Source organism: Heloderma suspectum, chromosome 2 (assembly GCF_057233095.1).
Source record: "Heloderma suspectum isolate Gila_16-S chromosome 2, 16-S_ref, whole genome shotgun sequence".
In the NCBI taxonomy this organism is placed as follows: domain Eukaryota; kingdom Metazoa; phylum Chordata; class Lepidosauria; order Squamata; family Helodermatidae; genus Heloderma; species Heloderma suspectum.
In genome coordinates, this window is record NC_139459.1 from 48,123,845 (window position 1) to 48,412,202 (window position 288,358).

The window sequence follows — 288,358 nt, forward strand, 5'->3', positions numbered from 1 at the left end:
ACATGGAAGTTGAATATATAAGGCCTATCCATTATACAACATTGTTAATATTTATTTCGTGCAATTTTCTTTTTCTCTTGAAATTAGTGGGAGTTTTGCCATTCATTCCTATAGAAGCAGACATTGCACCCTGGTTCTGCATTCTCTGTGCAAACAACTTGTGTGTGCAGAATCCCACCCCCATCCTGTTTCATTTAAGAAGAATGCAAATGCAGGTATCTCCATTAAAGCCTACAAATCAAGCTGATATCTCTATTCAAGCCTACAAGTCAAGCTTGGAAGCAGAAGGAAATCAATGGGACATACTTCCAAGTAAATATTAGGACTGATATACATGTTTGAGCCTCCCTCAAACTTACTAAAGGTGGGAACGCATGCACACTTTCTTCCATTAGACAGATATTTTACACATATGGTTCTGTGAGATTCTCACAGCACTTCAGCCACTTAAAATCTAACAATGCAATTATCGTTCGAAAAGATACCGAACTCTACATTTAAAAACTGCATAGCCTTTGTTTCTTCATGCATTTGCAATTTGTGTCATATGCCTATTTGTGTTTTGCCTTTGGCATTTGTTATGTTATGTTTGTTTGTTTTTTAAACAAATTCCTGCATGGAAATCATTCTGTGAGAAACAACAAAAACCACATATCATATGTGGTGATCACATGTGCAACTACTTTGTTGTCCATGCACTGGAGATGCTGCAGCCAGCTGCAGAAAAATGGAGATGTCTGCAACTGTCAGACAGGATGACTGGCAATTTGCATTCTATTTCCAACATGAAAGTGATTTACACAGAGGAGATCTGTTATATTTTGCAACAATCACGCTCCCATGAAAGGCTTCAGTGTGGTTTTGTGTCGCCAATCAGACATTTAAATTGGAAAGTACTATTTGTGAAGCTGTCAAAACAAAATTGCATTCATCATCTTGGGTGTGTGTGTGTGTGTGTGTGTGTGTGCGCGCGCGCAACAATGAAGAAAATACTTAGCAATACACTCAGTACATCCTAATTGCCGAGAACACCTCTTTATTTAATATAATGGAGGTCTTTTTCAATCTGATGTACATTAAATATCTTTGCTTTTATTACATGAATATATATTTGGCAGATAATAAATGTATACACACTTCCACATGTTATAGACTTACACTGTACATCATCATCCTACACAAACATGCCTTTTCACAAGTATACAAACAGTTTTCCCAGGAGATTTTATAAAAACACACTTGGCCTAACATTTTTGGCAGTTGGCAATCTGACACAGAGGAGCATATCAGAAAGATGAGTTCACAAGTATACCAGCTGTACTTGGAATGAAAAATTCAGAACTCTGAAAGTGAGAATTGATTAATGTACAGACATGTAAGCACATATACACACATGCACACACTGAGTGCTAAAACCAGAAATACAGGGGGATGATCTTGCAAAGCAGTAAAATTCTAGGGTGGCTAGAACCACTGCCAAGCTTTCATTGCAAAGTACTTTTACCAGTGCTTATTCCTGCTTTGTTTAGACATATGCAGGAAGATTAAAGAGTGCTCATACTGGTGAAGTCCTGCAAGAGGATTTGCCACTTACGTGTGTCAGATCATTCTGACATTCAAAGATTTATCCCTTCAGCCATATCCTCCACCCATCCTGGTATACAGTTTAGAGATGTCAGTAGGGAAAAGTAACCTTGAAATTACCTCTGCAAAAGGATGTGAAATGGACATATAACATACCAGTTTTTGTTGATAATCATGGCTCTGGAATGGCTTAAAATCATGGTGTAGGGTACCCTAGCTCAATCATTGCATCTCCCAAGCTTTTTACTGATTTAGCAAATAAGCTGCAAGTTATATATAATATGTACATATGACCGTAACGGAATGAGTTACAGAAGACAAAGGAGGCAATACAGCAGGAGAATGAGACACAATGCTGAGTGGAGTCAGAGTGAGTGACAAGTGGGGAGTGTCAGCTGAGAAGGGCAGTTAGCAGAAACAGTTGACAAGGGTAGTTAGAGGTGTTAGTTTTAAAAGAAGCAGATAAAAAGGCTGGTGGTCAAAATCGCTGGTGGAACGGGTAATCTGATATGCTGAGCCAGTATATTACACACATACTCATATGAAAGAGAGGCACATTTGTTCACCAGAGAGACCGACATCTTATGATATGGTAATAAGCGATGAAGACATGGGGCATAAAGGTTAGCACTCGTGCTTATGAGTTATGTAAGAAGTAGTGACATAAGCTCTGGCACTTACGGCCACGGAGAGAGCCTTGACAGGGTCTGATTCGGTCGTTGCGGTCCTTCAGCTTTCAGGCATCGTTCAGAAACCCTTTCTGCTATGGGACAGCAGCACCTCTTGGTCCAGACAGAGGCCTCAGCTCAACTGAAGCTCTTAGCCTGATGCTGAAGTAATGCATGCACATACACAATAGTATCAAGCCAAACCTCACCTTGGAGCTCCACTCTTAACAGTTACTGCGTCTTTGGCTTAAGAGTATGGGGCTCCAACCCTTTGTGACCTAGATCTCTGCAAATCCAGGGAAAGCAGTTAGAAAGAAGAGACATGCTTTGTGTCACTAGCTGCTTCCCCTGTTTGACAGTGTTGATTTTTAAATGTATGACTGTATTAATGTCGGGGGGAAATTGGGGGCTGGGGAAATCAAAATACACATCCCAGCCAATGCATGTTTCACATTGGCATTAGGATCCAGTTTAAAACAAAGCCAATTTAAGCCTCACGTGCAAAAATTGTCTGAGTTCTTGGTTAGGCGAGAGGCCTGAATGAGACCAGAATGGTGAAGTACAGAACTATGACATGATTCCCAAAACCCTTACCCTGGCTTTCTGGAGCAGTTAGAGTAATCTGCCTGCTGAGATGAAGTCAACAGGTTCATTCATTACAACTGCAACTTACATATTATTCTCCCCCCACCCCCCAGGCCCTTTTTAGGCTTTGTAGATGAGGCCCTGCTCTGCATTTCACCTTCTGTCTACAGTTTGACTAATTGGCTTTCTTATGTTTTATGGATCATTGTTAATCACTGTAAGCTTGGAAAAAAATTAGAAAAACTTTTCCATAGCATGGAAACTGGAGGTTTGAACTTTAGTAACTTAGATCAGTTGCTGTGGTAAAAATTGCCTCTTGCATGAAAGAACCATGCTGGCAAGTGATAATCATTTACCCACTGCATGAATGAGTCAGCAAGCTTCTCCTAAACTTTTTGTGCCACATAACAGCTTTCCTGGTAACAGGTGATTTTTCTGTCTCTGAACCAAGTTATACAGCCCCTGGTTGGCTGAACAGCAACACTCTCTGAACTTCAGTTTCTACTTATGACTGTGTTGCCAAAAACACAAATGCCAGGAAACCAAGGGTTACGTAAATTGGCCCTTGGAGATATAGGCAGAAGTCCAGTCCATAATTAGGGAATCCCTGCCACCACTGTAGAAAATATATGTCAAAGAAAGCATATGTTTCAAGGCCTCAAAATGTGAAAGCTTAGAAATAAAAATGTGCACTTTAAAACTTTTATGGTTTTATTGAAAACTAGATTAAAAAAAAATTCCTATGACATTAGACCTGCAGTTTCCTAGGACACAGCGAGATGCAACAAGACAGATTTTGCTAGTCCTTCAAATGAATGTAACCTACCAGTGCAGCTAGCAGTCTTGGCTCAAAGTGCCGAGTCCCTGTCAAACCATATCTTTTATGTTATGTGGTAACACAGAAATTCCCTTTATCCACCAATCTGAATCCTTCCAACTAAAGATTATGCTAAAATTTAGATTCTTCAGTTGCCCTTTAGTCCACAGGCCTTGTTTGTTCATGAAGGAGGAGAAAAAATCTCTTCTGCTGACTCCTTAGTTCAGCAAGCAAACACACCCACTCTCTCCTAGTTACACAGAGAGGCGAAAGTCACTTGCATAAGGGGAAGGAGACGTGCAATGAATGGCAGTTTTGGAATAAACTCTCTTTAACCCCTGTTCCTTCTGAGTGCATTTCTATTAAACATCAGTAGGACTGGTAACATGCAACACTGATATACTGGACTGGATGTTCTGAAAGTGAAGAGTTAATGGAAAGGCAGCTTGGCAATGGCTCTGTTCCTGTCTGGTCAAAGACCACTGAGGAAAGCAAGCACTAATAAGCAATTTATAGCCATAAGAAGACTACTGCAACAGTGGCAGCTACCTGGGCAGAAACAACAGTGAAATCTAAATAAAAGGGCATAAAGGACCGACATATATTATACAGAAGCTATTATCTGAACTATATAGAACATTCATTAGAACATACATTGCATCAAACAAGGAAATAAAAGTATAACTTTCTAAAGCCAGAGACCTTTCCATATTTCCTGGAACACAACTGAAGCTTCCCTGTTGCTTCATTATTTGCCAAAATGTATGGAGCAGAAATAAGTAAATAATATGATAATTTCAAAGCATACTTCACATCTATTACAGTTTCTCTTATTCACAGATGAAACCATAATGGCAAAAATGCCACCATCTTCTTTGCACCACCAGAATTTTATATGTGATTAAAGTTTTATACTGACAAGGGCGCATTAGTGTTCCAAGGCTGCAAAAATTAAATGATATGGATCAAACAATATAGGGGAGAACCCAGGGAAAGTTGAGCACTTGTATGTCCCACTGATTTCAACAGGACTGATTTGCAGCACAATTTTATCATGGTTTACTCAGATGTAAGACCCCCTGAGACTTACTCCCAGGTATATAGATTATAACTTTACTGAGCAATGCTACCGGTGGCAGCAGGTTAAACTGAAAACAGAGGAAATCCCTTATCCAAAGCCCTGCTGGGCTCATACTGGCAGGGAAGGAGGAGCAGCATTTATTTTTTCTTCCCAATGGGAGGGAAATTATGTACGCCTGCTCCAGGGCTGGTGTACATCCCCAGTGTCCTGTGGATCCAAAGCTTCCCCCAGTCTGCCCATGACACAACTCCCAATCCACCCTTTTTGCCTCTACCAACATCCAAGCTCCAGCATCAGAGAAGCAAGAGCCTCAAAGGTTTCCAAGCCAGGTTTTATGGGTTCATAAAATTCTTTTGCACGTGAAATGTATACATGCAGAGACAGGAATGCATATATCAGGGATAGGGAATGTCCAGCCCACAGGACAAATTTGGCCAGCCCATGGGGCCTAGGGTGAGGCTCTTCCTCCAAGGTGACCCTCACCAGAAGGAACAGCAGGCAGAACAGTGACTTAGCTGCTTCATGCCTTCCACACACATGTGAATCTGGAGCTGGATTCTGTTTGGATGGGGTGATGGTGTTGGGACAAGTTTCTTTCTGCTTCAGAACTTTAAAAGCCTCATTTAAAAAAAAGCAGAAAAATGCTTTTGAACAAGTTAGGAAACCAAGCTAACTAAAAGCATCAGATTAGCAAAAAAAAACAAGTGCCATCTTAGGAATTATTAAGAAAGCAACAGAAAAGTGAAATCGTAAGCATGATAGTACATGTCTATGGCACGTCCAAGATTAGAATGTGGCATCCAATTCTGGTCATTCATATTTCAAAAAAGTGATGAAAAACATGGAAGAAAAATTGAAATGAGCTGGGGAAGAAATTATTTCCTTATGAAGGAAGCATTTCTTTGCACAATTTACAATCAACATATGGCATTCATTACCACAGAAAGCTGTGATAACTGCTAATGGGTTTTAAAATGAATGAGATTGATACATGGTCTGGGATCCTAAGAGTGACTAGCACCTGCATATGTGGGCTTGTATGAATTTTGACTTTCCCCCCATTTGAACAGATCGTCTTCCATGCCAGATCACAAAATGCTGTTTGAAACTCAGTTTGCAGTGTAGCCGCTGTTCCCACGGGTGTGTGCAACTGGTCACATGATTCTTTGGATCTTAGCCACGGTGAACATATCTGTGGCTATTAATCACTACAGAACCTAGTCTCAGCGTTGAAAGATGTGACTGTCAAACGACTAGGGATAGACTGATGATCACCATCATATCATCCTTCTGAACCCCTATACCTAATCATCACTGGAAGATCAATTAGAGCACTAGGAGCAGTAATGGTGTTACCCATCAGCTACTTTCTTGTATTCATAAACTGTAGATAAGAACACAGAAATCACAGGATAGGGAGAAAAGTTCAAGGACTGCTAGTAAATATATAGCAGTGTTTCCTGCTGTGCTTCCTGCCTGAAAGGAACAGACATTATTAATATGAAGCAAGACCCTGTGGTTTGATAGTGGGATTGGTGAACAGGAAGACAGGAAATTCAGAGGAAATATGAGTAGCTTGTTTGCTCTTGGGTTTAAATGCTGACTTCCAGCAGCTTCTTTGAGAAGCAGAACAGCAACTTTCATTGTGCTTTCTCTGCCTCTTTTTTTAAAATGTTCATAGCTTATAAAAACATTGTCTGTGCATATATGTGCATTTTAACTATGTGCTACATTTGGAGAGAGCATGGGAGTTATTTGCACACAAGTGACTCAATGTAAGCTGCAACTGAGAAAACCCTGTGGTGGTTACGGTGCTGGACTAGGGCTCAGGAGATTTGGGTTCTAGTCCTCACTAAGCCATAAAGCTCACTGGGGGACTTTGGGCCAGTCATTGACTCTCAGCTCAACCTACCTCACAGGGTTGTTATGAGGATAAAATGGAGAGGAGAAGGAGGATCATGTAAGCCACCTTGGGTTCCTTGCAATAGGAAAAAAGGCGGGATGTAAGTGTGGAGTATGGAGGTACTCTTTGGAAGGACAAATCGGAGTTGTTACTGCTGTTGTTTTAATCCAGTGCTGGCAATCCACCAGCAATAAATACATTGTGCTAGTGGGAGCGATGCTCCACTGATCTGTCCCATTCCAGAAGAGGAGCATCAAAAGGATCTCTTCTTCCAGGGTGCATATAACCAATCATTTAGAGTAGCCATAACAGAATGGACTGATGACTCTGTGTAAACAAATTAAAAAGGAAAACAGAAACAAATCACACACACAAGCACACACAGAGAATTATCCATGACTTAGGCTGCAATCCGAAGCCCCACTTGCCTGGGAATAAGCCTCATTGTACTCACCTGGGCATACTTCTGAGTAGATATGTATACACTGTACTGTGAATAGCCTTAGGCATTTCAGGGTGATGGTGGTGAAGATTGAAAGCATTCATACCAGTGAAACATTCGGCTATCCAAATGTTATTTAAAGGGCATATGACAGATTTCAGATGTGATATTTAAAGTGTTACTCTCCTACTATTAGTGCACAAATTTGAAGGACAAAAATGAGTACACCAAGTACTCTTCTGTTGTTTTTTTTTTTTTAAAAAAACTGATGTCTATTCAGAAAAATGTCTTTACAATCACATTTCAACCTCCCCGTCACCTCCTTTCTGAAGTACATTTTTAGTGCTCCATCCATCATTTTTCCCCAAAGAGTTGGGCACAATTGCCAATGGCTTTTTTTCACATTTTAAGTTCTCCTGCCTGCATGAAACTATGCGGAGAAAAAGTATCAGTTTCGTTGATGCAGATTTACTTCACCATCTCACTTCTTTGCTCTCCAGTGAAACTAATAAGGGTGGAGAAAGTCATGTAAATTTGATCAATATTTTTCTTCGAAGAGGAGAATACGTGCACTAGGGAGTATATGTGCACTAACATTAATGTTATTAATATCGTTTTAATATTAAAAAAACGAATCCAACAAGACACAGACAGAAGAGGCCCCCAAGTGTTATCAGTCTCACTGGAGAAGGAAATGTTAGTGGAATGGACTAGAAGGATTTCTGTGGGTGTGCATTTTTAGTCCAGTCGTAGAGCAGTATGGACCAGTAGGCAGATGGAGTCAATGCCTTGTCTTGCAAGGGCTGGAGACGTGGGCATGACATTTAAAGTGGGAAAACCTTAGTTGTCAACAGCAGAAATGTGCATTAACTTAAGTGGGGGGGGGGGATTTGAATGATAATTAAAGCACATTGAAGTGCACATTCAATTTCAGCCTAAGAAACTGCTTTGTACTACAGTAACACTTATTCTATACCATCTGGTACCAGACCACAGAACAGGCCATTAGTTGGACCCAATAGAGTGGTTTCTATTCTTATGCAGCTCTGCATCAAGTGAAAGACTAGAATCTCTTCCACAGCAATGCTTCTCCCATAGAAAACAAATCTATAACTATGGATGATGAAAACTGAGTGTTACACTTATAACTAGCAAAAGTATAAGTCAGAGGGCTCACTGACTAGCCAGCGGTAGCTTTGCAAAGAAGGACTGAGAAGCAGCATGTGAAAAAGTTAACATGAATCTGAATTAAAATACTGAAATATTAAAAAAGGCAACCCATTTTAGGCTGCATTTACAGAAGCATTGTTTCTGATTCTGACAAACAGTGTAAAGAAATGTGGCTGATATGAGACTCCTCTTTTGTCACTTCCTGTTTAACATGCAAAATAGCAAGTTGCACATCTCTTTTGCAGTGGGATGCATGGTCTACATATTCTGGAACTAATCCTTCTCTCTGCAGGGGAAATCTGTGATTCTTTGTCCCGTTGCATATTACTCAGGAAAGGTGGAAAGCGGTAGCAGCCACTTGCCCATCCCCTGTCCCCACCTGTTTACAGCATGTGAAGCCACCTCAAGACCATGTGAGAAGGTGAGTGTCTCCAATGAAGGATATCACATGTGAGTTATGAACTGGCACACAGATATAAGCAGTTGTGACTGTTTAATTTTTATGTCAAAGTTGGACAAGGACTACATGAAAGTGGACAGCATAACTCAAGCAATTTAGTTTTCCTTATGCCATATATAGCATCTAGGTCATTAAAGGGCTAATATTAGCAATCAAACATCTGTATTTAAGCCTCAGGCTGTCATCTGGTTAGATCATGTGTTTCAAATGTAATGTGTTGAAATAGTACATTCTCTTTTCCTCTTGGGCTTTCCAAGCCTTCCTCTGCGAACTCACATTACATTGTTGTCTGTGTTCTCTTTCATGCTTTACACACTGCTATTCCCATTCATGTAAGGAAGTGGGGAAATATGGCCCCAGTAACTGAGTTGATCTGCTTGTATTATGTGTCACACACTTTAGACAAGACTTTAGACACGTGTCTTTGGTCATTTTTGTGCACTCCCCTCTTTGAATCTTAAAACTGTATTTTCTCTTATTGCCTACATTCTGTCAAGGTGACATCCTGAATAAGAATGAAGCCTGGATTCACAGTATTTTAGATACTGACAAAGTAACACAACGACTGTAATAACGAGATGTTATCATGATGGACCTACTTGGAGCTGGTGTCTGCTTTTCCTTCTAAAACTTAGTTGTGGCTCTGGATTTGTCAGTGATTACATTCAAAAAGGAAGCAGAAAAAAACACCACATCAACCTAAAAGGACACTGCATGTCAAAAGCATGGTTTACAGCTGGCGATTGATCACCACTCCCAATCTGTACAGAGGCTTCAGATTTCAGAAGTATTAATAAGGGTTCCATATGACTAAGACAGGGTTAAAAAGTTCCTCCCTTCCAAATGAAAGGACAGCTGTAGAAGACCAAATGTCAAATGTGGCACTGATTACAAACAGCTACTTTTACAGACTAAACTAGAATTAAAAGCTATGACAAGTTGGCAATAATCACAGAACTCAACAAGAATGTTGCAACTTTCGATGAACAGCTAAAAGAATAATTTTGAGCTTAAATTAATATTAGGATATGAATATCTAGATTGAAAAAAACCTTGGAAATGCAAACAATGCAAAGTTAGCCATGCCTACTATTTTCTGGGTATATTACTTTGGGAAAAAGTGAGTAGAGTTTACAGAGGGCAGGCAACTGGGCAAAGGGTGTTCGGCAGTGGAGGGGGAAAGCAGAGTAATTTTTCAGTGGGACACCTGCTTGTCTTTGCCTCTCTCTTTTTTTTTTTTTACTGGTTTAGGGCGCAATCCTATGAAGATTGTTGGCAGCCTCCAAACTCAGAGGCTGCCAAGTATCCAGTGCAAGGCTGCTGGACTGCGGAGGCAATCTTCGCCTCCGTTCTCCAGCTGCCCTGCATTTCTGCTAGACCAGTGATTTTGCACGTTTAGCAGCGGCAATTCTGAAGGGGAGGGAAGGAGGCTGGGACCGCCATAGGAAACGTTACACGGCCACTGCCCCAGTCTCCTCCCTGCTCCTTGGAACACCCCCTTTTCCCATCTCCACGCTCCATTTCTGAGCATGGAGATGTAGCCAGAACCATACTGGCTATGAGGTAGGGGAACACCGTTTCAGGGCTTCAAGGTCGGAGACCTGTTTCCAACCTCAGTACTCAGATACAGAACAATCTACTCCCCCCAGATACTGTCTGGGGGGACAAAGGATTGCTCCCTCCATCTGTATTTTCCAGAATGACCACACCGTTATCAGGATGGAGATGGGACAGCTGATGAAGAAAACTTACTCAACCCAGCAGTCTGTGTAAAGACTGTCCTTAGATTTTATCTCTTGCTGCTTCTGCCTAGTTCAGCATGCAGTCTGGTGTTATCTAAACAGGGTGGAAGTATTACTGCAGTAAATCTACTGCCAGACCTGATAGGACAATTAAGAAAGGTGGTTTTTCCTTTTCAAAGTAAACTGTAAGGCCTCCTGGCTAAAAGAAAAAGCCATCCAATTTATATTCCAAATACTGCGATTATCTGTTTTATAGATCAGTTCTTTTTTTTCTTTTTTTAACCAAAATGGAAAGGGGACCATTATTTTTCTACACTGAAATTTTACAAAAATAAAAAATAAAAAAAATCTTACATATTCTGGAGAGCATGGCATGCCTTGAAAATGTTCCTATTATGCCTTCACTTTGATATTCCCATTAGGAGCTTGGCTGTGATGGTATAAGAGTTATTTCATTTTAAAACAAACAGATTCAGCTGCAACAGGCAATCTGCAGCAGCAGATGAAAGAGGCAATACCACTGTATTCTCCCTTTTTTCCTAAGAACGCAGGAAATCTACGTTTAAGTACAGTCATGCAGATTATTCTGTTTTATGCTGCACCTCATGATGCATGTTAGATTAAGATATAATGTTAAGGAAGGCCTTAGGGATGTTACATTTACCAGCTTAATTAATATTCACTTCTCAGGCTCCTGGGTACAGAACAAGCACTACAGGGTTAAACTAGAAGAATAGTTTTCACGTTGCAGTTTAGGTTTATGCATGGCTAAAAGCTGTTTTAGATGTGAGATTTTCCTTACAGCCCTGTACTCATTATAAAACAAAACACTCACACCCCACTTACGAAACGGCTTGGAAATTTTCCCCCCCACACACAGAGATGATCTCCATAAAAGGAAATGGTCACATATGAAACAGCCATTATTTTGCTTCAACAACCATCTTTTCTCTTAAATCACTTAATCTGTTGGAAACAAGGAACACTTTAAGGGGGCAATTCACAGAATTCCTACCCTAGCATAATACAGGTGAAATCAGTGGGACAATGCCCGTTGAATTTATCACTCAACTGCCCTTTTAGCATGAAATAGAAGGGACAGCATATATGGTTTTATAAAGGTTTAACAATAGCCCTCTTGAGAAGTGCCTCCATGGATTCATTGCCTGCGCTGAAGGGAGGGGGGCAGGGCTATGCTTGTTTGCTCCACCTCCAATCTCAACATGTTCTCATGGGCTCTTTTCCCTACCTTCACACATTTGAGAAGATCTGAAGTGGAAGCCTCCTTAAACAGTTATATGCACATAGGCTCTTTCATGCAATTAGGAGCTTATCAGGGTTTTTAACTGCATTGAGGAGGGTATATTTGGAGGCTCTCCCCTTCAGACTTTCACTGAATGGGTGAAGATCAGGAGGGTGGAGTTGACAGGATGTGCAACACTGGGGGTGGGGCCAGCAGGCACCTCCCCTCCCGTGTGTTCAATGAATGCATAGAAAACCCTTGAAGAAGGCTTATATTTGTTTTCTAGTCTTCCATAACAGCTATTTTATTTTGAGAGCAGTCACCTTCCATGCACTGAGAATCTGAAGCCTTTGCCCATCCAGCCAGGAGATCTGACATTTGGAAAGAGAGGAAAACAAATCGTAAATGGCTTTTTATCCACAATCCTTCCCCAATTACATCAGCACTTGGGTTCTGGTGTCAGGGAGTCGAAGTCCTACCAAGCCTCCACATACTAGAACTGTAGATGCCAAAAGAATAGGGATTGATTTGGCGAGGACAGCAAAGGAACCAAATATTAAGTTTCCAAGAACGGCTGCTGCTTTACATAGTGCATTCAAAAAGCCAAAGCCTGTTGCCCTGAGAGAGAGAGAGAGAGAGAGAGAGAGAGAGAGAGAGAGAAGAAGAAGTTAAAACCAGTGGAAATAAATAAATCAGGAAGGAAAAGCAGAGTGAAGAGAGAAACAGTATACTAGTTTATATGCCATTTCTGAAAATGGCCAATACCCAATGAGGTACGTGTACTAAAATAACTGGTGAAATATGCCTCTTGAAGATCTGCTTTGAGCTTTAAAAAATAATGCTTTTTATCTAAAGGTGGAAGGCAATTTTCTCAAAAAGGTAGGCTGCAAATACAGCACTGATTGAGGAATTATTGAGCACGGCCAAATGACTACAGATTTGAAGCCATCTGACACCATGACCTTCCAGAATGATGCACTGACAATGAAGGACAATGAAGGATCCTGGCATGTTCACTCACCCTCATGCCCCCTAACACACTCTGTGTCATCAGTGAAACAATCAAATAAACAAACAATAAACAGACTGAAGCCGTTTCAACAAGGGAATCACATACTCCCTGAAAACCAACTCTGGTTAACAGTCTGGCCATGACATTCTGGACCAGCTGAAGTTTCCACACACTTTGTAAAGCCAGCCCCACATAGATGTACCGTTTCAGGCCACAGGTTCTGCCTCCACTGGAACTTGGGTTGCAGGGATCTGCTATGAATCAGATTTTGAGAAGAGTTCATATTAGGCCAGGTTTCTCAGTTAAGCAACATAGGAAGGGATTAGCACCATGGAAAGCTCTGAATGGTGCTGGGACTGGAAGCTGGACAGGGTTGTCTGTATGTTGTTTCAGCAAGGAGCAAAACAAGACTGAGACTTAGGTAGGAGTTTGGCAGGCTTTAGTCTGGTTGGCCCCACCTCCATACTGACTGAAACTTGGTCCAAGTCCTCAGAGTCAGAGGATGGTAATGCAACTTCCTCTGATTGCACAGGAGCCAACCCCCTGGGGTCTTTCTGGAGAACTGGGTCCTGGGGAGGTGAAAGCCTTGACACACCTTTCCATGGCCAAATCATCTCCCTGAACCACTAACTCTGGAGCTTCTTCTGTTGAGGACAAGATGTCAGGATCCTCTGAGGACAAGGGTCCAGGGTCCTGGTTCACAACAGTAGAACACATTACAGTAGCGCAAACAGGGCATAACTAAGGTATGTGTAACTGTGGCCAGAGCAGACATCTCTAAGAATGGGCACAGTTGGCACACTAGTCTCAGCTGTGAAAACTGAAGCTCAATAGAAAGGGGCCATAGTTCAGTGGTAGAGAGCATGCTTTGCATGCAGAAGGTCCCAGGTTCAATCCCCAGCACCCCAAGTATGGGGACTGGAGAAAATCCTGTCTGAAATCTTCGAGAGCTACTGCCACTTAGTGCTGACAATACTGGGCTAGATGGACCAACGACCTGACTCAGTATCAGGCAGCTTCCTATGTTCCTTACACACACCTGGCCACTGCTGAAACCTCGGTATCCAAGTTCAGGGCTGCGTCCAGAACACCCAAACTGTGAGTCTGAGTCTTCAGGGGGAGTGTGACCCCATACATTACAGGTTGAGCACCTACACCGCAATGTGCCTTTCTCCTAACCAGGAGCACCTCTGCCTAGGCATCCAAACGAGCAATACAAAAGTTAAGCCAAATGCAAGCAGCAGTTTTGTCCCCAAGGTGGAAAACTCATCACAGAAGGAATAAGATGATTCAGTCACTGGGGCAGATGACATGAGAGAGGCTATTAAATGAGAGGAACATAGCAGATCATATCAAGAGTGTTTCTGTGTTCTTCCTTGCAGAAATAGATGCTATGTACAATCAAGCTATGTACATGATTTTACGACATAGAAAGCACGTCTATAGAGGAAAACACGTGAAAACTGTCCTATGATATGCTCATAGTATGCACATACACACTAGGGAGCCAGAGATAACATGAGCCATAGAGCAACAGCCTGTGCAAGAGCATGTGAAATTGTCACACATGACAATCTATATGCAGCTTCCATGCATTTTCCATGCAGAAATGCCTAATCTATGAAACAGCACTCAGGCACAGAAGGTTAGAGGGCATCGCTATAGTAACACAGGAAAGTCTTTTTGAACATTCAGAATATTTAAGTAACCATTTCTCCCTCATACTTTATTTCACTGATTTATAGCATATTTACTTAATTCTATTACAGCAACAATTCAGGTTCAGTAATGATACTCCAATATCATAGAATAGAATCACACAATAGTAGGGTTGGAAGGGGCCTATAAGACCATGGAGTCCAACCCCCTGCTCAATGCAGGAATCTAAGGAATTAATTAATTACATTTTCATTCCACCCAATAGCTCTCTGGGCAGTTCACAAAGCTCTCTTAAAGGATTACTATGTTGTGGCACAAAAGTAAGACCCACCTGTGTTTATTATCTTCTTTGCCCCCCGCCACCATTGGCTGGGCAATTGAAAATTTAAGGCACACTTGCTACTGTGAAAGGTTGCATGTCTTAGAATTTTTAACCTCAAATTCTGGATTAAGACACAAGTCTCAAAATAGCATATGCTCCCACACTAAAGTACTCTCAACTTCTTTAACATCCACATAATTCTGGTATTGAGACAGAAAGATAAAAGCAGCCTCTGACAGGTTGGACAAAATCAGAGCCTATCATTCTAGATCGGGATAGGGAACCTCTTTTTTGTTGAGGGCCACATTACATCAGGGTTAACCTGCCAGGGGCCTCATGCTGGCAGTGGGCATGGCTGAATCCAGCAGTGGGCAGACCCACCCCTTTTTGTCACTCTCTGCCTTCCCATTTTCTCACTCTGTCTTTCTGACACTCCCCCCACCTTCCTCCCTGCCAAGCAAGTTGCCAGGGCAGGGATAGATTATTCCTGCCAGAGGTCTGAACTGATCACTTGTAGAGGTATTTTGAAATTAGGGTGAGGGCCAAATGCAGCCCTAGGGCTGCAGGTTACCCACCTCTGTTCTAGATAGATAGTGCTAACAAAACAAGGAGATAGTATTCCTATGAGGAACAGAAACTATTTATGTGCTTTCAAGTGATCCACCTAATTAAGAAAAGTACTTTGTGAAAATGTTGATGAGACCGCACCCAGATAGGACAAGAATTCTATCAGTTCAGATATATCTGTATCAGTGGCTTGAAAAACCAGTACTGAGATGATGCGATGTCCTGTAGACCCTTGGGAAACAAACAAATACGTGCTTTTTGGCAGCAAAAGCATATATTTAAAAAGTACTGCTTTAGAGAGGCTTGCAAGGGACCTTCATGCACTCACCTGCTGAAGAAATGGTTATGGAACCAAGAAGGCAGAGTAAAGTCAAAAGGAGGAGGAACCAAGTTCATGAATTCTGAGAAACATATCATTAAAGAGAAGGGGGATGAGGCTGGCCCTATATCCATAAATATATACTGATAAGAACAGAAGGATCACTTCAGTAGAACTCGTTTGCTTGAATTATTTGCATACCTTTGAAGAAAGCCTGTCCCTGTCTGAATATGCAGTACCCAAGCACACAATTTAAAAAATGTTGTTTTTTTGCTGTGATTGCTAGCTTATTGCAGATTTTAAGTGGAGAAGGGAAAAGATCTGAAATATTTAGTTTCCACACATTTGTTGATATAATTTCTTTCCTTTTGAGATTAATTTACTAGCCATTTTCTGCTGAGCATTCTTCAGTGAAAAATGCCTAATAAAGCCAATGGCAGTGGATTGTTTATGATTTCAAGCAGAAGATACTTTTCATATATCCTTAACAGTTTCTGTGAAATGACCTGGTAATTACATGCTGCTGTACATAATACAGGCCCATTCAGGGGTGCATGCTGTAGTTCTCACTTGCCTTGATGGAATAGCAGTTCAGGGTGATGGTGGTAGAGCTGTAGTTCAGTAGTAGGGCTTTGCATGCAGACGGTCCCAGGTTCAATCCTTGGCATCTCCAGGTAAAGGAGGAAAAACTCCTGCCTGAGAACCTGGAGAGCTACAGGCAGTCAGTGTTGACAATACTGAACCAGCGGTCTGACTTAGTATAAGGCAGCTTTCTGTGTTCCTGTGGTAGTTGGGGCCATGCACTTACTGCCTGCTACCACCAAATACAGTGATCAAGCAGAGGAGGGAGGACCTGAAGTCTTTAGACTTTACTGACAGCCAAACAAGATGAGAGGTTGGAGATCTACAATTGTAACATCTATCTCTTTAATAGCAGCCGTGTGTGTGCGAGTGTGTGTGTGTGTGTGTGAGTGAGAGAGAGAGAGAGAGAGAGAGAGAGAGCGCGCAGAGAAGAGATCTGGATTGGGACCATGACACTGGATGGGAGGAGAATTTTTAAGAAAACCTTTCTCCCCACCCATGCCATTTTAAGACAGGGGCTGAAGTTCAGTGGTAGAACACATACTTTGCATTCAGAAGGTTCTAAGTTCAATCCCCAGCATCTCCATGTAGGTCTAGGAAAGAATCCTGCCTGAAACTCTGGAGAGCCATTGCCGGTCAGTGTTAGCAATACTTGGCTAGAAGGACCAATGGTCTGAGTCCATATGAGGCAGATTCCTTTATTCCTATGACCCTGTTCCTGTGGCACAGGAAAACTGGTGTTGTGAGAGACAAGAGACATAATTAGCACCTGTGAGCTTTTCTGGAGTCATTAGGCATTGTTGAGGGCCAAGCCAGATGAGAGGCTGGAGACCCACGATTGTAGCGCCTGTTTCCTTAATAGCAGCCATCTGTGTGAGAAAGATGTGGATTAGGACCACTACACTGGCAGAGGATTTTTTTTCCTTCAAAAAAAGCCTTTCTCCCCACCCATGTCATTTTCCCAATGAAAATTGCCCCGAAGCTCTGATTTGCCCCATTGGGGAAAACATGCTGATATTTTACAGGTTTGCCTGTAAATTTTCTGTAGAAACAGCAGCTTCAGAGGCAATTTTCACTGGGGAAAATAATGTAGGGGAAAGGGCTAAGCCCCCACTTTCTCAGGGACTGGATTAGGACCTTTAGCTGATATTGCCTAACTTTTTTGAGACAAGAGGTCTAATAATGGATGTCTATGGTCTCATCTAGTTTGGTCCTACAGCTATCTATTGAAGTGCTGTTGCCAACTGAGGCCAAATTCAGTTCTCTCAAGAGGTGCACCTGGTGGATCTCCTTGATTGAAATAATTCTTGCATGGCCCAGGTTTGCCATTAGTGCCAGGTGGGCAGTTGAATTTATTTGCTGTAGAGAACAGTGAAACAGACTTTCTCATGGGACCCCTAGCATGCTAGGTTGGACTCTTGTCTGACTGTTGAGTTGTTAACTTGTTTGAAATTACTACATTTCAGGATCTTCTTTTTTGCTCCCAGTGCAGCAAAATATGTCAAATGGTTTTTATGAATATCATCTATGCTTCAAGATTTTCGAAGTGGATTGGTGACTGCTTTTGCATGCTAGGGACTTCACAATTAAATAATATACTGAAATGGTTGATAGTATCAAGGCGCTATTATGTCATGATGCCCTACCAGGGCATCATGACATATAGCATCCTCTGCAATCCAGACATAGCAAAATATGTCAGCTGACTGTCAACAACATCTTTTCTTGTAAGTTGACTGCTATCTCTTTTTCCATTTAGGATAGTATTAGTTTTTCTGTGACTACTGCATATCTGCTTTTGCAGGTAAATGTCCTAGATATGTAGAAGATTATAGAATGTGTTTAAGGCTTTCAGAGTGGACAGGGTGTGTGTGTGTGTGTGGGGGGGGGACTGTGCAGAGAAGTGGGGAAACTGTAAACAACATTATCTGTCAAGTCCAAATTCTAAATTTCAGATTATAGCACGCATGTATGTCCCCAAAAGATATTCTTGCCAGGGATATTGTGGTTTAAGCCATCTTATATAAGAATACGGCAGTGTAAGGCTTATTACTAGAGATCTACCACACCAATTGTGCTCATTTTTGTTTTAAACTGAAGCTTGAGCAGTGTAGACGTGCAGAAAATTTTGAATGTTCAAAAAGGTTCAAAGCTCAAGCTTTGGGCAGCTTGAGAAGCGAGAGGATGAGGCAAAGTGGAGGTTAATGTATATGCCCCACACTGCATGAAATGTAACATGTGACACAGCATGTGTATGCACATGTAATAATGCTTACTCCTCTGAGGTTTTAGAGTGCTGTGCCAATGAAAGGACAGGCACAGAATGTTGGGAAAGGGGCTGAAGAGAAGTCAGTTCATGATACATAGAGGAAGAGAAGCTGAAGAAAAGAACTGAAAGGACACCAGAGGGAGAAGAGAAAGAAAAATCGTACATCACATATTTTTGACCTCCAGCTTTAAGAAATGGTAAACAATCTTGTTAAAAAGAACTTTTGTTTTTTGTTTTCACCTTTGCTGGTTTATTTGCAGTACACTTATTTTTAAAATGTAAATGTTCCAGTCTCAAGGAAACATATTTTTATCCAATCATTTTCAGACTACTAGCCCCAATGGTGACACGGGATTTGCCCTAGTTTTCAGATATATCACAGGTCCATGTCATTGTGGGGTTTATACAGCTGAGAGATGAGCTCCCCAAAGGGGAATATAAAGCAGCTTTAAACCAAAGGGAGCATGTTCTTATTATGAAATTTTAGTTTATTTCAAAAGAAAGTTAACAGAATAAAGGCAACAAAAAGAAGAATGTACATAATAAAAAAATCAAAATCACTAAAGAAACAAAGGAATTCACAAATTATAAATCTTAGGCTATAACTGATATGCTTATGGAACATCTACAGTAAAACAGCATAAGTGGGACCTCACTACCTAATGAAAGAAAAAATACAAGTTATACAACATATAAAAGGTGCGAGTGCATGTCATTTTGTGTGTATGTGTGTATTAATTAAAAAAAATGGCAATTGTACTTGGTTGGAATTTTATCAAAAGTTTGAAGAGCTTCAACATAGGAAATACATGGAAACCATGGTGCCATAATATTCTTCAAGTTAGGATACACTTGCTGGGTTTATACATACTCATAGTCTCCCAAATTGTCTCAATCCACTGCTCTTTAGTTGGTTGCTTTGGAGAATTCTAGTTACATGCTATACATGACTTTGCAGCTGTATACAATTGCTTATAGAGCATGCTCTTATGTATATCCAGGTGCTGCTTTTCCCAAAAACAAGGTCTTTCAAAACACACATATTGTTTGGAACTGCACAGGTTTTCAGACCATTGCATGGATATCCACAGATATCTTAGGGTACCATGAGGGGACACAGAAATATCTATGGATTAAAAAAGAGAGAGAGAGAGAGGCTTAGGGTGCAATCCTATGCATGTTTAGACAGAAAAAAGTCTTACAACTCCCAGCTGGCTGGGGCATGCTGGGAGCTGCAGGACTTTTTTCTGTCTAAACATGCATAGGATTGTGCTGTTAAGGAGGAAGCTGCCTTCGACCAGGTCAGACTATTTGTCCATCCAGCCCAGTATTGTCTGCTCTGAAAGGCAGCTGCTGTCCAGGTTCTCAGGCACAGGTTTTGGACATCTCTAAAACTGAATGAAAGATCAGAAATGTGATCGCCTGCAGCACGTGGTGTTTTGGGGATTGGCTAAGTTACTTGATATGAAATGCTGTTGGAAGTAGGGATGGGGGGAAAATTGGCTTGGTTCTCATTTTAATGCATAGTTAACTAATTTCACACTTTCAAACCAATATGCAAACTGAAACTCAGTTATCCTTTGAAATTCAAACTTATCTGAATTTTGCAAAATGATTATCAGTGAAAAGAATATTAGTGAAAATTTCATTATTAGTGAAAGTAACATTAAAAACATTATATTAGAAACGCTGCTTGCCAAAAATGTGTATATTAAGCAAAATGGTGCACAAAAATGCATGTGTTAGGAAAAATGTGCACAAAAATGCATACACATTTTCATGCAAAGTTTAAAAAAAACCCTCAAAGTTCAGTGGAATTTAAGACTGGAAAAATGAAAAACTGAGAGAAACTGAAATCGATAAATTTGTCCATTCCCAGTTGGAAGTTATGATGATTTTATCTTCATGCAGTCCACACTTAGAGGGGGCAAAATTGCCTTCTAAGGCACCCTTTGAATGTTTATTTAGATCCCAAGTTTTTGGGTTGGAGTTGTGCTACACTTTATAAAAATCTGATTTTTGTGAATAGCTTCTCTGAAAAAGGTCCATCACAGAGAGGTTTCTGGTTCCATAATTAGAAGACTGGATGGAACAAGTTAATAAAATTAATGTTGCTTGTATTTTAAAGCCTAAAAAAACAACAACAACACTGAACCTGCTGAGCTTATCTGAAATCAACTACTACTGCAGAATGCAAGTTCGAGGCAGCAGATGAAATAATCAGGATTATATTACATATGTCTTTCCTGAGATCATATCTAAAGCAAAATATACTGCAGTAGCCTACAAATAGACCACCAAAAAGATTAGGGAAAGCAGTGGCTAGATTAGCAGGGTAAAATTCCACACTCTGCCTGCCTAGGCAGAAAGAGAACGTAATTAAAAAAAAAGGAAAGCAAAAGGTTTCAGTGAGGTGTGATAAGATTCTTTAGTACCAGGTCTGTAGCCACAGATGAGGAAAAGAAGAAAATCTGGCATAATTCCAACCTGTAAGTCTGCATGGCTCTTAAGACAATGGAAGGTGAAATGTGAAATAAATGGAGGTGATATTTTTTATCAGATAACCACTAATGCTGACAAGTGAAAAACTGCATCCAATGAAAAACTGTGGCCCAACAGAACTTCTGGAATGCATATCAGAGCTCATCTCACAGAGGAACAGGATTTGAAAGTGCCTGATCCATAAAAACCTTTGGATAGGGGGGAATGCTCCTTCCTTGTTCTCCTCGACCTCTCAGCGGCTTTTGATACCGTTGACCACGGTATCCTCCTGGACCCCCTGGAGGGGCTGGGCATTGGAGACACCGTATTACAGTGGTTCTGGTCCTTCCTCTCCGGCAGGTACCAGAGGGTAGCACTGGGAGAGGAGGTTTCGGACCTGTGGCCGCTCACTTGTGGGGTGCCACAAGGTTCCATCCTCTCCCCCATGCTATTTAACATCTATGTGAAGCCGCTGGGGGCTATCATCAGGAGGTTTGGGGTGCAGTGTCATCAATATACGGATGACACGCAGCTCTACCTCTTCTTTAAATCTTCACCAAGGTTGGCCATAGAATCCCTGTCCAAGATCCCTGTCTGGAGACGGTGAGTGGCTGGATGGGGAGGAATAAACTGAAGCTGAACCCTGACAAGACCGAGGTACTTTTGGTGGGAGACAAGAGGAGGTTGGGGGATGTTGACCTGGTGTTGAATGGGGTATGGCTACCCTTGAAAGACCAGGTTTGCGGCCTGGGGGTCATTTTAGATGCCCAGCTGTCCATGGAGGCTCAGGTGTCAGCTGTGAGTCGGACAGCGTTGTACCAACTCCATCTGATACAGCGGCTGAGCCCCTACCTTCCCGACCATCTGCTCCCATCGGTAGTACATGCCCTGGTCTCCTCTAGTTTAGACTACTGTAATGCACTCTATTGAATATGAACTTGAGCACGCTCCGGGAAAGAGCGCAGGACAGGAAGGCCTGGCGTGCTATGGTCCATGGGGTCACGAAGAGTCGGACACGACTGAACGACTGAACAACAACAAATGCACTCTATGTGCATTACCTTGAAGACAGTTCGGAAGCTGCAGCTGGTACAGAACGCGGCGGCTCGCCTGATTAGGCAGCTGCCAGCATGATCACATCACTCCAGTGCTGAAGGAGTTGCACTGGTTACCAGTTGTTTTCTGGGCCAAATTCAAGGTGTTGGTTTTGACCTTTAAAACCCTATATGGTTCCGGCCCAGCCTATCTTAAGGAGTGCCTCCAGCAAAACCAGACAGGCTGCTCAACAAGATCAGCTTCGGGTGGCCTTCTCTCTGTCCCATCAGCCAGGACAGCTAGGCTAGTGAGGACAAGGGAGAGGGCCTTCTCTGTGGTGGCCCCCACTCTGTGGAACTCCCTCCCTAGGGAACTCTGCCATGCCCCCTCTTTAATGAGCTTCCGCCACGCATTAAAAACGTGGTTGTTCAGGCAGGCATTTGGGGTGGGTTAGGGTATTTTTAGAAATATGATGTTTTAATGTAGAATTTTATTGTTTTAAAACTGTTGTATTGCTGTACATCGCCCAGAGTGGCCGGGTGACTGGCCAGATGGGCAGTTAAGAAAATAGATAGATAGATAGATAGATAGATAGATAGATAGATAGATAGATGATAGATAGATAGCTGAAGAAAACAACAGAGGAGATATCACTGTTGCCTTTGGGCCACTTAAATATATGTCATAATTGGAAAACAGGATTGGAAACAGAATAGAACACTGTTATATTTCTTCCACTGGGTGGCAGTAGAAACTTGCTGTGCCTATGACTGCAAAATCGTAATATGAAAAAATTCCTTTTGTGACAGAATTAAACACAAGGCTCATATTATTACCAAGTAGAGAGATTCCATGAAAAGAAAACTTCAGAAGCAGATACTAAGGGAAGAATCCAGTAGTAATGAGTAGATTTGTTTTTCTTAAAATGTATGGTCAAACAGAAAAGGGCAGGGGTTAAGAGTATGATATGTGGATCATCCTAACACAATAAGAAGTGCAAAAAAGTACTACTAGTAGTCAAATATATTTAAAGTTGTTTAAGCTGTCATCCTATGGTCTCTGGGAGGGTGTCCCAAGGACCATATAATTTTTTGGATCTTTCTTTGGGCAGACAGACAGGTCCGCCCTTGGAGATCTGACCTCAGAAGCCTCCTCCATGGGGCTGCAGAAAGGTCCACAACTAGTGCTCCTCAGATGTCAGAGCTCAGATGTGAGAGAGGGCAAAAAGGAGGCAGGCAGGGAGAGGCTGTGGATCAACAGGGTCCAAAGTCCTCCTGTTCCTCTGACATTCTCCCAGAAAAGGGGGGATCTGTGCCTAGATTTCCTGGAGTTGGTGTAGTTTATTTCTCTCCCATTGGAATCTCACGACCACCACTTCCTGCCCTATACTAGGAATTTTCCTCCATCTATGTTCAAACTGTCTCCCCACCTGTTTAATTGCTCTCAGCTCATGGGGCTGTATGAGGACTGCTAATCTGGAGAAGGCATTCAAGAGCAAATGCGTCAGCCACCAAGGCCATTTCAGCATTCCACAGATCAACCAGGGCTTTTACAGGAGAGCCAGCCATACCAGCTGGAAAACATCCCTAGAGCCCTCTGGAAACCATCCAGATCATTAGCTTCCAGGACAGGTCCCCCACCCTTGCAGAGGAAAAAAGCTGCCATGATTCTAAACCCTGAACAGGAGGTGATCTGATCATGACAAAAGGACTGATTCCAAGCCCCCTGACTTCAGATCACCCTTTCTGTTGCCAGCTGAAAAAAACAAGTCTAGAGGGTGCCCTATTACATGTGTTGGGCCACTGACTTATTTATTTATTTGATTTGTACCCTGTCTTTCTACTAAGAAAGTGGCATCCAAGGTGGCTTACAATAATAAATAAAACTTGATTAAGGGCACAACCCTATGCATGTTTAGAAAGAAAAAAGTCCTATAACTCCCAGCATTCCCCAGCCAGTTTTTTCTGTCTAAACATGCATAGAATTGCACCCTAAAACAATAAGAAAACAAACACACTAACACTCAATTAAAAACACAACAATAACATAATAAAAACAGCATCCACCCGAACAGACCCGGTTACAAGCCAAAGGCCTGCTTAAATAAAAGGTCTTTGCCTGGTGGCAGAAGGACAGCAGAGAGGGAGTGAACATAGCCTCCCTTGGCCGGGAGTTCCACATGTTGGGACAGTCCCATGGTTGTCATGAAAGCCATGAAGTCCTGAGCTGCCCCAGACAAAGTGAATGTTGACATCCCCCATAACCAACAACCTGGCGGTCCTCAACTACATATCCAAGATCACCTCTGTCAGCTCAGGTAGGGAGACTGTTGAGCAGTGGGGTGGGCAGTACACCAGCTGAATCCCAAATAGGTCCCACTAGTCCAACACAAGATGCCAACACTCCACTGGTAGTAAGTCAGACAGGGAACCTGGAGAGAGAGAGATGGAATTCCTACAGACCACAGCAACTCCCTCTCCAGCCCTCAAGTCTACCCTTCAGTATCTTTGTGTACTCAGTTGGAAGAGACTAACTCCCCCTTGCTCGCCTGCCAACTCACCCTGATCTCAGTTATTCATCTCAGATCAGCTGCCTCATCCATTATTAAATCATGGATGAGGGCCATCTTATTATGAACCAATTTGGCATTTAGAAACAGCATGTAGAGACCTTAGGGCAAGCTGATAGGGCAACCACAGCTGTTAGCTCTCGGGGCCATGTGCTCCTTACTTGGCTAGCCCTCCTCCCAATGCCATACCTCCTCCTATCTGTAGCCACACTAATTGCCCACCTGGTTCCCCCCCCTCCTTCTACTTGGCCCCATATCCTGTCCCTCAGACACATGATCAGGTCCTAAGAGGGAAATCAAACCCACCCCAAAGACTCCAAAAAACAATCTGCTAGATGTTAGAGGAGTGACTCTTGCCTTTGCATGCCACCACAGATAGCTCCACCACCCTGCATCAGGCCTTGCAGATAAAGGCCTTTCCCAAGAATAAAGCACAGGTGGTTCAAGTTATCAAGTCAGCCTGGGGGAGGCTGTCAGCTCTTGCCAACTATGTCAGCATCCCCCACATCAGTAGCCAAACAGTGACAGGCAACAATGCAGAACAGGGTACCAGATGGTAAGACACAGCTCACCTGCTCAGCAAAATGCCCTGGCTGCCTTATCTGTTGCTTCAGGCCATCCCCCGGAATAAAGCAAGGCTGTTTTTGTGTTGCTTTTTTTTTACATTACGTTCGTAAAATTCTAAAAAAGGGAAAAGGTGGACTCTAAGGGCTTTTCTATATGAGGCATGTATTGTCATTCCCTACTCATTTTTTTACAAGGTTCTTTAGACAATGTCGTGAACCTCCAGTTTTGTTTCTGTGTCTAAAAAGAGCACTTTTGGTGACTTTTTTTTAGAGCAGGGAAAGTATGGTATTTAATTGTAAAACCAAAAGAAAACACTTTTTTACTTATGTATTTGCGCTATTCTGCTACACCACAGTGCCACCTAGAGGTTATGTGGCTGAAAGGCAGGAAAAGAAACGCTCGTCGTGTAGCGCTCAGATTTCAATTCTGTGATGAAACCAGAAGTAGATACAGCAGATTAATGGCTGATTAACAGCCTTGTGTAGAAAAACTCTAAAAGAGGGCTTATTTTAATTATGCATTAAGGCTTGGTAGCAGGATAACTGTTACCAGAAGGACACTTTAATGAAGTATAATGAAAGTATAGTGCCATAAAAGCAAATGCTTTGGATTTATAAATAACCATGGCAAGAGAAGACACTGCTGATCTGAAAAAAAAAAAAAGGTCAACATTTGTCGCTTGCTATGCTGCTGACTGAGACAATAACTGTACTGGGGTTAATCCAAATTGTCTGCCTGGTTTAGTACATTGTCTCTGACAGTGAACAATGTCAGATGAAAGCTATAGGAAATATACCTCACTGTTCCCCCCTAAATCCAGATATATTTAATAAGTTAAATAGCACCAGTCCTAATGCTGATCGCTGGGGACCCCTTTGCTTACTTTCCTCCATTACAAAAAGTGTCTGTTTATTCCTTTAAAAACACATACAAAACCAGTTAGTGATGAATACGAGAATCGATCCCTTTAATCTATGACTGCCAAATTTTCTTAATTATGTGTTGGAAAGGAGGTAAAGCACAGCAAGAATATGAGAATATACCTCCTGTCTGTAGGATACAGCTCCACAGTAATAACGTCTAGTGAGTTCCACGCCGAGATGGTGAGGCCATTGTATAGACACAGCATGCCTATCATCATAGATTCACTTGTACCAAACCACAGGAAAAAGCAGCTAATTCCAGAAAGAATCATAGAACCACCTGTATGTAAGGCAAACAATAAGAATTACTATGGATTTTGTTATAGGCTTTGCAAAGCAGTGCGATACTGTTGTCATTGTGACCTCGAACCCTAAGCAATGCTCTGGACACCAACACAAAGGGCCCAGGCATGTTGTGAGGGCCAGAGGCAGAAGCTGCAAAAACATTGGACCCAGCCTTGACATTAAGCCTTAACCAAACAGGCACAGACCCCTCAAGCAAGAGACCATAAAAGGAAGGATTCCCTTGAGGGACCAGGTTCTTGCCCATGTGTGAAAGCAACTATGAGAAACTAGGCTCTAGACCAGAGGACTATCCCTTAAAGACGCTTAGGAATGGGGTGGAGCCTAAGAAGGGTTAAGGAGACTATGAGAGCCCAATTGGACCTAGGAACCCATAGGAACAAGTTGTCTGCTGAGATCTGTCTAGAATGCCAAATGACCCGTCTGACTACACTTTCCCTTGGTCCATGGTTTCTAATCTTGAGCTGGATGCAGCCCCTGCCTTCCTACTGAGTGTTCTTGCCATCAACTTGAAACCTCTGTCTGGCTCTGGCTCCTCCAAGCCCTTCTATGGACTAGGTCTTGCCAGGAAAAGACAGCTGTCTTCTGCAGATTATTCCATGTGACGAAATGGTGCAAGTGCTCATACATATATTATACAGCAATCACCTGTTAAAACCTCTTGACATTTTTAAAATAAAAAGCAGGAGCCTGTGAGTTTGATCAGAGGAATGACAGCATGGCTGTTTAACCCTTTCCTCTGGCCATTTCCCAACTCTACATACAGATGGAAAATAAAGGTTGCAATCCTATGCCACTTACCTGGGACTAAGCCCATTGAAAACAATGGGATTTACCTGTGAGTAGACATGTCTGGAATTGTGCTGTCAATAACTCCTCTCCTGTTCAAGCTCACAATTCTTGCAGCTACTTTTCACTTAAAACAATCAAACAAAGCCATTGGGAAACTTGTTACACACATGTGATGCGTAACATCTAAGTTGGCCATGAACTTGTGGAAAGAATTAGATAAACTTTCTTTCTGTTTACCTGCAGAGTTTATGTTCAAATTGTTTTTTTAAAGTTAAAAAAATCCTCCGTCCCAACCATCAACTGTAAACCCTAAAAGATAAAGGGGGGATACAGCTGCTTAAAGCAAAGTTCATACCTAACATCGTTAAACGCCCAATTCTGTCCATCAGAAGAGCTGAGACGATATTCCCTGGTAATACTGCTAGAGTCCCCAGGAAATTAACGAAGTAAATCCAATAGGCACTGTAATCATCATCAAAAGAAATTTGACATCCTGTCTTGTTATGAAGGAATGGGCTGTTTATAAATGTACTGCCAGGGCATTTAGATGGTTCAATATCTATGGAAACAGAGAAAGTGACAGTTTGAACACTATCAGGAACTCGTGAAAGTATCTGATTTCAAAACATTTCCAATACTGATAGTCTCCATGATAAATGACTCTTCAACAGAGTGCTTTCAAAAGAGGGATAAAAGACAAAATCAATATTCACAGTGACTCCAGGGTTCTGTATTTTAAATGTTTTATGATGCTGTATTGTGTTTCATTGTTGGGTTTTGTTAACATGGAGTTGCCTGTTTTTCCAACTAAAAAGCAGGATACAAATATGATGTTCTCTCTTTTTAGATGGTTCTGTTAATATTGTTTTTTATGTTTTTTACTGTTCCCTGATGTCTTGAGATATCTTCAGGTGGAAAAATGGGGCAAGTTGAATAAATAAACAAAATAAACAAATAAACAAAGCATTATTTCTTCAGTGGGATAATGGATTTCCTTCAGATAACAAGTCAAATGTAATTTTCAATGTTGTGCGCTTCAACAAATGTCATATACAAAACTTAATGGAGTCTGTAACATTAGTAGATACAAGTACAAAACCTGTTAGGGAGTGGGTGGTTCATTTGGCAGGTGGGTGATGTTCAACATGTTCTGGAGGGGGTTGCTCTCCCCCTAAAAGATCAGGTTTGTATTTTGGGGGTGCTCTTGGACCCAGAACTGTCACTTGAGGCACAGGTGAACTCAGTGGCATGGAGCACCTTTTATCAGCTTAGGCTGATATACCAACTATGCCTTTATCTGGACAGAGATAGCCTAGCTACAGTTATACACGCTCTGATAACCTCTCGTCTAGATTACTGCAATGCGTTATTTATTCGTGGGGTTGCCTTAGAAAATGGTCTGGAAACTTCAGCTAATCCAAAACAGGGTAGCAAGATTGTTAACAGGGACTGGCCAATGAGATCACATTACACTAGTACTTTTCCAGCTGCACTGGCTGCCAGTCCATTTCCGGGCCTGATTCAAAGTGCTGGTATTAACATTCAAAGCCCTAAATGGCTTGGGACTAGGTTATCTGAAGGACCGCCTCCTCCCATATGTGCCTGGCCGGACACTGAGATTATCTTCAGGGGTTCTTCTTCATGAGCCCCTGCCAAAGGAAGTAAGGTGGGTGGCTACCCAGAAGAAGGCCTTTTTTGCTGTGGAACCCCAGCTGTGGAATGAGCTCCCTAGAGAGGTTCGCCTGCCACCTACGTTGTACTCCTTCCGGCACCAGGTGAAGAAGACCTTTTTTATTCTCCCAATATTTTAGCATTTTAGTTTCCTAGTCTTTTAGCTCTAGTGTTTTAAATCTGTATTTTAAATCTCTGCATTGCTGCTAGATTTTATTCTGGTTGTACTGTTATATTGTGGTTTTAAGCTTTCATATTTTATATTGTTTTATGCTGCACTTTGTGGTTTTAATTTTTGTGAACTGCCCAGACAGCTTTGGTTATTGGGCGGTATAGAAATAAAATAAATAAAATAAAGTAGCTCAGTTTCAGAGTGAACCAAACAGACCCTACCTTGGCTAGAGAACAGTAACCCTGGTGCCTGTCACCCTCAACTTTGGTGACTGGGGAAACACAGACAAAGGTATACGCCTCCACAGCTATGTCATGTACGCAAGGCTAGATTGGACATCATCAGATTCTAATCAAACTTGCAGATGTGCATATGCCCCAGAGGGAGGGGATAAAATTAAGCAAGGTATGCATGTCTCACACAGAGTGATCTCTCTCTGGAATATGGCAAGATGTCATGAAAAGTTTTCCCCAATGTGCTTCATTGAGGTAGGAATCCTCACCAAGTATTTCTTTTGTGTCAGGAATAGCTTTTATTGGAAGAGCGATCAAGTCCTTCGTCTGAGGACAAGTACCACCATTTCCAACACCAATTTTGCAAGTTTTTAGTTAGGTTGTCTTACCAGGTGTAATGTCAATTCTTTTGTGGAAAAAATATAAAAAGTTAAGTTTTTCAATAGCAAGGTATGCCAGCTTTGATGGGTGCCAAGTCACGGGTGACAGGCAAATGTTACCTGCTCTCCCCACAGGCAAACTTGGGTTCTCAAGTTCTTCATGGAACCATTATACAAACTCCAGGCTGGTCCTCTGAATCTGAGGTTCTGTTTCTCCCCAGCTTAGGTTTTCCCAAACAAGCAGCCGCTTGTCTGGGTATATCTATATCTCCCACTGGGGAACACAAAAGTCTTTTTGAAAGGCACAGAGCTTTCCAGTCTTCAGGAAAGGGCTTCCACCCAGGAAAAGGTAAATCCTGCTACAAATGTATTCTCCACCCCCATTACCCCTGCTTTCTGAGTAAGGTGTGCGGGGGGGGGGGGGGCCCGCACACGTGCATGCACGTAAGTAATTTGGCTCTAAACTTCTGAATTGGTTAGGGTCTCAGCTTTTGAGTGCATTTTTCCCTGGCTTCGCTGGTGGAAAGGACTGCAGCTAAGACCCATTTTTGTGGTTTTTGTTTTTAGGTCTTGAGAATTTGAGGGTGCTATCGTCAGCTCTCTCTTCTAGAACTGGTGACTGACTATCAAGTTCTACAGTTAAGGGAACCTGATGCCAAGATGGGCTTGCATAAACTAAAGGCAAGTGCACAAGGTGCTTTAAACTGGAGTGGGTGGTACAAGCTCCAGGTAAAACCCCTACCTGTAGCCTTGTAAAGTACAGTGAGTGAATGCCAGGTGTAACCAGAACACAACCCCTTCCCTATTGGCTTAGTTTCCCTCCAACCCATTCTCCCTACCCCACTCCCAACATTCACTCCACCATCATATTCCCTTCCTTTTCCTACTCCCATGAGTGTTAGAGATGCTGCATTACCCAATCCTGTCTTCCTTGTGCTATCATTCCAATCCCCCCATCCCCCCTACAGAAAGAACTGTGCATGTCCACAGCCTCATTTTGGGTTTCAGGGATCAGCCATGTCAAGAACATAGCTAATTTCCCCAGGTAGAGTACAGTTCTCAAGGGAGGCTTGTAGGTTCATTATCATGATTATGCTTGTATTTAAAGTGACCAACTTGCCCAAAATCAACTTATGGATTTTAAATTCTTGTCTGTAATCAATATGTGGTGTTACCCTGATAACTTGTGTATGTGTGTGGATCCCCAGATGGGGAGGTCTCCTCTTAGCTATAGATGCTCTATGACCAATGTCTAAAGGTCCCTGTTGGGTTTAATGAATGTGTGGCCATGGGAACATGGACAAGGGATACATATGTCTGCACAAAAAGGGAGCACATTTGGTAACAGAAGGCATTTGCCATTGTCTAGTTTTTTAATAGTTTTATTATTACTTAATCATTTAGAAGCTGAGAGTTCCCTCACTCAGGTGCAAGGGGGGTGGGAGAATTGTTCTCGTTGAACTAGTCTTAGATTCCATTGTAACCATCCATAACTACCGCAGTCCTGGCAAGAAATGCTTGACAAAATGGGACCCCAGTGGAAATGCACAGCAAAATAATTAGTTTCCTTCCAGCATACCTGTGTTGAAGAAAGTGGTCCCCACAAAAGTGCAGTTCCTAAAATATGTGTTCAGTGTGGTAATATCTTCAAAATAACAGTTCTCAAAGAGGGAATCTTGAAAAGTAACCGCTTTGAATTTCATCATTGTAAACCTGAGCAATAGAAATATTTTGTACAGTCAACTTAAGGCATCAGGAATAACAAGAGGCCTAACTGTGCAGCCTTATTGATGCTGCAACAGTATGACTCAATGCAATTCAAATGTGACATTCCGATCATCCAAACCATATAGTGATATCTTCAAAGTCACCCTTTGGAGTTGTAAATATGTTGCAGGCTTGCACATTTCATCTTTTCCTCTCACATGCAAAGTCCCTCCTCTCTTTCCAGGTTTGGAAAACCATAGTTTGCTGTGACATCTGAATCTGCCAAACTATGATTAGCATTAACCAGGAATTGACGCTAAACCATGATTTGAAACCATGGTTTGGATGCACTTCCTGGTTAGCGTTAATCATAATTCACACAATTTGGAAATCAGAGCAACCTATGATTATTATAAACTAGGAAAATGGAGAAGGTACTCAGGGACAGCAATCCTATGACAGCTAGCCAGTGTCTAGATGGCCATAGGATTTTTCAGTTTCTGGGAACCGCATTCCCTGCCCCCGCCACCTTGTAGGCAGCACAATTCTTCCCCATCTCCGCACTCGTAACCACAGCATGGAGTGGGCAAAAGGGGGGTATTCCTGGGGATGGGGAGGAGACTGCAGAAGTGTTGTTATGACACTTCCTATGTGCTGTGCGGCCTCCCCCTCCCCTCACTCTGACATCCCCAGCTAGACAGCCAAAATCGTCTGTCTAGCCACAAATGCAGGGTGGCCGGAGCACAGAGGAGAGGACTGGATAGTCGGCCGCCTCCAAGTTTGGCAGCAGTCAACTATCCTGATAGGATTGTGCCCTAAGAGAAATAGGGAAAGAGAGAGGGTGTGAACCTGTGGCAGCTTCCCAATCCTGCAAACCATAGTTTGGAGAACCAGGATATGAAAACTGAATTGAACTCATATCCTTGAGACCCAAACCTTCAAAAGGAAAATGAGAATCCTGGAATATAAAAGGAGGCAATGATACAATACACACAATGCAAGTAACTCATTCTCGGCTCAACCTACCTCAAAGGATTGTTATGCATATACAATGTGATAAACCAGTGAATGATGCCCTGGGTTTCTTAGACAAAGGGCAATAAATAAATCTAAAAAACAGGAGTGAATAGTGGTGTAGTCCAAACGATAGATAGCATATTGAACTCAGTATTCAAGTCTCACCTCAGCAATGGCCTGCGGTAGCTATGGGCATGTCACTGTCAAATTGAGATTCCTAACTCTTTTACATGAACTAATTCCCACAAAAGAGCTAAATCTATCACTTAGTCTCTATACAATGCCAAGGAAATATTTCTGTGCATGATCAAGATTTACAGTATTAAGAATAAGCCTCTCAAAAACAAACTTAACTATTATGAATGAAGATTGGGGGTGGGGGGAGATCTAGACAAAAATGTATACTACCAGTCATTTATTTCAGAAAGCAAATTATTTGTTTATTTCTCTCAACCTGTCATTGATGAATGTTCCATTGAAGTGGATCTGATTTTCCAAAGTAAAGTTGAAGTCAAAGCCTGTAAGGTTCTGCTGTTCAAAAATCTTCCTTCTAGAAGCATATTCTTCTGCTTGTAGATGCTTAATGACATCTGGAAACCAGACTGACAATCCATAGTAACTGTGAAAAGCAATTGGCATAACTTCAACAAATTTTGTTTCAAAGGAATATGTCAGAATTATGATTTCTTAAATCATAAGAACTCAACTGAAACCCATGACACATAACTATGGGTTGTAATGCAGCCAGCGTTTTGCTAAAAATGCATTGATTAAAAAATGTTTTAAAATACAGTGGCTGCATTTGGACATAATGCTAAACCACTGTTTAGCTTTACAAGAATGAGCTTAGCTTCCTCCTGGACTTATGCATTCTCCCCCTCCTCTTCTGGAGCTGCTGTGAGCTCTGAAATTGCTGTTTCTGTTTTAGATTAATCACAGTTTAGTGAATTGTCTGAACCCTAAACTGTAGTTAATCTTAACTGTAGTTAGTGAAAATAAGTCAGCTTCATAAAATTGATTTGGTTGGCTTGTTTCCACTAACTATAGTTAGAATTAACTGTAGTTTTCTGGGTTCAGACAACATGCCATAAAATGGCATGCCATAAAATGCATGCCATAACACAGCATGCCATAAAATGGAAGTGAACACTTCTGAACTCCACACCAAAGAAAGCTGGGGGAAATGTGTGAGCCAGGAAGAGGCTTAGCTCATCCTTGTAGTGCTAAAACATGAGTTACCATTATATCTAAACCAGCCCATTATGTGGTAAAATGTTTTTCACCCCACAGGTTGAAACTGGGGGAACATTTCTTGTTGGTTTTTTTTTTTTTTTTTGCACACTGTCTATGCTCTGGAGCTAATTTATATAGCACCAAATTTCAAGTTAGTTTCAGATGATGTCATGTTAGCCAGAAGCAGAGGCAGGGAATCAACAGTGTCCTAAACGTAATAGTGCTTACCCTTTGAAAAACCTAGGGAGTATTTATGTACAATACTCTGATTGGAAAAGGACCATTAATCCAATTTATTTTCTTTCTTTGCTCACAACCTTGTGTGATAGAAATCTCTTGCTAGTTCATTTTGTAGTTTTAGTAGGAGGAGGTAATGAATAAATTCGTATAACTCATTTTAAAGAAAAACATCGCTTGTGTGCTTTTAGTCTGTTTTCTGCTACCCAACCACAGCTGCACTATAGTAAAGAGTGGAGGGCGGAGGAAGAAAAACTCTCCTTTGTTGAATCTGTTTAGCCCATGAGATTTAGATCTATGACCCATAGTCAACTGGAAAAATATACCAGGGAGAACTCAAGGGCACACTATACACTCCACTGCCTCAAAGAAAGACAACCTAATGAGCAGACAGATTGGCTGAAAGGACCTCCATTGCTGGTGGCAGTGAGAGAATACCAAGCTTGCTTCAGCTGTGAGGGAATTAAGGAGCACTTCCACACTGGTGACTCCTAACACTGTCTAATCATTACTTTTATGCTACAAGCTACATGCGGAATTGCAAATGACTGGATCAACCAAAGGTTATCTAGTCCAGCATCCTGTTTCCCACAGTTGACTTCAAGAAGACCACAAACAGAATATGAGGGCAATAACCCTCTCCCACTGCAGTTTCCAAGAAACTAGTATTTCCTCTGATCCTGGAAGTAGCATGTAGCCATCATGGCCAATGGCCAATGGTAGCTTTATCCTCAGTGAATTTGTCTAATCCCCCTTTAAAGGTAAACTGGTAGTTATCAACACATCTCGAGGAAGCAACTTCAACTATGCAGTGTGAAGTAGAAAACTCCTCTCTTCTGATTTTTCCACACCATGCCTAATTTTATATACCTCTATCATGTCTCCCCCTTAATCATCTTATAGCCCCATATGTTGTAACCTTTCCTTATAGGAGAGTTGCTCCAGCCTTCTGATCATCTTGGTTGCATTTTGGTTCACCTTTCCAGGCTCTACAATATACTATTTAAGGTGCGGCAACCAGAACGGTAGTCAGTATTCTAAGTGTGGTCACATCATAGATTTGTATAAGGGCATTATATTTATTTTTGGTCCCTTTTCTAATAGTCCCTGAAGCATGAAACGTTTTCTGTTGTGTGTACATTCTACTATATTTTGTCCATACTAGTGAGCATGGCATAGGTGTGTGGGCAGGGAAGGGTCAGCTCACGTGAGCATGTCATGTTTCAAAACCACTTTCAATCATTTTTTAAATCATTTGTTACATTTGAACTAAGTACTTATTTTATTTAGGCACCATTGTATAATTAATAAAATGCTGTAGGTGAAAAGAAAAATAACAAAACAAAACAAAACCCTTAATAAAATGGTGCTGACTGGAAAGAATGGAAAGGAAATGTGTTTATTTTTAATCAGTTTTTAAATGGGTGCTAAAATGCTTTCTTATCTAAGCACTGTTGTGTGAATATTTAACTATTATTTCTAAAAAAAGGTTTAAAAAAGCACAAATTAAAATATTAATTAAAAAAGATTCTATGGCACTGACTGGAAAAGTAACAGTGAAGGTGTACTGAGGTATAGATGCAAAGCAACAGGTTCACTTACTCTCTGTGCCAGTCATATCAAGGCACACATCAAAACCATGCCTTTAAAAAAAAAAAAAAAGAAGGAAAAGTAACACTAAGGCAATCTACACCTGGGGAGACTGTGCTACTTGTTCCTTTATTTAAAAAAAAAGTCAAATTTTCTGCAGAACTATGAGAGAAAACACAGGAGGACAACAATTGATGGTGACAGCATATAGATGCCCTCTGAAAAGTGAGTGAACAATGCATGAGTGCTCCACAGTAAACACCTAATGTGGAAGCACCCTAAGTCAGGGAGTAAAAGAAGTATCGTACTCACCCAGAGATAGCAACTTGAGATTTAACCTGTCTGGAATTTCCCTCACCAGGTAAAACTAGGCATGTCCAACCCACTTTACCACACAATGATGAGTAAGATGAGTATGCAACAACTCTAACATAAACCAATTTAACTTCACATCTGTCTCATAAACCTTACCCAAAAGAAAGAGTAAACCATACTGCTGCAAGTTTGGTCGTATTGTCCTTTACTGGATAGGTGAAACACCTCATAAACGTTAACCAAATCTGTGAGAAATTAAGAAAATTAACATTTATTCCTAAAACTCCATTTAGATCAATATGACAAAGACTGTAGGCTTAGAAAAAGTGCCTAGGGGGACAGGTTGCTTACCTGTAACTGGGGTTCTTCAGGTGGTCATCTGTGAACTCACACATATGGGTTATGCTCCTGCACAAAACATATGGGTTATGCGCCTGTGTAGAGCTAAACAGAATTTTAGGTGGGAGCCCCACCCACCTTCTCTGTGCACACTCCAGATGTGGCTCCTGCCTGCCTCTCAGTTCTGAATCTGCTCCAGTGGAGGAATAAAGAAGGCAAGACAATAAAGTGGGGAGGAAGATGGGTTGTGTCAGTTCACGGATGACCACTCAAAGAACCACATTTACAGGTAAGCAATGTGTCCTTCTTTGTGGTCTCTGTGACTCACACATATGGGTGACTGAAAAGCAAAAGACTTACCGGAGGAGGGAAATGTCACGCCAGAATTGAAGAAAGGACCACTTTGCCAAAAGCTGCATTGGTGTGAGCTCTGATATCCAGGTGGTAACGTTTGATGAAGATAGATGGGCTGAGACCAGGTCAACACACTACACAGTTGCAGAAACGAAATACCTCTGAGGAAAGCAGCAGAGGATACTATGACTCTAGTCAAGTCACCCCAAACTTGTAAGGGGGGGGGCGGTAAGTGTGCTAGTTGATAGGCAAGAAGTATGGCTGAAATCACACATTTGGTGAAGCACTGTGATGACACCAGGTGACAGAAGAATAAATGGGTAGATTTCCTAAAGGATGATGTTCTATGGGCAAAGAATGAAAGTGCCCTTCTGACATCTAGGGAATGAAGCATGACCTCCATCAGGGAGGTAAGTTGAGGAAGGAAAGTTGGTAGTACGATATCCTGAGTTAAATGGAATTGTAAGACAACCTTGGGAAGAAAAGAGTAGTCCCTATGAAAAGTAAGGAATGACTTAGAGCACATAGTTCGCTTACTCTCTGTGCCAAAGTAATGGCAACGAGAAAAGCACTTCCATTGTGAGGAACCTAAGGTCAGCCATGGCCATAGGTTCAAAGGGGTTGGCCATTAATTGAGCCAGTACCACTGACAGACTCCAGGATGGGACCAGAGGGGAGGCAGATAGATAGAGGTTAGCAAGTCCTTTAAGAATCTGTTTAACATGAAGGTGTGAGAAAAGAGAGAAACCTTCAATGCTGTCATAATTAGCCAATATGGCTAAGTAAACTTTGACAGAGGAAAGAGGTAAACCTCTAGATTTTAAAGAAAGAAGTCCAATATACTTGGTAGACCACAGGATTTTGGGTCCTGTTCTACCGGAGTGAGAAATTTCAAAAAGGCCTTCCACTTGGCAGTGTATGACGCCCAGGTGGAAGGTTTGCGCGAAGCGGTCATTACTTCCAGGACCTTGTTGGTGAGGTTGCCCACTTCCACACCATAAGACACAGAATCTCCAGGTCTGGGTGCCTGATCTTCATGTTGCTCAAAGTGAGGAAATCCAGGAGGAGAGGGAGACAGAGAAAAGTGTGGTTGGACAGGAGGAGAAGCATTTCCCTCAGCCACCATGGAGTTATCAAGATGCAGTGAGCCTCATCGTCCTGTATCATGTTCAGTTGTGTACTAGAGAGAAAGGGTAGGTTAGAATGCCTCCCCCATGAAGAAGGAAAGCATCTTCCAGAGAGTCCAGGTCATGACCAGTCCTGCTGCAGAAACATTGGCATTTCATATTCAGTGCTGTAGTAAAGAGGTCGATCATTGGAATTCCAAGTAGGCAATGTCTACTTGTCTACAACGTCCACACCCCCCATCTACATGTTTATTGACACTCTGAAAGAACCCTAAAAGGTTAGTGGGACAGGTCTTACCTTTGCAAAAGCCGTGTTGATTCTTTTTCAGCAGGGCTTGTCCTTCCATATGCTTACTAATTTTATCCAGAACAGACGTTAAGCTAACTGGCCTGTAATTTCCCAGTTTGTGAAGGTCGCTGAGGATTAGGATCACATTCCCTTCTTCCGAGCAGATGTCTTCATTTTGTAGACAGGGTCAAGGGTGTCACCTGAGGATGCACTAAAAAAGCCTTTGTTGTTGAATGGAAGATCTTCCACTCTTGATCTGGCCTCCTGGTGGAGTTCTGCAGTGTGAAGCCAGATATGACGTCTCAAAGAGATAGCAGCTGCCATAGCCTTGGAGCCACAGTCAACCATGTGGCAGGCTGTGTTGATTTGTTGGCCTGCTAATCTGTGGGTTTCAGCTTGGAAAATAATTGCAAGGTTTTTGACATCTTCCGGGAGTTGGTCAAAGCAGGTTGCTGCTTTTTCCCATAAGAACAGTTAGTTGCCATGCATGCCTTGTAGTTTGCCACACAGAGTGCTAGAGCTGCAAGGGAATAAATCCTATGTCCAATAGAATCTAATTTCTAATTTCTACAATTAGGAGCAGAAGAACTAGAAGCCACTTTGCACCAGTGGAAACAGCGGAACTATGGAACCATTTCCAGGTACTTGAGGATGAGAGTGGAGGACAGCCTGCAGAGAAAGAATTACAGGGGAACCTGCATGAGAGTGAACAAGAAGCTGAAGGTCAGTCAAGCAGAGGCGATGAAACCAAGGCCTACAACAGCAAGAAGAGAAGAGTAGTAGTAGTGGAAGACTCCTTGCTGTGTGGGATCGAAACCCAAGTATGTCACAAAGACCAATATACTCGCCAGGTATGCTGTCTCCCACCCTGTTCTGTTTCTCCCATCCTGCTTCGCAAAGGCCTGGCAGTAGGTACAGGAGTTCACCTTGTGTGCCTCTCCAAGGCAAAGAAGGCAGTTGGAGTGTCAGTCAATTAACAGTATCTTCCTGCCACAGCAGGTACCATTTCTGAAGAAGGCCTTGGGGGCCATGTGGCCTGAAGGGACAGTGAAATAAAGAATACGAAAAACTCAGAGAAAATAGGAAAGGAAGAGAAAGAAACAGAAAGAAGAAAAGAGAACTCTGTTCAGAGTCCCAGGAGGGGATAATTTAGTTTTTGAGGATTTTGCCTTGAGATGAAAGAACATTCCAAATGCTGCTAGTCACTGCTAGTCACTGAGGCGGATGAAAAGGAATTGAGAGGCAGGTGGCACCCATGCCCAAAGCGTGCGCGAAGGAGGTGGGCAGAGCTCCCACCTAACATTTCTTTAGCTCTAGAATGTTCCAAATGACAGTTCTGTGCAGGCACATAATCCATATGTGTGAATCACAGACACCACGACAAAGGAAGTCAGACTTGCAGAAAGTAAGGCTTCAAAATTCTCAGGCTGGGACTGCATATTGGTGTGGCTAATTTCTGACAGACAATGAGTTTATACAGTCATTCATGGCAGGAAAAAGACACCAAAATATTACTTTTTCCTCTGACAAATGTATTTATTAAGTTTACATCCTGCCTTTCTGCCAAAAATGGCACTCAAGGCAGCTAATAAAAAAAAGATTTTAAAAGATTAATCTGTTTTACATATTAAAACAGAATCTTAATTAAAAGCACAATATAAAAACAGATCAATTAAAAACACAAGAAAATAAACAGCACCCAACCAGTTAAAACCCCCTTCAGCACAAACCAGCTGAATAAACCAACTGAATAAAAATGTCTTTGCCTGCCAGAGAAAGGAAAACAAGGAGGGAGACAACATGGTCTTCCTCAGCAGGGAGTGCCAGAGCATGGGAGTGGCCACTGAGAAGGTCCTCTCTCATGTCTCCACTAAATGGGCCTCCGATGGTGGTGGGACCAAAAGAAAGGCTTCCACAGAAGATCTTAAAGCCTGGACAGGCTTGTATGGGAAATGCTGTGAACTGATCTCAGTACTCTGAAATGTCAGAGCACAACTGCCTCACTTACACCAGGGGGAGGATAGACTTCAGGCTTGCATGGTCTACTTTTAGTTTTTACTAGAATCCTGTGGCCCACCAAATGCTCATCAATATGCTCCCGCCAGCAGCTGCTGCTGAAATCAAGTAAAAACACAGAACAGGGAAAGCAAGCCAAATCACAACCTGGCCTCAAGAATATGTAATTAGTTAATAATTCTGCATTTAATTTGGGGGACTTATTTTGAGGGCTTTGCTGCATTTGAAGCTAAGGAGTCATAATGTACCTCCATGTGCAGAGGCAGTGTGCCTCAGAATACCAGATGTTGGCAAGGATTAATAACATCTGTGCAAAGTATATCACTGCTAGACATGGACTTGTATGCTCTTTCCTGAGTTCCACAATGTTATGGCTGCTGGCTGGCCACTGTGAGGGAAATTTCTCATCAATGCAGAGTTCAGCAGCACCTCAGAAACTGCAATCCAGTAGCTACATCCCTCCTCCCAGCCTCACAACATAGCTTCTAACTGGAAAAACAGGCAGTTCAAGAATACTGACTGACAGCCCTCAATCCCAGCACTTTGTTGCACAGATGAAAGGTTTCACAGGAATTGGCCAGTAATCAACCATGGGGCCCCAAATCAAGGTTCTACATATCCCTGACATAACTGTGTACTAATCCACCCCATTTCTCCTTTTGGACAGTCCTGACAGTGTTACTCCCTCTCTCAGCAATATCTGCAGCAAGATGGGGAACAGGTCTCAGGCTTGCATGCTTTTTCCTTGCCTCTCCTCCTCCCCTTGTAATGTACAAAAGGTAACCTTGCAGGAAATTAGAAGCAGCTCAGGCCACATTTTCTGTCTTAGCTGCAGTGGTGCAGCTAGGGCTGGGCCTCAGAGCCCAAGTCCAGTGCCCTGCAACTCAGCCCCCCACCCATGCCCCCAATAACCACCCAGGGAGCGGCAGGTGATGGGAGCCATGACAAATATCAGCGCCTAGGCCAGCCCCCTGAGGACAATGTTGTTCACTGCAGCATCCTTTCTTCTTATTAAAAAAACAAAACAAAAACATTTTATAGACAGAGGTGTCTGGCTGAGCATGTACATGGTTACACATGTTCATTTTATTATTTTTACCTTAAAATCTTTTCCTACAGCAAAATGGTGCTTATTCCCAAGTAAATATGTTTAGCAACAGGGCCGTAGAAGCAAACTCCATTTTATTCCTGTAGTCATGATGGTGCTATGGTTTAAGTGGGTTTAAAATGCAAAACTGCACATGTTCAGAGTATTTCTTCATTTTTTAAAATCAGGGTTGACGAACAGGGTTGTTGTTTTTTCTTTCTTTTGCTCTAACATGTCAGGAATATAGAAGTAGTTGTAAAGCATGGGATAGCAGCGGGCAAGTGGTGGACAGAAGGGAAATCTTAGTTGTGTGTTTCACAACTGAAGTAGTATGCAATGTTGCCCCAAGCGTCCCACTCCCACCCCCCGGTAAGACCATTAAGTCCAAAGTTAAACATTATCTGCACCACTGCTTAGCTGATTGTCTGGTTGAAACCATTATAATTAATCAGCTATACCAGGATGTCGAAAAACTGGACTGTGTTGGTCCCAGGCCATTCATTTAGCAGGCAGGGACTAGCACAGACTGTATACCCCATGGCCATTGTAGGAGTGTCTTAGAGAAAAGGTACCTGCCTTTTCCTGGAACATTCCCCGTGCTCCACTTAAAGTGCTACTGTGCTTGACTTAAACTGGGAAGACCCAGGTTCAAATTAGGAAGTTCACTGGGTGACTTTGGGCCAGCTACTCCCTTTCTCAGCCTAATCTACTTCATAAGGTTTCTGCAATTATAAAACTGGGAGAATGCCATGTATATTACACTGAGCTTCTTGCACAGAGGGGAGGATAAAGCAATATAATAAATAAAACAATATTCTTTCATCTGGAAAACCCCTACTTAACACAGGGGCACAGAATACTCCTTCATCACATTTTTAAAAATTGAAGCACTCTTCAAATTTTCTGAAGTCGATGGCAATTGTAAATGTCTACATTTTTTTAGTTCTGCTTGCATCTCAGAATAAATAATATTATTAAGCTTATGTTACTTACACCCTCCAGCTCTGTGCGCACTCTGACGTAGCATCTCTTGTACCAGGTTCCTGTATCACTTTCAATTTCTATAAGTTCATCTATCTGCTTGGGAGTTTTGATCCTGTTAACCTATGTAGAACATAAGAAGGTGTTTTTATGTTCTTTTCCCACTGGGGAAAGAAAAATATTTCATTGTTAAAGCAAGTGAGCAACATTTAGGAATGCAGAGATAAGCAACAGCACACTGAATTGGGCTTAGATGCTAATAGGTACGCAGTACAGCTCCTCCAGAACCAGTGTAATACGAATGGTTGTACTGGTTGCAATTGTGGCTGTTCCGTTCTGCACCAGATGAAGCTTCTGAGATATCTTAAAGGGCAGTCCCACACACAGAGCATATTCCAATAATCCAGCAGAGATGTTATCAGGGCATGATGCACTGTGACCAGACTAAACTCCTCTCCAAATTATTGTCACAGATATTCTTAATGTTATTTTTTCTTCAAGGAAAAAATATCCTTTCCACTAGGGCTGTGCACAGACCCTCCACTTCGCTTTGGATGCCGCTTCAGACATTCCGAATCAGCTCCGCTTCACTATGAACCGATTTGGACCCAATCTGCTTCACTTTGATATCCGAATTATTGGGATTTGACATTTTCCTATTGACTTGCATTACAAAACAGGAACGGCCATAACCTTTTCAGTTTTCATGATAAATACATAAAAGTTGGGGAACTGGCAGCCCTCATGAAGGCAATTCCACCTATCAAATTTCAGACAGTTTGGCCCAGTAGTTTTTGTGCTAGGCACAGGTAAAATGTGCTGTTCTCCGAAAAAACTCAAACCAAAGGTCATGAAGGGATAATCAGAGAAGTTAGGTGTATAAGCAGTGATTAGGAGGAGGTCACTATCGCTAATCTCTGCTGTAGATTTCTTTGAAGTGAAAAATAACCCCTCTCCCCTAATACTACTTTCCTATTCAGCTTCACAATGCATGACCTCAGGCTTTCTTTGGCTGAATGGAATACACGTTACCTGGGAAAACAGAGTACCTTTTGTGCTAAAATGTGTTTTTTTCTACACAAATTCTCAAAGGAAAGGAAAGGTTCCTCCTGTGCAAGCACCGGGTCATTACTGACTCCTAGAGGGACGCCGCTTTCGCTGGCGTTTTCACAGCAGACTATAGCGGGGTGGTTTGCCATTGCCCTCCCCAGTCGTGACTACCTTTCCCCCAGAAAGCTGGGTACTCATTTTACCGACCTCGGAAGGATGGAAGGCTGAGTCGACCTGAGCCGGCTACCCAAGACCCGGCTTCTGCTGGGATCGAACTCAGGTAGTGGGGAGAGTTTCGGTTGCAATACTGCCGCCTACCACTCTGTGCCACACAAGGCTCATTCAAATTCTCAAAGCAAAGAGTAATAACTTTTCACAGGTTGTACAAAAGTGCATGAAATCTGGGCAATGGGCAGCCCTCATGCCAAGACCTCAAAGATGCCTCATATTGGGCTTGCTTTGCCACACAGTGTAGTATTAAATTTATATAAAATATGTTAATGTGTGTACTGCTTTGCCACACACTGTTTGCTTGACCACAACACAAGCACACACACACACAAACACACACACACAAGCAAAAGAAAAGCAAATACAGAACTACGTACAAGCAAAGGGGCGAGGAGTACAGTACAGTATCTATAATCCTAACAGAAAAGGGTTTTTATTTTTATTTTTTGTATTTTGGTTTTTAAGGGAAAAGCTGTAGAGTTCAAAAATGGGGAGGGAATGAATACGGGAATTGAGAAGGGTGGGGTGGGGGGAACCAAAGAACAAGGCAAGGAAACTAAAGTACTTCCAAAAAAGTGGAGGTTATAAAGAATCGAAAGAAAGAAAGAAAGAAAGAAAGAAAGAAAGAAAGAATATGAATGATTGAATTGAGAAGGTCGGAGGGGGCAAAGAACAAGGCAAGGAAAGGAGGAAACTAAAGTATTTTTAAATGTTTTTGTTTTTTAAAAAAATAAAGAATCTAGAAAAGAAAGAAAGGGAATCATTGAATTGAGAAGGGCTGGGTTGGAAGGAAGAAGAACGACAAAGCTGCAGTCCAACACACACACACACACACCACACAAATCTAGACAACTCTCTCTCTAACCAACTCTAACCAGCTCTCCCACACACAATGAGACGAGCGCACGCTGATCTCCAATATATGCGGTATTCCCCCCCGCCCGCCTCCACCACTGTCACCAGAGGCGTTGCTAGGTTCTTAAAAGATCTGGGGCACAGGCCCATAACACACACACACACACACATATATATATATCCAAGTCTAAGCGCGTCTCTAATATATATAGATATATATGTGTGTATGTGTGGTGTGTGCATGTCGTGTGCTTGCATGTGTGTATAGATTACATATATACATAAGAAGTGTGCACTGACCCTCCCACCCCACTTCAACTCAGACCCCAATTCAGCATTTTGGACAACATCCCACTTCTGCTCGGGCCAATTTGTAGTCGGACCATTTCAGCTCAGCATCAAACCTGAGTCAAGGTTTGGAAAAATGAGTCTTTATGCTTCCTGTTGACTACCATTGGAAATCTAAAAAACATGTAATTTTTTATCTTGGTCAGAACTGGACAATTTCAGGCACAGTAGCCCCGTTGAAGGGGATTACACCTGCCCAATGTCAGAAAAATAGGTGCGGGGTTTATATTTTGAATTTCTTTTAAAGGGAACTGCCAATAACATTTTTATTACTTGGAAGAATTGGATAAACATTTCAGGAGTCATTGCCACATCAGAGTAGATCATGTCTCCAAATTTCAGAATGATAGCCACAAGGGTTTTTGTGCAAGGGTGGCTTGACATTTTGAGGTCTCCAAAAGAGGACATACTTCTCTCTTTATTTTCCTTGTGGACCATTGTTCTGAAAATTACAGACAGCCTAGAGTTGTCCCTAAGTAAGAAGTTTCAGAAGGATAGGTGCAGCAGTTCATGTGGAAGAGGAGTTCTCCAGTTTGGGGGAGGGAGTGATGTGCTTCCCCTTCACCCCTCCCCCAATAGTTTTTGGGATAAATTTGTATGAAAATGCACAGGTCAGTAGAGGTGTCTCCCTGGCAAGAAACCTGCAAAGTTCCTGAAGGATATACATGCATGCAAATTAGAATAACTAGAATTCATTTACATTTCACCAATATAAGCAGAAGGGGGACATGGGTGGGAAGGTGGTATTGCACTCATGTCCTACTTGTGGGTTTCCTGTGGGCATCTAGTTGGCAACTGTGTGAACAGAATGCTGTACTAGATGGACCTTGGTCTGATGCAGCACGGCTCTTCTTATGTTCTTAAATAGAGAGTGCCACTGAGCATATGCAGAATGCTTTTCCTTCACCACTGAGCACTTACATTCTCCCCCTACTAATTCTATTCCCCTCCATGCAACTATCCCTCCTCATCCTACCATCCTCCAGCAACTCTTCATAAAAACAGATCTCTTGTTTTGTGCAACTCCTCTCTACCTCCTCCTTGTTATGCACAAGCTCTCAATGTATCTTCCTCCCCATAACTTCCTTTGTGCCAACACTTCACCAGGTTTCAGCCACTGAGTCTGTTTTCAAAACTAGGGCCCATTTATGGAGAAACTCTGAGCATGTACTAAGTGCCTTGCCCTCACCACTGAAGCTAGAGTTCATGCAAAATGAAAAACTCACAAATGACAAAACATGCATCGGACTGAGCTGAAAGAGTAGTCAATTCATTAGACGGAATTGGGTAGGCACTGTATTAAGCCTGCAATACCATGCTCACAACTCAGGACTAATTTCTGAGTAAACATGCCGAACATCAAGGTGCAAACCTCCCTGCAAAAGTAACTCGTGCTGGAATCTTATGCACATTTTTGAAGGTAAACCTCATTAAACATAATGGGGTTTCTGAGTAGGCATACATAGGATTGTATAGATAAGCAGTATTTATCTTCCCTCCACTTAAAAAAACAAACCAAAAACAAACCAAAAGCTTATTAAAGCTTTCTGTTCATAGGAAAATAGGAAGCTGCCTTATACTGAGTCAGACCCTGGGTCCATCTAGCGCAGTACTGTTGACACTGACTGGCAGCAGCAGCTCTCCAGAGTTTCAGGCAGGATTCTTTCCTAGCCCTACCTGGAGATGCTGGGGATTGAACGTGGGATCTGCATGCCAAGCACGTGCTCTACCACTGAGCTACAGCACTTCCTATTCCTGGATAATGGAAAATGATAAACAAAACAGCCCCACACTTGTTTCTCTGCAACCATGTGAACCCACTCTTCTCAAAGACTTGAGTGAGGAGAAAGAGAAAAACCAACCCTCTTGTCTGTTTGTATAAAGTCAAATACAGTTCAGGACTTCTCTTGCCCGCCAAAGAGAATTCTCTTTAAAAATTCCCCAAGATATGCTCTGGGTGGAATAAAGAAGAGAAAGAAAGAACAGGAGAAGGGCGGGAAGAAGAAAAGAAGAATGGTGATTGGAGATGTGCATGGGGGTAGAGAGAATTCCCTATACCAAGTGGCTTTCAGAGAAGTAGTACTTCAGAGGAATTTAGGGGGCTGTGGAGGGTTTGTAAGGATTGCACGTACTTAAATGAACTTTATGAGGTGAGGTGTCGGAGGGCTTTTTCTAGCTTTTTTAAAACTGTAGAACCTGTTTAAAAGCCTTAGCAGTTCCTCAATCACGACACCACATAGTCCTAACCTTCCTTTTGAAATAATTTGAGTCCTACAGCTATTCCAGAGAAATTAAAGCAGAGGGGGACAAAGAGGTTTGTGGAGGCTGATTGGATCCTTTGCTGTACTGAAGCTACTAAACTTCTGCAGAATCCAAAGGTTCCACTTTGGGGCAGTAAAATCAGGTGCTGTGTGAAATACCAGTATTTCACATGAAGCTCTTTCTTCCCTTCCTTCTCCTTCTTCAAAATGTCATTGCAAGCAAGCTCCCAAATGTGGGCATGGAAGAGCAGAAAAGTAGGGGGGGGGGTTGCACCTCAAAAAAACCCTACACCAGAGATTAGGGATAGTGACCTCCTAAGGGGCACCTTAAATACCTTCTGATTAGGATATCTAATCCCCTGTGTGGCTTGGCAGTTTTTACTTATTGTTTTAGTCTTTGAGAAAAGGAAATTTTACACATGGCTAGCATAAAAGCCACTGGACCTAACTGTCTGAAATTTGGCAGTCAACTCCATTGGGGCTGCCAGGTTACCAAATTCCATGCATGTATGTGGAAGCACACAAAAATATAGCTCTTTGCTTTGACAGATTTTCTTGAAAATAGCAAATTGTACCTGTGACTAGCACAAAAGCAACTGGACCTAACTGCCTGAAATTGAGCGGGTTCAATCAGCTCCATGGGGACTACCAGGTCTCCAAATTTCATATATTTATCATACAAACTAAAAACATTATGACCATTTCTGTTTTCCAATGCAAGTCAATTGGAAAATGTAAAAAAAAAAAAAGGCAATTAGGACAGCTCAAAGATCCGGGGCAAAGCTCAAAAAAGATCCAGGGCCCGTGCCCAGGTGGGCCCTTGTAACGACAACACTGTCACTGATTGGAGATTGCTGGGTTAAGTTCAGCCCTAAATTGGCAACTAGAGTTGCCATTTGCCAAGGCTCACCATTTCCCCCCTCCCTTCTCTCCCCTTCCCCCCTCCCTCCTCCTCCTCGCCCACTCCCTGATCTTTTGCAAGTTGATACATTTAGAGACAGGCTGTCTGGGCTTCAGAATGGCTTCAGAATAGCTCTGAATCTCCAAGGTGGACCAAGGTGCTTCAGCGGCAACCCACTTTACTTCAGACCACCTTGGTGCTGTTCTGATCAATACTGGATCTCAGCGAAGCCACCCCCAAAGCAGCCCCATTCGCTTTGGTATTTGGATTCAGCACTAAAGTGATGCACAGCCCTACTTTCCACACTCCCGGTAATTGTATCTATCCTAATTGTAACTGATGTTGTAGTAATGAGGCATAGTTTTATATATAAAAAAAAAACTCACTGTGAAAACTTTTTCAGGCTGGCCACGAGCTCGCATATTTGTATCATGAATTTGTTTGAGAATCATCCAAGCTTCATCATGTTTCCCAACCTACAGACATGAATAAATTTGGTAAAATACATACATATATTTAGAAAAAAACATAAAGGAACAAAATACTGTAGGAATGTAGATTGTTGAGAATCCATACTATTAATATCTCTGATTTACTTACCCTACTCCCACCCCATGATTCTTCCACTCATAACCGATAATCAAACCTCCTTGTGGTCCCAGAATTCATCACCCACTTCCCCTGCCAACCCAGTTTTAACATTACGTTACAGTACATTGATTACATGTAACATGTAATTGATTGCATGTAACTGAGAGATGGTGACTTGCCTTGAGCAAGTCACCATCTCTCAGTACTAACCTACCTTCACAAGGATATTAGATACCCCTATATACACTGCTCTGGATTCATTAGATCTCCAGGAACTTATTTATCATGTTATTTTACTTACTTGGTTATTTTTATCCTGCCTTTTAGGACCAAGCCTTCACAAGGCAGTTTACAAAATAAGAATTAGGATTAAGAAATAATTCAGTTCATTTTTATTGTTTACATCCCTAGGTCATCACATTATAACAAAGAAAAAATGTCCCATGTATTACAAAAGTAAAAATGAGTACAAGTCAGAGAAAATGACTAATAATCCAGAACTAACAAATCTCACTTAAAGATAAAAAGTGATTAGGAACATGATAGTAAAAACAATCCAGCATCAAATTAAAATACACAGAACTGGCAATAAAAACCTAGAAAAAAACATGGTGAAATAAAATGGTCTTTAGGGTCTTTTTAAAAACCAACAAAGAGAGGATCAAATAAAGTGCTCTAGGGAGAAAATTCCAAAGATGTGGGGTCCCCACTGAAAAGGTCCTGTCTCTAATCCCCACAAATCTGATCTGTCTTAATGGTGGGCAGACAGCTGGGTCCCCAAAGCTAATCTTAGGGCCAGGTAGATTCAACTTCTTGAATGATATAGACATTTTACCTCAAGCAAAAACCTTGGGCTTTCTGGCATGAAAGTGAGTGCCACCACAGCAGAAACACAGGGTAGAGCACACATAATAACGAACACTCGCCAGCTGTGAAACTGATAGGCAGATCCCATGCTGAAACTCCATCCTGAGTAAGAAGAAAAACACACACAAAGACAATGCCTTAAAACAAGACACATTTTGTAAGGCTGCCTTTGCTGCTTATGAGCATTGGGAAATATACTGATCCGGCCTAAGAGATGTTACTTTTGAGAGCATCTGCCTATTTCAGTAATTCCAGTGAGCCCACACTTTGGAAAGTTTTTGCCTCAAACAATAAACTATAGCTAGAAATCAAACAAAACTGAAAATTACAAATTAGTCCTTTATCCAAAAATACTGGAATGCTCACTTATATGCACCAAACAACCACTAAACTAATACAATATGCAATTTGCTGATTGCCCGCAGTTGGTAACTGCTCTTCAGGAATCAGTTGAGTGGCAATCTGCAGCACTGTATGTTTCCCTTGGCTGGCTTCTCTCTTTCTCTGCCACGTACTCTAAGATGAAAAGAACAGAGTTCACAAAGTTCAGCATACACCAGGCTGAAAGCTCAGCATGGATAGAAGTTATATTATCAATAGGTGGCTCAAGAGATATATATAGCTACGGCTGTATTTCTATGAATAAGGTGAACCCTTTTTTGGCTTTTTGATTTCACTTTTCTTGAATTGAAAAGAGAATTCCTCATTTAATATTCTGACCCAAAATTGGATGCAGTCATCCTGAACCTCAGCATTGTAGGAAAAGAATGGAAAGCACCACTCTTTTCCTTCAACATCATATAAGAAGCTTTTGAAAAAACCAACAACTTTTCAAAGAGCGTCTGCAACCTTGCAATAGGTAATGCTAAATAAGAGATAATGTTCTATCAAACGCTAAGTATTTCCTTCTAGCTTTTATATTAGTTATCTATCAGTCTAAGATTTATAGGTTATCTTTAAGGGTGAAACCCTTAATAGTAATATATGGAGCATCAAAGCTAGAAACAAACAAAAAACAGAACAAGACTACAACATATGAAGAGCCATAGGACATTGGGTTTTTTTCCATAGGAAAAGGGGGCATGCTGATGGGTGGGGATGGAAGAGGAGAGGCTATGGATCCACCAGCCTCTCTGCTTCCATCTCTGCCCCCAGCCAGGTAAGTAAGCTAGATGGGATCAGAGGCCCATCTAGCTCAAATTACAACAAAGGAGGACAAAGTGGCTGTGAAAGTGGCTGTCACTACTCCCCCCGTGCCTGGCTTTTGCTGACAGGCTTAGGATAGATGGAGGACTCTGCATTCAGAGCCCTCCATCTATCAAGTGTTAATCCTGTAGGATTGTACTCTAAATATATAGTTGTATGCTTTTGATTTTTGATAAAGAAATAGGGTGTATGTGTGTGTGTGTGTGTGTGTGTATATATATATATATATAGACAGGGAAAGTGTGTGAAAAGGAGGTAATGTAAGAACTAATTTAGAAGAATGAAAAACTGTACAAGGAAGTGTGTGCGCGCGCACATGTCACTGAAAGAATCAAATACAAAACAAATGTGATACTACTGGGCTTTTAAATATCCTTATCACAAATACAGTGAAAATACATCTTTGTTTACATAATTCTTACCTTTAAATCATCCAGTGCTCCTACAAATTAGCATTCACAAATGCTAAGATTCACACTACAAATGCTAGAGTTCACACTGATCTCATTGTACATATAACAACTTAGTGTTAGTAATTTAAACAGTCAAAGGAACAATAGTTCTTATTTAAGGTAGGGATGTCTGTCATGGGAAAATCTGGCCCTTTTAGGGCCCAATGGATTCCTGCAACACCCCTGGTTTGGCTTGCCTTTGTGAACCAAGCCAGGGATTTGCTCCAGAAATCCGGGAACTTTTTTTCTTTTGCAGAAATCTGGTGTTTCGCAAATTACACTGGTAATTTGCACAAATTACAACCTCATTTTGTGCAAATCAGGCAAATTACAGCCATAATTTGCAGAACACCGCAGTTCCGCAAAAGAAAAAAAAGTTCCTGCTGTTGCCACATGCACCCCTCTCACTCTCAGTGTCAGCACTGGCAAGAAAAATGGCATGGGTGTGTGTGGCAGTGGCAAATCTGCCAGCTGGCCCAACCTGCTGCGGACTGAGTTGGGCCAGCTGGCAGATGTCAGGTCAGAGTCTGGGGGGCTGAGCCAGCAAAAGCTCACTGAGCTCCACCCCACAAATGGATTCCTCTGACATCCCTAATTTAAGGTGTTACACATATATGCCACTTTCAGGCACTTCGCCTTGTGTCTTGTGTATATCTGTTATTAAAGGATTTCCATTTAGGGAGCAATCCTATCGAGATAGGTGGCCACCTCCGAACTTGGAGGCGACCACCTATCCAAAGCAGGGCAGGAGAAGCACGGAGGGGATCGTTCCCTCCACACTCCTTCTGCCTTGCTTTTTCGGCTACACAGCTGACTGCGGCTGTCTAGCCGCAGGAGCACGGAGCAGGGAAGGAGGCTGCTGTATGACACCTAGGATGTGTCCTACAGGCAGCTATGCTCTCCCCACCCCGGAATGCCCCCAGCCACATCCCTTTCCAGCCACTTTGCACTCCTCTTGCGAGTGCGGAGAACGGGGCTGTTCCGCGCTACCTCCGAGGCAGTGCAGAAGTGGGGGAGGTCGGTTCCCAGAAAACACCACATCCTATGGCCGTCTAGCCACTGTCTAGCAGCCATAGGATTGCTCCCTAAATTATATTTTTCTGCCCTTATGTCAAGCTGCTTTGCCTGCCATGTTTTTATTTTATGTATCTATTTAGTAACTTTATATCCCCACCATTTTTCTATCATGGAACTCACATGGGGTTCCCAGGTAGTCTCCCATCCAGACACTGACCAGACCCAGCCTTCATCCTCAGAGCATGTCCAGTGAGCATCTATTCTTTTATAAGATTAGAATAGGTGGTATAATTCTGTTCAGCTCATTTCTTATCTTCACATTCATTTTGTTATTTTCTTGGCATCAATTTGTCGTCACTTAACTAAAAGCAGCACATTCCATACTGCATATAGTTTGTCTCCATAGAAAAGACTGAGTGGAGTTTTGTTTTGTTTTTGGTCTACTCAAAAATCACTTGCTGCAAATGGAGATTGAAAGCTGGTTAGGGATATGGCATGTTCTTTTCCCAGCATCCTTTTAAAAAGTCAAAATCAGATAAGCTGCAGATTACATTGATGTATATGTGCTATTTAGTTGTCTTTGGAAAGAGAATAATTTATTCCTCTATGCATATGCCATGTATAGATCCTCACATAAACTCTCATCTAGATAATTAACTCAGATATTAATTGCTTAATCAGATGTGCACAAAATGATTATGAAGTCATCATTCTAGTGTCAAACATATTAATATAAATAATGCTGGTTTAATCACAAAGGGCTGAATTGAACCCTCATGAAAGGAGGTCTGCTTGCGCAATGGGAGCAGACCTCCTCCCCCCTACAGCCCTCCCCCTAAATCGGCTCTGTAGGGTCCCCCAACACTCTAAAGCAGATTTGGGGGGGATGTGAGGGTCTGCATATGGGAGGGGAAATCTGTTCTGCCTACAGTTCTCTCCTGCTGGTGGAATGGCACAATTGGGTACAACCCATTATAATTGGCCTTTTAATTATGGATACAATTGATTTTCAAAGAAATCCACATTTAGGACAAATACATATATGAATCTGCAATACTCATTCCTGTGCACTACATTTCTGGGAATCTTTAAAATTATTTAAGAATAAGATCTAAAATGAGCCACTACCTTAGCTTTAACACAGCACATTTTTGGTATATTTGTATCACAAATCCAATATGTAAACCTCCACAAGCTAGCAAGTCTGATTACTCTCATATTATCAATGTTACTGCAGACACATTGCTATGAAAAAATCTAAAATGGTGACAGCCATATTTAAAACATTTATCTCTATTATACAGTGAAGCCACAGCAGTAAAATGGAGGACCTGCATAAAATGTCTATTTTTGGCTCCAAATTTCCAGATTCACTGAATAAACAGATTAGATAACACTGTCACAGGAATTAGCTGCAGCAAAGTATGCAAGTTAGGATTATATTTAAGTAATTTCCATCCCCACCTCTAGTTATACTCATTTGCCACCCTTGTTCATATTCAGTTCCATCTTACAAGAGGGAGAAGATATTATACCTGTCACAGCTGCTGCTAAAAATGTCAGCCCTATTACAAGTTTTGTCTTCTTGCCCTCACCATGCAATGCAGCACTGGCAACTTGTGAGTTTCCATGCTCCCACTACATATCATTGGCTGCCATTGGCCAGAAAACTCTTAGTGGTATGAAGTCATATTACATGGTAATTGTACCTAATGGGAGGAAGAGTGGAATTTACCATGGGAACAAACACATCAGTAACATCCCTCTAACATCTGCTCACTCAAGTGACTGTAGGAAAGTACCCTCTACTGTTCCAATTATCTATTAAAGTACCTACTATTCTATGATACCTCAGGTAACAATTGATAAATAGCAGCTGAAGCCAAAACAAGGGCACAGCTAAATCCCAGAGGGTTAACCCCTTACAAACTTTCAAGAGAGCGCTAAATATCAGGGGGGAATCCAGCAATAGCTTACAGGCCTTGCATTAGCAAAGAACACTGAGTGGTTGAAAAGAACCTCAGCTGCATATTTTAAACTCACCCCAAGCTTAGAAAGGGGAAATAAGAGTCTGCATAAAGCAGGAAAAAGTGCAGGCTAGCTTCAGATTGGACTCAGTTTAGGCTCAGGCTTTAGGCCTTAAAGAGAGGTTCACCAAATAAAACAAGTTTAAGGGTTCAGCATATCATTTAAGTTTTAAAAAAACACAGAAAAAGGATCCAGACTTTGCAAGCCACAGCTTTCCCAAATCACCTACCCATTGTCTACTGTACTCTCCAATGACCCATTGAATAGAGGATCTCCCCTCAGTAGGTCTCCCATTCACTACTGTTAATAGCCCTCCTTCCTAAACAGGAATCACCATTCCCTGGCAGGCCAACTGACCTACATTCCGAGCCACTGAAAGCCAGTGCTGATCAGGAGTTTCCACACAGCCTCCCTTGCTTTCCAAACAAGACCCTCCAATCAGATTCACTACAGCAGCAGTTGGGCCTATCTATATAAAGAGGCACGCTTACAAGGGAGCCAGCTCTCTGAGTCCCAGTGACAAAACGTCAGCAAACAAACGAGTTAAACAACTGTGCAGATTTAGCAACAGGGTGAGGAAGGGAGGGCAGTGAACTCTTCCTACTCTGTACTCACAGTAAGTAACTGTAAATAAATAACTATCAAATAATTTCCCCAACTTCTCATAGTAAACAACTAAGTTTTCCAGGGAAAACACACCCAAATAAAACACCAGTTATGAAGGTAGAAAGCCAGCAGGGGGTGGGGGCTATCCAGTGTATTGCACTGAGTGCCACATGTATGACTATCTACCTGCTAGACAGAAGTTGTGGGTGTGTGCTTGGTGTAATGAGCTCCTGGCTCTTAGGAAACAAGTTTGCTGGCCTGGAGAAGCTGACCTGGAGAAGCTAAGAAAGGCAGAGAGGTTGGTGGATGAGACCTTCAGGGACCTATTAGCTCCCACTCCCAGGGTGACAGCACCTCTGCTGTCATGAAGAATGTGAGTCTCGGGGAAGGTGGGCCTCATTCTGAGGAAGAGGAAATGATCCCTTAGAAGGGACCCATTCCTCAGAAGATGAACGAATATCCTCTCTCACTGAGGATGTGCCTCTGGGGGAGGGGGGTTTGTGGTAGTGGGAGACTGGATCATTACACATAGACAGCTGGGTTTGTGATGGACTTGAAGACTGCATGGTGAATTGCCTGCAGATATCACACGCCATCTAGTTAGCCTCACACAGACAACAAAGGTCCGCATAGTTAAAGCAATGGTATTCCCTGTAGCAACCTATGGCTGCGAGAGCTGGACCATAAGGAAGGCTGAGCGAAGGAAGATAGATGCTTTTGAACTGTGGTGCTGGAGGAAAATTCTGAGAGTGCCTTGGACTGCAAGAAGATCAAACCAGTCCATACTCCAGGAAATCAAGCCAGACTGCTCACTTGAGGGAAGGATATTAAAGGCAAAACTGAAGTATTTTGGCCACATAATGAGAAGACAGGATATCCTGGAGAAGATTCTGATGCTAGGGAAAGTGGAAGGCAAAAGGAAGAGGGGCTGACCAAGGGCAAGATGGATGGATGATATTCTGGAGGTGACGGACTCGACCTTGGGGGAGCTGGGGGTGGCAACGGCCGACAGGAAGCTCTGGCGTGAGCTGGTCCATGAAGTCACGAAGAGTAGGAAGCGACTGACCGAATAAGTAACAGCAACTAGTTAGCCTAGTAGATAGTGCTGGGGTGGAGTCAGTGGTCATAGTCCATGCTGGTACCAGCGATGTGGGGAAATGTGGTTCTGAGGTCCTGGAAGCCAAATTTAGGCTGCTAGGTAGGAGACTGAAATCCAGGACCACCAAGGTGGCTTTCTCTGAAATGCCACCTGCAACAAGCAGAGCCAGCCAGCCAGGCGAAGATGAGGAGTCTCAATGTGTGGATGAGACAGTGGTGCAGGGAGGAAGGGTTCAGATCTGTTAGGCACTGGGGAACATTTGGGACAAGCCAGGCCTGTACAAGAAGGAGGGGCTCCACTTGAACCAAAATGGAACCAGAATGCTGGCACTAAACATTAAAAGGGTGGCAGAGCAGCTTTTAAACTAAACCCTGGAGAAAAGCTGACAGGAGCTGGGAAGCATCCGGTTCAGGTTAAATCATCCTGAAGGGATGAAGATGAAAATGTTTTTAATTGCCCAAATGTAGAAGGGGAGGAAATAGGCCAGGAGTACATGGTAGAACATAACAGTCATCAAAGGGGCCAACGTCCCATAGCAAAAGATGCACACGCCAGAGGCATCTGGGAAGGAATACCATGTGTAGGTGTTTTTATGCAAATGCTAGTCGCTTCTGAGCCAAAGTGGGAGAATTGGACTGTTTGATTTTAAAGGAAAACCTGGATATAGTGGGCATTACAGAAACCTGGTGGAGTGGAGAGATCCAATGGGATACGATCATCTCTGGATATAAATTCTATAGGAAGGACAGGGAAGGGTGTACTGGGGGAGGTGTTGTCCTGTACATCAAAGACTGCATAGTGTCAAGCAGACTAGAACACCTAAAAGGGGTAGGCTCCTCCACAGAAGCGCTGTGGGAGACAATATCAGGCTCCAAAACTAATTTAGTGCTAGGGACATGCTATTGTCGCCCAAACCAAAATGCTCAGAGTGACCTTGAGATGAAAAATGAAATCAGGGAGGCCTCCAAACAAGGAAATGTAATAATGGGTGACTTCAATTACCTTCACATTGATTGGATAGATGCATGTTCCAGCCACAACAAAGAAGTTAAATTTCTCGATGCCCTAAATAATTTTGCCCTAGAACAGTTGGTCATGGAACCTACCAGAGGTGAGGCGACCTTAGATTTAATCCTAAGAGGTGTCGCCCAGGACCTAGTACGAGACGTAAATGTTGTTGAACCACTTGGAAATAGTGATGACAGTGCTATCAGATTTAATATATATATATATATTTAAGTGGAAAATTGCCGAGGAAGTCCAACACAGTCACATTTGACTTCAAAAGAGAAAACTTCTCTAAAATGAGGGAACTGGTGAAAAGGAAGTTAAAAAGGGGAGTCAAGAGGATGAAATCCCTTCAGAATGCTTGGAGATTACTCAAAACCACAATAATAGAAGCCCAGCTAAAATTTATACCACCAGTTAGGAAAGGTAGCACCAAGTCCAAGAGGTTGCCAGCATGGTTAAAAGGCAGTGTTAAGGGAGCTATTAGAGAAAAGAGAGCTTCCTTCAGAAAATGGAAGCCTTGCCCAAGTGAGGAAAACAAAAGGCAGCACAAGCTTGCACAAAGGTGATGCGGGACAATAAGAGATGCAAAAAAACATTTTGAGGAGCGCATCACTAACAACATCAAGACCCACAATAAAGAATTCTCAGAAGCAGAAAACTAGCTACGGAGGCAGTTGGACCATTGGATGACAACGGAGTTAAAGGAGTACTGAAGGAAGACAAAGAGAATGCAGAGAAGCTGAATGAATTCTTTTCATCAGTCTTCACTGAAGAAGATATTGGACAGATACCTGTGCCTGAACTGATGTTTTCAGGAAGGGAGTCTGAGGAACTGAGGCAAATACTGGTGATAAAAGATGAAGTTCTCAAACTTACTGACAAATTGAACATTAATAAAGCCCAGATTATATGCATCCTAGAGTTCTCAAAGAACTCATATATGTAGTTGCTGATCTTCTAACCAAAATATGCAACATGTTCCTAAGATCAGCCCCTATACCAGAAGACTGGAAGATGGCCAATGTAACATCAATTTTCAAAAAGGGATCCAGGGGGGATCCGGGAAATTACAGGCCAGTTAGCTTAACGTATGTTCTGGGTAAGTTGGTTGAAGGCATTATTAAAGATAAAATTAGTAAGCATATAGAAGGACAAACCCTGCTGAAAAAGTATCAACATGGCTTCTGCAAAGGTAGGTCCTGTCTCACTAACCTTTTAGTGTTCTTTGAGAGTGTCAATAAACATGTAGACAGGAGTTATCCGGTAGACATTGTTTATGTGGACTTCCAAAAGGCTTTTGACAAAGTCCCTCACCAAAGACTCCTGAGCAAACTTAGCTGTCATGGAGTAAGAGGACAGTTATGGATCAGTAACTAGTTAAAGAGTAGAAAGCAGGAATAAATGGTCAATTCTCCCAATGGAGGGAAGTAAATAGTGGGGTCCCACAGGGATCTGCATTGGGATCAGTGCTTTTCAACCTGTTCATTAATGATCTGGAATTAGGAGTGAGCAGTGAAGTGGCCAAGCTTGTGGATGACACCAAATTATTTAGGGTGGTTAAAACAAAAATGGATTGTGAAGATTATGATCCTCCAAAAGGATCTCTCCAAACTAGGAGAATGGGCATCTAATGGGCAAATGCAGTTCAATGAAAGCAAGGGTAAAGTGACGCATGTTGGAGCAAAAAACTGGCCTGACGGGTTCTGAGCTAGTGGTGACCGACCAGGAAAGAGATCTTGGGGTTGTGGTGGACAGCTCAATGAGGATGTCAGCCTAATCTGCAGCCGCTGTAAAAAAGGCAAACTCCACGTTAGGCATAATTAGAAAAAGAATTGAGAATAAAACTGCCAATATCATACTGCCCCTATACCAATCTGTGGTGCGGCCACACTTCTTCACACAGCGCCTAGTTAAACTATGGAATTCGCTACCACAAGATGGGGTGATGACCACCAATTTAAAAGCAGGTTGGACAAATTCCTGGAAGGCTATCAAATGGCTACTAGTCCTGATGGCTATGTGCTACCTCCAATACCAGAGGCAGTGAGCCTATGTACACCAGTTGCTGGGTAACATGGGTGGGAGGGTGGTGTTGTGCTCATGCCCTGCCTGTGGGTTCCCGGTCGACAGCTGGTTGACCACTGCGTGAACAGAATACTGGACTAGATGGACCCTCGGTCTGATCCATTATGGCTCTTCTTATGTTTTTATGTTAGCTATTCATACATCCTGATGCAAACATTGCAGTACTTTCTAAAACCAACACAATTATTTCTCAGGATCATCACAAAATGCACTCCACATTCCCCCTGGACCACAGAGAGGGAGGGAGGGAGGGAAATGAAGCCGCTGTACATTTTTACCAGGCATATCCCATTTTTCATGCCCACTTGCCCTTCCAAAAAAGACTTGCATGCTATTAAGAAGTATGATATAGGAGATGAGTGTGGGAGAAAGGAGAGAAAGTGTGCAATATACAAGGTAGAGTGCAGTGAAACTGCAATGAAATGTCATGTTTCTACTAGCAATGCTGCCAAATTTTGTAATTAGTTGGCTTGTTGGTCAAAACTCACCTGCTTGTAATGCTCACCTTTGTTACAAGCCTGGATCTATGTTTTATGAATTCGCTATTATGTTTTGAATTGACTGTGAGCTTTAAAACATGTGCAGTAAAATAGTATATAGGGCCGCGGTGGCTTAGTGGTTAAGACGCTGAACTGCAGACTGGAAGGTCGGCAGGTCAGCAGTTCGAGACCCAAGTGCTGCGTGACGGAGTGAGCTCCCATCTTCAGTCCCAGCTTCTGCCAACCTAGCAGTTCGAAAGCAAGAAATTGCAAGTAGATAAATAGGTACCGCCTTGGCGGGAAAGGTAACAGCGTTCCGTGCACCTCGGTGTTCAGTCATGACGGCCACATGACCACGGAAGCGTCTTTGGACAGCGCTGGCTCTTCGGCTTAGAAACGGGGATGAGCACCGCACCCTAGAGTCGGACACGACTGGTTGGGGACACCTTTACCTTTACCTTTTTTTAAAATAGTATACAGATTCCTCCCAAAACATTTCCAGTTATCCTACCAGCTAGATCGCCCCCCACCCAAAAAGCCTTACTTGAAGCAATCTGCTTATAGATGCTTCTCTCATCGCTGCTGCCATCACCATAGCTCTGGCTTCGCAAGGAGGAGGAAGAGGAGTCTGCAGAGTGCATCTTCATACTGGTGATTGGCAACAGTGAGTACACATCACATAATGTCATCATGCAGGCAGGTGACATGAAATCAACTAATGGGAAAGGGGGCACATAACATGGTGATGCATGATGTCACACCCCACTATGTGTTTCCAAACTACAGCTCCCAAGATGCACCTTGATACTGAGCACGCACAAAAGCTCATATACATGGAACGAGATTTCATATTAAAGGAGAACTCTCATCCAAGCTCACATGGACAAATTCATTACTTTCCAAGTAAATAAGAAATTCACTCAGGGTAAGTTTCCCCCACCAGTACTTTACACCAAGGAAGGTATCAGCAACCTGGATAAACTTGGTTCCTGAAAGCAATTATGCTCTATAAGTTGATTCTCTCATATCAATCATGTTGTACAGATACAAAAAAGTAACTGCAGGTGACAGCAAACCATACCCCTTGACTTCCTGTGGGGCTCTGCAATTCAAAAAGATTATGTAAAAATCAACCATTCCATACCTACAGACCCATGCACCCACTATTCCCAAGGGCTTGAGTGAAAGGGTCCCTAATGATCATATCACTGTTGTTAGATGTTTCCTTCTTTCAACAGTAATTTAGCTTTTACTTCACTCAGAGTCTCACATGTTCAACAACGTAACAATAAACGGAATAAAATTTTGCCACGGGCCTAATTCAATCTTGAGAAATCTATTCCAGTGCATGTTTTGGTCTTAAGATAGATAAGCAAGCGTGTGTGTGTGTGTGTGTGTGTGTGTGTTGTTAATCCTAATGCATAGAAGAACCACACACATTTCACATTTCTATAGCTTTGTGACTGATCTTATGCCATAATACATTTCTTAGCCTTTTATGGTGCCACCAAATTAATTGATTTTGCTGCAACAGACTAACACGGCCATCCTTCTAGATAGGGTCATTTTAGAACTGTTTTTAAAAATGTATTTTGAACAGATTTATCCGAAGATAAACTTTGGTGCCAAATGTATGCATACTCCTGGCTTTTGACCAATATGCATATGCTAACCCTTCTTTGTGACACAACGGGAAGACATATGTATTCCTTGTCTGATTCATTCAGATGGCAGTGCAGCTCTGCAGAGTTAAACTTCACCCTTGCTCTCTGCGAATGCTGAATTCCAAAGTCATTAATCTTGAAAACAGCCGCAAATTCCAAGGGGCGACAGGTTGTTAAAACAATAGGCCCAAGTGCATCTTGGGAACAGTTTTTTCAGGCTGTGGTATAAAATAAAACCTACAGTAACCGCATTTTTCACCCTCTGCAGCAGCTTCACATTGAATATCACCTTCTCACTCTACTGATTACAAGAAATGACCAAATGAATCATCCAACCTGCAGTGACAGATTACAGAATGGTATTAGCATAGGACAGATCAATGGCAAAATATACAAAATATCCTATTTATATAGAACAATGTATTTAAATATCAAGATGCAGCCAGTGCAAGCTGCTTCCTCCCCCTCCAAATATGTTATTTATTTTCAGCATATCTGTTTGGCTGCTTGGTGGGGTGAGGGAAATTAAGCAGAGGCTAGTCCCACCACCCCCTTTGGCAGGTGCACTGCAGATTTAAGGGAAGGAAATCAAAATTAGCCATTTGGTGAACACCCTGAGACATCTATTATGATGGAGGGTTTTTTCAGATTGCCCATTTCAAGGCAGCGAGGCTAGAGGACACTGCCAGCTTCACGTTTTGTAGGGGCCTTGGGCAAGACACTCTCAATAGGCCCCCTCCCTCGGTGAGTCTACCTTCTCAACGCCATTGTCACCAGCTGCTATTGCGCCTTATTCTCTTTCTCATTATTCCTACCACTTGCTTGCTTGACAGGCAGTGAGTGAGAGAGCAAGTCACGAACAGCATCTACTGCTCCTCTTTCTCACCACCAACAAGTCTGGGCCAGAGTGAGAGGCACGTGAAGAAGCAGGCTGCAATAGTGAAGAAGAGGAGCAACTCGAGTGGGACCCTCGGCTGATGCCCAACCACGCCTACCCCTGACACCAGCCCTGCTACAGGTGGTGGGGACAGGTCTTCCACTTGTGGTCTGGCTGATTCAACCACACAGAGCCACGAGACTCCAGGGGTGGTGGAGTGAGCAGGCCCCCTTGACACTTCAAGGTGTGGGCCATGAATATCCTTGGGCAGATGTAAGGCCAGTTCCTTTATCACAAGCTGATAGGGTACCTTCCCCAGAGAGAAGAAGTTATTTATATAAAGGCTATTTGCCCATTGCAGATCCCTTATGTTTAAATACAGTGTTGCTCTATAAAACTCTAAGGAACTTGTGTCTTTATCTCTTTAGTTGGTGGAGCAGGGAGGGGTGGTACGGGTGAAAAGGAACTTTTGGGTCCCCCAAAATGTTTCCTGAAAGACTTATCATGCAAAAACTAGTAACAAACAAAACCTGCACAGCTTGATTTGGAACAGGTTGGATATTTCTGAGACTTTTTGTTCTAGATTTGTAGACAGTGCATTACTATCTTTTAGATGCAAGTCTAAATCCATCCTGATTGTTCAGGCTTATACAACTGGTTAATACAGACTGGCTAAAAATATTTTAATTGGTATTTAACGCCATGTACTTCCACTCTTGAAAACAAAAGTACTTCCAAACAAATTAAATTGTTTGCAATCTCTTTGTTATCAGTTAAGTATCATTTATTAAGAAGAGTATGTAAGCCACCTTGAAAGCTAATATAGTTGAAGGGAGGGGGGAATAACAATATCTGAAATTAATCAATCAGTCTCACACAGCTGCTGGTTTTCATTGGTCCTTTATCCATTTAGCCTTGGTTTAGCACTTGGATCAACTGGTTTTAAATCCCTTGTCCTTTCATCACCCAGAATTTCTTATAACATCCCATTCTTATCATGACAACAGACTGAAAAAAGGAAAGAGGATTACAAAAGGAACACTTCCTTATTTTATCAGGGACGTTAACTGAACAGCCACTGGGTGCCACCCTTAGAACATTATGCTGTAAATTATCAGTAGCAATTTTGACTATTCAGTACATTATATTAGGGCAAGCCACAGGTTTACTCTTGAGTAACTCCACCCACATGGTATACTGAATTACCGCTTTTTGTTGAGAATGGAATATTCTGGAGTGGACAGAAGCTGAGAGACACTATTATTGGCATCACACGTTTTGTTCAGTTTCTCAAATAATACCAAATTAAAATAAGAGGGTTATCAACTGAATAAACAACTAGAACCATGCTGAATCACTAATGCCATATAAGATGAGTTTTAAACGCATCAAGGAGGTTTGTCTCTTGATGATCTTGCGCAATCTGTGGAGAGTACTCACCTCTCCAGTACGGGGCCTGCACAGGAAGCACAGCATGGCAGGAAAGACGGCTGAGGAGGGGACAAAACATGCCACCCTTCCACAATACTGATGGCACCAGAATACTATGTGGCATGAAAGTTCCCTCAACACTCTCTCTTCAGTACTGCAGTAATCATATTTTCACTATACTTACACAGAGGTTAATAGCAAACAGAACTTCTGCGCAAGAATATAAAGCAGCCTTCCCCAACCTGGTGCTCTCCAGATGTGTTGGATTGCAACTCCCATAATTCCCAGCCACCATGGCCTTGCTTATATGCCCTGAAAATGGACCAGAGAGAAGTGTTCCCTTCCCAGGTGTGCTGCCATGGTCACACCCCCAGGACTCAACCAGCATTGCTGATTGGCTCTCAGGGAGCCTCATTATGGGTCATGGGGGACCACACCTCCCGCAGATGTCAGAGAGAGACATCCAGCACAGGATCAACCCTGGACTGCTCCCTCCCTCTCCCAACCCAGCACCCACACAAACCAGGGGGTGCAGATGAGCAGGGACCCGCCTTCATAATGCTGCTCCTCACATCAATTGTTCCACTCCCCTCTCACGAACAGGACAAGCCCCAGGCTGCCTCCTGGATCCTCCTGGCAACCACAGACTTTGGGTTGGCTAGCAAGATCAGCCGAAATGTGTGGATTCCTGTCTCTGAGATGTGGAAAAACCAGGTCTTCATCCCAGAAACCGGTCATTGGTGTGATCAATCCAGAAGAATGCCAATTTTTGTTTTCGTATTGGATCTAACAACTCCATTTATATATATCTACCAAGTTTACAATTTTCAGAATGTCTAATGCTTGAAAGCTAGATACATACTAAACTGAAAAAAAGGATTTATGGTACACTATTTTTTTTTAAATAGTAGAGAAATGTGCATATTCATTTACACCTCAGGGCCAAACTATACATGATCCTAAACACATCATTAGGAACCATGTCAAGTTTTTTCCCCCTTAATTAATAGCAAGCAAAGAGGACCTGATTTTTGTTGCAACTGAAACGTGTGGAGAGGGGAGGGCTCAGTGGCAAAGCACATGCTTGGCATGCAGAAGGTCTCAGGTTCGATGCTGTGCATTTCCAGGTAGGGCAGGAAAAAACTCTTGCTTGAAACCCAGGAGAGCTGCTGCCAGTCAGCGTTGACGACAGTGAGCTAGAGGGACCAATGGTCTGACTCAGTATAAACCAGCTTCCTATTTTCCTATGAGGTTTAACCCTTTCCTCCTTCCCTTGCAGAGGCCTGACAAAAATCCAGAAATCTAATTGGATGTCACAGCTGTTGTTGATATAAATGAGAGAAGCTAGAGCCACTTAAACATAAATCAGGTACTCATCTAGCACTCTGAGTATCTCTGCACCAGCCTAAAATCCCACATTTAAAAGGGGGCTTTCTGCTTCCGTTTTAAATGCAGGATCACAGCAGACTCCCTTTACACGTGCTTCCTTTTCTCCTTCCCCTTTTCCCCTCCTTCTCCCCCTCATCTGAGTTTTCCCGTATGTTTCATTGGTCTTGCTCCTCTTCTTGCGGCTTTTCCTTTTTCACAGAGAGAACTCAAGTGGAACACAAGCGGGGTAATTTGATACCCCATTATCTCCGACCTATTCAAAAATGGAATATAGTCATTTAGCGCAGGAGACACCCTGGAGGTTAACAACGTCATCTAAAGGACCTGCAAATTTCTGTGAGGGAGCAATCTCAATAGTAGGATAAAAGCTCCATGTGAAGAAGCCCTCTGTATTTATGACTATGGGAAACCTAACTTGCCAAGAAGTCCATGAGGATTCCCACAGAAACCAAGCAATTCTAAGCACAAAGTTAAGAGAGAAAAAGTTATGCTTTTTACCCAAAGCTATGTGAATCACCCCTAAAATGATACATCCCATATTATGTATTTATTTTTCACTGCTACAATATGAGATGGGTCATTTTGAGAATACATTCTGCATTCTTCAGATGTAGAACTGAGATCTAGAGAGAACAACAGGACTATTGTCACCAGGGAATACTTGTAGGGATTTGAACCCATATCTCTTTACCCTACGAGGTAGGTTAGTTGAAAGCCAGTGACTGGCCCAAAGTTACCCAGCGAGCTTCATGGCTGAGTGGGGTCTTGAACCTGACTCTCCCCAGTCCTAGTCCAACACTCTAATCACTAGACCACATTGGCTCTCCCAGTTTAGAATGGAAAAGAACAGTGCAAAAGCTGGGAAACCACCAAATGACCAGCAGTTGGGGAAAGGGGGTGGGGCAACACAAAGGGGCGTGGCCATCTGGGGAATCCCAGAAGTCTAGATTGGGACACTAAGTGGGTTGGATTTGGCTCATGAGCTTGATATTCAACACCCCTGAGCTAGCAAAGGGGCATCTTTGGATAGCCCCCTTCCTTTTTTTAGCACCTTCAATAGGCAATGTTTTTTACAACAACCTATTTTCTACCCACTGTTTCTTAACTTTAAACAGTTGCCTGGTTCACACAATCACAGCTGAGGAAATAAGCCATGGTGGCTTATTTCTCCTGACACATGTGTAGCAGGGGGATGAGCATAATTACCCTCAGCAGCATGGCTTACTATGTTGTGCAAACCTAGCCGGGGTGGCTTGTTGCCATGGGTAACAAACTACCCGGAACCCATATGCTGCTATAGGGTTCTTGGTGGCTTGTTGCCCACAGCAGCAAGCCACCCTGGCCGGGTTTACATGATACGTCAGGCTGCACTGCTGATGGTAAATATGCTAATCCCCCTGCTCCCCGGGCACACAACCAGCAAAGACAGGGTGGTTAAGAAGCCACTGTAGCTTATTAACCACACTGTGATTGTGTGAACCAGGTATCTTTTACTACCTCCAGGCTGAAAAGCCATACCCCAGTTTAACATCCCAACAATGACCTTTTTTTGTTGTTGCTGTTAAACTGCATCCCCTCCAATTTAATTCATTATAGGACAACTCTTTCATGTTGCAAATTGGGTAAAAAACACCAAAGTAATTTACCATTTCACATAATAGGCCAGAGGGTAGTTGGGCTGAGCCTAGGGATGTCAGAGAAATCTGAAATGGAACCAAATGAGTTCAGATTTTCATGAATCCAACCCACAGATTCCACAGTGGGCTGGCTTTCCCCCTATCAGGCAGATTCCACAGACTTGCAGACCGGTTTTCTACCTTTCCCAAATTTTGCGCTAATTTTATCGTAAAAAAATATTCAAAATAAAAAACCTGGCCAAAAATGTGTATTTCCCATGTAGATGAAAGCGTGAAAATGTGTATTTGGGGGGAATCTGTGCATTTTTGCACATGAGAATTTGCACAAATTTGGGGGGGACACTCTGATTCTGTCGATGGGTGGACAACAGAACAAAAGGTGCCTGACAATCTGCAAAACACAAACAAAATGGATTTTACGCAATCCGTACATCCCTGGTTGAGCCTACTAAACATCTCAAGTTCATTACAATGCCTGCAAAAGATGGTGTATTGACCATATAGTCTGCCTTTCTGCCACTGATCATGTAGCTTTCCAACATCTGAGAGAGTTTTCTTAGATGAAGGAGATACTTGAACCCAGATAACTGATAATGTGCAAGGTAATGCACCTAATTACAAGTAAATTGTTCTGTATTGTCAAAACATGAAGAGAGCAGCAAAGAAACAAATGAGGAATAATTAACTAAGTAGAATAACTACAATATTGGGGATCTAATGCAGATATACCCTCAGTCTCTTCTGGGATGACTTTTGTCTATTCCTAAGATCATTACTCATCACAGATGAAAATTATGGCCTGTGCTTTATAAGACATTGTTCACGCAGTATCTACACATGTATAACATAAATCTTACAGTTTTGGCCATCAAAAGAATCCCACTGCCTGCTTTTTATCTGGCACTATATCCATAATCATTAAATGGACAGATAAAGAGAATTGTTGAAAAGAAACAATGCTTAAACAACCTACTTTTTAATTTCAGTTATCGAGTTCGATGTGGTGAAAACATGTCCATTTACAAGTCAGAAACTGTGGTAATTTGTAGGAGAAACCCGAGTATATTGCAAGATCCTCTGGAGAACAAAGCTACCATCTGTCCTACTTTGGCAGGTGTAAAAGGTGGCAATGGTTGGCTAATCAGGGGGCTATTAATGACCAGAAAACACAAGGTCTTGTTTTCCTTACTAGCTAGAGGAAAATTAACACTCCTGATAAAAGCCTGGGGAGTTGAGCCACAACTCTGAGACTGCTTTATTTTCCACAGCAGCAAGTCTTTTGCCAAAGCAATTCTTGCATATGCAGGTTTTCAAAGACAAAGGAAACAGGAGTTGCTACTGAAAACTACAGCCTGTTTTAAGATTGCCAGGTGCTTCACTTTTATTATTAATTATATTTTTATCCCACCCTTCCTCCAAGGAGCTCTGGGTGATGTAAATACATGGTTCTTCCCATTTTATCCTCACAACAACCCTGTGGCCTAGTTGAGATATACAGCCAGTTACCGTGTGAGCTTTGCGGCTTGAATGGGGATTTGAACCTGGGTCTCCTGGAATTGGGCCGCGGTGGCTTAGTGGTTAAGACGCTGAACTGCAGACTGGAAAGTCGGCAGGTCAGCAGTTCGAGACCCGAGTGCTGTGTGACGGAGTGAGCTCCCGTCTTCAGTCCCAGCTTCTGCCAACTAGCAGTTCGAAAGCAAGAAATTGCAAGTAGATAAATAGGTACCGCCTCGGCAGGAAAGGTAACAGCGTTCCGTGCACCTCAGTGTTCAGTCATGCCGGCCACATGACCATGGAAGCGTCTTCGGACAGCACTGGCTCTTCGGCTTAGAAACGGGGATGAGCACCGAACCCTAGAGTCGGACACGACTGGTTGGGGCCACCTTTACCTTTACCTTTTACTCCTGGAATTAGTCCAGCAATATAACCACTCCACTCCACTGGCTTTAGCTACATCATGTCAGCCATAATTTGTTTATTCACTACATTCCTATTAAACGAACATGTGTTCATTTTAATGGTTCCTGCTTATTTGCTCTCTAGTTGTCTAAGGGTGCAATCCTACAGCACAGACACCTGATGGATGGAGGGCTCTGCTCTCAAAACCTTCCATCCATCCAAAGCCCTGCCAGCCAGGGCCTTGCCAGATGGAAGGAGTGGCAGTGGCTTTTACAACCTCTCTGTCCTCCATTTGTTACCTACCTGGTTGAGGGCAAGTATGGGAGCCAAGAGGCTTACGGATCATAAAGTTGGAAGGGCCGCTTAGGCCATCAAACCCAACTCTCTGCTCAGTACAGGAAACTAGTTTAAAGCATACCTGACAGATGGCTGTCCAGTCTCTGCTTGAATATCTCCAGCAACAGAGACCCCCCCCCCACCCCCATGAATTTGGTTCCATTGTCTGACTGCTCTGACTGTTGGGAAATGTTTCCTGATGTTCAACCAAAATCTGCTTTCCTGTAACTTAAGCCCATTATTTCATGTCCTGCAGTCTTGGATGATAGAAAACAGGTTGCGGCCGTCTTCTATGTGACAACTCTTTAGGTACTTCCCCCCGTCTTCTCTTCCAAGGCTAAACTGCTTAGAGATATTTTAAAAATACAGTCAGCAGTATATAAATCTGTTAAATAAACAAACATGACCAATTCCTTCAATCTTTCCTCATAGGACTTAGTTTCTAGTCCCCTGATTATCTTTGTTGCCCTTCTCTGAACTCGTTCTAATTTATCTGAATCCTTCTTAAAGTCTGAGGGCCAGAATGGACACAATATTTGAAGTGAGGTCTGACCATAGAAGGGTAGAGTGGAACTATTAGTTTCCGTGATACAGACATTATACTTCTATAGATGCAACCTAAAATTGCATTTGCCTTTTTTGTAGTCACATCACACTATTGACTCATATTCAGCTTGCGATTGCCTACAACTCCTTTTCTCCTGTACTTTTGTACATTTTTGTACATTTTTCTTACTTAAAGATCATTTTGAATTTTGTTTCTCTCTTCTAAGGTATTAGTTATCCCACCTAATTTTGTGTCATCTGCAAATTTGATAAGCATTCCCCACACTTCTTCCTCCAAGTCATTAATAAAAATATTCCTCTCCTCTTCCATCCCCACCCACTGTTCACCTACTTTCTTATCTTCTGAGGTCATGATACCAACCTTGGAAGACGAAGCCACCTTAGAGCTTTCTGTGGTGGCTGGGGGTGGGGAGGGGTGAGAGACATAATCAGATCTCTTCTTTCACAGGCAGAGTTCTGTCTCTGGCTGTGGAGGAGATCTGCAGCATCCTATGGCCTCCTCAGATGTTCTCTAGGTGGCTAAAGGATCACTTTCTAAATCATATAAGCTAAAGAAATAAACCCCAGAGCAGTTGCAGTTTTATGTGGATTCATCTTCCTCAAATCTATCCTTACCGACTCCAAAAGACAGGCTCATTTAAGTGCTGGATCCAAACCAAAGCTTGGATTTGAGACCAAATATTGGATTTGAGACCAGTTTTCCTTCATTTGGATTCCAGTCATTCAAGTTACTACTGTATCTCATCTTTCCACCACAAATCTGAGTGGTGTTTTTATATTACCAGTACTATTTATTTTTGTAGCGCCATCTATGTACCTGGTGCTTTTCAAAGAACAAGAGGACTATTCCCTATCCCAAGTGAGTTACAATCTAAAAACAGACCCTAATGAAATAACAGAGGAAGGAAATGGAAATGGAAGCGGGGGGAGAATATGTGATTATTTTAATGGCATATACTTCGGCTTACTTTGTAGCCCTTTGAGTTAATTTAGTGAGCTTCTCAGTGATTCAAAACTTGGTTTCCCATGCTTGTTCCCAACAACAGTCTATCCACTGCACCACACAGACTAGTTCTTGGGGGGGGGGGGGACCCTGTAGTCCAGTTATTAAATGTTTACATTGAACTTTCTGTAACAAACAGTTCAAGGCAGATCAGAGGCAACAAGAGCTTGGAAAGGTAATGCTCTAATTATGCAACAAAAAGGCTGAACAGGCCACTGTGGGTTAAAGCTAAGTTGATACCACTGAAAATCTCATTAAAAGGGCTGTACCACATAATTGAGCTGACTATACGGCTGAGTGAGTCAGCAGCCCCAGAGATTTATATACCCACAACATATCTGCAGTTCTTGATTGGGTCTGACTCAGTGCTGTTCTTCAGTTAGAGCACTTTAAAATGCATAAAAATAAATACATATGAATCAGCAGCAAACCAACAAGAGGACTCTCCAATAGTATCCCCCTACTGATACTTTTTCTCCACCACAAAGCACAAGCAGTTTTGATAACATGGCATACAACCAACGATAATCAGTAACAAGAAAACAATGGCTGCAATTGCAAAAAAAACCCCACCCTTTGTTTTTAAAAGTTTGTTTTATATTTCCGAAGAAATTGTTTGGATAACATTATTTTGGTTAATGTATTTATTTTTATTTATATGTTCTCATTAAACATAACTCTCCAGTCCGCTAATCTGCACCATTACTGCATGACATTATCATCATTGTCATGATCGCTATTATTACTCCATCAGTTCTTATGATCTAAAATGCAATGATTTTTCATTTAACAACTTTGTCTTGATTTGTATGCTAAAAAAAAAAAAAGATTTATGTAGTTAACAACAAAGTAGTGTGGACAGTGTTCTAGCTGTAATCAAAAGGAAACCAATCCTTTTCAAGGGCAGCAAGCATTCATGTTTTCAGACACCTAGGACAACAATTTGTTGTTGTTCAGTCGTTCAGTCGTGTCCGACTCTTCGTGACCCCATGGACCATAGCACGCCAGGCCTTCCTGTCCTGCGCTCTCTCCCGGAGCGTGCTCAAGTTCATATTCATTGCATCCGTGATGCTATCTAGCCATCTCATCCTCTGCCGTCCCCTTCTCCTTTTGCCTTCAGTCTTTCCCAGCATCAGGGTCTTTTCCAGGGAGTTTTCTCTTCGCATTAGGTGGCCAAAATATTTGAGCTTCAGCTTCAGTATCTGTCCTTCCAATGAGCACTCAGGGTTGATTTCCTTTAGGATGGACTGATTGGACCTCCTTGCAGTCCAGGGCACTCGTAAGAGTCTTCTCCAGCACCACAGTTCGAAAGCATCAATTCTTCGGCGCTCAGCCTTCCTTATAGTCCAGCTCTCACAGCCATACATTACTACTGGGAAAACCATAGCTTTGATTAGACGGACCTTTGTCGGCAAGGTGATGTCTCTGCTTCTTACTATGCTGTCTAGGTTGGCCATAGCTTTCCTCCCAAGGAGCAAGCGTCTTTTAATTTCATGGCTACAGTCACCGTCTGCGGTGATCTTGGAACCCAAGAAAGTAAAATCTGTCACTGCTTCCATTTCTTCCCCTTCCATATGCCAGGAAGTGATGGGGCCAGATGCCATGATCTTAGTTTTGTTAATGTTGAGTTTCAAACCAGCTTTTGCACTCTCCTCTTTCACCCTCAACAAGAGGCTCTTGAGATCCTCTTCGCTTTCTGCCATTAGGGTGGTATCGTCTGCATATCGGAGGTTATTGATAATTCTCCCAGCAATCTTAATTCCGACCTCTGATTCATCCAACCCGGCATTTCTCATGATGTACTCTGCATAAAAGTTAAATAAGCAGGGTGACAATATGCAGCCTTGTCGTACTCCTTTCCCAATTTTGAACCAATCGGTTGTTCCATGTCTGGTTCTTACTGTTGCTTCTTGACCCTCGTACAGGTTTCTCAGGAGACAGGTAAGGTGGTCTGGTACTCCCATCACTTTAAGAATTTGCCACAGTTTGTTGTGATCCACACAATCAAAGGCTTTAGCGTAGTCAATGAAGCAGAAAGAGACGTTTTTCTGGAATTCTCTTGCTTTCTCCATGATGCAGCGAATGTTGGCGATTTGATCTCTAGTTCCTCTGCCTCTTCTAAACCCAGCTTGTACTTCCGGTAATTCTCGGTTCGCATACTGCTGAAGCCTAGCTTGTAGGATTTTGAGCATCACCTTGCTGGCATGTGAAATGAGCGCAATTGTGCGGTAGTTTGAACACTCTTTGGCGTTGCCCTTCTTTGGAATTGGAATGTAAACTGACCTTTTCCAGTCTTGTGGCCACTGTTGAGTGTTCCAGATTTGTTGGCATATTGAATGCAGCACTTTAACAGCATCATCTTTTAGGATTTTAAATAGCTCGGCTGGAATACTGTCATCTCCGCTAGCTTTGTTGTTACTAATGCTTCCTAAGGCCCACTTGACTTCACTCTCGAGGATGTCCGGCTCAAGTTCAGTGACCGCACTATCATGGCTATCAGGGACATTCAGATCTTTCCTGTATAGTTCTTCTGTGTATTCTTGCCACCTCTTCTTAATCTCATCTGCTTCTGTTAGGTCCCTGCCTTCTTTGTCCTTTATCATGCCCGTCTTTGCACAAAACGTTCCCTTGAGATCTCCGATTTTCTTGAAGAGATCTCTAGTCTTTCCCATTCTGTTGTTTTCCTCGATGTCTTTGCATTGCTCATTTAAGAAGGCCTTCTTGTCTCTCCTTGCTATTCTCTGGAACTCTGCATTCAGTTGGGTATATCTTCCCCTTTCTCCCTTGCTTTTCGCTTCCCTTCTTTCCTCAGCTACTTGTAAAGCCTCATCAGACAGCCACTTTGCTTTCTTGCATTTCTTTTTCTTTGGGATGGATTTCGTTGCTGCCTCCTGAACAATGTTACGGACCTCCGTCCATAGTTCCTCAGGCACTCTGTCTATCAGGTCTAATCCCTGAAATCTATTCCTCACCTCCACTGTATATTCATCAGGGATATGATTTAGGTCATACCTGAACGGTTTAGTGGTTTTCCCGACGTTCTTCAATTTAAGCCGAAATTTTGCAAGAAGCAGCTCATGATCTGAGCCACAGTCAGCTCCAGGTCTTGTTTTTACTGACTGTATGGAGCTTCTCCATCTTTGGCTGCAAAGGACATAATCAATCTGATTTCGATATTGACCATCTGGTGATGTCCATGTGTAGAGTCGCCTCTTGTGCTGTTGGAAAAGAGTGTTTGCTATGATCAGCATGTTCTCTTGGCAAAACTCTATTAGCTTTTGTCCTGCTTCATTTTGTACACCAAGGCCATGCCTGCCTGTTATCCCAGTGATTTCTTGACTTCCTACTTTAGCATTCCAATCCCCTATGATGAAGAGGACATCTTTTTTTGGTGTTAGTTCTAGAAGGTGTTGTAGGTCTTCACAGAACCGATCAACCTCAGCTTCTTCGGCCTCAGTGGTTGGGGCATAGACTTGAATTACTGTGATGTTGAATGGTTTGCCTTGGATTCGTACTGAGATCATTCTATCATTTTTAAGATTGTACCCCAGTACTGCTTTTCCCACCCTTTTGTTGACTATGAGTGCTACTCCATTTCTTCGAAGGGATTCTTGCCCACAATAGTAGATATGATAGTCACCTGAATTAAATTCGCCCATGCCTGTCCATTTGAGTTCGCTGATTCCCAAGATGTCGATGTTCAATCCTGCCATCTCATGTTTGACCACCTCCAGCTTACCTTGATTCATTGATCTGACATTCCAGGTTCCTAAACAATATTGTTCTTTACAGCATCGGATTTTCTTTTCACTACCAGACACATCCACAGCTGAGTGTCCGTTCGGCTTTGGCCCAGCCGCTTCACTCTTTCTGGCGCTACTTGGAAATACCCTCTGCTCTTCCCCAGTAGCATATTGGACACCTTCCGACCTGAGGGGCTCATCTTCCGGCGTCATCTCGTTTAGCCTTGTGATACATTCCATGGGGTTTTCTTGGCAAGAATACTGGAGTGGGTTGCCATTTCCTTCTCCAGTGGACCACATTTTGTCAGAACTCTCTGCCATGACCTGTCCGTCTTGGGTGGCCCTGCACGGCATAGCTTATGGCTTCACTGAGTTACGCAAGCCCCTTCGCCACAACAAGGCAGTGATCCATGAAGGGGAGGACAACAATATTAAGTGTTTAATGATTTTTTGCTTCCATGTTTTACTTATTTATTTATAATACTTCTATACCAATTAACATAATGAAACTGCTAAGTGGCTCACAATAAAAATGCATACATAATACAATATTAAAATAATAATAATAATAAATAAAAACATTACAGCAAACAATACTAAAACAGGGTAATCATAGTCCTTTACAGGTCAGGGAAGGCCTGTGTAAGCAAATATGTTTACAAGAAGCATTTCAAGCTTGCTGCAAAGTTCATGTCTGTCTACTTCTAATAGAATTAGTAGACACACATTTCCATTTCTATCCCCCTACAAATTTTGATGGGGCAATTGAGTCTTACATCCTTATGACATGTTACATCCTAAGAACTCTCCTAGTATTAGTGCAACTTTGTTAACAAATTTAGGGCGCATCCTAACTAGGTGGCCACCTCCGAACTCGGAGGTGACCGCCTATCCTAAGCAAGGCAGGAGAGGCACGGGGGGATCATTCCCTCCGCACCTCTCCTGCCTTGCTCTTTTTCGCTAGACAGCCATTTTTGGCTGTCTAGCAGTGGGGGGCCTGACCAGGAGAGGAAGTTGCCATACGACACATAGGATGTGTTGTATGCGCAGCTCTGCTCTCCCTGCCCCGGAACACCCCCAGCCCAGCCCCCTTTCAGTTGCTTCATCTTCCGAGCGCGGAGGACGGGGCTTCTCTGCGCTGCCTCCAAGGTAGCATGGACGAGGGGGGAGGTCAGATTTCCGGGAACCAACCTCAAAGTGCGGGCTCCGAGGTTGGTTCCCAGAAAGGAGCATATCCTATGGCCCTCTAGACAGTGTCTAGTGGCCATAGGATTGCTCCCCAAGTACAGTAATGGAGTTGCAAGATAGGTAAGCAATACATAGCTCCACTCCAGCCGTGTAGTGAGTAGATGCCACTTTTGTTCATTGTAATATAAAACTTTGTGGGTATTTCAGCAATAAAGATAAATAATAGGATCAGGTTGTAAACCTCAAAAACTCCTTATAAGGTTCTTTTGATCCAGTCTCATTTCATACATTAAGAGTGCAATCCTATATATGTTTAGACAGAAAAAAGTCCTACAATTCCAGCTGGCTGGGAATGCTGGGAGTTGTAGGACTTTTTTCTGTCTAAACATGCATAGGACTGCACCCTACGAAACAGCATGATGACAAGTCAGTGCTAACCCCATCTCTTCAGCCTGTGTATCACCTCCAGCTCCATTACGAATCAGGCACTCCATGTGATCAGCCAATTGTGTGCAGCTCTGATTTGGGCAATTCCCTTCTCCCCTGAAATTAAGGGGAAAGACAGGTTGCTTACCTGTAACTATAGTTCTTCGAGTTGTCATCTGTGTATTCACACATATGGGCTCGGCGCCTGCGTAAAGCCTCTATACAGGAAACTTCTATAGCTGAGGAATGTTTTTGGCAGGAACGCTCCCCTACCATCCCACTGTGAATACCGGAGCAGGTTCTTGCCTATCTCCCTCAGTTCCTTGAGACTACCAGATATAGTCTCGGAACTGAGAATTTTTCAGTATTGTGTACATTGACACTGAAGTAGGGATGATGGGTGGCTTGTGTGAATGCACATATGACCACTTGAAGAACTACAGTTACAGGTAAGCAACCTGCCTTTCTTATTCTTGGTCTCTGTGCATCACACATATGGGTGATTAACAAGCACACTTACCAGAGGTGGTTAAGTGTTCTACTGCCACATGGATGAGAGCACTACTCTTCCAAAGATGCAGTCCGACCGGCCCTGCATGTCCACTTTAAAATGTTTCACAGAAGTCGATGGGGTAGACCACATTGCTGCTTTGCATAGGTCCTCTAATGATACTCCCCTGTCAAAACCTGTTGACGCTGCTATTGCCCTTGGCGAATGCGCTCAAATTCAATGCAAAGGTTCTTGGCCTTGAGCTGGTATGCCAATGTAATGGTTTAAACTCTACAGACTGCCAATCATTGGGATGACACAGGTAATCCCCTGCGAGGTCCCCCATAGCATACAAATTTTCGTCTTGCGAGAACATTCAGTCCATGCCTTGTAAAAAGCTAAAGCTCTATGCACATCGAGGTTATGCAGTCATCTCTCCAAGTTGGAAGATGGTGGGGAGAAAAAAGCTGGTAATACAGTATGTTGATTAAGATGATAGTCCAAAACTACTTTAGGGAGAAACGTGAAGTCCGGCCAAAGAACAACCTTTTCCTTATGAAAAACAGTAAATGGAGCGTGAATGCGTAGAGCACACAGTTCACACACTCTTCTAGATGACATGATAACCACTAAAAAGGCGACTTTCCATGAAAGTAAACTGATGTCAATAGGAGCCAAAGGCTCAAAGCGTTCTGACATCAAAACTTGGAGAACTAACAAAAGACTCCATGGTGGAGCCAGCTCCTTCACAGGGGGGACCAAATTCCACAAGCCCTGGAAAAATGGCTTGGTGAGCAGGTGAGTGAAAACTGAAAAACCTTGTCTCAGTCCCCTCACAACCGACATGGTCGCAGCATAAACCCTAACAGAAGAATACTTTAGATCTCTTTGAAACAAATGATGTAGAAACAAAAGCATATTAGGAATCGAACTAGAAAAGGGACTAAAACAGTTAGAGGTGGCTAACTTCTCAAATGTTGTACATTTTTTACTGTATGAGCATCAGGTAGCTGGCTTCTGTGGGTCATCCAACAGCCATTGAACCTGTGATGGTATGGACTTGTCCTCTATCAAATTCTCCATGCCGTCAGCTTCAAGGTGTTCAGATTCAGGTGTCTGATTCTCCCCTGATCTTGAGAGATCAGGTCCTGCCTGAGTGTGAGACAGACAAAATTCCTTTGGCCATATCGAGCAGAATCATAAACCACAGTTGTCATGGTCACCACAGAGCAATTAGCATACAATTAGTGTTGTCCTTCCTGTAGGGATCTATGAAAGTAACTTACCTTTTCGAAGGGTGACATTTGCGGTGGGAGGGAGGTGCTCCGTCCCTCCCCCCGAAATTCGCTCTGGACGGCTCTGCTCCGCGGAGATTCTGCGGAGCCTCCAGCCGGGGGTGCCCGCAGCCGGACATCCGGCTGCTGGGCAGCCTGCAGGGACGCAAATGGCGGCTGCTGTAGCCACCGCCATTTGCGTCCCTGCGGAAGCCATGATAGGCTGCATAAGTATTTACGTAGCCTATCATGGCAAAAAAAAAAAAAGGGAACGCAAATGGCGGCCACTATGCCATTTGCGCCCCTCTCTTTTGCCGTAATAGCCTACGTAAATATTTACGTAGGCTATCACGGCCAAAAAAAAAAGGGAACACAACTGGCGGCCGCCGTAGCCGCCGCCATTTGCGTTCCCTTTTTTTTTGCTGTGATAGGCTACGTAAATACTTACGCAGCCTATAGCGGCTTCCGCAGGGACGCAAATGGTGTCCCTGCATTAGCCGTGATAGGCTACGTAAGTATTTACGTAGCCTATCACGGCTATAGTGATGAAGTGAACCGCGGCCGCGGCCACCATTCACAAGTCAGCGCGAATAGCAGCAGGTAGGTGTCCCATTTCGTGCGCCTTTCACGGGGTGGGGAGGCTTCATTCCGCCACGGATTTCGAGGGGCCGAATGCACTGGCATTCGGCCTCACCGAGATCCGTGGCGGAATTCTCTGACATCCCTACCTTCCTGATCTTCGCAATCACTTTTGGTAGCAGAGGAAATGGAGGAAAGAGATAAAACAATGCCACTGGAGGAGAAAGGCATCTCCCATTGAGGAGTGACTCACTCCCGCTCTTGAGCAGAACATTTTGCAAATTGCATTCGAGGGGTTTGCAAACAAGTCCACGTTTGGATGACCCCACCGGAGAAAAAGGTGACATAAGACAACTGGAGACAGTTCCCACTCGTGGGACATTCAGTAAGTTTGACTGAGGAAGTCTGTCAGGGTATTGTCCTTCCCTGCAATGCAAACTGCTGTCAAGTAAATTTCCCTGGAGACAACCCAATCATAAATGTTGAGTGTGAGGCCAACTAGTTTTGACAAATGGGTACCTCTCTGCTTGTTTATATTCCAGAGAACAGCTGTGTTGTCTGTCAGTACTTGGACATGCCTGCCAAGAAGATACATGGCGAAAGCACAAAGGGCTTTCCACACTGCCAGCAACTCCAGAAAATTTATGTGAGCATGGTGTTCTGCCTTTGACAATGACCTTGGATTCAAAGAGGACCACAATGAGCTCCCCATCCCAGAAGCAAGGTGTCTGTTGTTAGGACCCAAGAAGGAGATGGTTGAATGAATAAGACACATTAATTGAGATTGTCTGGATTCATCTACCACATAAGAGAGTGAGCAATATGGTCCAGGATCGTGAGTCTAGTCTGATGAGCATTGGTCTTGTTGTGATAAACTCGAAGAAACCAGTTTTGTAGAGGTCTCATCCTCAAATGCGCCCGCTCCACCACCCACACTGTTGCTGCCATGTACCCCAAGAGACAATGAATGGTGCGCTCTGTGGTACACTAGAAAGGAAGCACTATCAGTCAAGTGTAGCAACCATTTCCTTGGTATGCAGGACCCTTCCTTGCATCCAAGACTGCTCTTATGAACTGAACAGTCTGGGTTGGAGACAATGTCAACTTCTCCCTGTTGATACAAAGACCTAGAGCAGTGAAGAGATTCAGGGCGACTACAATGGCATGATCCAGAGCTTCCTTTGAAGATTCTACTAGAAGCCAGTCATCTAGATATGGGTAGATTTTGATGCCTTTGATACAGAGGTATGCACAAACTACCACCATGCATTTCATGAATACCCTCAGGGCAGTAGCTAGTCCAAAGGGTAGCATACAGAACTGGAACATGTCAGGTCCAACTGCAAAACAAAGAAACCTCCAGAATGTTTCTTCAATGGCAACATGGAAGTAGGAATCCTTAAGATCCACTGCTGCAAACCAGACACCCTTTCGAAGGAGGGGAAAGATCACTGCCAGTGTAGTTATTCTGAATCTCTTGGGTGTGATGTACTGTTCAGTTCCCTCAGATCCAAAATAGGATTAAGTCCTCCATCCTTTTGGGGAATTGTAAAATATCAGGAGAAAAAACTGGTGCTTCTCTGATCAATTGACACTCGCAGGATCGCTCCCTTCTGAAGGAGCGACTCTGTCTCCAAATGTAAAACCTCTGATGGAGAAGTAATTTGAACAATTCCCACTGGAGGAAGGACATCAAATTCAATCTTGTATCCTTGATCGACTATAGCCAATACCCATGAATTGAAAGTTATCACCTGCCAAGCAGGGAGAAAAAAGGAAAGACAATCACCAAAAGTCAGAGCAGGCATTGACAGAAAATCCCAGGGAGTGTTGAAGGCAAAGGCACCATTTGGAAGAAGTATCAGTCTTCGGACAAAGTTGGTGAAACTTAGAGGAAGAATAGTGCTTCTGCTGTTGGTGCTGGTGGGGTTGGTAGCATATGGTACAGTCTGGTATCTGCCTCTAAAAATAAGACTGGTGTTGTCGAAACCAGCATCATTGCCTGTAAGACAGCTGCTTCTGCAGCTGTCCAATCCCCATCTTTTTGCTGTTGTCCTCGCCTTTTGAACAGAGTCCATCTGATCATCCATTTTAGAATTAAATAAACCTTTCAGGTTTATCAGAAGACGTTTACTTCTTGGGAGGAGAGCAATGACAAATCTTGGTAAAATAGTTAAGAACAGAGACATCACACTGACAACAAAGGTCCGCATAGTTAAAGCAATGGTATTCCCCGTAGTAACCTATGGATGCGAGAGCTGGACCATAAGGAAGGCTGAGCGAAGGAAGATAGATGCTTTTGAACTGTGGTGCTGGAGGAAAATTCTGAGAGTGCCTTGGACTGCAAGAAGATCAAACCAGTCCATACTCCAGGAAACAAAGCCAGACTGTACACTTGAGGGAATGATATTAAAGGCAAAACTGAAGTACTTTGGCCACATAATGAGAAGACAGGATACCCTGGAGAAGATTCTGATGCTAGGGAAAGTGGAAGGCAAAAGGAAGAGGGGCCGACCCAGGGCAAGGTGGATGGATGATATTCTGGAGGTGACGGGCTCGACCTTGGGGGAGCTGGGGGTGGTGACGGCTGACAGGAAGCTCTGGCGTGGGCTGGTCCATGAAGTCACGAAGAGGCAGACGCGACTGACCAAATAAACAACAACAAACCTTTTCCATCAAATAGTAAGTCTTCAATTCTAGAACGTGCCTCCAGTTCAGCCAAACGAAGCCAAGCATGACGCCCTAACGCTATAGATCCAACCACTGACTTTGCATTGCAATCCACCTGATTATGGGCAGTATTGATTTGTTGGCATGAATGTTTAACTGCTTCCAAGTAAACCTGGCCAACTCTCTCTGATCCTCTGGAAGGTAGGTCCATAAAGAATCCATCTTTTCCCACAAAAATAACTGATATTTTGACATCATGGCTTGGTAGTTCACGACACAAAGTCCTAAAGCTGCCGAATAATAAAGTCTACGCCCCATAAGGTCCAGTCTTTGCCCCGCCCCCATCGACAGGAGAAGCATTTTGGGATCAGCTCTGCGCTGACTCAACTATTATTGAATTTGGGTGAGGATGAGTAAAGAAAAATGTGACATCTTTCTCCTGGACCTTATACATTGATTCCACAGGCTTTGAGGTTGGAGCCATCAACGAAGGTGCATTCCATGTCTGTTTCACCATTTGGAGAAGAGTAGGCAGGAAAGGAATTGCTACTGGCACTGCCGTGTCAGTGTACACAGCATCAAAAACTGGGTCTTGTACGTGTTCTGTGGGCTGCTGCACATCTATTCCTAAAGAATGCGCCGTCCTAAGCACCTGGTCTGAGAATTGTCCCATATCTTCCAAAAGAGAAGCTTTGTCTCAAGTACCGCAGTATCATCCAGAGATGAAATTGATGGAGGCACTCAAGAAGAAGATGAAGCATCAGACTGATAATCCTCCATAGAATCTTGGGACAACTCTGCTTGAGGAATTGCCTTTAATTGCTCCTCTGCACAGGAGGCGGTAAAAGATATTCAGGAAACGCTCTTCGCAGAGAAGATGAATGTGGAGGTACAGGAGACAGTGGTAAAAAAGTATCCTGAGCTATTGGACAAGAAACCAATGCCAAAGAGCAAGGTCTGTACTGAAGAGAAGTTTCTCCTAGATATCTGGCTCTATTATAAGAGAGATCATGATCTCTATATAGTCTCCAATCATCACACTGATAGAATCTTGGAGGTGACATAGACCAATCCAAATAATGATCCCAATCCCGTTGAGGAGAGCGAGGTGTCTCGGTATAATGCTGGTGATAGTGCCTTTGTGGAGATTGGTACCGAGGCACAGGTTCTGTTGAATAAACTGACGAATGTGGTCCGTATCGAGGTGGTTGTGATCTTCGATCCCTGTGACTCAGTGGAGGAGACAGAGGTTGTTGGTCTGTAGTGGTAGGACCAGATCGATGCTGAACAGGAGATGGATCTCTGATCGTTCTCTCTCTGAGGCCACTGACATCGGCTCCATCGGTACCGTAGCTGTCAGTATCAAAATGCCCCTGGAATTGGCGAGTTCAAAAAAGGAGGAGGTGGAGGGATCTCTGACTCCAAAGCTCTTGGTGGAGTGTCTTCATCCTCCTTTTTTTTTCTTTTCTGGCACAGGCTTAGAGCACTTTGTCTTTTTGGAGATCTTTTGAGCTGCTGACAACATCAGAGAACAACCCGGTGTAGGTGGGTCCACTCTTCCCACCTCCGATGTTGAGGGAGAGAGGCCAGTGTAGAGTGTGTCATCATCTTACGTCCAGAGTCATGCATTTGAGGTCTATGGGAATCCACAGCCTTCAAAGCCCTTTTCTACAGAATTGCTTTTGAGGCTTTCTCCATGACAATGGAAGGAGATGGAAGGAGAAGCTAATCACAGCTTACCCAAATTTTTCAAGGAGCCGGCTTTGCTCCACACAGGGCTCCACGAGCAAGTGTATCGCACCACTATTCACTTCATAGCACATACTTCCAGTTGGGAGTGGGGGTGTGTGGAGTGAATGTCATCTGATGAGCAGGGGCTGCTCAACCAATAAGAGAGGCTCCCCCCTCCAGGCTCTCCCCCCTTTCACCTTTGATAAAATCCCAGGTTTCCTCCTGTGTTGCTACATAAATCACTCTCCTTCTCTCTCTCTCTCTCTGTCTCCCCCACCACTCCCACATTATGTACTCCATTAAAAAACAATCACTAAATGTTCCTTCCGCCCTGACCAGCCAATGATGCGATCAATTGAAGCTTCGAAGCTTCAAAGCTTCAACATTAAGACTCCTAAATGCGTTATTTTGATTCATGGGGATCTAATAACTCCAGGAATGGGCATTTCAGGGACAAGCCCCACTGACCACAAGGGGACTTACTTCTAAGTAGATACAACGTATGTTTGTGCTTAGAAAGACAGAGGGGAAATGAAGGGATGGGAAACCAGACCCTTTCTAACCTGATGCTGCACAGGATTTGGTGACTGAAGGTGGAAGTAGTTACTTAGGAATGGCAATAAACCAAACAACAGAGAATTGCGGCTTCAGGAAAGGGCTTTATAGCCTTTTGGGAATTACTGCTTTAAAATCTGCTATTTCAATTGAGGGGGATCTCTGTAAATGCTGATGTGTGCATTCAGGGGACAAACCTAATTGACTACAATGGGAGTCACTAATTGGTTTGTGCAAGGACAGGAAACACACTGGAAATACCCCTTAACCGGGGTCATGGTGAAAGGCACACCCTTGGGCAGGGCTAGCATACCCAAGGTAAATGCAGGGGTTGGGCCCACAGCAACTATACCGAGGAGAACCTGACTTAAGGAAAAGAATCGGAATTTAAGCAGTCTCAGGAAATCCAGGTTTTCCCTGATAAGCTCCAGGGTGGCTGCTGGATGGCCACAAAATCATATATCCCAAACGCAGCCAGCTCAGAGTTAATCACTCCTGGAGACACCCCCTTCAATCTATCCAATCAGTTTTTACGAGCTTGTTTGGAGAAGGATAGGCAATGATGTAAGTCTCAACAACATGAACCTCCCCCAGGCAAATAAGGCATAAAGAGTGTCTATCAGAAGGCGGCAACTTACTGCCACAATGGACACATTTCCTGAAGGGGGCTTTTAATGCCATATGTTGAAAATGATCGCTTAGTAGCAAAAAAGTGAAACGACTAATTTTGTTTTCGATAACAAGAAAAAACGACAGAAACCCTCACCACTAACTCACCTAACGGAATGCAGACAAAGTTCCCAAAGAGGCAACTGTTACGGCGGTCGAAAAGGAACCGAGGAGATAGGCGGGAACCTGCTCAGGCATGCACAGTGGGATGGTGGGGGAGGGTTCCTGCCAAAACATTCCTCAGCTATAGAAGTTTGCCGAATAGAGGCTCCACGCAGGCACAGAGCCCATATGTGTGATGCACAGAGACCACAAAGAAGAAGGAAAGAATCACATGAACTGTGATGGAGAATGAGGGCCCAATTCACCCTGGAGAATGCCTGTGTGGTGAATGGGAGGACTGGTACTACTCACCCTTCACACTATTTCACCAGTGCCCCCAGCTGAATGTATGAACTGTGACAAATGTTCAATAACTCTGGGTAAGAGGAGAACTCTAAAAAAGTACGGGGGCAATAGAACTGACATAAAAAGAAGGATTTTGCTCTGCATCTGGGTTTCAAATATAACTGCAAAACAAAGGGGAAGAGGTTCTGAGAAGAGCTTCTTGCATTTCATTGAATTTACCATAAATAAAGAATACTAAGAAATAAAATGTATTTCAGAATAGGAGTCAATCTCTGTTCACTTTGGTGAATTAAAATTGTAATGAATGCTCCATACATAACATCTGGGATAGATAAATAGGATTATTTCCTTATCACAGGTTGCATACCTTTAATACATCATTTAGTCATTGCTGTCTTTGATTAATTACTTGTCTTTTTCTTGAACACAACATGTCTTGAACACAGCATCCTGTGTTTTGGTACCCATAAACTGCTAACTCCTAAATCAAGAATGAAACACCTATTTGACCCACAGATTTAAAACTGATCACTAGTTGCAAGAATGACAACTGGAGTAGATACAACAAGTCTGCTCTTTATGGAATGATCTAGTAATTATGGTCAAGTATTCAAATCAGTCACTGCTGTTCCGCATGCAACCTATGGAGCTGTTAAGAAGCTGGAATTGTTGGGTAAAACATGGCTTCTGGGCTGTTAGGAGGAGTGCTGCTATAGCAAAAAAGGGAAAGCAGGGAACGTCTCCACTGCTGCTGCCACTTTTCAGGTAAAAATCTGCATCCCTCCAAAAAGTTGCTTTTTTTTCCTGCCCCCGAAGATGTATTGCCTTCCATCCTCCAAGACCCCTCGAAGTTCCATGAAACAGTTCACTGTGGAACTTTCAGCCCAGCTCTGATACCATGCAAGGGCTGACTATATGTGCTGTTTTATTCATTTTTTTATTGTTTGCATTTTATGTTTTTAATGTATTGTACACTGCCCAAAGAACTTGGATTACTGGGTGGTTTAAAAGCATGACAGATAGACAGGCCAGTGAAACATAAAAGCAACTCAAGGTTGAAGGGAGGAATCAGGGCAGAGCTTTGGCTGTGGTTAACCCTTTCTCCTTGCACCTCCCTCCCCACACACACACACACAGAGTACCAAAGCTACTATTTGCCTCACAGGCAACAACATTCAAAGACCATAGGGGCATTTGCATATCTCCCCACAAAGGTCAACAGCAGTTTTCAGGAAAGGGATTTAGATCAGGAAAATGGTATGAATGGCAGTAACTCCTCCTGCAGTGGCTGTTTTGGTCTTCTTTTTTAAGTGGGAGATCCAATTACAGATCTCCCACTGTCCCATTTAGATTGACCCTGATACTGCCATGCATACTTTGGTTTTTATCCTTGGTAGGTTTTCAACCTCCCTTTCAACTTCTGGGTAAACAATTCTCCTCTTTTATTTTCTATTCAACCTATAGAATCACAGGAAATGGTAATTACTGAACTCACTAATGAAGTGTTTTCAGTGTTCATTAAGCAGATGTGCTAAATGCCACTTGAAGTACTAACCACAACAAAGACAAACATTTAAATGATGGGGGGAGGACCCAATAACTTCTGCACCAGGACAGAGAAAACATCAGAAAGAAATAAGCAAAGGTTTTAATCTTGGTTTCTTACTTTAATTTGTATACGCATCTGTTCTAAGTTCAACTGGGCTATGCCATCTTTGTTGCTTTAAATATTTTAAGCATACAGATTAAGAGAGAAATACTATACTGAAGATCCAATGGCTGAGGGGCTATAGCAGCCTTTCCCAACCTGGTACCCTCCAAATCTGTTGGCCATAGTTCCCCATGGGAACGTCCCATAGTGGCTGGGAATTATGAGAGTTGCAGTCCAACATATCTGGACAGTGCCATGTTGGGGAAGGCTGGGATATAGGACTCAGCAGAAACCCCACTATGCTGGCAGAACACCAGATATTCTCCTGACACGAAAGCTATGCTGGCAGACCATTCAGTCAGCAAAGAAACACCAGTGGAACAGCTGACAAGGGGTAGAGTTGTGAGCTGTACAGGAGAGCAGCACACTTACCCATACAATCCACAGCCATGTCTCCACTGATGGTGCAACTTCACACTTGGGATATAGTATTTCCCTCCACTTGACTTAATTTTTTTTTAAATAACCGCCCCTGCATTAATAAGTGCCCTGCTCATGTTGGTACAACAGAACACAATATATGGTGTAACTCAGTTACACCCAATAATAGCAGATCAGAACCAGTATATAAACTCCACATAGAGAGATCACAACTCAGATGATAGGGCGTGTGACATGGCAGAAGATCTCTCTGGCCCCGGTCATGTACACTTAGAGCTCACAATGGGGAACTTTAGTGATGGGAAACAGGGGGAAAGGACAGCTTTTTTGCACACAAAGGGAACACTTTGAACAAAACACCTGTATCTGGAACACTCACAGAAAGTCGAGCACATTGCTATCATTTCTCAGCCAAGAACACTAACATGTACCCCTGCCTCAGGACTCTAGACACAAATACCAACACCAAACTCCACTCCAACAACTGGGGGCGCCATGACAGAGCACCCCACACAGGTAAGCAATGGAAAGAGGAACACTTGCAGCAAAGCATAACTGCTGTGATTCCCATACTGCCTGATGCCCTCCCATCCCCTTCTTCATATGTTGAATACAGTGTCTTGTCTTGAACTGTATTGCTCTAACACTCTTCCCTGCCAACAGTGTGGAGCAGTGTCCCCCACACATAGGAGAGGCACTCACTCATTCCCACATGCAGGCAAACTCTCTATTGGCAAAGGCCAGGGCCTCCACTTACTCGAGCTATTGCAACTGCTGGTCAAACACTCATGAGCACTTGTGGGTTGCGGGATCACAGCCAGATGTATGGAGCAGAACAAGCTGTTACCACAGACACAGAGAGTTTCACTGCAGCCCCCAAGAGGGAAGGGTACATATACTCACCATCACTGCAGTCTCCCCTTCACCCCTAAGATGGTGGTGGTGGGAAGACTGTGGCATGAACACTGCCTGAGGCAGAGCACTCACTCTAACCTAACAAAAAACAATTCTGTACCTAGTTTCAGGGACTATGTGTTCCAGCTACTGCCTACTATTCATTTATTATTACATTTATATCCCACCCCTCTTGCAAGAAATCTAGGGCAGTTCCTCCATGGGCTCATTAACCTACTTGTTCCAGACAGAGTCCTGGAATACCTTCAGGTAGTGGTTCCCAATACTTCCACCCCACCCAGTCTTTCCAGAGCAAGGAGGAGCTACCGGAGGAGCCAAAGTTGCCCATCTCAGCTCTAGAGTGTGACAGCATGTTTGGAATTGGACCACTGGAGAAGGAAATGGCAACCCACTCCAGTATTCTTGCCAAGAAAACCCCATGGAATGTATCACAAGGCTAAAACAGATGACGCCGGAAGATGAGACCCTCAGGTCGGAAGGTGTCCAATATACTACTGGGGAAGAGCAGAGGGTATTTCTAAGTAGCGCCAGAAAGAGTGAAGCGGCTGGGCCAAAGCCGAAAGGACACTCAGCTGTGGATGTATCTGGTGGTGAAAAGAAAATCCAGTGCTGTAAAGAACAATATTGTTTAGGAACCTGGAATGTCAGATCAATGAATCAAGGTAAGCTAGAGGTGGTCAAACATGAGATGGCAAGATTGAACATCGACATCTTGGGAATCAGCGAACTCAAATGGACAGGCATAGGCGAATTTAATTCAGGTGACCATCAGATCTACTACTGTGGGCAAGAATCCCTTAGAAGAAATGGAGTAGCACTCATAGTCAACAAAAGGGTGGGAAAAGCAGTACTGGCGTACAATCTTAAAAACGATAGAATGATCTCAGTACGAATCCAAGGCAAACCATTCAACATCACAGTAATTCAAGTCTATGCCCCAACCACTGATGCCGAAGAAGCTGAGGTGGATCGGTTCTATGAAGACCTACAACACCTTCTAGAACACCAAAAAAAGATGTCCTCTTCATCATAGGGGATTGGAATGCTAAAGTAGGAAATCAAGACATCACCGGGATAACAGGCAGGCATGGCCTGGGTGTACAAAATGAAGCAGGACAAAAGCTAATAGAGTTTTGCCAAGAGAACACGCTGATCATAGCAAACACTCTTTTCCAACAGCACAAGAGACGACTCCACACATGGACATCACCAGATGGTCAATATCGAAATCAGACTGATTATGTCCTTTGCAGTCAAAGATGGAGAAGCTCTATACAGTCAGTAAAAACAAGTCCTGGAGCTGAGGCTCAGATCATGAGCTTCTTGATGCAAAATTTCAGCTTAAATTGAAGAACGTAGGGAAAACCACTAAACCATTCAGGTATGACCTAAATCATATCCCTGATGAATATACAGTGGAGGTGAGGAATAGATTTCAGGGATTAGACCTGATAACAGAGTGCCTGAGGAACTATGGACGGAGGTCCGTAACATTGTTCAGGAGGCAGCAACTCAATCCATCCCAAAGAAAAAGAAATGCAAGAAAGCCAAGTGGCTGTCTGATGAGGCTTTACAAGTAGCTGAAGAAAGAAGGGAAGCGAAAAGCAAGGGAGAAAGGGGAAGATATATCCAACTGAATGCAGAGTTCCAGAGAATAGCAAGGAGAGACAAGAAGGCCTTCTTAAATGAACAATATAAAGAAATCGAGGAAAACAACAGAATGGGAAAGACTAGAGATCTCTTCAAGAAAATTGGAGATCTCAAGGGAACGTTTTGTGCAAACACGGGCATGATAAAGGACCAAGAAGGCAGGGACCTAACAGAAGCAGATGAGATTAAGAAGAGGTGGCTAGAATACACAGAAGAACTATACAGGAAAGATCTGAATGTCCCTGATAGCCATGATAGTGCGGTCACTGAACTTGAGCCGGACATCCTCGAGAGTGAAGTCAAGTGGGCCTTAGGAAGCATTAGTAACAACAAAGCTAGCGGAGATGACAGCATTCCAGCTGAGCTATTTAAAATCCTAAAAGATGATGCTGTTAAAGTGATGCACTCAATATGCCAACAAATCTGGAAAACTCAACAGTGGCCACAAGACTGGAAAAGGTCAGTTTACATTCCAATTCCAAAGGGCAACGCCAAAGAGTGTTCAAACTACCGCACAATTGCGCTCATTTCACATGCCAGCAAGGTGATGCTCAAAATCCTACAAGCTAGGCTTCAGCAGTATGCGAACCGAGAACTACCGGAAGCACAAGCTGGGTTTCGAAGAAGCAGAGGAACTAGAGATCAAATCGCCAACATTTGCTGGATCATGGAGAAAGCAAGAGAATTCCAGAAAAACGTCTCTTTCTGCTTCATTGACTACGCTAAAGCCTTTGATTGTGTGGATCACAACAAACTGTGGCAAATTCTTAAAGTGATGGGAGTACCAGACCACCTTACCTGTCTCCTGAGAAACCTCTACGAGGGTCAAGAAGCAACAGTAAGAACCACACATGGAACAACCGAGTGGTTCAAAATTGGGAAAGGAGGACGACAAGGCTGCATATTGTCGCCCTGCTTATTTAACTTATATGCAGAGTACATCATGAGAAACGCCGGGTTGGATGAATCACAGGTCGGAATTAAGATTGCCGGGAGAATTATCAACAACCTCCGATATGCAGACGATACCACCCTAATGGCAGAAAGCGAAGAGGATCTCAATCTTGTTGAGGGTGAAAGAGGAGAGTACAAAAGCTGGTTTGAAACTCAACATTAAAAAAACCAAGATCATGGCATCTGGCCCCATCACTTCCTGGCATATAGAAGGGGAAGAAATAGAAGCAGTGAGAGATTTTACTTTCTTGGGCTCCAAGATCACCGCAGATGGTGACTGTAGCCATGAAATTAAAAGACGCTTGCTCCTTGGGAGGAAAGCTATGGCAAACCTAGACAGCATAGTAAGAAGCAGAGATATCACCTTTCCGACAAAGGTCCGTATAATCAAAGCTATGGTTTCCCAGTAGTAATGTATGGCTGTGAGAGCTGGACTATAAGGAAGGTTGAGCGCCGAAGAACTGATGCTTTCGAACTGTGGTGCTGGAGAAGACTCTTACGAGTCCCCTGGACTGCAAGGAGGTCAAATCAGTCCATCCTAAAGGAAATCAACCCTGAATGCTCATTGGAAGGACAGATACTGAAGCTGAAGCTCAAATATTTTGGCCACCTAATGCGAAGAGAAAACTCTCTGGAAAAGACCCTGATTCTGAGAAAGATTGAAGGCAAAAGGAGAAGGGGACGACAGACGATGAGATGGCTAGATAGCATCACGGATGCAATGAATATGAACTTGAGCACACTCCGGGAGGGAGCGCAGGACAGGAAGGCCTGGCCTGCTATGGTCCATGGGGTCACGAAGAGTCGGACACAACTGAACGACTGAACAACAACAGAACATAGACTACTGAAACCGGGTAATCCCTGTCCAGATAGGGAGATAGCTGGGCCACCAGCCAAAGCTGGTAGAAGGCACTCCATGTCACTGAGGCCACCTAAGCCTCAAGTGACAATGATGACTCCAGAAGTACCCTCAAACCACAAACCTGCCTCTTCAGGGAGAATGCAACCTCATCTAGAACTGAATGAACACTCTCCATCCCATCAGAAAAACAACAGCATCTCAGTCTTGTCTGGATTGAGTTTCAGTTTATTAGCCCTCATCCAGTCCATTATCACAGCCAGGCATCAATCTAGCACATCCACAGCCTCACCTGATGAGGATAAAAAGGAGAAACAGAGCTGCATGATATCAGCATATTGATGGTAATGCACTCCAAAACTCCACATGATCCCAGACAGTAGTGTCTTTTCTGTGCATTAAATGGTTGTTTAACCATGGTGACCTGTATTACTCCATGAGGCACATTATCTGTAAGGATGTTTCAGAACTGAAAATCCCATCCACAATGGATAAGTGCTTATACATGTGTTTAAGACTGCCATACATACGAAAGACGGATGATTTCAGCATGCTAAGCACATGTCCAATGCCACATAAAACAATTGCCCTCAATATTGGATGAAAATAAACAAAAAATAAAACCAAGGCATGGATGACCTGTTTCCCGCTCCCCAGCTGAGCAGAGCAGAGGAAGCTGCTCCAGGGACTACAGAAGCAAGCAAGCTCCCAGAGAGCGAGCAACCAGAGCGAGCGAACACGGCGAGCAAACAGGAGTTGGCCAAGGGAGTTGCAGTGGTAGAAGAGACAAAGGAGACAGAGACAAAGAGGTAAGTGGGCTGCAGGAAGCCCAGGGGGCTGTCCTTTTTCCTTCTGAGTGGCTGTGAGCTCACCAGGTGGTAGAAGAGACAAAGGAGACAGTGGCAAAGAAGTAAGTGGGCTGCAGGAAGCCCAAGGCTGCTGTCCTTTATCCTTCTGCATGGCTGTGAGTTCACCAGGTGCTCCTGAGAGCTCCAATTGAATTGGGGTGTGTGTGGCCTGAGTACTCCCAGCAGCTGTGTGGGCATGAAGCTTCAGTCTGTTTCCCGCCTCCCAGCGGAGCAGAGCAGGGGAAGCTGCTCCAGCTGGTCCAGGGACTACAGAAGAAAGCAAGCTCCCAGAGAGCGAGCAACCAGAGCAAACAGACAGGGGGAGCAAACAGGAGTTGGCCAGGGGAGTTCGGCAGGGGAGGTCAAGGGGGAGGCCCCTAACTTTTTTTAATTTATTTGTCTTGTTACACACACTTCCATACCAATGGGACTCTGTTTTTAACCTCCAGTGAGTAGAGGACCAGGTACAGGCTACTCTAGAACAAACAGAAAGCTAGACACAAAAAAGGAAAAGAGGCTATGGAGGGACAAGACTCTCCAGTGGTGGTGACCTGCAGTGTTTGTTTTCTTGCCTGAGAACAATATGGCCTACATCTGCAACAAGTGCAAGTTGATCACGCTGCTGGAAGAAAAGGTAAGAGGACTAGAGCAGCGACTGTCGACCCTCGGGGAATAAGAGAACTCGAAGAGTTCTTGGACAGAACAGTGGAACTACAGCAGCAAAGTGAAGACCAGAAATTTGAAGCTGAGGCAGAAGTGGGAAATGCTGAGGTGAGGAAAAATGCAGTAGAGGATACTCCTTGGAAAAGGGTAACAGTTAGGAGAAGAAAAACTAGACGCCACTCTGCACCAGTGGAAGCAGTGGAGCTATGGAACCAATTCCAGGTACTTGAGGATGAGACTGGAGGACAGCCTGCAGAGGAAGAATTACAGGGGAACCTGCATGAGAGCGAGCAAGAGGCTGAAGGTCAGTCAAGCAGAGGCGATGAAACCCAGGCCTACAACAACAACAACAAGAGAAGAGTAGTAGTAGTGGGAGACTCCTTGCTGCATGGGATTGAAACCCAAGTATGTTGCGAAGACCCGTGGACTCGCCAGGTATGTTGTCTCTTGGGAGGACGGATTAGAGACATGACTGAAAGGTTGCCTGCACTCATAAAGCCCACTGACAGGTATCCCTTTCTTCTCACCCATGTGGAAACAAATGATACCACCAAGCAGAGCTACGAAGAAATCACATCAGACTTTGAAGCTTTGGGAAGGAAACTCAAGAACTTTGGGGTCCAGATAGTCTTCTCATCCACCCTTCCAGTAGTTAGAAGAGGGATAGAAAGGGAACGAAAAATACTCCAGGTGAATGACTGGCTACAAAGGTGGAGAGATTTGGATTCTGGGACCACGAGCTATACTTCCTGGAAGATGGGCTGTTGGAAAGGGACGGGCTTCACCTCACAAAGGATGGGAAGAATGTGTTTGGCCACAGCATGAAGAACTTCATCAGGAGGGCTTTAAACTGAATCCTACGGGGAAGGGAGATGTAAAGTTGGGGGTAGCAATGGATGAAGGCTCATGCACCGCAACAGAGAGAACAGCTCTAATAGTGCCCAATAATGGTCTTCAGAAACACGTAGAAAGAAAGCCAGACTGTGAAGCACATGGCCTTCGATGTCTATATACTAATGCCCAGAGTATGTGAAACAAACAGAACGAACTTGAACTCTTAATACAGGAGGGAAGGTATGAACTGATAGGTGTAACTGAGACTTGGTGGGATGACACTCATGACTGGAATACAGCCACTGAAGGATATAACTTGTTCAAAAAGAACAGGAGGAACAGAAAGGGAGGTGGGGTTGCACTACATGTTAAAAATACATATCTCTGCACAGAAATACAGGAGGATTAGATTGGTAGCCCCATCGAGAGCATCTGGATCAAAATAAATGGAGCAAAGAATAAAAGGAACATGCTGGTTGGAGTCTACTACCGGCCACCCAATCAAGGAGAAGACGAGGATGAAACTTTAGAAAAGCAAATAGCCAATGTTTCAAGGAAGCATGATGTAGTAGTAATGGGGGACTTCCCCAATATTTGTTGGAAGACAAATTCTGCAAAACATGGCCCCTCCAGGAAATTCCTGACTTGTGTGGCAGATAACTTCCTCCTACAGAAAGTGGAGGAAGGAACTAGAGGATCGGCTATTCTTGACTTGATCCTAACCAACAGAGATGACTTAGTGGATAAAGTAGCAGTTACAGGAACTCTGAGCGAAAGCAACCATGTTATACTTGAGTTCTTGGTTCTAAGGAAAGCAAAAGCCGAGTGTAGTCAAACGCATACCCTGGATTTTAGGAAAGCTGATTTTAATAAACTCAGAACAATGATCAGTAAGGTCCCATGGCAAGCGACTCTAATGAGAAAAGGAGTCCAAGATGGGTGGAAGCTTTTAAAAAAGGTAATTCTCAAGGCACAATTACAAATAATTCCAACAAGAAGAAAAGGTGGAAGACAACAGAAGAAGCCAACGTGGCATCACGAAAAGCTTAGAGATGACCTGAAAACAAAAAAGCACACATATAGGAAGTGGAAGGAAGGCCAAGTAACAAAGGAAGAGTATAGACAGGTAGCACAGAATTGTAGGGATGGCGTCAGGAAGGCTAAAGCTCAAAATGAGCTGAGGTTAGCGAGGGATGCTAAAAGCAACAAAAAGGCTTTCTTCAGCTACGTGCATAGTAAAAGTCAGAGGAAAAAAATGGTGGTTCAGCTATTAAATAAGGATGGCAAAATGATAACAGATGACAAAGAAAAGGCAGAAGTGCTCAATTCCTACTTGGGCTCAGTCTTCACCCAAAAGAGGGTCTATGACCCCCCTGGCAAAGGCAAAGTACAGGCTGAAGGGGCAGGATTGCAGCTTGAGATCAATAGGCATATGGTCAAGGAACACCTAATTACTTTGAATGAGTTCACATCTCCAGGGCCAGATGAAATGCACCCTAGAGTAATAAAGGAACTGGCAGAACCACTGTCTATTCTCTTTGAGAAATCATGGAGGATGGGTGAAGTGCCAGATGACTGGAGGAGGGCTAATATTGTCCCTACCTTCAAAAAGGGTAAAAAGGAGGAACCTGGGAACTACAGACCAGTCAGTCTGACATCAATCCCTGGGAAATTCTGAAGCAGATTATCAAGCAATCCATCTGGAAGCACCTTGAAAATGATGCAGTGATTACTCGAAGCCAACATGGATTCGTCAAGAACAAATCCTGCCAGACGAATCTGATCTCATTTTTTGATCAAGTAACCTCCCTTGTGGACTATGGGAATGCTGTAGACATCATATACTTCGACTTCAGCAAAGCTGAAAGTCGACAAAGTGCCCCATGATATCCTGATGAAGAAACTAGCTCAAAGTGCTAGAGAGCTTTGGCTATTGGGCGGTATAGAAATGAAATAAATAAATAAGTGGGCTACAAGAAACAACGATCAGGTGGATCCACAGTTGGCTGCAGAATTGGACTCCAAGAGTGCTTATTAATGGGATCTTCTCAAACTGGGGAGAGGTAACGAATGGGGTACCACAGGGCTCAGTCCTGGGCCCAGTGCTCTTCAATTTTTGTATTAATGACTTGGAGGGGGAGGTGCAGGGAATGCTGATCAAATGTGCAGATGACACAAATTGGGTGGGATACCTAATACTTTGGAAGACAGAAACAAAATTCAAAGGGATCTTGATAGACTGGAGCACTGGGCAGAAAACAACAGAATGACATTTAATAGGGATAAATGCCAAGTTCTGCACCTAGGAAAAACAAACCAAATGCACAGTTACATGATGGGGGATACGTGTCTCAACCACACTACAAGCGAGAAGGATCTTGGAATTCTTGTAGATCACAAGCTGAATATGAGCCAACAATGTGATGTGGCTGCAAAAAAGGCCAATGCTATTTTGGGCTGCATTAATAGAAACATAGATTCCAAATCCCGGGAAGTACTAGTTCCCCTCTACTCAGCACTGGTTAGGCCTCATCTGGAGTACTGTGTCTAGTTCTGGGCACCACATTTTAAGAAGGACAAACTGGAGAGGGTTCAGAGGAGGGCAACAAAGATGATCAGGGGACTGGAAACAAAGCCCTTTGAGGAGAGACTGAAAGAACTGGGCATGTTTCGCCTTGAGAAGAGAAGACTAAGGGGAGATATGATAGCGCTGTTCAAGTACTTGAAAGGTTGTCACAGAGAAGAAGGCCAGGATCTCTTCTTGATCATCCCAGAGTGCAGGACACGGAATAATGGGCTCACGTTACAGGAAGCCAGATTCCAGCTGAACATCAGGAGAAACTTCCTGACTGTTAGAGCAATATGACAATGGAACCAATGACCTGGGGAGGTAGTGGGCTCTCCCACACTGGAGGCATTCAAGATGAGGCTGGACAGCCATCTGTCAGGGATGCTCTGATTTAGATTCCTGCATTGAGCAGGGGGTTGGACTCAATGGCCCTGTAGGCCCCTTCCAACCCTACTATTCCATGATTCTATGGCTTCCTTCAATTCTTCGAATTGTAAAGTTTCCAACATTAGTGTAGCAGCAACTGCAGTTAATCATCCTGGCACACTTCTCCAGGGTGTGCAGTAGCTTCTGTTACTATTTCTTTGGCACAGCCCCTGTAGTAATAATCACTTCTTTTATTATGGACCATGTAAGCATATCCCTAACTTAAGACTAGCTGGCTGCATCACATCAGAAAGATTCTAATCTCTCTCTAGGGACTGTAGCAGAAGGACAGAAAAAGAACAAACGAATAAGAGTGCCCCAAAATGAACCCATGGTTTATAATATCTTTATGGCCTGCTGGGACTCCTCAGGAAATAGTGTCACTAACATAGCTAGTGAAGCTAGCTTTATGTCAGCCATGTACTTTAGTCAAGTGTCTTTATGTTCGAATTGAGAAATAACTGCTACACGATTTTCCTTGTAAAATTGTGTCATGATTTATACTTTCATTCAGATTGCGAATATGAAATGTTTTAGTTGATCACCAATCATGTCTGACAAATGTATACAGCGAAAAGTTGCTCTATAGACTGGTTTCATGATCAACCGATCCAAGGCTAATTTTTTAGCTACGTGAACATTGTTAATACACATAATTCTCTGTCTATCCTAGGCTGTGTCTCTACACCATTCAAAGACACAACCACTTGCACTATGCTGGGAGACACCTGGATGATACAGTGACAAAGATTCTCACCTCTTCTAAGATCCAAACTACATATGACATTAGTCATGTAGCTCTGCTCTTAAGTGCAGATTGTGGTGGGGTGTTTACACAGCAGAGTCAACCCACCTCACCTCTGATACAGATCAGGATCCTAGTGTGTGTAGGAGGGATTAGGGGGCTTTAAACCTTTGTCCCCTGTCCTGATTGGATATGGATTGGCATTTGCAATGTGCATTGCCAAAGAAAAGTTCCAGTTGTTAATGGGACCTTTTTGGGGCAATGCAAATTGCACTTGTGGGGTCTGATCCAGGTAACACTGGGGAGGGGGTTAAAGCTGCCTAGCCCCCACACTATGGTTGTGATGCAAACTGGAGGCCCCATGTTGACAATTTGTTAAAAAAAACAAAACACCAAGAATACCTCTGCACTTAAGAGAGGAACTACATGAATAATGTCATGTGTAGTTTGGCTCTTGAGTATGTCCTAGGCTGAATGACCCTGTCACTCCCTTGAGGGAATGGATCACCTTTCATATCACACTAGACTGGGAGGCACTGAGAACTAGCAAGAAATTCCCTCATCACTTCCAAGCATGTCCCAGCCCAGCCGCATATGACTACAGCAGCCAGCCAAAATTTTAGATCCCTGAAATTAGCCAGTTTTGGATCCCTGAAACAGCTGGAACTCTACTTCCTGATATACTTTCTGCAGATAGGGCTTTTTTTTTGACATGGAGGGATTCAGGGCTTCTCCACACGGAGCTTATATTGTGATCAAGATTGGTTACTCATAGAAGTTTGTGGGTCCTTTACATGATGTCGTCAACCTCCAGGGCCCCTCCCGCAGTTTATGACTTTTATACCACCATTGTAAAGCATGGGGAAAGTCCAATGTTTCTCTAGGAAGTGCTTATGAAGCACTTTACTTGCTGTATACTTCCGTAATGGCGCTATAACAGCAGCGCCATCTAGTGGCTGTAAACCGAAACATATCGAACTCCCCAAGAACTTGCCGAGAAAGACGAACAGCCCATGTCTGCCCAGGTAAGGAGCCGATCTTAACCCCACAAAGAATCTGGAAGCAGAAGCCCCGGGAAGTTATGGGATAAAAGGCCTAGCGTGGTTAAACCCTCACTCTTGTGTTATACAACTGCCTCATGAAGTGGTACACTCGACTGCTATACTGCACACTTTTTCTGCACATTCAGATCAGTCATAAGTCCTTTCAAGGGTAAAGGCAAGCTGTATGAACTGGGCTTGGAATGCTGTCATAGGTATAAATACATCAGTATGCATAAGTCCTGTCCCTATATATATTTTAAGCATATAAAAGATAAGCATTTGTGTAATTATCAAAAGCATTTTTACTGGAATGTAGCTACTTCAAGAACCAACACTTTAAAATGTGCTTGATCAGGTGAATGTTGTAAATAATGAGGGACTTAACAAGTTTTCCCCAGGGGCACTTCCAGATGGAACATTGCTCAAGAGACAAGCATACCGATTCACCACATGCCTTCAAGCCACAAGGGGACAGCGCTGATTTCCAATGCTGACCCCTGCTAGGCTGTGCAGTGGGCCAGAGGGTCAGCATGGATGACACAGTCCAATGTAAATGCAATGTGAAGGGACTGTGGAACAAGATCTTGAGCAACCATGTTCTGCTCTGTGAATGCGTGTGTGTCTCTGCATGTGCAACACTGATCCAACAAATAAACATGTGGAACATATGCCACTCCTCAACAGTCTCCTGTTAGGGATGATAATCAGATCAATGGAAGGGATCAAGTGATAAGCTTTGCACATCTCAGCTTGCCTTCCACTGGATGAGTACTGCAATGGATGGAAAGGATTCCAGAAGACAGAGGGAGGGGGCACACGAATACCACCCACCTCTGCTCTGGCCAGAGTGTCCCAATTCCTGACAAGTCCATCTCCCATCTGCCCTGAGGGAAGGATCCCTAAAGAGAGAGGGATGCAGGCAGATGAATACCTCCTCAGAGCCTGCTCCACCTGGACTGTCACCTCCAACTGGGCCATCTATCTGTCCAGTAGGTAGGACCATGATCACTTTAAAAAATTGTTTACTGTGATTTTATTAAAGATGGTTGATGTTACTTGTATGCTGCCTTGGAAGGATTTGTACCAGGAAAGGTGGGATAAATAAAGGTAAGAAAGCCCCACCTGCTATAATCAATTATCTAGGGTAGCCAGTTCAACCAAAGAAGCTACCCCAACTGTTGCAGTTACCACATAATAAACATGGATTGGCTCCTAGATGTGATACTGATTATCAACACTGAAATAGTTAGGTGGCCTGGCTTAGCCCTGTTTGATATTCCTCAGTTTCGTCCACTGAGAAAAAAGACATTAAGTTTAATGCATTGACACAAGGATATTTTAAATATTTATGGCTACATTGACATTTAAAAGTTACAAAACAACATTGCAGTAAAGATACTGAGCTATTTACATTAACCTTTGAAAGCAATTTATTATAACCATGTACCCAAACGCCCTGCCTTACGGTAAGTTTTAAAAATGCATATTTCTAAAAGTCAACCAGCATCTATGCACATTCAGTCATTTAAAAAGTCATAATTTTCATTTTATATTTATTTTTTACAAAATAGAAATATTATTACAATCATGAAATATACCAGTATAGAAAACTTGCCTTCTCCATCATGATTATTCCTGTGACAATAGTGTACATATTTCTTTAAATATCTTGAACTAAAGCCACGTCTCAGATTCTTACAAAACGTATTTTACTCATTTTCATCATGTAACATGCCCAATGAAGCAATGCTTTTAGACTAGGTGTTTTTGAATCTTTCCAATGGTTTCCTATGCTAAATTCTATTCATGAAGGTCCAATCTCACTAGATAATGTTCCATTTCAGTATATCTGTCTTTTCCTCTTGGTCTGGCCCGGAGAGTACCATTTGGAATCTGGGATGGAGATGGTAACAAGCTATATTTCAGAAACTTCTGACTGTTAACCAGGGCAGATCTACATGGCAAGTGGATGTGAAGCGTTTTCATGTTTAATGCAGATTTCATGAAATTGGCTTTGGTCCATTCCAGGCACACGAAGCAAAAAATGCGGAGTAAACACTACCTTAAAACCTACTTTTCACAGGTCAAACTGCACTTCAATCTGACTTACTTTGCAGTTGGATGGGTGGAGTCCAGCTAGTAGAAGTGAACATCATGAATTCCATAGATATTGATCTGAGCCAGTGAGAGAGGCTTGCTCCCACACTTCTCCATGCTCCACTGCTCAGGGAAGTTTAAGGAAAGAAATGAGTAATGTTGGATAGTTTACCCTACACCTCTCCCCCTCGCATCTACCGACTGTGAACCAGCACTATTGAAACCCAAGGACAGACTGATGGGTGGGCAGACAGGAGGTGCTTAGATCCCGCACAGAGGGAAAGGGCTGGAATAGCCTCCCTCTGCTAGTGCTCTGGATTCAGCAGCAGTGGCTACTGCTGCCGCTGCCTCTGCTTCTTCAACTGGAACGCAGCCTCTGCCTCCTCACAAACACGCAGGAAAATCACACACAGGAAAACCACACACACAGGGGACTATTCTGAAGGGTAGACATAAATCAGAGGCTGCTATCTGTAAATGGAAAAAGCTGCATAACTCTGAAGGGGCGACCCAGCGCAATTCCGTGAGTGGGGAGGCTTGTTCCCAGCCCTGTCCATGCTCCCGTGCTGTACTGACCACACTTTCTCTTTCCCCCCTCTGTATTCCTTAGTTTTAGGTGTATTGTGCGACTGTGAAGTTGTACATGTATCACAGTAATGCAACTGCAAAATAGAGGCTACAGGCTCCTGCTACAGCCTGCCTTTTCTCATTCTGTTCTGTTTATTACTTATTGTACGCTACATATAAACGGGCTACTCCACTTTTGTGAATGAAACATAGCTACCGCTGTTATGAATGGGAAAAGCTGGCTACTTATTGTGAAAGAGCCCTACTGCAAATGGGGGAAAAGAGGGAGTGGGGCAGGGGCGGCCCCACCCCTTGACCACATGACTGGCAGGTCACAGCCAGGTCACAGAGGCACACCCAGGATTTAATGCGGGGGAACAGAGCACACTGCAGCGGAACCAATCCAGGGCTGTATTTAAGAAAAACAATGGAGTCAAAGGACTTTCAGATAATGCAGCTTTTCAAGAGGGAAGCTGCTGGTTGGCTGCAGATTGGTGACAATGTCGTGTGTCTCAAAGGACCTCAAACCACTCTTCCTCTGCACTAGATCGCTTGTGTAGATTGGCTCCTGGACAAAATTTTACTAAAGTACTGTTCCCCTTCAGCCTAGGAATTTTAGGAGTAAAACAAGAACAACCAAAACTCTTCACAGCAACGTATAATCAGCTCCTTGTACAAAACAACACAAGATCGGCCCTACTGGACTGTTGGGTTCATTAGGCCACTCTTCCCACATGTGTTTAACAATAATAAAGTAATAATATTTATATAGTGTTTTCCTAAGTGATCAAAGAACAGCATACTGTATAAGTTGAGATTATTCACAAAAATCTGTAAATCAGACTAATATTATTTCTATATTACAAAGAATGATTAGAACTCCCCCAATTCTAATATGCAAGTAGGTCCTGTGCATCGCATGTTATGGACTCAAAATGTTTCCCACGAACCAAACTAGATAGTTCATAACGTGCATGCATGGCATGAGCACTAAGCCATAAGATGGTAGCAACCTGCAGAATATGAGGAAAGATGCACGGGAGAAGTGGAACCTCCCCCCCCACACACACACACATACACCTTTCCTCTGAAACTCCCTGCAACCTATTTTCCAGACCCATGCTTGTGACAAAACATACATAGATCTGGAACCCTAGCAGGAGGGGTAGGAATGCGAGAAAGAAGTGTGGGAAAAAGATTATGAACTCCTTCACCTTCATGCTGCTTTTTTCTTGAAAACTGTCCCCTTCCACAGGGTTGGAAACTCATTAATATAATTGATTTAGCAAAGAAGAGAAGCAAAAGTCTGGCACTGGGAAGCATGGACAGGCAAGTAAAACGTAGCAACAGCTAAGAGAGGCACTTTTTGGAAAAAGTGTGGAACACATAGTGCAAACAGTATCTTTAGAAAAAAAATAAACCATTTCAGTTACAGTTCAACAAGACTGGCCACTAGTTTTAGTTCTGACAAGTGTGACAGTAAATTAATCTGAAGTTACAGGAAGAAACATACATGAGCAGTATCACACCAGTGCCACCTGCTGAAGAGTGTATGCATACATTTTATTGATTGAAGTAGCACTGCAGCTGAAATTCTATCACTGCAATGTCATGCAACTCAAGAGCAATTGGGATAATATTTCCAATGTATTATGGTTTAGTGTTTATGGCCACCAATAACAGAAACTTAATGCAACAAAGATATGCTTCTTACCATAGTGAGGAATGATCGCCCAGGCCATGGCAGAGGCATAGATGCCTCCAATCATCCAAAACATGCACAGCCAACTTAAATGTTCTCCACGTTTCTCTCGAGCAAGTACTTCAGCAAAATATGAGAATACAACTGGAACAGCTCCTCCAATCCTAATCAAAGACAGGGTATAAATTAATGAAGACAGTAACAGAAACTATGAACAAACTCTGTATTTCTTAACTGCATTGTTCCTTTAACTAACTGCATGCCAAATAACTATTTAAGCATATCTGACATTTTTTTAAATGTACCTGATAATTTTTGTGGGAGCTCAGCATTGAATCCTTTGGTACAGTTATGACTTAGGTTGTTGGCAAGTAAATTACTTAAGACATCTCAGAATCCTTTGACTAAACCTGGTGTAAGAAAGCATCTACACTGTAATTAGTAATATTGCTGAATGTTATCCAAGCGTAGCTTAGCTTGTAGCGCTTGCCTCAATGCAAGACAAGCATTACAACCTCTGAAAGTACTTCTCTGGTGGATATTTTAATCTGAGCTGGAGAAGAACTGAAGCCCTGCCTCCCACCCTAAGCCCCCTCCTTTCTTGCTGCTCTGACACACCAAGGAAATAGAGAAATGTCTCTCTCTCCTCCATCAATGCCTAGAACACAGCTATAGCAGCATGCCAGGTGCAAGGAGTGTTGAGAACGGCAGTTTTCCCAGCATTACTGACATGGAGCACTCCCAGCACTGGGCAAAGAGCCATAGCAGCATGTCAAGACTTTAGAGAGGGGAAGGTGAGAAAGATGTCCCTCCACTCCCCTGTGGCCACTGAAGCAGCAAGAAAGGCATGAGGGGGCAGGAAGGAGAAGAAGAGAGGTGCTGCAGTTTCACAGGAGGAGGATGTAACTGGGGATGTGACAGGATCCAAAACTGGTTTTAAAACATCCAAGCTATTTACAGAGTTTAACGATAATAGTTTATTTTTCCCAAGCCCAAATCTGTGCCCAATGGGAGTGAGAGAGGGTTTGCCCATGCTTAAGGTGTATCGCCAAAAAAGAGGAGAAAAAGACACACATCTGCATAATATTTACATACATTATTTTAGATGTATAGGTGCAAATTTAGAAATAATTACTAGAATTTAATTTCACAGATCGCAAGCCAATTTCCCATTCAAGTCACCCCAAATATATTCTTCACTTAATTTTTCAGCTCACCCCGAATCAGTTCCTCTTCTCTCTCCCTCCCTCTCTCTTTGGCAGCATACTTTGCAGCCAAACCATAATCTTTGGCTGCGGGCCTCTAATATTTTTTAACATGTCTTTTATCTTTTATCTTTGATGCATATTCTTCTCCATTTAAAACAGTGTTAACCCCTTAGTTGTTATTTATGTTGAGTTTTCCTTAGTCCTTGTACACTGAATTTAAATAAAGGATGTAATAATGAAGTAGGTGGGATTTTATTCTCCCTTAATGAACTATATCATGCAGAACTGTGGAAATGTTGGAAGCTAACTCATATTGTTTAGGAAGCTGTTTCTCATATTGTTTCTGATGGTGCAGATTTTTATTGAATGGACAAATGTAATACACTTGGCAACTGGATACTTTTACTCACTACAGCAAGTTAGCCATTTCTGAGGTTCTTGTCATCAACATATAAGAACTAAGAAGCAGTTCCCATTCTATATAAACTGTTCATCACATCTAAAATTAAGATGTTGATTACCATAAGCTTCTGAATTCTGATGTCAGCAGCGACCACAGTGCTTAAAAAGCCACGTAGGAATCAAGATTGGAACTATTTTATAGAACTATTTTAAACACAGTACATCAAAGGAGTTTTGATTAGTATTTTTCATACACAATTAACTTGGTCAAATGATTACTCTAGAGTCACTGTAGAGATCCACAGAAGCATGAGTGCGGCTTTCCCATTATTTTCCCACTGAAATCTGCAATGAACACATTTGAACACATACCACCTCAAGCTATTATTTGCAACAAATGCCTCCTTTGGAGGCAAATAACAGAAGGGGGGGGGCAATTTTCAGTGGGAACATGGCACAGGAGAAAGGATTAATCTTCTTTCCCCCATGGCCCCACAGTTACTTTAAAAAGAAAAATATAGGAACAAGCAGGCTATATTTGTGTTTAATGTTACCACTAGTATGACCCTTAGATCTTATGGTGCAAGTCCTCTGAATACATCAGAGTTTACCTCTCTTCTGCTGAAACTAATGTTGGGTCCCTGTATTGATACAAAAGGTGCTTTCTTGCAGTGGTACTAAGACCCCAGAGAAGCTGCCCCTGCACAATTCTGTACACGATTGGCCCATACATTTGGAGTTAGAGATGTTCGAAAAATCCACAATGAATTCAGATGAGTTCAGATTTCTATGAATCCAACCTGCGGATTCTGTAGCAGACCAGCTTTTTCCAAGTTGCATGGATTTTGCAGACTTGTAGACCAGGCATTTACTGTGGGACAGGGGGATTTGCACAAATGTGCATTTGTGCAAATGCACACTTGTGCTGATGCACATTAGTGTTAGTGTGCACTTGCATAAGTGTGCATGAGCACAAATACACATTTGGAAACAGGAACAAAATTCTCATACATCCCTAAAAAAACCCCAATTCTGTCAAATAGCGAATGACATAACAAAAATGCCTGAAAATCCACAAAACACAGATGGAACATATATTTTTTTATCCATACATCCCTATTTGGAGTAGCATGCATTGTTCTGAATACTGCTTTTAACAAGATATTTTGTACTCAAGAACAGATTCATAATCATAAAAAACACACATACTGCATCAATTACAAAGGACACTCTGTGGCCTTTACGCTTGAGCAAGGGTTCAAATGATGCATATCTCTGACAATCAGAAACCACCCCATTCTCTCCAAATCCTGAAAACTGACTTTAGAGCAAGAGAATATTTCCTGAAAAGAAAATGGCCAGAAATATATTGGAGCCTGGGGAGGTGCGGCGATAGACCAGAATTTGCCACCTTGCTGGACAAAAGGGACTCATTTCAAGATGCCTGCCCTGTAAAGAGCACTGAGCAGCTATCAGCCAGAAACAGAGATATATTCTTCTTTAAATGGTAACAAACATCACTATTTCTCAGGGGTTGAGGTTAATATAACAAAATGACTTTAGGAAGCAACCTATATCAGCTATGTTAACTAGATAGAACCTTCATATTCAGAGGCAGTATATGCTACCTGATGTTGAAAACAAACAAACTAACAAACAAACAGAGCACTAGTGCCTCCATGCCATTCTTGTAAGCTTACCAGAAGGCACTGTAGCCACTTTTACATATGTGGACATCAGTGTGCTTGGCAATCCCTGTTAGAACCCGCACGTTCCTATGGGCCATAAAACCAGGGACTGGCGAACATCTGAAGGACACATTTTGAGCTGACCTATGGCTTCCCAAGTACTTCTTAGCAGTTCCCTCCACTTGGGACAGAGGAGAAATTCGTTCAGATTCACATAACGCGGAACTACCAAACACACAAACCAACATGCTGCCTTTGCACTTCTCCAAATTTTATGATACGATTCTCCAATGAAAAAAGCATACAGAACTGTGTATATTACAAGCCAGTGTGCACAAATAATCATATATTAGTAAAAATAATGTCCAAAATTATGGATATTATTTTTGCTAGCAAAAACTGCATATTGGGCAAAACTGTGTAAAAAATTGTAGATTAGGAGAAATGAGCATGTAAAAGGCTTATCAATTATTATGCAGACTTTTAAAAAAATCACTAACTGATGCAGAGACAGGGTGAACTTAAGTTTGGAAATGAACAAGAATCAAAGATTGGAAACCCACTTAAGAATGGAAAAATGAGAAACTTGAAACTGACAGATACATCAACCTCTACTCTCCACTCAAGTGGCTGAAAGATTGTCTTTTTCTGTTCCCTTCCTTCCTGGTTCAGTTTATTCAGTCAATCTAGTTCCTCTATCTTCTTGCCAATTTTAGCAGGGCAGGGAGCACTGATATGCAGACAAAACAGTTAGTAAGGATAAAACTTTTATTTAAGAAGTCAGCTCTCCTACATTCTTTTATATCTCAGTCATTCCTGTTTATTTAACACAAATGCTTCTCCTATAATGGTAATGAAATCCTTTAACTTCTTTACCAAAAGGGTGCCTTCTCATCTTATGACTGATTCTGATCTGCTAAACAGCCTGGAATATTAAAGTATTTCTTCACACAAATAGTATTTTCCCCAACTCAAAATTCTGCTCCAAGGCACAGCTGCCTATTATATTTGTGTATTAAAACAGGAAAACTATACTGTTTGAAAGCAGCTGCCCATCTCAAGTTACTGCCTCTGCTGAAGCTGTAACAACCATGTCCGAACTGCTGTAATCATCCTTGAGAAATTTAATTCCTACATTATATTTTCAGATATAACATTTTCAGATATAATGCTATTAGTTTTTCTGGCAAATCTTCAACCTGCTGAACAAATCAAGATGTCATCTTGGATGAATAAAAACAGCAATTTTTGCCTAGAGATACTCTGTGTGTGTTAGCTACTCAGTATTATAGAGGTTCATAGGCTAGGAAAAAGAAAGCTAGGAAAAGAGTAGAGACTTAGAGCTCAGTCCTGTGGATTGTGCTCCAAGTAGAAGGAAGACTCCGATCTCAGGGGGTTCCAAGTATCCTATGCCCTACCAGGCTGCTGCTGGTAGGGAGGGAGAAGAGATAGAAACAACTTCTGCTTTTCCGTCCTCCTTTTTTATTTTATCTGCTGGATGGTCCTCCAAGCTCATCTAGAGGTGCTGCCAGGGGTGGGAGTGGCGGTGCAGAGGCCATAGGGTACAGTTGATCCCAACCTCTCCTCTCCTCACCCCCCCCCCAGAATGCCCCCTTGTTCCTCTCCCTGAAGTTGCATTTATTACCTTGGGAAGCAGCCATGATGGTTCTTTCTGTAGTGGCTGCAAGGTGGCAATGGGAGGGATCAGAATGCAGAGTCCTCCTCACAAGTTTGTAAAAATGTCTATGGCCTCGGGAGGGGAATCTGAAAAATCCTATGATTCCTGGGATGCTCTCCAAGGGACCATAGGATTGCTCTGCCAATTTCTGTTTCAGAAATTAAAAGATCTCTGACTATTCTTGTGCAAAGTATCAATGGAGAAACTTAGCTAATTACAAAATGAGAAGCACTATAAAGCATATGTGGGATAACAAATGATAAATTATGCTAGTTAGCTAAGGCAAGAAGGAATACTGAAACACTGGAGGAAACTGTCAATGTTCCTTTGTCCTCCCCCTACACTCCAAGACACTAGGCTTCAGGCTCACTACTTTACTAGTTAACGACCAGGTTCCTTACAAATGCAAATTCTAGGAAACTCTCAGGCTACAAAGGAAACAGCTACCCCACACTATTATGAATACCAATAGAGGAGCCAAAGTGGAAGTTAGAGAACTTGCCTGCAGTTTGAACAAGAACTTCCTGGCCAGACTAGCTTAGGGGGGATGCCCCTCCCTTACAGTTAAATTGGAACAATTTAATAAAAGGTCTCTGATGGAAAGTTTAAATCAGTTACGGACTGGTAGAGAGAAATTAGAACTGACGTTATTAGCAAGATAGAAAGAAATATGGCATTTTCAAGGCAATCAAGTGACAGCACAATGCTTTGCATCTACTAAGAAGTAAGCCTCACTGAATTCTACTGGATCTACTCCCAGGTAAATGTGTATAGGATTGCAGCTTGAAAATGACAATAAGATTAACATAAAGAATGAAGAAAAGCTATTTTTTTGAGTTTTGAGAAATACTGAGGGGAAAGCATACTAACTAAACTGAGATAGAATAATTTGTTATTCTTCTGATCATTCTTACAATGATAAGATTCAAAAGTATTTAAAATGAAAAATAATATCAGAAGGAGACAGAGGTAGGTTAAATTAAGATCTTTCAGGAGAAGAGGACATTGATAACTCCAAGGCAAACAAGGCATTTCGTCCTGATGGGAATACCTTAAGGAAATTTGGCAGCTATGTTAACTCAGGTGTATAATGAAACTTAGGAGCAAATAAAATTCCAACAACTTGGAATGAAGCCAATATCACTGTTATACCAAAACAAGGCATGGATTTAATATCTATAGGATTTTAAAGGCCCATTTCTCCATTAAACATTAATAATGAAAATAGCGTCAGTTTTGGCCAATCACTTAAAAAAAGTATACAGGACATTTAAGGGGACACAGCAGGGCTTACCCCAGGAAGACTGATGAACAACTTAAGATAAATTAATTAATATATTAGTTTCTATTAAATGTATAGATAAAGGAGTAAAGGTCTCTTTCGATGCTCAAAAAGCATTTGATTGCATGGAAATATTTGATGTAGGTAATGTACTTAATAAGTGGATGTCATTAATTTATAAAAATTTATACGCTCAATTGGACATGAATAATAAGCCCTCTGAAAGAAACAGCATGTATGAAAACAGTTAAACCTGATAACAGACAGGCAGCAGAGAAATACAGAATTGGTAATGTGAATTGCTGATGTCAACAATGCAGCAATCTTTTTGACTTGAAGCAGCAGAGTCTTTACAGAAAGGTAGGGAATCTTTATTTTGAATCATGATATGAGAAAATCTATTTCATTTGGTTCTATTACACAGAAAGAAATCTCAGTTAATACTTAGGTGTGTAAATACTTGTGGATCTAACAAAACTATTTAAAAAATAATGCTGCAGTAATAAAATAAAGAAAAATATTAATAAAAAAGCAAAATGAATTTATCATGGATGGTAGGGATATAGTGTTAGTAAAATATAGCATTCTTCTTAAGTGGCTTTTCCTTTCCTTTTCCTATTATTTATATTGGGCAAGATTTCAAATATTGGAATAGGGTGTGTATTAAGCTCATTAAATTATGGGGAGGGGAATTAGAATATCTAATGTAGGAAAGTTCTGAAAAAAGTGGGGAGGGAGCACTGAGGATTTGGAAATGAATATCCCTGCAATTATTTATATTATGAAGTAGCCTCACTGGTGGAAGTTACTTATCTCCCAGCCCCGAACCTCAGGGAAACTTTACCTCATCCTTGAAGCTGAAGTAAAGAATTTCCCTCCCATTGCAAGCAACAGGAAGGAAATCAATTTTTTTAACCCAAAGGTTGACAAATGCTGCTCCTCCCTCACTTCTGCCCTGCCAACAGGAGCCTGGCAGGGTACTGGATATATTGAATTCTCCGACTATAGAACAGTCCAACTTCAATGTGTTAGACAAGTTTAGAGTAGATCCATTGAAATAAGTGGAACATGTCAGTCATGATTAACTTTAAATTCCATTGATTTCAATGGATCCATTACATGTATGGTTAAGTCTGGTTCTAACCCATTTCTTGCTAAAGGTTTTTTTTTAATTGAGATTGTAACTTATTACTTCTGTATTTTATGTATAGGTGTCATAAAATATGTTAAAGCATAAAATATGAAAAGCAGATTATCTCAGATGTCTGTAGATACCACTATTATTTGTACAATGTGGTTAAATCCTATGCTGTGTAGTGTGTAGATTTACTGTTACTATATTGTACTGTTATAAAAGGTACAACTTGATTCAGTATTCAACTGCGTTAAGGTGCAAAGATTGCTCTTCCTATAAGTGATGAAAAACTCTCGCTCTAACGTGTATGCTGCAAATTTGGTGGGTCCCATCTTTCAGAGTTCTTGCTGACTTAGGTAATCAAGGGAAATAGCACAGTAATAAACATTGCCTTTCAGTACCCTCATTTTTTGCATTTGTTTTTCTGAGAGCGCTATGGACAACAGTCTATTTGTTCTCCTTTGTGCCAATAAAGTCTCCTTTGTGCCAATAGGCTTTCTCTCATTTTCCAATGAGCAGCCACTTCCAAATGAGTGGCAGCTAGCAAACATCTTATCAAGTCCTTATGTAACAAACACTTGTTCTCAACAGTAAATATTGACAATAAAATCAATGCACTACAGAAATTGACTGTTTGATTTGTTATTTTAGTAAGGACACAAATTACATTCCACCAGTAATCCATAACCACCAGGCAGGAAAGCCACATATGTAACAGTGTACCTCTGGAACCACACCCCCTCCATAGTGTGTAGATTTTGAAACTGATTGCTTACAATGTTTTTTTTCCCCTGGGATACGATAACATGTGTGTAGATGTGCTATCTCCCTTTTAAGTATCTGGATGGATCCACAGAAAGCGGTATTCCCTTTCTTCCACCATCTCTTCCTTAGTTGGATTCCATCCCTATACCAGCCTGACCAACAATACACAACGGAGAAATGAAGAGACTAGGCTGGGAAACTCTACTGAGTAAACACAAAGCCCAACCACAGTATCCTTAAATTTGGTCTCTTGAAGGTGGGATGGGAGCAAACATTAACAAGTCCCCCCCCCCAAATAGGGGAATATACAAAAAGTTAAACTAAAAATTAAAGAAAGCAAGGAAGAGCTTACCCAAATCCAGAAAGTAATCGACAGAAGAGAAAGAAGCCATAGCCCTGGACAAATGATGAAAGGAAGGCAAAGAATCCATTGACGGACATACATATCAGAAGAGACTGTCTCCTTCCCACCTTGTCTGCCAAGCCTCCCCAGAAGAATGCCCCCACCATCATCCCAAGGTATACTATGCTACCTGCAATACACAAAAAAGAATATGTTACATAATGAAGGACTGCACAGATCTCAGTATCAAATCCTAATGAATTGTTCTTCCTCCACTCCCAAATGGCATAATTTACTTGTAAAATAACTCCATTTAGGATACATTGGAGGTGGATAATCTGCATACAAATTTATGGAGGAAGCAAAACACTCCTTACACATACATATTTCATGTTCATCTTACTGAATATTTAATATTCATTTCATTAGATGCATATAGCTGCAAGAAAAACAAAAGACAAACAAATATTCAATTGAGACAAAGCAATACACTGAACACTACTACTACTACTACTAGTAATATAAATATGTCTCAAGAGAACTACATTTTTCTCCAGTTTTAGACTTCTCTCTTAAAAATATGTATAAGAAACTATTTGCAGCTGCCTCAGTAGCACACCTCAGACAAGTCTTATAAGCATGCTCCACCATCCAGTAGGCTTTCTTCCAGAGAGACGAGGAACCAACTATATGTTGTTTAACTAACATAATTGTCACTCCTTTGGTAGCCTCATTGCTGGATTGGAGAAGGTCTTAACAAGCTGATTGGCAGTTTCTGTATATGTAATACACCATTTTAGTATCCCATTATGTGCTATAAGTTGCTTTAGCATCCCATTGTAACTGTGGTCCAACATAAACAGCATTTAATATAGCACTGTGTTATCTGGCAATACTTCTATGTTTACTCAGATGTAACTCCTGTTCAGCAACGGTTCCCTGCAACTTTAACTAGAAGGTTCCTTTTTGTGGTTTCTGCCTTCAATGGCTTTCTGTTTAGCACAGCTACAATACCACTGATAAACTGCCCCCTGCTAAGTCAGTTCCTATTCCTGGTGTGGGGGAGGAAAACCTGTAAGTACTGGTTTTCTCTGTTTTTTACCCTCTTAAAAGATAGCTCTATTTCACAATAAAAACAATACTGAGAGGAAATTAAAGGTCCCTTCAGAAGAACAGGAACTAATTAATTTAGGGGCAATTCATAAGTAATGCCGGAGCTTCTGTGAACAGAAACAATGAGAGCTTTCTATGTAAAGTACTATGTACATACATGGTGTGATATAAGTAAATAAATGAAATAAGTAATTCAATAATGCTTCGCTTAAGCTTAATTTTTTTTAATTCCATGTATTTATTTCTAACTGTAGCTCTATTCACACATTCTTCCATGCATTAGCTAATGTGTGTCCAACAGAGCTGTACTGCACCTTCTGGCTCTGCACCCTGACATCACATGCTGTACCAGCCCCCTGACATTCATGCACTGAGTTATCTGCCAAGGGAAATCTCAACATGAGCAACTGCTTACACACAGATGCTCCATGTAATCAGAATCCCCAGTCACACAAGCGTCTTAAGCTGTTCACATGTAGGCATCCCTGTGCTCAGCACATGAGCATCAGTGGGGGGCTGGTGACATTGCAGCCAGGAGGCAAGGTGCTGTCCTCCACATGTTAGCCCTATGTGTAGAGGAATGTATGAGTAGGACTTACGAAGCATGAGTATCTGCCTGCCTATTTTATTTATTTGTAACACTTCTATCTTGCTTAATATAACAAAATCTCAAGGTGGTTCACACTAAAATGCATATATAATACAATATAAAAGCAACATAAAACAATAATAAATAATTAAAGCCATTACTACAAAGACAACAATATAATAGGGCAGTGTCAGAGTCCCTTACAGGTCAGGGAAAGCCCATGTAAACAAATGTTTTCAAGAGGCATTTAAAGCTTGCCACAGTTTCTACCTCTTGAACCACGTGTTGGAAAGAAGACCTGCATGCATGCTATCATCTGGCAACATTGTGCTAGTCGTGAAACGACCAATACGGCATCCTCTGAAGATCTCAGCAGTCGACTGGGTGTATATAGGGGAAGGTGGTCAGCTATGTATCCTGGTCTTCAGTTATTTAGGATTTTGTATGTCAACAAGAGAACCTTGAATATGGCTCGGTAGCTGCTGCATTCTGCGCTAGCTGCAGCTTCCAGGACAGGTAGAGTATATTATAGTAGTAGTTGCATAGGTAGTAGGAACGACTGCAAGAATCAGCAGGCCTCAAACACAACTGTTTTTTATTCAGCACACACAGAAGTGAGGGCTTAGCAGAAACTCCACCCACTGTTGTTGCTCCCAATTCTACAGGAGCTGCCATGGTTCAAAAACAATAACTAACCCACAGTACCCCCTAGAATACATAGCAGTAGTCTAATTGTGAGTTTACCAGTGCATGGATCACAGAGTCAAGGAACCAACAATAGGTTATTTTACTGACATAACTGTTGCTCCTTTGGTAGTCTTATTGATGGATAGGAGAAGGCCTTTAACAAGCTGATTTGGGAGTTTCTGTATGTGCAATGCTATATGCATAACTGCACTTACGTTAAAAGAACTGTATTAGCTGCCTATTAGCTACAATATTGTCAAAGTACTAACATTTTATTGACCTACTGAACCCACTAAAAGGATGGCTTTTGTGAAACAGTAAGTCATACAAAAAAGGCCAAATTTACATCTGAAGAAATATAAGCATCTGAATATAGAAAACAAAGGAAAACGACCTCAACCACTACTACTTCTAATACCAGTGGACTGACACACAAACTGTTACAGCAATTAGAAGTAACCTGATCAGAACCAATACAATACATTACTAGAGCAAAAGGTTCTCCTTACAATGAGAAGGAAGTTCAAATTAGGGTTGGTCTGCATGTTATTTTTTATCACATGGTGAATACTGGGAACTGCCTTATCACATTGAGCCTCTCAGTGCCAATGCTAACCTCCTTCTTCAGAGGATGTGCAATTTGCATCAGGGCTGCAATGTGGGTGGAACATCTAACCCCTGGTCTCTGCAATGCAGCCTAAAACCAAATTCTCCCCCACACTCCAAGCTGCTATTACCCTCCAAGGGAAAAACCTATATGCTTAAAGCTTAACCCTGTAAATTTTCCCCTCCAAGGCTGATTATTCCCTGAAACTACTATAAGGATCATCATGGTGGTGTCCCCAATGCTCCACAGCTACCATCTGCAAATTAAAAAAAAAATATTAGGAGTTCTGATTATGGAAACAAAATGTATGTACCAGTCCTTAGTAGTGTTTCCAAAACTTATAAAGTCATTGAGAGAGCAATCCTATGGCCCGCTAGACACTGTCTAGCGGGCCATAGGATTTGCTCATTTCTGGGAACTGACCTCAGAGCCCATGCTCCAAGGTCAGTTCCAGGAAAACTGACTGCCCCTCTTGTCCGCGCTGCCTCAGAGGCAGTACGGAGAAGCCCCGTCTTCCACACTCACAAGAGGAGTGCAGAGTGACTGAAAAGGGATGGGGAAGGAGGGTGTTCCGTGGAGGAGAGAGCAGAGCTGCGCGTACGACACATCCAATGTGTTGTATGGTAGCTTCCTCTCCCGGTCGGGCCCCCCACTGCTAGACAGCCGTAAACCGCTGTCTAGAAAAAAAAACAAGGCAGGAGAAGCGCGAAGGGAACGATCCCCCTGGTGCCTTTCCTGCCTTGCTTTGGATAGGCGGTCGCCTCCGAGTTCGGAGGTAGCCATCTATCTAGTTAGGATTGCACCCTGAATGTCCCTTATTTCTATCACCACTGAAGAAGCAAACAAATGGCTTTTCAATTTAAGTGTTTAATCACTGCTCCTACTAACATAAACTAGGCAAGTGTTTAAAAGGGATGACTCCATTTTCAGGTGATATTTATTTATTTATTTATTTATATACTATCCAATAGCCGAAGCTCTCTGGGCCGTTCACAAAAATAAATGATGTATTTGTCTGAATTCCTCTAAGCATTCATGGAGTTAGGCTTGCATCTGTGTGGTTCCCCTCACCTGAGAATTCTCTGTTCAAACAGCTCCTCCAGTACAACTGGTAATATTGGACTTGATCAAGAGATACCTGTATTCGAAAGTGCAATGGGAACAATTACTACCACACATTGCACTTTCATGCAGATACGCACATGCATCCGCATTTAGATTCAGATTGTTGTTTGTTACGTTCATAGCCTTTGTTTCATGGAATCCAACAAGGCATATGCAGAGTACCCAGGTGGTCTCCTATCCAGGCACTGACCATACCCAAGCCTGCTTAGGTTCTGCAAGATCGTTCTATCATGTGCCTTCAGTCCACGTCATGTGACCAGATATGTACTTCTCATCTGTATTAAAGTGAGACTGGACTCTCTCTGACTGGAGAGACCAGCATTACTATCTCCAAACTGCAATGTCATGGTGCCTGCAGTTTCTGCATGTTCACTATTTGGTGCATGCAAAACTGTTGGTAGTTCTGTTATGCCAACATGATTTGTTTGTTACCAATGTGAAAGAGTGATCCTGTACACATTTCCATAGCCAGAAAATAGAATTCATTTTCTATGAACAGCAAAATGTAATAGGCTATGTCAGTTAAGCGGCTATTCCATACATGCGTCATAAGCAAGAAACTTTCTGAACTGACGCAACTACTGGTACAAAAATACTTTCCTTATCAACCAAATTATTTTCATAATTTTAAATATCATGTGTATAGTTTTAGGATGTGATTTTTTAAAAATGTTTCAGAAATGAACATTGTTTGATAGAACACAGAATAAACATCAAGAGATTATCAGCATTCTGCATGCTGGGAAATATGGTCACTGCACAAAATTGACACACAGAGTGTTCTCTATGGAAGAATCTTGCTTGCTCACAGCTGTTTTCTCTGATAACAGTGCATATTACAGAACATATTAAAGTGATAACTTTGCAGGTTTATCACTTGTGCTTCAGGAATATTTTAATTCCAATGAATATGGCTTGAAACACAGGTTTCAAACGTCTAGTTCTGTATGTGTGTGTTCTCTCTCTCTCTCTCTCTCTCTCGCTCTCACACACACATACGCATACAGAGATATGTCATATACATATCATATATATGGAAACAACTAGTTTAGATCAGATTAAAATTAACAAAAGCTTAAAACGGATTTATACTGTTCTCTCTTAATAGGTAGTCCTCAACTAGTTCTAGCAATTGCCCCAACAAGACAATAAATAAGAAAACTGAAACCAATGCTACTTTCCATTTTCTAGAATAATGAATGCAATGAGAAACATAAACACTGGAAGTTATTTTTTCAAAACTAGTTGTTTATTACCATACAAAAAAGTAGAAAGTCCCAAAATTATTGAAGAAAGTGCCCTTAATACATTTACTTATAAGCAAGTCTAATTGATTTTTGTGGCCTTTATTTCCAAGCAAATGCGCTTGATCATGGTCTAGACATTCAGCATAAAATTGTTTTCTTGATTTGCTCATTCTAGGAAAATATGATTCTGGCACTCCCATATATGAGGTCATCACATGTGAGACCTTCTAGTAAGCTCTGGAAAATTGGGAGTGATGGTCCTCTCTCTTCCATCCACAAACAGTAGCATTCCTTGCATGGGTTGAAAAAGTGGAGCCATCATTGCCCTATTCAACTGTGTTGTGATGGATGGGAGGCAGGGAAAAAGAAGACGTTTCCTTACAGGTGGATGCCCTTTTTGTAAACTTCTCCCAAATTACTGATAGGCTGCCACCACAGGCTGATCCTTTCCTGAACATTCTAGGCTATCCAGCTGCTCAGGGAAAATCTAAACCCTATTACCAAGGTTCCCTTCATTCAGCCCAGCTCTAGAATTACTTTTTTATTTTAAAGTGCTTTGCACTTTCTTTCCCCAAACCCAGAGAACACTAAATCTTACAGGAGCTTGTGAACTTATCCTTGAAATATGGTAGCTTCACGATGCAGTCTTGACAAATGGGGAAGATTTTAATGAGAATTTTGTTTAAAGCCAATGCAGCCAAAAGGAGTTTATTTGGGAAAGGGGGAGTAAAAGAAGAAAAGGGGAAGGCAACAATCACACACAGAGTGCAAATAAAAATAAATAAATAAAGTCAGTATAACAGCTAGTACATTTCATCTACCCAAGTATAACTTTGAACTTCAGAGCACTGAGACCAGCATAAACTTGATGGAGATGAACTATTCTTGCTTTTTAATCTACGTTTTTAATTGGTTTTGTTGTTTTAACAGTTTCAACAAACAACAAATAAACCGCTTTGTTGTTTATTCATTCAGTCGCTTCCGACTCTTTGTGACTTCATGGACCAGCCCACGCCAGAGCTTCCTGTCGGCCGTCGCCACCCCAGCTCCCCCAAGGTTGAGTCACCTCCAGAATATCATCCATCCATCTTGCCCTTGGTCAGCCCCTCTTCCTTTTGCCTTCGGCTTTCCCTAGCATCAGCATCTTCTCCAGGATATCCTGTCTTCTCATTATGTGGCCAAAGTACTTCAGTTTTGCCTTTAATATCATTCCCTCAAGTGAGTAGTCTGGCTTTATTTCCTGGAGTATGGACTGGTTTGATCTTCTTGCAGTCCAAGGCACTCTCAGAATTTTCCTCCAGCACCACAGTTCAAAAGCATCTATCTTCCTTCGCTCAGCCTTCCTTATGGTCCAACTCTCGCAGCCATAGGTTACTACAGGGAATACCACTGCTTTAACTATGCAGACCTTTGTTGTCAGTGTGATGTCTCTTCACTATTTTATCAAGATTTGTCATTGCTGTCCTCCCAAGAAGTAAACATCTTCTGATTTCCTGGCTACAGTCAGCATCTGCAGTAATCTTTGCACCTAGAAAGACAAAGTCTGTCACTGCCTCCATGTTTTCTCCCTCTATTTGCCAGTTATCAATCAAGCTGGTTGCCATAATCTTGGTTTTTTTGAGGTTGAACTGCAACCCAGCTTTTGCACTTTCTTCTTTCACCTTCATCATGAGGTTCCTCAGCTCCTCCTCGCTTTCAGCCATCAAAGTGGTATCATCTGCATATCGGAGATTGTTAATGTTTCTTCCAGCGATTTTAACTCCAGCCTTGGCTTCATCAAGCCCAGCACGTTGCATGATGCGTTCTGCGTACAGGTTGAATAGGTAGGGTGAGAGTATACAACCCTGCCGTACTCCTTTCCCAATCTTAAACCAGTCCGTTGTTCCGTGGTCTGTTCTTACCGTTGCTACTTGGTCATTATACAGATTCCTCAGGAGGCAGACAAGATGACTTGGTATCCCCATACCACCAAGAACTTACCACAATTTGTTATGATCAAATAAGCCACTACAAGAAACATTTATGGATTGTCATTCTGTGTTACCCTCTTCATGTTCCATCTTACTTTATTTATTACATTTCTATACTGCCCAATATCTGAAGCTCTCTTTTCAGTTCTGGGGTGTGTTTCCATGCTATCAGCTTCACTTTGTTTGCAATGTTGTTGCGATGTTTCCCCAATCGCATCCTCTCCTTTTCCAGTTTCCACAGTGCTTAAAGTCCTGCCTTATCATCACTGTAGCCTGGGGCTCTGTGCTCTTTCCACTGAGCTCTAATCGAATTATTTTCTTGATGGCTGTGTGGAGTCTGGGTTGGGTCTGATTACCTCATCGGTGTCCCCACCTCCTCGGCTGTGTTTCCAGGACAATGGAAGGAGAAGCTACTGGAGGAGTATGGGATTTTTTTTAAAGGAATCAGCTTTGCTTTCGTGCGGCTTCCCCCAAACACACACTTTCTCCTTTCCCCTGAAAGTCCAGATGCACCTGCATTTCAGGAGTAAGCCTCATTGAGCACAATGGGAGTTACTTCCAAGTAGACACACATATGCATGTGCTGGGAAAGAGGGTGGGGAGAACATAAAGAGGGAAACTAGCCCCCATTTTAATCCAGAGGATCTCATTGACCACAATGGGAGTTACTTCTGACAAGACAGTACTGGGCTTGTTGTAGGAAAAAGACAGAAACCAGCCCCTATTTTAATGCACAGGATCTCTATATGGAAGCTGTGAATGAGTTACGTTGGAAGGCAATGGACCGAAACCTCGAGATCACGCTTAGGCTTTGATATGTGCCATGTCAACTGAGGGGCTTCTCTGTTATTTCTGTGGTCATTGAGAGGGCAAGCCTCATTCAGCACAATGGGAAGGAACACCCCTTGACTGGGGTCATGGGCTGTGTTCTCATGCTTATTTTCAATGAAGTTTTAAAAGTTGGTCCCTCAGCAACCTGCTCCAAAATGGTGATGAAACTTCCAGAAAACAGGGAGGGAAAGGGTTTGGTCACTGAGGTCAGGCTGGGCTACACACCCCATGGGCAGGACTATGATACTGGACCCAGTGCGATTGTGGAATCAGGTCAGTAATGGAGCAACAGTGAGCTGGAAAAGTCCGACTATAAGCAGTCTCAGAAGAAGCAGGTTTTCACCGATAAAATGCAGGGCTGGTGCTGAATGGCCACGATATCATGGAAACGCAGAGACCTCACTGTGCAGCCATGTTGGAGTAAATTGCTGGTGGAAACACAGCCCTGGTATGTTTGTATAATAAACTACAACAGCTGCAGAATTGATGGCCACATCTGGCTTAATCTTTGCACTTTTGTGACGCACCAAATTTGTGACGCACCCCACACACTTTTTATACCATCTAGCCTGATTAAGTGTTCTAGAGAACTCGAAAGCTCACATACTGTTTTGTGGCATTTGGTTGGTCGTAATAAAGTTATTGTTCAACTGTGGATTTTGGATTTTAAACTATGTACAAACATTTCCCAGAAAAATAAATTAAATAATGGTGGGAGCCTTGTTGATAAGTGATATAAATGGAAAACAACTTCCAAGAAAATAGTCCTGCTTAGCTGTACCTCTAGCCAGTCTGCCTTGATGTGTCAATCTTTGAGCTAGAGCCAGATGTCGAACTCACAGGATCCAACTGTCTATATTATAGCCTGAAGCTATTTTCCAGTTTTTAGCTATTTCCACTGCTAATAAAAACATAAACAATTCCTTGTAACATGCAAGAACTTTAGTTTGCAAATATATAGAGAACAAAGAAAGCAATGCATCTGGTTCAACTGTTTCATTTTACATCCCATGAAATAATCATACCACAAAACTGACCACTTTGCAAGGCTATCACATGTGGATGAGGGAACCTTTTTCCTAACATCCTCTCCAACATAAGGGTAAGAGGGCATGATTAATGTAATGAACTTTGTGAAGGTTTGAGCCTACAGATGTAAAGGGGAAAAAACTCAGGCTTAGAGGCCTTAACAAATCTGAACCCTCATTATAACTTTTATTTTCTCTTAATGCCTTTTGTATCACTCAGCTCTATCGTGTAAATACATTTAGTTGTTATTTGCTTGCTTTAATTTACCACTAAACTGTTGTGGTTAAACCCTGTGTCTAGAGTGCCAATCACCCCAAACCTACAGCCTAACCCCATGTTACTGGAAAGGGGAAGGTAACGGAAGGAAGGTGGGACTTTTAAGGAGGCAAGAGATCCTTAAGGAGTTGCTCATGGGGTCCAGGTCATAAGGGGAATCCTGACAAACCTTTACAGGGGTATAGTGCTGTCTGTGAATCACCTTAAGTGAGGATTCTCATATCCTTACTGAAACCGTTTCCAGAGACAGCTTCATCCAAATAGTGTTCCAAGTGGCTTCAGGAAGAAGAAGTATTAAATTTGCTTCCTTTACCATTCTTAACCCTTCCCCAATGCCAAAGAACTCTCAGATAAGCAACTGATATATGATGGATATTGTCATCATACTGTATGATGGATACTTTCATGCCACCTGTTCCTTGCAAGCACAAATGTACAAAGATTATTAGGAACCAAAGCGGTCCATAATCCTTTAGGAGATGGACTGGGGGTTGTCCAGTGATCAGAACATCTCTGATGTAAGTGTTCTAGAGACTGAATCAGAAAATTATTTAGAGGTATAAATAATTACACCTCCTTAACCAATCTGAACCCTCTTTATAAGAGAACCAGCCAGGTTAGACCAGCTGAGGCACTGCAAAAAAGAAGGAATAATCTCAGAACATATATTGGGAACAAAACACAGGACTTCCAGACAAGTGTTCCGATCACAGACAATCTAGAAGGAACTGTTGTTCTGTTCAGAATATACATTTGTCACATCATCATAGAGAGCACAATCAAATAGAGCATAATCAAATAGTTTCAGCATGCCAATAGACAGTCTTGGGGATACAAGGTAGGATGAACAGGAAACCCACTCGAAGAACAATTGTAAGCAACTCTTTCTTCTTTTAATGAGCTCTTCATGGTCCCACATATGGGAATATCAATTGGTGGAGGGAGGGTCAAAGAGAGCACATGGGTTCTCTACTGAAACCGCCTTCATGTTCTGCCTGGAGCCCAAGGGTGCAGTGCTTGAATGCAGGGTGAGAGAGTTGAGCAGATAGCAGTTGTACAAATGTCAACAAGAGGAAATCCTCTGGCAAAGGCCATTGAGGTGGCCACAGATGTGGAATATATTAAGATTGGTTTAGGGGAGGGAATTCTTTACATGTCACAGCAGTGGGATATGATTCTCACTAGCTGGTGAAAGCAGAGTTAAGTACAAAAATAGGAGTGCCCTTTGTTAGACCCCTGTAAACTATGAAAAGGGAATTAAGTCTTACAAAATTGCTTAATTTTGTCCCCATAGGAAGCTACCACATGTCTAACATCCAAAGAACGCAAACTTCAATTATCTTCAGAGCTTCAGGATGGAGCAAACTCTGGCAAAATCAGATTGATGAAACAATCTTGGGTTTGAACTGAGACAGAAGGAGTACCTCTCTCCAAAAAAATGCAAAAAACGCGGGTCCATCTGAATTGCTTTAAACTCTCACAGAGCAGCCCAGTGTTAGGGCCACTAGGATAGTGCCCTTGCAGGACAATGTGTAGAAGTGCTAAATTGCCAGTGGTTCAAAGAGTTTCCACATCAAGCAAGCTAGGAAGAGAAGCAGGCTCTATTGCAGGACTCCTGGAGGAGAATATGGGTCCAATATTAAGTTGCCCACAAAGCAAGTGTTTAATTATGGGATACATAAACAGAGAGACATCTTTGACTGGCCGGTAAAATGCTGAAGTGACTACTATTTAACCCTTGATGGAAGATCATGAGAGGCTGGCATCTCTTTCAGAGAAGAGATCATCAAGGAAGTATTACAGAGGAGAAGATACAACTGTCTCCATGAATCCCAGACAAAGAATATTTTCCACTGGAAACATAAAACTTGGGCGTAGAAGGCAGTAGTGTCAGTAAAGCTAGGCTCAGTGCAAAGACTTGTAAGGATGAGATTCACTGCATCATGCTCCATAAAAGTGATGTGAATGTGCTCTTCCTGTGGATACTAGTTCTTATACTGACCGGGGACCATAGTGGGCAATACTTTGAAAGGATGGAATGGCATGTCCTTATTTATTATTTATTTAAACATAATTATTTATTTAAAGCATTTTTATCCTACTCTTTGAAAAAGGGATAGAGGTGGAAAAGGAAAACAAACAAATTCAGGTATCAGTTCTTAAGGGCACAATCCTATAGAGATAGTCATCAGTCTCTGAACTTGGAGACTGACAACAATTAAATGCAGGGCGGTCGGAGCACAGAGGCAATCCTCTTTTTGGCTAAATAGGCCATTTCATCTGTCTAGCCAGGGAGCTTTGGAGCAGGGGGCGGGGGAGACTGTGCAGCGCATAGGAAGCTGTGTAACATGGCTTCCACGGCCTCTTCCCCTCCCCTCCCCCAACTCCTTTTCCCCATTTCTGACTGCAGAGATGTAGCAAACATGGAGAGAACTGTGCTGGCTATGAGGGGGCAGGGAGTACAGTTCCCATGAACTGAAAAATCTTATGGCCCTCTAGACAGTGTCTAGTAGCCATAGATTGCTCCTTCCATTTACAAAGTTCTTATAATGACCAGCTTGAATGGAAACATCTCAGGGAGAGGAAAAGCCAAATACAGCTGGTCTCTCAGCTGAGCCATTTAAGTGGCCACTGCTTCCCATCTCTTCTTCTGCTGCAGCCAAGAGAAAAGATATCCTTGCGTGTATGGTATAGGTAAAAACGCTGAGATACTGCAAGTATAAAGGGTACTCCTCAGACTAGCATTCACAACTGCAAATGTGGCAGACACCACAGCTTCACCCAAATAGGACAGCTAGCTGTGAGAAAGAAAAATGGTGAAAGGATTCAGAGAATGAAGGTGCACAAACACTGCAGTACAAAACTGGGAGACAATCTATCACTGAAATTGAGTAGATCTCTGCTCCCATTTGATAAAAAGAGTTTATAAAGGATTTGTATTTTATGAGAGGCAGACTTGGCCCATAAGTCCTTTAGGTGAACATGTCATGAGAAGGCACATAGCCTTAAAAAAAATTTTTCCAACAGACAATTTACCCTGGGCAATTTAAATTTTGAAAGCTCATGATGATAGTAAGCCTCAATAAAACATTTTTAAAGGAAATTGGAGGAAACAGTGTCAAAGTGCATTTCTGCTGAAGAAATATTCACAAAAGAACTACTGAAATTGAAATTTTATGGATATTCTCTATGTAGAGTTGACAAGTAGCTGGGAAAAGAGATTATATCCACCCACCCTCAAACGCCTGATCTTCCGAAACTGTAGCTTGCCAGAAATTATGGCTTGCGCAGAATCCAACACATACAAGATCAATCTATGCAACACTGGGGTATTGTACTGATTTGCTTTATATATTGTGTTCAACTCCAAAGGGACATTTAATGCACAAATACCAAACAGTTTTTAAGATGAAGTGAATAAGAGCTATTCTAACCCTACACTGTGAATATGTTCTACACAGATAGAGCCACCTTTGAGCAAGGCAACAAAAGCAACAGTTTATTGATTAAAACACAAATAAACAATGCCACACTACTGTCCTATAGCTCTACTGCTTGAATGTACAAATTAACAGGCAGTTAGAGATCAGGACATTTAATTCAATGTGCACAAAGTGTGTCTTACAATGAAGACAGATACAGTACTGAAAAAATAGTATCTCTGTCTCTAGTCATTTAGTCATGAGTAAAACACACACACACACCTTTTATAAAGATGAAATACTATGATGCACCAACTACAGAACAGGGTTATCAAAAACCCAGTTAATCCCAAGTAATGATCTGAAGCCACTAACAGATTTCTTTAGTACTAGTGGTGAACATATTATTTTGAAGGTATCTTCTTTTATCCAATTGTCTGGCACTGGACAGAAAATCCAAACTGACAAACCTGAGATAAAGCATACTTGCAAAGTCTTTGTAATACCTATAATGCCTCGGTTTCACTTTTCTCTGCAACTGAGGTAGCTCTGATATATTTTTTTCTCTTAGACTTTTGATGGTAAATGCAGCAACAGCATTCATATAGCTGTAAATTGACCCTGTCATGGTAGCAAATTGGTGTGACTCTGTAATTTGAAATGAACTTTTACGGCAATACTCCAGCCTCAGAGTGATTACGAATCGTACATGTGACTGAACAGCATGAAGTGTTTCCCATACAATGTTCTGGGATTAATGCCATCTAACAAACAAAAGTCCTAAAGCTGTTAATCAGCCATAGGATCATCCTACAATCTTGGTCCTACATCACATCAAAATTCACTCTATTTGACAGAGTGAAAACAATACTGATTATCTTTATTTTAAAAAACCTTTTAAAATTTCAATCCATTTCTCAAATGTTTTAAAAAATTAATTTAAAGAAGCATCCCTATGTTGGCACATTATGCACACTATTGCTTCCTCTGGCCCACTACAGCTCTCCAAACTCTCAGGCAGGGTGTAACAAAGTGATCTGGTATGCTTGGAAGGCTGGAAGCTGGGTCTGACAAGCTGTCTGTCAAGACAGAAACCCCTCCTCCATGATAGAATCAGGGAGGGAAGGGGGAAAGAGCACAGCCTTACTGACAGTTGGGACTTGTCAGTTGGGAATAGGCAGTTAGGCTGAGAAAGGAAAGTGGTGGTTTCTATCAATGCCTATCTTTGTTGTACAAGTATCTACTTGTACTGCCCTCTAAATGATCTCAGGGCTTGCGTTAGTGTAGGTAGGATTGTAGCAAGTTTGGTTCTTTTGCTCCTGAGCATATGTTCTATACTTTGATCCATCTGTAAACCTTGACTTTTTGTCTATGAATAATTAGGCCCCATTTGGGGTATTCAGTGAAACCTGTGGCATACATTTAGAGATTCCTTCCTTGCAGACCTCCCCCACAAAGTCTTATTCTCAACTGTGCTCACTGTGTTCAGATTTATAAAGATAAGAGTGCTTCCAGCCCAACTTGGGAAATACAGCAACCAGGGAGTGCCGGCAGTGACACTACCTGAGCAGACCTTGGGTATAATTAGTTATTTATTAATATCGGATAGGATCCTCAGTCATAGGGAGGTGGTACCTGTCACACAAGGGCATTCGCCAGCCCTTTGTTTCAGACTATTTTAGCTGTTTCAAAAATTATCTTGGTCCTAAATTCACAAAGGGCACAATCCTATGTGTGTTTAGACAGAAAAAAGTCCTACAACACCCAACAATGCTGGCTGGGGAACGCTGGGAGTTGTAGGACTTTTTTCTGTCTAAATGTGCATAGGATTGCACCCTAAGTGTATTCACAAATATCACTTGCTCCTGGTGAAACACATTAGTAATTTAGTCATATAAATTAATTTAGCAGTATACTAAAGTGATAATTATGAACAATAGCATTTGCTCCTTTTTAAAGTATTAATAAATAGTTGTATACTTGCTACACATTTTTTCTGTCAAGAGGTACACGTTTTATCTATGCTTTTTGTCTCAAAACTTTGAACTCTCAAGAGCTGAGAGGATCAAATAACAAAATTCAACATTTTGATAGATGATGTCTTATAAACCATGATTTATCTATCTTACAAGATTAACTAAACATGAAGCCTGTGGGGAGTTCAGTGTTGTGTTAAAGATCTTCAGCTTTGTTTTAAAAGTGGATGTGACAACTAATGATTTAAACTGTGATGTATCGTCAGCCAAAGACCAGACTGCTGAGGCACACACACAAAAATGGAGATAGCAGCCAAACTAAGTGTGCAAAATCAAGATGGCTGGTAGACTTTATCTACAGAAGACATTTTGAAAGCATTTGTATTTCTATGAAACATGACAACTGGTTAATGGAATTATAATTAAATAGGCAGAACTAGGAGATGAAAATTTGATGATAGAACATAAACAAGTGTCATTTCAAGCATGTTAAATATAACTAGTTGTTGTTCAGTCATTAAGTCGTGTCCGACTCTTTGTGACTCCATGGACCATAGCACGACAGGCCTTCCTGTCCTGCGCTCTCTCCCGGAGTGTGCTCAAGTCCATATTCATTGCATCGGTGATGCTATCTAGCCATCTCATCCTCTGCTGTCCCCTTCTCCTTTTGCCTTCAGTCTTTCCCAGCATCAGGGTCTTTTCCAGTGAAGTTTCTCTTCGCATTAGGTAGCCAAAATATTTGAGTTTCAGCTTCAGTATCTGTCCTTCCAATGAGCACTCAGGGTTCATTTCCTTTAGGATGGACTGATTGGACCTCCTTGCAGTCCAGGGGACTCATAAGAGTCTTCTCCAGCACCACAGTTCGAAAGCATCATTCTTTGGCGCTCAGCCTTCCTTATAGTCCAGCTCTCACAGCCATACATTACTACTGGGAAAACCATAGCTTTGATTATACGAACCTTTGTCGGCAAGGTGATGTCTCTGCTTCTTACTATGCTGTCTACGTTTGCCATAGCTTTCCTCCCCAGGAGCAAGCGTCTTTTAATTTCATGGCTACAGTGAAAGATCTGCGGTGATCTTGGAGCCCAAGGAAATACAATCTGTCACTGATTCCATTTCTTCCCCTTCTATATGCCAGGTAGTGATGTATACCTGATATATCAGATGCCATGATCTTTGTTTTTTTAATGTTGAGTTTCAAACCAGCTTTTGCACTCTCCTCTTTCACCCTCAACAAGAGGCTCTTGAGATCCTCTTCGCTTTCTGCCATTAGGGTGGTATCGTCTGCGCATCTGAGGTTGTTGATAATTCTCCCGGCAATCTTAATTCTGACCTGCGATTCATCCAACCTGGCGTTTCTCATGATGTACTCTGCATATAAATTAAATAAGCAGGGCAACAATATACAGCCTTGTCGTACTCCTTTCCCAATTTTGAACCAATCGGTTGTTCCATGTCTGGTTCTTACTGTTGCTTCTTGACCCTCGTACAGGTTTCTCAGGAGACAGGTAAGGTGGTCTGGTACTCCCATCACTTTAAGAATTTGCCACAGTTTGTTGTGACCCACACAATCAAAGGCTTTAGCGTAGTCAATGAAGCAGAAAGAGACGTTTTTCTGGAATTCTCTTGCTTTCTCCATGATGCAGTGAATGTTGGCGATTTGATCTCTAGTTCCTCTGCCTCTTCGAAACCCAGCTTGTACTTCCAGTAGTTCTTGGTTCACATACTGCTGAAGCCTAGCTTGTAGGATTTTGAGCATCACCTTGCTGGCATGTGAAATGAGCACAATTGTACGGTAGTTTGAACACTCTTTGGCGTTGCCCTTCTTTGGAATTGGAATGTAAACTGACCTTTTCCAGTCTTGTGGCCACTGCTGAGTGTTCCAAATGTGTTGGCATATTGAGTGCAGCACTTTAACAGCATCATCTTTTAGGATTTTAAATAGCTCAGCTGGAATACTGTCATCTCCGCTAGCTTTGTTGTTAGTAATGCTTCCTAAGGCCCACTTGACTTCACTCTCGAGGATGTCCGGCTCAAGTTCAGTGACCGCACTATCATGGCTATCAGGGACATTAAGATCTTTCCTGTACAGTTCTTCTGTGTATTCTTTCCACCTCTTCTTAATCTCATCTGCTTCTGTTAGGTCCCTGCCTTCTTGGTCCTTTATCATGCCTGTCTTTGCACAAAACGTTCCCTTGAGATCTCCGATTTTCTTGAAGAGATCTCTAGTCTTTCCCATTCTGTTGTTTTCCTCGATTTCTTTACATTGTTCATTTAAGAAGGCCTTCTTGTCTCTCCTTGCTATTCTCTGGAACTCTGCATTCAGTTGGATATATCTTCCCCTTTCTCCCTTGCTTTTCATTTCCCTTCTCTCCTCAGCTACTTGTAAAGCCTCATCAGACAGCCACTTTGGGGCAGAAAAACACACACACACACACACACACCTTTATGGAGTACAGTTCTTTCTTTTTCTAAATATACTGCATGGTTTTCTATTTACTTATAATTTATTATCAACTTGTCTTTCCAAGAGGTATCTAAAAGCAGCTCACATAATAGGCACAGCAATATCACAAATCTGTAATATAAAATCATTACCATCAAATACCAGACAAAAAGAAAGAATTGTATTCTTTTGAAAAAGCTATATGGGAGTACAACCACATCTAACAAAAACATTATGCAAGGCTGGAGAAAGGGAGAGTCTATAGCTTTTCTTCAGAGAAGCAAAAATAGTTTTGAAAGCAAGATTGCTGCCCGTGCCCATAGGTTTTGCAGATTTTTGTTTTCATGGGAAAACATGGGTAAGAATACAATAATTTTCCCTCTGTTGATGGAAGGCCTCTATCAGCAGAACAGGGAGGGAGCAATTTTCAGCAATTCCCCTCCATGCCCCCTCAGATGAGCAGATGGGGGTGGGGGCATGGGGCTGCACAGTAGAGGGGGAATTGCTTAAACCTGCCCTCTCTCCATTCTTCTAATGGAAGCCTTCTGTTTTTGGGTGGAAACTAGTTGCCTTTGGCCCCATCAGTGGGACCAAACAGAAAAGTGTGTATACACTCTGGGAAGCAAATCTTCTCTCAAACACTACGGTCTCCCATCCTTAGTAGCTACAGTTCCGTTTAGCAAAGGTGTTTTCCCTTTCCCCAGGATTGAAAACAGCTGACCAATGGAAGGGAGCCTGTGAAATCTGGCTTACTCTCATAAAGAAAGAAGGACGAAGAATTGCTACCAGTGCTGCTGCCCCACACTGGTCCATCCTGCATAGCAGCTGCATCCATTATCTTAAAGCAGCAGGTCTTTCTTTGCTCCAGCAGCAGCAGCGGATCTCCCCTGAATATGCAAAGGAAGCTGCTGCTTTAAGATGATCACAGCAACATCTGAAGAGAAATAATGATGGGAGCAGCAGTTACTCCTGCAGCTTCCTTCTTTCCCATAGTAAACTAGCCCAAAAGCCTGGCTTTTGTGAATACTGGTGGAAGAAATCCCCACTTACTTCCTCAGAATTCCAAACAGACAGAGGAGGAATTCCATGGAGTCCTTCCATCTGTGAACTGAGCTGAGTTCCAGGTCCCTAGCCATCTGCAAGCCAAGTGTTGTACCAAAGCATCCCTTGTAATATCACAAAGGATCCTGGTGAGTACCACTTAGTGTGTACAACAGCAGCCACTTGGGCTAACACATCATCTTGAGCCAGCCCCGTATGTTCCTTTTCAGGCTTATTTCATTTCATCCAATTTTACAGAAAATTTGATGCAAGGTAATAATAATCCTTTAAGTGACACCAACTTTGGAGCAGTCACCTTCCCCCTTAATTCTAAGGGAGATAAAAATCAGGCAAACATTACTGAAGCTAAAGAATAATTTTGCTCAAAGATACTCATTGTAACCATGCCAAGAATCAGTAAACCATTCCTTGTAATACAGAGGAACATAGCTTGTTAATGTTCTAATAGACGGTCAGCTGTAAAGTCAGAGGATCAGTCTTTGCATATGAATAATATCAGGACACACATGATTGCATTTATAAAATGAAGTTACACTATTTTCAATATTCAGCTGTAGAGAGTAGACAGTAAGGGTGAATGCTGATAAACAGTTTATACATTTTGTGAATGTCCAAAAAGAGCTATAGATTTCCCCACTTTTCAGACAAAGACCAGTGAATGCTGATGATAGACGCTCACCAGTCTATCTCTGAATTTTGGGGCATTCACAAAATTTGTTTGGTATTATCAGCATTTGCCAACATTTGCAAACTTCATTCTTAAACATGCATACCAGTTTAGCTTTTAGATCAGTAAATATGTTTCAAAGGATCGTATACTAATAAAATTAAATATATGAAGCAAAAAGTCTGAACATTAGTGAACCTTTATTTCCATATGAACAACAGTTCTGTAATCTTAGCAGTCTCAAGTAATTTCAAAGTATGTGTCTAAGGTGTTCCCACACAAGTCCCATTGAAACAAAAGTGCCTTCAAACACACCTATTAATGAGGCACTTTTCCCAGCTCTAGGTTACACTGACATACATTCTTGGCAATATGCTATGTAGCTCACTATTAAAACTTATTCTGGATTTCTAAATCTCGGTTTGTTTTTTTCTAACTGACCTAAGGGGCAGTTAGGCACAGCTACTTTTTTATTTGTCCTGACAAAGTAAAGGAAAAGATAAACAACAATTTTGTTTTAGAACAAAGCAAAAAAGAACCATTGCAACATCTTAATTCATTTTGTAAGCCTCACATGAAGACATAACAGAGTTTAAACAAAATTCATAAGACATAACAGAGTTTTAAAAAAATTAATAAGATATTTACCATAGCACTGGTAAATATCTATCTAGAATATATTTGCCTAATTCACGATGCAGCCAAGACAAAGCAACACTCACCAAGCCATCCTGATCCAGAATTGGGGATGCACATGTCTGTCTCAGCACTAGGCAATACAAATCCAACTACAAAAACTTCCACCCCGTCAGCCATTAGTGCCATTCCAAGGACAAAGAAGAGGGCCCACTGAAAACGCCCATGGCCACATTCTTGAATGATCAGCTCATACTGCTGTGCAAGTTCTTCTTCATCAGCTTTTCTCTCTGTCTCTAGTTCAAGACGGTCTTTGTAGTCATCTCGTATGGGCTGCCCTAAGGCTGACATCCCATCCTTGTTCTGTGCTGTATTTGGGATTCCCTGATACTCTCCCTCATAAATTTCATCATCTTCATCATGCCCTTCAGTTGCTTCACTTGATCCTTCATCTTCATTTCCTTCTCCATCGTAATTTCCTCTTTGTGTATAATACTCATCTGCAACTTCACGTTGGAATTTGTTGTAAGATCTTTCCATATATCCATCTTGAGCTTTGTCTACAGCTTTATTCGCCTTCACTGCCTGCTTCTTAACTTCCTTGGCAATGTCCTGAGCCCCTCTCACCAATGAAGTCCCATCTTCCACTTTGTAAGCTCCATCCATCTTGCATTAATCAGTGTGTGACTGAACTAATTCTGTGTATAAGAACTATTGTGTACTAGAGAACAGCAGCAGGAGACTCCAAAACACATTCAGTTTCAAAACAAGATCTGGGAGAAAAACATAAGAAAAGATTTAAGTTTGTTCATCTTCATAGGATCATAGAACTGATCTAGAGTCACCTTTGCCCAAGAGACAGGACTATCTACCCACCAATTCCCCACAAATCAACCATGCTACTCTAACCAGAGTCCACCACAAGCAGAGAACTGGTGCACTGCAGAAAGGTTCTTGCAGAGTAAATAGCTCTAGATGACACAGGCAAGGGAGCCAAGCAGCACACTAAAGAGGAAAACAATTTTTCAGGCATTTTTGCTGGCTTCTGTAACTTATATACTAAAATACGAGGATCAGTTTAGAAGTAGAGTGAATTTCCAAAATACAGCTTAGAGCTTCCACAGGGGCATAGGCTTGTGTATCACTTACACATAATCCATACATGAATTATAAAATGTCACCGAAGCATTTCCAGATGATAACAGTAGCTTGTTCTATACCATTCGCAGTTCTTTGTCCATATCAGTCCTGATGATTGTTACAATTAGTGGTGTACTGAGCTTCGTAATTCCTAGTTTGGAAGAACTAATCTCAGAAACTGGTTATGTTTGCTTCAAAATACAAGGTGAGGATTACAGTCAGACTTCATCTCAGGCTTGGATTGTAATTCAAGCTGAAGAAGTCAATTCCGTTGTCCTTCCCCCTTTCTGCCTCATTTCAAACCCCCTTCCACACACTGAAGGGGAAGGAGGTCTCTTTCTTCCTCCATCTTTTTTTTTCCTCCAGCACCCAGCATGTTTCTGTGGCTGCAAGCCAGGCACCAGGGGCACTGGGAAATATAATATTCCCCATGCTGTTTCCCAGGACTTCTGACACTTGGCTCACAACTATAGCAAAATGACAGGTACCAGAGGAAGAAACCTGTCAGCCTGCCACTGGAGCACTGAAACAAAGAAGGTAAGCAGTTGAATGGATAGATAAGAAGTGGTGTGACTGCTTGGGAGTGGGGGTGGGACAGAACCCTGCCATGGTCTAAAAGACAACATCAGGGCACAACAGAGTCTGATCCAGCTCATAACTGAGCTTGAAATAAAATTATATATGTATTAAAATTATTGTTAGGTCACCTTTAAAGGTAAAACCTTCAAGTGCTGTACAGGATTAATAAAAAACATTAAAATATACAAATAGGCAATAAATATACAATAAGATACTATAAAAACTATAAAAATAAATTACACCAGTAAAACCTGTAGCCACAGATTATAGGAAAGTCAGCAAAAAACAGTGGGTCCTCAGAGCCTTCCTGAAGACTTGCAAAGAAGGGGCCTGATGAATCCCTGATAAAAGTTGATTCCAAACTCTAACCACTGAAAAGGCCCTCTCTTTGTTTATACTCACCAGCTGAACCACTCCCTTCCACTTGTTCAATGAATGCAATATTGTTGCATGAAAAGGGCTTAGGTTCATCAGCCTAAAACTAGATGGCAAACTCATTTGAAATCAAATCAAGTATGAATTTAGCTTCTGAACTGTAAAGACTTTGTGCCACACAAGAATTCCAGCCTGTATTAATCTTGATGGCTGATATATGCTTAGCTATTTCATCTGTAAGAAATTAATGACACCTGAAGGCCAACAGAGTGAAGGCAATTTAATTAGACAGAAAGCCAAACTTCTCTCCAAGGACTGTGACTTTAGTCCCAAACACTCTTATCACAATGATTTAGCAATTCTTCTAAGATAGGAAAGGGGTGGAATTGTAACCACACAGTAACATTTTCTAGTGATTAAATGAAAACATATTCTGTCCTGAGAATGGTTCATGAGTGGAGCATCTTTGATTTAAAATCTGCCTGACATTGTTCCAAAACATCTCATGAAAATGACACTGTAAAATGGTGACCTCAGCCAGCAGAGTTACATTCTATAATATATCATGTAAAGATAATGTGATTTCATATAATCCACAATTGAAAGCTTAGCGTGATATGAAAAGAGTGGAAGACAGGAGAGAGAAGGAAAGAACTTGATTCCTTGCAAAACGCATATATTATAATTATTATTAATTTTGACTCACATTCCCTCACTGTGGCTAAATTAGTTTATTTTCCACTGTGTCGTTATCCTTCATTGTTTAATAAAAAATGACTTCTGTAATACCTTGTTCCTGAGTTTCTCTGTATCACCATCATAAATATAATTCTCTCTAACAGCCAACTGGTCAAGTGCCTATCAAATGGCTGTAACAAACCTCCCTAAAAATTGGTGCTTTGCCCAATTCAGGACATCAAAAAGGGCATTTCAGCTCATAAAACAGGGGCTGTGATTTCAGAGACACTTGGGGCCAAAGCATTTCACGGAAGGAGGGGAGCTTTGGAATGAAGCTTTCCAGGGTGGCAAGAGAGGCAGCTTCCAGTCTCCTCCAACCCCCCGTTTTTGTTTGTTTGTTTGTTAATGTCACGGTGCATTGACAGCAGCAGGAGTGGAGTCAAGTCAAGCTCCTGCTCTCTTCACACTTTTTTTTTTTTTTAAAGCAGGATCGTTCTTCTTTAATCACTGGTTTTCATGGGAGCTTTAAATGACACCGCGGCTCTCCTGCTGCTATCTCACAACTTCCCCTCCCTCTTCCCATGTTCTCTGAGAATGGGGAAAACCTGGCATTTTCTGTGCTTGTGACTGAAATCACAATTTCCCCCCATGTATTTCCCCTTTAGCACTTTGTCCTGCTTTGTGTGGGCATGTGCTAGGAGGTGTTGCTGGGCGGTGTTGAATAATATTGTCATGACAACAAATCGCTGAGAGGGTGGGGGCAGGTCACTGACCATGCTTCCAGTGACCAGTTCTGCCTCTCTCCCATTCCACTACGGGCGCTTCAACTGTAAACTGGTTAACCATCCCAAATGCTTCTCCGAGATCCCCCTGAACACAGAAATGCTCACTTCTGAGTAAACTCATTGGCTGTAAGGCTTTCCTTTCCTGGGAGTAAGTGCCATTGACATCTTTGTGGCTTGCTTCTGAGTAGGGATGCATAGGAGTGCATTGTAAGTCTACTTAGAGTAGCAGTCTTAAAGTCTCCCATCCCCTTCAATGCATTTACTTTGAACCTCCCCCTCCCATTGACTGCACTGACTGCTTCTTCTCTCTTTTACTCACCAGATTTTTTCCTCCCAGGGTGGATGGTGGAGTCTCCCTTCTCAGCCACACAGGAGAATGGCTTGACAGTTAGGATTTCAAGGGGTATTAAAAGTGCCTTTTCTCCTCCACTGAATAAATTCATCAGGCAGAGCTTGGAATGGTCATTTTTAATGGTTTCTTTTGTGTGTATGGAGTTGCTTTAGAAGAGGCAATAATGCTGAGGTGGTTTTCCATAGTACTCCCTCCCACCTAGCCAGCCACTATCTCTTCTCCTAGCCCACCTTGCAGGGTTGTTGGGAAGCCAGAATATGGGGGAAGAGCAACAACAGCGTGGGGGGGGGGAGCAAGCCAGCAAGCCCCAGCTGCTAGGGATGGCTTGGAGCATTGACTGTATACAAGTCCGTTTGTGGATTTCTTACTTCTGTACTTGGGAACCCAGAAATCGATATACCCTTCAAACTCAGTAGTGCAAGCAATATACTACGTTGAATTCCATCACACATTGACATATTTAGCAGAGAAAGACTAGCAGCACCAGCAATCTCGGGGTAAGCCATCGAGAAGACTCTCTCTCCCACCACAAACTCAGAGGGAGGAGGGGACCAGCTTCCATAGCCCACTATCCAGGCCACTAGAAGGGCTTCCAACTTCCCTCCTGCTGTGGAGGAGTGAAGGGATGAGCGGAGTCATCAATCATGTTACAGGAACTGAAGATCAGGAACAGGAGGGGGTGTGGAGCCAGCAGCCCCCTTCTGTCCTGATTGTTCCGTGCAGCTCTGCCTAGCCATGAAAAGGTATAGAGCAGGGGGACACGCTATGAGAGATGCCTGTACACAGGGTCAGTGTAAATCCCAGAAAGGATCTAGAATCAAATAGGGATGTACGAAAGTCACTTACCTTTTCGCAGCTTGGCTTCGCGGTGGGGGGGAGGCGCTTCGCTTTTCCCCCCTAAGTTCAGGCGAGGGGGGGGAGGCGTCCCGCCTCACCCGGCCGAAATTCAGGCCGGGGAGAAGCGCCCCGTCTCCCCGGCTGCGAAACAAAAAGTAAAAAAAAAAAAGACCCCGTGATAGGCTACATGACGATTTACGTAGCCTATCATGGCTGACTTTGGAAATCTAGCCATGATAGGCTACGTAAATCGTTACGTAGCCTATCACGGGTGTTGTTGTTTTTTTACTTTACTTTTTGTTTTTGCAATGGCGGCGGCGGCCGGTCGGAAGATCGGCCACCGCCCCCGCCCCTGACGAAACGCCGCCGAAATGCCGCCGGGACCCGCCGCCGAGAGGGACATTCGCCGAAGTTAAGTCCCATCCCGGGGGGGGGCGGGGGGCCGGCGGAGAATTTCCCCAACACTTTCGGGGGGCCGAATGCATCAGCACTCGGCCTCCCGAAGATTTGTGGAGAAATTCTCCGCCAACCCTACATCAGAGACATGATTTCTCACAACAATGGGGAAGCGATTTAACACAACATCACAGAAGCTAAGTAACGTAAACATCAGAGAAGTGCATAATCATAGAGGCTAATTACTCCCACTGGCAAAATCGAAGTGCGAGGCAATTCTGGAGGCTTGAAAGAGAGCTCTAGGGCTTTGATACGTTGGAAAGACAAATTATTCTAGTTACCTAGGTTACCAAAGGCATGGCCAGGTGAAAGACACACCCCTAGGAATGCCCCAATCATAATGAATTTAAAGTGGAGGGATGGGCACACAGCAGCTGAATCACAGGGGAGCCGAATTAAAAGAAAAACAATGGAGTAAAAGTACTCTGAAAAATGCAGCTTCCTCACAGGTAAACTCCAGGGTGGCTGCGGAGTGGCCATGAAATTGTGTATCCCTAATGACTTTACATCACAGCAGCATTGGAGAAAACCTCCCATGTAGGTGGCCCCCTAATAAGAACCCATTTCAGTGGCTTGCAGAACCTAAAGAGTGTTGAGGGCAGTTGAGGATATTGAAAAAAAATATCCTCGGAGAGATAGGTGTATACCGTAAGGTTAAAAAATCCTCTTCCCACATTAAGGGTGAATTTCAAGAGAGCGGAAGAAAAAGGACACATTTCCCATGCTCCAGAATGCCTCTCCCCCACCACTAAAAAAAAAAAAAAAGCAATCGCGTGCTCAGGTTTGGGGCTGCCAACTGGTCCTGTAGTACAAGATAGCACAGGTGTGATTTTTCCTTTTCACCTTCCCCTTACTGCACAACTCCTAAACAATATTACAAAGCTTTCAAGCTAGGACCTGAATAGGAATATTTCTGTTAGGGACAATGTTTTGCTGCAGGTCCCCACTTGTTCCTTTTAACACAGAACTTGGTAGAACTCTCAGAACCGCTGTCTATTCTCTTTGAGAAATCATGGACGATGGGGGAAGTGCCAGATGACTGGAGGAGGGCTAACGTTGTCCCTATCTTCAAAAAGGGTAAAAAGGAGGAACCTGGGAACTACAGACCAGTCAGTCTGACATCAATCCCTGGGAAAATTCTGGAGCAGATCATAAAGCAATCCATCTGGGAGCACCTTGACAACAATGCCGTGATTACTCGAAGCCAACATGGATTTGTCAAAAACAAGTCCTGCCAGACAAATCTGATCTCATTTTTTGATCAAGTAACCTTCCTTGTAGACCGTGGGAATGCTGTAGACATCATATACCTCGACTTCAGCAAAGCTTTCGACAAAGTACCCCATGATATCCTGATGAGCAAACTAGCTCGAAGTGGGCTAGATGAAACAACGATCCGGTGGATCCACAGCTGGCTACAGAATCGGACTCAAAGAGTGCTTATCAATGGGACCTTCTCAAGCTGGGGAGAGGTAACGAGTGGGGTACCGCAGGGCTCAGTCCTGGGCCCAGTGCTCTTCAACATTTTTATTAATGACTTGGAGGAGGAGGTGCAGGGAATGCTGATCAAATTTGCAGATGACACAAAATTGGGAGGGATAGCTAATACCTTGGAAGACAGAAACAAAATTCAAAGTGATCTGGATGGCCTGGAGCGCTGGGCAGAAAACAACAGAATGGCATTTAATAGGGACAAATGCCAAGTTCTGCACCTAGGAAAAACAAACCAAATGCACAGTTACAAGATGGGGGATACGTGGCTCAACCACACTACGAGCGAGAAGGATCTTGGAATTGTTGTCAATCACAAGCTGAATATGAGCCAACAATGTGATGTGGTTGCAAAAAAGGCAAATGCTATTTTGGGCTGCATTCATAGAAGCATCGCTTCCAAATCCCGGGAAGTACTAGTTCCCCTCTACTCAGCACTGGTTAGGCCTCATCTGGAGTACTGTGTCCAATTCTGGGCACCACACTTTAAGAAGGATGCAGACAAACTGGAGAGGGTTCAGAGGAGGGCAACAAAGATGATCAGGGGACTGGAAACAAAGCCCTATGAAGAGAGACTGAAAGAACTGGGCATGTTTAGCCTTGAGAAGAGAAGACTGAGGGGAGATATGATAGCACTCTTCAAGGACTTGAAAGGTTGTCACAGAGAAGAAGGCCAGGATCTCTTCTTGATCATACCAGAGTGCAGGACACGGAATAATGGGCTCAAGTGACAGGAAGCCAGATTCCGGCTGAACATCAGGAAAAACTTCCTGAGTGTCAGAGCAATACGACAATGGAACCAATTACCTGGGGAGGTGGTGGGCTCTCCCACACTGGAGGCCTTCAAGACGAGGCTGGACAGCCATTTGTCGGGGATGCTCTGATTTGGATTCCTGCATTGAGCAGGGGGTTGGACTCGATGGCCTTGTAGGCCCCTTCCAACCCTACTATTCTATAATTCTATGAACCTATGCTTATCAGATGGACAGTGAAAGGGTCCATCTGATAAGACAAGTTAGTAGTTTCTGCATACTTAGGGTATGTTCTAGTTATGCAGAACAAATGTTTGAAAATTAAAATTAAAATACATCCCTCCCATAAAAGCAGGCTGATTATGCTCACTGCCCTCCTGGAGGCACTGAAAGTTGTGTCTGCTCGTGGGGAAAAAACAAGGTGAGGAAAATTGGCCTGACTGAGACCAAGCAGATTGGAGTATCCTGGAGGAGGAATTGGGGTCAGTGAGACACACACCTCACAGAGTGAATCACTTAACTATAATTTCCCCTCCTGATTCCAGGATGCTATAAGCTTTTTAAGGACTCTGATCACTTAGAAGTTAAGTGAGTCCGAGGGAGGGGATTAATTAGGGCTGGGGAAAAGTGCTTCATCTGATCCTTATTACTCACCTATCCAAGCACTCTTTAAGCTGTGAAAGGGACAGGGATCCTAACAGAATTAAGTAGCTGGGAAACTGTCATCAGTAATACATGGCAATTAGTGGCAAATATTGGGACCCATATTGCCCAGCCTGACCTAGCTAAGCAGATTGAACAGGGGTCTCCAATACAGTGCCTGCAGGTGCCAGAGCACTCATAGGGCTTCCAATGGTGCCCACAAAGCTCTCCACTCCTTGCCACCTTCAAAAAATATTTTTAATTAAAAAAAACTTGAAAAACGTTTTGCTGCCAGGTTCTCCTTCCTGTGCCTGAACCAGCTGTGCATCAGCTCTTCAGTGGGCAAGAAGGAAAGAGTTGCTTCCTGGCCCCACCCAATCTTCTTCCGTCCACACCACACAGACTTTCCCCTTTGGTCTCTATCCCAGCCTCTAACTTTGCTATTTCTCTCTACTCAACCCCTTTCCTTGCTATTTTTTCTCCAGTCCCCTTCCCTGGCCTTTTTTCTCTCCCTCCCTAGTCCCTAGCCTTGCTCTTTTCTCTCACTCACCCCTTTATCTTGCTGTTTCTCTCCACAACTAGCTCTAGCCTTGCTATTTCCCCCCACACAGCTCTTTACCTCATTGTTTCTCCTGCTCCTAGCCTCTCTCTTTATCTCCCCTCTATCCCTTTGCCTTGCTATTTCCCCCTCCATCCCAACCTCTAGCCTCACTATTTCTTCCCCATAGACATCTCTTTTGACTAGGAAGGCCCCCACAGCAGCCATTATGTGACTAGCCATTATGTCATTATGTGACATCTTCCATGGGAGCCATTTTGTAGTGGAGCCCACAGCAAATTCCCAAATGTGCCCAGCAGTCCAAAAAGGTTGGGGACCCCTGAGTTAAGAGCTTCTATGATCAAGAATATTTTCCATTAAGATTTCATGATTTTATCCCAGCAGCCAATCCCGCACAACTTGGCCTCTTAGGCCAGGAGTTAGAATCTCTCCAAATACAGTCCCATGGGAATCTTGTTGTGATCTTTAACATTCTAAAACTAGTGATACTATATCTCATAGTGTATTAGCAGAATGGCAATTTCATGGTGCCCAGATGTTATTACTTACCTTGGAATACTTATTCCCAGAGATATATCTTGAATGTTTAAGCTTAATTTGAATAAACTGATTAGTGAGATTTCTCAGGATTTAGATAGATGGGCATCTTTAAAGCTGAGTTTGTGGCGTAAGATAAATACACTCAAGATGAACACTATACCTCAGATTGTTTATGTTATATGCGGGATTCCTCTATTTGTACTAGGTAAATGTTTTCAAAAACTCAATGCTTTGTTTCGTAATTGGGGGCGAGGGTGTTCTTTCCACCAAGATGATCTCTGAAAAGGATGCAACTTCCAATTAAAAAAGGTGGATTTGGTTTTCCGGATCTTATTCTATATCATCAGGCTTATCTTTTGATTGTACTGAATTTTGGTCTTTCCCATCTACATCAGGCCTTGGGTGGTGTTTCCACAAGCGATTTAATCTGAGCCAGCTGCGTGTTGAGTTTGTTAGGGATACATGACGTCATGGCCATCCAGCAGCCACCCCAGAGCACATCAAGGAAAAACTGGATTTCCTGAGACTGCTTAAACTCTGATTCTTTTCCTTAAGTCGGGTTCTCCCCAGCATAGTTGTTGTATGCCCCAACCCCCTGCATTTAGCTCAGGTATGCTAGCCCTGCCCAGGGGTGTACCTTTCACCATGACCTCAGTCAAGGGGTGTTTCCTCCCACTGTGCTGAATGAGGCTTGTCCTTGCAATGACCACAGAAACAACACAGAAGCCTTTCAATTGACAGGGCATATATCAAAGCCCAATTCCTTAAATGCAACTAAGTGCAATCTCAAGGCTCCGATTCATTGCCTTAGGAAGTAATTCCTTCACAGCTTCCTTACAGAGATCCTGTATGTTAAAATGGGGGCTGGCTTCCCACAACAAACCCATTAGTGTCTCCTCAGAAGTAACCCCCATTGTGGTCAATGAGGCTTGCCTCTGAATGCCCACATCAGAACTTAGAGATTCCCCCTCAATTGAAATAGCACATTATAAAGCCCAATTCCTTAAGTGCAATTAAGCGATCAAGCGCAATCTCAAGGCTCCAATGCATTGCCTTAGGAAGTAACTACTTCACAGCTTTGTTATAGATATCCTGCAGGTTACAATGGGGGCTGGTTTCTGTCTTTCTGTTTACTGATCTCTTTCCCACAACAAACCCATTACTGTCTCCTCAGAAGTAACTCCTATTGTGGTCAATGAGGTCCTGTGGGTTAAAATGGGGGCTGGTTTCTGTCTTTGTGTTCTCCCCCCTCCCCATGTCCATTAGCTGCTCCTTTGGGGGAGGAGGTTATTATTGTATGAATACATTTTCTAGTGGAACAATCTTTAATATTCACTGCTGTAAAAGCTCTTTTACATTATCTTCCCCTTCTTGAAAAATAAAGAATGATCAGTGTAAATTAGCATTTTCCACGCCTGTTTGACAGCTAACAGAGTGTTTATCCATTGAAGGGATAAACACTCACCTCCTATAATGCAATGGATTGAGGACCTTAGAATGCTTTCAAAATTTGAACAGGTGGCATATAGACACCATCTTTGAATGGATACTTATTTCAATATCTGGTCCACTTTTGTTGAAGCTTGTGTATAATCACTAGAAAGTTTTCACATATATTGTGGATTTCACACTTATGCTGCCTCTATCGCGTCTGCAGAGTGCTGTCCCAGGAGGCTGTTCCAAGTGGTCCAGAGCCTGGTCGGTCCAGTGGCTCCAGAACCACTGGAGCATTCTAAGGCCTCCTGTGAGGCCTTGACAAGGCACCTTGCGGATAAAATTGATCAGATTAGGAGTGTTACTCCATGCGCTGTGGATACAGTTAGTGAGCAAGAGGCGGTCTGTGGCAAACCAGTTTTGTGGGATCGGTTCCAGCTTCTTCCTTCTGATGAAGTGGACAAGGTGCTTTCATCTGTAAGGCCAACCACCTGCTCACTTGATCCTTGCCCATCTTGGCTCATTATGGGCTGCAGAGAGAGACTGGGTGAGGGGATCAGGCGGTGGTGAACGCCTCCCTTGAGGAGGGAGTGATGCCATCAGCCCTCAAGGAGGCAGTGATAAGACCGCTCTTAAAGATGCCCTCCTTGGATCCCCAAGTTCTGAACAACTTTCACCCAGTCTCGAATCTGCCATTTTGGGGCAAGGTGATTGAGCGGGTGGTGGCGATGCAGTTGAAGGCACACTTGGAAGAAACCGATTATCTAGACCCATTTCAGTCGGGCTTCAGGATTGGGCATGGGACAGAAACGGCCTTGGTCGCCTTGGTGGATGATATGAAGAGGGCTCTGGATAGGGCTGAATGCTCCTTCCTTGTTCTCCTTGACCTCTCAGCGGCTTTTGATATCGTTGACCACGGTATCCTCCTGGACCACCTGGAGGGGTTGGGCATTGGAGACACCGTATTGTGGTGGTTCTGGTCCTTCCTCTCCGGCAGGTACCAGAGGGTAGCACTGGGAGAGGAGGTTTCGGACCTGTGGCCACTTACTTGTGGGGTGCCACAAGGTTCCATCCTCTCCCCCATGCTATTTAACATCTATGTGACGCCACTGGGGGCTATCATCAGGAGGTTTGGGGTGCGGTGTCATCAGTATGCGGATGACACGCAGCTCTACCTCTCGTTCAAATCTTCACCAAGGTTGGCCGTAGAATCCCTGTCCAAATGTCTAGAGATGGTAAGTGGCTGGATAGGGAGGAATAAGCTGAAGCTGGACCCTGACAAGACCGAGGTACTTTTGGTGGGAGACAAGAGGTGGTTGGGGGAAGTTGACCTGGTGTTGAATGGGGTACAGCTACCCTTGAAAGACCAGGTCTGCAGCCTGGGGGTCATTTTGGACTCCATGGAGGCTCAGGTGTCAGCTGTGGGCCAGACAGCGCTGTACCAACTCCATCTGATACAGCGGCTGCACCCCTTCCTTCCCGGCCATCTGCTCCCATCGGTAGTACATGCCCTGGTCTCCTCTCGTTTAGACTACTGTAATATGCTCTACGGGGGTTACCTCATGGGGGGTTACTTCAAGGGTTACCCTTGAAGATGGTTCAGACGCTGCAGCTGGTACAGAACGCGGCGGCTCGCCTGATTAAAGGCAGCCGCCGACGAGATCACATCACTCCAGTGCTGAAGGGGTTGCACTGGTTACCAGTTGTTTTCCAGGCCAAATTCAAGGTGTTGGTTTTGACCTTTAAAACCCTATATGGTTCCGGCCCAGCCTATCTTAAGGAGTGCCTCCAGCAACGCCAGACAGGCTGCCTAACAAGATCAGCCTCAGATGGCCTTCTCTCTGTCCCATCAGCCAGGACAGCTAGACTGGTGGGGACGAGGGAGAGGGCCTTTCTGTGGTGGCCCCCACTCTGTGGAACTCCCTTCCCTAGGGAACTCTGCCATGCCCCCTCTTTAATGAGCCTCCGCCGTGCATTAAAAACAAGAGAGTTCCAGAAAAACATCTATTTCTGCTTCATTGACTACGCTAAAGCCTTTGATTGTGTGAATCACAACAAACTGTGGCAAATTCTTAAAGTGATGGGAGTACCAGACCACCTTACCTGTCTCCTGAGAAACCTGTATGAGGGTCAAGAAGCAACAGTAAGAACCACACAATGAACAACCAAGTGGTTCAAAATTGGGAAAGGAGTACGACAAGGCTGTATACTGTCGCCCTGCTTATTTAACTGATATGCAGAGTACATCATGAGAAACGCTGGGTTGGATGAATCACAGATCGGAATTAAGATTGCCGGGAGAATTATCAACAACCTCAGATACGCAGACGATACCACCCTAATGGTAGAAAGTGAAGAGGATCTCAAGAGCCTCTTGTTGAGGGTGAAAGTGGGGAGTGCAAAAGCTGGTTTGAAACTCAACATTAACAAAACTAAGATCATGGCATCTGGCCCCATCACTTCCTGGCATATAGAAAGGGAAGAAATGGAAGCAGTGACAGATTGTATTTTCTTGGGCTCCAAGATCACTGCAGACGGTGACTGTAGCCATGAAATTAAGAGACGCTTGCTCCTGGGGAGGAAAGCTATGGCAAACCTAGACAGCATAGTAAGAAGCAGAGACATCACCTTGCCGACAAAGGTCCGTCTAATCAAAGCTATGGTTTTCCCAGTAGTAATGTATGGCTGTGAGAGCTGGACTATAAGGAAGGCTGAGCGCCGAAGAATGATGCTTTGGAACTGTGGTGCTGGAGAAGACTCTTACGAGTCCCCTGGACTGCAAGGAGGTCAAATCAGTAAATTCTAAAGGAAATCAACCCTGACTGCTCATTGGAGGGACAGATACTGACACTGAAGCTCAAATATTTTGGCCACCTAATGCGAAGAGAAAAGTCACTGGAAAAGACCCTGATGCTGGGAAAGATTGAAAGCAAAAGAGAAGGGGACGGCAGAGGATGAGATGGCTAGATAGCATCACCGATGCAATGAATATGAACCTGAGCACACTCCGGGAGAGAGTGGAGGACAGGAAGGCCTGGCGTGCTATGGTCCATGGGGTCACGAAGAGTCAGACACGACTTAAGGACTGAACAACAGCAACAAATTGCATCATTCCACTTTGTTCCACTATACTACAGCGCCACCTAGAAGTTATGTAGTGGAGCATACCACAAGGCAAGAAACAAAAAAAGCCTGCATGTAGAGATCCAATCTCAATCCTACAAACAATCCAGAACCAGAAGTAGTGGGTTAAAAAGCCGTGTCTAGAAAAGCCCTTAGTCAGTACACACAGTTATAATAATCTCTCAGCAACATACCTCTTTTTCTGCACCTTTCTAGGTTCGGGACAGATTGCAAAAGAAAGCCATCTGGTTCTCACTGCGTGTATAAATGTTTCTTAGAGTTAACATTATATCTCCAACTGTGCTGTTGACAAGTACATAGTTGCCTTCTCTATTACGTATTTATTCAACAGTTGATGGAAGCATATGTTTTCTTATGATAATCGCAAACCAGTCCCCGATCCCTGCATGTTGTAAAAACATGTATATGTTTTATATACCATGTTTACCATAAGGCATATTTCTTGAACTGAGTACAGAATAAAGACCCTTAAATATTACTCCTAGGGGCTTTAACATTTCAAGTAAAACACCTTATATGGACAACAACTTGGTGACTGATGTGTGCTTGCTGGAAACAAATACAATTTCTGTGTGGTCTGATAAATATTTGAATGTGAAGAGGAATATATTAAGGATGTAGAAACAGAGCCAGAAAGGTTCCATGAGTATAACCGGAACTTATTAATGTCTCTAGTATTTTGTTGGCATAATCTTTACTATGTAGATTCAGGTTGTGCATATTTATTTTTTTTCTCAGGGAAAAGAGTCACCTGATCATTTCACTCACCTTTCACAATGCAGTTCATTTCCTTACTTCCACAACTCAACACAGCATTCAGGTGCCCTTTATACATGGGCATGTGAGCTGTTTATGTATGGCTTCATCTCAGGCTGCTGCCACAGCCTTCAAAGGCTGAGCACTATATGAATTAGATCCTTCCCACCTAATCATCATCTACAGAGATCAAGGGTGGGTCCATATGACTGTACTCACCCATGTGATACTGGCGTTTAAATCTTATGGCACCAATGTAGAATGAAGCAATAAATATAATTACCATATACATGAAGGGCACCTCCATCATAACATACCCCACAGAAATGTTGAAGCTGCATTTCCAGAAGCTTAATTGTGCCCACTGAGAGAAATCTATAACCATAACCTACCCAGCTACGTTCTAGGATAGTTACGTTCTAGGATAGCTATGCTTTGAGCCTAACATTCCCCAGTCCTTATGGAAGCAACTTACAGGCTAGTCTCACTTCCATGTACCCCACTGCAAAATTTCCTGCTGATGACTCAGCCAAATGAATGAACTTTCTCCACTGAAAGTAGTTCTCTCTATAGTGACTAGTATATAATGACTCATTCATGTATACGGTGCTACTGTAATACTTCCTTAACTTGCACAACAAAATACTTATATGTAATGGGGGTTTTGATGAGGGCTGCGGTGGCTTAGTGGTTAAGACGCTGAACTGCAGACCGGAAGGTCAGCAGGACAGCAGTTCAACACCTGAGTGCTGCGTGACGGAGTGAGCTCCCGTCTTCAGTCCCAGCTCCTGCCAACCTAGCAGTTCGAAAGCAAGAAACTGCAAGTAGATAAATAGGTACCGCTTCGACGGGAAAGGTAACAGCATTCCGTGCACCTCGGTGTTCAGTCATGCCGGCCACATGACCACGGAACTGTCTTCAGACAACGCTGGTTCTTCGGCTTAGAAATGGAGATGAGCACCACACCCTAGAGTCGGACACAACTGGTTGGGGACACCTTTACCTTTTTTAATGGGGGTTTTAATGTCAATTACTTTATTGGATCCTGGTATTTTATTGCAACTGTTTTCTAGCTGTTTTAAATTGCTTTTCAAATTTGTATGTTAAAGATTTTATATTATGTTTTTATTATGTTGCATTTGAGGTTGTAATTTTTATAAACTGCCCAGAGAACTTTGGCTATGGAGTGGTATAGAAATGAAATGAAAACAAAATGTTTGAATGAAGAAAGTAGTGTGAACCGCTTAAGCTTCTGTGATCCAGTAAATTAAACCTAAATCATCCTTCAATGCCCCTGGACATTAACCTTGCTGTCCCAACTTTGGTAGTGTTCTTTTGTGAGGACCAAAGACATCCTTTAATCTCACCCCTTGACAGCAACCCATCCTGAATGCCCTCAAGAGAAAGCCTCATCTCTCTTAAAGGAACTTGGATCCTTTAACAGGACATTTTTGTCCCAATTAACAAAGGCTGCAACCTCATCCTTGCCCATCCATCGAGTATTAGGTCAGAGGTGGAAAGAGAACATTGGCAAACACATAACAGTCACAGTAGCAAGTCTTATATGCCTTTTATGGGAAAAACATCAATGACATTGAATTAATTTGATTTACATTGTGCTTATTATTACTAATAATCTATTAATTATTACTAATAATTTATTATTATTATTAGTCTATTTATGTAAATAAACCCAGGTTTCTAATATGCATTTCCTGACAGTCTGATCTCTTGCTCTTATAAATTATTACTACCATAGTACCTAAAATAGGCCCGTCACCCAATTAAATTGCTTAATTGTATGAGTCATAACTGATTGTCTTCATATATCTGTATATGGATAAAAAATCAGTCACTGAAGAAAAAAGCATTCTCAGTTTTTAGATGATACACATATATTTCGCAGCAGACCCTAAACTTAGAAGAGGCATTTCCTCCTCTGCCTCCTCTAAAATGCTGACCACCTACAGTTTTACTAAATATTTGTATTCAAAACTAATTAACAATGTTTTTTTTTAAAAAAATCTGCAGGTTAATTAATTGAGGGCACCTTTTCAATTCAATTAATCTAACAAATTAATTGACTAAACATTGCAACCCTATTATTTTCCTGTTGCAATGAGTTAAGGGGGAGAAATAAACAATGTTTCCCTCCGGAAAAAAGCTATACCCTATGCTGCTTCTCTCTAAAAATTCATTTTATCTATAACTTGTGTGTGTTGTCAAACATCAGCTATCAACATCGAAGTGAAACAACTCCACAACATTACTAAGCAGAACAGAGGGAGCCTAGCAAAAAGCAATGGGTCAACTTTTGTGTTTTGTTGGCATGAACTCTGACAATAATAAACATAATATTAGGCCTTTCAATAGGGCTGTGCGCAGACCCCACCCCCACTCCGCTTCAGATGCCGCTTCATATCTTTCAAATCCACTTCTTCTCTTCCAAAGTGGCCCCACTCTGCTTCAGACCGATTCAAACTCCACTTCATCTCGGATCCCAATCCAAAGCAAGATTCAGATATCCAAATCACATGTCTTTGATGTTTTCCCATTGACTTGCATGGGAAAACACAAACGGCCATAACTATTTTAGTTTTTATGATAAAAAGGTAAAGGTGCCCCCAACCAGTTGTGTCCAACTCTAGGGTGCGGTGCTCATCCCCGTTTCTAAGCCGAAGAGCCAGCGCTGTCCGAAGACGGTTCCGTGGTCATGTGGCTGGCATGACTGAACACCGAGGTGCACGGAACGCTGTTACCTTTCCTGCCGAGGAGGTACCTATTTATCTACTTGCAATTTCTTGCTTTCGAGCTGCTAGGTTGGCAGGAGCTGGGACTGAAGACGGGAGCTCACTCCATCACGCGGCACTCGGGTCTTGAACTGCTGTCCTGCCGATCTTCCGGTCTACAGTTCAGCGTCTTAACCACTAAGCCACTGCGGCCCTAGTTTTTATGATACATACATGAAATCTGGGGACCTCTCAGCCCCCTGGAGGGGACTCCACCTGCCAAATTTCAGACAGTTTGGCACAGTGGGTTTTGTGCTAGGCGGAGTTAAAATTTGATTGTTTCCACAAAAAAACCTCTCAAAGCAAAGAACTATAACTTTTCACTGTTTCCACAGAAGTGCTTGAAATCTGGGCCCCTCTCAGCCCCCCTGGGGGACATCGCACCAACCAAAGTTCCGACAGTTTGGCCCACAAGGTTTTGTGCAAGACGTAGGTAAAATGTGCTATTCTCAGAAACTCAAACTTAAGTTCATAAAGGGATAATTAAGTTAGCTGTGGAAGTGGTGAGGAGGTCACTATCCCTAAACACTACTGTAGATTTCTTCCAAGTGCAAATAGTTCTACTTTCCTATTCACAGTCAGTAACCTCAGTCTTCTTGGCTGAATTGCCTGGGAAAACACTGGCTGGTAGGCAGGAAGCAAACAAAGACAGCAACCCACATTGACTTGAACAAAAGCCAATGACAGTGGTCTGCTGGACTGACAGAGGCAGGAAGCAACACAGCAACCCTGCCAGGAGGGCACAGCAACACCTCGTCCACCTCTGCCCCTGCCAAGACCCTGAAGGTGCCTCATATTGGGCTTGCTTGCTTTGAAACACAAAGTGTAGTATTATATTATTTAAATAATAGCTGTTAATGTGTAGTCCTTTACCCACTGTTTTTGAAAACGTGGACTGAATGTACTTCTTTGACACACACTTTTTGCTTGTTCACACAGCACAAGCGCGCGCGTGCGCGCGCACACACACACACAAGCAAAAGAAAAGCAAACACTCAACTACAAGCAAAGGGGGGGGACTAACTATAATCCTAACAGAAGATAAAGGGGTTTTTAATTAATTAATTGATTTTTTAGGGAAACAAGATCAAAAATGGTAAGGGAAGGAATACAGGAACTGAGAAGGGGAGGTGGAGGGAAGCCATGAACAAAGGTATTTATAGAAAATCTAGACAGAATCAAAGGGCAAGCTAATGGTTGAGAAAGAATTGAAAGGGGAGGGGAGGAAGATACGCAACTACAGTGAAATTTTCTGGATTTTTAAATGAACAAACAACAACAATGATCGATAAACCTATTACAGAAGGGTGGGGTGGGGAGACACTAATATAGCTGTCATAGCACAGGAAGAAAGTAAAACAAGGATCCATGAAATCAAAAAGGGATCCTTGTGATTTCATATGATTTTTAAAGGGGAGACCCCCAAAACCACTATCCAATCACAGAGCACATCTGCCTCCATGGGCTGAACCAGAAAAATCATGGATGCGCTACTCATGGGCACAGCCACAGTGCAAAAACAGGGATCTGAGGCAGGGATTCCCAGGGATCCCCATGATTTTTACAAGAAACATCTCCCTAAACATCATCCAATCACAAAGCATATCTGCCTCTGTTAATCTGGTACAAAAAGTGTACTCTTTTAACAAAGAGTAAAGATGGCTGATTTAATCTGGGAGAGGCCTACAAGAAGAGCCCCTAGAAGACCCCAGACTCGTAACCAGCTTTATATTCCAGACTCTTGACCCCTGGGAGAGAAGACCATGAAGTTTGCTTTTATGCTAAATGACGTTATTTCACTAACTGAGACGCTAACTGAGATTTTGCAGGACTGTCTTTGAAGAAGAGGGGAAAAATGCAGCTGTCTTTACGAGTGGCTTCACAAAGCTTGCTCAAAGCTGGTAGAGTGTCTAAGTGAGATGAACAGCAGAAGTGAGCATGCTCAGATGCCTACTGAGAGGAGGAAAAGTACTGTTTTGACATCTCGTGGTGTATACTTGCTGATAACAAAATGTCCTTACTCAATGCTAGTTGGGCAGCGAAGTATAGCCCTGAGCACAAGCGACAACTAGGAGGAGGTGTTTGGGCGGATATGACCAAAAATGGCCAAAGATGACTGGGAGGTCAAAGAAGATATACCAAAGAGAAATGCGTCAATCAAGGTAATATGCCCAGATGGCAGACTTTGGGTCATATTTTGGGACATTTCAAAATAACTCATTTGTAATGGTGCCAGAAACATTCCCCAGACACATGAAATTGTGGGAAAGGGGGCAAATGCTCTAACCACATGCACCCCATTTCTATTGGAGGCTGATCATCTCATTGCTCCCTGGGCCCCACCTTTGACCAGAGCAGGGGTATAAAAGCACAGGTAATGGAAGCTCCAGGGTGGTGTTTTTGTTCCTATTGTTCTGGTTCCTGCTGCTGCTGCTGTTCCACTTCCCTCTTTCTGCCGTGCCACCAGACCCAAGGATTTGGGTAACTATGGACCTCTTTAGACTCTTAAGACTTTGGAACTTAGGATGTTTTCTGAAAGTAGAACTTAGAATTATTTCCAAGTTTAGGACTTAGAGTGCTTTCTGAGCGTGAGACTTGGAGGTTATTTCTGAGGAGGGGATTCGGAATCCCATCTTCAGAGGTGGCAAATGGAATTATTTCCAGGTCTTGGGTTTTCTATTCACTCTAACTCCTATATCTATTCTTCATATGCTTAGAGGAACTTAATAATGCTTTAGCATAGCTTTTGTATTCAAATAAGAAGCAGGAGGAGGTAACAGGAGGGTTAATACTTAATTTAGGTTGTTTTGGTTTAGCTTTGAACCACAAGTAGTAAACAGGAGTAAGTTGGAAAGAGGAGTTATAACAATGTTAGAAGCTCAAGCCATTATCTTATTGGCCAAGTTCATGGTACCAGCTTTGGTAATTGCAATTCTTTTGATTTATCTTCTATTTTTGTTGCAGTCTATTTCCCTGTAATTGTAGAAAAAGTTTCTAACGCTCATATAACCACCATGCCACTTTCTTTATTTGTATTTTCCTGAAATAAAACCTTAAATAGCTTTCAATTTACAATCTTGTCTGTAGTGATGTTTGTCCGTTGGGATTAGTTTGGTTACCCACTGGGGTGCTTCGGACCCATTTGGTGCAGGTTCTGAGGTTAAATGGGACCAAATTTCCAGCCTCTACAGACTGAACCAGAAAAATCATGGATGCGCCACAGCGCAAGAACAAGGATCCGAGCCAGGGATCCTCATGATTTTTACAAGAAACATACCCCCAAACACTATCATATCACAGAGCATATCTGCCTCCACGGACTGAACCAGAAACATCACATATCTACCACTCGTGGGTACAGCCATGCTACCAAAACAGGGGTCCGAGGCAGAGATCCTCATGATTTTTACAAGAAAGATACCCCCAAACACTGTCATATCACAGAGCACATCTATGCCTATGGACTGAATGACAAAAAACATAGATTTGGGACTTCATAGCACTGTCATGTTATAAAGATGTCCAATTCAATATGGATCCTCTGAATTTTTGCATTGGGTCCCCCCTGCCCAACCCCATCAAAGGACAGAATTCATCTTTGTCCAAGTATGCACACTAAGAATCCCAGATCTACGGCTTCCCAGCAGATCCCAGATCTGCTGCTTCACCTCAAATGGTGTGAACTATTTATGCGAGGTATGGATCCTGATAGATCATCTGGGTTTTATAGTGCATCCAAAATCATAGCTGAATCACAAAGCAAGTCCATGTCAGTGGCATGGATCCTATATTTCTCAGATCCAGAATGGCAAGGAAAAAAATGGATTCATGCAGTTCCTTATGGGTCCTCTGGATTTTAATATAGTATTCCCCACAAATGCACCATTACATCCATGGATCACATCCATGGCCACAGAGGAAAGTATTAAAATTATTGATCCTGTACTTCATGGAGCAAGCGTGATGTAAAACATGAATCCAGACCAATGACACCCCCATGCGTCACAGAACCACCATGGCGTAAAAACATAGATTTAGTTCAGTGCGTGGGCATCTGTATGATCTATGATTTGACCATGGTTTCATGTGGATTCCATATAAAATTCCGAGCCATGTTTCTGTGCTGTGCCTATGCCCATGAGTGGCGGATCTGCAATTTTTCCAGGTTCAGTCCATGCTCTGTGAGACGATGGTGTTTTGGGGTATCTTGTAAAAATCATGAGGACCCCTAAGGATCTCTACCTCAGATCCATGTTATAATACCGTGGCTGTGCCCGTGAGTGGCACATCCATGATTTTGGTTCAGTCCATGGAAGCAGATGCACTCTGTGATATGATGGTGTTTTGGGGTATGTTTCTTGTAAAAATCATGAGGATCCCTGAGGAACCCTGCTTTCTTCTTGGCTTCATTCTGCCAATGGGGAGTGGGAAGGGTAAAGTCTTCCTCTGCCATGCCTGGCAGAACTAGGGCAGTTGCACCTAGAGGCCGCAGCAGAGGCAAAATAGGACTGGAGCAGAGAGAGAAATGCCATGGAGCTTCCCTCTCAGCTCCCGTTTCATCCTGCTGCTTCCACTGCCACTACCACCATCATTGCACGCAAAGGCAGCTCATCAGGGCAGCAGGAGGCTGGTCAATTATCAGGCGGATCACACACCACCAAGGATCGTCTTGCGTGCCCCCCCCAAGGTGAATGCACCCTCTTTGGAGACCACTGCTCTAGCCAAGTAATGGTCATAGAGTCCTCTCCTCTCCAGTAACAACACCTCTCTCACAATGAGCAAATGGAAGCTGACCCACAGCAAAGCTCCCTCCTTCCTCCATCTCCTCTCCCCTTCCCCCACCCCTCCCAGTGGCCAGATCTGTCTCAAATTGATACATTTGGCACCTCCGCGTCCTCTCGCCTCCCCCCTCCCTCCTCCTGATCTTTCAGAAGTTGATACATTTTGGAGACAGCCTGTCTAGGCTGCTCAGAAGGCATAAGAAGAGCCCTGAATATATGAAATGGACCGAGGCACCTCATGGAGCTGCTTCGCTTCGGGGCACCTCGGTGCTGGTCTGATCCTCTTCGTATCACGACCAGGCACCTCTGAATCAGCCCGCTTCACCTCATTATTCAGGATTTGGACCGAAGCTGTGCATAGCCCTACTTTTCAGTTACTGTCTGCATATCTCTGCTATGCTTCCTGACATGAAACTGTTCTCCTAAGATGATTTGCTATATAGGTTTTCAAAAATTACACTATTGATGTAGCATTTCTAAATACTTTTCCCACATTTCAAATTTTCCCACTTTTAACACCACATTCATAATTTATTTTAAGAGCCAACGAAGCAAAAATACAGCTGCTTTATGTTTGCTTATTCACAACAGGAAATACAATTTGTGAGGATACAGCAATACTCCCCGTAACAAACCGGGGAGCACTCTGTAGAAAGATGCACCTCATTATGCTCACTACTGCTACCACCTCCAAGATTTCCCAGCTCTGAAGCCAGCCAGAGGTACTTCAGAGCTATAGGATTTCTTATGAGTAGGCAAATACTGTTTTTCGAGACTGCCAGTATCTGCCAGATGGACTCAATCCAGTAGTTCTCATTTCCGGAGCATGTCTGAATGGCTAGGCAAAGTGGGTTAGATCAAGTCGTGTAGCCAAAGAACTTAGTCAACTCCAGAGATCCAATTAAAAGGACAAATTTATTTAAATTAGTATAAGGGAATGAAAGAAATATGAAACTGCATTAAAGGCTGGCCAATTATCATACATAAGAAAACATACGTTCACTAACTGAACTGTGCAATATATGGTCTTATAGGCCCCTTCCACCCCTACTATTCTATGATCTAAGGCTTAATAACTTCCATAACAGCTTCAGCTGACATGCTAAGTGGCATGAAGCATCCTTTGAACTCCCTGCCGAGAGAGGCTAGTTGGATCCCTCCCTGCTGTCCTTCCAATGGCAGGAAAAGACATTTGTATTCAAGCAGGCCTTTGGCATGTAGGCGGGTCTACTGGGTTGGGTGCTGTTTTATTCTGTTATTGTTGTGTTTTAATTGTGTTTTAATGCATTTATTTTATTATTGTTTTAATCAAGAATTATTTATCTATGATTGTAAGCCACCCTGAGTGCCATATTCTTGGCAGAAAGGCAGGGTACAAATCAAATCAATCAATCCTAGGGAGAAACAAGGAATGTTGGAAAACTTACTCTTTTTATCTCTGGGGAATCACACAAACAATCAGAGGGAGAATTAAGTTCTCCTGGTACACCTGAGGTTCCTCGCATACACACAGATGATAATGCTTAGCACACAGTTTAACTAATGGGAATGGCTCAGAGTGGTGTACTTGGGACCATCTCCTCTTGGTTTTTCCTGTCCCCTGGAAGTGGGGGAGAGAGATGACATCTCCTGAGGACTTGATTGAGATGATTTGGGCATGATTTACTCTTTCCTAGAGCATCTCTACACCAGCCTAAAATCCCACATTTAAAACAGGGCTTTCTGCTTCTGTTTTAAATGCAGGATCACTACAGACTCCCTTTACACATGCTTCCTCCCCCACACCTGCCTTTCCCCTTTATCTGAGTCTTCCATATGTTTCATTGGACTAGCTCCTCTTTTCCTTTTTTACAGTGGGAACAGAAACAGAACTCAAGTGCTGTAATTTGACAGCTCATTATCTCTGATCTTTTAAAAACAGAATAAAAGTCATTTAGTGCAGGACATGCCCTGGAGGTTAACGACGTCATCGAAACACTCCACAAACTACTGTGAGTAACCAATCTCACTAGCAGGATAAAAGCTCCCTGTGAAGAAGCCCCTAGATATCAGCATAGCATGGCATGCAGAGCTCTGGATACAGATAGGTTTTCTCAAAGACAAAGAGAGGGGCTGTGTTTGTTTCACTTCCCAATGGCTGCATTCACACAACATGCTAACCAGACTCAGTGGTGGGTTGTTGTTGAACTGTGGGTTGTTTGTTGAACCATGGGTGTGTTTTCCAAACCCAGAACATTTTCCACAGGGTGGTTTGTCAACCATGCAGTGTGGCTTGTTAACCATCCTGAACAACCCAACAACAAACCATTGGGTTTCAAGGTGGCTTGAGAAAAATAAGCCACACTGCATGGTTAACAAGCCATCCTGCTGAAAATCTCCTGAGTTCAGACAATACACTAACCGACAGTTCAACAAACAACCCATAGTTCAACAACAACGCACACTCAACCACTGAGTGTGGGTTAGTGTGCTGTGCAAACCCAGCCAATGAATGTTTCTGCATTGGATGAAATGACCCTCATTTCAGCTTTCTCTAAGCAATGAAACAAGGGTCTCTTTTTTATGTGTCTGTGGTATTATTTGGAACATGTGTTTCCTCATCATAATTCTTTCAGTCACCCTTTCAAAAAGTGCTTTAAAATAATTTAATGAGTGTTTTCTTTTGTTTTTAAACAGTCTCGGATCTGTCTACCTGCCTTTCCAGTAAGCGACTGTTCAGTGGTGGAGAGGAACTGAATGCCAAGCAAGTATGCTCACTGGAAGGAACAAATGATGATGAACTAGGAAGAAAATAGAACAAAGCACATCAGAGAATGGATCAGAGTACATAGAAAAAAGGTGCTTTTGAAACAGACAAAGGACAAAGTGGCTTCTTTTTCTTGGAAGAAGGAACAGTATCAATAAACAAGTTATGTAACAAGCTGATAAATGGACAGCCAAATACTGAGTAGTTTTAAAAAGCAACAACTAATGCTACAAATCTTAATATATTGCAGGCTGGGCTTATAATGCAATTTTTCCCAATTTCACAAAAATTAAATGTCTAATTGATTGCTGGCCAAGGGACAAACTACAGAGAGCATTTTTCCTGAACAGTTCTGTAATTAAAATGTCTTCAATTTGAGGTCTACTCATGGTATCCGTATCACTTCTGAAATACCTATGTTCTGCTTACACAGCTTCTGGGTCATACTGCTATAGCTAAAATTAGATTTCCTGTTTTGCGATGACTACTAGGAATTCCAGATCAATCTTCTATAGCCCAGTGCCTCCCCATTCCAATATGCATTATGCAGCATGCTATCACAACACAGCAAGAATCATGTCCAGCTATGTCTGTTCCTCTCAGATATTGAGCTCATTTCTACCATTACTCTCCCTCTGTTCTCCTTGCAACAGGAGTTTCCTTACAGCCACTTCCCATCTGCAATACACAGAGAATATGCATTATTAAAAAAAACAAACACACACTTCCACAATTCCAGCCATGGGGGCATATCATAACTGCAATTTTAAAACACCTAAAAAAAGTAAATAGGATCAAAGTGGAAATGCTATTAGCCAGGACTCTCTCATACATACTGTTAAAAAAAAAAAAAGATTTACTATGTCTGAAGTGGTACAGTCCATGGTAACACCTCATTCTGCTGCATTATAGACCAGGGGGCTGTCTTCATGGGGGATTTCCTGTGGATTGGGAGCATTTTGAGGTTGTCTGAGGCACATAACATCGGTTGTCTGAGGCACATAACATCGGTTGTCTGAGGCACATAACATCATGGCCAACCAGCAGCTTCCCTCCTGAAAAGCCGCATTATCGGAAAGTCATTTTAATCTGTTTTGTTCAGTTAAAGCAGCTCCCAGGCGGTCCTGCTGCACTGTGCCACACTCCTCCACATTAACTCCTAGGTGTGCCCTTGTGACCTGGCTGTGACCTGGCAGTTGTGGTCAAAGAGTAGTGCCGCCCCTCCTCCCATTCACTCATTTTCCCCATTGGCTCTATTATCCTAGGGAGAATAACTAGAGTAACTACCCTACCTTTCTGAATCATCAAAGTGCTATTGCACTCTTTCAAACCTTTGGAATCATGCTGCACTTCCTTTTTGCCAGCCGGAGTAACTAGCCTCCATTTCCCCATTGAGACACATCATTATGCGCTTCTTCAATGTTTGCGTTACTTCGCTTCTCTGATGTTTGCTTTACTTCACTTCTCTGATGCTTGCAGTAAAAACAGACTGGAAGCTATAACTTCATGACACTTTGCTGAAACTGGGCAAAATTGGGGTGGTTGGGTGCTCTCATGGGGAGCCTTTGGATGCTGCACTGGATAATCTGGGATTTTGGCTTCTTCATGGAAAAGTGAGTGAACGGGGAGCTTATGCTCTTTCCTTTGGCATTAAACAAATGCGCATTAGGGCTTTATTGCAGTAGCAATCTACCACAGTATCGGGATTACGGGAGCTGAGAAGTCTGTCATTGCGAACAGAGAGAAGTGGCCAGAAGAGAAAGCAGAGTTGGAGCTACAACTCCCTGACTGTTTGCTGGAATGGGGCTTATTTGCACTGGTGGGGTGCTCTCATGGGAAGCGAGTATCTAGCCTGCCTTTTGTCATTCATAAAATAGATACAGAGCTGTTTCTAGCCTTCAGAATTGTGAATTAGTTACTCTCCCTTCATAATAATGTAGGAGCAGGGGGGAGCTTGGACAGGGGCAAGAAGCTGAGCAGCCCCTGCCGGGTTGATGACATTCAGTTTATTCTGCCCACTTGACCTGGAAGTATGTTGATTCCAAGTGCTGTGTGACCCATGAAAAGCAGGGGTTTAGGTATGGCATACTCCGCTTATCTGGTTTTGTGTGTCCATGTTAGAACAAAGCTAATTTCCTGAGAAAGGGGACAATACCCTGATGTGCCTCTCTTTCCGTTGTCATGCAGATGGCACCTAGGTACAAGTATCTCTCTCTTATACACCACCAGCCTGTTGCTCTCTCCTCCAACTAGGCATACATATGAGGAAGATATCCTCACAGGGTATCAGATGCCCTGAGCTTCTATACAAAGGCTAGGGAACCCCTTTTAGCCCAAGGGCTGAATTCGATTTTTGAGAAACTCTTGCGAGATGCATTCCAGTGGTGTGGAGGGCCAAAGGCAAAAGGGCTGGTGCCACAAATACAAAAAAATCAGCATTTTGTAGCTTAAAGCCAGTAACAAAGCCTCAGGAGAGGCATTTCAACCATTTAGAATGGGGAAGAAGTACACAAAAGCCAGGAAACCACCAAACAATTGGTGGTTGGGGAAAGAGGGTGGAGCAAGGTGAAGGGGCATGGCCATCCGGGGGACCCCAATGGGCCAGACTGAGACCCCAGAAAGGCTGGATTAGGTCCCTGGACCTAAGGTTCCCTACTCCTGTTCTGGTAGGCATACACCCTATAATGAAGCAGTAATATGCAACACCATGGAAATAGAACAACTACTGATGGCCATCAAGAGACTTACATAAGGTCAGGTTGGAAGCTGGGTTACTACTGATTGTATTACTTCAGTTTCATCTTCACTAAGTGGGAGAGACAATAACTTCAACTTCCTATCCATGGAAGTATCTACATTATGAGTTACCTGCATGACTGAAAGCTTTAAAATCACATTATATCCATAGTTCATTAGAAATGGTGTGACAGTAGAAAACGTTGGTAATAACAGCAGATTATCTATCCCTTATGCAAAGTGACTGTGGCAGGTTAAAGACAAGTTATGGCAAATATATAGTAAAAGCAGCAATCTTTCTAGAGAAACAGAAAATGAAAGCTTGGTAACAGAATAGATCAGAAACATATCCTCAATATTTTATGAATGCATGTGTTAAAAATGTCTGAACAGTGAGCTATTTCTCAAAAAATACCCTCTGTAGGTTGAGACAACATAAGGTTTAAAATGCATCTGCAATTTAACTGAAATGGTATCTCATTCAGGATATCTTTTCTATATGTATATGTATCCTGTCTGCTACAGATGTTAAGGTAAGCCTAGGACATAGTTTAGAAATAAGTTTAGGATAGTTTAGAAATAAGGTCTCAGGGCCAATGGAGACTTCTTTTTTAACTACCCCACCCCCACTGGGCATGGAATCTCAGGACAAAAATGGGAGAGGGGGAAACTTAAATCCCCCCTCATACAGCACTATGGTCACAATCCGAACTGGGACTACACATGTTTACACTGAGTTAAATAAGTCAATCACGCATAGCTCTGCCTTGCATGATTCAAAGAACATCTCCTTTGGCTCTGACAATCAAATTTATGATCTAATACATGGTCACTGACAGGGAAAAAACCAGCACTTCACAGCTGCTTTGGCCAAATGTACTGCGTACAATGTGGCTTCCTTGACACTCTTAACAAGTAGATATGTCCAGTTTTACAGGGATGGGTAATGGTCTCAACCCATTATTCTGCACTGATTTATCTTTTAAGGTTTTTACCTTGTTTTTAGTGTACTATACACCACCCAGAGAACTTTGGACACTGGATAATTTAAAAGTACAGTAAATTAAAAAATGAAATAAAACCCCTAATAACTTTCTAGTGGGGTAATTAGAAATGGAGCAGTGAGCCAATGTAATATAAAACAACTCGGATCCAAAGCTGCCCTGTGCAAGTTTCCCTGTGCTCACAAATCATGGTCCCTGGTTTCCACTGATTTCCCCATCCCACTGCAGCTCCTGTGCCTTTCTGGAGGGTTGTCTGACCCTCAAGAACAACATTCTGAAGGTGTAGGGAGCTGGAGTGGAGAGGAAGCAAAAGGTCCCATGGATTCTTCGGGCATCTCTTGTTGTTGTTCAGTCGTTCAGTTGTGTCCAACTCTTCATGACCCCATGGACCATAGCATGCCAGGCCTTCCTGTCCTGCGCTCTCTCCCGGAGCGTGCTCAAGTTCATATTCATTGCATCGGTGATGCTATCTAGCCATCTCATCCTCTGCCATCCCCTTCTCCTTTTGCTTTCAGTCTTTCCCAGCATCAGGGACTTTTCCAGAGAGTTTTCTTTTCGCATTGTTGTTGTTCAGTCGTTCAGTCGTGTCCGACTCTTCGTGACCCCATGGACCATAGCACGCCAGGCCTTCCTGTCCTGCGCTCTCTCCCAGAGCATGCTCAAGTTCATATTCATTGCATCGGTGATGCTATCTAGCCATCTCATCCTCTGTCGTCCCCTTCTCCTTTTGCCTTCAGTCTTTCCCAGCATCAGGGTCTTTTCCAGAGAGTTTTCTCTTCGCATTAGGTGGCCAAAATATTGGAGCTTCAGCTTCAGTATCTGTCCTACCAATGAGCAGTCAAGCTTGATTTCCTTTAGGATTGACTGATTTGACCTCCTTGCAGTCCAGGGGACTCGTAAGAACCTTCTCCAGCACCACAGTTCGAAAGCATCAATTCTTCGGCGCTCAGCCTTCCTTATAGTCCAGCTCTCACAGCCATACATTACTACTGGGAAAACCATAGCTTTGATTAGACGGACCTTTGTCGGCAAGGTGATGTCTCTGCTTCTTACTATGCTGTCTAGGTTTGCCATAGCTTTCCTCCCAAGGAGCAAGTGTCTTTCAATTTCATGGCTACAGTCACTGTCTGCGGTGATCTTGGAGCCCAAGAAAATACAATCTGTCACAGCTTCCATTTCTTCCCCTTCTATATGCCAGGAAGTGATGGGGCCAGATGCCATGATCTTAGTTTTTTTAATGTTGAGTTTCAAACCAGCTTTTGCACTCTCCTCTTTCACCCTCAACAAGAGGCTCTTGAGATCCTCTTCGCTTTCTGCCATTAGGGTGGTATCGTCTGCATATCGGAGGTTGTTGATAATTCTCCCGGCAATCTTAATTCCGACCTGTGATTTATCCAGCCTGGCGTTTCTCAAGATGTACTCTGCATATAAGTTAAATAAGCAGGGCGACAATATGCAGCCTTGTCGTACTCCTTTCCCAATTTTGAACCAATCGGTTGTTCCATGTCTGGTTCTTACTGTTGCTTCTTGACCCTCGTACAGGTTTCTCAGGAGACAGGTAAGCTGGTCTGGTACCCCCATCTCCTTCAGAATTTGCCACAGTTTGTTGTGATCCACACAATCAAAGGCTTTAGGGTAGTCAATGAAGCAGAAAGAGACGTTTTTCTGGAATTCTCTTGCTTTCTCCATGATCCAGCGAATGTTGGCGATTTGATCTCTAGTTCCTCTGCCTCTTCGAAACCCAGCTTGTACTTCTGGTAGTTCTCAGTTCGCATACTGCTGAAGCCTAGCTTGTAGGATTTTGAGCATCACCTTGCTGGCATGTGAAATGAGCGCAATTGTGCGGTAGTTTGGGCATCTCTACACCAGCCTAAAATCCTGCATTTAAAACAGAGCTTTCAGTTTAAATGCAGGATCACAACGACTCCCTTTTTCACCCACTTCCTTTCCCCCCTTTCCCCCTCCTTCTCCCCGTATCTGCGTCTTCCATTATCTTTCATTGATCCCACTCCTCTTCTTGCCACTTTAACTCTTTTCAAGGAGGGAACTCAAGTAGTACACAACGGGGTAATTTGGCAGATTATCTGCAATCTATTTAAAAACAGAACAAAGGGCATTTAGTGCAGGAGACGCCCTGGAGGGTCACGGCATCATGTAAAGAGCCTGCAAACGTCCGTGAGAGAGCCATCTCAATTGCAGGATAAAAGCTCCTTATGAAGAAAGCCTTTGAATCCAAGCCAATGTCTTCAGCTTCAAAATCTCCAAAAGTACAGCAGCAAACATAATAAGGAGTATAATTTTTATGTCCATCTGTTGGCACCAGTTGAGTCCTTAGCAAAGTAAAGGGCTTTCTCAGTGGAAATTTACAAGCATCAACAAGGTAAAGCTCAAATATGTCCATATTTAATATCATGGCATATCACAGAGGGTTGATTTAAGATCAGAAATAAGCAACAAATCACATTTTGTAACATAGTAGCAGAATCTGGATTTAAATGCTTTCTCTGCAATATTTAGCCTGGCTCCTAGAAAATATGCTGTGGAAAACTCAGCCATAAACTGGTCTGTTTAAACCAAATCGAATATTTTCTTTCTCTCCCTGTCTCTCTCTCTCTCGCATGCGCACACAAACACACACAAATGCAGAAGTGACTGGTGCAGCAAGAAAGTGCTTTTGCCTAATTTGGGGGATCCTTGCTTCCCCTCAGCCCCTATACCATAGCCTACTCTATTCAGCAGATTCCTCTGGCCATCTATGTAGCATTGGGGGGGGGGGCCTGGAAGGGGAGGAGGGATCATAGAAGTCTGGTTCCACCAGCCCCATTTGTATGTGCCTAAATCTGGATCAAACCCATTATATTTCTAGGGATGCATTTTTGTTCGTTTGTTTACAGGTCATGATAATGATCAACAGATGTTTATGGTGAAATGTGGATTTTAATTTTCATTAGTGATTGTGAATGCTGGCTCGCAAGGGAGGAGTGTTAGTTACTATGGATTAATTAACGCAGAGTATGAGGGTGGGACCTCGTATGTGGAATCAGAAAGATTGGTGGAGTTTACTTCATATATCTTTATTTCTTCACCAATCACCCATCTTCTCCCTTCCTTCACTGAATGACAGCTTTGTTCCTAGCAGTAATTACTGGTGTTCACTTCACTACCTCCCTCTCATAAACACCTGTAACAAATACAGCTCAGAAAGCCCTTTTTGCTCAGCTCCAATATTGAAACTCCCCCAATGCAGTAGTGAGACTGTTGTGGTTCAGATCTGCCACACCTCCAGTCTACTGGAAGAAAATACAGTTGTTGTTTTATTACAAGTAAAATATGATTTCCATGGGAGTACACTTCTTTGCCCTTCAGATTCAGCTACTGTACATAAAGGGCCAAACTAGGTGGGATGCCATTTGCACAATTAGCAATTGCATGAATGGCATTTTTAAATGGCAGATGTGGGAGGGGGGGCTGATCCAGATCAGAACCCTAGCATGGGAGGATATGGGGACTTCAACACTTTGCCCCCTGCTGTGGTCCCAATCATACTGGGGTCCTCACACCTGCATTGGAAGAAATGAGAACGGGAGCTATTCTTCCAATGCAAATAGCGAGCATGGACAGGTGCTCTGGATCAGAACCACAGCAATGGGCAAAGGATTAAAACCTCTCTATTGCCCATACCAGGGTCCCAGTCCATGGGCTTCTTCACACAGAGTTTTTATCCTGATATCCTGATTACTCATGAAAGTTTGCAGGTCCTTTAGATGGCATCGTCAACCTCTAGGGTGTCTCCCACACTAAATTACCTTTATTCAATTTTTTAAAAGATCGGAGCTAATGAGCTATCAAATTACCTCGCTTGAGCTCTGCTTGAGTTCCCTTGTGAAGAGAGGAAAACGCGCAGTAAGAGGAGCTAGACCACAGCACCATCTAGCAGCTATATAAGATAGCATATGGAAGACTCAGATAAGTGGGGAAAGTAGGGGGAAAAGGAGGGGAAGAAAGTGTATGTAAAGGGAGTCTACGTGATCCTGCATTTAAAATGGGAACAAAAAGCCCTGTTTTAAATGCAGGATTTTAGGCTGGTGTAGAGATGCTCCATAACCCTATGCCTAGGTCCCAGCCTGTGCCTCCTATTTACTTTTTTAGAAGCCAGTCGTGCAAATGCTAATTGGCTGAATGGCATCTCATCTCCTCTGGCCCAGAGTCTGACAGTTCTACTGAATTAAGATATATAATAACCATAAATATTTGGGGCAAATTTAGTAGGGATAATAGTGTGCCTTTCTCTTTATGTTTCATATCTTATGATTGAGGGATCTTTGCCATTTTCTAGCTTTGTAGTATTTGGTCTGAAGAAGAGTACTTTTATTGGTTTTATTTAATATTAATTCTGCATTAGCTAACATTTTAACAAGGCATACTGAACATGCTCAAGTAGGCTGGAATGCATTTCCTATATTTTCTAATATGAACTAAAGCAGAGAGATTGTTTCCTTGCTAAATGGCAGATGCATGTACAGGGGGTTAAGGGGAAGTACTCCAATGTGTTCATTTTATTTTAGTATTTAACCACATACTATGTTTTCCTTCAGCTTCTGTGTAACAAGTACAAACAACATAGCCTTCTTTCTGTTGTGAAAAAAAACTAATTTGGCTTCTTAATCTTCTTGGCTTTCTTCTGCTATTCTTAATTGCCAAGCCCAAGGAGTTCAACTTTCTGAATTATTCAGTGCGTGTAAATTTGTAACAATAAGTAAATGGTCTGCCTATACACTCCTAGTTCCTAGTTCAACTCATATATGGCAAGGGCTTGAAACCATATTCTCATTTCTGCAACTCTCATTTCAAAATGTATTTTATGGAAGCAAATACCCCTGATTTCAATAAGATTTAAGCTGCAATCCTATACACACTTCCACTGAATTCAAAGGGACTTATTTCTGAGTAGACATGTATAGGATTGCCCTGTTATTTTAACGTATTATGTCTTTAATGGCTTACATTCCAGCCCCAAATATCTATGGAAAAGATAACTCTGACTCCTTTGTCACCAGCTCATTAGATGAAAACTACATGGAACATGAATGTACATCTCCCCTCCTCCCAAAGCAAACATCTGTTGTCATCAACTGTAAGCTGTAAGTTTAGTAAACTTTACTTTACTAAAGTAAAGTAAAGGGCACAGTCCTATGGGGATAGTTGGCTGCCTCCGAACTTGGAGGCGACCGACTATCCAATGCAGGGTGGACAGAGCAGATCTTCTCTTCCATGCTCTGGCCACCCTGCATTTGCGGCTAGATGGCCGATTTCAGCTGTCTAGCAAGGTTACCTCAGAGCAGGGTGTGTGTGTGGGGGCTGGACACCACATAAGAAGCATCAGAATGGCACTTCCACCGTCCCCTCCCCACCCTGCCCCCAGGAATGCTCCCTTTTCTTCTGCTCTGAACTGTTCATACAAGCACAGAGCCAGGGACAAATTGCACCACCTACAAGTTGGTGGGGAAGGGAGGCGGAAGGGAGGCAGGCCTTCTACCTGATGCCCTAGCTTTCCACAATAAGCGGGGGGGGGGGTTGCATTATGACTTCAGTGCCACAAACCTGATCATGTGACAGCTTCTGAAACATTGAACATCACAGAACCTTTTAATTTAGTCAACTAAGTGTCAGCAGTGAATAGCAACAATTGCTTCCTGGTGACCTGGCTAGCTACTGGGCTTGTAAGGTAGAAGGGATTTCCAGAGAGCATTTTTTCAGCGGCATACACAGCGATCTCTCCCCTTCTAGCTGCAAAGTAGCTTCTAGCTACTTTGGACTTAGTGCTTTTGAATCAGAAGAAAGCAGCATCAAGACACTGGTTGCTGTGATCAGCATCTCCACCTCCCATGACAGATCGAGTGGATGAGATGATACATGCAAGAAATAATAAATGACATCACTTGTCTTGAATCCAGGAGTTGTCCTAATCCTGCCCAAGGCAGCACCCACAAGGCCCCCTACCCATTTTTAAATTTAATTTTTTTTCACCTTTTTACCAAGGTAGCTGCACATGCTGGAAAACTAAGTGCTGGTCCTCAACTACCCTCCAGCTTCATTTCCCCTGAATGCCTCTGTGCCCTTTATGGGCCCAAAGGCATTCTTAGGAAATGAAGATGGTGGGTGGATGGAGTCATGCCAGCACTTCACTCTGAAGCATGCCTAGCTGTCCACTAAAAAAGCTAAGTAAGTAAGTAAGTAAGTAAGAAAGAAAGAAAGAAAGAAAGAAAGAAAGAAAGAAAGAAAGCAAGCAAGCAGTCTACCACTGATGCCACTTGGAAAACTTGGGCGGATAGAGAGGGCAACAGAGAGTGACCAGTGGGTTGTGAAGAAAGCAGCAATCAACCAGAGCTGGGGAGGAGAACGAAGAATGTGTATATGTATGATGGATGAATGGGGTGCATGGTTGTTTGTGAATGAATAGATGGGGTGTGTGGAATGCATGAAAGCAAGAAAGAGTGTGCGTGTGTTTGTGTGGTGATCCTGGGAGAGAAAGAGCATGTGCATGTTTGTGGTAGCCATGGAAGAAAGATTGGCAGGAGGGGGGAAATGGCGGGAACAGGGTAAATTAGTGGGCAGAGAGTTAACTGGACAGGAAACAATTGGAGGCAGAATCTGAGTGGGTAATGAATTTGGGGGAAACTGATTTGGGGGTGATCTCTCTATTAATTGGGGGGTAATAAATTAATTTTAGACTAAGAGGAGATTCGCGGAAATTAATTGGTTTGCATTCTGTGAAATGGGTTTTCTGTTGGAGTAGAAAATTGTGACTTCAAAAGCGTGGTTTGGCAACTCAGAACCCAAATCTGCCTTGTCCTCAGGTTCTTGGGCAAGATACTTCCCTTTTAGCTTTGCCAGTTTGCCTTCCAGAAAATGTATCTTCTGTTGGAACTCAAAACTGTGGGTTCAAAGGAGTGGTATTGTGTTTGGAGCTCAGATACCACCTCTGCCTTGTACTCAGATTCTTGGGCAAATTAATGGACTTTTAGTCTTACCAGTTTACTGTATGTGACCTAGGAATGTATGAAAGTTCCGCCACGGATCTCGGGGAAGCCGAATGCCAGCGCATTCAGCCCCCTGAAATTGGTGGTGAAATGGCCCGCCACACCCCCGCCAGCCCCCCCGGGATGGGACTTACCTGGGGCAAATCTTCCTGGCAGTGGCAGCTCTGGCGGCGGGTCTTCCGACCGGCTGCCGCCACCGCCATTTCCAGGTTTAAAAAAAAAACAAAACGTGATAGGCTATGTACAGATTTACGTAGCCTATCATGGCTAAATTTTAAAAAAACACCGTGATAGGCTACATAATGTTTACGTATCCTATCATGGCTGATTAAAAAAATAGACACGTGCGTACGCAAATGGCGGCGCCCATGGGCGCTGCCATTTGCATTCCTTATTTTGGCACGTCCTAGTCTACGTAAACATTTACGTAGACTAAGACGGCAAAAATAAGGGGAACGCAAATAGCGTAGATGCTACGCTATTTGCGTTCCCCTTATTTTCGCCATCTTAGTCTACGTAAATGTTTACGTAGACTAAGACGTGCCAAAATAAGGAACGCAAAAGGCGGTGCCCATGGGCGCCGCCATTTGCATACGCATGTTTTTTTTGTTTGTTTGTTTTAATCAGCCGTGATAGGCTATGTAAACATTTACGTAGCCTATCACGGCTGACTGCAGGGATGCAAACGGCGGCTACGGCCACCGCCATTTGCGTCCCTGCTAGCCAGCGGCCGGATGTCCGGCTGCTGGCGGAGCCGGCCAGCAGCTCCGCAGAATCGCTGCGGAGCACAGCCAGCCGGCCAGGATTCTGGGGGGGGGGGGAACACAGCGCCTCCCCCCCGGCGAGGATTCCGGGGGGAGGGATGGAACACCTCCCCCTGCACCATCAGCATAATCCCCAAAAGGTAAGTGATTTTCGTACATCCCTAATGTGACCTGTTCTGTTCTAGCTGTAAATGCCACAGCAATCATTTTGTGATTGGCCGTGCCCCTGGCAGCCATTTTGTGATGGCTAATACTTCCTCAAAATTCAAAATGTTGAAACAGGCCCCAAAACGCTGGGAACCCTTGCCCTGGTCCAAAGCAAGCCACCACAGTAAAAGGCTGGAAATATAGAAGGGGTGAACAACATTGTGTGATTGATCTCCTGCCTCAGAAAGCAAGACCGGGGGAGGGGTCTGAAGGCACTGGGATTATAGCACCTTCAGATGCCCATGCAACCACTGTCCAACACACAGAGAGGATACTTTGTCCTTGGCTCTCTCCTGTATCAATTTCAATCTTCACCCCTTTTATCAAAGCCCCTTGTCTCACTGCAACAAACTATCCCTCTTTTTGTCACAGCATCCCCTGCTTGCCTCAGCACTTTGTCACTAGCCCTTTGCAACTTGGTAGAGTGTAATTTCAGTGGCTTGCAGCTGACCCACCATTTTCCATGTGACTGCAATTGACAACTAAGCATGCTTCTCTTACTTTGCCAGCAACTCACCTCTTCCATGACAGGGGAAGCAATATCTGGAGCATATTTACTTTCCCCTAATCAGGCATATAGCCATCCCTGACACTGTCTGGGGAGGTCTGCACCAAGTCACACTGTCAAAATGTGAATCTTTACATTCATTTTTCTAGCATATGTCCAATTTTTTTTTAAATGCTAAACAGATAAATACAGTCATCTGATTAAGACAATCTCTTAACATTCTCGGAAAATAGGTAATTAGGTCTATGTAACTGATTAAGCTAAACTACAATAGTAGCATCAGCTTTTTTCAGTAACAGTTAATAATGTACAGGCACGAATTGAAGTATGCTAAATAATGAATTGAAGTGGCTGTACAGTGAGCATTTTCCATTAGCCACAAACTGAATATTTTAACAGCTTAAACAGCCATGCATGGTGCACTACATTGCACAAACATTGTTTTGTAGGCTGAATAATGCATTGATTTCAGAACAGAACAAGAGTAATACGCTCCTACGGGCAGCAGTGAGAGAGCAATCAGTTCAGTACAAGGTCATACACAGAAGTTCGGAGGAGGGATAGCAGGCACAGGCAGAGGCGAGGTCAAGGCAGTCCAGGGCTGAGTTCACCAGCGTCTGTTTTAGCAAGCATCCAGGCCAGTCAGGGGGGTGTCCGAAAACGTTATCCAGAGGTGTAGCCAAGGTGTAGGAGCTTATCCAATCCGGTATCTTGAAAGGGAAGCCAAGGTTAAGGTGCTGTTGTTTGCAGCAAAAAGCTGGCGTCGACAAGGCTGAATTTATTTTGTTGTTGTTGTCAGTCATTCAGTCGTGTCCGACTCTTCGTGACCCCATGGACCATAGCACACCAGGCCTTCCTGTCCTCCACTCTCTCCCGGAGGGTGCTCAAGTCCATATTCATTGCATCAGTGATGCTATCTAGCCATCTCATCCTCTGCCGTCCCCTTCTCCTTTTGCCCTCAGTCTTTCCCAGCATCAGGGTCTTTTCCAGAGAGTTTTCTCTTCGTATTAGGTGGCCAAAATATTTGAGCTTCAGCGTCAGTATCTGTCCTTCCAATGAGCACTCAAGGTTGATTTCCTTTAGGATGGATTGATTTGATCTCCTTGCAGTCCAGGGGACTTGTAAGAGTCTTCTCCAGCACCACAGTTCGAAAGCATCAATTCTTCGGCGCTCAGCCTTCCTTATAGTCCAGCTCTCACAGCCATACATTACTACTGGGAAAACCATAGCTTTGATTAGACGGACCTTTGTCAGCAAGGTGATGTCTCTGCTTCTTACTATGCTGTCTAGGTTTGCCATAGCTTTCCTCTCAAGGAGCAAGCGTCTTTCAATTTCATGGCTACAGTCACTGTCTGCGGTGATCTTGGAGCCCAAGAAAATACAATCTGTCACTGCTTCCATTTCTTCCCCTTCCATATGCCAGGAAGTGATGGGGCCAGATGCCATGATCTTCGTTTTTTTAATGTTGAGTTTCAAACCAGCTTTTGCACTCTCCTCTTTCACCCTCAACAAGAGGTTCTTTAGATCCTCTTCACTTTCTGCCATTAGGGTGGTATCATCTGCGTATCTGAGGTTGTTGATAATTCTCCCGGCAATCTTAATTCCGACCTCTGATTCATCCAACCCGGCATTTCTCATTATGTACTCTGCATATAAGTTAAATAAGCAGGGCGACAATATGCAGCCTTGTCGTGCTGGCTAATTAGGTCAGCGTGATGCTTTTAAGGGAGGCCCCCATGCTGTGACTTCCATTTGTTCTTTTGCTGTATGCATCCAATTCTACACCGTTCATAGGGATGGATCCCCCCAGAGTCCACCTCCAGCACTTGCGGAAGTTCAGGAACCGCTTGAGACGGGCCCAGCTGTTCCTGAAATGTTTCCAGAGGAGGACTGTCAGCCAAGGCCTCCTGTTTCTCGCTGAGCTACGGCTGGGGCCCATTGTGCTGGCTCTCCCCCTCCTCTTCTTCCTCAGATGAATCCTCCTCCAGGTAGGGCATGACACACAGTCGCACTACAAACAGACCTGGTTCGCACAACAAGATAAGACATGGTGGGTTGTCACATGGACTGTTTCAGGGTAGCTTATCATGGCATCTGAGCTCAGAGCGTTTTTTTCATTGTGGGTTATTTTGCATGAACATGCCACCCTGAGAACCCATGGCTTATTGTTAGGTTGTTCAGTGTGGCTTGTTTTCAGGGTGGCTTGTTGTGACATCCGAACTCAGCAGGACAACTTCATCGTGGGTTGTTGGGAATGACTAGAAAGCCCCCTGGAAAGAGCAGTGAAACCCCTTGCCACTCCACATGATCTCACTAGTGCTACCACCATCCTCCCCCATCTCTTGTCAGTGACCTCCACCCAGTGCTCCTAAAAATCAAGAAGAAAGGACACCAGAGTGTCCCAGATGCGTTCTCAATCTTTTCTCTTGGGGCGGAAAGGGGTTATGCACAAGTGTGCACATTCAAAAGTCTACTGCTATGAATTTTCAGTAATTTCCCCCTCCACTTTACTGCTCTCCCATGAAATTTAAATAAGCCACAGTGGGTTGCAATGAGCATGCAAACCAGGTCAATACCTTCCCTGCTTGCTATAAGCCTGCTACTGTTCCTCCCAATCTGAAGATACCTTTTCTTGACCTCTTACCTAATTACTGTCCTATTTCTTTTTTACCTTTCCCTTGGAAAAATCTTGAATGTTGGGCCATTGTTCAGTATTACAATTTTCTCTCTGCTAGCTTATTTATTTTATTTTCTAGTTTATTTATTTTATGGCACTCAAGGCAGCTAACAATAATAAAATACAAATCAAAAAGAGAATTTTGATCTTAAAACCTGGGCAGGCTAATCCCTGAGCAACAGGGCAAAGTCATATATGGCTTTATATGTCATAATCAGTACTCTGAATTGTGCATGGAAACAGACCAGTGGCCAGTGAAGCTGTTGTAACAACAGAATCATATGGTCCCTGTAACTGACCCCAGTCAACAATCTGGCAACAGCATTCTGGAACACAAGTGTCCAAACACTTTTCAAAGGTAAACCCACATAAAGATCACTACAGTAGTCCAAACAGAATGTAACAAAGGCATGCGTGATCATGGCCAGATCCAGTGGAGGCTGGTGGCTCTGATGTCAGTGGGGTGGTGAATCCACTCCAGGTTTCAGTCAGAATTCTAAAGGAGCTCTCTAAGGTGCTTTGCTCCTTTAGAGTTCTGACTGGCTCTAACTGAAACCCAGACCAGATTCACCGCCTCACTGACACTGGAGCTAGCAGCCTCCACTGGCCAGATAAGACATCTCTAGTTCTTTGCAAATCCCCATCAACCTAGTTTCCATTCATGCTGTTCCACTGAAAATGCTCCCATTCACATTTTTACTAATATCTCATTTGCTAAATCATATGGTCAGTTTTCTTGTTGTTTACTGCACGAGATAGCACCAACAGAAGGTGTGAAGTATCCATTTCCTTTTCATGACCATGATTTGTAGTGTCAGTAGGAATGGACCTCCAGGAATTCAGAGTGTAAGCAGCCTTCCATAAACTGGGGCCCTCCAGATGTTTTGGGTGACAATTCCCACAGCATGGCCAATGGTCAGGGATGATGGGAGCTACAGACAATAATATTTTGAGGGCACCAGGTGAGAAGGCTGAGTCAATAATCAAGTTATATTTCAGGCTGAGAATTCCAAATCCAGATACTTAGGGTGATGCAAGCAAAAATACAGAGGGCTGCAGCAATAGAGTGGTTGGAGTTCAAGTTAGAAGTTTAAATTAAGCAATCCATCCTAGAGGTATGTGCAATTACTAGGATGTATCAAGGCTCAACACAGAAGGGTTGCATTGCTTAATTCAAATGTGTTCTCAGAATTCTTATTTCTTTTGCTTTCTGTATGACAGTTTATGACTTGCCTGACAGCAGTTCTCCTGTGTTGGTTGACTGAGAAAATACAGAATTAAAATGGATAGCTTTCCCTAGAAGACAGCTTCTACCAAATACTAAATACTTATCCACCCAGGGAGGGAATAGAAGAGGATAAGTCATGCAACAAAACCAATGGCATAAAAAGAAACATGTCAAATGAACTTTTAATTGGTAAATTCTAAACCAAGAAATATATATTAGCAACATACACTCTTATGTTCATTAATTTTATTAGATAGAACATTCAGCTTTCCCTTAGAATGGGATACAATGCTATGCTGCATATCAAAACAAAAGAGAAATGTTGTGGTACACAGAGAAATCTAAAATTAAATCTGTCTGGATGTCTGTACCATATATACTTCCATGGGTAATTTGAAGTATTCCAAAGAATACTATTTACTAACACGGAATGTATAAACTGTCATGTCATTGCCAGGGAAACTGTGGCTGCAATCCTAAACATACTTACTAGAAGGTAAGCCCAACTGAACACAACGTGACTTACCTCTCAGTTAACATACATAGGATTGCAGTGAACCTATTTCTCCTCTGAACCTGTTCCTCCTTCTAAAACTCCCTCTAAAACCTTTCCCTATATCAAGGCCAACTGACAGCTTGTGGGCAGAATATAGCTCTGGCCCCTGGAAGCCCTACCAAACTTCAATCAAAGTATGATAAAAGGTTTGCCCAGTTTCACTTGTAAAGAAAATAAGATGTTTTCCATTTACGAATATTCCATATTTTAAGATTATACACCTGTCTTTTGGATGTTATATGTAAGTGTATATATTTGCATATAATGCTGTGCATGAACTCATGTGTCCAATAACTGTGAAACATCTACCGCTGGATGGTTGTAACTTTGTTAGGTGATCCGTTTGTGCAGCAAAATACTCTTCCAACCTTCAGACTACTGTTTGAAGAACAACAAGCTCCCCAGACTGGAAAAGTTAGCAACCTCTATCCTAGATTATGAGTTTTCATTTCAACCCTCTAACAATTTGATATATGCACAATTATTAGTTATTGATACTGTCCTTGAATAAAATCAATCCTGCTAAGCAGTTCCTTGGATGCAAAAAAAAAAGAGGTTGTGCAGTCATAATTCACATTCACCATAAAGAAGGTGCTGTGTGTGCATGTGTGTGTGCGTGCAATAGCAGACATCATGATTATCTGTAAATCAGAAAAGCACTTCCTCGTCAATAATGTCTCCTGTTTGCCATAGATAAGGTGCATTGTACCCTTATCAACACCTTAATTATACAAGCTCACAAAACACACAAGCTTCTACCATTCACAAAGCTCTTGAAACAATTTATCATCTATTGTTGCTGCTATCCTATTCTTTTGCCTGTTCACTATCCCACATTAACTATTAGTATCAATATGAATTTCTGTTCTGTGGAAATATTGCCTAAATCCTTTATGCATCCTTATTTCAGATAAATTTCAGATACCAATTGCACTGGAAGATGAGTCACAAGGAAGCTGTATTTCAATTTCAAGACTACAATGAAAAGCAGCTGTCTTTTACACAGACATGGCCTGCTGACACACAGAAGGAGTAGCTTGAAAGAGGACTTCCTGTCTGTCATCTTACAACTGCTGAATTCTATAGTAGGTGACAGGCTGGACTTGTACATAAGTAGACATAGTCAAACATTAAGGACCAAAACCAAATTCAAAATCTGGAGCCAGATCATTCTACAAGAAGATCTCCTATTCATGCATAAGGGTTAGTCTCCATTTCATGACAGGAGTCAGGATTTGAGAAATAAAAGTTAACACATAAAAAGCAGAATTAAGGTTTGAAAATTTGGGTTTTTTCTAAGGGGCTGTGGGTAGGTTGTTAGGGACGGACACCTCAAACCCACCTTTCTCCATGGGTTCCATAAACCAGAGAAGTCCAGAATGTTTTAACCAAATGCTTTTTATTTCACTTCCAGCCTAGTTACAGCACTGGCTTGGCAATTATAAGGGCCGGTCTTGTTCCCCTTTGTAAATTATTTTAAGGCATAGAACCCCTTCAGACTCTGAAAGATGTGTGGGCCGGTCCCCCCCCCCGCCCCCCGGCTTAGTGCCTCTGGCTAGCTCATATGCAATTAGCTCCTTCTTCCAGAGCTCCCCTTTGTGCTTTTCGTCTAGCAAGACATCTCTTCCCTTCCCACTTGCCACCATCTCCACCCTTGGCTCAGCTGGCTAGAGGCTCTTTCTTGGCTCTGATTCTCCCAAAAGGATGCAGGATCTCCCATCCAGATAGAAATGGAGGTGCAGTATAGTATGGGGTGGGGGGCTGTACAGCCCTGCCTGTGCAGCTGACCAGGAGTTCGCTCCTTCTGGCTTCCAGAAGGCAGCTTTGAAGAAGAATGAGGAAAATTACTTAAAATTGGGAAATCTGGTATCCTTACCTTTAAAGGAGTGGCTATGCCCTGTACAACTAAAGTAATAAATATTGCAGAGTGCACTTAGCTATTAAATCCAGCCTCTGCATATCAGTTGTGCTTTTATCCCATGTCCATCAATTACATGGAAACATATTGGCTTAATAACCAAACTTTGAAGAAATACTGCCTCTAAAAGGTCTGCCTCTATAAGGACTTACTAGAATGTCCATTGTTAAGTAGTATTTGCATATGAATTGCATCTCTGTTTTGCTTTGACTCCAATTAGATTTCTCTTCAGAAATCAAAGTATTTCCTACAATAGAGACTTACATGAAAGTAAATTTAAAGATCAAAGGCATCAATGTTTTTTTTGGAATTTTAAACATTAAAATAAGGTTGTGATAAATTTTAAAAATTGCAGTAAGACTGCTAAATGGAAGCTTCTCAAGTTTCCAGTTAAAACAACATACAAGGTGTATGAAGCAAAACAATATTTTACAGGTTTTTTTTTATAAAGTTATGATATGGCTTTCATTTTCCTTAAAAACATATGACATTAAAGGCCATAGCACATTAATACTCAATGACATCACTAAACCCTGAGCGAAGTAAAATATTTCTTCAGAATTTTAAAATTATTAATTACACATTATCTTTACATTAAGGATACAGTCCAGTAGTACTCCTGACCTCAAGGAGGAGGGTGGACCATCATTTCAGTCTGATCATGAATTGTGTGAATATATGTTTCATTTTATTAGCTGGTAAATTAACCAGACTGGACAAACTTAATTTACTGATTATAGAGAAAGAAAATAGCATTAATCATTTTGACAAACTGTAATTTTAGACATACTTGGAAGTGGTACATATTAATATCAATGAGTTCAATGGGACTTACTCTTAAGTATGTATAGCATGGATGGACATCTGCAGGAGGTCCAGGGGCCATTTTCACCCCTAGGACCCCTCCCCACCATAGGCCATACTTTGTGGGATGCTGTGCAGACTGTACGGTGCCCTGCAGTCTGCCAGGCAACCCCCCAAAATAACATAAATAATTCAGGACCAAACTGCTCTCTAGTACTATGGAGAGGTGGTACAAGGGTTGCATATAGCTTGTTTAGCTAAAGTTGACCCTTGGCACACTCTGTAGCACTACTGCTGCCTTGGTTAGGGGTGGTATATAGGTTTGCAGCCTTAAACATAACTAATTTTCTTTAGATCTAGACTGGAGCTAATGTGAATTTGGCTTAGAATTTAGGAATGAGCTCACAGATTGAGCCCTTCATGTTCCCAGAAACCTGATGATGTAAGAATATATTATCTATTTTTATACTTTGATCCTAAAAATACTGACTTGGAAATAAATTCCATTTATTTTTAAGTATAACGTACTTTTTCCAATATGTAATTATGGTAGCAGCTTTATATCATTCATTAGATTCATTACTTGGCTTGGCGAAACGTTTTAAAGAGTTGGTGGCAGAGGATCAAAAGTCCCAAGCTAACTAAAAAAGAAGCAGCTTTTAAAAAACAGGAACCTGAAACCATCAGTGGTTATCTGAACAACACTGTTATCTCCCAGTCACTATGAAATACACTGAATAGTAATGTTTGCAAGGTAACATTATTACTATTACACTACAGTAGCTCCCAGAAGAAAGAACTACATTTTTCAACATTTTAACACCTTATTGCTATGTACATATACATGGGAGTAAGTCCAATTTCAAGAACCTGTATTTAGGATTAGACAAGTAAAATCTAGAGCTGAGCCAAAGTTTGGGGGAGCTTCTTGCAAGTATTTTTGCCATCATAAAAAGTGCTTCTCTTTTAGCATTTAGGGGTAGTGGTGGCTGTGAACAGGGGCCAATGTGTTCACAACATGGTTCTCTCAAGATCTATTCAAAGGGAGCATTTGAATCCATGGCTCATTTGTAACCATGGTTTAGAACAGGGGTCCCCAACTCCCAGGCCGCAGACCGGTACCGGTCCATGGCCTGTTAGCAACCGGGCCGCAGTAGGGGTATGCGAAACCCCCTTACCTTGTGTCCGCAGGGGTGGAGGCGATCCCTCCCTCCCCCACACCAGAATCCTCGCCAGCCTTGGCCGGCTCCACTCCGTGGCGAGTCCGCAGAGCTGCTGGCCAGCTCCAGCTACTGGCTGACTTCCAGTTGCTGGGACGCAAATGGCGACCGCATAGCAGATGCCATTTGCGTCCCTGTTCTTCAAGTAATAGGCTACATAAATCTTTACGTAGCCAATTACTGCAAAGAATAGGGACGCAAATGGCATCCACTACACGGACGCCATTTGCGTCCCAGCGGCCAGAAGTCCGCCAGCGAAATCATCCCCCCCCCCGGTCCGTGGAAAAATTATCTTCCACGAGACCGCTCCCTGGCAGCAAAAAGGTTGGGGACCGCTGGTTTAGAAGACCATCTGAACCTGCCAATGACCTGGTTCACACAATCATGATGTGGTCAATAAGTCACAGTGGCTTGCTAAACCCACCACACATGCTGGTCGCATGCTGGCCAGATTTCCCTAATTACCCTTGCTGGCATGGCTTGCCATGTCATCTGAACCCAGGCAGCATGGTTGTTTGAAGGAGAAGCAACCCTAAAATAACCCATGGACTGTTGTTGGGTTATTTGAGGGTCACTACCCTCACACCCAAACAAGCTATGCTGCCTGGGTTCAGACATCTTTTTTCTTACAGCAGAAAATCCAGTAAGAGAAAAAGACAGAATAGCTAGATGTGAAGGCCAGCCCACACCCACCATGTTAGGGTGCATATTTGACCCCACAAAAACAGTTTCCCTGTTGGCAGCTCATATTTTCTTCCACAGTGAATGCAGCCATTCATTCTAATAAAAGGAAAAATGTGGGGCATATTTCCCTTCCTTCCTCTGCAACTACTGCAACCAAGCAGACAGGACAGATTGAGCTGTGCAAGGAGGAGGAGAAAGCCTATGCCCCTCAAGTTAAGGATAAGCTAAGTTGCAACAAGGAAAGAAGGTGCTATCCTTTCCTCGACACTGTTCTGGCCAGGCTGGACCCTTTTCTTGAACAAGTGAGAATCCTGGAGAGATTTGCCAAGGAGCAGAGGCAGGCCTGGAGCTTCCAATCCCACTCCAGTTTGGGTTGTCCACTCTCATATTTGTCTAACTCTACCTATCTTGGCCACAATGGGTGTGTCCAAAACGCATTGGGTTTTCTATGAATATGATAAAACCCCATGATCAGAAGACACAGGTGTAACTGAATCACCTTTTCTTGCTGAATGTCCCCCTCTCCTATTTGCCTTCTTTTCTATGCTTTGGATTAAGCTCAATACAGCAGAAAGACACTTCTATGTGTTAGGACCCATATATCTGGGGCACAGTCCCATTACACCCTCATGCAAAATTAGGTGCAAGACATAACTGTTTAAAAATGGCTTTGGAGCAAAACTAAGTTTCATACTTGTGCCATCATTTTTAAAAATATTTTCTAGAATGCTCTGAAGCCCCAAAAGTGAAGGGTATTATCCAGATTATTAATGGAAATAAAAATACTGCCTTCTACTTAAACCAGGCTTGCACGTAGTCACTTACTTAGTCACCTATGGAGAGTAAGAATCTTCTCCAGGTGACTGGGTGGCAGGACTGTTTTCCCCCAAACTGGAAGAGAGTGCACTCACATTGTTTTTCTTTTTTACGTTGTTGATGCATTTCTACTTAGTAACACAGATAGGTACGTTTTGTAAGGTAGTAACTTCATGGACTTCGACTTACACCATTTTCACTGATTCCTAGTATCCCTGCCTTGACTTCCTAAACACTTGCATACCTAGATCAACAGCAATTCTTGTGTGTGTTTTCTGAATGTATTTCTCTTCCTTCCTGAAATAATTTCTATAACCAGCACGTGATAGGCACATCACTACAGGTTTTGAATTTAAACTCTTCAGATGGTCCGCAAGACTTCTATCAAACCAATAACTGCAAGCTTTTCTCTCTTTTTTTTTTACCATACAATCACAAGATGCTGCTATATTGTTTATTGTCTTTCCCCATATTTATTACTTTTTTGTATGCATCTCAGTGAATTAAGATGAAAGAAGAGTTTTGTTGATAGTAAGGGAATGGATCTCTTCCCGCTCCAAAACTCAAATTCAAGGCTAGAAATGTACTGTGTAATACTCAACTCCTTTAATTGACTGCTTTCTTTTATTACAACAGGTCTTAAAAGTAAATACAATAGATTCAGACTTTTACTATTGCTTGTTTTTCCACTAAGGAAAAATAAAACATTTATCTGAAAGACTGCTTTCTCCCATATGAACCTGCCCACTTGCTGATCATCAGAGATTCTGGTCTGGTTGGCCCCATCTCTCAAGGTTAGGTGAGTGGTGACCACAGACAAGGGACAGGACTTTTTCAGTGGTAGTACCCAGGCTTTAAACTGCTCCCTGAGAGTAAAGTGTCTACCTTTGCTGCCAAGTCAAATAAATTTTATTTGTTGTAAGCCACCTTTGGGGAGGGAAGAATAGAAAGCCCTTTGATTACTGTTCTGTTGCTGTTACTTTAATTTTATTTGATATTGTTGTTAGTATTATTGTCTTTTATTGTTTTGGATACTCAGTACAGAAGGTGGGATAAAAATATTTTAAACAATTTTTAAACAATTGCAGTAAGTTCTTTTTCATGATTTTTTATATCTATGGAATCTTCTTCAGAAATCATAAAGAGCCTCACAGATCTATATCGCATTGCTTTCCTTTGATTTTATCCCCCCCACCATAAAAGCCATTTAGTTCAATTAAAATATGTATCACTTGGCAGTCATAAAAAACAGTATGCTGAGACAAACATTCATTTGTTTAAAGAACAAGTTTCTAGTCCCTATGAATGTAAACGTAAGTCTGCAATGGTATGACCAGTGTTCAGTACAATCTCAGAACTACTGGATAGGCTCAGTGGAATTTCAATTACCTAGAACACCTTGCCCCAAATACAGGCATTTGCTTAATTTACACATATTGCGAGTTCTGTTTTGCTGAGTTCAGAGTGATAATACTTAGTACAGAGTATACATGGTCTTAATGTATCCTCTTCAGCCTTGAGCATTCCACCTTATGTTGTGTATTAAATCATTAATGTAGATGGGCAACAGAAATACTGTCAAACATCTAACAGTTTCCCTACATTTCAAATAAGTTTTTTCTTACGTGTAGAATCTCCCACAAATGTGCAGCTATTCTTTGTTATTTCTAAAATTTTATTCTTGTATTGTTATCAGAACAGAGAAAGTATGCTTCAATTATGGTAAAGAACAAGTTAAATGCTTTATTTAAAAAAATGCATGTTCTTAAAAAAAAGATTTTACACCAATTGTTAATAGTTTGTCCAAATGTATACTTTCACAAGAGTCTATAAATTTGTTTGCATGGAATTTGTAAACGCTGAATCTTGATGCACAACATTTAAAGTTACACACAACAGTATCTAAAACTTAATTTTAAACAATTATCTGGTGAGCAGACATTTTACAAAGTACACTTTGAAAACCTGACCTTGTCTTTCGACTTTAGTCCTAAAGCAAAAAGATTTTTTTTTTCTATTTAGAGAAATATATTTTTCAGGGAAACATTAAAAGCCTAGCACACAATTTCTCATTGTTCTTACTGCCCTCCAGCACATAAACTCAAATGCACTTCAGTAATAAAGACATATTTTTACATAGCCCTTTACAGATACACACTCAATAAATTTAAGCTAGAAACACAGCTACCGTGACATTTTAAAATCAAGCCCGTATCTGTTCTAGGATGTTAAACTATGTGCTACGTAACACCAATACAGCAGCAGCTGTGAGTGAGCTCCCTTTCATGTTTGCAAATCCATTTAATCTAAATGATGTGTTTTGATTAAATAAGCATTGATATTCAGGTTTCCATAAATACATATAAGTGTAACATGGCTGCTTGACTAAAGGAGTAATCTTATATATATTCAATGGGGTTTTCTGTTAAAGGCAACAAGGCTAGGACTGGGCTGGTTGTAAGGGTGTTAGGATCTTGCACCACTTACTGGGAAGTCAATTCTACTGGAGTCAGTGGGGCTTTCTTCCAGTTCTTCCAATTAAAATTTGTCCAGGATTGAGGTGTAACACAACAAAGGTTTACATAATTTCATTTTCGCTTACTTTTAAAGTAATACAATTTCATTATTCTGTCTTTAGATTATGTCCTTCTATCCTGTTTCTGGTACGGTCAAATTTTCCTGAGCACTAACTAGGCCATTCCTGAATAGTTTCCCGTTCTATATTCTGAATGATACTGATTTTTTAGTTCATTTTGAAATCTTATGTTATATCCCACATGCATACACTGAGAAATATGATTCATTTATTGACATTCTGATCACTCTTATCACACACCATTTATTACATCTGCAATATGTACAGCCTCAGAATGCAGGCTTTATTAATGCTTTTTGCCCTTTCATTCTCTTTTCTAATTATATTTGATCAAAACTGAGAGGAAATTCCCTATAACTATCACATCATTTTTTTAAAATGAGCATTTTTGAAATATATAAAGCAGTATTTGGTGCAGACCTAATAAAAAACAACCTTTATTTATTTCATTCTTTTTTTGCAAGGTATTTTTTTTAACATAAGGTCGTTGTTAGGGAATGACAATACCCTGTACGTGCTTATTGATGCCCAAAATTAGCTTTATTAACAGAGCAATGCTATGCATGTTTACTCAGAAGTAAGTCCCACTAAATATAATGGGGCTTACTCTTAGCAAATGTGTTTAGGATTACAGTCTAAATTAATAAAGATTAACAGGAACATGTAGGAGTATTTAACCTTTTACTTCCTTTGTCCATACAAGTGTAATTTTAAATATGCCTATACTCATGAGATTTACCAGAAAAGTTAATTACCAAAATTTTACTTTCTTATAATTGCATTTTTACTGTAGCAGGCACTCTTACAAGCATGCATAATTTTAAAAATCATTTTAAATACTTTGCAATATTTCAGAATTTGAGGGGAGTCACTCTTAATTCAATTACAAACAAGATTTTGTGGGTCCACGAATACATGTTTTATTGGGAGGTGGGAGATTTTCAACAAAATAATTGAACATGAAATGAAATTTATTTTCTGTGTTTTGCTTCCAAATGCATTATTTTTATTTTTTGTGTTTTGTTTGCTATAGAGGAATTGGAGTGCTTTGTTAAAGAAGCAGTCATTAACATCATCCACCACCACATACCAAAATGTACATCCCAAACAAGGATATCACTTGTGTTAAAGCAGAACACATTAAAATAAAAGCCAAGTATTATTTTTATAAAATGACTTGCTTTTTGTAGACAGATGGGGGATCCCAACAAATACCCAAATCATTTGCAACAATTCTAGAATGGGGGAATAAACGACTCATTTTAGTGCTTGGATTATGTACGGGTTTACACCAGCTCCTTAAAACATACACTCATATCATGTTGATTCTTCTCCATCTACTACCATCCCAGACATCCTGTATTAATGAACAGGAACTGTATGCCACCCTCCCTCTCTCAGAAAGACCACAGCATCATATTTGTTGTCAGCTCCCTGCACTGCAGTGCAATGCAGCCCAAGAAAGGTTGGACCAGAAGCTGGATGGAGTTTCCTCTCTGCATTCTGCCCCTTTGGGTTTGCCACTCGTTTCTTATTCGGCGGGGGTGAGCGAAAAGAGAAGGGGAACATATATCCCACAGCTCCACAGAACTGGCCAGGGAGTCTCTTGTATTTCACATTCTGATCCAGCATTATCGCATAACCGTATGCGGGCAAACAGCACTGGATCCATTCAATGACAAAAGGCTGAACTATCTCAACGTAGCTTAGCGAGACAAGGAAGGGGAACTCCTTTTTCGCATGCCTGTCCTCCTCCTCGCCTTCCCCCGCCCCGCTCCCGCGCCACCCGCTTTCTGCTCACACGTCGAAGCGGCATCCCGAGTACGTCCACAACCCCCGCCTCCGTCAGCATCCAGCGATTAGCTCCGCGCGCTCCGCGGGCGCACGGCGGAGAGGAGGGGTGGGGAGAGGGATTCCCAGTAGCGACTCCGGGGAGGCGCACGCGCCGAGTTAGAATCCGCGCGCTTCCGTCCCCACCGAAGTCCCCATAAATGCCGAGTCAGGTCCGCGCGTGAGCCCCACGCCACCCACCCCTGGTGCAGCCGTCCCGGTTATTGCCCCCAGGCGCTGCAGTTCCGCGCGCCAAGCGAACCTAGAGGGAAGAAGAGGAAGGAAAGAAAAGGAAACGAAGGGAGTTAGGGGAGACCTCCCGAAATGTCTAGCTAGCTGCTGATCGATGTTGCCAAAGTATGCGGCGATTTAAAGAATAACCGGAGTCGGGTCTTTTCGAGATGTGATGAACTATAAGCCAACAACTTTGCAAGCTTCCGAGGGAGGGGAAGAATCTTGCCGATTCATCCTATGGCGAGGGGCCTGATACCTGATGGTGGTGGTGTGTTTTAAGCACTTTGAAACGCCTCACGGTTTTTCCCGTCGCATCGCACTGCAAAGGTCTGACTCGCTCTTTTGTAGTTGTCGTGCACCTTTCGCATCCTCTTTCCACGCTTCCCCGCCGCTACCGCCTGCTGCTTTCCACGTCCGACTCCTCGAAACTCTACCACCGCACCGTCTCGCAACTCATGTCTACCCTACGTCCCTACCCACAAAGTTCTCCTAGGCGGTGCGGGGGGGAGTAAGAGATGAAAAGCAAAAGCAAGGGGGTTGGCTAGCCAGCCGAAGCTTTGGAGATAACCAGTGCATGATGGCAGGACATTTCACCGGGTCGAGCTGGGGTTCGCCCTCTCCAGGCACCAAAACGGAACTCTTCCCGGGGCCGGGGGGGGGGGTGCGCTTCCGTGCGCGCGCTTTCTTGGGAGCAAGCCCCCATCGAGCTCGGTGGGAGCAAACACGCCTAGGCTCAGGCTGCAGCGCGGCCGCGCAAACCCTGCTTTACCTGAGGCAATGTCCCACTGAACTCGACTGAAGTTATATTTCCTGAGAGAAGAGCGCGGGCTGCAATGGGTTTGCTGCCGCTCGCTGCTAACCTCTCTCCCGCTGCCGCCGGGCAAGCAGAACCACTCCTTCCTCCAGCGGCGCTTTATGAAGGAAAAGTTCGAGGCGAAGCCGCCTTCCAAAGCTGCTCCAGTCCAAACAACCAAGCTGACGGGGCGGGGGAAATATATATTTAAGTACATTTATGTAAAAGTTCCTCAAGCCGGCAAACGGTTCCCGAAGGGAAGCCTCACTTACCCGCTGGAAGCGCGGCCAGCCTGCAGCCGTCTGCCTCTCCTCGCCAAGCCGCTTACTCGCTTTCCAACGCCTTGGAGCCCGGCGTAGTAGCGCTGCGGCTTGCTGGAGGCGGCGACAGACCGGGCTCTTTCTCTCTTCTCCCCGGCGCCCCTCCCCCCGTCCTTTCTTGAGGAGGAGCCGCGGGGCGTGACAGAGGCCCGAGCAGGGGCGGGAAAAGCGGCCGTGCGGGCTCCCCGGTGCAGCGCGCGCTCCCTCTGCTGCAGTGCCGAAGCGCTTTGGGAGAGTCGCCGCGAGGGCGGGAGGCAGGCAGGCAGGCAGCGGGCGACGCACGATTAAGAATTGCAGGCGTGGGAGGGTGCGACGGCCGGGCAAGCCCATTCTCCCCCGCCTGAAGAAAGCCGCGGGAGGGCGGGAAAGAGGAGGAGGGCGGGAAGCCGTGCGAGACCAGGCGAGCGCGCGCGGGCAGATCAGTTTCTCGGAAAACGAGCTAGGAGGGGGAACGTGCAATGCGAATAAGGTACATGTTCTTCCCAATGCAGTACATGTTCTTCCCAAGCAGCAGTGGCTGCCTGTGACATAACTCGGATTTGGCCAGACGTTTTAGAACGGGGCTATACGTACGGAACGCGTGGTCGCGGTGTGAGTGGCAGGACTTTGGGGAACGCACGGGCTGTTGGTCAAGGCATGGGGAACCAACTGACCGCGAGACGTGGCAGCGAAATTTGGCCGGCGCCCTGCTGCTCGTATGGGATCCGCTGCGTTGAATCCGAATTCAACAAGTGAAGCGTAATTTTCACAGGGATCGCTGTCTGCGGAATGCTGGGTGTTGTAGGACTTTTTTTGTCTGAAGAGGCATAGAATTGCACCCTTAGTCTGATGCTGCAAAAGAGGAAAGGACTCTCGTTGTGGCACCCTGAAGACTAACATTTACTGCAGCATACAATTCATGGACCCAAGCCTGTGCAACAATAGAGTTGACACAGATCTTTAAGATGCAGGCAAGACTCTTCGTTTACTGGCAGAAGGACAATGTAGGGGCCCAGCCTAGCCTATGGGGCCCAACCAAGAAGACAGAGAAGTCAGGAAATCTTCATTCACCTGCTGAATTTCATGCAGCTGCAAAAGGCACAAAATAACTCTTGAGCGGCAGGGGAAATGGCGGCCCTGGTAGAGTCATACTACACTGTGCACAACCCAGGCACTTGTTATAGCCTGGATTCCGCCTGGGATGCGGCTGGCAGAATCAGCATGAATACAAACTGTGGCTTTGCATGTTATTCTAATATAGGTTTGTCAGCAATGTGCAGTATAGCTACCCCTAAGTCCAGCATCAGGGCTAGACCTAGGGGCAGAGGTCCAGGACTCCCACCCAGCAGAGTAAGCAGGAAGGGCTCTCCCACAAGGCTGGCCAGGCAGCTGTTGCATATGGCTAAATTAGGGGCAGCAACATGGCTGGCTTTGTCAGACAAGAAGAGAGAGACAAGGAACACCTTTCCAGAACATTCCAGCCACAATGTAGTTGAGTACTCCTCACTTCCTCTCAAGGCTTTCTCCTGCAGCAGGTTCGAGCTGAGCGTTTATTTGGCATTTAACCAAACCACCACCATGCACCACACTGGAAGCCAAACAAATACTTGGCTCACACCTGCAGGAGGAGGAGGACTTAACTGGAGATGCCAAAGATGAATTCAGACCTCCTCTCACAGATTCATCTTGCTCTTACATCCTCTACTACACCGCAACACAGCACCCACTCAGAACCATAATTTATTGTCCACAGATTAATGCCCAGCCCCCAGCTTCACAATGTAATTGTATAAGCACATGTACAACAGTAGCAATGATCTGCTGGCCATTTAAGGACATAAGAGACCAGGGCTGGCCCTCAAAGAAGCAGAGTGAGACATCCACATGAGGCAGTGGAGCTGGAAGAGTGGCAAACTGCGCCACGCCCCCAGCCGCAGCTCAGAGAGCCCACCACCACCTCCAACAGGTGCTTTAGAAAGCTCCACCAGCTGTTTTCCTGCTGTGGAATTTGCCGCAGCAAGACAGTGGCCGGTGGGGCTGTTTGGATCAGCCTCTGGCCTTCTGTTGCTACAGGGCCCTGAATTTATTGTGAGATTTATTTATTTATTACATTTATACCCTACCTTTCCTCTGTCATGGAACTCAAGGTGGCTACATGTGGTTCCCGGGTGATCTCCCCTCCAAGCACTGACCAGAGCCAAACCTGCTTAGCTTTAGCAAGGTGGCTGCCTCATGTGCCTTCTGAATATATCCTGCAACATCTCACTCGGCAGCAAAGGTAAGAGGGGGACAGACACAAGTGCAGCAGCAATAACAGGGAGGGAGGCAATGAGGTTTGTACAGCGGCAGCACAAATTCTGCTTCAGGTGGAAAGAGAGCTTACATTGGGCCTAGAAGAGCCCCACTGGGTTGTATCCTAAATGTCATCTAGTTCAGTATCGTACAGATTTATCTTTGTGTCATGATAACCCATATCTGACAAGAACAGAAACAATATAATTCATCAGGTAGCTACAGGACAAGTTTAGTAAAACAAATCCAAATGGCTTGAGCTAGCAACAAACTCAGCCAAGTGTTCTGTTTCACACCAAGCATTATAAGTATAATGAGTTGCACAGGACATTTTTGAAACTGGCCAGAATACAAACATCTCTCAGTCCTCTCATTTTCCTCTCTTTTCTCACAGGAAAAAAATATGTCTCCTGGGGTGAGGGGAGAGCATGCTAGGACCAGGACATATCAACTGCAAGTTAAGCTTGGAAAGACAGAACCAAGCTCACATAATGGGCCACAAAGCTTCAGCATACTGCTATAACAGCCGGTGTGGTGGTTAGAGCATTGGACTGGGACTCGGGAGATTTAATTTTAGAGAATGCCCTGCTTGCTCCTCGTACCCACCAATCTAAGATCTTTTAAAGATGGGCTAAAGAGGAAGACCCCAAACATTGATCTCAGTGCATGGGCAAGCTTCAAACAGCCAGGTCCCAACTCATTTAGGGCTTTAAAGGCTAAACCCAGCACTTTAATTTGGGACTGGGAACAACTGGGCAGCCAATGCAATGGTAAAGAATAGCTGCAACATGTTCCATTTCCCCAACTTCCACTAATATCCTTGGTGCTGTATTCTGCACCAATGGAAGTTTCTAAACTGTCTTCAAAGGCAACCCCACATAGAGTGCACTGCAGTAATCCAGTCTTGGGGGAAAAAAACATGAGTCACTACAGGCCTGCTTTCTCCAGATAGGACTGCAGTTGATGAAGCAGCCAAAGATGGTAAAAAGTGTTCCTGGCCTCTGATGCCACTTGTGCCTCCATCAAGAGTGCTGAGTCCAGGAGCACCCTCAAAGTGTGCACCTCACTCTTCAGAAGGGTGGGGTGGGTGAGGAGAGGTGATCTAAATTGGGACCATGGCCGAGGCAAAGGAATAAAATAAACTCGCCTCATGCTGCAGTCTCAGTCTGGACCAGCCTCGCCTATGCACGCAGCTGTTATTTAGTAAAGAAAAAAGTAAGCATACAGGGGGCAATAATTTCATTAATGTCGCATCTCCTTTGGCCCTGAGAAGACAGTTAGAAAGATAGTGTAGTTAGGATATTTGGATGCCAATTAGATCTTCCCCCTCCATCAAATGAAAAACAATTCTTCCCTTTAAGAACACACAGTGCAAGCCCTTCTCAGACCTGCCTCTTCAGCTGTGTGACATGATACCTGGAGACTATGACATGTTGCAGTCCAAACCAACATTGTGACAAGATATGCCTGTCACTTTCCTGACAGCCAGGCCAGAGAATCACATTGAGCACAAAGTCGCCTTTCACCTTTTGTTTCATGCCATTGTATTCTCTCATGCATAGTATTCTGTTTGTGAAAAGCTAAACCAAATCGGGATATTTATAATCTATCATCAATGCAAGTCAATTTATTTTCAATTCAACTTGGTTGGTGCTGTTCAGTCAAAGGATAGTGTGGCATAAAGGTGCTAAAAAAGACTATTTTTGTTTTCCCATCTAAGATATAACGACTAGTGCATTTGGGGTTAAGAAGGAAGCTTCTTCCTTTCACATTACCTGCTGAATGTGGCCCAGTTCATACACCTACAAGACTTACAATCTTTTTTGTATAGTGGGATAGATGTGTATCCCTCCCTTCCATGTCTAGGGTTACCTTATCCCATGTCTCCAAATCTAGGTAACCTAATTTACTTATCAAGAACATTAATTTGTGCATTTTTTTACCATCTCTCAGCATAACCTACATCACAGCATTGCTATGAGGATAAATCAGGTGATTCATCCTTGGAGGAAGAGTGGGATACAGACATGACAAATACATAAAAACAAATGTTGCAAATTAGTGACTGATTCTGCAATTCTGAAATCTTGTGAATGCAGAGTGTATAGAGTACACATAGACTCAGTGATAGCAACAGCGCCTTATCTTACAAAACATTTCCTAAATTGACACTGTAATACTGGCAATGTGCCTGGAGGGGAACTCCTCCAGTGCATGCTTTTGTAGGGTATGTACTTTATACCTAGTTTAGCATTACAGAACTACACAGTGTATCTACTGTGGTGCATAGGAAAAAGTTGCCTCAGTCAAGGTGCTCATATAACTTACCAGTGGCAAGGGTAAAAAGAGCACAAGGAACAAGGGAAATTGCCCTGAGTCAGGCCATTGGTCCATTTAGCTCAATATTATTTTCACTGACTGGCAGTGACTCTCCAAGGATACAGACACTGGTCTTTCCCAACTCTTTCTGGAGATACTAGAGATCGAACCTGCACTCTGCAAGAGAGTGTTAACAAAGTGCCGCTGATGGATGATACACCAATAGTGGTAGAAATTAATACTAGGTAGAACTACTCTATATGCTTCTCAAGGAATAAACTAAGGGCATAATCCTATGCATGCTTAGACAGAAAAGAGGCCTACAACTCCCAGCATGCCCCAGCCACCTTTTTTCGGTCTAAACATATATAGGATTGCAACAAATGATGAAGGGGGGGAAATACCACCAGTGACATTTAATCATGTGCACACTGTAAAACATGGAGCTGATTTCAGCCAAGCCAGTCTGACTATTAGTTTAAAATCCTGGGAATTGTATGCACCAGTCACAAAATTCTGTATTTGTTCCCTTTCCAAAAATAAGTATGCTGTGCATAAATTATGTCCTAAAGGACTGTTCAATATACAAATAAGGTGATCTTATTAAATATTTAAAAATACATGGGGACAGAGAGAGATTGCACAGTCTAGCTTTCTTTGTCTACGTTCAAAGAAAACTCTAAGTGAGTCATCCATATAAATCCAAACTATTAAAATATCCCTTTTGGTGTGTGGAAGAAGAACAGCCACATGGAAGATCAACCTGTGCCATTTTCTTTCTTATATGTAAGGATTGTCTATTTAAATGTTGTGTATAATCACAGAACCACAGAATTCATGTGCTTGACAGACATATCATGAAACCCCACTGTATCAAACATGTATCCTCCATTAATTTCATTTTTTTATGTATAAGCCTTTTTAATTAGAATCTGAAAGATTTCTTTTCCATCTCTTTCTCTTTTGGTTTTACTTTGAAGCTCTATGCTGCTGCCATTTTATATTTTATATATTTAGAAATGTTCCTTCTCAAATAATGCTTGCAAATCACATTTTAAAATGTTCAATAGACCTTTTCCAATATAATTTGTCATGTCACTGATTTTAATGCAGGATCTGAGGTTTCATAATACATTAAAATGTATCAAATTATTTTCTTGTTCAGCCAAATATCTTTGGAACGTGTTTGTCTTGTACAATTCTCTCTACTGCACTTTGCCAACTTCTTTCAATTAGCATTCTTTCCTGATCTCACCTTTTCAGTATAAAACCATGTTGCATTCCCTCAGATGAGATGACATGACATACATTTTAGAAATTATTATAATACAGTAAGCCAAAAGGACAGCAAAGTTTCAGACACTAAAGAGAAAACTAAAACCCCTACAGAAATTATATCCAGGGAGCAGCATCCCAAAACAATTCTACTGTCTTTGCTTTATGAACCACAAAAAGCCTTTCAAATAACACTTTTACCCATTCAATATAAAAATGATATTTTTAGGCAGCACAGCAGCCATCAAATACATAAGGTACATCAAACGTACTGAAAATTCTGTGCTTAACATAAAATGTCGACCAGCTATCATGTAGTCAGCAAGAAACTCTGTGATTGATTTCACTAGGCCTTTTTTTTTTGTAGTTCCCTGTATCAAATTTAATAGAAACTGTTTGTTTTTCATTATGAAAGTGTAGTTTGTCTCCCCCTAAACTGCACATTTTCAATTAATATTTTTATAGTTCAGGAAGTTAATTTAAATGCTGTCACAGGGAGACAGATGTGAGCACATTTTGGCTGGAGATGCCCTTAGAGAATTTTCCTACAAGAAAAAATGGAAAGAGAGTAAAACGGGGGGGATGTAAAACTAGACAGTACTGTAGAGCCAAGCTGATTGCTCCGCCCAGACCCTGAATGCAGGACTGGCCCATGGTATTTCGCTGTCTCAGGTGAAGGATGCTCCCAACCATTCCATGTACAGAAGTGGATTGTGGACAGGTAGTTCATTCCTTTTCAAAACTGGGACTGGGACAGTGTCTCCCACAACACCCGTGGGCAGCGGGCTAACTTAGGGGGCACACAGCAGGGAACATAACACAAAGCTCTGCCCTCCAGCACCTTGTAGCTGATTTCTACCTCTCAGCATCTGCTGTCTGAGGCCTCAGTCTGCCAAATGCTACAGCTCATTCTGCCTGCATGGTACTTTTAAGAGCTCCATAGAATTTAAGCTAGCATTTCCTAGCATTAATTGCCCTTCCTCAGTCCTCACACTTTGCCAATTTTTCTCAGATGAATGAGTTTCACCAACAAAGGCAGGTCAAAAGCAGAAGGATCCATTTGTACCATAAAATTGTGCTCCAGAAATAACAACTTTAGGAGTTCATTGCTAAGACATTTTGATTAACTTTTGCTTTCTATATCCATATCTAAAAATATTTTCCACCTTTTAGACTCTTCTAAATTGTCTGTGCTCGTACTATCATCAGAATATATAAAGTATATAGAGTAATGAAAATGCTCATTTCCAGAACAGGGTAGGTCAGTGCAGTTCAAAGAAGGGAATTCCGCTGACCTGTCCTCATCTGGAAATGCACATTTCTGCTCATTTCCAGGTTCCTTTATGAAGCACTAACTCCCCGTTGCACTAGCATCCTGCTGGCAGAGTGGAATTAGCAGGGGGTGCAGCAGCAGTACAGGATACTACCCCTTGTCTACAATATATTAGGCACTTGGAATATTAATCATTTAGCACAAATGCTCTGTCTGAGCCTACCTTTAACAGATTTTTCACTGATGTATCCTAGCAGATACATATATACACACGAGCACAGCCACACACAAATATACTGTACATACATCACAGCTGCTGATGAGGGCGGAAGCTGAATTGAAATATATTTTGAAATTACTCTGTTGTTGGTCTGTCTATCTTTCTTATGGATACACATATATGTATATAATACACAGAAAGAGAGAGAGAGAAAAAGCAATCTGACATCAGGACACTTAAAGAGAGCAAAGGGCAATTCAAGGTTAATTACACTTCTTGACATTTGGAGAAAATATGAGTTCTTGGTGTAGTTCAGGCATGAAGGAACAGCTGGCAGTGGAGTATAGTGCAGTGAAAAAACAATACACCATCACAATGGAAAAACAATTCTTTATGCTTAATTAGTGAGGCACTGTAAAACTGGGAATGATACTAATGTTAGATACAATATTAGCTCAATGTAAATGAGAGAGAGAATAACCACAGTATTGTCTCTTTGAATGTGTAATATCCTTAAAAAAAACAAAAAAGGACATTCAAAGGAAGGCTGGGCAGCCTACAGGATTGCGAGACAGGCCTTGTTTTCTCTTTCTACTTGAATCCCAAGGTCCGTCAACTGGAGTTAGGTGAAAAATGGTGGGCAGAGCCGAATACAAAATGTTTGCTCAGAGGACAGAGCCAATTATCTACTGCATTCCATTACCTTCTGCATGTGTCAGTACAAATCTACATCTGAGTTAGGACAAATCTGGTATACCAACAGAACTTTGTCCAGCAGAGCAGCACAAAATCTTGGCCAGCCTATTCATATTCATATTTTACAGTGGGAACTACTGCAGCTGAAAGATAAGTGATTAGCACAAGGACAGCTGCAGCTAATTCTTTTTTATCTTTGCAATTTTACTTGGCTTGTTACAGTATTGGGATTGATGTAAAGGAGAGAGATAGAGAGTGGCCACCACTTTAGGCAGTTACCAAAATGCAGTGTGGAAGAAGCTTGCTTTCTCCTCTCTGTAAGACTCTGAACCTTTGAGACAGGTTAGTATGGAGGTTTCCTTTTGAACCCCTTCATGGATCACTGCCTTGTTGTGGCGAAGGGGCTTGCATAACTCAGTGAAGCCATAAGCTATGCCGTGCAGGGCCATCCAAGGTGGACAGGTCATGGTGGAGAGTTCTGACAAAATCTGGTCCACTGGAGAAGGAAATGGCAACCCACTCCAGTATTCTTGCCAAGAAAACCCCATGGAACGTATCACAAGGCTAAAAGAGATGACACCGGAAGATGAGCCCCTCAGGTCGGAAGGTGTCCACTGGGAAAGAGCAGAGGGGATTTCCAAGTAGCACCAGAAAGAGTGAAGCGGCTGGGCCAAAGCCGAAAGGACACTCAGCTGTGGATGTGTCTGGTGGTGAAAAGAAAATCCGATGCTGTAAAGAACAATATTGTTTAGGAACCTGGAATGTAAGATCGATGAATCAAGGTAAGCTGGAGGTGGTCAAACATGAGATGGCAAGATTGAACATCGACATCTTGGGAATCAGCGAACTCAAATGGACAAGCATGGGGAAATTTAATTCAGGTGACCATTATGTCTACTAGTGTGGGGCAAGAATCCCTTCGAAGAAATGGAGTAGCACTCATAGTCAACAAAAGGGTGGGAAAAGCAGTACTGGGGTACAATCTCAAAAATGATAGAATGATCTCAGTATGAATCCAAGGCAAACCATTCAACATCACAGTAATTCAAGTCTATGCCCCAACCACTGATGCCGAAGAAGCTGAGGTTGATCGATTCTGTGAAGACCTACAACACCTTCTAGAACCAACACCAAAAAAAGATGTCCTCTTCATCATAGGGGATTGGAATGCTAAAGTAGGAAGTCAAGAAATCACCGGTATAACAGGCAAGCATGGCCTTGGTGTACAAAATGAAGCAGGACAAAGGCTAATAGAGTTTTGCCAAGAGAACACGCTGATCATAGCAAATACTCTTTTCCAACAGCACAAGAGGTGACTCTACATATGGACATCACCAGATGGTCAATATCGAAATCAGATTGATTATGTCCTTTGCAGCCAAAGATGGAGAAGCTCTATACAGTCAGTCAAAACAAGACCTGGAGCTGACTGTGGCTCAGATCATGAGCTTCTTATTGCAAAATTTCGGCTTAAATTGAAGAACGTAGGGAAAACCACTAAACCGTTCCGGTATGACCTAAATCATATCCCTTATGAATATACAGTGGAGGTGAGGAATAGATTTCAGGGATTAGACCTGATAGACAGAGTGCCTGAGGAACTATGGACGGAGGACCGTAACATTGTTCAGGAGGCAGCAACTCAATCCATCCCAAAGAAAAAGAAATGCAAGAAAGCAAAGTGGCTGTCTGATGAGGCTTTACAAGTAGCTCACAAAAGAAGGGAAGCGAAAAGCAAGGGAGAAAGGGGAAGATATACCCAACTGAATGCAGAGTTCCAGAGAATAGCAAGGAGAGACAAGAAGGCCTTCTTAAATGAACAATACAAAGAAATTGAAGAAAACAATAGAATGGGAAAGACTAGAGATCTCTTCAAGAAAATTGGAGATCTCAAGGGAACGTTTTGTGCAAAGACGGGCATGATAGAGGACCAAGAAGGCAGGGACCTAACAGAAGCAGATGAGATTAAGAAGAGGTGGCAAGAATACACAGAAGAACTATACAGGAAAGATCTGAATGTCCCTGATAGCCATGATAGTGCGGTCACTGAACTTGAGCCAGACATCCTCGAGAGTGAAGTCAAGTGGGCCTTAGGAAGCATTACTAACAACAAAGCTAGCGGAAATGACATTATTCCAGCTGAGCTATTTAAGATCCTAACAGATGATGCTGTTAAAGTGCTGCATCCAATATGCCAACAAATTTGGAACACTCAACAGTGGCCGCAAGACTGGAAAAGGTCAGTTTACATTCCAGTTCCAAAGAAGGGCAATGCCAATGAGTGTTCAAACTACCGTACAATTGTGCTCATTTCACATGCCAGAAAGTTTATGCTCAAAATCCTACAAGCTAGGCTTCAGCAGCATGTGAATTGAGAACTACCGGAGGTACAAGCTGGGTTTTGAAGAGGCAGAGGAACTAGAGATCAAATCGCCAACGTTCGCTGGATCATGGAGAAAGCAAGAGAATTCCAGAAAAACATCTATTTCTGCTTCATTGATTACGCTAAAGCCTTTGATTGTGTGGATCAGAACAAACTGTAGCAAATTCTGAAAGTGATGGGAGTACCAGACCAGCTTACCTGTCTCCTGAGAAACCTGTTTGAGGGTCAAGAAGCAACAGTAAGAACCAGACATGGAACAACCGATTGGTTCAAAATTGGGAAAGGAGTATGACAAGGCTGTATATTGTCACCCTGCTTATTTAACTTATATTCAGAGTACATCATGAGAAACACCGGGTTGGATGAATCACAGGTCGGAATTAAGATTGCCGGGAGAATTATCAACAACCTCCGATATGCAGACGATACCACCCTAATGGCAGAAAGCGAAGAGGATCTCAAGAGCCTCTTGCTGAGGGTGAAAGTGGAGAGTGCAAAAGCTGGTTTGAAACTCAACATTAAAAAAACGAAGATCATGGCATCTGGCCCCATCACTTCCTGGCATATAGAAGGGGAAGAAATGGAAGCAGTGACAGAGTATATTTTCTTGGGCTCCGAGATCACCGCAGACGGTGACTGTAGCCATGAAATTAAAAGACGCTTGCTCCTTGGGAGGAAAGCTATGGCAAACCTAGACAGCATAGTAAGAAGCAGAGACATCACCTTGCCGACAAAGGTTCATATAATCAAAGCTATGGTTTTCCCAGTAGCAACGTATGGCTGTGAGAGCTGGACTATAAGGAAGGCTGAGCGCCGAAGAATCGATGCTTTCAAACTGTGGTGCTGGAGAAGACTCTTACGAGTCCCCTGGACTGCAAGGAGGTCAAATCAGTCCATCCTAAAGGAAATCAACCCTGAGTGCTCATTGGAAGGACAGATACTGAAGCTGAAGCTCCAATATTTTGGCCACCTAATGCGAAGAGAAAACTCCCTGGAAAAGACCCTGATGCTGGGAAAGATTGAAGGCAAAAGGAGAAGGGGACGGCAGAGGATGAGATGGCTAGATAGCATCACCGATGCAATGAATATGGACTTGAGCACACTCCGGGAGAGAGCGCAGGACGGGAAGGCCTGGTGTTCTATGGTCCATGGGGTCACGAAGAGTCGGACACGACTGAATGACTGAACAACATTCCTTTTGAAAAAAATTTTAAGAGTCATGATTTTTTTTACAAACACTATGAGTTCCTTGTTTGTTTATGTTCTTTTATATTGTATAAAGGGCTGTTTAACAAGTTGTTCCTGTGTTGCTGTATCCTGGTCCATTTTGAGAAGATTGCTGCAAAGCTGGATTGAACTGAGTAGGGACTGTTTTGCTTCTTTGGCCAGCAGAAAAATCAAGCTACAGAGAGAAGTTTTACTTATATTTTTGTTGTGGACTCAAGCTGAAAGACAGAACTTTGGGAGGGCTATGCTCTATTTTATTGTTTTGGTGATAAGTGAATTGTTATGCATGTAACATTATTACATGTGCATTATTATTTTTTTTAATTAAGAAATGAAAATGATATATTTTAATTGTCCCTGTACAAGGCCTTTGCTGTGAGTCCCTTTAGAGACCCTGAAGAAAAGTGTTACACAAGCAACAAGGTGTGTTTGAGATCTAGCATGTGTTGCTCTCAGTCTGTTTATTCAATCCTTTTAACTTCAGAACCTACACCAATTGGGTTCTAGACACAGTCTGGACTCCTAATTTTTTCCCCGATTCTGCCTTCCAGTTTCCCTTGGGTCCTGATTGCTCTCCGGTCCTGGCTTCCAGTTCCTGGCTCCAGACTCCCTCCAAGATCACTGCCCATGGCCCAGGCTTGGCAAAAGTCAATAATATTTTAATGGAACAATCATAGCAGATTGTGACCTTTGCCTCTAGCAATTCAAGAACCAAGTTCCTTATAAACAGGGATGAAAAGCTTGGCCTTAATGGTTAGATATAGAAGCTACTTTCAAAAATAATTTTGATGATTATACTTTGTTTAGAAGTGGAGTTTAATGCCTGGAAAGCAGCCAATAGAATATCATTATTAAAGATGGATCTAACAATACAACTAGTGTTTTTTTAATTTTATTAGTAATGGGCAAAGTCACAGGAATTATTTGAAGAGATAAACTAAGGAAGGTTATACTTTATCTAAAAGACACTAAAAGAACTACTGGAGCAAGCATGCAGAAGGAAATAAACATTATGTTCTTTATCCTTCAATGTTGTTTCAACTTTGTCAAGGTATATAAGAGGCAGCTAGACAAGTATATTGCTACACTCGTACCACAGCAGCAGCTAATAATACGAAAAAGAAAGGTTACCTTATGCAAATACTACTTTCTGCCACAAAATTCTTCATGTTAATATGTAAAGGAAGGGTAGGGATGTGATGGAGTAATGTTATTATTGACTTTGATGGCGTTCATCTAGGGATGTGTGAATCAACAAAACTCAAGCTTGCTGGAGTTCTCCAAATTCCACCTTGAAGCTCATTCTAGCTCATGTCCATTTCAAATTGCAAACCTTGTTTTGGTTTTGCATAAACAATTTGTGTATATTTTTGTGCACATTTTCCCAAATGTACACCTCAATTGTGCGCATTTCTGAAAGGTATCCATTCCTCTCACACTGATTAAAGAGTGTTTTTGCACATGTTTTAGAAGTACAGTTTTTTCCATGCACATTTTTAAATGTATACATTTGTCAAACACTTGTTGTTGCTCTGCAAATAGTATTGCAAGTTTAGAAATGTAAGACTTTAACTGCAATTTGTGTTTGAGTCTGCATTCAGGTCTGGAAGGTGTGAATTGGGTAAATCTGGTCAAAAATGAACTTGACGGTAACTAGCAAGATGTCCATGTCATGGGAATATGGACTGGATGAGGGTTAACAAACTGAAGTTTAATCCAGATGATACAAAGGTGCTCCTGGTCATTCAAAAGACAGATCAGGAAATAGGAATTCAACCTGTGGGGTTACACTCCCATTGAAGACTCAGGTTTGTGGTATGGGTATACTTCGGGATTCAGGCCTGAACCAGGGGCCTGCCTTCACGGGTGATCTGCTGTGGATTGGGACCATTTGGAGGTCCTTTGGGGCATATGATATTGCAGCCAGTCTGCAGCTACCCTGGAGTTTATCTGTGGGGAAACTGCATTTTTGCAGAGTATTTTTACTCCCATTTTCCCCCATTAAATTTCAAATCCCCTGTGGTACAGCTGCTGTGTGCCCATTCCTCTGCTTTAAATTCATCAGCTACTGCTCTTTCTGGACACAATTCAAAATGCTGGTTATGATGTATAAAGCCCTATATGGCATGGGACCAGACTACCTGAAAGACTGCATTCTCCCATACAAGCCTGCCTGGGTTTTAAGAGGGGGAGGGGGCACAAAACATTCATTATGCAGTTCCAAAAATCTATACATGTGCTGTTTTGGCATAAGGGACTATATAGAAATGGGGTGATAGAATAGAAAATGGATTCCATGGCTGCAAACTGCAGCCCACAGGCTGACCTGGCTTGGCTTGATGCTCAGGAGAAGAAGCCTATAGCACATACACTCACAGATGATTCAGCATCACATCCAGTAAATCAGGGTCACGTCCAGTAATCAGGATCACATGCAATAAAGCACAGTCAGGTTGAAGAGAGCAGGGTCACAGCAAGGTAAGGAACTGTCAGAACCCTATAAGCTACTGCAGGAGATTGAGATTTTCCTCACAGAGAGATCTGTTGCCCCAGCTAGCAATTACATGCAATTGAGGCCTTAAGAAAAATGGCAAGCTTAGGACCTTCAGAGTCTCTGCTCCTGCTTGATGCTAGCTGTAGCCCCTAAAGGGCCCACATAGATTTTTGTAGCCTCACGCTCCTCCATGTCCAAGGGACAGGAGTAGTTGTGGTGTCATCCTCAGAGTCTGAGGTTGAGAAGAGAGCAACATCCTCAGGAGTGGGAGATATATGGGGGTGCCAAGGGTTGTCCCTGAAGTGGTTCATTGACCAATGGCTCATCGGGCTCTGAGCCATCCTTGGGGTGCTGCTGAGCATCTAAGCCTGAGGACATGACCCCGGCCCTCTTATATTTGTGCCTGCCCGCACCATATTTTCCCTGTGTTTTTTTCTTCCTCAAACAGCAGCTTTTTTCCACAGTGCTTTGGGAGATGTTCCTGAAATTCTCTGAGTTTGGGAAGAAGCTCATCTGTGGTTGGCCTCAAGGGCTGCCTGCCCAGAGTTCACCAGAAATCATTTTTCCTACAGTGTGCTACACTGCATCACTACTGTTCCATCCAGTTGTGAAAGAACAGTTGAGATAAAGTTGGGCCATGTAGCATTTTAAAATACAGATTCCTAATAAACAACAGAATGCAGTGTCCTGGTATGGTACATTTGCTTCTTTGGGGAATGGGAAATCTAATTGAAATTTCAAGCATGTTTTCTGAACAGACAGAAAGCACAACTGAATCCTAATTCCATTTACACCACTTCCAGATGCCTCTTTTTTAGAACTCTTTGGTAATGAAAAAAGACGGTGGATGATGTATGTAAATAGCTCAAGTTCACTTGCAGGAGAAAAAATTAGATTCTCAGAGCCATTTCACAAGCTACTCAAGTGCTTGGCAAAATGTAAAAAGATATAACTCCACATTTCCTTCCTGCTGACAGTTCAGTGTACACACTGCATATTCTTGTTATCTCTTGCTATGAATACTGAACTCATGAAATTAAGAACTCCATGTTATAAAATAATTCTTTCTGTGACATTAGAGTAGGTTTTCTTATCATATCACATACTTCATTTTCATTAAGCAACAGGCTCAGATATTCCCCTTCTTTTTTCAGATTGGTAGCACGTTTCAGTATATTATATATTAACCTTTTCAGTAGCATCAGCTAAACATTTTCAGAGAGCTTAGATTCTGGATGGATTTGTCTTAATTATATGTGATACATATGCTAATCTAGGCTAACTGTCCTATGAGAGAGAGAGAAAAAAACTGTCCTTTTTAACAGAAGAAATTAGACAAGTTTTAAAAATTTACTTTTTATTGGCATTGCTTTGATGTGCTTAACCTTCCCACTAAAATAAATGGAAGTTAAAAAATACGTAACTTTGGTCAGTACAGTATGCTATTGTTGGATAAAACTCCCTTCAAAATCAAGGATTCTTCATTCAGCAAAACTGTCAGGACTGAATTGACGATGGCAAACCCTATAGTGTATGTACAGCATTTGTGGAATATGTGTTCAAATTTGGCAGCAGCAAAGGCAGCACAACTGGAGCTGAGAGGGAAGCTCTGTGGCATTTCTCTCTTGGCTCCAGTCCTATGCCTCCTATCCTGACTCTGCTGCAGCCACTGAGAACAACTGTGCCAGTCTTTGCCAGGCATAGCAGAAGAAGATGCAGTTGCTTGCTTGGCGGCCATCCTGCCAAAGGAGAACAAATTTGTTCCAAATCGTTCCAAATTTGCCAACCTTTTCTGGAAGGCAATGGCAAACCACCCCGCTATAGACTGCCATGAAAACGCCAGCGAAAGCAGCGTCCCTCTAGGAGTCAGCAATGACTCGGTGCTTGCACAGGAGGAACTTTTCCTTTCCTTTCTGTGATGACAAGTAGCTGTCAGTAGTATGCTACCTAGAAGACATTTTTTAAAAAATAAACACGCTTAATCTGTCCCTTCAAGGTAAAGGTGACGTTTTAACAATGAGTGAGAAAGTAACTGCTTTTCTATAGAAACTCATGCTATGGAGAGAGCTTTTTGAAAATAGATGTTTGGAAATGTTTCCACAGGTATGTGATTTTGTTGCCAAAAATGATGTGTGTCACCTATAAAAACTCTCATATCTATCTACACATTTTAAAAACTTGGAAATGGAATTCTCTAACCTGTTTAAAAATCTTCCAAATGAAGAGTTTCAGTGGGTTTTGAACCCATTTGTTAAAAATATAAAAATACAACATCTTCCGATGAGTTTGCAAGAACAACTGATTGACATCAGGGAAGATGGAAATTACTAGCTGAATTTCAACAAAAACCTTTGCATAATCGGTGGATGGACTTAAAAAATTAGTATTATGATTTATTAAGTGCAGCCAAAGATGCACGTATTCTATTTGGATCTTCTTATCTTTGTGAGGTGTCTTTTGCAGGTATGACAGCCATTAAAACCAAGTATCAAAATAAATTGAACTTAGAACCAGACCTTCAAATCACTGTATCACAAAGTGTTAAACCAAAATTTTCAAAAATAATGAAGTATATTCAATCACATTGCTCTCACTAAAAATGTTACTATTAATAATATTGTAGTGAGAGCAAAAAGGTTTTTTTCCCCCTTAATAAATAAAATAAATTATTTAAAAATATTGTTTATTTCATCTTTATCTCATCCTTTCTAATTTCTATTTTTTGTATATGTTTTATAATTTACATAATATATTAGTATGGTAGTACATGTATATCATTTATAAATAAATATACATATATTAGCAGGATGCTCAATTTTTTTTTTTTTTACTGATAGGGGTGCGCAATCAAAAAAATTGGAGACCGCTGCTCTAGCGTATTAGCTAACTGGAAATTTCAGTGGTGCCCAGAGTTCATTACTTATTTGGGAATAATTATCCCTAGAGATATATCTCAAATGATTAAGTTAAATTTAAACAGCTTGATTAATGATATTTCATGGGATATAGACAGATGGACATCTTTAAAGTTGAGATTATGGGGTAAAGTTAATACACTTAAGATGAATACTGTACCTCAAATTGTTTACATTGTACGTGGGATTCCCTTACTTATACCTGGCAAATATTTCCAAAAATATAATGCTTTGTTTCGCAAATGCTTTGGGGGTTTCTTTCCACCGAGAATATCTCTGAAAAGGATGCAACTTCCGGTTAAAGAGGGTGGGTTTGGCTTTCTGGATCTTGCTACATATCATGGGGCTTAACTGCTGAACTGTACTAAATTTTGGTCTTTCCCACATAGATTTGATTTTCCACCTTGGTCAGTTCTGGAATCTTCCTGCCTGTAGCCTCTCTCCAAATGGAAGGCATTAGGTTCCAGGCATATTAAGGCAGATAGAGCTCCTCCCACAATATTGGTGGTTCGAGATGAGTGGTGCATAATGACATGTCAATGACAATTTGACCCATTTTCCCATGCCAAATTGACTTTACAGGGAAATCCAGATCTAAGAACTGGAAAGAAAATGTTCCTGTGGCAGACCTGGACAGGTAAAATGATCTTTACCCTGGATCAATTATTAGGTGCTGATGGTGAGTTTTTGCCATTTTCAACTTTGAGAGATAAATATGATTTGTCTGCTACATCTGAATGGCAGTATTTGCAGTTGAAACATTTGTTAGAATCTAGATTCGGTCCCGCTGCTTTTATTGCCTCAGAGTCCTTTTTCCTATTGGAAACACTTATTGAAGCTGACCAGGTATATCGACCCATGATTTATGTTTAGAAATACTTATAATCAGTAAATAAATATGATATATGGGATCTTCAGCAGGAATGGAACAGGGAATTAGAATGTCCTATTTTGTCTAATCGATGGACCGTTGTTTTGGCATCTGTAGCTGATAGGTGTATGGACCTCCACTCAGAGCCATCATTAGGGAGAGGCCCACCTGGGCATGGGCCCTGGATCTTTTTTGAGCTGTGCCAAAGATCTTTTGAGCTGTCGTAATTGCCATTTTAAAAAACATTTTCCCATTGACTTGCATTGGAAAACAAAAATGGCCATACCTTTTTTACCTTGTATGATTATTGCATGAAATTTGGAGGCTTGGTAGCCCCCCATGGAACTGATTAAATCTGCCAAATATCAGGCAGTTAGGTCTAGTGGCTTTTGTGCTAATCACAGGTAAAATTTGCTATTTTCAAGAAAATGTGTCAAAGCAAAGAGCTATATTTTTTTGTGCTTCCACATACGTGCATGGAATTTGGGGACCTGGCAGCCCCTATAGAGATGACTGAGCCTGCCAAAGTTCAGACAGCTAGGTCTAGTGGCTTTTGTGCTAGCCACGGGTAAAATTTGCTTTTTCCAAGAAAATCTGTCGAAAGTAAAGAGCTATAATTTTTTTGTGCTTCCACATAAATTCATGGAATTTGGGGACCTGGCAGCCGCTATAGAGATGACTGAACCTACCAAATTTCAGACAGGTACAGTGGCTTTTGTGCTAGCCATGCATAAATTTTCCTTTTCTCAAAGTCTAAAATAAAAAGTAAAAACTGTCAAGTCACCCAGGGGAATCGAGATCCTAATCAGAGGGTTTTTAAGGTGACCATTAGGAGGTCGCTATCCATAATCTCTGTTGTAGGCTTTTTTTGAGGTGCAAAAAACCTGTTGGGAGCTTGCCTGCAATGAAATTTTGAAGAGGGAGAAGGAAGGGAAAAAAGAGCTCCATGTGAAATACCGTTATTTCACACAGCACCTGATTTTACTGTCCCAAACTGGAACCTTTGGATTCGGCATAAGTTTAGTAGCTTCAGTACAACAAAGGATCCAATCAGTCTCTACAAACTTCTTTCTCCCCCTCCACTTTAATTTCTCTGAAATAGCTGTAGGACTCAAATAATCCCAAAGGGAGGGTTAGGACTATGTGGCATCATGATGGAGAAACTGCTGGGGCTTTTAAATAGGTTCTACAGTTTTAAAAAAGCTAGAAAAAGCCCTCAACCACCTCACATCGTAAAGTTCATTTAAGTACGTGCAATCCTTGCAAACCCTCCACAGCCTCCTAAATTCCTCTGAAGTACTACCTCTCTGAAAGGAACCACTTGGCTTAGGGAATTCTCTATACCCCTGCGCACATCTCCAATCACCATTCTTCTTTTCGTCTTCCTGCCCCTATCCTGTTCTTTCTTTCTTTCTCTTCTTTATTCCACCCAGAGCATATCTTGGGGAATTCTTAAAGAGAATTCTCTTTGGTGGGCAAGAGAAGTCCTGAACTGTATTTGACTTTAAACAAACAGACAAGGGGGTTGGTTTTTCTCCGTCTCCTCACTCAAGTTTTTGAGAAGAGTGGGTTCACATGGTTGCAGAGAAACAAATGTGGGGCTGTTTTGTTTGTCAGTTTCCATTATCCAGCAATAGGAAGGGCTTTTTCCAGCACAAGTTACTTTTGCAGGGAGGTTTGTACCTTGATGTTCCGCATGTTTACTCAGAAATAAGTCCTGAGTTGTGATCATGGTACTGCAAGCTTAATACAGTGCCTACCCAATTCTGTCTAATGAATTGACTAACCTTTCAGCTGAGTCCTATGCATGTTTTGTCATTTGTAGGTTGGGGGGGGGGGGTGGCTTGCATGAACTCTAGCTTCAGTGGTGAGGGAGAGGCACTTAGTGCATGCTCAGAGTTTCTCCATAACTTAGCCCTGGTTTTGAAAACAGACTCAATGGACTAATCCTGGTGAAGTCTTGGCACAAATGAAGTTATGGGGAGGAAGATACAATGAGAACTTGTGCATAACAAGGAGGAGGTAGAGAGGAGTTGCACAAAACAAGAGATCTGTTTTTATGAAGAGTTGCTGGAGGATGGTAGGATGAGGAGGGATGGTTGCATGGAGGGGAATAGAATTGGTAGGAGGAGAATGTAAGTGCTCAGTGGTGGAAGAAAAACATTCAGAGGCACTCTCTATTTAAGAACATAAGAAGAGCTGTGCTGCATCAGACCAATGTCCATCTAGTCCAGCATTCTGTTCACACAGTGGCCAAGCAGATGCCCATTGGAAACCCACAAGTAGGTCATGAGTGCAATAGCACCTTCCCACCCATGTTCCCCTGCTGCTAACATTGGTGAAATGTAAATACATTCTAGTAATTCTAAATTAGAATGCATGTATATCCTTCAGAAACTTTGCAGATATCTTGCCTGGGGGACACCTCTACTGACCTGTGCATTTTTATACAAATTTACCCAAAAACTACTGGGGAAGGTGTGAATGGAAGGGAAAGCAAATCACTCCCTCCCCCAAACTGGAGAACTCCCCTTCCACATGAACTGCTGCACCTATCCTCCTGAAACTTTGCTGGTTTCTTACTTAGGGACAACTCTAGGCTGTCTGTAATTTTCAGAACAATGGTCCACAAGGAACATAGGGAGATAAGTATGTCCTATTTTGGAGACCTCAAAATGTCAAGGCCACCCTTGCACAAAAACCCTTGTGGCTATCATTCTGAAATTTGGCAGACATGATCTCCTCTGATGGGGCAATGAATACTTAAATTTTTATCCAATTCTTCCAAGGAATTAAAACATTATTGGCAGCCCCCTTTAAAATAAAATCAAAATATAAACCCTGCACCTATTTTTCTGACATTGGGCAAGTGTAATCCCGTTCTAGGGGGCTACTATGCCTGAAATTATCCATTTCTTACCAAGAGAAAAAAAAAGTTACAATTTTTTTTTCTGATTTCCTGTGGTAGTCAACAGTAAGCACAAAGACTCATTTTTCCAAACGTTGTCTCAGGTTTGGTGCTGAGCTGAAGTGGTCCGACTACAAATTGGCCAGAGCAGAAGTGGGATGTTTTCCAAAATGCTGAATTGGGGTCTGAGTTGAAGTGAGGTGGGAGGTCAGTGCACACTTCTTATGTATGTATGCATGTATATAATCTATACACACATGCAAGCACACTGCATGCATGCACCACACACACACATATTAGATGTGTGCTTAGACTCATATATATGTGTGTGTGGGTTTGTGTGTGTGCAAATGTGTGTTATGGGCCTGTGCCCCACATCTTTTAAGCCCTAGCAATGCCCCTGCCTCCGCTTACGTCTTATTCAGCAAAAACTTTTGTTTCAGGTCTGTTGAATGCCACAATGTCTGTTTAACAAAGGTTTGGCTAACTCCACTAATTGTTGGAGTTAATGCTTCTTTTATGCATATGTTTTGGAAATGCCCAATAGTTGCCTCTTTTGGGGAGGAAGTTATTATACGGATAAACTTTTATTGGAAAGCTCTTTAATATTTACTGATGCACATTTTCTCTTAAACTATTTACCTGCTTCTTAGAATGTAACACACGGTCAGTGTAAATGGATTTTTCACACCCTCCTGGCTGCTAAAAGACTGATACTACAGTACTGGAGGGTTAAAAGCTCACCGCCTATAATGCAATGGATTGAAGATCCAACAACACTAGCAACATGTGAAAGAGTGGTATATAGGCTTTCCTTGCGAATGGACTCATATTTAGATACTTGGTCTGCTTTTACTGAAGTTTATGTGTAATCTATTCCTTTTTCCTTTTTTTCTAGAATGTTATAATATTTGAAACTGAGGACTTTAAAGCTTGTTTTACTTCCAATTTTTGTTTTGTTTTGTTTCTGTTTGTTTGTTTTGTTGCAACTAGCAATGAAAAATTGATTTTAAAAATCTGTGTAGCATAAACATGCAAGGGGGAGAGTGCACTAGCCCCCTCCTTGTACATATCTGTTGCCCTCTCCATGTGGAGGACAACATTCTAAAAGAGAGAAATCACTGGGAAATCATTAAAGGATTGTCACAGGAAATGTTCCAGAAGTTGGCCAGAAAAGCCTGAGGTCAGGTCTAGGATAGATGGAACAAATAAAGTGGACATTGCCACAGAGAGCACCACATGGGGGCTAGAAGCTAGAGAAACTTAACTTTTGTGTTGCTCCAACAACTAGCAGACTCTGAATGAGCCTTAAGGTTTTAGCTTCCTTTAGGTTGTTAGCTCTGTCCCCACACTGAATGAGGCCTTTCACTCTTAAAGAGACCTTGCTTACTTTTGAAGCCTGCGATGACACAGAGGTGAGTGCAGTGTGGTGGTTGCAGCTTCAGAGCTCGGATTTTCTGGGGAGGAGGACTCTGAAGAGATGGGGCCTTGAGATGTGCTTCTGGAGCCCAATCCCCTCCCTGGTCTGAAAGATTGTCTATATAAGGGCCTCTTCTCCTGTGGAGTGGGGAATGGATGCTGATGAACAAGTTAACTGAGGGGAATCAATTTAATGAATCAGTTATAAGATCATAGCTCTCTCAGTACTTGACAATTGTTTTTAGGATTTCCAGTCCTGAATTTGCATACTGGCACACTGGAATCAGTGTGAAACTCCCCTACAACCCTTTCTCCTTTGGACATCAGCCTTAATAGGGGGCAATTTGCCTCAGAGAAGGGATGGGATGAGAGGGAAGGATGTGCTTGAGCCTTCCTCAGCCAGTCATTCTCATTTCCCCCTGAAATTTCTTGTCTCTAAACACTTTTGCCACCATGACTTTTGAAACTCATGTTTATGAGGTAAATACAGATCTGGTGGGGATAAAAGCAAATAGGGAGGCAGTTTCATGGTGGAAATGATGGGCAGGGTATAGATTATGCATTCTCCTTCTCTTCCATCCCTCCTTGAGGGGATTTGGAAGGGGAAAGGGGTTTGGGGGCTTCCTCACACACAGTTGCAATGTAGTGTGTCATGTTCACTTGATACTCCCAAGGATGGTTTTGCACATGGCCTTTCACAGCTTGCTAATAACTCACCTCAGGGGCACAAACATAGCAACAGTTCCATAGAGTAATCATTTTTTTAAAAAATCATCAGCAAATATTTAAAGGATTCTTCACCAATGATGGGATTTTCAAAGATGGCTCTACCTTCCTCTGTGAATGTGCTAAACATGTACAAGGCAATAAACTGAGAGAAGAACAACCAAGAAACCCACAAGTACATTTGGTTTAGGTATGTACATGTAACAATATTATGTTTCTGCAGACCTGAAATAAATGTTGGCAGATGCTTTAGGTTATCACGGAGAATGGATTTACTGCATAAAACAGCCCTCATTATGCAGCCTTGGCTTACTGGGAATCTGTGGGCACTTGATACCTGTGCTGTAGACAGGCCAATCCATGTGTAGGGCACAGTGCCATCCAAACATATTGTGATGAGCACCAGTAGCCAGAGAGTCCAGCTATGAAACACAAGTCTCTGTTGAATCATGGCAGAATTCCCAGCCAGGAAAGCCTATCATCAACCATCTGTTCTGTTGAAATCAGCCAGTGCCTAAAGAATGTCCTGTCAGTCATCAATTACTTGTCTGAGGCACAATCCACTGTGCAGTTCTGCTGAAGAAGAAAAAAACAACCATGGAAATGAATGGCAGGTATGCAGGAGCTGGTAGAACTTTTCACAGCTGGTATTCATTTCCGTAGTGCTTACACAGAATTGCCCAACAGATTTCACTTGAAGTGAAATAGAATTGACCATACATTTCCTATTTTCTGTCTGAATCTACTGTCAGAATCATGCATTGGATGGATGAGGGTGAAAAAATTGAAGCTTAATCCAAACAAGGCAGAGGTGCTCCTGTTTAGTTGAAAGGCAGATCAACTAACCTTGCTTCAGAGCTCTGATTGGTTTTGACTGAAACCCAGAGTGGATTCACCACCCCTCTGACATTGGAGCCACCAGCCTCCACTGGAATCAACCTCTGCTGGATGGGATTGCACTCCCCCTGAAGACTCAGGGTTGTAGTTTGGGCGTAGTCCTGGATTCAAGCCTGAACCTGAATGCCCAGGCAGTGGCAAGGAGTGCATTTGCACAGCTGAAGCTGGTGCACTAACTGCACCTGATCCTAGAAATGTCTGATCTGGCCATGATCACACATGGCTTAGTTACATTCCATTTAATGTAGATGTTAACTAGCCTGGGGGACAGAACCGATCCCCGTGGTACCCCATACTGGACAATCCATGGGGCCAAGCAATATCCACCAAATACCACCTCCTGGAGCCAACCATCCCAGTAGGGGTGAAACCACTGCAGTGCAGTACCTCCCATTCCCACCTCAGAGAATTGGCCCAGAAGGATACCGTGGTTGATGGCACTGAAAGCCACTGAGAGATCAAGGAGAACCAACAGGGTCACACTTCCTCTGTCTCTCTCCTGACATAGGCCATCGTATGTCTGGAGAGAACTTTGCCGAAAGTCAGCCTGAATGCTAACTGAAATGGATCCAGATAATTGGTCTCATCCAAGAGCGCCTGGACCTGGGCAGCAACCACCCACTCAAGGACCTTCCTCAGGAAATGAACATTTGCTACCAGCACCAGCATGAATTTGAGATATTCTGGGTCCAGGGAGGATTTATTCGGGAGTGGTCTCACTGCCACATCTTTCAGGCAGCCTGGGACCACCCCGTCTCACAAAGAGGCATTCATCACCTCCCTACCCCAACCAAAGCAGCCACCTGCCCTCTGGCTCACTCTAAGAATCTCAGAGGGAAGACAGACTGTCTGAAGAGCTCATTGGCCAGTGAAAACAGCCAGTGCAGCTCTTCAAGGAGCTGACCACAGCCAGGCCAAAATGCCTGGCTCTGAGGGTGGCCTTCTTCAGAGCCAGACATTGTGTGCGTGTGTATGGGGGGGGGGGGGTCCTAGGAGATCACCTGTACCATAGTAGTGCACTGGGTGAGTGGCACTCCAAAGCAGTCACCTGCCTTATCATTGTAAGCCACCTTGTCCTTGAGCAGCATTGTCTTGGTAGAAAGAGTGGGGTACAAATCAAATCAATCAATAAAATAGAGTGGATCAATTGAAATCAATGGAACAAATAAGTAATAGCTAACTTATCCCATTGATTTCAGTTAGTCAGCTCTAAGCATGACCAAATCTGGATCCGTGAATGTCTTGTATGCTTCTGTTTTTAGTTATGCATATTAATGTATCAAGGTGGGCTGTACTACTCCCAAATGCATGATGGGAAGATAAACAAACAAACAAACAAACAAAAATCCTGTTCCTAGAAACCCTGTTTGTAGAATGTTTGGGAAGGCAGCTGTAACCTAAGTTTCTGTCTGATCTGATGTCTTCTATAAGCAGGGATTTAATGGTTTTTTCTCTTTTATTATAAATATACAAAATATTACAAACGCCACATGCTATTTTACAAATTTACAGTGCGCCATTTAAACTCTGTGGTATAATCTCTCTGTTCTCTATTTACCATTTCTACCAGCTGCGTCAGCAGCAAAAAGACTTTGTTCATATTAAAGTAGCAGCTTATATATAAATTATGTCCATGATTTTCAGATGTTTCTCATTTTCTTCCACCATATAATTCAGTAACTTTGTTCATTAAGGCCAAATGCCATGTCTTGCAAAACCATCCATTTATAGATGGTATATCAGGAAGGCACAATGGGATTTAGTTGTTGTTGTTTTACATGGGGAGAATTTAACCATGTAATCACCTACCTGCATTCTGAAGTGGTACAGTCCCAAGACTGCCTTGCACAATCTGGATTAATTCCTAGCGGTGATCATTTATATTCTTGATATACTACATGCTATATATAGTAAATTCTATATATTTGCTATATAGTATACTATAGTACATTCTATATAGATACTTCTTTTGCCTTGAGCAGTTTTGCCTCTAGTCTACTGAGCCATGGAGCCACAGTTCCCCATGCAAATTTCTACACACACACACACACACACACACACACAGACAGAGAGAGAGAGAGAGAGAGAGAGAGTAGTCTCTATGGCCCCATTCCATATTCCTGGTGGCTGCAGGGGTGAACATTTTCTGTGTGATGGCACCAATCTACACAGGATGCCTCATCATAAATTACAGCTGAGGTGGTAGATAATCCAACATGGGGATGCCATTTTCAGTGGCATCCCAGAGGCCAGTAGAACATGTGCTCTAACTCCACTTGTTTTCTTTTTTTACCATTATAACCTGCGCAAACTATAGTTCATCTGAAGCAAACTTTCAGTACCTCTGTTGAACTACAGTATGGTTTATTGTGTGGGAAGTGTACACAGGGCCTTACTGCCATACACTGTAGATACTGGCAGATCCAGATCCTCTGCAAGTGAAAGTAGGCTGTACCCAGCAAGAGCAGATCTCCTAATTGCTAAGATCAGCAAGCAGACGTGATAAGGAAGCTTTTATAATGGCAAGGGAATACCTCTAGTGGCATGAAGATGTTTCTTTGATTAGCATGGCTGCCTTCCCTGCAAGTCCCTCCTTTGTCCTGTCTTGGTCTGGTCCTGGCTTGGCCCTTGAGCAGAAAGCAACGAGGAAGCTGGATACAGGATCAGGGACTGGCCAACCTTGAGAGAGTTACAGTTTTCAACTGGATGGGGATGTTTAGATTTTGCTGAATCCATTCCATGTGAGTTGCATGGATTGGATGGAGTTGTCCGTTCCATTGTTCATTCACCTATGAAATCAGATTCCCCTTTCCCCCCTGCACACTTCTGAAAAGGGACTAAAATTTGTTGCCGTTAAGTATGCCATTTACATGCCAACTTAAGGAAGTTCCATAATATTTGGCGTATTTTCCTTGGTGCCAGAATGCCACATTTCTTAGTATGTTGAACGGTGCACAACACGGTTGCATTTTCTCTGACAGGGACTGAGCAAAAAATGCTCAGTTAAATTCTGAGTTAGTCGATATAAAGTACTTAGGGCCATATTCCGTGCATGCATGGTGCTAGACACTGAAAAAAGTGCCTGTACCTACACATGTAATCTTCTGGGAATTTTTTTTTTTAAAGCCATAAATCCACAAAATCTGCCTGTCCCACAAATGCTGGTCCAATGTGGACTGCAGACTGGATTTACATAATCCAAACTCATTTTAATCCATTTTGGATTTCTCTGACATCTCTACTGCTAAATATCAGGGCTATCCAGAAACACGGCATCTTGGGGAAAAGCTGAGGTCAACCACAGTTGTTGTTGTTCTTCAGTCGTTCAGTCATGTCCGACTCTTCGTGACCCCATGGACCATAGCACACCAGGTCTTCCTGTCCTGCGCTCTCTCCCGGAGCGTGCTCAAGTCCATATTCATTGCATCAGTGATGCTATCTAGCCATCTCATCCTCTGCCGTCCCCTTCTCCTTTTGCCTTCAGTCTTTCCCAGCATCAGGGTCTTTTCTAGGGAGTTTTCTCTTTGTATTAGGTGGCCAAAATATTTGAGCTTCAGCTTCAGTATCTGTCCTTCCAATGAGCACTCAGGGTTGATTTCCTTTAGGATGGACTGCTTTGACCTCCTTGCAGTCCAGGGGACTCGTAAGAGTCTTCTCCAGCACCACAGTTCAAAAGCATCAATTCTTCGGCGCTCAGCCTTCCTTATAGTCCAACTCCCACAGCCATACATTACTACTGGGAAAACCATAGCTTTGATTAGACAGACCTTTGTCGGCAAGGTGATGTCTCTGCTTCTTACTATGCTGTCTAGGTTTGCCATAGCTTTCCTCCCCAGGAGCAAGCGTCTTTTAATTTCATGGCTACAGTCACCGTCTGTGGTGATCTTGGAGCCCAAGAAAATAAATCTGTCACAGCTTCCATTTCTTCCTCTTCTATATGCCAGGAAGTGATGGGGCTAGATGCCATGATCTTCGTTTTTTTAATGTTGAGTTTCAAACCAGCTTTTGCACTCTCCACTTTCACCCTCAACAAGAGGCTCTTTAGATCCTCTTTGCTTTCTGCCATTAGGGTGGTTTCGTCTGGGTATCTGAGGTTGTTGATAATTCTCCTGGCAATCTTAATTCCGACCTGTGATTCATCCAATCCTCCGTTTCTCATGATGTACTCTGCATATAAATTGAATAAGCAGGGCGACAATATGCAGCCTTGTCGTACTCCTTTCCCAATTTTGAACCAATCGGTTGTTCCATGTCTGGTTCTTACTGTTGCTTCTTGACCCTCATACAGGTTTCTCAGGAGACAGGTAAGGTGGTCTGGTACTCCCATCTCTTTCAGAATTTGCCACAGTTTGTTGTGATCCACACAATCAAAGGCTTTAGCGTAGTCAATGAAGCAGAAATAGACGTTTTTCTGGAATTCTCTTGCTTTCTCCATGATCCAGCGAATGTTGGCGATTTGATCTCTCGTTCCTCTGCCTCTTCGAAACCCAGCTTGTACTTCCGGTAGTTCTTGGTTTGCATACTGCTGAAGCCTAGCTTGTAGGATTTTGAGCATCACCTTGCTGGCATGTGAAATGAGCACAATTGTACAGTAGTTTGAACACTCATTGGCGTTGCCCTTCTTTGGAATTGGAATGTAAACTGACCTTTTCCAGTCTTGTGGCCACTGTTGAGTGTTCTAAATGTGTTGGCATATTGAGTGCAGCACTTTAACAGCATCATCTGTTAGGATTTTAAATAGCTCAGCAGGAATGCTGTCATCTCCGCTAGCTTTGTTGTTAGTAATGCTTCCTAAGGCCCACTTGACTTCACTCTCGAGGATGTCTGGCTCAAGTTCAGTGACCGCACTATCATGGCTATCAGGGACATTCAGATCTTTCCTGTATAGTTCTTCTGTGTATTCTTTCCACCTCTTCTTAATCTCATCTGCTTCTGTTAGGTCCCTGCCTTCTTGGTCCTTTATCATGCCCGTCTTTGCACAAAACGTTCCCTTGAGATCTCCAATTTTCTTGAAGAGATCTCTAGTCTTTCCCATTCTGTTGTTTTCCTCCATTTCTTTGCATTGTTCATTTAAGGAGGCCTTCTTGTCTCTCCTTGCTATTCTCTGGAACTCTGCATTCAGTTGGATATATCTTCCCCTTTCTCCCTTGCTTTTTGCTTCCCTTCTTTCGTCAGCTACTTGTAAGGCCTCATCAGACAGCCACTTGGCTTTCTTGCATTTCTTTTTCTTTGGAATGGATTGAGTTGCTGCCTCCTGAACAATGTTACAGACATCCATCCATAGTTCCTCAGGCACTCTGTCTATCAGGTCTAATCCCTGAAATCTATTCCTCACCTCCACTGTATATTCATAAGGGATATGATTTAGGTCATATCTGAATGCTTCAGTGGTTTTGCCTACGTTCTTCAATTTCAGCCGAAATTTTGCAACAAGAAGCTCATGATCTGAGCCACAGTCAGCTCCAGGGCTTGTTTTGACTGACTGTATAGAGCTTCTCCATCTTTGGCTGCAAAGGACATAATCAATCTGATTTCAATATTGACCATCTGGTGATGTCCATGTTTAGAGTCGCCTCTTGTGCCGCTGGAAAAGAGTATTTGCTATGATCAGCTCTATGTTCTCTTGGCAAAACTCTATTAGCCTTTGTCCTGCTTCATTTTGTACACCAAGGCCATGCTTGCCTGTTATCCCAGTTATTTCTTGACTTCCTACTTTAGCATTCCAATCCCCTATGATGAAGAGGATATCTTTTTTTGGTGTTAGTTCTAGAAGGTGTTGTAGGTCTTCATAGAACCGATCCACCTCAGCTTCTTCGGCATCAGTGGCTGGGGCATAGACTTGAATTACTGTGATGTTGAATGGTTTGCCTTGGATTCGTACTGAGATCATTCTATCGTTTTTAAGATTGTACCCCAGTACTGCTTTTCCCACCCTTTTGTTGACTATGAGTGCTACTCCATTTCTTCTAAGGGATTCATGCCCACAGTCGTAGATCTGATGGTCACCTGAATTAAATTCGCCCATGCTTGTCCATTTGAGTTCGCTGATTCCCAAGATGTTGATGTTCAATCTTGCCATCTCATGTTTGACCACCTCCAGCTTACCTTGATTCATTGATCTGACATTCCAGGTTCCTAAACAATATTGTTCTTTACAGCATCGGATTTTCTTTTCACCACCAGACACATCCACAGCTGAGTGTCCTTTTGGCTTTGGCCCAGCCACTTCACTCTTTCTGGCGCTACTTGGAAATACCCTCTGCTCTTCCCCAGTAGTATATTGGACACCTTCCGACCTGAGGGGCTCATCCTCCGGCATCAAATCTTTTAGCCTTGTGATACGTTCCATGGGGTTTTCTTGGCAGGAATACTGGAGTGGGTTGCCATTTCCTTCTCCAGGGGACCAGATTTTGTCAGAACTCTCTGCCATGACCTGTCCATCTTGGGTGGCCCTGCACGGCATAGCTTATGGCTTCACTGATTTATGCAAGCCCCTTCGCCACAACAAGGCAGTGATCCATGAAGGGGTCAAACACAGTACAGCGGTCCAAAACCAGGCATAGTCCAATAGCAGGGTTGTGAGGCAAAGCCAAGGTAAAACACAGTGGAGTAGTCCAAGGGTAAGTGGAATTCCAGGAGCAAGGTGCAAGGGCCATTAGCACAGGGGGTCACTCAGGGTAGCAGGCAGGAACGAGAAGGTGGTTGCACAATCTGCCTTGATCAGGATCTGCATTGTTCCAGCAACTCACAGACCTCATCTGGGAGCTTCTGTAGCCTGGTCTTCCAGACCCCTCTCAGGCTCAGCTAAGCTAGTTAGCTAACCACCAATGCTCCCTACTCCTATGGAGTACTTTATTCCTGAAGAGGCCCTTTCTTCTGAGGAGGCCCTTTAATCTCAAGGAGCCTGGGTTTCCTGAGTTTAGAGGTATCTTCTCTGCCAGTGGGTGGCTGCCTGTGCCTGCACCTTCTGACATCTGTGCCCCCTGGGCCTGGGAGGCGGTTCAACCTCCCCCTCTGACCCTGAAGGTGAGGCAACAGCTGGAAGTGAGTTGAGACCCCATCGGCATGTTCCTCCAAGCCTCTGCTGTCAACAGGGCTGGTGTAGCCTTTTCAAAGATATCAAGGGTGTCTGGCACAGCACTGGAGTTAGGGGCCCCCATATGTTTTTCAGATGTCAAGGCTTCCCAGTCTTCATCTGAGGATGAGTCATTCTGGCTCAGGTCTGGGTCAGGCATGACATCCTTTCGATAGACCTGGGTGACAGTGTACAGACAGAGTCCCTGCCCGGCATCTCCAAGGTCACCAGTTAATAGGGATGTACAGTTTTTGTAAAATCTGTTCCAGTTGTGTTCAGGTGTCTTTTGTTCTGTCATCCTCTCATTAATGGAGTCGGACTTTCTCCAATTTCCCAGATTTGTGTAAATTTGAATTTGAACAAATTTGTACTTGGGAGAATATTCAAATCCCCCCATGAGCATTTTCATGCTTTAGCCTATGGGGGAAATGCACATTTTTGGCCATTTTTTAAATTTTACATTTTTCTAAACCAGATTTGCATAACATTCCAGAAAGTTTTAAAAAACCTGCTCCACAAGTTTGCAGAATCTGTGCAACTCAGGAAAAGCGAGCCTGCTGTGGAATCCATGGGTCAGATTAATAGAAATCTGAACTCATTTGATTCCACTGCAGATTTCTCTGACATCCCTACCAGTTCAAGACCCATTGCAGACTCAGCATGGCAGCATAGTAATTGGCTAAGCTCACTTTCTTATAGAAAATAAGAAACACATTTCTTATCGAAAGTAAGTGCCACCATTGAGCAAAGCTAAGTCCTGCTCTGACTGTAGGCAGCTATGATTTGTTTTCTGAAGAGCTAATTCTGTGTTCCTGTAAAGATGAAATATTTTACCTAACACAAATTCTCATTGGAAAATGGGTGAAGCACAAATCAACCATCAGGCCTTGGATACCAGCCAAGAATAGATGTGCTTCTATGCATTAGGCAGAGAAGGTTTCATTGTGGCGCTGATTAAGTTAGCATGGCTGACTTCATACTAAAGAGGCAGGATTAGTATTGCAAAGAATATTGGTACAAAGAACTGATTACTGGTTGTGGGTGTAATTCACAGGCAAGGGCAATATCTTGCTGTGATACAGTAACGGTTCAACAAACCAATATCTGCAGAACTGGAACAAAGCAAAACCCTTTTCTTTTGAAAGAAAGAGTGATGTAGATGTATTTGATTTTCAAAGGATGCACACACAGTCTCAACCCAAACAAAACACTAGTCCATTCAGTATATTGTTGCTCTTTTGTCCCAGAGAATGAGTGAGAAAATAAATAAATAAATGCAAATTAAACCTATGTTACCATTCCTATACTGTATTTTGCAAGCTCTGAGGGCAATGCATGATTTAAAGTCTAAATACCAGGGGTAGTATCCAATGTTTATCCTACCTCAAGTAGACCCATTGAAATGAATGAGTTAAGTAAATTATGACTAACTCGTCCCATTAATTTCAATGGGTCTACTCTAAGTAGTTCTAATGTTATTATCCCAGACTTTCATGATCTCCAAGGCCTCTCACCTGAAGCTATAGCACCGCACAAGAGATCATACTGCCATTGGAGATGCCATTGAAGATTGCCAAGTTCCACTACCCATCTTGTAATCATTTCACATTATAGACTATGTTTTTGGAAGGGGGTTTCTATAGTCAAGTTTTTTTTAATTACTTAAATTTCCAAATACAAAGACAAATGAAGAAAAAAATACCTCAAATTTAAATCTCATTATTGACAGAGGGTAGTGTAAACTCTCTCTCACACACACACACATACACACCCCTATTAACTTTACAGACAAAAATATAGGTGGAATCCATTGGCTGCTTGGAGGTTTTCTTTATGGCTTTTCATAATACAAAATATATTTAGTCTCTTGTCTGTGGTTTATAAAATTAAAACCTCCTCCCAGCCCTGAGATCTAAGTGGAAGTTTTAGGTGAGATGGTTTTGCACTGCACATCTTGTGCTAGATGCTCCTATTCACAGTGCTTCCGTTCTTATTCCCATTTGTAAAACTTTCCTTCCACCTCAGTTGTTTTCAGAAAATTCCATATTCTGCAAGCACCACAACTCATGCATTCATAAAGATAGAAACCCAGCAAATTCATGCACATTTACACAATTTGAACAACTTATTCTGGGCACGGAATGTAAGCTTCTTTCCAAGGACATCTGCTCATAGGGGCAAGGGGGTGCAACTGCCCCCCCTCCCGATTCCAATCATGATGTCATTCTGACAACAGCAAGAGGGCTCCAGTGCTACGCCTGCCCTGTCTGTCTCCACTTTCAGTTTCCAGCCACATGGGCAAGGCTCAGGACAGGACCTCTGGTGTTTTAGGGGAATGCAGTTGGGCCTGTGAAACTGATTTTAGCAGCAGTGCAATTTATTAAGGTTTAGAACAGGTTGTTGTGACACACACACACACACACAGCTTTAAGAGTGCCAGTTTTAGCTCTCATAGGAAGCCCAAGTGAACCTCTTCCCATCTCTCTCTTAGTGTTGGCCTTGGAGCTGAGACAGTGTGCCATGCCCATGCAACTCCACAGAAGTTAGTGTTTCTCATGTATTGTAGCAATAAAGGAACCTCTTGTGAAGGTACCTGAATCTATCATCATGTGTTGCCTGCAGAGCAGAAGGGCCATTACAGGGGTGAAGGGAGTCATGGAAAGAACTGAGGGTTTCAGCTGTGGGTGGAAAGATATTGTCTGGACACAGGTCTACCCACTGAGAAACAACAGAGGGGTAGACCTGGTATACACATTTCTCAGAGGCTCAATCTACCTATCTTGATAGACCTGCTGTCCAGGCCTTCTCGCTGCTCAGTCACCAGATCTACCAGAAATGGTAGAGCCATTTTCTGATGCTATTGGGGCTTTTTAAAATGTGCACAGACTCACAGACTCCACTGCTATGTTCTAGAGCTGGCTTCCCCAACCTGAAGTCCAACTTCAGAAGTGTTGGACTTCAACTCCAATCAGCCCCACCCAGCATGGCCAAAGGTCCAGAATGCTGGGGTTGCAGTCCAAAACATCTGGAGGGCACCAGGTTATGGAAGACTGTCCTAGAGATAGTTCACCAATGTTTCCAAGACAAAGGAAATCATTCTAGAATGGGTCATGTGAAGTTATCAATGTTATTATAAGGCCAGTGATGCCATGAAATATATGTTATGATATTCTTAAGACAGCTGTTCTGTGTTTGTGCATCTGGGTTTTTTCCCCTCTTGTTCCTGTGTGTGTGTTTTTAATCTCTCACTCCAAATAAAGTTTTGTTGGAGTTCATGAGTGTTGAATATAACACTCTTCTGCATTAGTGCTGTTCAATTCCCAGGATCTTCTACTATTCCGTGTAGGCTTCTAAATGTCATGGAATGTGATGCTAAGCTCAAAGAGCACACACAAGGAAAGTGCACAGGTGTGTTGTAGCAGTGCACGCTATGTGCACGAATTATAAGCACAAACTGCTGTGAAGCTTTGTGCCCCCCCAATTCCAGCAGATGCCAATGCTACCTTCACAAAGGGTTTTTTTTTAAAAAAAATCAGTGCTATTTATGTGTTTTCTGTTTTAAGGGTGTTGATTTTATGGTTTTTGTTAACATTTGATAGACTTGTTTTATACTTGGATTTTTTAATGTGAAAAGTTAACCCACTATGGGTTCATTTTATGAAAAAAGGCAAGGTAGAAATACAATAGACCAATCCATTTTTTTAGCATGCTGGTTATGCACAACAACCTGCCTTCATTTTAAAGTTTGTAATACACCCTTGAGAATAATAATTCGTGTAGAAAGTCAAACAAATTTAGAGAAGCTCAACTTGCTGTTGGCCAATGCCGGTGTGACTATGGCTAATGCTACTTTCATAGTGTGTTCTGGCAGACTCTCAAGTTCCTCAGTGAGAAAATCAGTAATTGTGGGCAGCTTGTCCACCACTATATACTCCTCTCAGTGTATGCCATGAAATACAGTGGGCATTCTACAATATACTCCCAGAATCCTCTGCAGTTGCACAGAGGTTCCCTGACAGACATACAGGAGTTCTTCAGCAGACATGTCCTCAAGACAAGAAGACTGAAAGCCATTCTTCTCATAAGGCATACGTTCTGAACACAATTGAAACCACAATTCTAAGAGCTGCACCAAAAAAAATTACCTTATTTTTAAAAGAAGATGCTTCAGCACAGAAAAGGAGGGGGGGAATCACATTTCTTAACGAGATAAAGACTGGGAACCCTTAAGAGACACATGCCAAACATGACCAAAGCGCTGCTGCTTATATTCAGCATCAACCATGGGAGAAGACAATGACGAGTTTGAGATGTCATCTAGATCTTAAAAATGATCCTGGTGTTGCCTGGAACAAAAATAATAGTATGCAATTGAATTAATTGTCATAGGATGCTAAAAGTCTCTATATATTGACTCCTACTGAAAACCATAATACTGTTTGAGCGCATAATTACCAATAAGGCCAGTACTTCTGCACCCTTCAGTTTGAAGCACTGCATTACATTTTAGCTTTAAAAACAAATTAATATTTCTACTAGTCACTTGTTAACTTTCCTAAAAGCAAACAGCAGTAAGAAATTAATACCTGAACCCATTTCACTTTCCCCTCTTAAGATTGACTGATCTGAAGTCGTTTCATTTTTACTTTATACTCCAGAACTGTTTTCCCCTTATCCATTAAAGGGTTAAAGATGTTTCTCAGTGACAGCATTAGCTACTAATGGAAGCTTTTAACACTCAGCCCTGGCAGGCTTCCTAGGAAACAATAATGAGATGTGAAAGCTCTAAGATTTATTTAAAAGGAGACTTTAGAGTTGACTGCTAAAGACTTCTTTGCTCAGAATAATAGAATAAATAGCAATGCAGTTTCTCCAGTCAAATTGGAACCATTCCAGCAAAGATATCTGCCTGCATAAAACAGCTCACATGCTGAATAAAACTAATGATCCTCATATCTTATGGTGCCATCTATCAGCTAGGTTGCCTAATATTTTACCTGATAAGGGACTTGGTTCAGTTGCTGTGCTCTGTAATCTTCCACACACTGGCCAAGGAGAAAGCTCCATTGATCTAATTAAATGAATATATATATATATATATATATATATATATATGCCTTGTTCCAGCAAGGATGATCTATGCATTGGAAGCAGGCTTCCACATGCAAAATCTCTTGCTAGATCAGGTAACATGTGCTAGAGGTTGCTACTGTTATGCTCCATCAGTGAATCCATCATTGCTTTGGGTGATGGCTCAGACAAGGAGGTATGACATAGGAGAAGTGGTTAGATCGCAATTGGGACTAGAGTTAGTTTCAAGACCTTGAACAGCAATCCAGGAAATAGAAAATTGACAAGTTACCCCAGCACTGACTGAGAGCAATTGGCAGGGATTCCTGGGGGGCATCTCCACAGCGACGGGTTTAGTTTGCTCTCCACTTTGCTGCGGTTTTTACTGGAGTTGAATCTGCTCCATCTGGGGACACAGGGGGCTTGAAAGCCTGGATTATCCCAAAGCTAGCCTGGGGCTCTCAGCAGGTCACCGGGCAGTTTACCGCACTTGTTTGGGTAGCTACTGGGTGGAGTCTCATCCATGTCATCACCTAGAGAGCCTGTTTCCTCCCACCCACTCCCTCCTACTCTCCCCTTGTTCCTCTCTTTCTGCTTTCTCTGGCCAGTGTGTGTTAGGGCCTGCCTCTGCAACCTATGCCCGATTCCCATTTTTTAAAATTACTATCCCTCTAAAACCTCAGTAGCGCAATAGCAGGTATAGCTATTCCCATTCAAATGCGCTATTTTGTAATAGTGCTATAGTGTGATAGGGGTATAATTACTCCTGTTCAAATGCACTATTTCACAACAGTGCTATAGTGCAATAGGGGTATAGCTACTCCCATTCAATGCGTGAAATGGTGGAAACATTGGGGAAACACAGGTGGGGAAACATTGGGAAACACCCCTTGACCAGGATCAGTGAGGTCATGGTTAGGTGAAAGACATACCCCTGGGTAGGGCTATCATGCCAGAGTAAATGCGGAGGCTTGGTGCACGCTGCAACAGAAGTGCAGACAAGCTGAATTAAGGAAAACAATCGGACTAAAAGTAATCTCAGAAAAAGTGGTTTTTCAGTGCAAATCCCCAGGGTGGCTGCGGGATGGCCATGACATCTTGTGTCCCGAACGACCTCCAAATGTAGCAAACTCACAGCAAATTGCTTGTGGAGACCCCCCCCCCCGAGAGTCTTTTTGGAAGTTCCACCCCCTCAGGTGATGTATCTGGCTGTTAAAGGGTCAGCTCAGCAGCCTTTTCCTGCAGGTGGTAGCTTCTCCTGAGGACTGAAGGCTGGCGTAGGTGGTTGAAGACTATTCCACAGGGTCTCCCTGATTAGTAGAAGCACCTATGGTCCACTCAGAGTCAGGGCCATGCCACTTTCTGGGGGTCATGTGGATAGGACATGGGGCCTGAAACAGTGGGGTTCATGTTATTTGACCCAAAACATTTAAAATATTTTACTGTAATATTCTGGCAGCCCCATATTTTAGACAAGTTTGTTGATGTTAGACAGGAGAATACCCAAGAACATGTTTTGGCTTTGACTATTTGGTAAAAATCCACAGAAATTTGACTGTGCGTACTAATAATTATTACACAAAGCAAGCAACCGCAGGTCAGCAGTATGTCCAGTTTGATAAATCTCCTTTTCACAAATACAGTCTATTTCACTGGATCTGTGAGAGTTAACAACTACTGCTTTGTAAGCATCAGAAACAATTACTGTACTATTCAATTCAATTGACTTAAAGTTATGAAAATGTGCTTCTGCTCTTCCTCTAGTTTAGTTCTGTACATCAATTTTATGCAATCCATAGAGTATGCAGTGTGGAAATATCCATCTTTTGTCTTCCTTTGCAGTGAACAATTTGACAGCTAGTCTTTTGAAACTGTGCAACAAAACAGATTATTCTTGTTTTCCTTGTATAATCATGAAGGTAATCATCCTAGCACAGCAGTGACTGAATGCTCCACTCTTTGTAGCCTTAGCAACACAACTCCAGTCTTCTGCAGCAGAGTTCAGTGAAACGCAAACAGGGTCACATCTTTCCTAAAGGGAAACATGTTGGCGAGTCAGCCCCACGGTATTGCAAACACAGGAACAGGGAGGAGCAGCTCAGCAACTCATTAGAACTGTGTGCCATTTCAGAGGTGAAGTAGTACATGGATTACCCTCTTCAGGTCTATCAGAGTGAGACTCCATGCAAAACGCATGTGGTGATCTCATACCAGCTGTTGATGAGCAAGGATTGATTCAAACGTGGCACAGAGCTGTCACAGATGATACGGTCATGGATTAAGTCAGAGCTTCTATGTGGCTTGCACAGGCCTGGTGTCAACATGCAGCATGCTTGGCTAGCTGTTAGGGCCTCAATACCACAGTAGAGCCCACTACTGATGCCTGCCCTGGGCCCGTTGACCAGTTCTGGGTGGTGAACCACTGCTGAAATTTCCCATAATGCATTGCTCCGAGCAATTGTGACAAAAAAAATGGCAGCCCACACAGTGCCCTGAAGCAATGCTACAACAGGGGCATTGGGGGAAATTAAAATGAGGCTGTTCAGAGTGCTGCTGCTGCCAAGTAATCCCACCACTGACACAAGAGGGTACCCACCAAAGGACACTTTGTTGAGGGCTTCCTCCAAAGTGGAGCCAACCCTAGTCTCACAGTTTTCCAGCTGTTGTTCACCAGTGACAGATGAAAGCCTCTACCTGGACTGATAGTATTCACTGTAGGGTAGCCATGTGTCCTCCTTTACAGAGGACAATCCTCTATTTGAAGGGCTGCCGGAGAACTCTCCCCTATTTTGAAGGCATCTTCTATTTGGCGGGCTGTCCAGTCTAAGTCCAGTTTAAAGACAAAGAACTATCAGAAAGAAGAGCTGGGCCTTGAAGATACCCTTGAAGATACGCATCAACAGCACCTGGACAGCAGACTGAGCAAGGCACACAGGTCACTCTGCCACAGTCTTTCACAATGTGGTGAGATGTACTGTATTACTATTTAAATTATAATAATAATTTCTAAATTTGCAGCTATACATATAAATTTTCAAATGAAAATTCTATGCAAATTGGTGAACTCTTTTGTCCTCATTTACGGTGATTCATAAGTGGCCACACTACTATTTAGTGAAGCTAGGCCTGAATAGAAGCACATTCCTTCTTCTTTCCTTACACCCATTATCTTGAAATGCCTTGCAGTGGAGGTAAGAGGTCCTGCCAAAATACTGTGGCAGAATTGAGAAACTCGGGAAGACCACTATGGAGCACAGCGTTGGGCTAACAGCACCCACAACCATGTCATGGTTACATTTCAGAAATCTTCAGTTGAAGTCAGGGGGTGGTACAACTTTGCCTGATGCTGGATTGGTATCCTTGCCAAAAGGGGAGGTGATACAAATACAGTGAGAATTCTCTTCTGAGAGAAGCATGGAGAGCCCCTTCCTTACTGTTTTTTTGAAGACAGTGAAAAATATTCTCAGAAAACTCTGTGTTCCATTGTTCTATTTTTAATGCTTGATTGATGATTTTATTATAGTTTAATATTAAAGTTTTATTTTTTTCTGTACAGTGCTTTGACATTTGTATGGATAGCAGTATATACATTTTTTAAAATATGGGATGGAGGCAGGGAGGAGTAGGGGGTGATCATAACTGGCTGACAGTTTGGTTCAGACCCTTCTGCATCAGGTAATAAAGTTGGGGTGGGGGCTGCTAGGCTACTCTTGACTTTAAAGCTCTAAGGGCATGTTTAGACTGGAAAAAAGTCCTACAGTTTCCAGCATTCCTTAGCTAGCCATGCTGCCTTGGGGCTGCTTGGAGTTGTAGGACTTTTCTTCTTCCTAAACATACATAGGATTGCTCCCTAAGTGACTTGGGACTTGGATAAGGACCACCTTTTTCTGTATGTCCCCCCCACACACACACACACCATGTATGCTCCACTGAATATCTGAGGCTTTGTTCCAGGTGCAGTTACTAAAGGAGATTCAGCAATCATCCACTAAAACATAAAAAGAGCCCTGCTGGGTCAGAACAAGGGTCCATCTAGTCCAGCACCCTGTTCCCACGATGGTCAACCAGCTGCCTGTGGGAAACCCACAAGCAGGGTATGAATGTAACAGCACCCTCCTACTCATGTTTCTCAGGAATTGGTATACAGAGGCATACTGCCTCTGATAGTAGAGGTAATATACAGCTGTCATGCCTAGTAGCCATAGATAACTTTATCTTCCATGAATTTGTCTAACCCCCTTTTAAAGCCATTCAAATTGGTGGGCATCATTACATCTTGTGGTAGCGAATTCCATAGTTTAACTATGCGCTGTGTAAAGAAGTGCTTCCTTTTATCTGTCCTGAATTTCCCACCATTCAGCTTCATGGGATGACCCCAGGTTCTAGTATTATGAGAGAGGGCATGCTGGCTGGGCCATGCTGGGAGTTGTAGGAGTTTTTCCTGTCCAAACAAACTCCCCTTACGGAGCAATCCAATATGATCTACCCTGGGTACTTGTAAGCCTCTGAACTCAGAGGGTGATGACAAGTATCCAATGCAGAGTGGGAGGCTCAATGTGCCTAGATGGGTAATTTTGCCTGTCCAGTGGAGGCTTCAGGGAGGGGGAAGGAAGGGGGCTGTGGACAGCTGGGGATTCCTCATATCTCCATATCCCCAGTCTCCTCCCCTCCTCACCCCCAGGAACACCCCCTTTCACCCCTACTGCTGTGAGGGGGCAACGGAGGAGGTGGGGAGCACAGCTTCCTGGCTCAGAGCTCTGTCTCCAAGCTCAGAGCCAGGAAACTAAAATATCCTGTGCCCTAAGCAGCATAGGTTTGCTCTGTTAATTCCTTAAAACAGCATTGCCTATAGCCACAACCACCAAGTTTCTCTGACCATCTGTAAGAAAGCTGATGGCCATTACCTCCTAGAAATCTCTTCCCCTGCCTTCAGCTGGAGCCTCTGAGACTCCTGCTTCCCAGCCTGCTAGTTACTATGGGATCCCAGTGCTGTCTTTCCTTTGCCTCTCCAACTAATAGGCATGTGATCTTTAGGCCTCAGGGAGCACAGAAGGTTCTACTAGAAATCTTCCTTGCCCTTCATCAAAGGAAATGGCTCACAGCTCCATGGCAGAGGACATGCCTTGCATGCAGAAGGCCTCACGTTCAATATCCAGCCTCTCCTGTTAAAGGATCTCAGATAGCAGAGCTGAGAAAAACCTCTGCCTGAGAGCCTGGTGGCCCGCTTGCCAGTCAGAGTAGACCAGAGGTACTGAACCTCTTTCAGAAATGTCTGAATTCCATTTGAGAGAAGCTCTTGAGGGCTGCATTCCAGTAGTGGGCAGGGCCAAAGGCAAAAATGGTGGTGCTGAAATACCAGATATCCCAGTGTAATTTAGCTTAACATTCCTGCTACCAGTAATGAAGCCTTGGGAGAGGCATTTCAGCCTTTCAGAATGCAGGGCATACTGCACAAAAGCCACTAAACAACTGGTGGTTAGAGAAAGGGGGTGGAGCCATAGGAAAGGGTGTGGCCATATGAGGAATCCCAGAGGGCCAGACTGGGACACCAGGCCTGAGATTCTGCTGGTCTGGAGTAGAGCATACTGAGCGAGGTAGACTAATCAGCCGATCTGACTTGGATAAGGCAGAGGCATATGTTCATTAAACCCCCTGGGCTTCCTGAACACCAATCAAATCCTGCTTCATCTACAGTGAAGTCATGGGCCATGGCCATTTCACAGGCTGTTGGTATCAGGGAAACATTTCCATGTCTTTGGTGCATTTAAGCTTGATTCTTTGACTGTTAGTTTCTATTCCCAGAAATGCCAGCATTTATGGTACTACAATGTATGCTTCAGATACATTGAAAGGCTTCGTTGTTGGTCCAGTTAAGAAGAAAAGACAGCCTGGTTAAGCACCACATGCACTGACAAATTATCACAATATGGGGTGGTGTGGTGAAAGTTGGTTGTTACATTTTGCATATTTGCATAGAATGTTGGTATTTCCATTAACATCATTATGTGAACATTTTGTGATTAGACAGAAATTTTGTTCCACCCAGAAGCCTCATTTATAGTCAATTATCTCAAAAGATAACTTAACATATGGGAAATAAAAAAGATAACAAATGCAGAACAGTTGAGAAATAAGTAATATTGCCTAAAGCCACCAAGGAGAGGAAATAATTGTTGACATTTGTGATTTAATATTCATTTTGCATGTTTTGGGATAATGGCAGTGGCATTAAAAAAAAGACCATGGATGCTTCATGGCTGAGTAAAATTATTTTCTTTCCTGTTCCCAGATAAAGAAAGAGTGTATTGGCCAGAATGAATGGGAACACAAACATGGAATCCAAAACATTCTGGAGAATGAGTGGAATAAAATGAAGTGTTTTCTTTCCAGACTTTGTTTTTATTAAAGTTTTTCAAACGTAATACAAAAATCAAATGGACAATTGAAAACCAGAGGAACCATATCCAGTTACTAAGAGAAGATTTACAAAGGGTGGAAATTAAAAGGGAGAAGCAAAGTAACCAATCATAAGTTTAAAGCCAAGCCATTAACAAGGGGTGTCTTTCCCAAATGACTGATGAGATGAATACAGTTTAGGAAAATCTGGTCACAGTTTACATAAGATTTAAAATAGCACCAAACTGTAAAAGGGTTCAGGTTTAATGAAAACTCTAGATAGTTCCTCCTCCTCCTTCTCCTTCTTCTTCATCATCTCCACTACAATTGAGATGTGGTAGGTCAGTTCTCCAGCAGAGCCAAGTGCTACCCATACATCCTGTAAGTGACATGGTTCCATCACCTTCCAATGCTGTGCAATTTCCATCCATGCAGCAATCAGAGGGAAAATGATAAGATCCTTGTGTAAAATCTATTTTTGTTCAGCACCAACATTTGACAGGAGCACAAGAGTTTAATTATCTGGTTTTGTAACTTGGTGAACAATTGTAAATATTTTGGTATATATTTGTTTCTGAACATTGCAACTGCTTTGCAACTCCACCACATGTGCAAACAGAAGCCTCTGTCTTTATGAACCTAGTGTCCAATCCTGGCAAGGATAGGCCCTTAGGTAGGCTGACCATATTTCCTTGAGACAAAAACGGGACAGGGTTATGCAATATTCTGTATTCATGAAAAAGTAAGATGATAACAAAGTTTTATTAGAGAAAGAATCTCTATGGGCAGAATGATGGTAGAAAGAACAGTGAGACTCACCCTCCTGTCTCCCACACGCTGAATGGGGCTTAGCGACCGCCTCTCGAATTCCCCGCCACTGCAGACAAGCAAGGGGGCGGTGACTGATTGTCGCTCGCTCAAGAAGCCTGGCCCTGACTGGATAAAGGAAATGGAGCTTCCTCTTTCATCACACTAGTAGTTTTACTGCATGCATTGATTAGCATAGAGCCTTATGATAAATGCGTTCAGTTTTTTTACAAAAAATTAAAAATGGGACAAAATTGACATTTATATTAAAACAACAGGACCGTCAGGAAATATGAAAAAAATGGTACTGTCCCATTTAAAATGGTACGTATGGTCAGCCTACCCTTAGGTGTCTGGAAAAAGCGGGTCAGTCATTGGGGTGTACAAAACCCCACTTACCTGGCTCCGCCGGGTTCCGCTGAGGGGGGGAGGTGCTCCGTCCCTCCCCCCAGAATCCTCGCCGGCCGGCTCCACTCCGCGGGGATTCCACAGACATCCGGCCACTGGCTAGCAGGGACGCAAATGTCAGCGGCCGTAGCCACCACCATTTGCATCCCTGTATTCAGCTGTGATAGGCTACGTAAAGACTTACATAGCCTATCACGTCTGGGTAAAAAAAAAAAAAACGCGTATGCAAATGGCGGCGGCTACGGCCACCGCCATTTGCGTTCCTTATTTTTGGCCATCTTAGTCTACGTAAATATTTACATAGACTAAGACGGCCAAAAATAAGGAACGCAAATGGCGGCAGCTGTAGCCGCCGCGATTTATGTACGCTTTATTTTTTTTAACCCAGGCGTGATAGGCTACGTAAGTCTTTCCGTAGCCTATCATGAATGGGGGGGGGGAAACAGACTGCAAATGGCGGCGGCGGCAGCAGCCAGTCGGAAGACCAGCCGACGCCGATGCTGCCGAAGCCGCCGCTGGAGCCGCCGCTGTCCGGAACATCCACCCCAGGTAACTCTCGTCCTGGGGGGGATCCGCGGGGGGGTGGGGGCAGGCCGTTCCGCCACAAGAGTTCGGGGGGCATTCAGCCTCACCAAGATCCGTGGCGGAATTCTCTGACATTACTAGTCAGTCAGATGGCCAGAGCAGGGAGACTATCCATCTGAAAGTCAAGAAATGGGATTAGAAAGCAAGAGCAATCAGAGATGGTCCGTCAGTACGCTGGACAAGGCCCAGGGAAAAGAAAACTGTTGTGCCACCAACAGTTCGATGCTAAGTGAGCCCTTATGTTCCTCAGCCTGACTACCCCACCCTGGCCTTTCCTCACTTGCTGGACAATGGACATCCTTAAAGGGGCAGCCCTTCACTTCTCAGCTGTCTCTTGCAGGACATATTGCCTACAGTTGTGTGCAAACTTGGTGGTACATGTGGCCTTGGGGATGAGCATGCTGGCCCCTTAGTAGTCTCCGGCTCAGGAGCTACAAGCTTGGAGGCTGATGAGGGCCTGGCTTGAAGATCTCAGGTTCAGGGGTATCTGATTTGGGAGGTCCCTGGTTGCTAGACTCAGGCTTATTGCTAGGGTCAAGATCCAGCACCTTGTGCCTTGTGCTGCTGTCCCTCCTGTCTCAGCTGGCTCCTGTCCCTCCAAGTCAGCATCCAAGTCACTGATGGAAATCTGGGTAATGACACTCAACAGCACAGTGGATAAACAGGTCTGTACAAGTGGATTGAGGAAACACTGATGTATGTGCATCAAGGATGATTCCCTAACCCAAGCAAAAATGGATCTGAACAGTCACTTATATCAGAAAGAAGGCCATTGGTTACTTGGCTTGGAATCTCCCAAATCTGCTTTCCATTCTGCCTTCATTAGAAATGCCACATGCTCCTGAAACCAATGAGGCATAAATATGGAAACTAGATTCTTAGGGCTGAATCCAACATTGTGCAAGCAGATTTTGAGGGGATGCAGGGGGATGCAGGAGAAGGAATCCCCACCCCCACAAACCCCATTGATGGATTTCACCCTTAGTTTTATTGGTGAAGAGGGAGTTAACAGTTTCTCAAAATTTGTCAAGGGCCTGAATGCTTGCTGGATTATAGTGTGATTTGTATTGAAGTGCCTGATTAGATGTATCTGAAACCAATTTACCCTGGAGTCTGGTAAATATCCCAGAATTTGGGCCATAGTGAGTGTATTCGCATGTACATTACAAGAGTCCTGAAGTGTCAGATCTTGCCATAATTGTTTAATGAAACTAGGGACAATATTGTGCCTGAGAAGGTGTGACTACAACTAAACATGTAATACTATCATTCCAAATAGAAAGACTAGGCAGCTGCTGGATATAAGTCTGATCACAATGACATATATTGAGGCAAAATATACATTGGGTTGTATTCAATGCTCATGTAATTTCAGTGGGTCTACTCTAAGTGGGACTAACATTGGTACAGTCCTATGATTTGCTACAGTTAGTTTCTGGGCCTGCAACATTATCCTCTTCCCTCTGGATGTTTTTCAGTTCTGCAGTTACTTCATGGGGATTAGTTAGTAATATGAGTGCTATGTTATCAGTGAAAGGATTCATAACATATTGCTTGTTATTCACAGTGATGTCCCCTTATTTGGAGATTATTCTTAATGGCCTTTGCCAATGGCTCAAAAGCAAATGCAGACAGGAGCAGTACACAGCTGCTTAGGATCTCTGAACATTGGTAAGTCTGGAGAAAGATGTATCCATTCATATGGTGGCTGAAAGGTTTTATAACATTGGGAAACCACATTTAGGAATCTAGGCCCCATCTCCATTTGTGTGTGTGTGGGGGAGGTAATCACCTAAACAAACAAAAATCCAATTCAATTTATCAGATGCCTTATGGGCATCTAGGGATAAAAATGGAAATAGGCATTTTTTTAGTATTATTACTCTAATGGACCATGTTTAAAACTTTTGTGGTCTGAGTCTGCCTGTGTGGGAATGAAAAAAGTTTGATCTTTAATATTGTTGGGGAGGTGGACTTTAGTCATCCTCATTCAACAGAACAATAGGATGGCATAGTCTGGGGTCTTTGTTCAGTTTACAAAGGACATTGATCTGGAATAATGCCACTAGTATGGGATAGGACTGCTGTTAAGGATTAGTAAATAACAGTCGTAAAATGTAGAAGCAACATGATAACAGAGGGGTTTTTTAAACCCTCTCTGCTGAAATTGTTGAGTCCTAGCATTTTTTTTCCTCAGAGCTATTGCTTGGCTAATTTTCTTTTTTAGGGATTGCCTGGTCAAGAGGTTCATGGTAATCCTGCTTTAGAGGCTGTACCTCCATTTTATCCACACATACATTAATTTCTGTTCCACTTGAGCAGCTTAAAGAGTAGAGATGCTTATAAAATAAAGATAATGCTTCATCAATATCTTTAGGGGTATAGTGTGATTAACCTTGGCTATCACTAATAATTGAAAATCTGTTCTTGTCAGTTTCTCTCTTTAGACATTGAGCCAGCAATAACATCTGTTTCTAAATTCAAAAAAATTCTGATTGAAGTATGTATATCATAGACTTGTGTATTTTGTTAAAATCATGTTCCTCCAATTCTCAGAACTATCCCAAGATTGCTATGTAAAAATCCTGCTACTTGCAGCCCTTTTGTGAATCATTTCTAGCATAGCAATATTCTTTCCCAATTTTTCCCTTGATGCTGTGTGTTTGTGTTTTAAGACCACTTGACTCGCTTATGCAAATGCCTCTTAGGACCTCATTTGTAGAATCCCAAATTAAAGAATGCAAAAGTGGAACCTGTGTTCATATTAAAATAGTGTGGATCTCAGAGCTGAGCTAAGAACCAGAAACCTGCTGGTGCCCAAACAAAAAGAAAGAACTGGTGACCAAACTCAAGGGCAGTTACAGGCTTCAAAACAAAGAGTACAAAGGACTTGATGGCCAGATAAGAAGATAAATGGAAGAGAATTAGTTACTGGTATGCAAAATGAAAGGTATCAAAAGGGGTGTCCAGGTGATATCTAAACCTGTTGACCTGACTGGTGGGAGGTAATGCTCCAGGATTTGTCCATATTTCCCACCAAGGATTGGCCAATTTACAGGTATCCTCATAGTTTAGCTGGCTGGAGGTGAATTGGCTAGGGGTGCACGAAAGTCACTTACCTGGTCTTGCAGCTTTTCGCGGTGGGGGGGAGGCGCTTCGCTGCTCCCCCCGCGAAGTTCAGGCCGGGGGGGGAGGCTTCCCGCCTCGCCCGGCTGAAATTCAGGCCGGGGGGGAGGCTTCCCGCCTCGCCCGGCCGAAATTCAGGCCGGGAAGGAGGCGCCTCGCCTCGCCCGGCCGCGAAATTAAAAGTTAAAAAAAAAAAAACGCCCCCGTAATAGGCTACGTGACGATTAACGTAGCCTATCATGGCTTGATCTGCAAAGTCAGCCATGATAGGCTACGTAAATCGTCACGTAGCCTATCACGGGTGACTTTAAAAAAAAAAAAGCGCGTACGCAAATGGCGGCCCCCATAGGGAGCCGCCATTCGCGTTCCTTATTTGGTTGCTGTAGTCTACGTAAATCTTTACGTAGACTACGGCGAAAATAAAGGCAATGCAAATAGCGTTGCCCTTATTTTCGCCGTAGTCTACGTAATCTTTACGTAGACTACAGCGACCAAATAAGGAACGCAAATGGCGGCTCCCTATGGGGGCCGCCATTATCCATACATGCTTTTTTTTTTTTTAAGTCACCCGTGATAGGCTACGTGACGATTTACGTAGCCTATCACAGCTCACTTTGCAAATCTAGCCGTGATAGGCTATGTTAATCGTCACATAGCCTATCATGGGGACATTTTTTTTTCTTTTATTGGAATGGCGGCGGCGGCAGCCGGTCGAAAGACCGGCTGCCGCTCCCGCCCCGGACGAAGACCCGACGAACCGCCGGCCGGACCTGCCACCAGGAGGGACATTCGCCAAAGGTAAGTCCCGTCCCGGGGGGGGTGCGGGGGGTGGGGGGGTGCGGAGAATTTCTCCCCGAAACTTGTTCGGGGGGCCGAACACGTTGGCGCTCGGCCCCCCGAAGTTTCGGGGAGAAATTCTCCGCCATCCCTAGAATTGGCAGTTAGGTAGGCATTTGTATGTTTCTGGCTGAAACTGATGGGAGTTGAAGTCCAAAAACATCTGGAGGCCATAGGTTCCTCAGTCCTGATTGCCAACTCTTCTCACATCAGAAAGATTCAGAAAGCAAATGGAAATAAATAGCCACATTTGGAAAAGGCATTGTTTGTATTTCATAACTTCTCATCAAAGCAATGTGAAGAGCTCAGGTTTCATTGTACTGTGAATCAGTGCAAAATCAATTTGTACAATAGTCTAGACTCTAGAACAAAGCTTAAACTACAATCCCAAATAACAAAAAAAAACCCATGCTTAAAAATACTATTGTAAATGAGCATACACATTTGGAAAATATAGTCAAACATACTGAAAAAGACTATAGCTCTGTAATGCAAAGCTTTCCAGAGATCAATACCATTCTTTCTTTGAAATAGATACGTATTTTAGTAACCTCTCACATTTATATTCTGGAATGACTGCATCTTCTTTTAATGTAGTGTAAAGAAAACCTCATCTATCTTTTTTAAAAATTCCAGTTAAGGATCAAGTTTCAGTACTAAGATGAACTTCTACTATGCTACAAGTATTGTGTAATAAAAAGATTTTTTCTTCTTCTTGGATTAACAAACAACTAAAACATGTAGTCTGGACACAGCATTTGTGAAAGAATACAGATCTACATTTATGAAAGTGTGAAGTTCTTCTCTACAGCAGCATTACTTATTTCTTGCCCTATCATTTTAATTGAAAGAACGAACTTGCCACTTCTTGTTTACCATGTTGTCGCTTTTAACACCACAAAGCAATGGAATCTACTGTAAGGTCCAGTGAAAAATTAGAGGTTATTCCTTTGGACTGCAAGCTGGCACATCAGTATTGTCAGTGGACAGTGGTGTAGTGGTAAATTCTGAAGTGCAGGCATTCATCGTGACAGTCCCCGTAGCCTCCAAGGAGAGTCCAAAACTGCAGGCAGCTGTGTTCATCCATATCAACAAACCAGTTCTAGGAGTTTTCATTTGCTAAGAGCAGTGGCAGCTGGTGACTCCAGTTCTGTAGGGGCAGTGATTCCAGTCAGGGTTTTAGGTACCAGCAGCCAAAACAATAACGGTACTATCCAACGTGCTGGAAGGTGGTATCCAAGGTTCTGAATCCTATCCCCCAAAAGTGCAGGCAGAAGATGCTTGGTGCTCACAGGATGTACCAAGGGAGAATCCAAGAAGCATCTGAAACTCAAAACAGGATGTAAGTGAACATCGCAGTCAGTAGACTCTCACGGGCAGCAAGCAATCCCCTGGGATGCCCAAGGCAAACAAGGGTCTACAGCCCTGCAGAAAGATAGTGTCCAGCTGGACTTTAATGGCAGGGAACAGCAACTGCAGCATTCAGGACTGAATGGAGTAGGAGGGCTGTTTCTGATTTTATCTCACATCTTTATTGTGGCAATCAGCCAAGGGAACCTGAAATGAAGGGCAAGCATGACCACAGTCCATTCTCTTGGGAAAGGAGTATGACAAGGCTGCATATTGTCACCCTGCTTATTTAACTTATATGCAGAGTACATCTTGAGAAACGCCGGGTTGGATGAATCACAGGTCAGAATTAAGATTGCCGGGAAAATTATCAACAACCTCAGATATGCAGATGATACCACCCTAATGGCAGAAAGTGAAGAGGATCTAAAGAGCCTCTTGTTGAGGGTGAAAGAGGAGAGTGCAAAAGCTGGTTTGAAACTCAACATTAAAAAAACGAAGATCATAGCATCTGGCCGCATCACTTCCTGGCATATGGAAGGGGTTCAGATTCAGAAATCCGGCGTTTCTCATGATGTACTCTGCATATAAGTTAAATAAGCAGGGTGACAATATGCAGCCTTGTCGTACTCCTTTCCCAATTTTGAACCAATTGGTTGTTCCATGTCTGGTTCTTACTGTTGCTTCTTGACCCTCGTACAGGTTTCTCAGGAGACAGGTAAGGTGGTCTGGTACTCCCATCTCTTTCAGAATTTGCCGCAGTTTGTTGTGATCCACACAATCAAAGGCTTTAGCGTAGTCAATGAAGCAGGAAGAGACGTTTTTCTGGAATTCTCTTGCTTTCTCCATGATCCAGCGAAAGTTGGCGATTTAATCTCTAGTTCTTCTGCCTCTTCGAAACCCCACTTGTACTTCCGGTAGTTCTCGGTTCACATACTGCTGAAGCCTAGGTTGTAGGATTTTGAGCATAACCTTGCTGGCATGTGAAATGAGTGCAATTGTACGGTAGTTTGAACACTCATTGGCATTGCCCTTCTTTGGAATTGGAATGTAAACTGACCTTTTCCAGTCTTGTTGCCACTGTTGAGTGTGTTCCAAATGTGTTGGCATATTGAGTGCAGCACTTTAACAGCATCATCTTTTAGGATTTTAAATAGCTCAGCAGGAAGACTGTCATCTCCGCTAGCTTTGTTGTTAGTAATGCTTCCTAAGGCCCACTTGACTTCACTCTCGAGGATGTCCAGCTCAAGTTCAGTGACCACACTATCATGGCTATCAGAGACATTCAGATCTATCCTGTATAGTTCTTCTGTGTATTCTTTCCACCTCTTCTTAATCTCATCTGCTTCTGTTAGGTCCCTGCCTTCTTGGTCCTTTATCATGCCCGTCTTTGCACAAAACGTTCCCTTGAGATCTCCAATTTTCTTGAAGAGATCTCTAGTCTTTCCCATTCTGTTGTTTTCCTCGATTTCTTTGCATTGTTCATTTAAGAAGGCCTTCTTGTCTCTCCTTGCTATTCTCTGGAACTCTGCATTCAGTTGGGTATATCTTCCCCTTTCTCTCTTGCTTTTCACTTCCCTTCTTTCCTCAGCTACTTGTAAAGCCTCATCAGACAGCCACCTGGCTTTCTTGCATTTCTTTTTCTTTGGGATGGATTGAGTTGCTGCCTCCTGAACAATGTTACGGACCTCCGTCCATAGTTCCTCAGGCACTCTGTCTATCAGGTCTAATCCCTGAAATCTATTCCTCACCTCCACTGTATATTCATAAGGGATATGATTTAGGTCATACCTGAACGTTCTTCAATTTCAGCCGAAATTTTGCAACAAGAAGCTCATGATCTGAGCCACAGTCAGCTCCAGGTCTTGTTTTGACTGACTGTATAGAGCTTCTCCATCTTTGGCTGCAAAGGACATAATCAATCTGAGTTCGATATTGACCATCTGGTGATGTCTATGTGTAGAATCGCCTCTTGTGCAGTTGGAGTGTTTGCTATGATCAGTTCTCTTGGCAAAACTCTATTAGCCTTTGTCCTGCTTCATTTTGTACACCAAGGCCATGCTTGCCTGTTATCCCAGTGATTTCTTGACTTCCTACTTTAGCATTCCAATCCCCTATGATGAAGAGGACATCTTTTTTTGGTGTTAGTTCTAGAAGGTGTTGTTGGTCTTCATAGAACCGATCCACCTCAGCTTCTTCGGCATCAGTGGTTGGGGCGTAGACTTGAATTACTGTGATGTTGAATGGTTTGCCTTGGATTTGTACTGAGATCATTCTATCGTTTTTAAGATTGTACCCCAGTACTGCTTTTCCCACCCTTTTGTTGACTATGAGTGCTACTCCATTTCTTCGAAGGGATTCTTGCCCACAGTCAAAGATCTGACGGTCACCTGAATTAAATTCACCCATGCCTGTCCATTTTAGTTCACTGATTCCCAAGATGTCGATGTTCAATCTTGCCATCTCATGTTTGACCACCTCCAGCTTACCTTGATTCATTGATCTGACATTCCAGGTTCCTAAACAATATTGTTCTTTACAGCATCGGATTTTCTTTTCACCACCAGACACATCCACAGCTGAGTGTCCTTTCGGCTTTGGCCCAGCCGCTTCACTCTTTCTGGCACTACTTGGAAATTCCCTCTGCTCTTCCCCAGTAGTATATTGGACACCTTCCGACCTGAGGGGCTCATCTTCCGGTGTCGTATCTTTTAGCCTTGTGATACATTCCATGGGGTTTTCTTGGCAAGAATACTAGAGTGGGTTGCCATTTCCTTCTCCAGTGGACCACATTTTGTCAGAACTCTCTGCCATGACCTGTCCGTCTTGCGTGGCCCTGCACGGCATAGCTTATGGCTTCACTGAGTTACGCAAGCCCCTTCGCCACAACAAGGCAGTGATCAGGCCCTTTTACAAGCCCTTGATTATCAACCAGAAAAGAGCTTCTGTTGAACACCTTAAATGTATAAGGCACATGTGGAGACAGAAAGTCCTCCAGGTACCTTTGTGCCAAGCCATGGAGTGCTTGTAAGGTTAAGATCATCCAAGCCTGGCTTCAGGTTTGAGGGGACAAAATGCCCTCTGGGGGGCCCTCTTCCCACTGACTACATCGGTATGTCAGGGACATTCATTGTGGGAAATTACAATGGCAGTTCCCAGGCCACCATTTCAATTTCCCATTATGTGCCAGAATAATGCTACATCGGGGACATGGTGGGAAACTTCCAGCTTCAGCTAGCCAGTGCTCATGGAATTCTGACTAAAGCAGGTCCCCAGGTGCCAGGAGTGGGCCTTGTTGGGGCCCGGGCAGCTGACCAAGGATGCCATGTGCTGATGCTATGCCCAGAAACTGTTTGTCTGTCTTTCTCTATTCCAGTTAGGGATGGCGGAGAATTTCTCCATGAATCTCCGGGAGGTAGAATGCCAACGCATTCGGCCCCCTGAAATTGGTGGTGAAATTCTCCGCCGGCCCCCCGCCCCCCCCCCGGGATGGGACTTACGTCGTGCGAATGTCCCTCTCGGCAGCGGGTCCCGGCAGCGTTTCAGCGGCGTTTCGGCGGGGGGGGGGCGGCAGCGGCCGGTCTTCTGACCAGCTGCCGCCGCCGCCATTGCAAAATAAAAAAGGAAAGTAAAAAAACAACACACACCCGTGTTAGGCTACGTAACGATTTACGTAGCCTATCACAGCTAGATTTCCAAAGTCAGCCGTGATAGGCTACGTAAATCGTCACATAGCCTATCACGGGTGACTTTGAGGGGGAAAAAAAAGCACGTACACAAATGGCGGCGCCCATGGGGCGCCGCCATTTGCGTTCCTTAGTTTGGCACATCTAGTCTACGTAAATCTTTACGTAGACTGGACGTGCCATTTGCATACGCGCTTTTTTTTTTTTTTTCAAAGTCACCCGTGATAGGCTACGTGACGATTTACATAGCCTATCATGGCTGACTTTGGAAATCTAGCCATGATAGGCTACGTAAATCACTACGTAGCCTATCACGGGTGTGTGTTGTTGTTTTTTTACTTTACTTTTTTTTCGCGGCTGGGTAGACAGGGTGCTCCTCCCCGGCCTGAATTTCGGCGGCGAGGGATGGGGCGCCTCCCCCTCGGCCTGAATTTCGGCTGGGCGAGGCGGGGCACCTCCCCCCCTCACCTGAACTTTGGGGAGAGAACCGAAGTGCCTCCCCCCACCGCGAAGCAAGCTGTGGGACCAGGTAAGTCCCTTTCGTCCATCCCTAATTCCAGTCTTTGTCGCCAGTCTTCTGGATATTCTTTTTATAGTAGCTTCAGTTGCAAGGTTAAAATAACTGAATAGACATGTAGCCTGTATTGTAGAAAAAAGGTGTCTAAGATGCTTAGCATCATTTAATGATACTTGCCATGCAATTCCTACTGGACTTCTTTCATTATCATTAAGGCTGCAATTCTATCCTGGCAGAAAGTCCTACTAAAAGTAAACACGCATAGGATTGCATTATTAGGCAATGTGGTGCAGAGCATGCATGAAGTCCAGTCCTACATTGGTTTACTTAGAAGTAACACTTCAGTGGAACTTACTTCCTTTTAATTATGCTTAGCCTTGCAGTCTTAGCTACATGTAAATTCCACTGAAATCAATGGAACTGATTAGGATTAGGATTCTACTTAGAAGCCATTTCCATTGAAGAATGCATAAATCACTTCTGAGAAAACATCCTGATGATCATGGCATCAATGCACTTCCTCCTTAAGTGTGATGGTGGAATGTAATCTTTTGTGGAAACACTCCAGGAGTCCAATGATTAATGACTTCAGCATTTCTTGGATGGGGAGAGATAGTATTGTATGTTTTTCAAAACTGAAATACCTTTGAGGGCTTCCCATTCATTTCTCATTTCAACAGAGCTGAACTCCAGATCATTTCATTTAACATACTGTAGTTGTTGCCAAAGATGATTCATGAACAATAGATCTAGCTAAAAGTTATTTCCTAGAGTTTATGATGCTCAAAGCATCAGAAGTAAAGGAATTCCACACTGAAACTTCTTGTATTATTCTACAAAGACAGGCTTCAATCCTGACTTCAGTTATGCACTGAAGTAGCTATACTTAATTTGGAGTACAAACATACAGTATGTAATGAGGTGCAGGTTCACAGACAAAGATTTTTGAAATTTTGAATCCTTTTTGAATTTCATTCAGCACCCAGAACACTATTGGTAAAAATAGTAGAAGGCAGCATAAAACCAACACTGAAAAGCCACAATAAACTGTAAAGGCAGAAGTAAACAAATAAATAAATAATTCAGTTACCATCCAGTTAGAAGTGTGGGCAAATGGAATTGTTTTGACCTGGTGCTCAAAGTTTTACATGGCTGGCATCTAGGAAACATCCCTGAGAAGGGAGTTCCATAATCACAGAGAAGTTCCAATTGTTTCTTTGGCTGGGGCTTCCAGAGAAGGGCCTCCAAAGAAGGTGTCAACATCTGGGGAGGTTAATTTGAAAGCAGACAGCCCTATACATATTAGGGAAGTATGAGAAATTAGTTTCAGCTTGTTTGTTTTTTTTAATACCAGAATTTACCCAGTGGCAACTCTGAGAACTGAATACAGACTCAAACACACTGTACATTTCTGAGCTTGCAATGCAATTGGGGGGGGGGGAGTCTTCCTTTGAAAAATGCACACAAACGTGCTTTAATGAATGGGGGGAAATGGCATATATTTCAAACATGCATACAACTGATGCATACAAGTGCACAAAAATGCACATACATATTAATGTGAAAAGAAAAGAAAACAATGCTTGCAATAGCAAAGACTGTGCACTTAGGTGTCCATGTAATCAGCATCCACAATCACTCAGGGCTCTTGGCTGCATGGAAGCCTCTGCACTGTCATTTCCAGAGGAATCAGAACCCATGGAAAACAGATGATACAGTCAGCATTCCTAAAGAGCTGAGTTGAGCAGGGACTGGCAGAGAGGGTAATCCACTTCCCAGAGCACAAATGAAGAAAAAGGCATAGGATGCCTTGAGGGAGGGAGGCCATAACAGAGTCCACAATCAACGCTGATCAGGCACAGAGCCTTCAGGACCCTGGACAGGACTCTGGGAGTTGATCACTTCTTTGGACAGTCTCCAGTCCAGTCCAACTAAGATGTTATATACCTCTCGACCTTGAGGACCCATTCCAGGTTCCACATCTCCTGCTGGAGAAGTGAAGAGCCTCAAAAGGGCAGCCAATGGGCCCAAAGTGCTCTGTCAGCTCTCCACCCACTCCCACCTGATGCACTGTCTGCATTGGTGAGCATTTATTTATTACATTTCTATACCATGCAATAGCTGGAGTTCTCTGGGGAGTGTGAGTCCCTGGTAAAGAATGCCCAAATTAACTTGGGGAGTCTGACTTCAGGATCAATGTTCCTGGAGCTCTGGATTTGGGGGTCTTGGCTTCCATTGGCTCCTGGCTATCAGGATCTGGCTTGCCATTGGGATTGAGTCCAGGGCCTCTGTCACTGGTGCTAGCTTACCAACCTGGCTGGCTTCTCCCTGCATGTATCTGGGTCTTGAGTCCTGCTCTAGGTCCACGACATGATATCCATGAGCAGTTGAAAGCACACCGACTTTCCTGTTGCAAACATCATGCTCAGTGTGCAGATGCCCAGGGGATGGGACCAGTGGCATGCATGACATCAGAGTTGGACCAGTGGTATGGTTCTGCTGCCCTTTTCTTCACACATAGAAGCTGCATGTGGAGAATGTCCGAAGATAGCTACTAGTACTTTGCATTGTACACAGAAATACACAGGAAATCAACAGAATTAAAACAAATAATTATGTGTTCCATGCAGCTGGCTCCTATCAATAATCTAGCCAGTATACAGTATTTTGTACCAATTGAAGTTTCTGAGTAGTCTTCAAGGGAATCCTCAGCATACAATGTATTGCAGTAATCCAGTCTGGATGTCAACAGGACATGGATATTTGTGGCCAGGCATTCTCCTGACTTTATGGCAGCCTTTGCCAACCAGGTGCCCTCCAGATGTATTGGCCCACAACTCTCATCATCCTCATCCAGCTTCACACAGCTGTATGGTTTGTGAGAATTAAAACCTTAAGAGATCTATTTCCATTCCCAGCAAACCTTTTCATTTCAGTGGATCATATTCTCATAGGTTAACTCACCCTAAATGTAATTCTACAAACTGCAATAAAGGATTACATCAGGAATTCATTGGAAGCTGTGAGATTTTTTCTTCCTGCATTCATCAGCTATAAACATAATAAGCCACTTTATATTGTGACAGGCCATTGGTCCATTAGCTCAATACTCTGTACTAAGTATGGCAAAGAACTCCAAAAGAAGCATGAACGGGCAACAAAATGGCAAATGATGTTCAATGTAAGTAAGCAAAAAAAAAAAAAGAAATATGCATATTAGGGCAAAAAAATCCTAATCAGATAGACACAGATGGCGTCTGAACTGGCAGTGACTAATGAGTAAAGAGATCTTTGGGTCATGATGGATAGCACAAGAAAATTCAGTGTGCAGCAGCTGTGAAAAAGGAAAATTCCATATTAGGAATTATTAGGAAAGGAATAGATTTTTTAAAAAAAATCCAGTATTTTAATGCTCTTATGCACAACTATGGTGCAAACACATTTGGAAAACTATGTACAGTTCTAGTCAGCCAATCACAAAAAGAGCAACCAAAATGGTTTTAGAACAAAGAACGTATTGGCCAATCAAAGCGTTCTGTTAATCATGCATGGTGTAGCAATGTGTCATAGTTTTCCTTACTCTTGTGTAACTGTGCATGGCCCCAATTCTGATTGGGGCCACAATGCTCTGGGAAGGGGGGTTAAAACTCCCCTACCTGTTTTTTCCTGATATTTCACGCACATGCGCACCACATGGTGGGGACTCCAATGGAGACGTTTTTCTTTTTTTTTAACTGACACCACCCCCACCCCGTGGGTGGAATATTGGAGGGGAATACGGGGGGGGGGATTTTAAAACTCCATGATCCCAATACAAATCAGGACTGCATGCACTTACACAAGAGTAAGGGAAACTGTTATACATATAAGCTACACTATGCATGATTTGAAGAATGTTTAGTTTGACTTTTTAGGTTTAGAAAAAGACTACTGGGGTGGAGGGGTAAAATAGAGATTTATACATTCTTCATAAATGGGCTGAAAAGAACCTGAGATTTAAAGAATTTGAACATGGGAGAAATCAAAACTTGACAGATTCATCCATCCTAGGCAGCGGGCTTTGAGGCCTTCAGTCTTAAATGTCTGGTTTCAAATCTCTGTGTATTCACAGGGTTCATTTTGTGGTGCTGAATTAGGGTTCACCTCTCTCTTTTTTCCTTTTCTTTTTTGACAGGCTCCTTTATCAGCTCCATGGCAGTCAGCCACAACATGGTCCTTTCCATGCTGGGAATAGCCATACTGTAACTATTGAATTTGACTGGTGCAGATGGGTGGGAATTGACTGATGCAGATAGGATACGATCTAGGCCTGGTGATTTAATTGATAAATTGAAAGCAAATAAATCACCAGGCTCAGATGGTATCCATCCTAGAGTTCTCAAAGAACTCAAATATGTAGTTGCTGATCTTCTAACCAAAATATGAAACATGTCCCTAAGATCAGCCTCTATACCAGAGGACTGGAAGATGGCCAATGTAACACCAATGTTCAAAAAGGGATCCAGAGGGATCTGGGAAACTGCAGGCCAGTTAGCTTAACATCTGTTCTGGGTAAATTGGTTGAAGGCATTATTAAAGATAAAATTAGTAACCATATAGAAGGACAAGCCCTGCTGAAAAAGAATTAACATGGCTTCCACAAAGGTAGACAGGGGTGATCCAGTAGACATTGTTTACCTGGACTAAGTTCCAAAAGACTTTTGACAAAATCCCTCAGTGAAGACTCCTGAGAAAACTTAGCAGTCATGGAGTAAGAGGACAGGTCCTCTTATGGATCAGTAACTGGCTAAAGAACAGAAAGCAGACAGGAATAAATAGTAAATTCTCCCAGTGGAGGGAAGTAAATAGTGGGGTCCCACAGGGATCTGTATTAGGACCAATGCTTTTCAACCTGTCCTTTAATGATCTGGAATTAGGAGTGAGCAGTGAAGTACCCAAGTTTGCAGATGACACGGAATTATTTAGGGTGGTTAAAACAAACTGGGAGAATGAGCATCTAATGGCAAATGCGGTTCGATGCAAGCAAGTGTACAGTGATGCATGTTGAGGCAAAAAAATTCAACTTGCAGTATAGCTTGATGGGAGCTGAGCTAGCAGTGACTGACCAAGAAAGAGATCTTGGAGTTGTGGTGTGCACAGCTCAGTGAAGATATCAACCCAATGTGCAGCTGCTGTAAAAAAAGGCAAACTCCATGTTAGGCATAATTAGAAAAGGTATCAAAAATAAAACTGCCAATATCATACAGCCCCTGTACAAATCTATGGTGTGACCACACTTGGAATACTGTGTCCAGTTCTGGTCACCACACCTAAACAAAGATATTGTAGAGCTGGAAAAAGTGCAGAAAAGGGCAACTAAAATGATCAAGGGGCTGGAGCATCTCCCGTATGAGAGAAGGTTACAACAGCTGGGATTGTTTAGCTTGGAAAAAAGGAGGGTAAGGGGGGACATGATAACGGTCTACAAAATTATGCATGGTGTGGAGAATGTGGATAGGGAGACATTTTTCTCCCTCTGTCAAAATACTAGAACCCCGGGGACATCCTATGAAGCTGATTGGTGGGAGATTCAGAACAGATAAAAGGAAGTATTTATTTATTTATTTAATTTCTTAATCACCTGAACAACCATGTTTTTAATGCATGGCAGAAGCTCATTAAAGAGGAGGCATGGCAGAGTTCCCTATTTATTTATTTATTTATTACATTTATATCCCACCATTTTTCCTCTTTAAGAAACCCAAGGGAGCGTACATAATCCTCCTCCTCTCCATTTTATCCTCACAACAACAACCCTATGAGGTAGGTTGGGCTGAGAGTCTGTGACTGGCCCAAACTCACCCAGTAAGCTTCCATGGCTGAATGGGGACTAGAACCCGGATCTCCCAGCTCCCAGTCCAACACTCTAGCCACTACACCACACTGGCTCAAGTTCCCCTAGGGAACTTCTTCACACAGTACATAGTTAAACTACGGAATTCGCTACCACAGTATGTAGCGATGGCCACCAATTTGGATGGCTTTAAAAGTGGGTTGGACAAATTCCTGGAGGAAAAAGCTATCAATGGCTACTAGTCTTGATGGCTATGTGCTGCCTCCAGTACCAGAGGTGGTGAGCCTATGTACACCAGTTGCTGGAGAACGTGGGTGGGAGGGTGCTGTTGTGCTCATGCCCTGCTTGTGGGTTCCTGATTGACAGCTAGTTGGCCACTGTGTGAACAGAATGCTGGACTAGATGGACCCTTGGTCTGACCTAGCATGGCTCTTCTTACGTTCTTAGGATTTTATTTCGGGGGGGGGGGGTTGGTAAGAATTTCTTCATAAATTGGATGGAAAGAACATAAGATTTAAAACCTGAATACAGGAAAAATCAAAACTGACAGATTCATCCATTCCTGTCTGTGAGCTTTCTAGAGACATCTAGTTGGTCACTGGGAAGTAGAATGCTGGAGCAGACCTTTGGTCTGATCTGACAGTGCTTGGCAGCCATCAGGTAGACACCTTTCCTAAGATCCCTCTAATTGGAGATACCAAGGACTGAACATGGAACTTTCTGCATACAAAGCATGTTGAGTTATGGTCTGGTGCCTCCCACAGGACTCTTTGAAGCTGTTGTTGCCAAAAAAAAAAGGTAGTGGAGATTCTGGATTGTTGCCATCAAGTCCATCTGATGATAAGGGCTGCCATCTTTCCTGTAGAATCCTGACTTAGCAACCATCATCCATCCCTTTCTAATTTTCAGTGAGTGTTGGTTGTGCCCCCCCGCCCCCCAAATCCCTGCAATATGCTGTACATAGGGTTCATCCTGAACCCTATACCATTCAGAACCTGCTGCTGATAGAAACCATTGTCACCTCAATGACCTTCCTCTGCTTCTCTTTTCAGTGCATTTTTATTCTAAAAATGGAAAACCAAGTGATCACTGAACAATGACTGACTAATGGGTTAATCTAAAATGTCTTATCTAAAATATATTTAATCACTTTCACGTGGCTCATGTTGCAGTCAGTGAGAACCTATCTACATCACAGAACTAATTAGTAAAATCATTGGTTCAGCAGAAACTCCTAAGAATAATTAATAAAGTCAAACCAGACACAGGCCTTTGAAATTCCCATGACACAAGGAAAAAGACGTTCTAGCTGGTAATGAATTACCATGTTATCATAGTATTACTGTCTGAGATAGAGAGTTACCACCAAATCACATCCGAAGTGAGTCTGTATGATTCTGCTCAAGTGTAACATCTGTAGAAGGTTTGAGATAAAATTTTAAAGAATTTTTATACATGTTTCTCTAGGTTTCTGCCTGTATTTGCAATTGGGGGTGGGGAGATGGATGGTAAACCCCATATAACTTGAAAGCAGCCCCAATGCATAACAAAACATGCCAGGGGTGCATTATATTATGGAGAAGGCTAACAGAGACACCCTACAAATATTCTTGGTTGTTCTGTTGGTTCAAGCTATAAAATTAATGCATTGTCCCTGTTGCTGGTGGTATTTTCAAGGAACTGGGTGAAATTTGCAGAAGCCACCTGAATTTTGAGGAATTGCATCATTGGCTAATATCAAACGCTTTGCTTCCCCAGAATGAATCTTTACACTGGGGATGTAGTGATGGCTACTAAGCTGGACAATTTTAAAAGGGAATTAGACAAATTCATGGAAGATAAGGCTATTAATGGCTACTAGTTATGATAGCTATAAATTACCTCCAGTATCAGAGGCTGTATGCCTCTGTATACCAATTCCTGGGCAGCATTCAAGTCCTGCTGTAGGCTCCCCATAGGCATCTGTGGGAACAGAATGCTGAACTAGATAGGCATTTGGAGTTGTATCCAATTTTAGTCCTACATAGAGTAGACCCATTTAAATGAATGGGACTTCAGTTAGTTGTGACTAACTTAAGTCTCATTCATTTCAATGGCTCTACTCTATGTAGGACTAACATTTGATACAACCCTTGATCTTATCCTAGAACTAGTTTGGATTCTAAATTGTGCTCTGTTTGTAGCGTCAAGTAGGGATGGATAAGAAATTTATTCTTTCAAAAGTTTTATACAAACCTGCTCAATTTATAACTCCTGAGCCTACACGTGAACCAGATTTCAGCATTTTGTGATTCAATTCACAACGCAAAAAAATGCACACGCAAATTTATTTATTTATTTATTTATTTACAATATTTATATACTGCTCCACATCAGAAGATTTTGGAGCGGTGAACAACAGAGTAAAAGAATAAAACAGTAGGTTAAAAAAGTTAAAACATTTTTTAAAAGACAAATCCCAATAAAGTGGAATTTAACAAACCACGGATGGTCATGCAAGGAAGGCCTCTTGAAATACACAAAATGCATATTTAGGGGCAAATGTGCACAAAATGCGTGACATTCACGTAAAATTGCTTGCAAAAAAGTAGGAAAAATGTATACAAAAATTTGTATATCAGAAGACATATGTGCACATTTTCATGAGGACTCCTTTTTTTGTTTTTTGCCAAATTCACAAACTGATGCAGAAACAGGCCAAAATGAATTTACATAAATAGAAAAGAAACATCTCATGATGCTGAAACAAAGATTTTATTTGTAAAAAAAAAAGCCCAATGCATTTCGGCCTATTTGTATTTTAAGGCCTTTTTCAGGGGGCTGTAAAATAATACAGAACAACACATTACTAAAATAGCATAAAGTTTTTAGCATTGAAAAACATATAGAATATTATTAACATTAAAAAACGTACAGGACATTGCACACTAGACGCCACTCTGCACCAGTGGAAGCAGTGGAGCTGTGGAACCGATTCCAGGTACTTGCAGATGAGACTGGAGGACAGCCTGCAGAGGAAGAATCACAGGGGAACCTGCATGAGAGTGAGCAAGAGGCTAAAGGTCAGTCAAACAGAGGCGATGAAACCCAGGCCTACAAGAAGAAGAAGAGAAGAGTGGTAGTAGTGGGAGACTCCTTGCTGCGTGGGATCGAGACCCAAGTATGTCGCGAAGACCCATGGACTCGCCAGGTATGTTGTCTCCCGGGAGGACAGATTAGAGACGTAACTGAAAGGTTGCCTGCACTCATAAAGCCCACTGACAGGTATCCCTTTCTTCTCATCCATGTGGGAACAAATGATACCGCCAAGTGGAGCTACGAAGAGATCACGTCAGACTTTGAAGCTTTGGGAAGGAAACTCAAGAACTTTGGGGCCCAGATAGTTTTCTCATCCATCCTTCCAGTAGTTAGAAGAGGGATAGAAAGGGAACGAAAAATACTCCAGGTGAATGACTGGCTACGAAGGTGGTGCCGACGAGAGAGATTTGGATTCTGGGACCACGGGCTATACTTCCTGGAAGATGGGCTGTTGGCTAGGGATGGGTTGCACCTCACAAAGGCTGGGAAGAATGTGTTTGGCCACAGCATGAAGAACTTCATCAGGAGGGCTTTAAACTGAATTCTACGGGAAAGGGAGATGTAATGTTGGGGGTAACAATGGACATAGGCGCATGCACTGCAATGGAGAGAACAGCTCTGATAGCGCCCAATAATAGTCTTCAGACACATGTAGGAAGAAAGCCAGACTATGAAGCACATGGTCTTCGATGTCTATATACTAATGCCCAGAGTATGGGAAACAAACAGAACGAACTTGAACTCTTAATACAAGAGGGAAATTATGACCTGATAGGTATAACTGAGACTTGGTGGGATGACTCTCATGACTGGAATACAGCAATTGAAGGATATAACTTGTTCAGAAAGAACAGGAGGAACAGAAAGGGAGGTGGGGTTGCACTGTATGTGAAAAATACATATCTCTGCACAGAAATACAGGAGGATGAGCTTGGTAGCCCCATCGAGAGCATCTGGGTTGAAATAAATGGAGAAAAGAATAAAAGGAACCTGGTGGTCGGAGTCTACTACCGGCCACCCAATCAAGGAGAAGACAAGGATGAAACTTTTGAAAAGCAAATAGCCAATGTTTTAAGGAAGCATGATGTAGTAGTAATGGGGGACTTCAATTTCCCCGATATTTGTTGGGAGACAAATTCTGCAAAACATGGCCCCTCCAGGAAATTCCTGACTTGTGTGGCGGATAACTTCCTCCTACAGAAAGTAGAGGAAGGAACTAGAGGATCGGCTATCCTTGACTTGATCCTAACCAACAGAGATGACTTAGTGGATAAAGTAGCAGTTACAGGAACTCTGGGGGAAAGCGACCATGTTGTACTTGGGTTTTTGGTTCTAAGGGAAGCAAAAGCCGAGTGTAGTCAAATGCGTACCCTGGATTTTAGGAAAGCTGATTTTCATAAACTCAGAACAATGATCAGTAAAGTCCCATGGCAAGCGATGCTAGCGAGAAAAGGAGTCCAAGATGGGTGGGAGCTTTTAAAAAAGGAAATTCTCAAGGCACAATCACAAACAATTCCAACAAGAAGAAAAGGTGGAAGACAACAGAAGAAGCCAATGTGGCTTCACAAAAAGCTTAGGGATGACCTGAAAACAAAAAAGGACACATATAGGAAGTGGAAAGAAGGCCAAGTAACAAAGGAAGAGTACAGGCAGATAGCACAGAATTGCAGGGATGGCGTCAGGAAGGCTAAAGCTGAGAATGAGCTGAGGTTAGCAAGGGATGTTAAAAACAACAAAAAGGCTTTCTTCAGCTACGTGCATAGTAAAAGGCAGAGGAAAGAAATGGTGGTTCAGCTATTAAATAAGGATGGAAAAATGATAACAGATGACAAAGAAAAGGCAGAGGTGCTCAATTCCAACTTTGGCTCAGTCTTCTCCCAAAAGAGGGTCTATGACCCCCCTGGCAAAGGTGAAGTACAGGCTGAAGGGGCAGGATTGCAGCTTGAGATCGACAGGCATATGGTCAAGGAACACCTCATTACTTTGAATGAGTTCAGATCTCCAGGGCCAGATGAACTGCATCCTAGAGTCATAAAGGAACTGGCAGAAGAACTCTCAGAACCGCTGTCTATTCTCTTTGAGAAATCATGGAGGACGGGGGAAGTGCCAGATGACTGGAGGAGGGCTAACGTTGTCCCTATCTTCAAAAAGGGTAAAAAGGAGGAACCCGGGAACTACAGACCAGTCAGTCTGACATCAATCCCTGGGAAAATTCTGGAGCAGATGATAAAGCAATCCATCTGGGAGCACCTTGACAACAATGCCGTGATTACTCGAAGCCAACATGGATTTGTCAAAAACAAGTCCTGCCAGACGAATCTGATCTCATTTTTTGATCAAGTAACCTCCCTTGTGGACCGTGGGAATGCTGTAGACATCATATACCTCGACTTCAGCAAAGCTTTCGACAAAGTGCCCCATGATATCCTGATGAGCAAACTAGCTCGAAGTGGGTTCGATGAAACAACGATCCGGTGGATCCACAGCTGGCTACAGAATCGGACTCAAAGAGTGCTTATCAATGGGACCTTCTCAAGCTGGGGAGAGGTAACGAGTGGGGTACCGCAGGGCTCAGTCCTGGGCCCAGTGCTCTTCCACATTTTTATTAATGACTTGGAGGAGGAGGTGCAGGGAATGCTGATCAAATTTGCAGATGACACAAAATTGGGAGGGATAGCTAATACTTTGGAAGACAGAAACAAAATTCAAAGTGATCTGGATAGACTGGAGCGCTGGGCAGAAAACAACAGAATGGCATTTAATAGGGACAAATGCCAAGTTCTGCACCTAGGAAAAAGAAACCAAATGCACAGTTACAAGATGGGGGATACGTGGCTCAACCACACTACAAGCGAGAAGGATCTTGGAATTGTTGTCGATCACAAGCTGAATATGAGCCAACAATGTGATGTGGCTGCAAAAAAGGCAAATGCTATTTTGGGCTGCATTCATAGAAGCATCGCTTCCAAATCCCGGGAAGTACTAGTTCCCCTCTACTCAGCACTGGTTAGGCCTCATCTGGAGTACTGTGTCCAGTTCTGGGCACCACACTTTAAGAAGGATGTAGACAAACTGGAGAGGGTTCAGAGGAGGGCAACAAAGATGATCAGGGGACTGGAAACAAAGCCCTATGAAGAGAGACTGAAAGAACTGGGCATGTTTAGCCTTGAGAAGAGAAGACTGAGGGGAGATATGATAGCACTCTTCAAGTACTTGAAAGGTTGTCACAGAGAAGAAGGCCAGGATCTCTTCTTGATCATCCCAGAGTGCAGGACACGGAATAATGGGCTCAAGTTACAGGAAGCCAGATTCCGGCTGAACATCAGGAAAAACTTCCTGAGTGTCAGAGCAATACGACAATGGAACCAATTACCTGGGGAGGTGGTGGGCTCTCCCACACTGGAGGCCTTCAAGACGAGGCTGGACAGCCATTTGTCGGGGATGCTCTTACTTGGATTCCTGCATTGAGCAGGGGGTTGGACTCGATGGCCTTGTAGGCCCCTTCCAACCCTACTATTCTATGATTCTATGATTCTATGATTCACTGCAGATAGGCCTGTGTATACTTACAAAAACATCTGCAGAAATTCTCATAATATATATCTCCTACTAAAATTCACTGATGACTCGGAAAAGTGTTCAAAAGGCTGTAGTTTATATTCTATCTGTTAGAGAAGCTTTTTTGTGAACATCCCAGTCAGCATCTTGGGAACACCTGCAAAAAACTTCACCCAAAAACTTCTATATGAATGAGTATCCTCATTGGTAAGAGACTCCTTACCTGACAGAGGTAAAGAGGTAAAGTTTTTCAGGTACAGTACTTGAGAGCTAATATTGAAACAAAGGCTGTAAGTAAGTCAATTGTATTTGCTCTCAAATGTGGCATACTCCTTTAATCATGTGACATTTTTGTTAATCCAGCAATATTTTGAGGTAAATTCTTACCTTCTTCTTACCTACTGATAGAAGTTGTGATCTTTCTATTAACCCCAGTGGGAATGAGCCTGTACTTTAAGTCATGAGCACTGGAAAGAGTCAGCTATGGTGACCATGAATGTCAGATTTTCATTCGGAAGTGTCAGCCACAAATGTAAACCGAGCACAAACAATACATATCTCCAGAAGCAACCTGCATCCAGCATCACTGAAAAGTGCATCAATTAACAGACAATCTCTGAAGCCTTGCTTTTAGCTGTAAAGAAAGAAAGAGAACACAATGCAGAAATCATTTATGGAACTTATCAGCACAAGATGTGATGATGGCCACAGGTTTAGATGGCTTTAAAAGGGCACTAGCCAAATTCATGGAGGATAGGTGGATCAGTAGCCAATTCCCATGATGCATCAAATGGTGGAATCTCCATTATCTGAGGCAGTATGCTTCCAGATACCAGTTCCTAGGGGGCAATACTGGGAGAGGCCTCTTCCCTATTGGCTGCTGGCTTTCCAAAGACATCTAGCTGGCTTCTGTGGGAAACAGGATTCTGAACTAGATGGACCAGGAGGGGTCTTTTTATGTTATAACCATACACAAACACAAACACACACGCACGCACACAGAGAGAAGAAAATCTCTTCGTGCTTAACTAAGGATACACAAAAATCAAAAGAGTCCATTAGAATTCCCATTAAAATCCCATTTGAACTGAGAATAGGCATGAAAATGTCAGAGGAGGAGGTGATTCGAGAAAATACTTTAAACACACATTCAAAGTAAGAGCTGAATATAAGAGGCACCACCTGACTATAGGACTATAGCTGGCCCAATACAGTGCTTTGATGAAATAAATCTAGCTGAGTATAAATCACCTACTAAACTATTATTCATGCCACAGTTAAAAATCACTCAAATATTACAGCCATGTGGTTTTGCTTTTCATTTACACCCACGGATACTTCAAAAAAATCAGCACCCATGCTCCATTCCTGCAATTAGCCAGACACAGAAATTACATACACATCCATTCATTTCTGCCAGTTAGATACAATGACATGTCGAATAGTGTACACCTACCACCCCAAAAGGGAGTTTCCTCACTCTTTACAGTTCTGATAAGATTTCGTGACGCTTTGCTGGTTGGCAGGATAAGAAAAGATGGAGATTGTCAGTGGGTGATAGGTAACAATGGAGCTGATTAATGGTTACTGTTAAGTGATTCATTATTCACAGGACTACAATGTGGAGTCTTAATCAGAACGGACCACAGCAAAAAGGTTTTGTACTGATGATAGTGACGCTGCTGGTAGGTATAGGGGCAGGGGGGAGGAAGTGTCTGGTATAAAGTATTTTGCTCCCCTTTTCTACAGTGAAATTCCAGTTCTTTTTCTCAGTTTTAATCTGAACTGTTCTTGCATAAGTAGAAACATATTTCTGTGTGTGTGTGTGTGTGTATATGTATAAAATTTACACAAGTAGACTTCCACTGATGCCATAGGAGTTTTCATTCACCTTCTCCTCCCTGCAGCCCCCCAGAGCAGATTTTGAGGATATGGGGAAGGCTGCAGGGGGAAGGGTAATTCAATCCACTGGTAGTGTTCATTTCATTGGTGGAAGGACCCTGTTGGGTACAACCAGGGAGAGAGATGCACTTACACATATCTCTTGAGTATTTGTATATCATTTTTATTTTAGAAGGTATTTTAAAGATGTGCTAACGGAAACTATATAGGATCTGACCTAGCTAATGTTAGCCATTATAAAGCCCCAATGAATGCAATGGGACATAGGTAATTTTGTTCAACAGAACTTAATCATGACTAACTTTAGCAGGACTGGAGCTTGTGGTTGGCTCCAGACTAAGTTAGCTGAAGATACTTTCCACTGAAATCAAAGTGAAAAGCTAGTCATGACTTAATTCCCATTGATTTCAATAGAAGTCAGTGCAACTAACTTAGTCAGGTGCACCCTACCCTATGCATTTTTTAAAAAATACAAGGGAAGGTGAGTAAAATTCTCTCCCATTCCTCCCTGTACTTTCTATGTATTGGCTGTGCATTTTCATCTCTTTTTCCATCTATGCAGTTTCTTGATACAGTTGGTCTGCCTCTATCCAGCAATGTAAGGTCCATTTATGAGCTGCTCTCATGAAACAGCTGCAAAATAACATCTGTACTTTGTGATAACTGCAATGTTTAGTTGAAATAATGACTTAACTGATTCATGGATCTTCAAACCTGCTGCAGCAATGTATACATGTTTAAGAATATAAGCACATAAGAGCCCTGCTGGATTAGACCAAGGGTCCATCTAGTCCATCATTTTTTCACACAATGGCCAACCAGCTGCCCATGGGAAACTCACAAGCAGGACATGAGTGCAACAGCACCCTCCTGCCCATGTTCTCCAGCATACGTTGCCCTCAGCCAGCGCTAAATGATTTCCAGAAAGGCCAGAACTGTGAGGCAGCACAAAGCAATGCTCTGTGGAGGAATATTCAGATTTAAAACCTGCTTGACTGTTAAAAGTTTCAGGATTAACAGGGTTGTTTTTTTTTATCCTAAAAAATTTTTTATCCTTCAAGTAAAATTTACTAGGGCCAGTTCTATATAATAAATAGAATAAAATACAATATGAGAACAATTCTTCAAACAAAATTAAAAATAACACAGTTTAACCTGGATACTGGCATGGTTAATCTTGGAACCGCTAGAATTTATATTTAGTGCAAAAATGCCAACAAAATATTGTTTTAATCTAAGGCACAGTAGAGATTATATCAGCCTTCCCCAACCTAGCACCATCCAGACGTGTTGGACTACAACTCCCAGCATCCCCAGCCAGGTGGCCGGGGCATGCTGGGAGTTGTAGTCCAACACATCTGGATTGTGCCAGATTGGGGAAAGCCAGATTACTTCCTCATCACTGTTACCTATAAAGGGATTAAAGTCCCAAGCCAGCACTATAATTAAATGTGGATAATTGAGCTCCAATAGTTCACCAGCTGAGAGAACATCCTGCCAGATAGACTCAGCATAAGACCATTTGGAATTTTTAAGTGGCACGTAATCATTAACTACTATCTGCAAAAAAAAAACAGTTTTCCACATGAACCCTAACTGCCAAAAATGAATGATTTTCAAGCCTTATCTGTTCATGTTTGATGGTCAATTTTAGGTTAATGAGAATAGCCAACCCACCAGCTGGTCTGCCTCTATCCATTTTCCTAATAGCAAGAAGCACCCATACCTTGAAGACCTTGAGTAGGTTCTTAGCAAATTTTGGTGCTATAATCTGTTTCTTGTAAACATAAAATAACATATTTCAACAAAGTCAGAAAATTCACCAGCTGCACTCTAGAGTTGCCACCCTGCATTATTCCAGGAAAGTACTGAAATATCTCTATAATCCATAAAACATCAGGAGATGTGTCATAGGCTAGTCCCTCCCTGATAAGAAGATTGTCCTTAGTTGTTAGAGAAAACCCACATAGTTTTTATTTTTCAATCAAGGCATTACAGATAGGGACACTGGAATCAAATCAGAGTTACTCATGCCCTTATAATACTCCACACAGGCCTGGATTCCTGCAAAGGTCTGACTCTCATTTCTCTAATTTGTCATCAATTTAAAAAAAAAAACCTGCAAAAGACAAATAATTCAATTCTTTTAAAATAAAAAATGACTTGGAAACTAGGAACAAATGATAAAAAGAATTAAGAGGCACAGGAGAATGGGTGAAAGAACAGGATGAGAGAACAGATGAAAACAATGTAGAAGAAGTCAAAGAAACATCCCAAGCCCCAAAAGCTGAAACAATACAGAACAAGGTTGACGAAGGTCTCTCAAAATAACAGGAAACGTATACTGTTCAACCTTTAGATTGTTCCATTTAATGGATCAATGGATATTGTAGGAGATTAACAACTCAACAAATATGAACACTGGATATACTTCAGACAATAACCCCCTTTATGTGTTATACACATGAAAGGATTCCATGTATTGAACGGGGGTAGTGGTGCCATGCTCCCCCCCGCTGAACATCCATGCATGCCCACTGTGATATAACCCTCCCTAGGTCCGTCTCCCTCTGCTTTGCGACAACTGTCCTCACTGTCCCACAAGCTTCAGCCCCTAAATTCACCAGGTAAAAGAGACACCCAGTATGCCTAATTGGTTCCCTTTACCCAACCAGGAGAAGTACCCAGGAATTATGAACAGTATTAGTAGTGCAGAAAGATGAATAAGACGTGCGGCTTTATCATTTAAAAACAAACAAATTAAAGTATATTTAATACAAGAGATGCTATCTATATCTTATAATTAGTCACTCAGTTCTCAGTCTTACCCTGCCTACTCTACCCCTTCTAACTCCTGTTCCCACAACCCCACTAGCTAGATGTAGCTTCATCAAACCCTAAGGCCCTCTTCTCCCGGTCCCCAAACTCTATCTCACCAACTAACTGTCTGGTCCTGCCTTTTATAAACTCCGTCTCCTTACACGCGCGCACATGCACACACACACGCACGCATGTGCACACACAAGCCCCACCCACCTTTCACTCACTCACTACCAAACAGTTAACCCTAGCTTACCTGGGTTCTATTTAGCACAGCAAACCCATGTAAACATAAATATAGACTCAACATGGCAAGCACTGTGGTTTTGCCACACCCACATGCCTCAATCTCCCTGAGCATAGGCTTCCACAAGAGCAGGGGCCCTAATCATGCATGGCTCCAGCTCCCTTGGAAGCCTATGTGTGCTGATGTCGCACTTAGGCTTCCCTGCACAGATGTCCATGCCTAACACAAGGATGTTGGCATGGTGGACGGAGCCTGGGAAGCCATGCAACATCAGGGGGGGCCAGGGGCAAGGCTGCCTTTTTGATCGTATGTACTTGCACAGGAATGGAAAGATGAAAAATGCTATAAAACCTTCCTCTTGCAGCACTGTGTGAACTATTGTGCAAGCATTTGTGGTACAGCGGTAGTAGCTGTGTTCCTTCTTCTTTGGATCTAATCCAGGGATCCTATGGGAAGGCGTTCATGCATGACAATTCTCTGTTCAAGTATTGTGCCCCTCCCCCACTTCCCCATTTAGTGATGACAAGCTTAAGTGGCTCAGGGTGCTGTTTATTTTATTTTAATGATGGACGAAAGTCCCTTACCTGGTCCCACAGCTGTGTTCGGAGGGGGGAAGGCTCTCCGTTTCTCCCCCTGAAATTCAGGCTGGGGGGGAGGCGCCCCGCCCCTCCTGGATGAAATTCAGGCCGGGGGAGAGGCGCCCCATCCCTCGCTGCCGAAATTCAGGCCAGGGGGGAGCGCCCCGTCTCCCCGGCCGCGAAATAAAAAAGTAAATTAAAAAAAAAGAAAAACACGTGATAGGCTACGTAACGATTTACGTAGCCTATCACGGCTAGATTTTCAAAGTCATCCGTGATAGGCTACGTAAATCTTTACGTAGCCTATCACGGCTGACTTTGGGGGGGGGAAAAGCGCGTACGCAAATAGCGTTGCCCTTATTTTCACCGTAGTCTACGTAAATCTTTACGTAGACTACCCCTGCCCAAATAAGGAACGCAAATGGCGGTGCCCATGGGCGCCGCCATTTGCGTACGCGCTTTTTTTTTTCAAAGTCAGCCGTGATAGGCTACGTAACGATTTATGTAGCCTATCATGGCTGACTTTGAAAATCTAGCCATGATAGGCTACGTAAATCGTTACGTAGCCTATCACATGTTTTGTTTTGTTTTTTTACTTTACGGGGAAATGGCGGTGGCGGCGGCCGGTTGGAAGACCGGCCGCCGCTCCCCCCACCGCCGAAACGCCGCTGGGACCCGCCGCCGAGAGGGACATTCGAAGGAGGTAAGTCCTATCCCAGGGGGGCGGAGAATTTCACCACCAATTTCGGGGGGCCGAATGCGTTGGCATTCGGCCTCCTGGAGATTTGTGGAGAAATTCTCCGCCATCCCTATTTTATTTACAATCACTTAGCTCCTGTGTTTTTGCTTTTTCAAAAAGTGCTCAGAGTGGTTTCCCTTTGGATGAGAAAGCCTTGCAGCTTTATGCTGTTTTTTGTTATTTGAAGGTGCAATCCTGTGGGGATAAGCTGCCTCCGATCTCAGAGGCAACCGCCTATCCAATGCAGGGTAGGAGAAGCATGGAGGGGATCATTCCCTCTGCGCTTCTCCTGCCCTGCATTTGCAGCTAGACAGCCAATTTTGCCTGTCTAGCTGTGGGAAGGCGGAGCAAGGGAGAATGCTGCTGGATGACACATAGGATGTGTCATACCAGCATTTCCACCTTCCCCATCCTAGAACACCTCTGGAATGCCCTGTTTTGGCCACTCCGTGCTCTTCTTCCGAGTGGAGAGCGCAAGGCTGTTCTGCGCTGTCCGCGAGACAGTGCGGAAGGGGGCAAGGTTGATTCTCCGGGAACTGACCTTGGAGCACGGGCTCCGAGGTCAGTTCCCAGAAAACTACATATCCTATGGCCATCTAGCCACTGACTAGTGGCCATAGGATTGCTCCCTTAAATAGTTATTTAGTTATTTAAATGTATAGCCAGCTCTTCACCTTAAGGTCCCAGGGCAAGGTACATACATATATATCAATAAAACAATATAAAACAACTTACACCCATTACAAAAAGCTCGGTTCATACTAATTCAGACTACAGCTTCACTACAGGACAAAACAATATGCTCTCTTCCATCATTCACTTCCAAAGACCTAGGTAAAAAGGTGTGTCTTGACTTGCCAACAAAATGTGTACAATGAAAGTCCAGTTGCACCTCTGAGGGGAAGGAATTCTACAGTCTCAGGGCCACCACAGAGAAGGCCCTTTCATGCCACTCCATGAATCTCCAAGGGCAGCAGTACTGATAACATGGCCTCCCTTGCTGATCTTACCATCTGAGCTGGTCTATAGGGGAGGAGGTGCTCTTTCAGATATTTGGGACCAAAGTTGTTTAGGAATTTGTATGTTAACATGACACCAAATTATTCAGGGTATTTAAAACAAAAAAGGATTGCAAAGAGCTCCAATAGAATCTCTCCAAACTGGGAGAATGGATATTAAAATGGCAACTGCAATTTGATGTAAGCAAATGTAAAGTGATACACATTAGGGCCCCAAATCCCAACTTTACATACAGTATATGATAATGGGATCCAATCTGCCAGTGACTGACCAAGAAAAAGACCTTGGAATTGTGGTAGGTAGCTCAGTGAAAATATTGAACCAGTGTGTGACTGCTTGTGAAAAAAGGCAAATTCCATGTTGGACATAATTAGAAAAGGATTGAAATAAAACTGCCAGTATCATAATGCCTTTATACAAATCTATGGTGCAATCACAGTTGGAATACTATGTACAGTTCTGGTCACCACACCTCAAATAGGATATTGCAGAGTTGGGAGAGATGCAGCAAATGGGAACCAAAATTATCAAAAGTCAGAGCAACTCCCCCATGAAAAAAGATAGTATTCTAAGTTCTGTTATCAAAACAAAAAACAAGTACTTACAGTGAAATCCTATGCATGTCTATTCAGAAGTTAAGTCCCACTGAGTGCAATGGGGCTTATTCTCAAGGCAGTGGCTATAGGATTGCAGCCTTAGTGTCATAAAATGCCATGTCATCCTCTAGATTTGAAAACATAATGAGATGAAATTAGTTGCACTAAATTCCTATTAAATCAATGGGACTTAAGGTAGTCATAATTACTTACATTGATTTCAGTGGGACCAAACCCCATGTGCAACTAACTTACTGTGCAATCTTACACGTGTCTACTCAGAGGTAAGTCTCATTAATTTTTATTTATTTATTTATTTATTTATTAAATTTATTAATCGCCCATCTGACTGGTCACCCAGCCACTCTGGGCGATGTACAACCCACCACAAAACAATTTAAAACAATAAAATTTTACCATAATTTTTTTTTTTTAAATACCCTAACCCACCCCAAATGCCTGCCTGAACAACCATGTTTTTAATGCACGATGGAAGCTCATTAAAGAGGGGGCATGACGGAGTTCCCTAGGGAGGGAGTTCCACAGAGTGGGGGCCACCACAGAGAAGGCCCTCTCCCTCGTCCCCACCAGTCTAGCTGTCCTGGCTGATGGGACAGAGAGAAGGCCATCCGAGGCTGATCTTGTTAAGCGGCCTGTCTGGTGTTGCTGGAGGCGCTCCTTAAGATAGGCTGGGCCAGAACCATATAGGGTTTTAAAGGTCAAAACCAACACCTTGAATTTGGCCCAGAAAATAACTGGTAACCAGTGCAACTCCTTCAGCACTGGAGTGATGTGATCTCGCCGGCGGCTGCCTTTAATCAGGCGAGCCGCCGCGTTCTGTACCAGCTGCAGCTTCCGAACCATCTTCAAGGGTAACCCCACGTAGAGCGCATTACAGTAGTCTAAACGAGAGGAGACCAGGGCATGTACTACCGATGGGAGCATATGGTCAGGAAGGAAGGGGCGCAGCCGCCGTATCAGATGGAGTTGATACAGCGCTGTCCGGCTCACAGCTGACACCTGAGCCTCCATGGATAGCTGGGAGTCCAAAATGACCCCCAGGCTGCGGACCTGGTCTTTCAAGGGTAGCCGTACCCCATTCAACACCAGGTCAACATCCCCCAGCCTCCTCTTGTCTCTCACCAAAAGTACCTCGGTCTTGTCAGGGTTCAGCTTCAGCTTATTCCTCCCCATCCAGCCACTCACCGTCTCCAGACATTTGGACAGGGATTCTACGGCCAAACTTGGTGAAGATTTGAATGAGAGGTAGAGCTGCGTGTCATCCGCATATTGATGACACTGCACCCCAAACCTCCTGATGATAGCCCCCAGTGGCTTCACATAGATGTTAAACAGCATCGGGGAGAGGATGGAACCCTGTGGCACCCCACAAGTAAGTGGCCACGGGTCCGAAACCTCCTCTCCCAGTGCTACCCTCTGGTACCTGCCGGAGAGGAAGGACCGGAACCACCGCAATACAGTGTCTCCAATGCCCAACCCCTCCAGGCGGTCCAGGAGGATACCGTGGTTAACGGTATCAAAAGCTGCTGAGAGGTCGAGGAGAACAAGGAAGGAGCATTCACCCCTATCCAGAGCCCTCCTCATATCATCCACCAAGGCGACCAAGGCCGTGCAATTAACCGTGCAATTGTCTATGAAATGAGGTCACTGCAGACTTACTTAATATTTGTGTTTATTTACAAATATACAGGTTGAGCATAAGTGCAGGTACACAAGAAAAATGCCAAAAGATGTCCCAAAATTCACTGCTGCCACATCAGATTCCTAAGTGGGGTGGGGGGAGCCATTTCCCTAAAATGCTTCCAATGAAATTCTCCTCTCCCTTCTCAGTCTGCCTTTCTCCAAACTGCAAGTTCTTTGCACTTTGCTTACATCTTCCCCAGCTGGGAGGATGAAAGGAAAGATTTGTCACATTCAGATCTTTGGTGGCCATGGATAACATCAACCATTAAGAACTACTAGCCTACTGTTTAGTTTCCGTGATGACATATCACCTCTAATTTACCCAACAATGGATATGCCAAGGCCAGACCGGTCTCACAAGTTTTGGGCCCATTTACCCTGTCCCTTAGAATCAGGAATCAGTGGGCCAGTTTGCACAATTGCTGCAGCCCAACATGGCTTCTTTAAGCCACAGTGGGTTGTGGCGCATGCCCACAGCCACTTTTAATATTCAAACCATGGCAGATGGTCACCATGGCTTATTGTGAAGTCTGAATCTGGCAAAGGTGGGTTGTCTAAACCAGCCCATGGGTTGTGGGTGGTTCATTAACCACACTAACAACCCACCTTTGCTGGGTTCAGATGACACAATAAGCCACAGCAATGGTCCACTGTAGCTTGAATATTAAAAATGGCTGCGGGCACGAACTGCAACCCACCATAGCTTAAATAAGCTATGGTGAGCTGCAGTGATCATGGAAACTGGTTCAGTGTGTTGGAAGGGACCACAGGCAATTGTTTAATCAACCCCCCCACCAATCTTACAGCACTACTTAATTTTTATATTGTCTTTTAGAGTGGTAAAGATGCTTTACATACATTAATGCAGACTTTCCGAACTTGGTGTGCTCCAGATGCATTGGAGTCCAACTTCATCATCCCCAGCCGGCAATTAATACAACAAACATCAAGGAAACATGTTGCGTTTGTTACATGAAGAAGTCCCTTTTTCAATGTATCCCTTTGGAAATGTTGATGCTGCCAGGGTTATTGTCATTTAGAAGAGTTACTTGCATCCCAAAGTCCTGTATTACAGATCACCTCTTCTGTGTATTTGTATTGATATGGAGTTGGAAATACAGCAGGGCTTTATCCATTATGTTGGGTCAATGGAACCTGCAGAAGCAAATTGAGGTCCATTTCCTCTTTTCCCCACACCTTTCAGATGAACATAAAGGATTAAGCTTAGCCACAGTTATTTTCTATTGAATTATTAATTATACCTCAGCTGGAGTAGGTGAACAAACTGCCAAGGCATGAGATGACAGCAAAATACCATACTGAATATCAGTGCAAATCCAGAGCTCATGCAAAGATGCCTCAGTAATAATTAGCCACAGTTTAGAAATTATTGGGCAAGTCCAGTCACCAAAGAATGTACATCCCCTTTTTGGTGTCCATAAATGACATGTGCAATTTCTCTGTTGTTTTTTTCTTTAACTATTTGATAAAATGTCAGGCAGTAAATTACAACATTGTACTTTGACAAATTACAGTCAACTACAATAATAATAATAATAACAACAACAACAACAACACTAACAGCAGCAGCAGCATCCTATCAATTGTATCATGAGAGTGTTTGTGAAGAATGAACCAACATAATGGGAAATATTTTTAACTTACTATTCATTGTATTGCTGACATCCCAGTGTGGAACTGCCTACTATAACAAAAGGGCACTGGTAGGAGACAAAGCCTCAGGCAGCTGAAAGTTGTACTGAACACATCCATTCTTTGTGTACCTCACATCCACAGAAATGAGTGCTTCTGATGCCTTAGAATCCACAGATGCAGTATAATAAATATAGGGTTTGAAAGTGTTGGTTTATTATAATGCTTATGGTTTCAGCTTAGCCATTATGTGTATGTTGTATCTTGTTATAAGCAAGTGGAACTGATATTTATTACATTTATCTCCTATCTTAGCTTAAGGGCAGAACTTGTTACTTGGCTGATCTCCAGTACCTCCAGAGAACAAGAGTGGTTGTGAGTGGAACCAATTTCCTTCTGTAAGCAAAGGCAGCAAGCACATAATGGAGAAAGATCTCCAGCAAAGGAGATTGTTACCTTGTCGTGGTGCTGGAGCTTGAGCACCTCAATGACGTCATCAGCTAAACCATGAAGGGACACCCAAGACAGGAAGGTCATGGCAGAGAGGTCAGACTAAATATGATTCCTGGGGAAGGAAACGGCAAACCACCCCAGTATTCTTGCCATGAAAACTAAATGGATCAGTACAACCAGAGATATGTCGGTATACCATCGGAAGATGGGACTCCTAGGTTGGAAGATGGTCAAAATGCTACTGGGGAGGAACAGAGGATAAGTTCAACTAGCCCCAGATGTGATGACGCAGCTAGCTCAAAGCCGAAAGGATGGCTAACAACCGATGGTGCTGGTGGTGAACGACGAATCTGATGTTCTAAAGATCAACACACCATAGGAACCTAGAATGTAAGATCTATGAGCCAGGGCAAATTGGATGTGGTTACTGGGGAGATGTCAAGATGAAATATAGACATTTTGGGTGTCAGTGAACTGAAATGGACTGGAATGGGCCACTTCACATCAAATGACCACCAGATCTACTACTGTGGACAAGAGGACCACAGAAGAAATGGAGTAGCCTTCATAATTAATAATAAAGTGGCTAAAGCAGTGCTTGGATACAATCCAAAAAATGACAGAATGATCTCAGTTCGAATTCAGGGTAAGCCTGAAGAAGCAGAACTAGATCAGTTCTATGAGGATCTGCAGCACCTACTGGATAGTACACCAAAAAAAGATGTTATTTTCATTACAGGAGACTGGAATGCTAAAGTGGGTAGTCAAACGACACCTGGAATTACAGGCAAGCATGGTCTGGGAGAACAAAATGAAGCAGGACATAGGCTGATAGAATTTTGCCAAGACAATTCACTGTGCATAACAAACATTCTCTTCCAACAACCTAAGAGACAACTTTATACATGGACTTCACCAGACGGTCGACACCGAAATCAGATTGACTACATCCTTAGTAGCCAAAGGTGGCGGACATCTATGCGGTTGGTAAAAACAAGACCTGGAGCTGATTGTAGTTCAGATCATGAACTTCTTATTGCACAATTTAGAATCAGACTAAAGAGAATAGGGAAGACCCACAGATCAGTTAGATATGAGCTCACTAATATTCCTAATGAATATGCAGTGGAGGAGAAGAATAGATTTAAGGGACTAGATTTAGTAGATAGGGTCCCGGAAGAACTATGGACGAAGTTCGCAACATTGTTCAGGAGGCGGCAACAAAAAGTGTCCCAAAGAAAAAGAAAACCAAGAAGGCAAGATAGCTGTCTGCTGAGACACTGGAAGCAGCCCAAGAAAGAAGGAAAGCAAAAGGCAACAGTGATAGGGGGGATATGCCCAATTAAGTGGAAAATTCCAGAGGTTAGCCAGAAGAGATCAGGAATTATTTTTAAACAAGCAATGCACGGAAGCGGAAGAAGATAATAGAATAGGAAGGACAAGAGACCTCTTCCAGAAAATTAGAAATATCAGAGGTAAATTCCAGGCAAAAATGGGTATGATCAAAAACAAAGATGGCAAGGCCCTAACAGAAGCAGAAGAGATCAAGAAAAGGTGGCAAGAATATACGGAAGATCTGTACAGGAAGGATAATAATATCGGGGATAGATTTGACGGTGTGGTCAGTGAGCTAGAGCCAGACATCCTGAAGAGTGAGGTTGAATGGGCCTTAAGAAGCATTGCTAATAACAAGGCAGCAGGAGATGACGGTATCCCAGCTGAACTGTTTAAAATCTTGCAAGATGATGCTGTCAAGGTGATGCATGCCATATGCCAGCAAATTTGGAAAACACAAGAATGGCCAACAGATTGGAAAAGATCAACTTATATCCCCATACCAAAAAAGGGAAGCACCAAAACATGTTCAAACTATCGAACAGTGGCACTTATTTCACATGCCAGTAAGGTAATGCTCAAGATCTTGCAGGGTAGACTCCAGCAATTCATGGAACGAGAATTGCCAGATGTACAAGCTGGGTTTAGAAAAGCCAGAGGAACTAGAGACCAAATTGCCAATATCCGCTGGATAATGGAGAAAGCCAGGGAGTTTCAGAAAAACATCTATTTCTGTTTTATTGACTATTCTAAAGCCTTTGACTGTGTGGATCATAACAAATTGTGGCAAGTTCTTGGTGGTATGGGGATACCAAGTCATCTTGTCTGCCTCCTGAGGAATCTCTATAACGACCAAGTAGCAACGGTAAGAACAGACCACGGAACAACGGACTGGTTTAAGATTGGGAAAGGAGTACGGCAGGTTTGTATACTCTCACCCTACCTATTCAACCTGTACACACATGCGATGTGCTGGGCTTGATGAAGCCAAGGCTGGAGTTAAAATTGCTGGAAGAAACATTAACAATCTCAGATATGCAGATGATACCACTTTGATGGCTGAAAGCGAGGAGGAGCTGAGGAACCTTATGACGAAGGTGAAAGAAGAAAGTGCAAAAGCTGGGTTGCAGTTCAACCTCAAAAAAACCAAGATTATGGCAACCAGCTTGATTGATAACTGGCAAATAGAGGGAGAAAACATGGAGGCAGTGACAGACTTTGTCTTTCTAGGTGCAAAGATTACTGCAGACGCTGACTGCAGCCAGGAAATCAGAAGACGTTTACTTCTTGGGAGGAGAGCAATGACAAATCTGGATAAAATAGTTAAGAGCAGAGACATCACAATGACAACAAAGGTCCACATAGTTAAAGCAATGGTATTCCCCATAGTAACCTATGGCTGCGAGAGCTGGACCATAAGGAAGGCTGAGCGAAGAAAGATAGATGCTTTTGAACTGTGGTGCTGGAGGAAAATTCTGAGTGTGCCTTGGACTGCAAGAAGATCAAACCAGTCCATACTCCAGGAAATCAAGCCAGACTGCTCACTTGAGGGAAGGATATTAAACGCAAAACTGAAGTACTTTAGCCACATAATGAGAAGACAGGATACCCTGGAGAAGATGCTGATGCTAGGGAAAGTGGAAGGCAAAAGGAAGAGGGGCCAACCAAGGGCAAGATGGATGGATGATATTCTGGAGGTGACGGACTTGACCTTGGGGGAGCTCGGGGTGGCGACGGCTGACAGGAAGCTCTGGCGTGGGCTGATCCATGAAGTCACGAAAAGTCGGAGGCGACTGACCGAATAAACAACAAGCAAAGGCAGCAAGCACATAATGGAGAAAGTTTTGTGCCTAGCTTTGTTTCTGATAAACCGTCTTTGCTGCATGCAAGGGCATTTTTACATTGGTGGAGAGGCACTGAGGTACACAATGCTTTGCATGAGTATCTGAAGAGATATAGCCTTGGGAAGACTATATCATATGCCCAGCTATAGGGTTCAATAGGCCCCAATCCAGTTATTCTGAGAGATTGTTTTAATGGCAACTGTATTGTAGAATATATAAACCTTTATAACTCCTTTATAAATATATACCTTTTTTATAACTCCTGCACCTGACTGACTGACCCACACACCTATTTCACCTCAGAGAGCCATACTGTAGTTAGAATGTCAAACTAGGACTTGGGAGGCCTAAGTTCAAATACCTGCTCTGACATGAAGCTCATTGGGCCAGTCACTATTTCCCAGCCTAACCTACCTTCAAGGTTGTTGTAAGGATAAAAGGGTGGGATAACAACACATGATTTTCCTTGCCCTAAATAACATGGAACAAGGCTGGGATAAACATGTAATAAACGAAACATTTAATTTATTCAGTATCTTGCCTCACAAGATTTCTTTCTATTCTGTTTCACAGACTCTCAGCCCAACCCACGTCACAGGGTTGTTGTTGTGAGGATGAAATGGAGAGGAGGAGGATAATGTAAGCCGCCTTGGGTTCCTTGCAAGAGGAAAAAAGGCGGGGTATAAATGCAATAATAAATAAATAAATAAATAAATAAATAAATAAATGTCACTCTTTCAAAAGTCTGTGCATTGCCTCTAACTCTCTGGAGTGCTAAGAATTCATGGGCCCCTTATCCAGCTAAGTGAACTATGACTCAAACCCACTGGAAAACTAGTTGAACAAGTAAGTCACCATGACTAAAGTAAGTCCCATAGCTTTCAGTGGGACCAACTTTAGCTGGATCAGAACCATTCCCTTTTTGAGCATCTCACTCAACCACTACTCATGTATGCATGACTAAAACATAGGCTATAAGAAATTTGCATTTGCCTGAATTCTGAATGAGTCAAAAAACCAGATGAGTCTATCATATTTATACCTGTACACAATTTTAGAAATGAATATATTTATACCTCTATCACATTCCCAAGGGTTCTCTTTTGTGCCATTGTATATTTATACCATTGTATATTTGGCTTTCAGTTAAGATAGGGGAGAAGAGCCAGAATGGAATGGGGGACTGAATTGTCCCTCCATCAAGCCCTCTATGGGCCAGATGATGTCAGTGGGCATGTCCATGTCCGCTGATGTCATCACCCCATTCCTCACCCATTTTAGCTTTCTCCTTGCTGATATAGGCTTCTCCCTGCCCTGGCTTTGTGCACAGTATCTCATCCTCATGGGGGCACTGCACACTACACAAAGCTACTTGGCCACCACTGGGAAGAGCATTGGCCAAGTCTCTGGCTTCACGTAGTGCCCCCATGGGGGCAGCATCCACCACACAAAGCCACTTCGGCGGCACTAGGAAGAGTGAGTCCTCTGCCACCCACATCCTCATATCAGAGATAACAGAGGGGATTCCCTTTGGGGAGGGGGGGATTTCTTGATCGGGTGAGGGTTGGAGGCCAGATGTGGAACCTCCATGGGTCAGATTAGTCCAGAGGTTCTGCATCCTTGAGTTAGTATAACTATTGATAATTCTAAAGATTTGTACAACTATCACAGCATTGCACAAAGACTTGCATTTTCCTTGTATTTGTGTTCCATTTTGCATCATTGTTTTATTTTTCAAGGCTTGCCACAATGACAGATCATCAGGACAAAAAGAACGAAAAGGGCTATTTCAGAGAGTAATGATTGTCTTTCCTCTCATGGACCTTTGTAGTTATACTTCCATTTAGTTACCTCAAGGAGGTTGCAGTCCTGTACATAATGATGATTGTGATTCAGCTCATCAGATGGAGTACTTCTTGGGCCTCACCTGGCTTTTTGATAAGCAAGTGATGGCAGAAGCGAAAAGTTATTTTTATTGATATCTATTAGGTAGGCTGCTGGCCTCTTTGAAGAAGAGGGATTTAGGTACTCTGTGCTTTTGTAACTTCTAGGATCAAATACTGTAATGTATTCTGCATGAGGGCTCAAGGGGAAATCATCTTCCAGAAGCTTCAACCAACAGTATTTGTCTGCTCATCTCCTGTTAGATGTTGGGAGATGGCCATCTGCTGCTGGCCATCTTACACAGGTAAATTTTCAGAAAGGGGGGAACCGTCAATGGGAATGGTTGTTGCTGAGGAAGAAGCCAGGCCTGCATTTGGAGAGGCTTTGGGCTTGGCTCATATTGGCCTGGTTTGCATGATCACCATGATTTGTTAACCACTCTGCACATGCCAGGTGCATGCCCGCTGATTTGCATAATTACCCTTGCCGGACACAGCTTCCCATGTCATCTGAAACCAGTGAGGGTGGCTTGTTGGAGTGATTAACCACCCAGAACCCACCCAGGGTTTGGGCAACATGAGAAGCTGTGGAGGTGGGGGCTTGAATTGGCAACCTGGTGCTCGTGGGTTTTGCAGCCCACTGTGGCTAATAAGCCACAGTAGGCTGTGGTTATCATGTGAACCAGGTCAATCAGTGTTTTCAAACTGGAGGATATAGTTTCCAATCCCCCACCCCATTCCAAACTTCAGAACCATTACTCCTCTGAAGTGATTTTATTGACATAGCCAAATATTAATTATAGGGTATATTTGTTCTTGCCCATTCAGTGTGAGGAAAGGAAGCATTGCCACTCTGAATGATGAAACAGCCCATGAATAAGGGTAAAACTGGTGAGTACTAAGGGGTACTCTGGAAAGACCTTGGAAGGACCACTTTTTCTGTGAAAATGTTTGCATACAAACATTTGACACAGGTCTAGTTCTTGGGTGAGGACATGGGGAACGTGAAGCCAAGCTAGCCAGCACCTCTTTTGCACGCCACTGTCCTTCCTGATTCGGACTATGAGCAGCGCACAATGGGAAGGGTTTCAGCCAGCGCTTCTAGGAGCTCCTGCAAGTGCCAGCTGGGTGCACAGCCAACTTCGCTCCTGCTTCTTGTTCCCACTGTGGAGCCCAAGCCTCTGCAGGCCAGACGGGGAATTTCTCCAGTAGGATTAGGCCCACACATCAGAGGTTCCCCACTGTTGTTATATAGGGATGGACCTTGTTAGGCTGTGGACAATTTTTTTTTTTTTACAAGATATTGCTGAGCTGAGAGTTAGGAATATGATCCAGAAACCTGTGAAGATAGTAGCAGGCTTGCATTCATGAAGACCCCAGGCCCTGTTTGAGGGGGAGTCATTCCAGGCATCACTTCTCCATTCCCCTTTCAACAGATCATCTGTTCAGAGGAGAGATGGGTTCCACAAGTGCCACTAAATTCCCAAGTCTCTTCATTGGGGCACTGAAAGAGGCAAAGCTTTTACAGCAGAAAATTTATGTCAGAAATAAATTTACAGCAGTTTATGTCATGATCTGTGCTTTATAAATGATTACCCATTTTTTAAGCTGCAAGTAAAACTGCAATAGGTTTTATTTTTAATGCAACGTACTTTTATCTTGCTTTTCAGATGAAAGGATTGCTGAAGATTAATAAATCTAAAATGAGATTAACTAAGACAAAGGCCATGTTAATTAGGATTTCAGAAATTAAGCTTTGTATTCTCATGATAATTTAGCTATATAAAATTATCAAAGAGAACAAATTTTGTGATTATCATACAGTTTCCATTTTGGATCACATCTTTCAAATTCACTAAGGGGAATCGTGAAAGTGTAGTATTTGATTGGTTTTATGGCACCATTAATAAATGCTTGACTTTTGGGAAAGTGGTAATTTCGGAAATGATAAGTGGAGGTTGCCCGCACAGTTATTTTGTTTGATTGCACCACAGTTGCTTTTATGCCATTGAGATCAAGCTGTGCATGATTACTTTAATTCTCATAATAACAAATAATGCATTGATGCTTCGTAACACAACATGGTATAAAGATAATACACTTGTGTTATTAATAATTGACCATAATATTAGTTAACCATAATTGTTAAGTAGTGCAAGCGACCTTCACTAAAATAAAGTAGTTCTCTTAGAGAATGAACCTATACACCAATTACACTGACAGGTGAGATACGTTGCCACTGTGGTGATGGAACAGCGGCCATATTCTATACTCACCCAGCCTGAGAAGGGAGGGGCAAACACACAGCTCCCCATATGGTGGGAAAATAACAAACACATGCCCAGCATCCATAAAAACACCACTAAAGACCACCAATCAGATAAAGCAGACTGCTTAGAGATCTTGAGATACTGTAAGTGGTATCTGCATTTAATAACAATTAGGGATGTCTGTCACTGGGAAATCCATTTCTTTTTTGCCTCAATGGAGTTCTGCATCATGTACAACTTGCTTTGCATCTGTGAGACAAGCTGCAGGCTGTTTTCCAATCTCCAGAACATTTTTGCTGTTTTTTGGGGAGGGCTCATTTTTGGGAAGTTTTTGAAATTTGAACAATTTGTTCAAATTACGGCCAAATTTGCACAAATTACAGCCGAATTTGCACAAATTTGGCAAATTCGGCAGTAATTTGTGCAAATTGGGCTATAATTTGCTCAAATTGCTCAGAAATTTGCAAAAATTGCTCAGAAATTTGCACAAATTGCAGAACCTTTCCCAAATGCTCAGACTTCCTGGAAAATCCACAAACTGGCCCAAGTTGCTGCAGATTGAGTTGGGCTCTGCAGCAGGAACCGAAATGAAGTCCAGGGGACTGAGCCTAGGAAAACTTGTTGAATTCCACATGCACCCCCAGTGGATTTCTCTGGCATCCCTAATAACAATAAGAATTGGTGACTGTACTAGTGACAATCCCACCCACACATGGAGGAAAGCCACTGAACTCACAACAATGAGGATACGCCCCCAGCACGCCTCCCTGCATCACAACACATGCAACACAAAAAATGATTCCAGAGCACCAGCATTCCATTAGCCTTAGGAAACAGGAGGTGAAAGTTTGAGCCCCATCAGGGGGAAGGGGGGAAATGGCCTCATTTGCCTTTTGCATGCCTCCCACCTGAGTGCACAGCTCATGCCTTGGCCTCCCCCTCCCAGGGAGAGGGGAGGCAGAAGGGACTGTGAGTATACAATTGCAATTATATTGGGTTGTAGGGCCAGACTGCGTTAGCGGGACTTAATTCCCATTGAACTCAATGGAACTTACGTCTTAACTAACTTGTCGCAATGGGAGCAAAGCTCAACTAATAAAATCTGGATCCAATCCATAATTATTATGATCATTTTACACAAATTATATTTTGTCGTGTGACCATACCTGCACAGGGCCTTTCTTACAGAAGAAAAAGCTCCTTGAGTAGGGGGGATAATTTTCAGTAGGAAAACATTATTGAGTACAAGAAGCCCCTCTCCCCCGTACCAATCTTCCAATTTAAAATGTAGCCACGGCAGCAATATTGCATTTTTAAAAAGAGAGAGTTTTGAAATACAGAAACAGAAATATGGAACACAGAGCGAGCAATTCCACCCTCTTTGAATAAAACTATTTAAGCATTTTAAGCAATACAGTTACAAGTAGTTTGCATAATGCCTAATATTTATATCACAGCATTCTGGGAAACAGTGCCAGCAGTGTCAACATATTACCACTGCAGGAGTTAAGAGCAAACTTAGAGGACATGCACACAAACAGGCACTGATAATAACGTGCAAACAATGCCAACAGGAAGAGGGAATTACCAAGTGGATAAATATTTTGCCTCCTTGTAGAAATGAATACTCCAGATGACCCCAACCCCATTTCTCAGCCAGATTTCCCCCTTTTCATTTCTGATCTTTTAATGCAGAAGTGTTGAACCTCTTTCAGTCTGAGGGCCAAATTCCATTTTGGAGAAGCTTTGGGGGCCTGCATTTGTGGGTGGGTGGGACGGAAGGCCCCCCCCCCGCCCCACAATATCAGCCTATCTTAGCTTAAAGCCCTTACTGTCAGTAACTAAGCCTTGGAAGAGGCATTTCAACCTTTTTGAAGAGGGGAAAACTGCACAAGAGCAAGGGAACCATCAGACAATTGGTGCTCAGGGGGAAAGCGATGGGTCTAAGGAAGTGGAGGCTGGTGGCTCTGATGTCAGTGGTGTGGGGAATCTGCTCTGGGCTTCAGTCAGAACCAGTCAGAACTCTAAAGGATCTATCCAAGGTGCTTTGCTCCTTTAGAGTTCTGACTGGTTCTGAGAGAAACCCAGAGTGGATTCACTGCACCACTGACTTTGGAGCCTCCGGACACCACTGGGCCAGAGGGAAGGGGTGTAGCCATCTAAGGAATCCTGGAGGGCTGGACTGGGACCCTAGGAGGGCTGGATTTAGCCCCAGGGCCTGCAATTCTGCACTCCTGCTGTAATGTATTGAATGCCGGAACATCAAGTACATTGATGTTTATGGAATTAACTGATGTGCTGATAGCCTCTAGGTAAGCAGGTCAAACTAGACAACATGTTAAGTGCCTGTAATGTGTCTGACTTTTGTTATTTAAATAACAACCATACAGCACTACACTATATAGGTAGGAGGTCCCAATGAAAATCACCATCCAAAGTTGCTATTCAGCCTGGGAGGGAAGCTCAAGTTGGCATCTATGGCACCAATAACAGTCAAAAATCCATAATTTCCAGTTTAATTTACCAACAGAGATAGTTTGGCCTCTGTTGAACTAAGGAGAAGTTTTGTTTCTAATGGTAACTCAAATACAACAAAAGATCAATGGAACCATAATAATTAATCTCAGGTCTCTCTGCTCCTCAGCCCTGGCACATAAGATGAACCATTTGTAGAACCTTTTAACAAGCCCTGTTCATGCCTTACTCACATGTAGAGCACTCATGTGTTGATGCAGGAGAGGGGTCATAGTGCTGGCGCCACCATGACATAATCTTCTGGGTTAGCCTCTCCCTGATCTCTGCATTTTGAGCAGTGTCGGGTCTGGGCCAGCAGAACAGCCCTGCTCCTGCTTCAACACAAGAGTGCCCTGCATCTGAGTAACTTGTGAATAGGGCTATAGTGACTATCAGTGATCCACCATTCACAAAAAAACCCAGTGAGTGGGTTATGGGGGCAGGGACTTCTCATGGAGACATGTGTGTGTGTAGGCCCAGGTTCACACAAAAAGTAGCTTCCTAAGCACATTTAGGGAGCAAGTCCTACTGAACTCAATGAGACTTCAATATTCTGATTGAACTCAATGAAACTTACTTCTTTCAACATGTTATGAAAGTTCTTCCTGGGGTTAGGGAAGTCATATGAACCTGAGGTTCACTCTCATATACAGCCTGTATGTGAAATTTCCCTAACAAGCATTCTTAAGAAGGGCGCTTTTAAAAACACTGATACACAAACATGAGAGCCCTATTCAAAACAAAGGGGAATGTTGCATAAAATCCCCTTCCCCCAATTTATCATTGCCTCATGGTCTTCTTTCTGCTAGGAGACCAAACTTTTGAATAAAAGAAGAGAGGCTTTCGTGCTCTGCCGCAGTATCTGTCAAGAGGACACAGAGCAGAATAACGGTACATATAATTAAACTCTGTTTAATGGTTGCTAATTCCACCCACAAAAGACCTCTAGGGAGGATCTTTTTGTGCTGTTATCACAAATGCAATCAATTTCCAACTGGGGTTTGTTTCTGAAAAAAAAAGTCCACCCACCTTCTGCAGAATCTTTGCAGCACTTTCCAGATGAAAGTTGGCAGCTCTAAAAAGAATTCTGTGGAGAATGAAAAGCTCAGAAAAATGCCCCAGTAGACTGCATCACCAAGCAGCTGATCACTACAAATGAAGCACAGGAGCTGTCTGAATGTATGTTGTACATTATGTGCAATTTCTTTTCTACATGTACTGCAGAGGGAAACTGTAGACAAAGATGGAGCAACTGCAGACATAAGGTGCTTCCAGACTAGGGATTGCATCCAGATTTAAGCTGGACCTACTGAGCTGGTGGAAGTGGACTTCCCTGCCCCCTGCTTCCCATGGCAGCCCCTCCAGACACCTAACTCTCTATGTAGACTCTCAGCTACATAGAGAGTCAGGAGACCCTGCTTAAAGAGGTGATCTCTGGTGTGTGGGGGATCCCCCAAAATCAGCCAGAGGAACCTTCCATGAGCAAAGCCCTTCCTCTTGCGGCAGATCTTGGAACCAACCATAAGCTTTTAGTGTGCAGTTGCCCTGCCTCAAACACAGAATTTTACCGGAGGCCCAGATTATGACATCTTCCATTTGTAACCCCCCTGCACTTTCCCACCACTTCTTCCATCTTTTTATTTATTACCAGAAAAAATCCACCAAGGAGGGAAAGACAAAATAGCTGCACAATGCCTTTTGATTGATAGCACTAGGAGCCCTATGTCTGAAAGCACGCATATACTGTGGGTGGAAGGAAGGATTCTGGGACACAGCAAAGCACCTGCTTCTTGGTCTGTTTTAAGTTTATTGGCTAGAGCCAATGGTTGAGCCAATGACAGAACATTTGCCCAAGTTTTCAGAGGGACAATTACATGAAGAAATGGTGGCACCATTGACATCCCTAGGGCTTTAAACTAAACTTATTTAAAATTATTGTCATTGCTGCTTTTGCACTCTTTTGTGTGTTTTATTATTGGTTTTATTGTATTTGTTTTTATTATGTATGTTGCCCTTAGAGCTTTGGCTAAAGAGTGACTCATAAATTGAATAAATAAATAGGGCAGAAAGTTTCTCTCAAGGGGTAGTATCCAACTATACCTCAGCACTAGTGTTCACCAATGCTTGCACAACGTAACTGGCACCTGTTAGGGAAATGGGAAAAAAACAGCAATTTGCTGCTGGATTGTGGCAAAACATTGGTGCTTTTTCCATTGACCTAACAAGCATTAGTTACGTTGTGCAAGTATTGGTTTACACTAGTGCCAAGTCATTAGCACTAGTGTTGGGGCACAATTGGATACTATTCAAGAACTAAATGATCTATGGCTGATTAAGTAGCAAGATGTTATCAGATGCTAGTAAGGGCTGTTCATTTGATTATCTTTAAGTGTTGTATAGATCATGCAAAATTGGATCATATCGTTGCATATTATCATAATACAGGTTCATGTGATGGTTCGTATTTGGGATGGGTGGGGTTGGCCTATTCAACCAAATGTATTATTTTGAAGATAAATCTTTGCAGTAACCTTTAAAAAATCTTCCTTCATGCTAAGCCAGTCCTATGACAGATACCAAAACTTTTCCAAGCATTGTCTACCAATCATTCCTAGACCCAATATGAGAAATGCAACCAGCAGAGCAATCAGACAGCAGATGTGGGGAAGGGGCTGTAGTCCAGTAGCAGAGCAAAAGGTCCCAGGTTCAGTCCCAGCATCTCAGGTGGGAAAGACCCCAGTCTGAAACCCTTGAGAGCTGCTGCCAGTCAGTGTAGAGAAGATATCGAGTGAGATGGACCAATTAATTGTCTGACATGGTATGAGGCAGCTTCCTACATTCCACAAATTTGAATGTTCCTCCCAGTAAAAATTCAGCCTGCAGTAGAATAGTGGCCAGTCAAAGGGAAGGGGTCTAGGCTAACCTTCTGCCTTAGTGGGATGAGAAGAAATTATGGCTCATCCATTCTTGTGTTCTTAAAATGTCTGCAACTGATTGATTATAAAACTCACAAGTCTGTCTTGCAATAAACATTCACTTTTTCCAAAATTACATAGAAAAAATAATGAGACAATGTCAGATCTCACTCTCTGTACTAACAAGAAAGAAGAGGGGAAATAAAGCAGTTCAGGGAGATTCTGAGAGCCTATGATATTCAGATGATATCCAGTGAGTGATGTTGAAATCTCATTTAAGAACAGTTTTGTTCATAGCATCCAGAATGTGCCCTGTGTTTTTGATACAACACCATGCTACTCTAAATCTAAAGGCTGTAATCCTATGCACACTTACCTGGGAGTAAGTCCCATTGAAGTCAATGAGGCTTACCTCTGAGTAGGTTTGTATATGGTTGCACTGTAATTTTTTTAAAGGTACAACCCCCCTCCCCAAATTAAACAGTAGAAACTAAAAATATGAGCAATAAAGAGAGACCATTCATCATACTGTCAGTTTTATCAGGAATAAGCCGGTGGCACAAAAGCTTTGTCCTGAGCTATCAAGCAGAAAACTATAAAATGCAATTGTGTTTATTTAGCCCTGGAAGGCAGTAAACCAGTGAGGAATATAGCTCAGGTTAATTCATATGCATTTCTACAACAGTATGTATAACTTATCAGATGGACAGGATTCTGCACTGAGATCAATCGATCCATCTACCCCATCCCAATGCACCTCACATCCTAAACTTTAATGCGTATTCCCCAACCTGGTACTCTACCAGATGTGTTGGGTAACAACTCTCATCATTTGCAGATAGCATGGCCAATGCTAGTTGGGAATGATGGGAATTGCAGCCTGTGAAATTACATATCTACATATAATAAGTCTGTGGTTATGGCTGTGTTTTCCTGTTCTATGTGTTTTATGGTGAGTATTTTTGTGGTGAGAGAGAGATGAGTCACAGGAAGAATGGTCGGTTTGCATATGTGTGATGATTGAGTGAGTGAAGGGGGTGGAGTGTGTGTTATATAAGGGCCTTCTCTGTGGTGGCCCCCACTCTATGGAACTCCCTCCCCAGGGAACTCCGCCATGCCCCCTCTTTAATGAGCTTCCGCAACACACTGAAAACTTGGTTATTCAGGCAGGCATTTGGGGTGGGTTAGGGTATTTTTAAATAATGTTTTAATGTATAATTTTTACTGTTTTAAATTGTACCATTGTACATCGCCAAGAGTGGTCGGGTGACTGGCCAGATGGGCAATTAAGAAATTAAACAAACAAACAAACTGTGTGCTTTGCTTGAGAGAGTCAGATAGAGACAGGGATATGATATTATAGGGATATAGAATTGAGACATGAGAGAGGGAGAGGTGTCTGTGGTGATTTGTGAAGTGGTTGTTTGAGAGTGTGATCTAGAGTACTGTGTATGAGAGAACATACATTAATAAAACCATTAAGAGTTACTTGTTTATTATTCAAGAACTTGTTTGCTGTAGTTAATAAAGTTTATTTGTTTAACCAAATCCGATGCCTTCTGCTCTTGGCTACGTAAGGGGAAGGTAATAAAGGAAGCAATACAGATGATATTATAAACAAGTGCATCCTCGCAGATGGAGGACCGAGTGTGGGTTGGACATGAACCTGAAAGGTCCTGGTGGCAGCAGGATTGTGTGTGGGGAAAGAGTTTTCTGCTTGGGGTGAGAAAGGCCTTAGAGAAGGGGTATCCCCACTGGGAAAGGGCAGGAACACCACATAGCCCAACACCCCTGGTTGGGGGCATCTGGCTTAACTGTTAGGTAGTGAGATAGGACAGGCTAAGACAGAACGACTGCCCAACATAAGCCAGTGAATGCAATGGTCATGTGGAAGTTTGAACCTGGCTCTCCTTACATTAAGCCCAACAAACTAGCCACTACCCCTCCCCTAGTCATCTAGTGAACCACTGGTCTGTCTGTCTGTATGTATGTGTGTATGTATGTATTTAACAACATTTATATACTGCTCCACAACTGTACAGATTCTGGAGTGGTGAACAATAAAAGAGAAAAAGACAAAAACACCGTATTAATATTGTTGTTGTTGTTTGTAAAAACAGAATACCAGTAAAAACCGTGGCTGGTCAGTCAAGGAAGGCTTGCTGAAATAAAGATGCTTTCAGGAGGCACTGAAAACAACCCAATGTTGGTGCCTGCCTGGCCTCCAGAGGCAAGGAGTTCCATCTCTGGCTTCAGAGATGGACAACATCAGACTCCCAAATTATTTAAGTATAGAGCGGTCATAAGACAGGTGAAAACTGAACTGGAGTCACCTTGGGCATAGTTAGAGTGGCCCATCTTACATGACATATTTTGGGGCGCTGAATCTGACTGTCAGTGTTAATTGGCCATCCGGTGCTGGCCTTTACCCACCATAGCCCGTGCTGCCATATTTGTAGAAAGAAGAACATGGCCATGGGGTGCCCAAGATTAGAGCTTACCTATTTAATATAGTCATACACTCATTAACATTAACTAAAGATCCCATGTTTCCCAGCCTCCTCCCTAGTTAAGACAGTCTTCCTCAACCTGGCACCCTCCAGATGTGTTGGACTACAACTTCCATCAGCCCCAGCCAATACTGTTGGCTGGATAGGTGTGATGGGAGTTGTAGTCCAGTGCATCTGGGGAGCACCAGCTTGGGAAAGGCTGCATTAAGGACAGCCTAGAAAGGTTCTCCTGTCTCTTATGAGCACTGTCATTCCCCTGCCCCCCTTCTCAAAGAGGGAAATTGGTTTTGCTTGAAAAGGAGATAAGGTAACTGATAGGGAAGAAGAAAAATGAGTTGTTTCCAAGGTGCGCCATGAGAGCTTCCCCTTCCTGCCAGGAAGAGAACCATATTTTTCAAAGGATGGTGACAATTACTGAATGATAGAAAAGGAAACTAGAAATGTTTGACCTGCACAAATCAGAAAGAAATAATTTTTGCATTCTTTGAGTGCATTGTAACAGAATGATACCACAGTGATACTGTGTTGAGCCTCTGGTGAACATAAAATCATAGAATCATGGGTTGGGCCTACAAGACCATTGAGTCAACCCCCCTGCTTAATGCAGGAAGCCTGATTCCCAGGCGGTCTCCCAAGCAGGGCTGACCCTGCTTAGCTTCCGAGATCAGATGAGATTGGCACATCCAGCCCTTTGCTCATATTGATGTTATCATTCTTTTATTACCAGATTTTCCAGATATCAACCAAATGTTCATCCTGGACAATGGGACCTGGAAAACTAGAAAACATATTAATCAACCTCTACGGTTCTATCAGATGAACCAAGTCAGCACTGCTTTTGTCATTGCTTGTTTGTTTAAAGGGGGGGGGGAATGTTGGCAATCCTAAACATCCTTACTAAAACATAAAAACGTAAGCCCCATACAACGCAGTGGGGCTGACTTCTGAATAAACATGCATAGGATTGCCCTGCATGTCTGGTTTAATTTATTTTAATGGCCTAATTTGTTAGACATTTTCATCATAGAACCATCTTGAGAAATGGAACATGTTTCTATTAAGTACTAGAAAGGTTTATCTGCACACAGTGTGAACAACACAATAGTTAAAGCAGCCCGAAGAAACATTTTTGAACAACGTTTACAAGTGGGCAGGAACAATGGATTTGTCTAGCATACTACCATGTCAAAACAGTCTAATGTTACATATCTTTTACCGCAACTATGTGTGTAAGTTCTGGCATCTTTTACAACAGCAGAAATTACTGTTGATCCCTCTGAACCTCATGGGTGGAATGACAATATGACAACCAAGTGGGTTCAAAAACTGTATCTGGATGACTTCACACAATTGCTTTTTGAAGGCAAAGTAGAAAGTATGCTTTAATATTTATTATTATTATTTATTTATTCATTCATTAAATGGGTATCCCTCCTTTTCCTCCAAGGAGACCAAAGCAGCAAACATGATTCTCCTCCTCTTCATTTTATCCTCACAACAACCCTGTGATGTAGATTAGGCTGTGAGTCAGTGGTCCAAAGACACGCAGGGAACTTCATACCTGAGTGGGGACTTGAACTTGGGTTTCCCCAGACCCGGTCCAACACTGTAACCATGACACCATACCGGCACTCTAAGAAAGCTGTTACCAGGTCTTAAATACATGTACAAATTTGTGCAATTACGCTAGTGATTACAGCAAGAAGCAGCCTGCCCAAGGAAGCCAGTCCTTCCATGATTTCAGCAAGTACTGCTAGCCTAGGGAGGACAGGCTTTGAGTGATCTCAGCAGCAGCATGGCATCTTGCCTCTGTGAGGCAAAGCACTAATGATTATGAAGGCAGAGGCTTGGATCCTAAGAACCACAACCGGTGTTCTTTCCACCCATGGAATGGGGCTTTCCCACAGCTGCAGGCCACAGCGCCCCTGGAAGTAATTTTTCATGCCTATGCTGGGGGACCTTTTGGGATAGCGAAGGATGTGGATGGAGGAGTTGGTGGAAATCACGACACTCCGCCTCCTGCACAAGTGGAGCTGCCTTTCTGTTCACACTACACACCTTTGGATACAACGCAATGCCCCATTCAGACACTGCTCCTGTACACTGCCTGATTGCCCTCGCAAGGCTACCCCTGCCAGTGGGAGCAGCTAAACAATCTAGAAATGGAAGCATCCAGAATAAGAAAGCAAAAGCTTCCCATTATAACCATGCCCAGACCCTGGCTTCTTACACCTCTAACAACCCAGGAACGGGGGGGGGGGGACTTTGAAAAGCTGGCTTCCGACTCTGGTTAGTTAGGGGAGCAACAAACCAGGAATCCGGGTTTGGCCATAATGGGAAGTTTTTGCTTCCTCGTTAGTTTCTGGTTAGTTTAGCTCCTCCCACTGGTAGGAGGAGCCAAGCAGGGGTAATCAGGCAGCATGTACAAGCATACTGCTCATGAATGATAAGCCAGAATTTTCAGCAATTCTGGCCTATCTTTATATTCAAATACAACCAATATCTCACTCATAAATGACAATAACAATTATTACAATGACAGCAACAGTCTTAACAAGACGTTATCATGAAATGGCAGAAAACCATCATGATGTAACTAGTAGCTTGTCACAGAAAGGTGACTGAGTACCCTAGGATGGGACTGGATGGCAACTATTTTCAAGTGGTAAGGCTTGAATACTGGTTGCACCATTACTGTATATAGGACAACTTCCTGGGAGCTGCTTAATAAAAGGACAACTTCCTAAGAGGTAACAGGACAACTTCCGAAGTCCTGCTTAATAAAAGATATTTAGGGTACATAACATGACATCAGCAAGATAATGACATTTTATATGCAGGAGATTTACTGTTCCTGTATCGATATTTAAGTTGATCTCAGGATCTTTGTGTGCTGAACACTTGGGGGTTCTATACAAACACTAAGCATTAGTTGAGTGGGCAATTCACATTGCATTCCAGTTCAACACTCCAAAATGTACAAAATAAGTGGCTTACACATGTGTCCAGCATAGATAACCCATTGGCATGTTTTTCTCTCTGCAAATATGGCAACACAGGTTATTTCCAACAAAAGGAAGGCTCAGATGGCCAATTAACATCAAAATTTGGATTCAGCACTGCAAAATTTATGAAATTGGATGCGTTATGCAAATTTACACCCCAGGTGACATATTTTTACAGATTCTCCCCAACTACCATTGCCAAGCAATGAGATAAGAGAGAAGTTCAGACATAAGTACAGCAGATGTTATTGTATATTGTGAAGGATCCAAACTACTCCATTATTTTGGAAAGCTAACTTGCATCAAATATAATTATCTCTTAGAAAAGGTTCTACTGATTTTTCTCCTCCAGAGGCTGAGCATAATAGCATCCCACATGCTTTCAGCACCATTGCCTATTAGGTAGGCTAGCTTAAAATGCTCTGAAAATTAAATAATTATGAACAAGACATTCTCAATTTGATTTACTGAAAAGCTCAGAAAAGTTAAGTGCAAATTTGTTGCCTTAACATTAAAGGAAATTTAACTGATCAATGCTTTTCTGGCAGAGAAGCAATTGCATTTAAGAAAGTTTTAAAGACTGGTTTCCAAGCAACTGTATCCAGCCTACGTGTATTGTCTATTCATAATGTCTAGAAAAGAACAGAAAATGACAGACTGTCACTACGGCACACAGAATTATAAAGTTCCTATTCTGTGTTCCTCCTACAGGCAAAAGATCAATTATATCCTATACATAATGGTTAGGTTAAATATTGTAGTAAGTATAACATGCTAGGGTGTCCCAGATAAAAGCATGAACAGTGGACGAAAGCTCTGAAGAAAATATCCACTATCAATACGACGTTTCCACTTTCTATGTTATTATGGTGGGCCAATGTCTCAAGCATAACTTTCACTAGGAAAATAGGCTAGGAAAATTCTCAAAATTCCAAGTGAAGTGCTAATGCTCCAATTTGGAACCCAGTGTTATTTAACATTAACTTATTGTAGTCCCATTCACAACATTTATGGCAGGCCAATGTTGGCATTAATTAATTGTTGGTTTCATGATGAAAATTGCACTGAGGTCTACAAATATTTAGGAGGCCTTTAGCAAATATCTCATCCTTGGCTGATATACTTCACTAACTGCTCATCTCTTCATAATCTTAAGGACCATTTAAAGTAGGGGTGGGGAAAGTATGGCCCTCCAGATGTTGCTGGACTCCAGGTGTTGTTGCCCAAGCCAACATAACCATCCATGATTTAAAAGTTATAGTCTTCTGCTTGTAAACCTCTGAAAAGCATTTACTTGTGTCACCACTTCATGTGACTGGTGCAATGTTTAAAAGCCCCCTTTACTGTGCACTAATGCAAGGGTGAGGAACCTCAGGCCTAGGGCCCAAATCTGCCAACCCCCCCAGCCCCGATCCAACCCTCTGGGATTTCCTCAGATGGTTACACCCCCTTCCCTTGAGCCAACCCCTTTGCTGCAACCACCAACTCTTGGGTGGTTACCTGGCTTTTGAGTCGGTTATTTCCCCCATTATAAAAGGCTGAAATGCCTCTCCCAAGGCTTAGTTACTACTAGCAGTAAGAGCTTGAAGGCACAATCCTATCAGATCTGCCCTGGGTACTCATAAGTCTCCAAACTCGAAGGCTTATGAGTATCCTATGCAGAGTGGGAGGCACATCGCCTACTCTGCATTTAAGCTAGATGGGCGTTTTTGCCCATGTAGTGGAGGCTGCAGGGAGGGAAGGTTGGGGTGGCCATAGGATTTGTCATATGGCTGCCACCCCAGTCTCTTCCCCTCCCTGCCCCCGGGACCTCCTCTTTTCCCTGTCCCTATGCTCCATTTTCCAAGTGCAGAGAGGTAGCTGGTACAGTTCTCTCCACGCCGGCTATGAGAGGAGAGTGTAGTTTCCTGGCTCTGAGGTCGGAGCCCCGTTTCCAGACTCGGAGCCAGGAAAACAAACAATCCTATGTCCCCGAGACGCTGTCTAGGGGGCATAGGATTGCTCTCTTAAGCTACAACATGCTGGTATCTTTTGAGCACCTCTACACCAGCCTAAAATCCAGCATTAAAATGGGGTTTTCCGCTTCCATTTTAAATGCGGGATCACAACTGACTCCCTTTACACACGCTCCCCCCCTTTTTCCTCCTTATCTGAGTCTTCCATATGTTTCATTGATCTAGCTCCTCTTATTGCAGCTTTTCCTTTTTCATGGAGGGAACTCAAGCGGAACTCAAGCAGGGTAATTTAATAGCTCTTTATCTCTGATCTTTTAAACAATGGAATACAGGTCATTTAGTGCAGGAGACACCTTGGAGGTTAACAGTGTCATCTAAAGGGCCTGCAAACTTCCATGACTGAGCAATCTCAATAGCAGGATAAAAGCTCTGTGTGAAGAACTGCTTTGTATTTTGGCTCCACCCATTTTGCCTTTCACTTTGCCCCCTTTGCCTTTGGCCCCACTCACCACCAAAATGCAGCCCTCAAGAGCTTTCCTGAAACTGAATTCAACCCTCGTGCTAAAAGAGGTTCCCCAGACCTGCTCTGATATATAAGCATACATTATCTACAAATCAGTAGTGTATGCTTCTGGTGGTGACCATCGCTTGCGCAGCATATGAGACTTTGGGGCACAGTGGCACTCCATGAAGGGGAACTGTAGCTTCTCAAAATGCCTAACTTTTAAAGGCAGATTTGTGTGACAGCTGATGCCTAGAGCCCATGGATTTCAATGATGGAACAACAGTAACTGAATTCAAATTGTTACAAAAATTGTATTCTATCCCTGGTAGACTGATCTAATTTGTTTACGAAGAACGAGAGGAGGCAGAGATCTGGTCCAACGTGATTTTATTCTGCAGAATGAGGCAATCTTTGGGGCTAGTGCACCAACAAAGACGGCAATCAAGTAGTGTGATCCAGAAGCTTATATACACAAAGTCTTTGGGGGCTGTCTTACGCCTGCTCTTTGTCTAGCTGGCACAAACAACGCTCCTCGACACTCAAGCATGCATAGAGAGACAGCAGAGAGATAGTCATGTACTCTTGTATACTACATTCTTGACATCCTTGAGTCTCTGATAAGGCCCTATATCTTTGACAGCATGGTAGTTTCATACAGAGGGAGAACACACACACAAATCTAGCTACATAGAACAGCTTAAGCTAACCTAGACGTATTAAAGCTGAAATCTCTATAACAAAATTACTGGCACTAAAGCCCAGGGCCCCACAGCCCAAAGGGGGCAAATGACTGCCCAGAGAGCAGCAAGTGATGGGCGCAGTAGCAAACAAAAAGTTGACCTGCTTGCTGCTCCATAGTAGTTTGCCAGTGCTGATTGTTTTTGCTGCTGGCTCCCAATGAAATCACATGGGGGGCTGCTGGCAGCAGCAGATGTGTGGCCTGAGGGGGGGGCATAAAGGGACCACAGACTCCCTGGAGCAGCCCACCCCAGCTTTAGAATAATGTAGAAGCCAATAAGAAGTGTTCTCAAGTTGAATCTTTTTTTACTTGTCATTTTCCATCAGAGAAAGAGATTTCAGTGAAGGAAAACAGCCTTTGGACAAGAGGTATTGTGAACATTGAATTAAGGTGCTTCATTCAGTTCAGTTTTTTAGTTTATCATCCGAGGCCATCACAATGCAAACAGACAAAATGGCCAATAGAAATACAAACAAAATAGAAGGTAAACAAATTAAATCAGTAAAAATGATTAATAAACCGAAGACTGACAGATACAACCTAAATCTAAAATTCCATTATACAAGTTTCCAATTTCGATTTTGATGAATTGCTTTTAAGTAAACCAAGGATAAAACATAGGAAGATAAAATCAAAGTTACTTATCAGTGAAATTTTTCCAGTACAGTCTTTTACACCTGCCTTATAAAACTTGGCATGTGTCTTGGCTGGTGCAATGCTTCTCAGTTCTTGAAATCCTAATTAAGATGTCTATGAAAGTGTTTATGTTGTTGTGAAGGCACTGGGTGAATGGATCAGACTATCAGGAGGGATACAGCAAGAAACAAACTGAACAATTATTATGAGGAACAAATCACAATGTTTTGTGAATGTTTTCATTCTAATGGGAAGAAACGCTTTTTTGTCTTCTGAACTCCTTAACCCAATCCATCCTAGCCCAATCCATCCTAAAGTGGGCCTATGCCCATGCATATGATTCAACAGACCTCTGTTGCCTACCATTCCAGTGTGGTAGTGGTTAGAGTGTGTTGGACTGGAACTTGGGAGATCCAGGTTCCAGTCCCCACTTGGCCATGAAGCTCACTGGGTAACTTTGGGCCAATCTCTGACTCTCGGCCTAACCCACAGGGTTGTTGTGAGGATAAAATGTAGGCAAAGAGGACCTTGGGTTCCTTGAAAGAGGAACAAAGGCAGTTTATAAATGTAATCATAAATAAATAAATTGCATAATGCTTAATGAAACAAAGGATTATTAGAGCTGTTCCCCCGTCACCACCTACTTTACCTACCAGGAGGGCTTAGAAAAATATAGGTTCCTAAAGTTATTTGCTTAAAGACTCTCAAAGTGTACAAAATGGCACTGACTACATTGCTTCTGCGCCATCTATGCTATGGAGTAGCTCTAGCAAACCTGTGTGTCTTCTAGGCAAATATCAGGTAAAATCTAAACTCTGCTAATTATGAACCACAAAATGTGATACCCTTCAAAACCTGCACCCTGTATGGTTTGTGCTAATTTTGTGCTGTTTTGTGCCACAAACCAATAAATTTTTGCTGCTGCCATCCACTAGTCCAGAGTGTTCTTCACTGCAAGACCCAAGGGCTGCTGGCAGATTTCAGTGACCACAAGTGTGGCTTTACTTCTTGAGGTCTCCACTTCTCTCTCTCTCTCTCTCTCTCTCTCACACACACACACACACACTTTGTTGTGGCTGTTCACTCTCAGCAGGGGCTCTCTAGCTTTGCCTTGTTGCTTGCTTCAGCGGTGGTCTGGCTTCCATCTGGCTATCAGAGGAAGGTTTCGGGGTCAGAAGACCTGCTTCACGTTAGCCGTAAGGTGCGGGGGGGGGGGAATATGTAGTGGGACATTTCGGAAGACAACTGTGATCACGACAAGGGCAACAGTGGTGCACGAAAGTGGTTTTCCCCATGCTCAAATCTCCATGCCTGCGTCTGTCTTTTCATTCATCCTCTGTGCCTGAACTTTCTCTTGAGCCCTAAGGGGAGAGTTTAGGGAGGGCATTCCAGGCAAGACAGCCAGGTGTAAGGGGTAAATTAATCAGAGATACCAGTCTTAGGAAGTAGCCAAATCACAGGTGCAGCTGATGGTTAATTAGTGACTTGAGCATGAATTGGCAAGAACCTATGATAGAGATACAATATTAAAAGCCCAAGGGAACTCACAACAATGAACCACTCTGTGGGCAAAGATTGTGCCGCATGCCATGGCTGACAGGCTCTGGAGCACGTCTGTTACGGTAATAGGGTTCCAGTAACTGAAGGGATGTAAGTTTCCTGTACCTGCCTTTTCCTTCCCTTGTGTCTTCTGCTGTTAATGTCTTGCCTCTCCCTCTAAATAAAGTCTGGGAAAGGAACCAATCTGGTGTGTTTATTGCCTCATTCAAATCCTAAAGAACCTCTGCCCCTGGTGAAACAAGGACCAGGGAGAGAGAGAATAGGAGGCCACAGGAGCAACCAATTAGCTGTGGTGGAAGAGGAGCCCAAGAGGCAAAGAGCAATGTGATTGGCTAGCTGCAGTGGTGCACTACGCAGGTGCTGGGAGTGAAATTGAATGCATGGGTGTGTGTGAGAGAGAGAGATGTGAACCTTGCCTGGAAGATTTTGCAGCACTGAATAGAGCAGAGCACTCTTTCGGTGATGAGAAAAAGATCCATCCCCATCTAAGGAACGCGCTGGAATTTGCCTGCCTCGTGACCTGGTTCCCATCTACATGTGCGGGTGGCTGCGAGTTGAGGTCCCTTGGGACAGATGATGCAGTTGCCACTTTGCAGCCATCTGTGGTTTTCTCCTGGAAACTGTGGATTTCCAAGGTGGTGTTACGCTGCGATTTTTTGGGTTTGCTGCAGGCTTCCCTGCGGTTGTGGGCCATCTGTCCCCTCCCCAAACTGACTTTGCATTTTGCAGTGGGTGTGTTGTAGGCGTGCGTAGTGCTTGTGTCACTCTGTGACACTCCTTTATTCCCCCCATCCCTTCGCAGCTGTGCAGTAACAGAGGCACAGAGAGGCATTTTCAGTTATTTAATCACACTTTCACACATTTTTGCAGCTTCGTATATTCGCAACAGTTGCTTTTGGACTCAGTGCCCAAGAGCTCGGGGGAGGGGTCTTGGGGGAGGACCATCTTTGCTCCAGCCACCATTTCAGAGCAATGGGTAGGCACGTACTGCTCACACTAGTGAGTGCGAACCGTTGCGAGAGTCTCGGGCTGGGGAACTGACAAACAGATGGCATGGAAATGAAGAAGCACAGAACAACCAATTTTTAACTAATTAGGGAGGGAAATTACTGCTAAAATACAAAATAGCCAATGAAGTGTTGCACCCCCACGCCCACAGGACTGCACAGCTGCATATTTAAGTATAATGGCAAAAAAAAGGTCATTTGGGAAGCACACAGAAAATCACAAGTGTATCACAAGTGATGCTAGTCAGGCCGCATTGCTGCGCAGTTGTGATGGGGTGCCTGAAGCCCTGCTTTGATGATGTGGTGGCCTGTTAAGGCCTCTAGCTGAGTCCAATGCACAGATTCTCCACTTGATAGAGGGGGAGGGAGAGGACACCCACAGACCAGGAAAGGGCCCGAAGTGGTCTCAGGAGCAGTGCCTGGAGCCAAAGTGAGTCCTGCTTGAAAAATACTGAAGATCACTGCACTCGCCTGCAACTGACCAATTGCCAACATTGTCCATTTCACTCAAAACCTATGCCAATGTTCTGGGCTAGTTTTATGGTGTTTTGTGGCACCAGCCCTAACTTTTGTGTTGCCACCCACAAGTGTGTAACTGATATATATCCAGTGTCTGAACACCCAAAAACCAAAATTGTCAACTCTCCTCAACATATGTCAAAGTTTTGGGAATTTTGTACTGTATAAAACCCAAGTTTTGCTGCCCCCTGTTGGTATGTAATCACATCATATTCAGTCAGGGGAGAAAATATTGCCCTAACTTATTCCCCAGGAATTTGTAGATCTTAAATGCCTGGTTCAAAAACTACTCTGAATACTGGAAATAGATCTTAAAAGAACAAGTGGGCCACCCAAACAATGAAACAGCTGAAGAAGGGTAAAAATTTCCAAAACTCCCTTAACTCCAAAATTTCCAAAACTCTCCCAGAGAGAGCAGATAGCCCACTGAATGAACCTTTTGTTCACTCAATGCTGATCTTTTCTTTTTAAAGGTTGCTGCAGATTTTCAATTACAGAGAAAGCATTTTCTTCTCATTATGTGCAAGGTAGTGGTGTGCATCAATAGCAGCTGCTACAGAGAGCTTTTTCTTATTTCTTATTAACGATTACCCACCGTACTGTAGCAAGAAGAAACATGCTTCCCAGAACATGCTTCCTTGATTGGGGTCATCTCCCCCCCCCCCCCCGCTTTCTGTCTATGGGTTGGATGTGGATATATAATGAGGAACAGTACATCACTTCTCATGTATAATGTTAGTTCTGACACTAAAATATTTCCTGGTCAAGAACAAGAGAAAGAACAGACTGTACAGTACCCAGCTAAGGAGGCGCAGATGTCTTCATTCCCCAGAAACAAAATTCCCAAAGGCCATGAAGCCAGCGGTTAGAGACAGGGCTGGGTTGAGGATTTGTACTTGCCCAGGCAAATTAACATTTTCTTCCTCTCCTTGAGTCTTATTGTATGTTAAGCAGCATAACTGAAGCGCATTGGATGGTCAAGAGTGAGCAGGGTAGTATTTCCTTCATTTAAGTTTTCAGTAATTGATCATACTATTGAGCTGCATATTAGTTAATCTGGACTAAATATTGCTCTCAGATCCCTGCAACTATCACTAAGGGCCAAGCTAAACATTCAGCTAATTATGCATATGGAGCTATGCATGATAGTTTTCCTCACTCTCTTGTAAGCATGTGCAACCCCAATTCATCATGATATCCTGATGAGCAAACTAGCTCAAAGTGGGCTAGATGAAACAACGATCCGATGGATGCACAGTTGGCTACAGAATCGGACTCAAAGAGTGCTTATCAATGGGACCTTCTCAAACTGGGGAGAGGTAACAATCGGGGTACTGCAGGGCTCAGTCCTGGGCCCAGTGCTCTTCCACATTTTTATTCATGACTTGGAGGAGGAGCTGCAGGGAATGCTGATTAAATCTGCAGATGACACAAAATTGGGTGGGATAGCTAATACTTTGGAAGACAGAAACAAAATTCAAAGCGATCTTGATAGACTGGAGCGCTGGGCAGAAAACATCAGAATGACATTGAATATGGATAAATGCCAAGTTCTGCACCTAGGAAAAACAAACCAAATGCACAGTTACAAGATGGGGAATACGTGGCTCAACAACACTATAAGCAAGAAGGATCTTGGAATTGTTGTCTATCACAAGCTAAATTTATTTTTATTATTATCACATTTATATGTGAGCCAACAATGTGATGTGGCTGCAGAAAAGGCCAATGCTATTTTGGGCTGCATTAATAGAAGCATCGCTTCCAAATCCCGGGAAGTACTAGTTCCCCTCTACTCAGCACTGGTTAGGCCTCATCTGGAGTACTGTGTCCAGTTCTGGGCACCACACTTTAAGAAGGATGCAGACAAGCTGGAGAGGATTCAGAGGAGGGCAACAAAGATGATCAGGGGACTGGAAACAAAGCCCTTTGAGGAGAGACTGAAAGAACTGGGCATGTTTAGCCTTGAGAAGAGAAGACTGAGGGGAGATATGATAGCGCTGTTCAAGTACTTGAAAGGTTGTCACAGAGAGGAAGGCCAGCATCTCTTCTCGATCATCCCAGAGTGCAGGACACGGAATAATGGGCTCAAGTGACAGGAAGCCAGGTTCCGGCTGAACATCAGGAAAAACTTCCTGACTGTTGGAGCAGTACGACAATGGAACCAATTCCCTAGGGAGGTGGTGGGCTCTCCCACACTGGAGGCCTTCAAGACGAGGCTGGACAGCCATCTGTCAGGGATGCTCTGACTTGGAGTCCTGCATTGAGCAGGGGGTTGGACTCGATGGCCTTGTAGGCCCCTTCCAACCCTACTATTCTATGATTCTATGATTCAGATTGGGGACCATGGTGCTCCGGGAAGGAGGGCTACACCTTCTCCCCATGTTTTCCTGAGAGTCCATCCCCACCCCGCATGACCATTCTCCAGTCCTCTGGTATAGAGGCTGATCATAGGGATATGTTACATATTTTTGTTAGTAGATCAGCAATTTCTTATTTGAGTTCTTTGAGAACTCTAGGATGGATACCATCTGGATCTGGTGATTTATTAGTTTTCAATTCGTCAATAAAGTCAAAAAATTCATCTTTTGTCACAAGTATTTGTCTCAGTTCCTCAGACTCCTTACATGGATGCTTAACTTGCTTGTGTGCTAAAAAACAAACACCCCCCCCCCTTATTTTTACCTTGATTCTTTGTTACTTGGGCTAAGACACTTTGTCACTGGGGCTCCTAGCACTCTGGTGCAAATTCTTTGCATTTTGCCCTGAAATGGACAGGCAATTTTCTAAGACCAGTAACTAGGGTGATGAGGATGGGCTATGGTAGCCCCACTGGGACAT

The 288,358-nt window shown here is 42.9% G+C and overlaps 1 protein-coding gene across 3 annotated transcripts; it reads right to left on the minus strand.

Moving 5' to 3' along the window:
- Nucleotides 1–1,021: 1,021 nt before the first annotated feature.
- SV2C (synaptic vesicle glycoprotein 2C) lies at nucleotides 1,022–182,498 on the minus strand. 3 transcript variants are annotated; one of them, XM_084833436.1, is made up of 13 exons: nucleotides 182,341–182,498; nucleotides 129,704–130,390; nucleotides 109,944–110,124; nucleotides 101,446–101,597; nucleotides 48,916–49,049; nucleotides 47,876–47,965; nucleotides 41,856–41,966; nucleotides 35,807–35,895; nucleotides 32,730–32,894; nucleotides 31,131–31,264; nucleotides 27,451–27,654; nucleotides 26,121–26,280; nucleotides 1,022–6,965 (listed from the first exon to the last, which is right to left on the minus strand). In XM_084833436.1, exons 2-13 carry the CDS (start codon nucleotides 130,281–130,283, stop codon nucleotides 6,929–6,931), a joined length of 2,037 nt encoding a protein of 678 aa, XP_084689562.1. In that variant the 5' UTR covers nucleotides 130,284–130,390; nucleotides 182,341–182,498; the 3' UTR covers nucleotides 1,022–6,928. The 3 variants fall into 3 exon arrangements, with proteins under 3 accessions (XP_084689562.1, XP_084689560.1, XP_084689561.1); XM_084833434.1 differs by lacking the exon at nucleotides 1,022–6,965 and adding an exon at nucleotides 9,952–12,313 and having other exon boundaries at nucleotides 182,341–182,496; XM_084833435.1 differs by lacking the exon at nucleotides 1,022–6,965 and adding an exon at nucleotides 18,663–19,551.
- Nucleotides 182,499–288,358: the final 105,860 nt, after the last annotated feature.

Excerpts from the sequence above, each read along its gene's own strand:
- SV2C (XM_084833434.1), bottom strand. The coding sequence starts at position 130,283 with ATGGATGGAGCTTACAAAGTGGAAGATGGGACTTCATTGGTGAGAGGG. Across the intron at positions 49,050-101,445 it reads GGCGATCATTCCTCACTATG|GATGGAGTTTCAGCATGGGA; the intron begins GTAAGAAGCATA and ends CTTCTTACTCAG. Across the intron at positions 26,281-27,450 it reads TGGGCGTTTAACGATGTTAG|GTGGTTCTATGATTCTTTCT; the intron begins GTATGAACTTTG and ends CCTTACATACAG.